Genomic DNA, 279,970 nt, shown 5'->3' on the forward strand with positions numbered 1-279,970 from the left:
AGCAAGTGACTGACTGGGGTCCAGTTTGTCTTCAAGCTTTTACACTCAAAATTACACCAATTTCTGAGGGGAAAAAAGATGGTGGTAACATCAGTGAAAGACTTGTGTAGTAAGAGGAAACGGCCAAGTCTGTATGCATGTTCACACCTACCGCGAATAAAGCGACAGATCAACATGTAAAGTCAATGTAGTGCCACAATTCTTGGCGACAAACTGTTGCAACGCATTCGAGGTAACCAGGTCGCAGCTTCAGATCAACGGTCGGATCAAATCTGAACTCAGGAGACAAGTCACCGCGAGTTAACCAAGATTTTACAGTGTTCATAAAAACAATTCATCACCAAAAAAAGCGGTGAAATAAAAGCTCCCCTGAAGGATGTGACCCTTTTAATAGACGTCCACAGGAGATGAAAACCTTTCGCCCGCAGCACATCGACCTACTTTTATTATTTTCTTTCAACACAAGTGGTGAAAAAACTTGCCGGACAAAGAGAAAGTTGTACACTGTAACTTATTTCATCTGTTTCTTCTAATCCCAAATAACCAAAGGAAAAACCCAATACAAAGCCAGGATCCAGATCTGAAGTCAGATGGAAGAAGCCCGTCTATCGCAACATGCATGTACAACAGGAAAAGGACTCAGCCAGCACGGACCCCTGCAAAGCGCCTGTCTAGTCTGAAGGTTCCCTGAATATCTCATAGCATCCAGCATGTAGGGACAGGTTTCTTTTCAAGGTCAAGTCAGTCATGTGCAGGTCAAAGCACATAACCAAACAAGCAGTAAGTCCCACTCAACTGTGCAGGTGTCCAGATGAACCAGTGCAGAAGCAGAGCGCTCTGCGAGGGAGACGAATCCACACCCTCCAGGAGAAGAGCAAAGGACACATGAGAACAGAAGCAGCTTTGTCTGAGGACTATAGCGCTTCATAACACATGTCTGGGGTGTTGTTTTGGTGCAAGCTTCTCCTCGTGATTTGTTCAGACCAGCAGTTGCGTCATCAATTCTGAAACTTCTCCACCGTTTTCATGAAGTTCAGCTTTTATACAGATTTGAAATTGACATGATAAACTTCACATGTTTGTTAAAATGAAATTGAGTCTTTTATTTTTCATATCTGGTCAGGTGACCTTTGGTTACACCAGAACACAGGTACACACACATCTTCAACCAGGGAAACGTTCCACTTGTGTTTCCTTAAAATTCAAACAAACGTTATTGACATTCATACGATACAGGAAAATTCAGAACCAGAAAAATGAATGAGAGAGTGCAAACCTCCGCCAATAACTACTAAGACTGAAATCCCCGTCTGGGACTCAAACCTCAGCCACTGCGGTGACACGCCTGAATTGGGGGCTGAAAAGTGATCCGATCATTACATAGTAACTAACACTCTTCATCTAAAGATTCATCTTGATGAGGAATGGTCCCTTGGTACAAAGACATGTGAGTCTCAACAGTAAGACCCACATCACTGTGCCTGGTAACTTGAGCTCTGAAAACATCACTAAGCCACAGTGATGCTGCCCTGAAATAGCCGATACTGAATGGCAACCATGAGAACTGGACCTTCTCTGCACTGCCTCCTTCTTATATCCACCATCCAGTTTAGTTTGTCCTAATAAAAAAATGTTGCCATGACTAAACTCTCAACATGCCACTTGAGGCTCCAGGCACCTGAGACCAGACCTCGAACTATTGATCAAACCACTCACCTGTCTTCGTAATAACAACCACAGAAACAGGTCCAAACAGAAAACCAAGAAAAACGGTAAACAAAAAAAGAACAAAAGCCTCATAAACATTACAATCTGAAAAGGGTCATACAGCATTGAGGTGGAGAACAGGAGTCACATCGTGGAGCGTTACAGTACGAAACACCTCAAACAACGGTGTGAAATTCCATGTTTGACTCTATTAAGGAGGTAAGAATGATTCCATTATTGCACAGATTCCTTTGACTCACGTCTGTTGTTGTCAGGAGAAAGAGGAAGAAAACAAGAAGAAGCCCATACAGTGAGGACTTCACTGTACACCTCACTATCTAACACACCTAACTAAGGTGCACTGAATCCCTGCGTGGGTCCGAGTCCCACATTGCATCAGCTGCATACAACCTTCTATCAGGTTTGCTGAGGAAGCGCGATGTTCCAAAGCATATAGTCGAGTAACGGGTGGATACCACAATACACAAACACATCAACTTGTGTGAAGCATGGCCTCCAGAGACCGACCCAGAAGCCTCTCTTCTCATCTGGAACGGTTCTGGTTCTGCAGGTTGACGATCTCGGCCGCCAGCTTCTGTGGGTCGTTGACCTGAGGAAACCGGTCCATGGCGGCGTCCACCAGGTGAGCGCTGAATATGGCCAAGAGATTGGTTCTGATAACTGTTCGCTGGTCTGTGTTGCGACTGGGTTGGGTTGCCAGCGGGGGGTCCCAGGGAGGGGGTTCACATGGCAGGACTGGACGGACGCCGTAAGGCTCTGACAAGAAGACGGGCTGGTGGTGGTGATGGTGGCGGCTGTGTTGGAAGCTGGCAGGCTGGCTAAAGGGAGGCATGCTGACTCGATAGGCGTCGTACGGCGGGTAATGCGGGACCGCATCGGAGCCGGTGCTGTGATGGTGCGGGTAGGCGGGGGAGGACCTGAGAGGCGAGCAGCAGTTGCACGGCCCGTTTCTCATCTGGTAATGCTGTTGCTGCAAGGCCACTGGACAGGCGGACGTCCCCCCAAACGGAGGCTCAAAGTGACCACGAGGGGCCTCAACGGACGGCCCATCTATGGAACCCAACCCGGAGTCCAGACGCTCCTGCGACCTGCTGTGCTGCGGCGGTGCACGCTCAGGAGGCGATTTCTCTTTTCTGGACGACCCCTTCTTGCTCGAGGAGTGTTTGGACTTCTCGCTCTTATGGTCCTTCTTTGACGGCTCAGGTGCCAGGGTGAGTTTCCTGGCCATCTCCTCCACCAAGGACAGACTCTGTCCCGGCACCAGAGCGCTCTCCGACATGGAGGAGAGCTTGGCGTTTTCCCGGAGCGTGTCAGCCAGCAGGCGGTTGGACTGTTTGCCTCTCTCGGGATGGGAGTATTTACACTTGATCCCGAAGGTACATTTCTTTCCTGAGAGGAAGCAGAAGAGACGTTTGCACAATCGCACTAGGAATTCAGGGTCTCTTATGAATTCTCTTACCATAAGGGCACGACTGCTTCTTATGAGACTTTGGAAACCTCCGAAGGAAGTTCACGAGTGTTGGTCCGTGGCGACCCAGAGGATCGTCGGGAGGCATGAACCTGCAGTCGAACAATTGACGCAGATGAAGCACCATGTGAAAGGTAGAAGGCGGAACGTTGAACTCACTTGTCGTTTACGAAGGAGTACATCAGCAGACGCTCATCGATGAAACGCTTCCACTCTGGCTTCTCCCGCTGGAGGTCGCGGTACATGTCGTTGGACACGACGACGCCGTCCCAGTCATACGCCAGCTGGACGATATAGAAGTCGTCGTTGCAGACCACGCGCTTGCCGGCGACGTGTCTGGACGGGGTGAACACCAGGTTCTTCTTGCTCTCCAGTTCCAGCAAGATTTGCTGATCTGTGCGAAAACACGGAGATGCTCCATCAGAACAGACTCAAGCAGAGGTGGGTTGAGTGCCTCCTGTGAAAGTAGGCCACCACGTACTGCGACTAGCATCTTCTGCCTCTTTTCAGCGCATGACAAAACCAAGGAAAAACCCAGCAGTCAAACCGTGGCTTTACAGAGAGATCGAGAAACCCTGGGGTATTTCCATTAAAAAAAAAAAAAAAAGAAGCAAATTTTGAATGAACACATCACCTACATCCTCTCGACAGATGTGTCACAGTGCTCATCAGTGACCTACATGAGTCAGTTTGGACCCACAAAGCAACGACTGGCTTCCCTTTGCGCATCCTCGAGGAAACTTACGCCTGATCTCAGCCCTTTGTTGCTCCATCTTTTCTCGGCTCACTAGCTTCTTAAACCCAATGCGAGATTCTGTGTCCCCAGACGGAGACAGAGAGTTGTCTTCACACTGATTCGGTTCTGTCCCCACTCAACACTGGCTCCCTCTTACCAGTGATTGGGACGTCAGGCCTCGGCTGTTCCTTCCTCCACGATGGGACGAAGACCGTGACTTGCGTGTGGCCTCGATCCAAGAAATAGTTGACTGCCAACTGGATGCCCAAACAAGAGAAGACCTGCTTGTTGCCGTGGCTGAAGGGAGGAAAGACACAGTGTTATCACTGTTTCCACTGCACATCTTGAAGCCTCTGAATAATCACCACTTTCTTAAACAAAATGATAACTGGTGAACCATATATTTATTATTGTTATAGAACAATTGCCTTCAGACGCTCTGAGAAAGTCCTCCAGTCCTTTGAAATCTCTAAGAGTTTCACTCTTTAGACAAAAAAGTGAAATGGAGAGGCAAAGAAACAGTGGGATCCAAGTCTTTCATTGCTTTTAACATACTTCCTCAGTAGATAAAGGGTTCCAATTCTGCCTCTCTGATCTGCCATGTTCCACGAACCTCAGCTCCGCCCCCAACAGATTTATTTTTTCAATTTGAAGTGAAATGGGAAGTAGAGTGAAGTTGCATTGGTCGCTAGAAACACACGACCACTCAGGCTTGCGTGACATGGTAAGGGTCGCCAAGTCGTGTTTGAGGTCGAACTGTCATCATACGACTCACTCACTCAGAGTTTGTGTATAATAGTGAGACAATCCTACACTGTCAAAAGTGAACAACCAAATGACAAGGGATTGTTGCATCGGTAAGTCCTCTATTAAAATCTCCACGGAAAACAGAATGTGAACACCTGAGCGGAAAACAAGAAAGAGGATCGGGTGAAGCAGAAGCTCTACTCCAACTATCAGGAAAATGTTGGGGCTTTGAAACAGAGATTCCAAACACCTTGAGAAACAGGCTCCTGTTTGTTCTTTTACCTCTTTTTTTTAGGCTGTACCGTTTTTGGCATTTGAAATACTGTTGATAGCAAAGGCAAAATGTGTCAGCAGGGGGTCGTAGCAAGCAGAACCAGCTTGCACAACACACACACAGTAGGAGAATTTAATTCTGAAAGAAAGGTGACATATTGAAATATTTGTGGAAATATTTCAATATGTCACCATATTTTCCAAATATTTGTGGAAAAAAAAACTCAAAACAAAATCTAACTCAAAATTAATCTAAAAATGTTGGGAAGTCAAATTACTTGATAAGAAGTTTTTGTAAACTCAAAAACGCAGGCATATCCAAGCATTTACTTAATAAATATCGAGACTGTGGACTTAAAATATTAATACAGAAAGTGGCATCAAGTATTGTGATATTTGAGGCTATCATATTTTCTAGCACCCTCACAGAAAACATGTCTGATGGACAGAGAAGCTCATCTTCGCCCATTGATTTTGTTCTTCGCTACACCATAAAGACGACCACTGACCACAGCACAACAAAAGTTCCATATATCTCTGGCAACTTATTTCTCACAAGCTTTGGAAACATTCAAGTTTAGAAAGAAAAGGAAACCACTCCAAAGAAGCACTTTCCCGTCAGGCCAGTTCCTGTTACAGCTACGAGCGACACTCGTCTTCTAGGCAGCGCGAAGGCATTCATCAACCTTCAGATTTGCATACTACAGCAGACCTCAGTGTACCTGCAGTGGCGTGTCCAACTGGGAGGGGCTGACGCTCACACGTCTCTAACACACACACACACACACACACACACCGTCCAGGTGGAAGCTGAGCCGCTGCAGACGTCACTGCTCAGCACAAATATTTAATCAACCTTGACTTTACATGCAAAACTAGTTTCTGGGCCACTTGCCAGGATTGTACGAAATGTAAACAACCTCCAAAAACCTCACGATTTGCAACAACAGTCGACATGCAGCAGCTGCTTAAGTTTGTTTTCCAGCGTTGCATCATTGCGGCACATTTAATTTGAGAATTCTGAGGTTTTACACTTACAATTTCCATGCAACATCTACTTGTTTAAACTTTGCCGGACATTTGTGCACCAGTGTACTTGGCAGATCACAGACCAAGCGCTGATGATCAGGAAGTACTTGGCCATGATGATCTTCTCAAGTTTATTCTCCTGAAAGAACTTCATCCCTCGAAGTCTCCTCCACTGTGACCGACCTCGGTGTGGACTCCATTCAGAATGGGTCTTGACTACCCAGCCTTCCCTTTCCGATCTTTTACCCTGCCTTTTTCAAAATGCGGCGCAAACATGGAGTCGCTTCACAAAAAAAACACATGCAGGACGAAATGCTGTGAAATGCTCTGACAAAAAAATGGAGTACCATACGTGAAAGCTCACACACGGCACTCAAACCAAAGTAAAACAGGATAAGTACAATGAAAACTACTTTTGCTATGATAATCATTTTTAAAAAGTCGTAGTTAGTTGCAAAAGATTGTTGTTTCAACGACTGAAAATGTTCATGTGGACGTATCTGACAAGAATCAGCGCAGATACGACCGACTTGTGTGACCTGTGTCCTGGTCTTTGTGTCGACACCAAGTAGCCCAATCTAACCAGTCTTCATCGAAAAACTACGACAGATTAAGTCTTCTAAGTGCTTCTAAAAGTCTTGACTCATACAAGTCATCATGTAGCAGTTGTGGTAGCAAAAAGAAAAACTGACCTCATGGCTACATTGCTGCCGTCTATAACAATGGGCCTCAGGGCATTTTCGTCCTCGCTGCCCTCCTCACCGCTTTGAGGGGTAACTGGCACGTGCATCTTGGGCTCCAAAGCGCGTACCTCCCCTCTGGGCACCAGGACTGACAGCGTAGTCACAGGCCCCGGCTTGGTCTCCAGTTCAGCTTGGACCTTGACAAGCTCCCCGAGAAGTTTATCCGTATCCAAATTGGTTCCAAACTTTTTCTGGACGGCGAAGACCTGAGCAGTTGAATAACCAAGCTTGTGGAAAAAGTCCAGCTGGACATCCAGGAAGTTTGCCGTCTCATCCAGAGGCGGCAAAGAAGCACCTACATTCATCGTGGGAAAGGAGGGCAGGAGAAGCTCCATGCAGCACAGATCCAACACTGGACTTCACTCCACAGATGAACAGAGGAAGAGACGGCAGCATGAAAGTTCATCTTTGTGATGGCCTGTGAAGCCAAAACAATATTGAAAACAGCAGTTCAAAACTTCTTTCCTGAAACAATTTCTGTCTGATGTATGAAAGCGATTATAAAACTAGAGCAGCTTCCCATAACCAACTGCTTTTACAGGAACTGAAGACGGAGAAGACAAGCAACACGCAGGCTGAACGAAGATGACACACTACGATACACCAAGTACTAATGTGCTGCTGAAATCACATGAACAAGACTGAGGAGGCAGCCGCTTCAATGCTATTGTTTTTTTCTTCTAATTCCATTAAAAGCAAAAGAATTCTCTATTGTGTTGACTGAAAAACATATTCTATGTTTTATTATTAAAAACAACGGGTTGCATGAGCTTCGCACCTCCGAATAAAGCAATACCATTAAACTGAATGTAAACCTGCCAAAGGAAATACTGAGATCAAGATAAGGAAATATATAAAGTCAATCTTTACAGTTTTCATTGCAACTGAAGACAGTAGTAAAACCATTCCTTGTCATCGTTTGCATGATACTATATATTATTAATGCTATTTTAAATGTTAAAATGAGCAGCCAGACGTAAAAACAATTCCATGTCTCACTATTGAGTCATAAAAAAGTTAATCAGCCATGAGGAAATGTCTTGTAATGAACATAATACGAATCAAAACACACAAATTGAGCCTCTATTACCAAGTCCAGCACAAAAAGACACTTCTAATTAACTATAATTAGTAGATTTATTTAATTCCGTAAAATGATGGTTCTTTCCCAGCAGCTGCTTCTATGAATGGTTTTCCGTCTTTCTTTTATGACATGTTTAATGTCGATTCAGCTTCACCTATACAGTGTGGATCAGTGTGACGTGTCAAGTATTTATTATAAACACTTTTAATATTTATTGCTTGATCACCTTCAAACTTTTTCCAAACCAAATATCTCACTAAATCCTCGTATCTTGTATACCATAAGGCATTCTATTGTAAGATACATTGTTAGACAAGTGGTCAGAAAATGTAAAAAAAAAAAAAAAAAAAAAAAAAAAACTCTTCTATACTATGACTCATCGCTGTAAACGCTGTTCCCATTCATTCTGTGCAGGACTTGTTGTGAGGGATTTCGCCAGGAAAATGGAAAACACACGTGACAATCACTTCATATGATGCTCGTATTCGATAGTAAAAAAAATAGCAACCCATTTATTTCACTTGTTCTCGGTGCGCCTTTGAAGATCGATTGAACATCAGGTTGGATGTTTTTTCCACTAAAGAAAGACAGGGGTCGTTATAAATATTGTGAAATGTACGCATCTAATTTAGCAGATGTTCTGACTGAATAAATTCGAGACGTAAACAAACGCCAACATGAACACACAGTCGTTTCCAGCGGATTCGGGCGTTTAAAAAAGCGAGCACTATTTTCGGCAGGACATAAAAAAAGTGAAGAAACGTTTCCAGACTTACATTTCCGCTCGTCGACTCCCGACAAAGACCAGAAACTCGGGCCGCTCGTCTGTCTTCAGCTGGAGTGACGGGTTTTCATGGACTCCAGAAGATGTTTGAGCAGCGCTCACGCGCCGGTACGCGGAAGTAGTGCGCGACGTGAGCTGGTGTGACGTCATTGTTCACCGGAAAACAGTCGACGAAAAATAGGGCGGCAGTAACATCCTGATATTAGCATCAATTCAATATGGAATTCAACAGTGCCATAAACAATGAGATAAAGAGCGTCGGTTAGTGGGCGAGGTCACGAGGGTCAGGGGTCAGTCCCAGCTACCTAGGGTGAGCTGGAGTGGGAACCCCGGACGGCTGCAGTGGTAGAAATTCTAAAGGCAACAAATGAAACCCACAGTTTCAACACCGTTGGTGTCATAAATTCTGAACACCTGTACAACATGACTCATCAAATTGTTGCGCTTGAACGTGACAATTGCATTACTGCAGTTCAGCAACGCCCTTGTAGCGAGGATTAAAACAACATTCCAACAATAGGTAACAACATTGTGTTGTTACTGAATAGCGCACTTAAGTTAGAGTGATGGAATAAACACTTTGAAACCACAGTTTGTTGAACAGTGTCTTTGTGCAGAGGTCAGGGCTCTGGGTTTAGCATAGATCAATGTTAATAATCTGAACGGTTTGGAAGTATAAACTCTAAACATGGTTCTCAAGGCAGGACCACACAGGAGGCGCTGCCCCCTCAACAATGTTCAAAATGTGTGGAGTCCCCCGGGCAGACCCAGGACCGCCTGGAGAGACACCTTCAAAACACCTCGTGGATGACATTTTTGGGCCGCTAGAGGTCACTCGCTGTTCTATAACCTTTGAACAGCTAGTTTTAATGACGGCTTACATGAGTTTTTTTATGCGAGAGCGCCACCTACTGAGCTGTAGAGTGAAGATGAGGAAAAAAAAAACCTGAAGACAAGCTGATCCACAGTGAACAGTTTACTCACAATTCTGAAGTAAATGGCGTTACATCTCAAAAACGACATTTAAAACACAAGAAAAAGCATGAAAAAGAATTGATGACACCACGTAATATAAAACTCAACTCTTCGGGTAAAAGAAAACTTTAGTAACTAGGTGTTGAACTGCGGTGTAAGACGTCACCACTGACACACACACTGCACCTGCTGTTCAGCACAGTGTCGCCAGACGACTCTGCAAGTGAAGGAAAGCATCATTAAATTGTGATATAGTCTTAAGACTCATGGTCAACATGTGTACCTTGAGTTGCTTGATACTCCTGAGGGCTGTTTCGTCCAAGTTTGAGAGGTCGCCTGACTGAATCTGACTGGCCAGTAGCTGCATTCTCTGTCGGGAATCAAACATCCTTTTCTTCATCAAGAAACCACTTGGAATAAAACACCCATTGACTGCTGCTCATAATAACAGCAGTAAGATATACCATCCAAAGTATGGGACTTCATGGTTTTCGCCACATATGACCAAGCTTGGTGCAGCGCCGCGGCCTACATGAGAGCCGCAACGCCTTCAGGAAAATGATGTCTCTTTAAAGATGAAATCTCACATGATCAAACAGATTATAAACAATGTGGAAACATCGAAACAAACGGAAAACACATCATGGAGGTGGACATGAACATGACAGATTTTGCAGTGTTATTTGGGGGTAAAAATCCCAGAAAAAACATCATAATGATTGAAGTCTGTTGCTCACAGAACTCGTGCATTCTGGCTGGACATATGAAGAGAAGGAAAACGGAGGCGGAGCGGATGAGAAAGGCTGCAGGTTACAGAGACATTTTCTCCTCATGGTTAAATACTATATTATTTTATTGTGACCAATTCCCCTCTGCTTCATTGATCCTCTGCATTCCATTAGGTCTTTTTTACTTATCAACTAGTTACTAATAGATGACAAATGGTTGAGACAGTCTGTGAGTCTAACTAATCTTCAGTTGCAGCCCTAATCCAGTCTGATGAAAAGCTCCGAAACCTCACTCTCTCTGCATCAGAACGCCTCTGTAGGTCATGAGAAGGTGGGAACTGTAGCAGTTAAAATATTAAGCTCTCCACTTCAGTTTTGTTGGACCTTGAATGAACCCCAGGTACTTCATTTTTTTGACATTTCCCATCAGCGTGGCCACAGCCAGTCCTCCACCTCACTCACGTCCAGTCCAGAGAGCGATTTCATCCCGGACTCACCTCGCCATTGCCGACAGGGATGTTGATGACGATGTCCTCGTTGGCCGATTCAATGGGAGAGCCATTGACGGAGATGCTGTAGACTCTCTCTTTGTGGCGAGGAACACGGAAAACAGGAGTTTTCAGAAGCCTGAGGAGGGGCAGAGGGAACAGTCAGTTGTGTCCACGAATAACCCACATTTCATGGCTTCACCAGCTCAGCATATTTTTGCAAAAAGGTGTTTACCTGGAGTCAAAACGTGGCGTGAAAAGTGGAGTCGGACCCATCATCGAGGAGTCCATCATGTTTTTGGTATTCAACAGGTTGCTGCTCGGGCTGATGAGAGAGAACTTCCGGTGAGAAGGGAACGAACGAACACACACACACACACCGACACACACACACACACACACACACACACACACCGACCGACAGACACACACACACACACACCGACAGACAGACAGACACACACACACACCGACAGACAGACAGACACACACCGACAGACAGACAGACAGACACACACACACCGACAGACAGACACACACACACACCGACAGACAGACAGACACACACCGACAGACAGAAAGACAGACACACACACACACACACCGACAGACAGACACACACACACACACCGACAGACAGACACACACACACACCGACAGACAGACACACACACACACCGACAGACAGACACACACACACACACCGACAGACAGACAGACACACACACACACCGACAGACAGACAGACACACACCGACAGACAGACACACACGCCCCCATATCATTCAGCTGAGTGACATAAAAGAGCTCACGTTTTTAAGTGAGAGTTCCGCTTGTTGGCCGTCAGGGTCTTTGTCTTCTTTGAGACCGGAGGTCGTGCTCTGGTTTTCCTCTTTAGATAAGAGTGAAGGAGATTAGAGCTGAACACAGCAAGTTTTTGTAAAAATGCTAGCACGTACCTGCGTCGCTGGGGCAGCATTCTCATCGGCAGCAGTGCGCCTTTTCCTGGTTGCTGTTAAAGAAATGACAGGAGTAGGTAACAAAGACCAGGGAGGCAGTGGAAAAGCAGCAGCAGAAGACCAAAAGAGAAGTGCACACATTTCTTCAGTGACTTCAGCATGGCGGCATGATCCTCCGCAGCAACACTCTCGATGATGGCGGCCGTCTCTGCTTTCTGCTGGCAAACAAAGTCACATCATTACACACTATTTAAGGAGGAAAACAGTTTTATAAGAAATGTACCTTTGCATCAGGTTCCTCTACAATTTTGGGCTTTGGCTCATCTGCAGTAAAACAAAAGTTACGTTTGAGTCCTGTGACCAAGTCAGTCAGACGAATTGTGTATGTTATAAATAAACGAATCAAGTCTCCAGGATGTAGACCACTGAAACTTACTCCACCAATGCAGCCAGTTCATCACCCTGACAGCTCTTGGTAGTTTGAGCGCCTCCATTTCAAAGACAATGTCAATGTCCTTGAGCAGCTGCTTCAGCCTCTCTTCCATCTGACCAAGTCGTGTCAAGACTGGAACACAATGTGGAATCATGACATGAGGATGTGTAAAAAATTACCAACAAACCAAAAAGGAAACTGACATGACATGGACTAACAACTGCTTATCCTTAAGCATCTCTAATTCTACTTGACCACTTTTTACTATTATTACAGTTGATGTGAAAAAGCAACAATGAGGGGAGTTCCACACAGTATTTTTTTTTTTTTGCTTTCTGGTGCAACTTCACCATCAGGACTCCACAACCATTTGACAAATTCCACGCACCTGGTAGACATTTTATAGCAATATTTTCAATCAAAATGCTGTTGTCAGACGACATTATAAACAACCCTACCCTGAATCGATCTACTGCACACAGAAGCTCGATCAAATATGATCTAATTCTTCCACTTTTATTTTCGAGTATGATTCAGAATCCAGATCTTCTAAGGTAAAGTATATTTATTTCCACCAATTGCTCTTTTATTACTTGTTTCTCAACACCTTCTGCTGATTGACGAATGAAGACTTTCAACAGAAAGGATTCATCCATCAAGCTCTATGACGTCTTGTTTAAATGGTCCCCTTCTTTGTTCTATTTGCAGTTGCCAGCACACAAGGACATAATGAATACACATCCATAACAACAAGTATACGATGCTCCTTTGTTCCATTAAAGTGACTGAGGATTTCAGCAGCCGTGTGCTCTTACGACACAAATATACTGATAAACAGGGGTGATTTACATGTGTTAATCTCGGGCTTGTTTATGTTCATGTGGCTCATAATTTGTCTCGAATTGGCGACTTCGTTAAAAAAAAAAAAACATCGACGTGCTTACCTTCGCTGTCGAAGTCCTCCAAGAAGGCGGCGAGTTTAGCCTGTTTGTTTAGATCGACTTTTCGATTTCTGGTGGTCTTTCTCGCGGGAGCCATGTCTGTAAACAAACACGATGTTTAGTTGGCGGAGCAGGATTTGCTCGACTAACTTTTATTACATCCGATGAAAACGACGTCAAATAACTTGTTGCTGGTGTGAACTATAATTTAAGTTTTTCTACGGGGGGAGAAAACCATTAAAAGCGGAATGGGAGCGGAAGTTGAGTTGGCTCAGAGAAACTAGCATACAATGCTAACTAACGGCTATTCTGCAAGACACTGTCACTAATATAGCAGCCAGTCAATAAACAACATATTCTCACACCAAATGTAAGCAATAACAAGTAAATGGACGTTGTGAATATTTTCTTACTTTATCCTGTTGCCTTTTTTTGTTCAGCTCCACAGAACGCCACCGTTCTTCGACGAGAGGTTTTTCAAATGTCAGCGCGAGGGTGGGTCCACAATGAAAATCAGCCAATCAGATCAAAGTATTCGGTCTACGTCAACACGAGTCATATCTCGACCAATCACAATGCAGTACGATAACCGGAAACGTATTTATGATATCACATTTGTTTCCTGAATTTATTAGTTGTTATCAGTTATCAAACAAATATATGTTACGAAATTTGACATCATATAATTTGAATTCCAGACTAAACTATGTCGGTTCATCATGGTATATATTTTATATTTCAAATACATACATATATATATATATATATATATATATATATATATATATATATATATATATATATATATATATATATATATATATATATATATATATATATATATATATATATATATGTATATAAAATCACATCAAAGACATTAAAATAAATAAACAATATATAAGTAATAGATAATACATTGTATAGATAGATGATAAATAAATAATGATCGACAAGCAACGATGTTCATCTCTCAGTCTATCAAATTTTATTGTTGTACAACCTGACGGCAACGGTCACAAAGGACATCACATTTCAATGTTGCATTGCATGAAGGCATTACTTGCTTTTCCACGCTGCATTATTATTATTGTTGTTGTCACACTAGCAGTAGCTTTGTGTGAAATGATACGGTACAGTCGTAGTCAGCACTGCTCTGTGCACAAGTGTCACTCCTATCTTGGCCAATCGGCTTGCGTCAAACAGCTGATCCTCTTCCTGGCCACCTGTCACTGCTTAGGTAGGAATGTGGCTTTGTGGAGCAATGGATTGTCATTTGCAATGTTGCTGCAATGAGACAACTAAATGGGCTCTTATGTGTGATCGGTTTCAATACGTGAAGTCTTCTGGATCTGGTTCATTGATCTAGTAAGATGTCCCTGAGGACCGTGCCTTTGGTGGTTGTTAACCTCGGTGGAGAGATGCTCTACATATTGGACCAACGCCTTCAAGCCCACTGTAGTCCAGAAGACACTTCAGATAAAGGTACGTAGTTTTTATTTTTATTTTTATTTTTATTTTTTAATCCCAAACTTATTTGTATTTGCTTGAAACCAATAGGTGCTGGACTGTGGTCAGAAAACGACAGGAAAAGAGGTACATGTCTGAAGTGCAGCTGTTTGAAGATTGGATGTATATAACTGTGACTCTTACTGACGATTTTACACACTTTCAATGCCATTTAAAGTAATTCATTACGATTAGAGTGACTAGCTGAAGCAGCATCTCAGTTACTTTTATGATCAGCACATTCAGAGGAGATTGAATCCAATGTGAGATTAATGCCAAAATCTGAAGCATACACACTTCTAAACACGGGTGTCATGGAGTCCAGCCAACTAAAGTGTTTAAAGTGCCTCCTTTGTGCACAGTGATGAATGACATCATCGGGACCATGTTCAGCAAATCTTTTATGGACCAACTGTTCGGGCCTCAGCAGCCGTACTCTCACAGAACCCTGAGAACCGTTCTGACTCGGCTGGCGCATGCATCAATATTGAGGCTGAACCCAGTCAGCATGGAGCGGGTGAGCACGGTGGCAAAGATCAGGTCATGTGAACATGTGTTTCTTTTATTCTGCGTGAACTGAGGAGGGAGAAGCAACACACTGTCAACCCACAGACCCAATACGGGAAACTTGGGATTAGACTTTAAATATTTTTCCATCTCTTTTTCTTTTCATATTTTAAATTCTAGTTTGGATATTTCAGCTACGAGTATATAACAATTTTTAAAAATGTAACACTCTTGACGCCAACTTGAACTCGATGAATAGGAAAATTTGACCATTTTAAGGGGCTGTGTTTTGACTTTGTGGAGTGGATTCTGAAATATTTTATGGTGGTTGTCAGGCTATGTATTTTAATGGTGGTGGCGAGTTTAAATGCAACCGATGGGGGTGTTAAAGTTCCTCCTCCCTCATCGCCACCCTGCATGTGTAGGTAACTCAGCTGCCAGCAGGAGCGAAGCACAGTCCCGCGAGGCAACTTTCACTCCTCATGACCATCATTGGTTATTTTCCCTTTCTTCAACATTCTCGGTCCAACACTGACTCTTCTCTCCACATGTCCAAAACATCTGACCTCCATAAAACCTTCTCCACATGAGCTTCCCCTCTGAAAAACCTGCCTGACCACAATGGAGGATCAGTTTAAGAAAGCGTAAAAGTCACCGCCCTGGTGGATTTAAGGTCCCTTCACGGTCTCTTCCATTCTTCCTCCATATCTTCCAGCTGTATGAGCTGGTGATCATGGCTTTCAAGTACCAAGTCTTCCTCTGCCCACGGCCAAAAGACCTGATCCTCATCACGTACAACCACATCGACTCCATCAAGCAGGTGGTGAAAGACACTCCTGCTGTCTTCAATCAAGTGCAGCAGACTCATCGGAGGTTCATCGAGGTGAAGGTTGTCGACCTCTTGTGCTCCGGTCGCAGCCGGCTAACTTCCACCGGTCTCCGCAGGAATACTCCTCACTGACGGAGGGAGAGTTCCAGCTTCTCCGCCAGACAATCCTCACGTTTCTTCAAGACAGTCACGTCCGCGTGAGTGCACACTTCAGTTCCCTACTTGAGTGGCTTCCAACATCTGACATGGTGTGCATTCATGTGTTTCAGGTGTCACTTTTCTTAAAAAACAAAGCTCAGAATCCCAACGGACGCTTCGCCATGTCAACTGGAGGACATGTCCCTCACAAGATAGACGTGCCAGGACTGATCAGGTACCAGAAGAAGCACTCTACTATTCAACTGCCTTCTCTTTCTTTGTGTTTATAAAGCCTTATTTTATAAAATGATGATTTAAAACAGCCCAAAAAACTTTCAACTTCAAAATTGATCTTATGATCCACACTTTTAAACCTTGTTTCCAAACAAAGGTGTTGCTCACCAGCCACAATGTCTGTTCCAGGACATTTGACCGGAGCGGCAGGGAGAGGAGGAGTGAGTTTCCCACGGGAGGAAGTTACAGCAGAGCTCTCAAAGAGGGCTCGTTGGAGCTGCATGGGGACAGAGTGACCAAGCTGGGGCTGAATATGTATGGAGCCACCGCTGGTGTCGATGAGCTGTCGGTGATGGTGTCTGGTTTCTCAAAGGTTCACAGGGAATCCTGCCGAAGAGACGCAAACATCCACGAGTTCCTCGCTGAAGGTTGAAACCTCCTGTCGTCTATCGAAGAATAAAGTAAATTCTCAATTTTCTCAGTGTGTTTTATCATATGCAGGAGACTAGCGACATTCCCAACCTTCTGGCTAAAGAGGAACTGAACTTGTTGGCCCGTCTGATGGGCAGCTTGAAGGACCAGCCCGGGGCCACTGACCCCGGCTACCAGATCGACCTGTTCGCTTCTCTGCAGGAGGAGGATGAGCTGTGAGTGACTCCAGCTCCACGTGGTTGGTGCCGTGAATAATGATGACTTGTTTAGGGGACGTTCGGATCCAGCCGACGGGTCCAAGGTGGTGACCATACAGGCCACTCAGGTACCGCTGATTCAGCAGAGTAACATGTGGTGAGACGCTTAAGCACAGCTGCGGTTTCTCTCTCAGGATGAACACAGCGCAAGTGAACTGGCGCACATCGCCGGCCAGTTTGCAGAGGAAGAGCAACCCAGCGCTCTGAGTCACAACAAGGGAGACGACCTTCTGGCCATGATGGACGACCTCTAACAGGAAGACACAGTCATGCATCGCTGGATTCGACCACTTCTTCTTCTTCACCTGCACACAAACTTACCTAACCATGACCCTGACTGAAGAAAAGGAAACTGCTACACGCTCACAAGCGTTTCATACCTTTGGTTTTGTTGTTAAGAATAAGACCGTCAGAGGTGATAGAGCTCATAACAGTCTGGCCGTTCGTCCAGATCTAAACCAAGTGTTGAAGCTACATAACAGACAAAAGCTGCGATTCAAAGGCCACCGCAACAAGGCTTTTAAGCAGAGTGTAAACAGCTCGGCTGTAAACATACTGAATAAATGTTTCAAGAAAAGCCATGCGCTTTCTTTTTTGCTGTTGTATCATGAGAGATACGTCAATGTTACGATGGTATTCTTGCTTTCACACTTGGAAAACAACAACAGCTACTGCTACTAGTACTACTACTAGCACTACTACTAGTACTACTACTACTACTACTCATTATAATAATAATAATAATAATAATAATAATAAAGGTGACCTACATTTCCATTCAATACAGATATAATTTCCGTTATTTTACTTTAGACTCGCATTTATTCCTGCACTTCACGTTACAGTTGACGTCCCTCATCGCCACCTTACAAGTGTAGGTAAGTCAGCCGCCAGCAGGGGGCAGTGTGGCAGCAGAGCGAACCACCGCTCAAAGACGGTGACGTCACGCGATGCACTTCCTGGTCGAGTCCTCGCGCGGCAACTCATGTCAACAAAACGACGTTTCACCCGAACACCTGGATTAAAACGGTGCAGGTAACTATGGCTCTCAGTTGTGACTCTCTGGACATCAGGCCTCTGAATTCTGTACTTGGTGTCTTCATGACGTATTAACAAGGTTTCTGTTGAGTTTCCCCGGTTGTTTTTCATGAGCGAGACAAAGACTGAGATGCGATTTCGCGTTTACAAGCTTCTCATACTCATAAATACATATATATACAAATTTGTGTTCTCGACTATTTGACTCACTATTTGACCTCCATCACCAGGATCCATGGAACCTCCGGACTCTTCAGATCACGGCGGCGTCCTCAACTCCATCCAAGAGCGCACCATCACAGAGAACAGCATGGTGGTGCTGCTGCAGGGCCTGGCGGGTCAGGTGACCACCGTGGACCTGAGGAACGAGAGCACGGCTCGCGGCCGCGTCCTTAACGTGGACGCGTACATGAACGTGCGCCTGAAGGACGTGCTGTACCGGGACCGACACGGGCGTCTGAGCAAGCTGGCGGACATGTTCATCACGGGCAGGAACGTCCGCTACGTTCACATCCCCGACCAGGTGGACATCATCAAGACCATAGAGAGCCAGCTGGCCAAGATCCATCGTGTGAGGAACTTCTCTACAGGACGGAAAGAGTACCCCAAGAAGTAGCGCTGGGTCACCCGAACCTGCTGCTGCATGTCCTCACCGCAGCTCCTTCATTCACCAACATCGATGAGAAATGATTCACAGTTAAGTCTCAGTTAAATGTTTGTACGATGACTGTGAGGATGTGTACATTAGCTGCTGTGATCTAAATATGTTTTACTTGCTTTCTCTGCTTTGGTATTCGACGTTTTGTTGTTTCCTATTTAACAGTAAATGGATATTATTTTGTGATCTCAACATTACGTGGTGTATCTCTGTTTTCAAAGAGTGAAGTCTGGCTGCAGTAGATCTATAGACGCTAGTCGTGGTTACTGACACTTACACGTCAGAGCGTATCACACCAAACTTTAAAGTTAGTTTCGTGTCACGTTATTTTTTTGTGTGTGTCTTTTTCTGAGTGTCTTTATAGTTCTTCAAAGGAGTATTTCAAGTACATAAATGACAAGGAATACGCTGCTGTTTTCGCACTCATGTCAGAGACAAACCAAAACATTGTGATTTTGGAGGTGGATTCCAGCTGTGCTTGACATGAACGCTCCACAACATGCAGTTCGCCCTACAGTTCGCCCTGCAGAAAACACATGTACAATTTATTTTGCCAAGTTCGAGTTACTGGTTTTATTTAATGTTGACAAGCAACTGCTTTCTGCCGCCGGTACAACTTTATTTTATTATTCTAAACTCTTAGGGGTCAAGAGGAGAGCGTGACAAAGTGTTGACGCCTTTGATGATAGACTTCACACCACTGAACTCAAATCCCAAGATCAAGCTTGACACAATCCAAGCACTGCTTCCATCCTCATTGCTGACATACAGAAGATTCATCATTGGATATAGGTGGTGGTTTTTCAAAAACAATTTCAGACAGAGATCTTTAAAAGTCACACAAGCTGTGGTCTTGAATGGCAGACACTAAATGCAGTCAATTGTTTTGTGGTCTTGAATCTGCTCTTGAGTACTTCAGTGCTAGATAGGTGGTGCTAGATAGAGCCACATTGTTTTACTTTGTTGCTGAAAAGAGCCACATCCTACAAATATGTTAAGGCTCTAACGCTCAACCTGAACAGCTGGTCACATGACTGAGCGTCAGTATAGCGGTTAAAGCACATCCCTGTGTGTCACAAGGTTGATGGTTCTTGTGCATGTATTTTTAAAATTCATACTTTTTACCATGATCCTCCTTGAAATATCAAGCGACGTAGATAGAAATGTGTGCACAATTAATTTTACTTATATATATTTTTTTTTACGTGGCTCATGCCACCAATAACATGACGCCCCGGTCTGTGCGTGAGAGCGACGCTGCAGACTGAAGCGTCTCATCTTCACTTCACTGAATTACACAACAATGAATAACAGGTGAAACACATGCCATACGCTTAGTTTAAGGAATGACAAAGTTTGGTGAAGAGCCGCATGAAACTGGGAAAAGAGCCGCATGTGGCTCGGGAGCCACGGGTTGGCCAGGCCTGTACTAGATCGACACCCGGCTGCTCTCACCAGAACACACTTTATTTCTGGTTCCCTCCAGTGACTAAAGATGTCCGGATCAGAACACTTAAATGTAATCCATTCCTTCTAGTAGAATCAGTTTATAACTTTCCCGCTCACCTGTCTCACTATAAGATCCACCTGTCTCATAACAATCAGAAGTTCTCCACCTTCATCAGAATCAGCTTTATTGCCATGGTCAGTGGGGAGCCCACCAAGTAGGAAAGTGTTTTGGAATAAAGTGCTGACAATAAATAAAATAAAATAACAACAAGGCTGCTCACGAATTCAACAGTCTGACGGCCGAGGAGAAGAAGCTGTTCCTGTGACGGCAGGTTCATGTAGGTTATGTCATAGCTCCCCCAAACGGGGGCAGCACTTGATGGGTTCTGTATGTTGAAAAGGAGTAAAAAGCCCATCCACAACCTCCGAACCAAGCCACCCGTCCTCACTTCTCTCCACCTTGCAGTACCGGCAGGTGCAGAGACTTATCGAGATCAACGCCTCTTCCCACCTATGTCTCAGTGTCGTATGTTGCAAATGAGAAAAACCTACTTTTGGGACTTTCCAGACGTCACCCACCTCCTCCCCTAGAGACACTGAGAGGTCACACTGGAGAACAGACTTGTGGCCGGAAAAGCAAGAAGTCAAATATTCTGAATTTGACCATGAGAGCGGAATGGAACCCACAGAAACTAGAGTGTTTCCCTTGGAGACCGCTGTTCTGGTGTTCTCTGTAAACACAAATATGATTGGGAATTTGAGGAATTTAGTTGAGGGGAGTGTTATTCCAGAGCAGTGTTAGGAAAAGGCCCTGACTTGTCCCTCAGAAATCCACTTGAATCAAGAGGGAAAGCGCTCGGAGCAAGCTGGATAATAGTTTTGTCTGTGAGTGTTTTTAGCAGCATATTTTTCTCTGGACTGGTGTTTGTTTAGGGTGACGGCCGGCCACGTAATGAAGGTCCGCTGCTTCTGAAAACACCACAGAGTGCCACATCAACACTGGCGCGGGCTCAGAATAGCACTTAACCAGAACACAAACAGCTCCAGAACAATAACACACAAATACAGACGAAAGCAATGAGACCAGAGTAGCGCGACGGATGAGTGGAGACACGGCGTGACGGCTGTTGCCGTTTCTGGTGAACAATGGAGGTCGGATTGTTGTGGTGAGGGTTTGAGGACGAACAACTCTGTGTCCCTTTTTAGCAACATCATGGATTTCAGTGAACAACTACAAGCCCTGACCTGCTTTCCTTCGCCACTTTCAGCGAGCTGAGGCATTCTTCAGTCAGAGTGGAGATCCAGCTAGTTTGGGTCAAATCAAACTTTATTAACAACGTAAACAGTTCACATAAAATGCAGCATAAATAACACACAATGAAAGTGAGAATGGTCACAGTCTGCCGTGCTGACTCCACCACCTCCCCCAGAGGGAAAATGACTCACATAAAAAGGCCTGATGGTTTGGACACGTGAAGAGAAGAGACATTGATGGACCAGGAATGTTGGTGATACAAGAAGAGGAAGACAACTAATGGTGGATGAAGACTTGGAGGCGTGACTACAGGATGGTCAAGAAGGGTGAAGGTGGAATCCTTGCTGTGGCAAACCCTGGCTGAACTGAACCATGGTTCTCTCTGTCAGGGTGTCATGCGGTTGTTGTGGTTGCAGCAGAGATTCTTTATGAATCTTTAGGTCCTGTTTGCGACAAGGACGGACAGATTATGCAGGGTTCTCAGTTACGACTCTGTTTGGGAGGTGAAGAAAGATCTGAGCCAAAAGACAAAACTCTGGAATGATTTTCCATCAAGACCAAGAACCCTGGATATAAACTTGAATGTTGAAACCTGGTTTGTGGTGGAGTTTCCAGCCTGCAAACAGGGGGTAGTACTCAAGGATGGTGGATGAGGTATCATGAAACAGTATTGCAGGGTTGATGAAACAGTCACCTAATTTTCAGAGGCCACTAGATGGCGCTCTAGGTTTAGAAATGATGTGAGGTTTCTTTGAACTAGTTGTTCACGCCCAAACATTTCACCAGAGTACAGTATGTCTCTTTGTTGACCTGAGAACTTCACCTGGATTCCCCCAAAAGAGCTGGGCTGCTTTGCTGCGGCTGCTGCCCCCACAACCCAACCCCTTATAATAAAAATAAGACTCCTCAAAACATTCACATGGGAAGCCTGTCTCAAAACAATGCCACCTGTTCTCCTGAATCTCCACTTGACTTTATAAACTGCTAACACACTTCCCTCTGCACATTAAAACACAAAGAGCTCAATGAATCCACGAGCCCCCGCTGCAGCCGAGCAGCTATTTCCTGTCCCACCCCACTGTGGCGATGGTGAACAGACCTCAGTGTAGCCGGCGGGGGGACACCTCACCTCCTCACGGCTCACTGTAAAGCAGCGGTTTTATTCGGAAGATTCCATGTGGTGGATGACTGGGCTACACCTCAGGACGGAGGAAGCACCTCCTTCTGGTCACTGCTGGTCGTCCTTCCTCCAGGGCTGAGAGGGAGTGGACACTTCAGAATCACCAGCTCCTCAGCCTGACAACATCTCACTGAGAGAGAAGGAGCCATGGCATCTTACCGCTGGAGAACTTCACTTTGGAGGAGCTGAACTTTTCCCTCAGGTGAGATGCCTTTTTATTTCTAATGGCAAAGAGAAGTAGCTCTTCAGTTGGTCCAGGTGCAGTGTCGTCATGTAAACAGGTCCAAATGAGAAACATTTTTCTATCTAGAATTAAAGTCCGATGAAGATTTCGGGGTCACGGTAGAACTCTGACACACCAGAGGTCAGACAGTTTTTTTAAAGGAGCTCAAGAGCTCAGTCATTTGCTTGAGATTCAGAGAAGAAGTGAAAGCATTTTCTCAGGAACATCTACCGATTGTCCTCCTCAGTCAAGAGGAGGTCAGAGGGCGGACCCGGCTTGAGAACGTGCGCGTCCCCAACGGAAGTTCTCGTCTTGTTAAAGTCTGTACTGGACACCGTCCACACCATGGCGAGACTCCTCACTGACACTCAGGCTGTGGTTCAGTTAAACAGGGTTGGTGAGTCAGGGTTGATGCCTCCGAAGATAAAGCCATGGCCAGGTTGTTCCCGCCAGCGTGTAATTTGGGAGCTAAAGCGACGAGTCAGCAACTAGAAAATGTCCAGCTGCATCAAACACATTCTTTGGTTTGGGATCTTATCTGAATGATTTCGGGGAGGAAACGACTGAAGACTTGATACTGCGGGATGATGTGGTGGGGGGTGGTTTTGCCGCTTGTCTTTGGTCATTTTGAATCATCTGACTCTTTACAAGATTGTTGTTTATTCCTTTAAATGTCAGTGTTAACTTCTCGAACACCGATGGAACAGGCTCCTTTAAAAAAAGACCACAGTCATCCCTGATGTCTGGTGTGGTTTTGCGACATCCCATCATGCATTGCTGGGTAGAAAGGTTGTGTTTGTACGATTTTTATTTCTCCTTCTGCACGAATGTCAACTTTATCACAGTTCCAATACGACCGTACGCTAGCAAGGTAAAGGCTAAAGGAATTGACGTACACAGTGTTTTGTAAAACATCTCACTTTGGACAAAGAGGCGTGTCCTGTGGGGGCACCAACTGGTGGGCCACAAAACTGCAACCTCAGGTGCGCAAATGGCCCACGGGCCACAAGTTTCAACTCTTGCATAACAGCATGTTCTACCTGATATCCATTTAACCACCTGGGACTTGTAAACGTGTCCCTTTTCAAAGCTACGATCATTTTAACCACTTCGAAATAAATACACATCTGAAAATTTGGTTATTTTAAGTCAAACCAAATGTGCTCACAATAATTCAAGCAAAAGTTGTGACGCACCGTTCGGGTTTCAGTGGGCTAATACAAACCGCTTAGCCATTGTTAGAAGCTAAATGATTTCATTTGCAGTAAAAATGCAAACATTTGCACAGCTCAAAATACTGCGAGTCGTTCAAATATAAATAGCAATATTGCTAAGTCATGCTGTCTGAGTGTTTGGCTACGATGATAAAGAGCTTAGCTCAATGATTAGCATTGTCTTTTGCTAGCTAAAATGTTTGAATGAAAAGTAGTGAGCAAATATTTATTTCTCCATAAAGTCGCGCTGCTGTATCATGTCGCACTCGAGTATGTAACTACCTCCTAATAACCTCCCCAGCTGCTACGATGTTTCTGTTTTTGTTTGTACAGTTTACGTAGAGGTCATTCTGTTATTCTGTTTCGCGCTTTACTTGACTTACTTCCCCTTACTTTGCACTCAGTAGTATTAGTTTTGACACTCATTAGTATTCATTGTAGAAGTGTTATTACTGGAACTGTCTCTGCACTTTCTATAACGTCTTCTTGCCAGTGAACGACATGCTAAGTTAGCATGCATAGATTGTGTGCTTCAAAGTGAGTTTAATTTCGGGTCAGCTGTCATGGGCCTTCAAATGACTTGATGGACCGGGGAGTGGTCCCCGGGCCTTGGGTTTGATGCCAGCTTGTTATAGCTACAAGGCCTTGGCTTCAGCGAGAACATGTGACGACAACCAACCAAGTCAGTAAACAGGGGGTTTACGAGCCTGCTGACTCAGCGCTGGGGTGAGCGCAGGCTCCATCTTGGTCGAACCTTCAGCTCATTATTTCCCTCTGTAGGAAGTGTTACGTAAGATACCTCAACAGTTTTAACAGGTCCAGGTCGCTGCTCCAGACTTGGATCATCAAAGCAGGAAGTGGGAGTTTTCTTTAACGGGGGTCACATAAACAGCTCCAGCTGGCGGCCCTTCATCTGCACGCGCCGCCGGTTATGGGACTTGTCTGGAAAGGTTGGGCGTTAAATTTGTCTGCGCATGTGACTGTGGCGGCGTTAAACGCACATTTGTCTGCGTCTGCAGTCGTGGTGACCACAGACCGCCTGATCCAGACGGAGCGCTGTGAATACGAGCGTTGTTGTTGTGACACGTGAAGAGACGGATGACAGTGACGGAGCACAAGTCGCACTCGTGTCTGTGGTGATGCGACAAGGCTGCCATTTTGTCTCCAGATTACTGAGACGCATCTCTGTGGTTCAAGACGTTATATGTCCGTATCGGCCACTCTCAGCCACCTGAACTTGTGTTACTGAAATTGTTGCAGTGCATAATGGGATTTAAAGTGTTGGTGGTTCAGGTATCCTGCAGTTGTTTTACCACAACTGCTGGCACCAGCTCAACGATAGCTGAAATGAAACAAGAAAATACACAAGTGAAATATGCGTCCGCAATACTTGCTTGTACATCAGGGAGTTTTGAAAAAGCGTTGAGACCTTCCTCCAGAGAAAAATGGTGGAAAATGGATGACTCGACTTAACGTTGTGGGCACAAGAACTGGTCGACACACTAGCAAAACTGCACTTCAACCAAACCACAGTTGTGGAAACGCTTGCTGAACTACACACAGTTGCCGAATCACACAGTTGTAGGCACACATTCCAAACCGCACACCTGTTGACACATCTGCAGAAGCACACAACCCATGGACACGCTTGCCAATTCACACACACACTGAAGTTGAAACACTTACAGAACCACAGCATTTCCGAATCACACACTTGTGGACAAAATACTGGTAGACACACTTGCAAAAGTACAGTTACCGAATCACACACTTACCAAATAGCTGAATTGTCGGCACACTTTCCTCACCACACACTTGCAAAATCTATCAACTTACTGAAGCCGAAACAGTGAAACAATCACATTTACCGAATCACACACTTGCAGAACCACACATTTGTGGACACACGGTGAACTGTACACAGTTGCCGAATCCCTCAATTGCAGGCAAACTTTCCTCACTGCACACTTGTAGACACGCTTGCCAAATCTTCGCACTTACTGAAGGTGAAACACTGAAAGAATCGCACAGTCGCCGAATCACACACCTTTAGAACCACACCCTTGCAAAATAAATCTCAGAAGCACGCGGTCACTAAATCGCACACTTTCCTCACGGGACACTTGACACACTCACTGAACCAGACAACTGTAGACTCATTTACTGAAGTCGATTCTGTCAAAGAATCGCACAATTACTGAATCACACACTTGTCAAACCGCACTCTCACAGACAGACACAGACTCGCACATTATTTAAAGAGTCACAGTCGCAGAGAGAATTTCTGGAGTCGCTCCAACCCCAGCAGTCTCATGTCACAGTGGATCCAGATGCGTGTGGTGGGAACAGACAACAGAGGTCAGCGGTGAAAGGGAACAGAGGCGTGGCTCAGGATCAGGCGCTAGATATTTCACTCTGCTAGTTTCAACTTACAGCTTGAGATTTCTGGAGCCTGTTCAGGAGGAGGTGAGATGCCGTGGTGCAGCTGGACTCACTCTGGCAAATAGGAGTGTAATAGCAAACAGAGGGCATCGCAGCGGTTCACACGAGAGTCACAGCATCAGTTACGTTCCTCCTACAACAACAACAGCACCAGGGTCTGCCAACGGTCAGCAGGATAAGGATCAGGGTGGGAGTGTAGAGACCCCGGTGGCAGCAGCTGGAACGAGAGCCGGCTTTAATTTCCCCTCGGGAGGAAAACATTCAGCTCCCACGCATGTTGTTGGAATGACGGACGGGAAAAGTCATCAAGAAAATCCAGAGATGGGAGCAGTGGAGAGGCTTTCAAACACTACCTTCTTGCTTTTCTTGCTTGCAGCACAAGTTTGTTCCATAAGAAAGTTCCGGTGGAAGCAGTGGTGAGTCAGGATGGAGCCAGTGAGGAGAGACATGGAGCTGCTCAGTAACAGCATGGCCACCTACGCCCACATCACAGGTGACGCTTGCTGTTCCACACGCTAGTGGACAAACTTGCCTCATTCACCACACGCTAGGATACGAAACACACTTGCCATATTGCACTGATGCTCTTACTGAACCAAACACTTGTCCATGCCTCACTATAAAATGCACACACTCGACACGCTTGCAGAACTTTTGCACACAAACCACGCACTGTGCAACACACATTTGTCGACACACTTGCTTGCACGCTGACTCACACACGTGCAGAACCATGCAATTGCACGCATGGCAAGACATTCGCTATAGTCCACACTTGTCGGTTAGCAAGCCTCGCTACAAACAGACACACATCTACGACGGCACACTTGTCAACACACTTGCAGGAACCTTTGCACACTTGACGAACCGCACACAAGCTACACTGCAGACTAATCGTCACTTCATGAACTGTAAACTTAAGACAATTGCTATATGCACATTTGTCAACACACTTGCTGAACCGCACATTGGCTACACTGCAAACTTGTTTACAAAATCGTCTTACAACAGATTGTCACACTTACTGAACAGCACACTTGTCAACACACTTACCGAACCACAGTCAACACACTTGCAGAAACCTTTCTGCTTGCACACACACTTGCCTGAATGCATGCTAGTCAACACACTTGCTGAACTGCACATTAGCTACACTGGAAACTTGATAAAATCGTTTCACAACAGATTAATCGACACACTTCCTGAACAGCACACTGTTCACAAACCTCTGTGTTTGCACACACACTTACCAAACCTCATGCCAGTCAAAACACTTGCCATATTGCACACTTGTCGATAACCAAGCCTCACTACAAACACACGCACGTCTACAGCGACACACTTGTCAACACACTTGCAGAAACTTTTGAGCTTGCAGACTTGCCGGACCATAACTTGTTGACAAAATCGCCTCACAACAGATGAATGGACACACTTTCTGAACAACACACCTGTCTATATTGCACAGTAGCCGGCAACCATGTCTCACTACTGACAGACTTCCAGAACCACACACCAGTTGGAATGAGCTGCACCTCAGACTTGAGACACACTTGCAGAGCCACACACCAAGCGGTGATGATGAAATATAGCTGAAAGCAGACGGTCATTTCTTGATGTTAGAATTGTGCTGAGATGGTGTTGCTAACGTCTCCCTGTTCAAACAGCCAACCCGGAGAGCTTCGCCCTCTACTTCATGATGGGCGTCTGTTTGGGCCTGCTGATGGCGCTCTGCCTCTTGGTGACGGGCATCGCGTGCAGAACTCGCCGGCAGGTCAAGCCCCCGCCGTCCCCAGAGAGGAGGCAGCTGAAGGAGTCCAGCGAGGAAGAGGAGGAAGAGAGCACAGAGGAACCGGAGGACGCAGAGAACCCCAAGACCGCAATGGAGCCCATAAGCGAGCGGAGCAGTCAGTCCAACGGAACTCTGCGGAGCGTCAACGTGTTCGCGTCAGCTGAGGAGCTGGAGAAGGCCCGGCGCCTGGAGGAGAGGGAGCGGATCGTCCGGGAGATCTGGAGGAACGGGCAGCCGGACATCCTCGTGACCGGAACCGGAACTATTGGGCGGGTGCATTACCACTGACGGAAAAGGTTTTTTTTTAATGATGACGTCGTACGGAGCAGCTTCATCTTAACGTCAGCGTCAATCAAGTGGGTCAAGCGTCTCCAACAGTATTTGGACAAGGTGACCAGAGGGGGGCAGCAGAAACAAGGTTCTGAAGAAAAACCGTTAGAGCCTACAGGCCTCTACTTTTCCATCCCGTTTCCTTTTCACAATCCCAACCCCCTATTAAAGACTGGTCTGTGCGTGGGAATGAAAGAGACCTTTACCTCCGTCCTACTGTAGATGCTCCGCAGCTCTTCTCCCGGTGGATCCCGAGAGCTCCCAGGAGGCCACGCTTTCCACTCGTCCCCATGAAAAGGTTCTTTATGTCCGTGCTGCAGCACCGCGCCACTCATTGAGAAATGAATGTTGAGGGAAAATGAGACGCTTGTGACCCGATGCTGCCTCCGACTCCGTGACAAGTGTTTTCAATTCGGGACAATAGCACCGTTATGACCCTCAGCCAGCGTCCACATACTACCATAGTTGGGTTATGGACGTATTTGGTGAGATACTGACTCTTCATTGTGGGGGTTGAAGTATGAGCCACGTATGAAGGTGTATTAATTCAAGTCAGGTGAGACAAGTTCAAGTCCAGTTGCAGACTCGATTACATGACAGCTTCGTCATTGATAGTCTTTGACAAGACCGCCCCCTACTGTTCCTACTTGACTAAGCTAAAAAAAATTTTTTTAAAAATGCAGCACATAGAAACTGGAATCACAAAAAGGTCACAATAGAAAGTGAATGAATTCAAGTCAGATAAGAGCATGTCACGAAATAAAACAAGCCAAGATTCTGCTGTTATTTGAGGACGTTTAGGATTCTAGATTTGGTGCAATGGAAAGCACAGTATTCAACTCTGCCATGACCCGATCTCAATAGTTCTGGTTTTTGTGCACAAAGTGTCCTTTTATTCACGGAAACAAGGCACAGGCTGCTCGTTTGCTACAACCCAGGCCAAGGACAACAATAAATGAATAATCCACCGGTCGCCTCTGCCCTTGTTTCGCAGCCTCCTGAACACACCACCATTTGAGTCTGACTTGGTCCCACTGTGAAACCTTAACACTGACAAACAGCTGCTGTGACAAGACAAAAACACGGAGGTGAATGACTCCACAGCTCTAGAGAGTAAAAAGTTTTCATCGTCAGTTTAATCAAAACAGGTTGCTCTCTTCATGCAGTTTGTACAGTCGAGTGTGAGGTGAAGCGACACGAGAGGACTCGTCTACACCAAGATGTTACAGAAACTGTCACATTCCTTTACAACCGTTGATGCTCTTCACAACATGTTTGATAAAATCTTTTTGACACTACACAGTCAGATTTTTTTTTCTTTTAAGAGTCCAGTAGGTAAAACAAAAAGAAAAGACGTCACTACTTGAACGTTCCAGAAGAACCGGTTTTGTCGGACTCCGTCAGAGTGAAAGTGAAGACTAAAAAATAACTCCCGTCTGACGACAAATAAAAACGGAAACGAGGCCGGCGCCAACCACTGATTGGTCCCATGAAGACGAGTCAGAATCGGGTCATGCAGAATCTTCACATTAATTGAAAGAAGAAGAAAAGAGTGAGAAGACAAAACTAAATCATTCTTCACTAAGGCACAATGTCATTTTTCTCTATATCAAATTTGCCTCAGCAGCTGACAACAATGCTAGAAGACAACCATAACAAGGACTGGACAGCTACCACATCTCTACACCACACGTCTACTTGCCGACGTCGCCGCCGCCCTTAGTGTCCTTGAGCTCACCGTCCATGCCGGCGTCCTTCAGACTGTCGTCTCCACGCTGGAACATGTCGTGGGTCCACTTTGGGCTGGCACCGCCACCTCTACGGTAGACTCCCATCCCGCGGCGAGCCGGGAACGACCCTCTGGGCGGCCGGTCCACCCAGAACTTCTTACCCTCGCGGTCGTCATGCTGAAAATGCACTTGGTTAAGGTGCTGCCATTTCAGGACCTTGAAATTCCCACTCACCAAGTAGTACTTCCTGCTCTTGGGAGTGTACTCAGGATCCCACTCCTCCTCCGGGGGGCGCACCGCTGGGTTCATATTGGCAGGGTTTCCGTTGCTGTTGTTATTCCCGGGGTAGTTGCCCCTGTTCCACCCGCGCCCCCTCACTCTGGGGAACTGCAAGCACAAGAACAGAGATGAAATGTGTCTTCTGCCTCTCAGTTTGGTGTCAATGGAACTCGCCGCATTTGAACTTACAAATCCACGTCCTCGTCCTCGTTCCATGTGCTGGCCCTCGTGGTCCCGGGGCCCTTGGTAGTCACGAGGGGGGTGGCGGGCCTGAAAGTATCCTTCATCCGGGCGTCCAGGACCTTCGCCCATGAACTCTTTACCTTTGAAGGGCTGGGGGGAGGGGGAGGGAGAGGATGAGGAGGAAGAGGAGGACGGGGAGCGATCACGCTTCTTCTTATTCTTCCTGTGTGTGAGAAAACAGAAAAACTTCAGTCATTTATTTTAAAAAAAATATATGTTGACCATGTGACTTTAGCTTCCACAGAGTGGGGGAAAAAACAGCAGCTTACTTGGACTTTTTGTGGTGTTTTCCACTTTTCTCAGAGGACTTCTCTCTGCTGGCTCCGCGGGAGCCTTCAGGACTGGCCGCACCTTCTCGCCTGTACTCGCTTTCCTTCGCTCCAAACCTTTTGCGTCTCTCAATATCCAGACGGAGGTCCATCACATCTCCTTTAAACTTTCGACTCGAGTCCTACAGCGAACAGTGTTTCAAGATTAAAAACAAGGACGACTCGTGGCGTCGAGGTAAAGTGCAGCTCAACTTCGCGGCAGCGGGAGCGTGATGGGGCCACATTTGGTAAACAGCGGCACATGACTTCATGTTTGTGTGAGGCAAAAAATAAAGCGATAAATATGTGTGCCTGTACTTTGGTATCCAGAAAGAACTCAGTGATAGAACTGATATTTTGTAGATATAAACTAATGAATCGCCTCTAAACCTACAACAAACCAACAGCATTGCACTGTAACTCTACCACACAATAGTTCATACACGGAACACAACAAATCATACATCAAGCTGTTATTTCAGCCACGCTAAAAAACCCTCACTGAAACATGATCCTCTCACTCTCAACAACTGTTCGGCGGTAATCTCAGGAAGGGTCTTCCAAAAATGAATTTCTTCTCTTTCACTCTGGTCATCAGAACCGCACAGGATTTCTTCGGATAAAAGACCAAAGACCTGTTTTCATCAGTGGGCCGTTCATTTACCACCTCCTCAGCTAGCTTCCAGCAAAATAACGCTTAAGACAACTTAGTCGCACTCAAGCGTTGACTAAGCTGCAGCGCTGATCTGCTCCAAATGCTAAAATAGGCAATGAGATGTTAGCCTCAAACGCTAATGTAGCTGAAGTGCTGAAGTAGCGGAAACAACTTGTTTGTGCATATGAAGAGAGAGGCCCTCAAGTCTTAATGTCCAGTCCCTTCCACTCTCTGGGAGATTAACCGGCACCATTCTCACAGAGGCTCAAGTGAGACAGAGACCAACTCTGAAAATAAGTAAATCTCCTACAATCAAAGTCACTTGGAAATAATGCTAGTTTGTGGCCGACTGTCTGAGCATATGATGAAACCAGCAGCATGCATGTGTGTGAGTGTCAGCAATAATCATCTGTAAGTCAAGTTGTTTTGCAGCATCGCTTTGTTTTGGGTTTCTTTATGGAAAAAATACTTACTAGGTAAAGTGACAGAAAAGCGTCCCATGGCTCTTAATTCACTTCCTTTTAGCCTTTTGCTTGGGTTGGTACATGCCCAATAAATAACCATATCTCATTCGGGGTTTGCTTGCCACTTACAAAACACAACGGGGCTCTTTTGACTTAGAAATATTGCATCCTTTGAAAGAAAAGCACACAGCTGAAATCTGGTTCTTTGCTTCAGCTGACATTTCCTTGCTTCCGAACAGGTCAAATTGCTAAAGTCACCTTGTAGCCAGCCTCCTCCAAATCATCAAAGAGGTGCGAGTGCCTCTTAAAGGCACTGGGGGAAACATCGATTCTCCTGCGGGAAACCAAGCAGAAACACACATTAAGTGAAGTCACAGCAGACATTTACAGCAACCCCCTTGAAGTATGTAGATAGAAGAGAGCAGGTTTGAGCTCATACAACTGTCATTACGGTAACACCCAGTACTTGAGCAGTAGGACTTCACAAACAGTCATCTGCACGACTGACCAGTCCAACAATCCCAGAACAAATCAGTCAAAATTACAAAAATGGTTTCCGAGACAGAAGAGAAAGATGATGTAGGGCATGTGCAGGCATGCCGGAGGCCAACGCCGCTGCCGTTATGAGTTTAATAAGAGGGAGGAGATGAAGAGAGTGTGGATGGAAAACAAGTTTGGTTAGGAAGCGTAACACTAATTGAGTGAGAAAATACTCTTTTTTTTCCAGTTCTTCGGGCAGCATTGTACATTTTGGACACAGAAAAAGGGGTAAGACCACCCGGCTGCACAGGCCAGACCACAACACACGAGCAAACCTCAAGCAGATTGTGCTCAAATGTATTGCTTTATCACTATCAGTAGACCTGGCTAAAAGCATGACTCAGCTTCTTAGCAACAGTATTTTCCACCTGCTGAACCTGCTGCAGTGTACAGGAGAGTTGGACAATCACATCACTCAAAACCTTTTCTAAACACAGTCTAAACACAAAAAAAAAAAATCAGAATAAGCCCAGGCCTCATATTTATAATTGTTGTATGCGTCCCAACACTCACGGCACAACTTAACAGAAACTTGGCGTGTGACAGTGACGTACCTGTGGATTTCCGGACTCTTCCTTGGCGCCATTTTTTCTGCCTCTGCAGCTTTTTTTTGGTACATCGCAAAGCGCTCACTAAAAGTTATGTCTCTAGAAACGTGTTGAGCTGCAAGGAAGAAAAAAAGAGACGTTATTCTGTTAATGTTGACGACACACCAGCTGCAGCAGTGATGTGAAGACAGGTCAGCTGGGTTTGTCGTTCATGAGGAGCTCTTCGGCTGGGTACCTCTGACGTAATGCAAAATAGACACCACGTGCTGAGCAAAGAGCTCTGAGGGGCTGCGACAGAGCTGGGCGGTCTTAATGTGTTGGAAAATGGAGCGAAACTCTGGATCTTTCTGGAGAGGATTGACCACATCCTGGGACAGGAAGTGATCTTTGGACAGAGAGATGCTGCAAGAGGAGAACAAGAGAGTTAGACACAATATTTCTAATATTATGTTACGTTGCAATGTGACGCACCTGGACATTTCATCCAGCGAGCTAACTTTCCGTTCAAAGTCTTCCCTTGAAGAAGTCAGGCGTTTCGGGGGAGACTCCTTGCTGGATGCATAGGCACTGGGGAAGAGAGCCCGGTCCTTTGAGCGTGATGTTGAAGGAGGGGAGAGGCTCCTTTTGGCCTTCTCCTTCTCCTTTTTCTCCTTCTTCTTGGACTTCTCCTTCTTGGGGTGTTTACGAGTGCGATACTGCTCATCCTCAGCATGATCTGAGACCTCTTCGTCTTCATCCCGCCTGCTTTTGGATTTCACTGATGGGTAAGATGTGGAATAGCTCGGCTCATCTCCCCATTTCCCAAAAATGTCCCGTGGCGTCACACCGGCCTTAATCTCGCCTTCTTCCTCCAGGTCCCCATCCTTCAGCCCATGAGACTTGAGGAACTCCTCTTCCTCAGGGTCAAAGAAGGGCAGGGTCTTGTCTTCCTTGGAGTCAGAGAGGCAAGATACCGAGATGCTGAACATGTCCCCAGACTTGGTCGACTTGTCCTTTTCTCGGTCGACCTTCTGGTCTTTCTCACGGCTGCTTTCCTTGTCGGCTGCCTGCTTTGATCCTTTATTCTCAGACATATACCTGAAACAGACCACAAGACATTTGGTTTTTGGAGATTCTGTTCACAAAATAAACAGTTTCAAACTGATGAAATTTAATGACAAATAAGCAGTATATCAGCCACTCCCACAAAAAGCAAGGAAAAAATACTTTTTCAGGGCAGCAGAGACCCGGGACTGGCCACCGGAGGACGCTTCATGCTCAGACTTGGTGGGACTGTCATCAGCAGGGGACGAGGTGCTTCCAACGGTCCTCCACATGGACCCTTTGCTGTCAGAGCCATGCTCGTCCTTCTTCACATCCCCTGGACTGGCACGCTTTGGACTGGCATCGTACTCTATCCACTTCCCTCCGGACGCCTTCTCGATGGTGATGCCGTCCGACTTTTTCATCTGCCCGTCCGGCTGCTTGTCTTTCGTATCCTTGCTCCTTTTGTTGCTGGGGCGTCGCGGGGAGGAAGACCGAGAATGAGAGCTTTTGCTGGAGCGCCTGGAGTGACCAGATGAGGAACGATCAGTGTGGCGAGAACGGCTGTGACTGCTTGAGCGCTTCCTTGGTGTGCGGGAGCGAGAGCGTCCTCTTCTGGGGCTGCCGTGGTCCTGGTCCCGACGGCGATCGTGCCACCCTCCTCTACCACCACCGTGCCAATTTGACTTGTAGCCATAGCCACCGCCGCCTCCTCTGTTCTGGTAATGACCACGTGCGTAGTAGCCACGGTTTCTTCCTCTATAATGGAACGGCCGACGGTAGCCGCGGTTGTAACCACGGAAGCTTCCCCTCTTGTTTTGATAGTCCCACGGAGGATGGCTCTTGTAGGACGGAGAGTGGGATCGTGAGCGGGAACGAGACCTGGAACTGGTCAAGGAGACATGAACCACAATAGATTAGAATTGTCAACAAACTCAAACTCGATTTGGTGGTGGGGGTGGATTAGTTTGTTCATTTTTAGCATGTATTTAGAGCCATATAGATAATTAACACTTATTTTATTGCACTGAAAAAAACAGTTCGACTACAGCTACCATCTTGGTCCAGCAGGTTTAATGCAAGTAAAATTGCAGCTATGAGCCAATGTTAAAAAAAATAAATAAAAGTTCAATAGTAATAATTCAAATGTATCAGTAGCTATGTGGAAGGTCGCAAGTTGAAGAGCCATGATCTGCATAAGGTAAATGCATATTTGTACACGAACAGAAGTTAGTCTTTAAGAACTCATTGTCACCTTTAGAAGTCATTATGATTAACGACCATATTCTTAAATATGAGAGAACATCCTGCATGTGTCACAAAAGACGTACATCTAAGATAACAGTCCATGACCTGAACTTGATCTGTGACAACACCCTGACAAACAACACATTCAATTACCAGGGTCAGTATATGGTGCATGGACTTCTTATCTTACCTGTAGTGGCGTTTCCTGGATCGCGATCTGGACTGACTCCGGGAGTGAGACCTGGAATAGGTCCTGGACTTTGACCGTGATTTGGAGCGGACCTTCACCGGGGAATCGGCAGCCTTCGACATCTTCTGCGCTATTCCAGGGAGACCCTGAAAAAATAGACTCCAGTCATTAGAAAACAAAGGTCCAAAAAAGACCAACAGTGAGACATTTCGAATCTACCTGTATAGCCTAGTAATGTCTCACCATGTCTGGCACGACAATAAACATTTGCCGCTATGAGTCAATGAGTCCTCTTTACACATTAACTAGGATTGTAAAGACATTTTCTTAGGTGACAACTGGGGCTTTAGAGCAAGTAGCACACAAGTAATCCATCATCAAGGCTCAGAAACGACCTGGTTAAGTCAAGACACCAAAACGTCGCTAACATGCACATAGCGACAGGTCGGGCAGAATCTAAGAATTGCAGCTGGCAGCTGGGCAGGATGAGCCAAGGAGATTCAAAGATGAACAACTCAGGCGCCATAATGCCTGAAAGCAGCTGTGATGCAGAAAAAAATGTGACCTCATCGAAAAAAAAAAAAAAAAAAAACAAGTTACTTGAGTAGAAATAAAGATTTCGACACTTGTTTTTAAAACTAACAACACAGTAAGTACGATAAATGAGTCAGAGACCACTGAGAAAAAATAATTACAGATAGTTCAGACATCACTATCAAACCCAATAAAGTCTCAACCGAACAAAGCCAAGTAGTTATGGGTGATTTTCTTTCACTTTGATCCAAACAACCACTTAGTGATCAAATTGCCAAGTTCACCTCTATGGCTGCCTTAAACCAGAAAGTCAGGTTCTCACAATAATTCTGCCAGAATGATCCCCTGCACTGAGGATGTAGCTGCACCACAGACGGACTTAAAGTGATTAAGCGAGTGGGCTCTGTCCTAGGTTGCCCACTGAACTCCAAAGGAAAAGGTGACGGACAGAAGGAGGCTGGCCAAATTCAGGACAACACCTCCCATCCACTGCACCACGCGGTAGAGAAAGTGCGGGTCATTCCTGGGCACCAGACACTTCTGACCACCGCAATTGTGGGGAAAATACTTGCATGATTTCAATCTACATGTGTATATTAATTGATAGGTATTACACTCTCTTCTGCTGGTGACTGAGATATGTCCCCATTTTGGAACAAGTAAGGTCAACTTCAACCAGCGTTGCAAAGCGGGTATCAGCCAGAAAAGGCCTGACATGTCTTCTCAGATCAGTGGATATAAATTGTTGTGAGATTAAATCTAACATCAAATGTGAAGACAGGATGAGCATGTGATTTATGGATATCATTTACGGCAAATGAATACGGCGCTCATTCAGGATCTCCGTTCAGCCTGTTTGATGTTCCCAAAATAGAACGCCATTTGGTCACCTACCACTATGAGAAGGGCTATTGATATGAGACAAGGTTTAGACTAAACTTATCTTCTGATATCATCTGCAACACAGCAGCAGAAATAGACCAGCATTAACAAGACCAGAAGCTCATTGAGCACACGGTTTTTACTTTCAAATGGTGACCGAAGAGGAAACAAAAAATCTCACATACATTAATAAATTATAAAATTTCACAACATTTAGCTTGAATTCCTTATAGATATAACACACCGAAGTTTCGTGAATGAAAACAGGTTATATTATTTATTTACATGCGTGACTTTGCTAAATATATAGGCTGCAGGGCAAAGGATTCGAATAAAAAAAACACCAAACCACGGAGATGAACTGAACTTTTGCGAATGAAATAGTTTAGTGCAAAGAAGTGTGCATGAGATCCGTTGATATTCTAGGCACGTTTCTTAAATCTTAAGACACGTTTCCTTGTACGAGCAGGAAAATAAGCAGCAGTTGTCCGCGACGTTCGAGCCGTGGTGTTAGCTAGCAAGTAGCTTCGACGCTAGTACATTAAAAAAATACAATTACCTGTTTTCACTTAGCAGGCGAAATTCGTCACAGTTTTCTGTCCGCAATAACGTCGAGTTGAGAAAGAACGACCTGGGGATTGTGTGTTGCAGCTCCGCTCCTTCCTGGTTCGCAGTTTCGAGCGAAAACGATGTTAGCAACCTCGGTGGCTAACTATCTTTAGCTGCGACTGAAGCGCTGCAGGACGGGTGAAATTCACTGAACAGACTCCTCCTTTTTGGGACGAGACTGCTGTTTCACGTATCGGTTAACATCGATAACACAGATTTACCAGCATTTACTGGCTCGGAGAGTAACTTTGCCGTCCGAAGATCCCAAACGATCGACTCGCAGGCAGCGTCTACTTGGAGGTATCGTGCGGTCGCTACACGTCTCGCGATATTCACGCGTGATTTGGTGACCAAACAGGATGTAGGTCAAACGTAATTCTGTTTTTGTTTGTTTTTGAAGTAAAATTTAAAATAAAATTTCGCAGAGCATTCATCATAAATCATCGATTCATTTCAAGGTTCTGGAGTTATACATCACAAATATTTAATGCAAATATTAAAGAGAACTTAATGGACATGGAGGCAGTATATTTAAAATAAATCAACACATGAATATTCAGGAATATTGAGCGATATATTTGCTAAATTATTTTTTATTGTAGTTAAACGTCATTACGGTGAATGAAGACAATGAAGGTATCCAGGCTATTCATATTGTCACAGAGTTTTAATTTTTACACAACCCATCTTTGTCACTCAAATAAATTGAATCTGCAACATTTACCATTTATTTAAATTAATCAATTTATTTCAACTGTAATAAACCACTTATTCTTCGAAGCACAGGTCACTCTTGTCATGTTTAGAGTCAGCATTCACATTTTCTTTGCACTGTTTAAACGATCTTGTTCTTCGTGGAGCCATCTTATTGACAGTAACACAAACTCAAAACCTGCAGGGATCATGTCATTGCTCTGTGACCTTAAACAAAGTTATGCAAACTCTGTTGTTCCCTGGCAGCGGCGATGGACACTGAGGCGAGCGGAGGTTAAAATTAACAGCGACAATCTCTCCGCTGACCCCACGTGTCCTCATGTCTGTCAGCCACGCAGATGTGTGGAGAGGAAAACTGGATCTAAAACACACAAAAACATGAACAGAGAAGAACAGATCACATCTTTTAGTAACATATTTCAAATGTTATTTGCACAAATATGTTGCTGAGTTTTGTGAGGGCGGGCCAGTGCAAACAATATGAACAAGAAAGGCCGACAAAGGCACGAGTGCCTTTATTATACTGAGTATACGGGGTGTCTCATTACAAGAATTTGTTTTTCATAGCACAAAATGAGCAAATAATAATAGTGATGTCACTGTGATGTGCAAAGGAGGTTTCAGATTTGAGGACCTTATATGCAGCAGCATCTGACTCTGACCATGTCACAGCCATGATCGAGATTAAGCTGTTCAGGAACAACCAGATGACAGTGTTCTGTTTGCTTCCACAGAGAGCAGACTGACCTGCAGCGCGTGTGTGTGTGTGTGTGTGTGTGTATGTGTGTGTGTGCAGTTGCACAGCAGCCAATATGAAAGCGAGGATCCTTTTTAACATATGTCAAAATATATCAACGGCAAATCCAACTAATAAACACAAGAAGTCTTTGTAATTGTAACTTTATTAGACTTTGTTTGGTTGAACAGCTTCTCTGAAAAAAAATAAAAGGCCAATCAGTTTGGCTTCTAATTGGTATCAGGTGTGTGTGTGTGTGTGTGTACATGCCTGTGTTTATGTGTGTGTTTGCATTTGTGAGTGCAGCAGCTGCACTCCATTACTGTGATTGTCGACGAGAGGATAAAACTCAGTGAGGAGGGTCTCTGGTATCTGCCTTTCTTCACAGAAGCATCATGAAGGGTATGCTTAACATGAGGTCAGTAAAAGCAATGTCACCTTGTTTCTTCTGCTTCTCTGAGCCAAAGTGCAACGGTTCCCTGCTGAAGCTTTGATACATTTCTGGATGTACAGGGTCTTTCACTTATCTGCTGTGTAATGTCTTTTTCTTTCTCCTAAATTGCTTTTCTCTATAGCAGACCTCAAAACTGTGGCCTGAGCTTCATTTTTAAGGGTTTTATTTATGATATTGTTCTTGCATTTCAATATTGCTTTCCATAGAAAAAGTGACTTGATTCACTTACAATTTGCTTTGATTATATAAATGAATTTAATTTTAGAACGTTTATTTTAATTACAAATTTGCTGTTTATTGCTGTGACAATTGCTTAACCAATCCTTGTAATACATGAACTAGTGGCTATTTTCATCACTCTAATTCTTTGTTCTTGATGAACCATGGGGATCTCATTGGGTTTTAAAGTTGCCAAAGCCTGACTAACAGTGACTTCTTTTCAGGGTTATTGGCTTGTGCCTACTGATTGGTGGAAGCTTCAGCTTTCCAGTGACCCGAGTTGGTAAGTTTCAAGTCAAATTGGTCTGGAAAGACTCGTGTTGAATTTTGTTCTCTCTTAGATTACAACAATCCTGTCCGAGTTGGGTTTGGACCCAGATCCTACAACCCGCAAACTGCACACACTCAGGGGATGGCACCATTTGAGTCACAGCTCCTAGTGAATAAACCGTCCAACACTGCAGTTCATGTCCCTTCTAGTGGCTATTACCCATACTGGCAGGAGTTGGCGCAGCAAGTGTTTCAGCCAGATGATCCCAAGCAAGTGGCTGCTCCGGCACCTCAGCAGCAAGTTTATCTCCCACCTCAGCAGCAAGTCCAGCTAGCTGCTCCGGCACCTCAGCAGCAAGTCCAGCTAGCTGCTCCGGCACCTCAGCAGCAAGTTTATCTCCCACCTCAGCAGCAAGTCCAGGTCGCTGCTCCGGCACCTCAGCAGCAAGTCCAGCTAGCTGCTCCGGCACCTCAGCAGCAAGTTTATCTCCCACCTCAGCAGCAAGTCCAGGTCGCTGCTCCGGCACCTCAGCAGCAACTTTATCTCCCACCTCAGCAAGTTCAGCAACTAGCTGCTCCTGCTCCACAAGCCCAGCAGCAGTTATCGCTGCCTGTTCAGCAGCAGGCCCAGGTAGCTGCTCCTGCCCCCCAGCAGGTTCTGCTCACACCCCAGCGGCATGTCCTACTTGCTGCTCCCCAACAGCCCCATGTCCAAGTCAAACCCCCGCAGCAAGTGCCACAACCTGCTCCCCAGCAGCAGTTCCTACTGACTCTGCCCCAGCGGCAGGTAGCGGCATTACCCCAACTGCTACAGCAGCAACCGCTGGCTCCCCAAGTCCCAGTGCCCCAACAGCAAGTTCAATCAGTGGTGCCGCAGCAGGTGCCCCAGGAACAACTGCCCCAGCAGGAAGTGCTGCAACAAGCCCAACCAGTGGTGCCTCAGCAGGTGCCTCAGCAGCAGGTGCTGCAGCTGCCCCAGCAACAAGCCCAACCAGTGGTGCCTCAGCAGCAGGTGCTGCAGCTGCCCCAGCAACAAGCCCAACCAGTGGTGCCCCAACAGCAAGTGCAGCAACTGCCGCCGCCGCAGGCCCCCAAGAAGCCGCTGCCCCCGCCGCCGCAGGCCCCCAAGAAGCCGCTGCCCCCGCCGCCGCAGGCCCCCAAGAAGCCGCTGCCCCCGCCGCCGCAGGCCCCCAAGAAGCCGCTGCCCCCGCCACAGGCCCCCAAGAAGCCACTGCCCCCGCAGGTCCCGCCGCAGCTGCCCCAGCAACCACTGCCCCAGTGGCAACTGCAACTGCTTCAGTACCCACTGCAGCTCCCCCAGCACCAACTGCCACAGTTGCCAGCCCAACCAGTGCTCCCCCAGCAGCCGGTGCTCCCCCAGCATCCGGCCCAACTGGTGCTCCCCCAGCAGCCAGTGCTCCCCCAGCAGCCAGCAAAACCAGTGGCGCCCCAGCAGCCGGTGCTCCCCCAGCAGCCAGCAAAACCAGTGGCGCACCAGCAGCAACAGACTCCAGCAGTGATTGCTCAGCAAGCTCCCACGCTACCTGAGGAGATTCCTGTACCTGAAGATGAAGACGCAGAACAGTTGGTGCAAACCTGGAACGTGTATCCCCATCAGGCGCCGTTGGAAGTTCCGAGTGAGACCTCCCCACCTTTGCCATCATCGTACATCATTCAGTCCAGAAATGGCTACAAGCGTGAGCTGGAGCTTTACTCCCACATGACTTATTCTCCTGATGGTGTTGGCATTGTGTCTCTGCCTGAAACCCCCGTCAAACATGGAATTAAAGTCTAGGGTTACAGGTCTATTGGAAGGGTTTAATAAAACGGAAAACTAACTTTTTGGTTTGCTTTTTTTTGTTGAGTAAATGGCTGATCCATAGCAGCAAACACGCTGCAGTATAATCGGTACTGAGCTCCTTTAGAAACGTTCTTGCCACAAACGGGCACAGTGGGGAAAAAACTGTAGATGTTTAAATGCCAATTTTTCTGCCGGCACAAAGGTCTCATACATGATTGCTTCTAAAGCAATGAAATGACAGTTAAACTTTTTTTTTTTTTGTCACCAGAACACTCCGAATCTTTTTTTTTTTTTTTTTTTTTTTTTTTGGTACTCTACAAAGGAGGAAAAAAAACAGGATCTTTGGATGTCAATCTTTTAAAACGGAAAGTAAACGCCCATCTACGTTTAACTTAACAGTTCGCGTCGCCATGGCATCGCCAAGGCTTTCCTTATCTAAAACCTAAAAATAGCAACACTGACATCTAGTGGCGGGTGACCGTGACCTCGCTGGGTAATTCACACCCATCGTTGGAGATTGTTAAACAATTTTTAGAAAGAGACTCCAGCAAGACCTGAAGGCCTCGGTCTGACGGCACCTGAAAAACATGATGGGATACTGTGGTCACCAAACCCAAGACACTTCAATCTGTTAAAACCATGAAAAACCATCAATGAAAAAGACTCAAAAGAAGAGGCAAGGTCCCTTTCTTAAAGCTTTATTTTTCTCGCAGTCATTTTACATTTACATACACTGTCTGCAGTCGTTAAATAACTCAATAGTTTCCAGATAAAAACAACACACACAACTTAAGATAACAATATAACAACCATTGTCAATAATGATAAAAGGTCTGACACTGAACCTCAGTCATCTTTAAGGTGCGCCATCGGATCGGTGACATTTCAGTACAAGTTTACAATCGCTGCACCGGAACAGTGGAGACAGAGAACACTTGGTTTGTTTTTTTTTCCCGAATATATCATGAGAGTTTTTGTTTTGTCCAGGCCTCTTTGTTCTCATCGCAGTGAATTCAGCGTCGGTTTGTTTGGCACACTTATCGGTGAAGTCCCTCCGGTGGAGACGTAAGGCGCCACGGGCGTGAAGGCTCACAGGACTTCTGCGGGGAGGCGAGAAGGACAAAATCACACGGGTGGTACTTGTTTTAGATTGTGATGGAGAGATGAGGCATCATGAAACAGCGTTTCAGGGCTGATGGAACACAGGCCACTAGATGGTGCTTCATTGAGGTTTCACTGTTTGAATACTGTGTCATTAAGCCTCATCTACCCATCACTAGTTTTAGAACTGGACTACACGAGCGGCATCAGTAGTTAGAGGGCTCAGTCTGGACATGCCAAGCGGGTCAGAAACAGCAGGAGGAAAACAAGGAGCTTTTTCTCTTGTCGCTGCTTGTTTAAAGCAGCACTCATAATTATTCATCTGTATTATCCATCTGTGTTTTACTATGTGGGAAAAGCATTTTTTATACCTCTGTGACGGCGTTTGAAAGTGGCCCTGTGGAAAGGGGCGGGGGGTCATGGGGTTAAAAATAAAGCAGTGCTTCCACCAGGTTCATTGGACAGCTCCCACTTCTATGCACCTTAACTGCACTGGTTCTGTGCCAGGTCTGTCCACAGCCACCTTTAAACTGCAGTAACTGCTGTCATATCACTGTCTGAGCACTGATCTCCTGGAAGACCGGAGACAAGAAGAAACAGCTGAGACCATCTGTTGGTGCGCTTTAATGTCAACAAAAGATGTGACAAGTTCATGATTCCAGTTCAGAACATTGCCGAGTTTGTTTCACGAGTCAGTCTCAATGCTGGACCTAGTTTAGAACTAGTTGACAAAAACTAGTTTAGTTTACTAGCTTCTCACCAGTTGGGAGCAGGGAGGAAACCTTGAGCCACAGCCACAAAATTCAGCTGTTAAATCCACTGGTTGGGAATCAGCTCGTGTGTTTTTCCCAAATAAAAGTCACGATTGTCTTCGCTGATGTTGCGGGGTAACTATGACTGACATGGTTAATTCAGATCAAACTGAAAACTCAGCTAGTTATCACTTTACCCCAGGTCCAGAGGTAAAACTACTCCAGTCTGAAAGGTGCTTCTGGGGATCATTGGCAGTGTGACTTGGTCACGAAGGTCCTCCTACCTGCCACATGCTGAGTCTTCATGGAGCCTTTCTTCATCAGGAAAGGTTCTGCCGCTCCCTCGAAGGCCAGGATGGGATCCGCCACCATCCCGCCGGGACTTTGCTGAGGATTACCGCTGCTGTTCAGCTGGATCATCTCCTCTAAGTCGCCGTTGGAGGCTGAGACGCCGTTCTGGTGGCTGCTGCCCTGGACTCCGTTCACCACTTGAGAGGGTCCGGAGCTCGGGCGGCTCTCTGAAGTGTGCGTTACACACATGATGTCAGAAACACCCACACGGGAACAGACCAAAGTACCAACCTTTACTGCTGTCGACTTCTTTACCGTTAACTTGTGGAGGCGCTTTCACATCCTTCTGCAACCAAACAATAGATTCTAAATGAAACCCAAAGGACGGCTCAAACTGAAACGTTCAGAACCAGACGTACTTTATCAGCGGCGTCGCTCTTCCTCGTCCTCTTCATGATCTCCTCCAGACGCTGCAGCGATAGGCGGGTGAGTTAAACTGGTTACGGAGCTACGGTACTGACTTCCTCTTGAAGACCTGCTCACCTTCTTCCTCTCCAGTCGCTCCTGCTCTTCTTTCTGGAAGTGTTTCTCCCGCTCCACGCGCTGGCGCTCGGCCTCCTCGCGTGCCTTGGCTTCAGCCTCCTCCCTCTGGAATCGGATTGAATGTTAAGGTTGATTATTATTGTTATTAGTATTTTGTTTTGATCGCTTTTACAGTTGCTGCGGTCATGTATATTGCGGCTGACAACCGACAGGGGGCAGCAAGCCACCGAACTGACGACGACGCTGCTTGAGGCCACAGTTGATATTTACATCAGTCTTTCATGCACTTGATAGAATATTAAACGAACAGATGTGCTGATCTAAGCGAAAACTGAAAATTCCCGAATCAACAAACTCAGTAAATACAAACATTGAGGACTGCTATTTTCCCCTTATTTGGTCTTGACTCCCCGAGAGGCGTGGAGTTCTGCTGAAAACACACTGTAAGTCAGACTCGCCAGGATAATGACACACAATGAGAGGCTCAAATGTGGATGAAAACCAATGTACCCGGAGTAAACCCACACAAAAGGACCAAACTATACGTTGTTTTGTTGAATTATTAACTCAACCCTGTTTCATTCAACTAAATGGACCCCCACCTGAGGGTGGATTCTGTCTTTCAAAGTAATGTCTCAGTTAGTATTGCACTTTTGCAGTGCATTGTGACACACAACAAAGTGCTTCCAGCGAGGAGGAGATGTAAATTCACATATGTACCAACTGTATCTCAGTATTCAAACCATTGCATGCAGAAATTGTGTCTTTATTTAGCAGGAGGAGCCAAGGCTTCATGTTTTCATTCAGGTTTATTGTGACTCAAGTTCTGTTCCCCTTTCTTCACTTTTTACTGGGTGGCTTCCTCTGGTTGTGTCTCTCCAAACTCAGTTGTAAACTTCTATTTATTTTTTATTTTTAGATTCATGATCAGTCGAGAGCTGACAGAATAATGTCAGTTTTCACCAAAAATATAATGGACATGGTGTGTCTTTCATGCTTCATTACCACAGGGAACAGACAACTTAATACGAAAAAGTTTAAATACTTTTCACAAGGCAACTCTTTCCATCCAACACCCATTTTATTTTCAGCGTTAAAGATATTTATGGACCAATTTCCAGGCCATATATGTTATTTCTGGCCTAGAACTAACTTCATTTATTTGGGGACAACACATAAATGAACAAATGATACTAATAATGTGCATGTGCACATGCATATATGAAAATAAATAAATGAGCGAATATAGCAATACACAACTAAGTAAATAAATGAATTAATAAATTGGATACTAAGATATTTCATACATAATAAATTAGGGAATATATGTATAAATAAATACATACATTAACGTATGAATGAATTTATTCATCCCTTCACTTCACCAATTATTTAATCAATTATTTCTTTCATATTTTTGTCCCTGACACATTTGAGCTAACCTGTCAGGCATTGTTAGTGAAATGAGACCCTGTTGTATCTCCTTGAAAAATTCCTGCCTCACTTAATGGCGGCTACATTTTCTATGGTGCTGTCCAGCTACTGGTTCAACGGTTCCTCTGAGGGCCCAGTATTTACAGTTGGGCACAAGAGTCACTCCAACACTTCCAAAAACAGTCGGTCTCAGCCGAGTGTGCAGTGGAGGAGGAACAAAGGCGCTATTGAGAGGAGAATGCGAGAGAGACAGAGCCTGAGGCGTGGAGCTGATCCCACCATCATCCGGAGAGACTGGCGGCAGCACAGGCACGTCACCATCTTCACCGTCACAATAGCAGCCACTATAGAGGTCACCAGCTGGCCCGAACCGCCGCGGTGACAGCAGTCGTATTCTGATGCTCTAATCTGCCCACTGGAGAGACTTCTGACGGCTTTCAGCGGACACCCCCAAATCCCACCGACCCCCCACATACAGTCGGCTTCGTCCTATGCATTAATCTGTACAGATGGTTAATGGACTTAATGGAGTCCACAGGAAGTTCGACATGGCATGTGGGGAGCTAAAAATATGGAGCTCCATTGCTGCCTTCAAAACTAGCAACAACTATCACCATGTTTTTTTGTAGACGTTAGTATAAACGAGGGCCACTGTTTCTGTTCTTCTCACCAGCTTCTGCTGCCGGTCGTTCTCCTCCTGCTCAGCTTTAGCTCTCTCCTGCGCCTCCTTCTCCTCCTGAGCTCGCTGGGCTTCATCCCGCAGACGCTGCTGCTCGGCCATGAACCGTGCCTCCTCCTCTCTGCGCTTCCTCTCCTCCGCCTCACGGGCCATGGCTTCCTCCCTCAGGATCCTGTGCAGACAACACACGTTTCAATCAGAACAAAAGAATTAAAAATGGAATCAGCTTCCCTAGGTGAGTCACGTTTATCACAGCAAAATACTTCATGTAGCTCATAGCTATTACGTAACTTCAGAAATCAGTTAGCTAAGCTAAATTGTTTACCAAAAGCTATCCGTATAACAACTGCAAAAGTAGTTTTGCATTTGTTATACGGATAGACATTGATGGAAAAAGCACAGCCATGTTTAGCAAACATTGTATATATATATATAGATATATATATATATATATATATACGTGTGTGTGTATACAAAGCAAAAAATACAAAAATAAATTAAAATCGTAAACTGATTTTAACAGTCAAAATGCCCACTCAACAGTGCTCAGATGAAAAGGTAACTCAAGTGCTCAGCAAGTTGAAGTGTTCCATAGCCCCACTAAATTAGATCAGCTCAGCATAGCCAACGCAGGTGCCATCAAAATAATCTCAAGTGACCAACCTCATCACACCACTGACCTGTTCCTGTGCTCCTGCTCCTGCCGCTCCTGCTCCTCTCTCTCCCGCTGCTCTCGAGCTTGTCTGCGTTTCTCCGCCAGGGCTCGGGTGGCCTCTTCGGGGTCATTGGTGCCGGCTGAAGGCTTGTTGGCCTGGGCGGCCGGTGCGGCGGTGGCTGAGGCAGCAGACACAGCTGGGGTAGCGGTTGCACCAGCAGGTGAGGCAGACGCTTTCGGCTCCGGGCTTGGCTCCACGTGCGAGGACGCCGTGACAACTGGCGGGCTGAGGGAAGGAGGGGTGACCGGAGCGGTGGACACCACGATGGCAGGAACATTGCTGGAGTCTATGAGAAGACAAACTTTGTGAGATGCTACAATACTGAGGAAAAACTCTGTAAACCATATTTTAAGTCAATAAAATATAAACCTGTACGACCACAAATGCCATCGCCATGGTAACACTCACTCTTGGTCTCCTCTGGAGCGTCAGGCTTCTGTGGTTCGGGGCTTGTTTCCACAGCGATGGCAGTGACCGCCTGCGGCTGCACTCTGGCAGGCGTCTGGGCCCGTTTGGGTCGAGCCTTGGTGCCCGGAGGTGGTGTCTTCTTGCCCGTGGGAGTCTTGGAGCCACCACTCGGGGCTAAGGGCGACAGGGGTCGACTCTTGGGGGCTGCTGGAGATGGGGGTCGATTTTTCAGCTTGGGGGTGCTGCAAAACAGCGATGACAACACCAGAGTGTTAAACTATGTGGAATGTTGAGTCACAACACGAATCCCTGGCTGCAGGGAGGAGTAACAGGAGAGGAGATCTGAGTGGAAACCCCCCGCCCCTCCAACTATCACAGCTCAGTCTGGTCTGATGACTAAAGCCTGTGACCCTATGAACAGCTCACTTTTCACCCCCGGAGCGATCAATGAAGGGATCTTATTGTCGAAAACAGAACCATCAAAATGTGCTTTGCTCATCCATCGTTTCTAGCAGCAGATTTTCTAAATGTGCACTCTGCAACCTCCTCAGAAGTTCATGGAGCTCGTGTGGTCAGGTGTGATCTTTGAGGTACACACACTCTGAAGGCCTCTAAAGGGGTTCATCACTTTATTTGCAGTCTCCTCTCAATTTCAAGAAAAAAAAAAACGGAGCAAACTTTGGGCCTTTACATTTGAAACGTTCCTTTTTAAAACAAAAACAAGCTGTGCGCACAAAGTAACAGGGTTTGTCTAGTCTCTGAATTCTCGCAGCAGCAAATGTGAGACTTTCTCAGACACCTCAGTGATGGACACGGGACTCATGAATCAACATTAGGATGTTTCTGGAGTGGTGAGAAGTTGAGCTGTCTGATGGCAACTTGGACTTGTGACAAAGCATGAAAATGACTTGAGAAAACACATGCAAAGCTGAGGTCTTCAGAGAGTGTCGGTGAAGAATGTGTTTTCATACAGTGCGTAAGAAGGCATGGATACAGAGGCACTTTTTTGTGGATCACAACTCATGGATTCTGAGCTACCGCTTGCAGCTGGACACAAGAAAAGAGCCACAACCCAGAGAGCAGCAAAGGTCAGGTGAAATGAACTGCATCATGCTTTGGAAGCCTGTTACCTGGTCTCTGGCCGGGACCTCTGGGTGGTGGTACTGGGCGAAGCCGTCTGTCTCTTCATCTGCGACTTTTCTTTAGTGAGAGCATTCTTTTCCTTTTCATTCTCTCGCTCCTTGTCCTTCTTCTCTTTCTTCTTCTTATCAACCTGAGAAACAGTGTCACTTTTGATCACCATGGAGAACATGACAAACCAAATATCTCCCTCTTCGTTGATAATGATACAGTCCTGCAGTAACAACCGAACCCACCGGAGTGGAGTTTCTCCTGCGCTGCCGCTGGGTGATGTCTGGCGTGCTGGCCGACGAGACTCTCCAGCGCTCGGCGGAGTTCTGGTGCGTGTGGTGGGAGCAGGCGTTGAAAGGGCTGGCGGAGGCTGAACGGGAGCAGTGATGTGAGTCTGAGCGGCACACAGACATGCAGAGGGGTCAGAAAACCCCCGACACAAGTGACACAACATGCAGAGACTCACAACATGCTAGCACACAATTGCCAAAGCTTTCAACTGTTTTAAATGAATCATTTGTAAGTTTGGGTTTTTAAAAAAATGGGCAAGTGAAGTCACAGACGATGAAGAAGAGGGCGGACACTCACGGGAGTCGCTGTTGTTCAACAGCGTGGCAGCACTGCGGCTCCTGGCGAGGAAGGACAGAGTCGGTGTCATGAGCCGCTCCACGATTCGGCTCTCCCACGGACTCAGACGCAAACTGCGGGCTGAAACCAGAGGACATCTTTAGTGTTCATGAATCTCACATGGATTACCAGTCACATGAACAGACACCCATGTGACGACAGGTAATGACTTGTGATTAAAGATGAGCAACACAAGTCAAAGAAAACTTGCACAATACTTACCATGAAAGACAACAAAATACTGTGTTATTTACTGAAGCTAGTGATTTCAAGCTTCTCCGTTACCATTCAGTAACTCCAGCACTTCATGCATGGGTAACATTAGAACACTTCTTGTGCAACGGCTCCACACAATTAATGGAAATCCCAAGGATATAAACCAAACACTGTTCTTAAACTGTCGGTCATGGCAGTTTTATAGTCACAGGGTTCATGCGAGGTAAGCATGTGATTGCATGGTGTAATAGAATGTGTGGATGAGAAGAAACATGAGTGCCGTCATGTCTGACAAGTTCTGTTCAAGTCATCGACATAAATGACATGCCAGATACTGCCAGTCAATAAAGAGAAAAAGATGACATAGACGCTAAAAGACAAGGAGTAAAACAAAATCAATAGCAAAGATTGTGTACAAAAAAAACACTAAATCGTACATTTTTCCCTCATAACTTCATGTTAAAATACAGACAGTATGAAGTACCGTGGAGCAACAGCACAAGTCAAACAGGCTCAACATATAATGAAGTTTTGGAAACACAGCGTGTTTAATCAGAAGTTGAGATATTGAGGGGCTGATTTACGAACACGCTAAATGGCACGTGCAGCTCATCGGTTCATGGCGGCGTCAGGGATCAGCAAAAGTACAAATGAAGCAGATCAATTTAACACACACTGTTCACCTACAGTATATCTTAACACAGTAATACAAATCACAGATTATGTGTTTCTGGATCGGCGGCAGTTTGAAGCCGATGAAATGTCACAGCACAACACAACGTTACAAACCTTGGACAGAGGTTAAGAAATGCACTCTCCATCTAGAAAACCTGTGTATGCACTACTATTGGTACTAGCCATACAAACTGGATGTACATTCAAAAGGTACTAAATAAAGATACAATTTTACATGCAAAGGTTTGAAAGCTCACAAGGCATGAGGCATGTCGCAAACTACTGATGATGTCTTGATGTACCGTTTATTGTTACCGTGAGCAAACAGGTTTCTGTACGCACCTAGTTTTAGTATTTCCCTTCACGGTGAAGAGCCTCAAACGTTGCTGTGCACCATGGGACTCGTACGTGTAGGTAGTTGCAGAGCTCTTTACAATCACTTATACTGTGCACCACATACACTCAAATCCTCGGCCATCTGGGGCCCCTTGTTTATGTCATCTTTATGATCAAGATCACCGACCTATTTGACACTCACCAATAGCTAGTTCATTCCAGAGATTTGAACCAGTGACCAACCAGGTAGGACACACGCCTCTGAACTGGCTATTTCTTCCCAACAACATGATCAGTCACCTTTTCAAATCCTGCTCACGACATGCTTTATGACTGAGTGATAAACTGACTGGCTGCTGTTGCTAGGCAACGTTGCCAGGCTCCGTCCTATTGCGGCAAGAGAAACTACATCAGTTGATCGATGCTGTAAGCGAGGGCAGATTTATGTTTGAACATCAGAGCGTCAGCCTCTGACCTCTCTCCGCTGCTCCCTGTCATCGATGAAAGATGAGTCAACTGTCCTTGACTCGTCCTCCTTCAGGTAACAAGGCATCCTGAACACGAGATCATGACAGGGAGCTGAACTGCTGATGGCTTGATAGTGTCTATAGTAACTGCTGTTGTGAGGAGCCATGAATTGAACATGACGCAGATCATGCCTGAGTTGTACGTCAGCACTCACATTAATGGCTCTAATGAATTCAACTCTCATTTGATCAACACAGACAAGAGCTGATGGAGCTATCTCTGTCTGTGTGTCTCCACCTTCACAACCCACCTCACACCCAGAATTGCTCCCACTCTTTATTTTTTTGTGTTTTATCAAAGAAAAACTGCTGCTGAAGTGATGATGCCTGCTAACATCAGCTGCCACTTGCCTTTAGAGAACACTTAAGAGTCCTGAAGTCTCTACGAAGGCTCTTCAAAATGACCCAAAACAAATAAAAACATCTAATTCTACCAATACTGACAACGTCAAATCTTCATGGTCCTTGAATAACATGGTGAAGAAATGGAATCATGCAAAACAATAACTGAAGTAGTGATATAATAATGAAATATATGGGATTATTCCTGGTTATTTTCAATTCTCTCTACTTCTTTTTTGACAGTACAATTCGACATACATTTGAGACACACATTCAGTTAAATTCAAATAGATAATAATCCGCATGAAATATTAATTTTCACCATGAACACAGTCATTTTTGTGAAGAATCCCAAATTAGGGAAAGCAGGTTTTTCCTCAAACCTCTTCTACACCAAGCACCAGAATGAAATCCAGCTGAAAAGAAGACGTTAGCCGATATGCTATCCTGTCAACCCAGTCCTTTTCTATTAGGGATTATTATTGATCCCAGAGCTTTTCTTATGGTTTCCTTGTAAATCATCTGACCTCCCACTCCACCCTTAGAAAGTAACATACAAGCAGCTGAACAACGACAACATAAACATGGCGAGACATCAGGGTGGACTGGCGACGGGTCACACTTCATATCGGCAAAGATATTAGAGAATCACTTTCAAAAAGTTGGCCTGGATGTCTCAACAAGTTGTGGCGTCTGTAACTGAAGATGTTTGTGTGGATGAGCTGAACCTTTTTGGGTCACTTCCATCTTCACCATCTTAACATCACAGCATTTGTAAACATTAGTGTATATTGAATTTAAACCTTCAAATCTAGTGTTGGTTGGTGAGTTGATTTACCTTCACTTGAGAACACAGAACGAGAACACGATATAGTCGATCCACCACCACACCAAGCCACCAACAGACACAACCCAAAATAAAAGTGCCATGAAAGATGTAAACTTAAATGTAACAGATGAAGCACACTGACCAAATGATATCACAACAAATGCCGAGGTGAAAGGTGGCTGACTGAAAGATGCACTTGAACCAACCACCAACTGAAATCAAAAACAGACCCACGATGCAAACCGAGCGTGTACTGTGTTGGGGTTGGGGAGTGGGTGGTACATGACCAGTTACCAAGCACAGGCAGGCAGGCAGGTCACCAGAGACGACAGTTATAAGAGCCAAAGAAAACCAAAAAAGACCAGAGGTGAGGGGAAGTGGAATGAGGCCTGGCGGACACTGACGTCGGCTCGTCCTTACTTCTGCTGGGGGAGTTCCAGAGTGTGGCAGAGGACTTGGACAGCCTGTTGTTAATGACAGGGTCCACCTGTCTGGGCAAGTTGACCGTGGAGGCCGAGCATCTGCCTGCACCGGAGAGAACGTACACACAACAACTGTTCACAAGGAGGCAGGGTATTCTGGCAGCCTCCGATGGGTGAAGCCTGTGTTCCCCTTCTAAGAATTCGAAACCATAAATGGGAGCGGTATATCAAGGCCTGGTTCGAGTGTAGGCAGGAAGTCTTTCAAGATATGAACAAAACTGTTTTCTCTCGGTACGACAATCATATGAAACAAGGACAAAGTAGTGTCAAAGTAAAAAAGCTCTGGAGACATTAGGATTTTTTTTCATGCACGCAGATTCCACAATGAATACTTTGAAACTGTGCAAAGAGCAGGGGACATCTGAAATAGTCCAATGCGTGTCTGCAACTACATCTCTTAGTATAATGGTGCGTTCCAGTTGTGCTACGACCTGAGAAATACCCAGTTACATCCCTGGTGACGTCACCGCAGGTGTTCTAGTCGCAAACAGAGCACGTTTATCAAGAAGTTGCTAAGGTCTGGACAGGGCCACGTGTGAGAACAGCATTCGCTGACGTCACTATCTTGTTTTCCGACTACTGGAACATGCTGAACTTGGCAGCGACGTCACTCCCAGAGCCAACATCCCACTTCAGTGCGAACTGGAAAGCACCATATTTATCTTGTTGAAATTCAATTTTTCAACCAGTTATTTTGTAAAAAAAACAAACAAACATAAAATACATATACCATATTGACTTGAAGCTTCATGAACTGCGATGTGAACCCAAGGTGCTCTGTGGTCCTACAGCAACCACGCAAGTACTGACCATTGTAGCAGACACACACTTGTGTGTATAGTATAGTGTGTTTGGAAACAAGCCCATCTATTAAATTACAGCACTGATGAAAACCACTTTTGAGAAAAAATAGCTCCCAGCTGCTTACTGTCACACACTCTCCCTGGGCTACACTACTGTTACCCTTCTATTCATTTTATTTTGGCAGAGCAGGTGTAGCAAATTTACATCACAGCCCCCTACAGGACACAAAAAGGTGCTCAGATAACTCACTATCCCATAGGCCTCTTCCCATGGGGCAGGGGGCATGGGGCACCTTAAAACCCTGCTGGGATCAGTCACACCCAGCATGCAATGCAACACACTGCCTATTCAAATCATGCAATGCTTATGTCTTATGTCAGATTTGCTAATGCCAATTGCTATTTTTAAGCATCATTTAACAAAGTATTAATGTAGCATCTGCTAATCTTGCTGTGTTTTGTCTCATGCCTGGCAACTCCCCCTCAGATATATGTCTTTAATATATAAACAGATGAGCTTCTGACAGGCAGGAAGTAGCCAGTGGGTCGCGATTATGAGGTGAAAATGACAAATTTTTACTTGGAGGTTATGCGTATGAATTCTTAGCCAGATAAATATTTGTACTGTGCAAACTATACAAGCAAGTATAAAACGTTATTATTGTCAGTTTTTTTTTAACGATTCCTTTTTTTAACAATGCTGACTTTCTTTCAGCTTAAAGGTTTCATTTAGTAACCGACATAAACATTCCGTCTGTTTGGAGCGTACACATGAATAGTCTCGATAGAAGAGGAGATTTTTTTGGGGGAAAGAACATGCCGAGGTTTCTTCATTTCTCACCATCTATCAAAATGACCTGCTACTGTACCCTTTAATGACCTCAGTGTCAGCTCTTCACACTCGACAGTGACCCTCAAAAATAGAAGATGAGCTCACAGCTCTCTGACAAATTCAGACCCAGACCCTCCACACGGGTGACTCAACTCGATCCTGCTGACATGCAGCCACGGCTCAGCCTCAGTGATCGTTTTTTAATGCAGCAAATTTGTCAAAATAACAAGGAGTGTTACATCATATACTGCAGCAGAGGTCATCTGACTCTAGTTCCCCACCCTCATGACGGCTTCAGAAAAAGATTTCCAAGAATTGCGTCAGTTGAATGAGTCATTTTCTGCGTGTTAATGAATCGCTTTGTGACCATGAGGAGATTTGTTAGCGTCTCTTTGTCATGAGAACCAACTGAAGAGTGAAGCTGCTGAAGGTCTGATACTCACTCTCCCTGCGGGACGTCTGATTGAGTCCTCCCGCCCAGGACCACCTCTGCTGGCGGATCTCTGCCCAAGTCTTCTTCGTGGACCTCTTGATAGCTGACTCATATCGCTCCTGCAAGACCAGCACCGATATGGTAACACAAAGTCATGGAACATTGAATGTGTGTAAGCTAAGTTAAGCTCCTTTAGCAACAACCAATACTACACTGCAAAAACTGAAAATCTAACCATGTATTTTTTTGTCTGTCTTCAAATAAAAATATCCAGGTACAGTTCACCGTGTTATGGAAGCACATTTTAAGATCCTCCATCTTTAAAAAAAACGTAAGTTAAAATTTGTTGGAAAAATCGGCAAACTACTGCTACTCGATCTTTGTTGGACACTTCAGCAGTGATTTCCTATACGATGTTACTGGCACTGAAAAAACGTCCACATAAAGCAGACATGAAGTGAAGTGAACAAAATGCAATTTGGAAAATAGCAAGTTTTCAGGGTATTTTCAAATACAAGTCAATAAAACAGCTGTGATTTCATCGATTTTATGTGCTCAATGTTTTGGCTGCATGACACTCTTTAGCCTGTAAAAATCCATAGACTAGGGTTCAGGCTTCGGGAAAAAGTAGTGGCTTATAACATAGAAATTACGGTACTTAAACTGAGAACAGAGAGAGAGCCATGAGATGAGATAGAAAAAAACTCATTTTCAGTGGTAAAATACTGATTTCCCACGATTTAAATTACAAGCACATTGTGTTTTAAAATGAGTTCTCAACGCTTGATTGAAGATATGGTTCCTCTTTGTGTTCCGTCTCATTTTAAACTATCTAATCAAGACAATTCTCACTTGTTCTATTTGCAGATTTATTTGCTTTGTTTTGCATTTTTCCAGAGCGCCATCTGTGGTTAACCCACATCGTGGCTTATTGATGGGGGTTAACCACAGGGAAACCACCGTGAACCCCCATCACTAAGCCACGATAACGCCGCAACATCACAGTAATAACATGAGTGTAACACATTAACACCGCCTCATGAAGACACTAAAGGTCAGGGGAGTCAAATTCAAATACATAAGGGACCATATATTCACAAATAGTCCAAGTCATGGGTCCATAAAGAAGTTTTTTCTGAGTGTCTCTTATTTCTAGGAGCTTAAATTAGAGTTTAAATAAAAAACACTGTCTCCTCACTGAACAACAGTATGGAGTTTCTGCTCATCTCACAAAGATACTTGTGCTTTCCCGTCTTTCATACATCCACTCTGAATGGCGGTGAACTGGCCTTGAACAACTATGCACATTAGACACCTCAGAGGGCCAGAATTTCCCCCGGGGTCTTGACACTTAACATGACTCTCACCTTATTCTTCTCCAATTTCAGTCGTTGTTTCTCCTCCAGAAGCGCTCGGCGTTTCTCCGCCTTCAGCCTCTGCTCTTCCAGCTTCTTCCTCCGGTCCTCCAGCTGGCTCTCCCTCAAACGCCGGGCCTTCTCTTCCTTCTCCAGCCACTGGGCCTTCTTGGCCGCTGAGGGGTCACAGCAGACAGAAGTGATTGAGGATCGTAGCGAAAGTAATCCACGCTCCATGACATGTGTGAGCAACATTAAAGCAGCTCAGTTCTAAACAGAATCAGAAGTTAAAATCACAGAGGCATAGAACGGTTGGTGCAGATAAAGATCAGTCATTAAAGCATAATCCTGGCAACAGTAAATAAGCAGCAGCTCCCCACTGAGCGCCCCGCGGCTCCCAGCAGACGCCCGCTTCTTTCCACACACACTGATGGGGCTCATTTCTTTCGGGAGACAATTAAACCGCAATCTATCTTAAGCTTAAAGCGAAACTGCCGTCGCTCTGCACCAGATGTGACTCTGAGTCTTCCAAATTAAACAAATGCTCATATGACACTCTACGAGTCACATCTCATGAAGAGTGTCGGCGCTTCTCGTGACCCGTGAAAATCCACGAATTGTTGCAAGTTAGCCTAAACAGTTACTCTGTTTGTGCTGACGCGAGGAATTTGTTTTAGCAGCTCATCTAATGAGCCAGTCGCACAAGTCTGCAGAACAATGAGAGAGATTTTCTTCCTCCTCCTTCTCGAATCTAATTCTTGAATAAAATCCTATTAAGCCTGCGGCATAAATGTGGGACGTTCCAGGGTTAGCTCTTGAGCAACTACTTTTCCTAGCGCCAAATTACTTTGATCGGACAAAACTTAAGGAAGAACTGGTTTTATTGAGACAATGAACTTTCTTTTTTTTTTTTTTAATGCCAGAATTGACTTAGTCAGCAAATTAGGGTACAACTTCTCATGCTTCTTTGTCACGGTTGCCAGGCGAATGCTTTCATAATGCTTGTCCATAGCAAGCTTGTGTCAGCAAAAGTGACGTGTTAAAAAACACAAGTTACAGAGAGTGGAGTTAACAGTAACAAGTATTAAAGGTCAATCTTCCAGAGCTGAGGAGGCCTTCATGAGGTCAGAGCAAAATCACAATTACAAATTGAATTCTAAATAAAACTCAGGAGTTATTATTTTTCTTTATTTTTTTAGAAGTTTATATTATTTTCCCATTTCCTTCAGAATTTGCTTCTTTTAATGTGTATTTCTCATTTAAACAGTATTTTCGTCCTTAAAAATAAACCAATAGAAGTTATTTAACTTTTTAAAATCATACGTATATCACTCATACGTATATCACTGTTTCCGTCACCATTAACTTGCGTGGTGGTGCGAAAAATCAGAAAAATTATCCCTTTTTAAAGATGAAATGTCATGTGATGAACCGTATTAAAATGAAGTGGAAACATTTAAACAAACTGATAAGACAAGACACATCATGAAGGTGGACATGAACATGACAGTTTTCACAGTGTTTTTCATGAAAAAAAAAGAAACATCGTAGTGATTGAAGTCAAGTCATGCAAACATATGAAGAGATGGAACACGTGAGGACGACTTGAATTAGAGGCAGAACTACATCTCATGATTAAAAACTGGCAACAGTTTTTACTGCCATGAGAGGAAGTAACTTGTCCAGATGAACTTCCTCAAATTACTGCATCAGAAGCCATAAATCCTGAAGTCTTAAAGTAGCCTCTCTGTGTCACTGCATCACCTCAAACAACTATAGGATCATTATTATAGCCTCCCACTCTGACACAGATTTAGGTTCATGTTCATTCCTCTCCTGGGCTGTATTTAAGACTCACAACATGGTGTGATGGAAGCAGCAAGAATAACATGTCTCTCAGCAACCAGAACCGAGCAAACATTCGATAGCATCGGAGAAAATGGTTCTGCTGTAACTCGGTCTGCAGCATGACCACATTACTGATGCTAATGGATGGAGTAATTAAATCTAATCTGGCTAAGAAGCCTGGTCTCGGTTCACGGTAATGGCCGCTCATTCTTCTCGCCCTGGGCTTTGTCAGACGAGCAGATAGGAAACCGCCCAGACAAGCCAACTGATGCTGAGTGGATTTCTCGCACGCCGATTCAACAGCGGGATCAAAAAGGAGAAACTTTAATCAAACAAGTGCAGTGACACATCGAAGACAAGATAAAAAACAAAGCATAACGCAGCCCTTTATTCAGATCAAAGTGGGTTTTTCAGTATTACTGATGCAAATGGTGCTAATATCCCTTGCTGATCTCAGATCAAGCAGATCTACATTTCATTTTAGATTACCGACTGCAGCATGTACGACAGCACATAGACGCCGCAGACTTCTGCCAAGCAGCTCATTTCACATGAAACTACAGTGTGTCAAGAATTGTCTAGGCTCTTAGCAGAAACTTCCCTGGCATTAGTCTCATTAAATTTGTTATATTTTATTTGGTCAATTCATACTTAATACTTAATACTTCATACGATAAAATTTCGTTTTTTGTCTGCAGCAGCAGTGAGAAGCTATATTAGCGGATGGCGATACCTTAAAAATATTCTTAATTCACATGGAATTACAGAACACCAGCAAAACAGAAGCTCTTATAAGTAGACCCATTCACAACAAATCCTGAAATTGTACCTGTAAGGCAAACTCAGAACCTTTTGAGTTATTCTGCTGACAAACCAACGCGTAAAATAACGCTGTCGTTTCATGAACATTTAACAAGTCTTCTATAGTTCACACACATTTGTAACAACAACCACAAGCCCTTCCTATAGAAGATCCTGACCACCCTTCTACACTTCTCACGTCCTAAAGAAGGTCCGACCACTAGAAGGCTACTCACAAAATGCGACAGTTGAGCACTAGCTCCCACTCAGTCTTCTCAATTCTCACGTCAAAATCAACAGTTTTCTAACTCCAGACAACACATTTTCCTGCTGCCAACTTCATGTCTGCCACTGTGAAGAATGTGCCATTTACCTTTCAAGTTGGTGGTCATAATCTAAGGCTGTTTTGTGGCCTTAAAAAGAAAGTGCAAAGAAGGAAACAACATGCAACATTGCAGTCCATTTCCTGTCCTCATGAGCAGTTATTTTGTTATAATTCAGTTGCTGCCCCCACGAGCCTGCCTTGACTAGCTAAGATTAAATAATGCTATATTTAGTTAGCATCTATAGTTCAACAGCACTCAATGTTGAAAGTACTCTTTTCCTTTTAATTGCCTTTTCTATTTCATATGTATGTCCCACTACACATTTGATGAGTCTTACTTAAATATTATGTTTTTTTCTCCACATTTTTTTTTGCATGTAATATCGTAACAATGCAGCATAAACCACCTATGGAAATCTTTAATTAATGCCTTATTGAATGTATTTAATTTTTTTTTTTTCATTATTTGGTCTATATTAATAAATACTTAAATTAAGAACTATCTCACTGCAACACATACTACTATCCAACAAATAATAAGGTAAAATTAAAATTTAAAAAGCATATAATGTCTCCCTCTGCAAATTTAATTTCATGACCATGGGGCCAACGATAATGTGAAAGTAAAACAGACCTTGCATTTAAAAAGAAAAATTCAGCTAATAATGTGAACAAACAAGTGGGAATTGCATCTGCATCCTCAGAGACAAGTCAAGGATTCGCTTGAGACTTTCTATGAAGGTCATCTTGTCGGCTCCCTCTGAGCATTTCCCTGAAAGTTACACCACCTTTTTATGAGGACAGTGATGTGGAATCACCATGAGCTTCAGGACCGTCCGAGGTAATGGAGAAGCAAAGGTAGATGAGCTCTGGTTACAATATGTAAATGAGAATTTCACAATCCTCTCAGCAGTTTCCAGAAGTTGTAATGCAACAATGAAACATTTTAATCAGGATACTAAACCCACTGAGAGAAAGGTGAACAAGGGGGGGAATCCAAAATGAGCCCCGATTATTCCCAAAAGACAGGATTAGTAGGAAGACTGAAGGTGTTAGTAAAGCGCCTTACCTTGCAGCTGAGTTTGCTGTTCTGAAAGCCGTGCAAGGAGAAACAACCACAAGAGATGTTATTCGGTCAGACACAGGTGAGGGGAAGAAACAGTGAAAAACAGACTACATGCTTCAGGTTGGTGGCAACACGACAATCCCCCGGAGCTTGGTTCTTACCTATGTATCTGGCTCTTTCTTCCCGTCTCTCCTTGGCGAGTTTCTGTCGCTGCTCTGAGTTCATCGCATCTAAAAATAGAGAAAAAAGGGAGCAATTACCTCTTATTTTGAAGTGAGAGTGTCATAGGGACAACCAGGGACATACCTTCTTGATCCTGGACTGTTTATAGGAGAGGAGTAAAACAAAGAGGAGAGCGGAATTCTTCTGAGAATCACACATTTTGACCTACATTTGTGACTTGTGTTGAGGATGTGTGGCTAAGAACATCCAGAAGAGCAATCGTAACAGTCCAAGCTAGATGTTCTCTACTCCAGGGAAAGTATTAAGGTTGGTTGGTTAGGGCTGGGCAACATGAGAATTAATTCACCCTCAATTATTTTTTAAAGATTGTTTTTAATTTTTGAAGCATCTGTAATGAAAACCGCCTAAAAGGTTTCACTCAGAGTTGTTTCTGATAATGCACGACATATTTCAATAAAATGATAGTTGGTGTGCAACTGCAGAGATTAGAATGTACTTTTTTTGGAATATGAGAATGAGACCAACAACAGAACAGGTACAGCATCCGGAGACCTTATCTTGCGGACATCCTCAAACATGTTTTTTAAAAAGGAGCCAATGTTTGAGTCATAACCTCTGACACGTTCACCCCTTTATAATCTGCCATGTAATATGTATGCTGAGCGTTCCCACCCAATGATATGCCGGCGGCGGCACTTCAGCTCCATCGCCATGGCAACAAGAATTTCCTCCCTCCACCCTCCGTGAGCTTCCTTCGTAGCGCTCACTTCCCTGACGGGTGACACTTAAACCCTTTGATGAAGAAGAAGAGGCCTGGAGGTCCGGACGCGTGTGCAACGTCACGAACTAACCCCCCTCTTCACAACCAGCGCTTTCTTCACGCTTTACACCTCAATTATTTAGAGCCAATGATGCTGCTTCATCCAGCCCCCCCCCACTATCTGTGTGAATGGGGGGAGCACTGCTTCATTTGCTCAGAAACTCCCACCAGGGCCAAAATTATTGAACAATATTAGGCTACAGTGTCTTTGAAATAAGGTCAGAGAAAGTGCCGCATTTCATTAGCACAGTTGTGTTTTAATATGATATAATTCAAATGCTGCAGGCCTGAAGTAATAGTCAGAAATAGGACTTCACTTCCCCACAAAACTGAGCACATCATGTAGGAAGATACAAGTCACATTTGAGAAAAGCAGGCAAGAGAACGAAATCATTATAAGTGACCACATTATGTCTATTATGCGCACTGTGCATGCCAGGATTCAGAAAAGTATTTGTCTCAATTGATTATTTCAGAAGAGCTTGGGGCGCCATTGTGCCACACAAAATTATTTCAGCCACTAAGAAGTGCGACTCTGTGCATATTTTCAAAGATGAAGAAAGAAGAAAGAAGAAAATGTGAGTGTCAAATATGTGTGGAAATTAACCTGAGGTGTTTCTGAATTATATGTTATTATGAATTATTATGATCGTAATTACTGCAATTTCTGGAGTAAAAGCCGCTACTTCATTCTCCTGGTCTGAACCCTGCAACTTACACTGAAGTCAAAAATATCGAGCTTTATCACATAATACAAGTGAAATCACAGGCGTTTTATCGACCTTAAAGCGCTCAAAATGCACTGTTTTCGCCCGCGTGTCCGCAGCTCCGCCCACAGAGCCGATCTCCAGGAGCGCTTCAATGTAAATAAAAGATGTGAGGAGTTCATGGTTCACGTTCAGAACATGGCCAAGTTTGTTGCACGAGTCTCGGTGCTCTGACCCTGTTTTGAAAAGTAGTTTAGAAGTGATCCTCTTGCATTTTTAAAAGGGACAGCAAGCTTATTCAATTTAAAAACAAATCTTTTTCCATCTTCCCCCAAAATTCTGGTGACCACCCTGTGACTGCAGAGTCATGAAGCTCATCTCAACTTAGCTTGGAACCCTTGGAGATAGAATGGGTGACCCATCATAAACACACAACTAAGATGAGTCTCCAGACACACAGACACATAAAGGAGCGGGCAACAATATATTGAAGGTAACTGGTACCTTTCTTGGGTTGTGGACTCGTGCCTGAGCCGGGGGTGGACAGCCCAGGTTCTGTTCTGGAGGATGCATCTGCTTCAGTGGGGGTGACCGTCTTGGAGACTGATCTAGTGGACAGATCTGTGATGGCGGAGTCCTCTGGAGTGAGAAAACTCTTTCCTAAAGACTGGTCACTTTTCTGGATGGGCTGAGGTTCTGGCTGCAGAGGCAGAGCTGAAAAAGCAAAAAAGAAAAGTTGAGTTTGAGTTTTTACTGTTTCTCAATTTTTTCAACTGGTAATATTTGCAGATATTCTTCTATGTCTTTGGGTCAGTTCCCATCCGGGGTTGTCCTAACTCCTCCAACTGCACCAATATTAATCATCCTCAGGTCATAGCTATCCTCTTATTTCACCGCATCCATGAACCTCATTGGTTGTCTTCGTCCTGTTCATCTCCAACACTGTCTCTCCTCTCCACAGGTACAAATCATCTTGCCTTTCAAAACCTTGCCCCCAAACTTCTCCACACGTCCCTCTGATAGACTCGATTCAGATCTCGTCTTTTCACTCACAACCTCAGTATCTTCATCTCCGTCTATTCTAACTTCCTGAGTCTCTAAACCACACATCATGGCAGTGAGCATGACTCAAACAACAACATCTAAAGAAGGAAAACAGGATGCCCACTAGACTGGTTTGCCACAAAGACCACAATGCCAAGAGACAGCACTCATTTTCCACACTCACCAAGAGCACTGGTGAGAAGACAGACTTCAACTGGCGTTTGCTAATAGACTCAATGACAATAGAATCAATGGCAATAAACCACCAAACTTGGAAGCGTTTCACCTGTTTGCAGTCACTCTCAAAACGTTATAAATGATTAGCGCATCACCAGGTCTTGGCACTATTTCACACCGAGAGTGTTTAGTGTCTTCATTATCAGCCTCATTAGAAACCATTAACATCTTTTTCAAACACGGTTCACACGCACATCAGTCAGAGAGTGTGTCTCTGAGGATCCTGTCAACGGTCTAGAAAAGGAGGTGAGAAAACATGTTGGTAACTTGGTGTTTCATCTGAAGAGACGTGTTTTTAGCTATAATCATCTGACGGCTGAGATACAGATTTTAAAATGCTTGAAGTTCATCATTTGGCTAATATTCAAGAACTGAACGTATGTTGCGTTTCCATGCCGACAAGGAGGGGTGACTGGACCAACCACAGACTGCTAACAAGCCAAACCCTTTGGTGATATGAAGCCGACAGATGGAGCACGTCGCCTTCGTCAGGCCCGTCCAAACACTCACCCGACCAGATAATTTACAGATTAAGACTGGGCTCTGGTCCAGACCGCCCCCTTTGCAGCCGCTGATCTTAAGCGCCAAAAGAAGAACACATAGGGCGTGAATCAGAGTCTAGCGTGTATTGGACAAAGAGATCATGTTCTAGCAGCAGTTTTCCAGACTCTGGTGTCAAAAGAAAAGGATTATGGCTTGATAAAAAAAAGAGGATTGCACCTCCTTGCTAGAGAAGATTACATCAACTTAGTGTTTAGGTCACAATGGATTCATTTAGCTGATGGCTTTTTTCAAAGGGACTTAGAATGTGCTGGACACTTGGAGAGATACTTGGCACTAGATTGGTTGCCAGCATGACAGGGATGCGATTCACAGCATTTTTTGAGGTGTAAAAAAACGAATAGATCATGATGCAATGTAAACAAAACATTCCTCATGTGATGGACACTGTCAGACCAATGACCGGCAATACGTACGAGATATCCTCCTCTGTCTGCACCGAAGCAGATAGACTGGTAAAGAAAGAACCACCTTAAAGCTCTAAAAGCTTTAAGGTGTTTCCATTATTTTGTCCAACCCCTGTAGATCGCTGTGTGAGAGTGAGATGCTGGGATACCGTGCTGCCATAATTGTTGTATGCGTTGCCGGGCTCCTATGTGCTGCAATGCCAGACATTGAATAAAATTTTTTTTTTTAAGTATCTGCTGGCCCATTGTCGTAAGTACGGGTGATGTCAGTCAAGCAGGTCGTATGTCGGATGTTACTTGTTTATCACTTGGCTCAAAAGGCGAGACAAATATGAAGTGTAGCATGACAACAGCCTCTATTAGCAGAGTTTTATGCTGGTTACGAGAGAATTGGCAGCCATGTGCTAACATATTTGCACTCTCTGCTAACCGCTGCTCAGTATAGCTCTAGATTGTAGATGCTGGAGAAACACCATTTATGAGATCGATGGTCGTCCTGGGCTGTAAAACTGCAGGGAAAGTGGTGGATATTGGTTATTTAGCCAAATATATAAATCAAAATGGTATCAGGAAAATGTTGAATTGGGCTGAATGCTTATTGTCCCAATGCGCAACGCTAGTTACAACCGTGAAGAGTTAACGCTGAATTCAAGTTCATTGAGTCCGTTGAGTCTCGTCAGGGACTCTTATTGTGACAGACTTGGTTTGACACAGAAACACAATTTAATCATGGAGCTGGCTGCCGCTCACTCCCTGCACGGCTGTCTCAGGTTTCTGTGCCAGTGTGACACACTCTAGTTTATAAATAGTGATAAGTGCCACGCTGAGAAGGTCGGCCATAAAAGGGACCGGCATCTGTCCAGCAACCACAAGTGGAGATGGCAGCATGAGGAGCCAGTTAAATCCAAGTATTCAGCCACATGTTTTACCAAACACAGGCAAAATAGAGAGCGGTACTTCTCCTGGTGTACACTTGGTCATCTGACTCACAGCAGATGAAGCATGGCGTTTGAGTCAACTTACATTGAAGGGAATAAACTGTTTAAATCCGAATTAATCCCTAAAATCAATTATGTCTACGAATTTCGCAACAAGTTTATTCACTGCCAGGGCCACAGTTACCACCTGCATTCAACTATTCAGGGTTAGTTGTCTAGTCTAATTGAGCAACATTGTGTGGCTAAAGACAGCGAGCAGATGACAACCTCACTGACCAAAGAGATTATTGCACCGATGGACTGTTTCTGCCCACGCTGAGATGGACATTTTCCAAGATGATGCCAGGATTCAATTGTGAAAGTGTTGAGAATAAATGCATGGACCTAGAGAATCCGGATTTTACCTTCTTGTGACGCTATAAAAGTCTCTCCAAACAATAGTAATGCCAAACGATGAACACATATTCTGATGAAAGCTAAAAGGCCAGCCAGTGTCAAAATTGTACACATTTTAAAGAATTATAATAACATTTTGTTCCGTTTGCAAAGCAGGAAATTGGTATGACTAGAACTAAAATTGAAATAACATGGAAATATTTTTCATTTCTTCATCGTGTGACGCTCGGATGAGCATGGAAATTATCTCACCACCTTGGGGAACGTATATCAACAGACAACAACTCACACACACTCGCACCTATACCATACAACAGACCAAGGCTCAGTTAAGGCCAATGACAGCATTACATTATGACATAAAATTATGATATCTAAGGTCAAGGAGATTTGTATTGTAAATAAATGGAACTGTGCAAGCCAGACTCTGTATACCATCTTGTACCAACTTGTACGTAAGCTTGGGCACATGACTATGAACATAAACAGAAGGCACCACTCAAAAAAATTATAATTTAAAGTAGCAGATAAAATAGTTGAAGGCTAAATGTCGTTTGACAATAAAAGCATGCGTGTGAGTCTGCGTGTGAAGAGCTGGCTGTTTTAGATCTGGGTCAGTCCAACCTCAGGAATCCCAGGCATCCTCACCCCCCTCTATTGCACATGAAGAGCACATGTTTATACAGCGACTACGTCTCTCAGATGAAACTCTTCAGATGAAAACCTTCCCCAGAATAAACCAGATTGTAAGTGTGTAACACCCTTCAAAAGACACCTCAAAACCCTTCATTGAGGAAAGAGGCTGCATGCGACCGTTGTAGGGGCCATCAACTTCCTGTCTGGATGAAAATAAGGAAATGCTCTTGGGCACAGAGCTGCGACGCCCCAGGGAAACACAGCGGAAGAACATTCCTGAGGACCTTTTGGTGCTCAGAGTCAAAGAAAGCCCACATGTTGTTTGCAACCCTTGGGATGCATTGAAATCAGTTTTCAATTGGGTGGGCGGGTTAACAAAAAACATAACTTTTGCGGCCACACACTGGAAACTCCGAAGCCGCTGAGACTCTCTGGTTACAGTGTGAGAGGTCAGCGGTCCAGCAGCTGTGTTTGTGATGAGCTCCAGGTCACAACAACCAGAGAGCCACTAATCAGAGTTCTACAATTACAGAGCGCTCACTCCAACTCAGCTGTGCCGCAACACCTCCCTGTCTCACCCCTGCGAAAGTCTGACTTTCTTTTACTCATGACTCACTCATTCATTTTAATTATAGTAATAATGTGTGAGCACGCTGCCTTGTTCTGCTTTAACTGTGTTGACAAACGTTTGTTAGAAACATCAGCATCTTTTGATGAAGATAAAAAAAACGTGACACTGAAGGGGAGCGTCAAAGCAAGGCGCTTTCCCATTCTGCTCCGACAAATCTCAAGTGTTTCACTCAAACACAAAGGTCCATTGAAGACTTTCGTCGAGAACAAAGACAGTTCCCTGATTATCACGCTGACAGCAGCAAAGGAAGCTCTCAGACGTGAGAACTCATGTGAGCACTTTATCAGCCAGACTAGAAAGAGACAATGAGACAGGAAGTTGCTCCTCTCAAAACCTCTCCGGATACTTTGGCAAGGAATGAGGTTACTCAGTCACCAAGCCATGAAGCAGTGACGCGCATGATGAATGATGAATTGATCATCCATTATTCACCTCTTTATTTTCAACAACTCCCTTCTGTTCGGAACAAGATTAGGGGTGAAGAAGATGAAGCTCCTTTAAGATCAGAGAGAACTTCTCAGGGGGAGGCTTGTTGTGACTGGAGGGTGGTTTCTCTTCCTCAGTCATGACCTCATCATGAGGTCATCTCCTGAACAACAAAGAAGCAAGAAACCAGGAAGCAAAGGACACAGGAAGTATAGAAACAGGAAAGTCAGAAAAGCTCCCACTTTCATGCTCTTTAACAGTGGATGCCATGCGGTTGTGTGGTCGACAAGAAACGTTTTTATTTTAAGGTTTCTCTTTTTGTTGCATAATTATTGGCACTCTATTCCAATCCAATAATTTCCCCATGAATCATATCTAAAAATATAAATGTCACTTTCGAGATGCTTTCCTTTACTTTTGCTTTTCCAAGTTTGCAACCCATACAGTATTTCACTGCAAAAACTTAAAAAGAAATTGTGTTCAGAATAAGTCCTTTATTGATACTTGTACCGACAAGAGAGAAATTGTTTTTATTAAACATTTATTTGCAAGTGAAAACATGATTGACTTGTTTTTTCATTGCTTTGTTTCTTATTTCAGATTATTCAGCTATTATTTTAAATGAATGATTTATCTGCAATTTTCATTCTTTAAGAATTATTAAGTATTTCTATTTTTTAAGGCCACGGTCTCAGATATGGTATCAAGAATATTGATATGGAGTTTGCAATTTTTGTTTCTTGACAACCCCATTTTCCAAGCTGAACATTGAAATACATCTCCATCTGTTTCTCCATAACTCTGAAAATTTTCATAAGAAATCTGCCCTACTATGGTCTCACTTTGACCTCCTTATGTGCTGACAGGTCAGGTTTGTAACTCTTCCAGCGCCTGCAGTCTAAACTTGACCTCAGCCGGCCCTGACCCAGAGAGCTCTCAAAGGTAGCGGTCCAGTGTGGAGATTCAATCTGTTCATCTACTAATCTCCTTCCCCAAAGGCCTGACTGGAAGCTCTCCAAAGACAGAGAACCAGGTGGCTTCTTTAATAGATAGCAGAGCGTCCAGTCACTTCCTGCAAGGGCCAATCTGCATCAGGAAACAATATGGACTGAAGTGGCACAAAAGATGAGCTACTATTGATGTATCTGAAGGTTGGTGTTGAAGAAGACCCATATTAGCTGCAGACAAATGAAGAATATTGAAGTTTGAATTTACATAACAAGTTGCAGAAACTTGTGATAAATTAGAGAGCTTTCAGTTTCAGAACATTGCTATAATTCAGTTGATCAGTTCAAATTTCAGCTTATAAAACTAGGTTCGAGGTCAAAAGTTTGGGGCAGAAATGAGGATTAAAACATGATCTTAATCAGCCAATCGAGTCCAAAGTGAAGCCTGGGAGCTGAGTCCAGCCCACGGATTTCAAATTGGCTGTCAGGGCCTTGAGTGATTGACTGACTGAGAATGACTCAGCCATCCATGCGTGATCGCTGCGCATAGTTTTGCTCCGCAGTGTTGTATTTTTGTGTGTAAAACATTGAATTTTCTTTGAGCCCTACAATGACAGGTGACATCTCTGCCTCTTCTAAGGCTTCAGGCACCGAGCCCAAGTGGCAGAGGAAGATGCTAGCCACGGTTCTCCACTGTGGTGCTTTTAACTCTTCATATACAAACACAGCACTGTCGGATAGAAGGGGGGGAAATTGAGGTTTAGGGGGTAAAGCTCACGTGAACTCATGTGAAGTCAACAGGACAAGAGTGCAGCTCTTGTTTTGGACTGGTAAAGTAGGGCATAACTGGATCTGGCTGACTAATGTGGACCTGGCAGCGTGTTGCAGTGTGATGACGGACTAAGTTTAATCTGAGCTGAGGTCTGGTTTCCCTGTGCCTGTGTTGATCCTGGTTACTGCAGGTCATCAAACTAATGAGAGGAGCTCACTCCAGAACTACATGGCACAGCTTAACAGCTCCTGAACGTACACAGCTTGCCAAGTTCAACAAAATGATCAACATTAAAATTCACGATTTTCTTCTTAAAATAACATAAAAAGCCAGTCCTGGTAGGTGATAGGTTCTAGAGCACAGAATCTGCAGTACACTGGACCTGATTTAGCTCTGGATTTGCCAAGTTTGTTCAGTCAAAACCAGCTATTGCTCGCAATAAATTATATTCCTCTTTGGCCTCACTCATTCTCAAGATAGGAAATTTCCATTAGAAAGATCATGGTAGGTTGAAATGGATTCTAGGTGGTATAGTGGTTAAGTCACAATAACAATTGTTAAAGTGCAATGCCAGCTTGTAAAGTAAAAAAATATCATCTGCTAGTGACGTTTCCTTCCTTTCATCGTCTGCCTTAGCCTTAGCTTGTGGAAAGCTTGGAATGGATTTCATTGACATTTTCCTGATGTTAGTAGCGGGTCAAGGAACGGGGAACGGATTGTTGGTTCAGTCCCAGATTTCCATCAGGACCATAGAATTATTTGAAGGATTTGCCAGCCCTATGCTGCACTACAAAAAATGGAAAAAAGGGCTGCTAAAGATTTACCAGGCAACAGGTCTACCACTGTAGTTATCTAGTCAGAAGTGTTTTGCATTATTTGGGCCTAAAACAAGAGCAAATTCCTTTAAATGACCTCTTTTCAGGATGACACACAATAGCGTGCTTGTACAAGTGCATGTGTCGAAGCTATTCAGGACAGACACAAGTTATTTCACTAACAAACGCTCACCCTTGTGGGCTGCAAGCAAGAATTCCTCACCACAGGGATGCAATAATTTCAATCAGGAAAAAAAATCCAAAAGCTATTGAAAACAAATGAAGCCTTTTTCAAAGCAATGACGTGAATTTTATTTGACAGATAAAGCCACGAGTGTAGTGAAGTAAACATCCAAGAACAAGGTCGCAGACATGACAGCCAGCAGCAGTTACAACAAAGCAACATATGATTATGATCTGTTGGGCCCAAACATGCAATTCCCCACAGTCTGGTTGTTATCATCGCCCTCGAAGAAGGAGGAATTTCAGAATCTCGTTTCAGGAGGTGGCCAAGCGGCGTCAGTGTGGGAGACTGAGGAGGAAATCAATGGACGGGTGCTGTACAGAGGTTCAAAAATAACCTCCCAGGAAGAGACAAACATCTGACACACCACATGAGGGCTTGCACAACCCAGAGCTAGACGCATAAGAAGGCACAAGACGGTTCAGTCAGGCACTATCTGGTCACTGCGTGGAAGACACAGCCAAACTGATGGGGTCGAAGGCATCTGTTGCTCATCTCCATGTGGGGAAATGACACCGGGACATGCATGCCATCATATAAATGAGGCATGACAAACGCAAGGCCAGTGGACCAAATCTGGCTTTTAGCTAGCATTTTTAGACGGTGTCCCACCAAACCCGTAGAAGAAATAAGCAGCAACAGAGATAGGTCCCATGTGACCTCATTCTGGTTCAGGGTGATCTAGCGACACCTCACAAGGGAGGCAGTGTGACAAGACGCCCAAACCACCTTTTCTTTGATTTCTTGATGTAAGGGAGTGGTTCTATTTCAAACCTGGATTACTGATCTTCTCGACCATTCTCCCATCCAGGCAACTCAGTCCCTACAGGGCCGAAGTGGTGCAGGTTTTTGTTCCAATCGATTAAGCACAACCAATAGGTTTCAGATGAAACATGCAACACAAGACTGGCAACCAACTGTTAGTCTTAAGACACCTGGATTGGTGTCTTAAAGTGTCCTGTTGTATGGTTGGAACAAAAAGCAGCACCCACTGGGGCCCTTTGTGGACCTAATACCCGACCCTGGATCTGATCTAATGAAGTTCCAAAACTATTTTCGTCACATACCTAAATATTTTTACGTATAACATGTTTTTCCTTCACTCTACCAAAACTCCTGACAATAGGTACACGTAAGTTTGGAAAGCCCTTACAGTGAATGAGATTAAATGTAGAAGTGGCAACCAAGTCAACCAAATCAGGCAGCAGGAGTAAACGACAATCCTTGGCATTTAATACCACAAGAAAACATGAGGTGAATTAGTGCCAAAAACGCCTTTAAGCTTAAATCCTACCCTTCATTTTGAATGGCCTATAGGATCTTTAAATGCATATTGTTAGGAGCGTAGGGGCCCCCAATACTGGGACTATGACTCATGTTCTCGGAAGGACCCCATCGCCCCTTCTGAGAAACTGGGAAAGGTCCACACGGGGATGGAGTCGGTCATATCTGTACAAGTTGTGTCAAATAGGCTTATTGTCCACACAGATTTTCAGTCACGGCATCAATACTTTTTAAAACCAAGTAAAAAATGTCATGCTTCAAAACATTATTGGTAGAGTTGGATTGCATCCTGGATCAAAACTGTCTTCTATTTAGCTAAACTCACGCTGACAAATGTCCTCAACATCAACACAGAAATAGCCACAAACATTATAGATGGCTCCGTACGTCCTGCTGTGGGTTTAAAGCTAAACGTGACGTGACGGACTCTGCCACTCACAGGCTGTAATCCTGCAAACGGGATTAATATCACTGCACCATTCATGAGTTTGGATTCTCGGGGAAACATGAGTAATCGCTGCACTGGCCCAGTCGGGGAGCTGATTCCTCTTCATCCTTGATGCATTTCCTCTTTTCCAGTGCTGCCACTGAGGTTCTGACTAATAGCATCTGGTCAGTGGGTGTGCTGACGTGGAGCAGACAGAAGACAGCACTTGGGCCTCTTGCTTTTTTCTGTCTTCCGCAGTTCTCAGGGACACTGTGCTCCTCGCTGGTACAAGCCTTTTCACTTTCTGTTGCGTGAAATCAGACACACATGGAGGATTCGTGGCTTTTAAGAGTCCAGTCAGACTGCAGTCGAGAGACTACACCACTGACTGTCTTTGAACGGGATTGTTTTATGTCTGAATGTACTGTCTCCATGAAGAAACCACATCCAATCAAGCTGTCAAAACATTTCAGACATTTTTGGCTGTTAACGTTCATTGCTACAGTTCAGTAATGTTATGCTAAAGCAGAGTAGCAGTAGATCACTGCACGCTGTCTCAATTGCGACACTGTTTTTTCAGAACTAACAATTTAAATTGACATCTGTTATTTTGTTGTTGGATTTTATTTTTCTTATATTAATCAGCTAAGCTTTTCAAGCTAACACCAATGCTAAAGTGAACTAGTTTGGTAGCTCTATGTTTAGCAACATCAGCACTTTTTTTATAACAAGAAAAAAGCCACAACACATTTAAAGTAAAGAGAATGGAAGATGACAATATATTCATGAAGACAGTGCAGCTTTACACTTCTGCTGAGATGCGAACATGGTGGACCTCCTGTAGTTGCATATATTAAGCTGTATTTATGGGTCTCAGCTGAATTTATAAAAGCGGAACATCCAATTAAATCCAACAGAACAGATCAGAGCTTAAACCTGATACTTAGCTCTTTTGGACGACGCTTGAGATGTATCACAAAATGTGGTGTGAGGTGACCGAGGGATTCATAGAATACAGGGAGGAGTCTCCAGGGACAGTGATGTTTGCTGATGATGGACTGATTTGTATTGACAGAGTGGACGAGAAGGTAGGCAGTGGAAACACTAGGATTGTCATTGGGAGTGACTAGAGAGGACATCAGAGGGACATATGGAGAAGTTTGGAGACGAATAAGGGAGGCCAGATGGTTTGGACACACAGAGAGGCGGGACAGTGTTGGACCAAGAATGTTGGAGATGAAGGAGCAGGAGACAACCAATAAGGTTTATAATGAATGAAGAGGAGACTTGTGACTAGAGGATGATCGAGACAGGTGAAGATGGAGGACCTGTTACACCAGTAAGAGGAAAGAAATCAACACCTGAAGGTGTATAACCTTGACAAAAAAGACTTGAACATGAAAATACCATGATATATAAATAGATAGATACATTTAAGACCAGCATGTGAATATGTGCTGCTGTTGTTTTCCTTCAAAAAGGTCAGTAAGACCTGAAGAAGAGGTGGTGAAAAATCAGGCTGTGACTGATAGAATTAGCTTTATTTTGGATTCAGGAGAGAAAAGTCTTCTCAAGTCTCTTGATTTTCTACCAGGACAACAGGAGGGTCATATTTATGTGCTGAGATATAAATACTTTTTACTTGTTTATATAAACTTTCATAGTTGTGATTTTGAAGCAGAAGACCAGTTTTAAAATAAAAGACAGGCAAAACTTTCATGTATCCATCAGCAGACACTGGAAAACTTGATTGGATCTTCATAGCACATTTTGGACTGAAAATGGGAACAAAGACGAAGAAAAAGTGCTGGAGGTCCCATCAACCGGCGTAACAGCGACTGCCATGTCGACCACCGTCTCCTGACACAAATGTTCTGTGCTTGTTTGTGGTGTACCCGGAATTTAATGTGCCAGTTTTTCTTTTATTCTCAACCTCAGAGGCGTCATCGAGACAGACTCCCTCTGTCAGCGTACTTTGAAGAAGAGCGTGTTAAAAGACAAAACAGTGTTGCAGAATTGGAAGATTTGTGTGTGGCAATTGGGTTGATTCGGACCAGGTCATAAGGCATTGCCTGGGAGGTAAAGGTGGAGAATTGTTCTGTGGCTAGCAAGAAAAGCAAAACCGCTGCTCGGAAGGCAAGGAAATGAAGTTACCATGGAAAACATGAGGAAAAGTAAGGTGTCTTTAGGGCATTCAGTCTAAAAGTAGCGCATATAATTTTCAGTACCCAGAGTCTCCAAGATGCCCAGACCTGCTGCTAGCTAAAAGCTACTTCAAATTCATTGAAACTTTTTTTAAGTCATTGAATACAGTGGTACCTCGGTTCTCGACCACAATCCGTTCCAGACGGCCGTTCGAGAAGCGTTTTGTTCGAAATCTGAATCGATTTTTCCCATTACAATGAATGGAAAAAGAACTAATGCGTTCCAAGCCTTAAAAGAGGTTTTTGTCGGAGTGAATGTAGAGTGTCTGCTGCAGGTGCGCTGTTCCTCTATGTGTGTGGCCGCTGCATGTGGGAGGGGTTGCCGAGTGAGTGACGTGTCTCGAGAAGTAAACTCCGATTTGTGAAGTCCGGGGCGTATGAAAACCGAGGTACCACTGTATTAAGGTAAAATTTATTGGCTCCTTTTTCAAGAAAACAATGACTCATAGCTAAGCTAGCTTACAAATGAATACAAGATCGATAAAGTTGAAAAAACTTTAGAAAAAATTTAGAAAGTAGTAGCCAAGTGGTTTCTAGGTGACGCTCTACTTTCTCCTGGGCTGGTGTCCTGACCAAGAGCCAAGGCCATAACGTCAGCACTGCTGCGCCAGAGGGTGTCCAAATCTCATGATTACTTCCACAGAAGGGCACTCCAGCAAGGACTCTGGCTTCAGGGGAGTAGAAGCAAGATGAGGAACCAGAACAAAAACTTCATTTGAAGTGCGCAGAAACTGAATTGTGTCATGGAGGAAGGCTGAATATGGTGATAACAATATTCTCAAAGAAACCTGCAGCTATGGAGAACTGTTGGACAGGAAACCCGGGATGAATGAGAGGCACAATCCTGCCGGTGGACTGGCTTCACTGGGACGTCAGGGGATGAGGTCAGGAGGGGCTGGTGTCAGGGATTTAGATTGTCTACTGACACTTTGGTATTGGGATTATGATCCTCTTGTACAGCTCCATGAGCACGCTGGGTCGTAAAGTACACAAGCAAACGGCGGCCCAGCTCGCTTTTTTTGTCTTCTCTTTGTTGCTTGTGCAAGACACTGAATCTCAGGATGGAGTCAGAGAGAAAGAATGTTTCTGTTTATCTAACACGCTCTGCCTTTTACAGACCATGTCACATGACTGAAGACCTGAAACTCCCCTTTGGGTGTCAGTCAGACATGTTCATTTATTCCTACCCAAACCCAAACTATGGTTTCAAAACGGCCTTCTTTCTACAGCAACCTCCGGTGGGTGACTCCTTTAAAGGAGCCTGCCCTGAGTTCAGCGTTTCCTGTCAGAGCTGACAGTCAAGGCCACAGAGGCTGATAGATAAGCAATAGAATATGGAGGAACAATGCAGACTCTCTCCTGGTCATGAGAACAATGGGTCATTCGTCACTCATGCGGGACGCTGAACGTCCTCACAGAGAGATATCGCAGTAAGTCGATCTAGAGAAGGCACTTTCTCTCCTGGGATAGGAGCGGTGCAGACTTAGCTGTGCTCATAGTCAGGGTCACGACGATTGTCACTGCTCGTGGACAGCAGCACCATCGAATAAGAAACTCTTATGCCGTTGCCTTGGAAACCATCGAGCGCAATTTTATAAATACCCACTACAAGCATCTAGCAACGACTGAACCTCCTTTCAGGCTTGTGTATAGACACCCACACAAGAGGAGCAGCGAAAAAGATGCAGCATATCGAATAAAACGGTGGGACGTTATTGCTTGTGTAAGAGCCTCTCCTACACAACAGGCAACATATATGCGCGCGCATGTGTTGGTGTTAGTCAAGGGAGCTTTGCTGCGGGAAATCAAAGACTAGAAGGGCCAGGAAGTAATGTGAACACTAGTGGTCCAGTGGTTGAAAAAAAAGCACACATCACTCATAAGGCAAGTCCCATAATGCACTGCAACAACTCTAATTTGCATTGTGAGTTTCAGAACACACAACAAAGCAACAAGATCAAGGGTTTCTACAACAGTGATGTCTGATTGTTCCTGTATTATTTTGTTTTTCGATTTGTCTTTAGAGAGGCTGAAGGTGCTCTGAAGGAGCTAAGCGTCCCTGAATGCATCGCCAGAACATCAAATCTCCAAAATGAGAAGGCTCATTCCGGCCACTCTCTTCCTTGTGTTTGCTCCTCTTCTCGAGATATACGTATCATTCAAGTGTCACAGACTCGTCCTTTAATGTTGTAGGTGCTTGTTTTTGACTTGTCTTTTTTGCCAACATTAAATCCTGCTCTTGCTTCCATCGAACTGACTATGTTTTGGATGTTTTGTTTTGGAATACTGGAAATTTGATGACTGGAAGTATTGAACATCCTTTTCAAAATTCATTCCCTACTTGGGTTCACCACCTGTCCTTGCAGTCAACAAATGAAAGACTCAAATCAAAGTCAGCGTCCTCAGGATAGTAGAAATGAAACACAATAGATGAAGTAGAGCCCAAGACAGAGGAAGGACTCTCACTTCAGGTGCCGACTTGAAGAAGATCCAGTTTCAGGGTACCAGCTGTGAGTACGAAGCATAAACTGCCAGCAGGACCTTGAATGTAAGGCTTGCTAAACAGAGATGTGTTCAAAAATTCTTCAAAAGTGCGTCAACATATATATTTTTTACAATTTGTAAATTGAAAAAGACGCGGTATTAGATCACTTTCACTTTTTCTGAGGGTGTTTGGAACATAATTCCTGCGCAAGCCGGGGGACTGTCGCATAAAGAACAATAATAACAACAATAGAATATTTAAAAACTATTGACAAACCAGAGATGAAATTTTGTTGAACTGCTGCAGGAAGAAACATTGCTGCAGATGACACTTATAAATGAACAACATGACCAGCAGCAATGACTTTGAAAATGAAAGCCTTGCATGAGACGGGAATTATTAACCGATTAATGGGAAGTAGAGCAGCCGTGTTTGCAGATGACACCCTCCTATGTATAAACTATGATATCCTTCTGTCACAGTACACGTCTGGCTGATATTCCGCCTGTAGTAACATGGTATTCATGGGGTGATGTACTGTATTAACATAATTGGTAGGTTTGTTTTCCTTCTTCATCGAAATAAACTGCATTGGAGGACAGGAGAGGGATGCTGCTCACTAGAAGGGGGAAGGGGACAGCAGCAGAAAGTCACCTTCTACTGAGACATGCAGGTCAGGAAGATTCCACAGCAGGAGCTGAGATGTTTTCATGAGGAACCGGCGTCAATTAAAATTAAATCGGATCGCGGTGTTATGATGCTGTGTCAGTGAAGATTCCCGTCAAGAAAAAGGAGCTGGTGTTCCAGACTGTTTTTTTTTTTCCAGCTGCACCAGTGAGCCATTTTTCAGTTCGGAGCCGAGTGCCGCATTTCCAGGACGGGACTGGACCCGCCTGTTCGCACTAGCAGACGCTACACAAAATAACAGGAATATCCCCCACACACCGGGCAACGTCGTCTTTTATTCATTTTGGGGACGTTACGCGTCCAATTCAGCTGCAATTTAAGCGGACGAAATACTCACTTTTGTCCGCCAGCGTCAGTTTCTCCTCCAAATGACGGTCCAAATCTTTATAATCCATCGTTTCCCGTCAGGAATGGGGTCTGAGTCAGTTACCAGTTGCTGTCATTCTTCAAGTGCAGGAGATGAAACTCCCGGCTCGGGTCGCCCAAACACGCCCTTCGTAGATCCGAGCGGAGCGAAGTGGCAGGAGCGAGTGTGGAGCTCTTCCCACGTCCACCAATGTCGAATAACACCGCGACAGAGAGGCGAAATGTGTCGGCAGTGTTGTCTAAAATTGTCACTGGTATCCAGCGGGTGTGAGCCTTCGGTGAAAACCGACAATAAGAAAAAAACGTCAGACTCCTGCGAGTCCGGACTCGGGGTCGTTTGAGCTTCCGGTCATGTCTTTTCATAATAAAATATGAACACCAATACAAAAGAATTACAAAAAAATATGAAATGTGAAATATGAAATTAATAATACTATATCGACTGGGACTGCAGGTTGAAAGCCAGCTCCAGACACCCCAAAGTTGATGAGAACCTGGGTAGAATTTGTACTCTGGTTTCCTCCCCAAGCCACAAAGGTTGGTTGTCCTTTGACTCCGCAATGAAACAGTGGGGATGTCGACCACCTCTAACCCTGTGTAGCTGGGAAAGCTGTGGTTATGGTTCAAATATAATCATATTAATATAAGAACATAGCTCCAGACAAGAATGAATACATAAACCAAATAATAATTAAATTCTGGGCTGAACAAAAATCATATTGATTTAACAGCCACTTAAATAACAATACAAACAGCACATGACATCAGTCTCCTGTCAAGCTAACAGACTCTGTTTAGCACCGCAGTTCATAAATTGACCTCCTGTCATCATTGTACAATACATTCACTTTCCCATCGACATCCTTTCTACCTGCATCACTTCATGGGAGTGTCCACAATCACTGCTACTATTTTCTCTGCTCGCATTTAAATTGATAATGGATTTTATTTGGCATAACACATAACAACATAAAATGATTTGACAATGACCTGGGTGGTTTTGGCCAGTGAATTTGCCTAGGAGAGTACTAGCATGTGTTGTTTACTCATACGATGAAAACATTTCCTCTTCTTCTTTAGTCCAATGATGGTAGTATACAAGCAAATTGAGTGAGTAAATACAATATTTAATCGGATGAAATACTAGCGAAGCGTATTATTTTGAAGGCTACACGAGTACACTTCCGGTTAAGCCCTGAAATCCGGTCAACTTCACTGAGACAGCGAGGCAGCAGCTCGTGTCGAAACACCGCATGTTGGATCAGCGGACGGATCCATCTGTTCGAGCCGACCGTGTTCTCACCCTGGTCGAAATGTAACAATGTTAACAAACCCGATTAATATTAGAATTATAACGCAATTAATTATAATTTACAAACAGGCATTTGTCAACAGGTGACTATTGGACTGTAATAACTCAATGTATAGGGACGGTGTTTGTGATTTATCCAGACAACTTACAAGTAAGTTTAACATAAAGCTGTGGTACAAACGTTATTAAGATACTGTCTACAAAAGTAGAGCATAATCACAGAGCTTCTGTCATAGAATAGTTAAACAATTCAATTTATACATTATAATAATTACTATAATTGCACAAAATATCAATAAAAATGTCTAAAGATAGAGCACTTCCTTTGGAATTTTGGATCATGTTTTGACTATCTTAATATCTAGACATTTCCAACATATTCAACCTAAACATAATTCATACTTTTGCTCTGCTTCGTCCATGGTTCTGCAGCCTTAAATCATTTTGTAACTTTTAAATTTAGGCCTCCGTCTGTGTTATCAAATGGTTGGCTGATCACAAGTACATTTATTAGTTCAACTGTGTTAGTTTCAGTTTGGTAATAGGGAGGACAAGGTTAACTCCTGCGTGATTCAAAAGACAGTTTTTCATTTTTGACCCATAACTGATCAAAGTTTTGTAACATGAGGACCCTCACAAGCTCTTCCTGACCGTCTGAATCCTTTGGAGCAGCATCTGCAGAGCTGCTGTTGGTCATCCATATTTCAAAAGATGTATTTTTATATACAGTCCCTGCCTTCACGAGGATGCACCCTAATGTATTATAAATTATCTGTACGAATACTTATGAATATACTTGAATCCTGAACTGCTCTCTTCTTATCACAGGATCACATGATGACATTAAACCAAAGAAGTTGTCAACAAACATCGAAATGTAGTTTTGAAAGCATCTTTACAGACAAAAGAGCAATTATGTCTATGAAGTTCAAACGTGTAGACGAGGACACGAGACGTGAATCCCTTCATTTGACCAGTGGGAGGGACTCCAACAGATGTATTAGAGCCGCTCTGTTGAGTGTGAAAATCATTCAGGGATGATAGTGAGGTCAGTAAACGCAGCATTAAACCTCAAGTCCTCATTTATCACTCCAAAAAGATTTAAAGGAGTGAAGAAGACTTTGTGAAGTCAAGGTTGTAGGCTTGAAACCCGAGCGCAGTTGTGTTATTTAAGTCTACTCTGGATGAGGATCACGCTGTTCTTTTCAGAAAATGACCAGTGGTCATGTGTTTTGTTTTATTATCAACAAACCGCTTTTGTTCAGGGACTCAGGATCAGCAGCTAAAAGTTCAAAAACAAGTTTGACCCACGTTGTTTGTTGTTGTTGTTGTTTTCAACGTCACATACATACAGCAAGATAGTTTCACGTCAAGTAAGAGTGAAACGGTAGATTTATAGGACAGTGGTCGTCACTGACTGAGACTCAGGAGGTTTAAAGAATGAGAGATGGAGAGGATACTGACGGAGCTACGAGAGAGGACAGACATCAGAAAGGTGAGGGAGGGAAAACAGATCAAATATCTGTGGTCAGTGGACAGAGAAAGAGGGTGGTGAAGAAGAGAGTGAGGGCAGGGTGGAGACGACTGGAACATCAGAGTAGGAGCAAGACTTGACGTGATGAATAATTAGAGACTCTGGAGTCAGAGTCAGGAGACGATCGGGAGGTTGTCATTGGGAGTAGATTTAATCTAACTAAAAGACAAGCTTGAAAACTTAAAAGACAAGATTGAAAACCTTTAGTTAGACTTCATAGTTAAGCTTCATTCACGACAGACAGACAGACAGACAGACAGACAGACAGACAGACAGACAGACAGACAGACAGATAGATAGATAGATAGACATTATAATATGCATAACAAAATTTAGTCTTCAGCAGAAGACACGTAGATCCATGGTTTGAATTTAACCAGCAGGGTTGTGGGATCGCCGTCTCTCAAAGTTCCTCCCAAAGGTAACAATTCAGAGAGACGTCATCCCACAGACTTCATGCCCACACTTGCCTCTGAGTGAGTCAACAGGCAGATCCCAGACCATCCCATGATTCCAGAAAAGCTCACTTAAACAACCACGCCTACGCCACAAAAAAACCTTGATGTCTGCAACAAGCCCACAGCTATAATTACTGCAACAATCTGGATCTTCTATCACGTTTGTCCTGCAAGTCAGTAAAAAAAGGTTGTAAAATGCCCTTGCTGAAGAAATGCCAGACCCTGTGGTTTGTTTCTTGCCAGGGCGAGATGCATATTTGGATGGTTGAAGTCATGGGCTGGTTTTAACGACAGCTGCTGCAGAGTTGGAGGCAGCAGTTGGCGAGGATATCACAACGAAAAAATCTTCCCAGTACCCGGAGCAGATGACGCTGCATTTGTAACGTGATCGGGTCTTGAGGAAAACATCACCAGAAATGCCAACCACAGGACACAGCTGTCTTAACTTCTATTGTGCTCTTCTGTGCTGTTAAACATGGCTGTTATTGTTCTTTAAAATAAATCTGGGTACAAATGAAATGGAAAATTGTCTGTAAAAACAGAGCTGGGAGGGCTGTATGTGCCAGTATCAATCCAGCTCTGATAAGGTCATGATTTGCATTATTTATATTTCTATTCAATTTAAATTTTCATTCACCATTAAAAAGCATTTAAAGACAATAATTGTTTTTCTCATATTTTTTTTTTGCACAGATAACAATTATTACCATTTCCTTATACATGTAAAATGTATACAATTATTAGTACTTACAACTTTTTATTACTATTTAGTACTTTTAATGCATTTATTTAAAATAATAAATATATGAGATTATTAGGAATTGTATTAATTTAATAGTAATAATTTTTGGTTTGTCTATTTGTTTCCCAACACATTTAAATTTAAATTAATTACAATTGTTGATTTATTTATTATTTTTTGTTTTGTTTATTTTTATTTGTTTATTTATTTTTGTTTAATTTTATTATTACTTCTTCTTAAATCAGAATGTTATTCTCCCCATAATATCCAAAATTTTTGTTATAGAAAGCCTGGAGAGCCATTATTCAGAATGAAGGTATTCTAGCATTATTTATTTCCACAATTATTTAAAAAATTATGACAGCCACATCACTCTGTTTTTTAAATTATTATTATTATTATTTAAATGATTACATAAAAGAAAAAAACGTGCTTTCTGTTTTAATAATAATAATAATAATAATAATAATAATAATAATAATAATAATAATAATAATAATTAGCTGGACACGTGACACATTCTGGAGCTGATGTATCCATCTGTCTCTGCGCAGTCATCGCTGCCTCATGCCAGTCAGTCACATTGTTCACAGTCACACTCCACCGGCCGCCCCTGCCCTCCAGCAGTTGGCACTGTGGTGCATGTCATCCAAAAATCTCAGCTGTCGGAGTGGCTGACCAGCAGCAGCTGAGAGCGCCTCCAGGCTGCTGTTGGCAACTGATATATAATCTCATCTGAAATGACTCATGTGGAGCGTTTAAAAATATAGATTTTCTTACTGGGTTGTCTGATGTGATCCTTTCTAACAGACCTTTATTATTATATTTATATTTTGAAGTATGTTTTATGTGAATTTATGACAAATGTTTAGGAAAGATTGAGCCGCTAGAAGTGATCCATATTGCTTATGAAGCTCCTCTAAATCCTTTGTGCGAAACTCTCTGGAGTCTGGAGCTGATCATGGGAGGAGAAGCCTGGTTTTCTATGCAACGGCTGCTGACCCCGCAACCCAAACTCAGATCGACAGCAGAATGAATAGGTGGATAGTAGCGGACATACTCAATATAGGAAATTATTTTGGCGATTTTTCCCATTTATTTCACAGTCTACCTGCACATGAACTGAACCACACCCGAATACCAAACCTGATGCAGTTCATATGAAGATTTGATATCATGAATCCAAATGCGCCGTGCATTACTGAAATAAAAAGGAGACACTAAACGCTCACCTTGTTACTCGCGCGACCCCTTCGGGGACGAGTTGGCGGTGATGAAGAATGTCACGGTGCTCTAGCGCCACCTGTTGACGAAGACGACGTTCAACCCGAACACAGCCCGCCACTGTTCCGAGCCCTGCTGTCCGTCATGGCGATGCATGCGAAAGCCACTCCACCGCAGATCCCCGACACTCGCCGGGAGCTGGCCGAGCTGGTGAAGAGGAAACAAGAGCTCGCCGTGAGTTTTCCAGCGTCATATTTGAAACACGCCGGTTTGGCTGAGTCTTCTTCAGGAAGCCGAGGCCTCTTTGTGTTGCTGCGTTAGCAGCTAGCGCTAGCTACCAGGCTAATGCCGCTCGGCTACATGCTACGGCTAGTTTGGGTGCGGTTATTGTGAGCCGGTTTATATTGTATTACTCCAGAACACGCGTTTATAGATGCTCGCCCACATAGGACGTTAATTTTAGACAAATTTTACCTGTTATTTTTTCAAGTAACGTTAACGTTAGCCGCCGCTTCACAAGATCTCGCGTTGTTAGGATTCGAGCTCGTGCGATTTCCGATAATCCTAAAATGATGCTGCAAAATTGTGTTCTGCTTCATGTGCACGCAGTATTATTCACATTTTGGTGTCTATTGTGGTTTTATGAAGCGCGCTGAAAGAGTTGCCCACATGTTAGTCTTTATTTTCTTTAGCGTGTTCGAGTTGTATAGCATTTTAAAACGTGTCTTTGAGGTCTGAAGTGAGTATTAGATGAAGAATTGAAGCATCATAACATGAACCGTATTTGATTGTTGTGTAAACGTAAGATGGACACTCAATGTTTCAGGAGACCTTGGTGAATCTGGAGAGGCAAATATATGCATTCGAAGGCAGCTACCTTGAAGACACTCAGATGTACGGCAACATCATCCGAGGATGGGACAGATACCTCACTAACCAGAAGTACGTACAGCCACCGTCCGCTGGAGGGTCACCGTCTGTCCGTCATTTTCTAGTGTACAAAATATATCTACTTTTATTATATACAGAAACTCCAACAGCAAGACTGACAGACGAAACCGCAAGTTCAAGGAGGCAGAGCGTTTATTCAGCAAGTCCTCAGTCACATCTGTTTCAGTAAGTTGTCTTGATCGATCAATGTTCTGTTATCGGTGCTGCGTGTTCATGGATACATTGTCATTGGCAGGCTGTGTGCGCTCTTGGTGGAGTCCCAGATCATATGAACCTCAAACGTAAGTCACTGACTACTACTTCTCCCTTCTGCTGTCGACTGTATCTCCATCACAGCTGTATTACTGATGGGTCACTGCCTTACATGTACCGTATTTTCCGGACTATAGAGCGCACCGGAATATCAGCCGTACCCACAAAATCTAAGAAGGAAAAAAGGTCTTTTTCATACATAAGCCGCACCGGTCTATAAGCTGCAGGTGCAGTGGTGCTGTCTGTGCCACAGAAAATGCATGAGGATCACTTCTAGCGATCCTTTAAAACGGGGTCCAGCGTCGAGACTGACTCATGAAATAATCTTGCCAATGTTCTGAACTTCAGTCTTGAAGTCCTCACATCTTATTTACATTTAAAGTGTTCAAAAAGCACTGTTTTTACCCCCAGTAGATCGCCTCTGTTTGCAGAGCTGCGGACACGCGGGCGGTATAGGTAAATAAAATTCCGGTGATGTCATCGGTTTGATGTGACAAGGCTCAATATTTTTGCCAGCTCAAGGCTCTTTAAACTGTAAAAACTAGGGATGCTCCGAGAGACAGGGAGAGCACTCAGCTGAAGCAGCTGTCTTCAACCTCTTTCATGAAAGTTCCCACTATGGATGTTTGCAAAAGTTTCAGATTCAGGTGGTGGACATACGTGGTGGAAATACGGTACTCACTGGGTCTCTGTCTGAAGCTTCCACTGTTTGATGTTTTAATGTAGTTTCAACCCTCCCAGGTGAGGCCGGCAGCGGTACTGAAAGCGATGCTTCACCGGACCTTCAGAATCAAGAGAACGAGCCGAGCCAGGAAGACACGGAAGACCCAGACTCTACGCTACAGGACCTGAAACCTCAGAAGGCAGCGTCCTCATCCTCCTCAGGCAGCCATCATGGAAGCCACAAGAAGCGGAAGAACAAAAACAGACACAGGTAGACGAAAAATGTTGCCTCCTGTTTGCCATATTCATCAAATCCTGTCTTTACGTGGTCTTCAAGTTGCATTGGAGACACTGAGTTTTTGCTCACTTTGTTTTGGAAACCTAATGAAGGGGGTGCAGATGGTGTGCTTTCATCTATCATTGGGCTCAGACATTTTGATATGTCTTTTCAATAGTTGATTCACAAATGCAAAATCTTCACAATCTTTAGTGATATGGGCCTTCATGGTTCTGAAATGCTCCTCCATGTCTTCGCATTTTTGAAAATGTGTGTTCAAATATTGAGTTTGCTTTAGCCGGTTTTATTAAGTACATTGTGTTGGTGTCAAAAAAATATCATACGAGTGGTCATAATGTTTCCTCCGATGGTTGCATTGACCATGTAATACCATAATTCATTGATTGTCACAGTTAAACTGTTGCTCCGTTGTGTACTGCCGTCGATCAAAATGGAACACAAGATGAGTGAAAGTTCTTCTCATAGAGGGGTCAAATGTGGAAGGTTTGACCCCTGATGCTTCTGAGCTTAGTCAGCAGGGGGCGACATCTCTGAATTGGACTGCAGTGATGTGTAGACCTGTGAACTAACAAGCTGCTGCTCTCTTCCTCTCCCCTAACGCTGCCCTCTCCGTCCTCCTCCCTCCTCCTCCCCCTTCAGCCCTTCTGCCATGTTTGATTATGACTTCGAGTAAGTCTGAATTTTACTTCCTGATCCTCCGCTCTGCCGCATCTTGACCTTCATCCTAATCTCTCCCAAGTCTTCCTCCCTCATCTCAGCTGGTAGCATGCTGCATGTCTGACTCTTCATTACGATGTGGTGTTTGGAATGTGCTTCAGCTTCAGAGACCATTAGATGCTGTCGGTGGCGCTGTCATCTGTTCGTCTTGAGAGATTCATTCCATGTTTGCTCTTCACTCCCAGCAGTGCCCGGTGCTGCTTATGCGACATTTGGCTGCAAGTCTGTTTCCATCGAGTGTCATTTAGTGTTCTGGGCTTGTTTTTTTTAATAGACTTTCTCATGACACTAGTGCCTCTGTTGCTTTCATCTCACCTTTGAACACTCCTGGAAACTGTTCATCTGCAGCTTGTGTTATCTTTTATGTCCCTCACAGGTTTGACATGAAGGTCAACAAGAAACCGAGAGCAGTAAGTGAAGCTCTTTTCTGTTCATCTGGGTGTGAGCAAGTTAAACACACATAAGTAGCTCAACATGTCAGAGTTTTTTCGGGTGAATTCAACTTTTTTTAGTCCATGTTCCCAATCAAAATCACAGATGAAATTAGGAAGTTATGGCTGTAACTGATAAATCCCAAGATCAATAATGTATCTGAAAATAGAGTTGTAATTTAAAATCTTGTTTAGTGGTTGCATGCATTTTTATGTCTCTTTACATTATACTTATTTTCCCTCTCTTCCCCTCCACAGGATTATTCCACCTAACCATGACGACAACCAGACGTTCAAGTCCTTGTATTTTTTTATATACATTTTTCAATATATTCTTTCTGTAATCTGTTTCTCTTTTGTGTAAACATTTTGTGATGATAAAAAGAAAATTCCCCTGACAGTATTTATTATGTAAAGAGGTGACATGTCAAACCATTTTTTTTTAAGTCATGGCTCATTATAGCCAAAATATGTTTTTTGTCTCTATGGTGGTTCAGTGGAATCCAAACTCGCGATTGTTTATGCTGAATAAAAACGAAAAAAGGTGTTTCCTCTGTCTGCATTTCCGAGCTTCTGTTTTATTGCAGTTTACATCAGCTACAGTAAAACGTTTCTGTCACGGGGGGCGCCATAGTATGGGTTAGGTCTGTGACACCGACGTCGAGCTCGTAAGGGAATGTGAAATCAGGATGCGCCCGAGAACCACAAACTTCTCTGTGAAACATAAATGTTGGAAAGTGGTTGTTAAAAGAACCGCAGGCAAAATCATGATTTTCTTTTATATTTGTCAAAATACACAGATTTAAAGCACAAGCTTTGGTGCAAACATTTAAAATATTATGTTGAACACATACAAAACCAAGTCAAAATAGCCTGTGATGAACGTCGATCAGCCTTAACATTATGACCTTTGACCTGTGTTTATAGAGTAGTTGCACCCTCTATGCTGTAACCCCCCCTACTATTGACTGCGGTGGTGAGTTTTAGAATGGTCAACACACCAACTTCTGACCCCACAGACTTGACAGCCGTGAGGTGGGTTCCTTCCTCCCTTGTCACACCAGTATCGCCCTAAAATACAAGATGCTCCGCTGTGAATTCAGAATATACATTTTGCTGGGGTCATAATGTAACAGCTGATGTGGATAAGTCACAAAAGTCTTGTTCACAGCTGCAAGATACTGAGTTTAGCATCACGCTGAAAGTGAATCCAAGCATGTGCGAGAGGGACGTTGTCGTCAGTCGTCACTGTTGCAGTCTGCACACAGAATCTGGTCCCGGTCCGGGAAGAACCCGGAGCCGACGAGTGACACGGAGCAGCGGGAGCACTTGAAGCACGGCTGGTGCCACTGACGGTCCTCAAACGAAATGTACTTGCCATCTCCAAAGCCTGCAAAACAAAAACAGTCCCAAAATACACTGCAACAGTTGAGGCTCTTTAGGACAGTAGGACAGGTATTTCCCGCCATGACCCTGAATCCAATGACATTCTCTTAACAAATATAATAGTTGAAGACAAGCAGAACAACTGAACCTCTCTGACCTGTGATAGCGGTGTTGCAGCCGGCACACTTCTTGGCGTAGAGGCTGCTGAAGCACTTGACACAGTAGGGACTCTCTCCCTCCGAAGTGAACGGCTGACCGGCCAGCGGAGCTTTACAGCCGGTGCAGAGGAAACACTCCTTGTGCCAGACCTCGTCCTTGTAGGTGACCCCGCCCTTGGTCAGGGGCTGCGGGTGAGCAAGTCGACGTTAGTCACCCCTACATTACCACGACAACCATGGTTTGCTCACCTTCCTGCAGTGCCTGCACTGCGGTGCCACCCTTCCCTCGTAGCACGGCACGCAGTAGTAGTTGTTGTTCTTGTCAGGGATGAACGCGCCGGCACCGATCGGCTTTTCGCAGCCATGACACACAAAACAGTTCTCGTGCCAAGTTCCTCCTCCGTACGACAGCATCCTGGACCCTGTGGTGAAGGAGAGGTGGAATTTGTTCAGACAATGCTTTACTCCTTTGTAGAATAAAATAGTGAGCAGGACCTCCCCAGCTAGCTGCTAACCCAAACCCAATACTGTTTTGACGTTCATTCTTCTGTTGCGAATTTTAGATGAGGCCACACTCGCGCCTATGACGCAAGTGCTGTAGTGGGGTAACCCCATCATTCTTTGGGGCACTATTTCCTGCGTTTTGTGGTGAAAACAGACGTGGTAGATAACATCCAATAATATGACTCTATTCCCACAAAGCTGGTTTGCTTTTGAATGCTGCAATACTCGTGTGAACTGGAGAATAAGTCGGCCGCCTCGTGTGGTTTGACAAGAAGATTGGAAGGAAGCACCTTGCTTCAGTCGTGTGGCACAGATTCCACATTCAGTGGAAACCAGCATCTTTCGAATAGGGCGTCTTTTGGGCGTAAAACTCGGGGGGCTGTTTCCCAGGAAGCCGAAAGACTAGGTCAGATTCTTATTGGTTTGTGGGCCACTTATTTATAAATAGACGGTTGTTGGAAAATTTGAGTTCAAATGTTTAAGAAGGGTTTGGAACCTCACATGCTCATGAAATTGAGCATCAAATCCCATAATCGCTGACAAACACGGCGAGCTTGGCTGGAGAAAAGTGGGGGTTGGGGGGAGAGGAGTGACACAAAATGACTGCTCAGCAGAGAAAAAGAAAATGCTTGCGAGTCACATTATCCCACACTCCCCGCAGGACCTGGTAATTTTCAGTCATCTGATACCAGCTGCGCCGTCGTGTCGTCACACCGAAGCTATAGAGACGCTTTCTGGGGTGTATATTTTGGGCAGCTCAAGGAAACAATCATCCTGTCAGATTTGAGTCGGCGGCCCAGTTGACTTAAACTGTTAAGATAAGAATGCATGTGTGAGCGCTCTGGTATGTTGCTCTGGAAGCGTCTCAATCACAACCAGATTCTTTCAAACTTGGTTAACAAACCACACAGCTGTGAGGTCAGAGGCGGAACGTTGAGATCTCAACAGGAGGATGAGTCACTTGGATCAGGTTATTGTGACTTGAAGTCACTCCACCTACGATCCTGTACCTGGAAGGACGACCTTGTCGCAGCCGACGCACTTGGAGGAGAACTCATTGGAGTAGCAGTTGCTGCAGACCAGGTCGTCTTCCTGGCTGGTGAAGGGTTCGTCGGCGAGCGAGCGGCTGCAGCGAGAGCAGCAGAAACAGCTCTCGTGGTAGTGACGGTTCTCATAGAAGAGTTCCTGCAGGAGTTCAAGAGTTCAGCTGATACAAGCCATTTGTTCATGGGCGACTGGAGCACGTCCCTGCCACAGAGGGCGAGAGGCCATGACACATGTCGCCATTCACAAACCCTCACCAGCAGTGGGAGGACATAGAAACTCCACTCAGCCTACATAACCAGTCAAATTCTTATGCTCATGAGAAGCAGGAAAACCTACCTTTTCGTTGTGGCTGATGAGCTCTTTACATTCCTGGCAGGTGTTGGCGTAGAGCCGCTCGTAGCAGAGGATGCAGTGAGGGTTGTCCTCCACCTGGATGTACTTGCGTCCGTACAGGGACTCTTTGCAGCTATTGCAGTCGAAGTGGTCACTCATGACGCCTCCTGCGGACACATGACGCAGGAGCTTTTGTTTCATACCACGACAAGTTTCTTGTTGAGTGTTGTAGCCCATTTATAGACATCTAAACAGCAACTCTATTTAAGAGTTACTGGAATGGATCGGGTCAGAAATGAGAACATCGGAGGCACTCATTGGGAAGTATGGGTCCAAAGATAGGAAGGCCCAATGCAGGAGAGAAGAGTGTTGGAGATGAAGAAGACAACCAATGAGGGTCATGGTGCGTGATCACATTGACCAAGGAAGGAAAACAAAACCTTAAAATTGTTTGTCTTGTATTTTTGGGGCAAAAACAAGCAATTATTATGCAGTGGGTTGGAACCGCTCCCAGCTACTTGGCGGCGAGAGGTGGGGAACACACTGAAGAGGCCTATCACATATGGTTTGTTTTTGGTCTGTGGGAGGAAACAAGAGTGTCACACAAACACGGGGAGGATGTAGACTCCACACAGAAAGGACGCAGGTTCACACCAACTGTTGCCTCAGGCACCCACTTATTTACTATAGAGCTGTCGCAGAGAAAAACCAAAAAGGGCTGACTCACACTAAATCTGATCCTCGATGACATAACTGTTCCTCCCTTTTCACTGTTCTCACTTCGCGCACCAAAAGCATTTCAAGTCGCCCACCCCCACCCTCTCGTTCTACCCCGGACCCTCCTGTGGCGGTTTGTAATTGTTGTCAAAGCACCAGTCTCTGTTTCAAAGGGTTTATTTCCATCTGTGTTTGCTTTACGCCCGAAGGCCTCGCCGGATCGTATATCTGACTTATTTGCTCTGTCCACATGAGCTTCACTGTGAACTTGAATTTACTCTAAGCAATAATGGTGCGGGTCAGACTCTTGATTCACCGGGGTGAAGCTGAAACTAGTTCTCTGTGAGTCCATCAAACCTCCTCGTCCAGCTGAGACTCATTGTGAAGCAGAAGTAGCCCTGTTTCCACAGATGCGCTTCATTGTTTGCTGTTCACACTCATTAAGTCAACACCATATGTCGGACTCATTTAGGAGTCTTGACGCATGAGTGTGGAAGTTGTTCTTTGCTCAACAGCTGGAGGTGGTTTATTTATTATTCTCACAGTCCCGCACATGTGATCTCAGAGGCTTGGCAATTTGGTTGGATTTCAATGGTTTGTAGCGTGTCTTGCTGATGGTTACCTCTGACACTCATGGTCCTGCCCCACTTCTGGTCTTTGTTCTGCCGTCTTGGACCCGCCATATTGACACTGCGCAACAGACATGGGCCAAGACTCCAGGGTAGCTACACATTCAGTGTATGTTTCAGTGTCTACTGGTTTTATTATGTCTGGGTCTTCAGAGCCTGTCAGTGTCATTACCTACCAGGATTACAGTGTTTAAGCGTTGCTATTCTACAGGCTGTTTTCAAGCAAGCCGATGGCATATGTCAGTGGCTTCAAATGATAAGTCGATTCAGATGAAAGGTAATATGATCCATCACAATAGGAAAGTTTGACAAAAGCATCTGTCAAACCTAACTCTCGCAAGGAAATTCTTTTGTAAAAGAAGAGGATAAATGATACACATGATGTTACAGATGCTAGTTGCAAAGATGCATAAAAGGCAGAGTCTGTGAAGTTTGTCTGGGGCTGTTATAGAGAGACCAGAAGTGCTCCACTCTGAGTCTCTGACTGCTCCTCTCCTACTAAGTAAAAAGGCTGATACTGCACTGCTTCCAGTTGAAGCAGTTCTGGACTGCTTGTATGCTGAAGCTGGACACCTGGATGGTGCAGGTGACATGGGACCTCAGTATTTTTCCACAATCTGACTGAAGTGCTCGAAAACCATTAAACTAAATCCATTACAACAGTATTTTTCAACCTTTTTCAAGCCACGGCACCCTTGGTTCATTGAAAAAATCCAGAGGCACACCACCAAAGGAACCTGGCCAAAGAGCACCTGTGCTTAAAATCCTATAGAAAATCCCTATTCATTTGTGAGAAACTGTAGCACTGACACCCGGTTGTTATTTTGCCAGGATATTTGCATTAACAAATTGCAGAAATATTTTTTTTTTAAATGTGTCCAGAAAGGGGCGGACAATTTGGCGAAATATATAATGTTTTATTTATTTATTTACTTACTTTAAATAAGTGTTTCAGTTTTATCACTTCTCTTTTGTATGATTTTATTGTAGTTTTGAGTTTCCAGACAAATCCTTAGCATTCTTTGCCTTCAGAAAAACAATTATTCTTTCTCTCTTCTTCTAAATCACAAAGGAAACTTTGACTCTCCATGAGTATCAATAAAGTTTTGTCACATTAGCCGTTAGCTCTGCGGTGCAGACAGTCTTTGGCGCTGCGGGTCCGACAAGGATCCCTTCCTCCATGGATCTGTGGTGAAAGTGTGTGGTCAAGTTAGAGGCGCATCAGGTTTAAAAACAGCAGGAAGTTGCGCATTGTGCTCCTCAACACTTTCAAATTGTCATGATTTAATGTCATCATATCGTCCACCTCTATCTCCGGACAAATGAGGTGAAATTGGATCATTTTCCCACGGCACACCTGACACTCTCTCGTGTGCACTCCGAGTTCAGGACACCACCGATTTTACTGAGAGAAGAGAAGATGGCGACTGATTCAGGATCAGGAGTTTGGAATGAGCAAATATGAGTTGCACATCCTTTGTAGCGCCAGTTGGAAAAGACGTGTGGTGGGGATTGGCAGGTGGCAGAGGATGTGGATAAGAATGCATCCAGTGGAGACCCCAGGTAAGAAGGAATAACACAGAGGTGACCATAAGAATGACCCTGAAATTGAATGGAGCTTCTGAGCAAGCCAAGTCAAAGTTGAATATTTTTAAGAATTGTGTTTATTAAAGCAATCCTCAATTCATCAAACATGTTTTTGCCTCTCAAGGGAGTTTGGTGCCAATGGATGGTGCCAGGAAGCTGATTTTGATGACCAACATCTGGAATATTTACAGGGACAGACTCTTACATATTTCCCATTGGAAAATGTTATCGTTGATAATTTCCCTTTTCTATTTCAGGCTACTTAAATGACAGAAAAGATACAGAGTGCAGCTGCGAAATCATGAGACTTCCACGATCCCTGCGGGATGGAGGAGCCATGACCTCGGGACCGCCGCTGTCGAGGGAAACGTCACTGATGTCATTTAAAAGCTGACCCCGAGCGCTTTGCGGACTCATGAGACCTGTTTATTTCCTCTGAAAACATCTCTGAAGTTGGGAAGACTTCAACCAGCCCTTGGTCGCAGACAACTACAGGTAGTGTTTGCTCCTTGCGAGCGTGGCGTTTACATTCTCTGGGTGCTATCAAACATTTTGTGTATAATATCCAATGATGCAGCAATTTTAGATAAACACTGGGAAGATAAACACCCTCCACGTCCTACAGCAGCTCTGCGCCCTGGAGGCGCTCCCACATCCATGGATCCCTTCATCGTCCCTATAGCAAACCCACTTCCTCTGCAGTCAACGCAACATGGACACAGACAGCGCTTCACTTCCTCACTCTGTTTTGGGTGAAATCGTCCGTCTGGATGTGGAATTTGACCCCAACTTCCCGCTGAAAGATTTTCTATTCTGGTCTTTCCACAACGGGTGAATGCAGAGACAATGGTTTTCCTTCCTGACACAGTCTGAACAGATTCTAGCTTTATGTTTTGTTTCCTCACTCACATCTGCAAACACACGTGTGCCACCAGCTGGTGTCTGTCAACAAGCGCAGACCCTGGACCCGGGCTTTTTGAGGAGATAAGGTTCCCAGCATCAGTGTTTTAGGGAGGTACGGTTGATTCCTGCAGGATCGAGAGATGCATCGCAGTGCTCAGATAGTGTTGCTCCTCCCGACTAAACTTTAAGGTCAAAGGCTTGTCGAGGATATTGGTAACACAGACCCTCCCTCCATAGATCTTGTTGGGACACTAACCTTCCCCTCACAAAAACAAACAACTTCCTGTCCAATTTTTATTTAAAAAATGGTTCAGTTATGAACCATTGACAACAATGTAATACAGTACAAATGCTCAGTCTGAATGTGGCGTGGAAAAATGGAAAAGAACGGCAATGCAACGATTTTGTCTGAATGTTTCTGGTTGCGGAACAAGCTCTACTCTGTTGACCCCCATTGTCCCTCAGAAGGGATGATTTTTTGGGTGAGAGGCAGCCGTTTAGAGAAGCGGAGGTATGACATTGTTTGGTTGTACACATGAAGAGAGACACTGAAATCTATATACTGCACAAACCGGATACTGAAAACATTTTTGTGGATGAATGGCCCGTTGTCTGGATTTGACTGACATTGTCTTCATACGGAGCGGCCTGGAATGTCCTTCAGTCTCAGGTGTGAACGGAAAGCAATGCTAATGCTCAACCAGCAGCAATCTCATGGTCTCTCTCGGACTAAATACTCACAGCCAACATCTCACTTTGCATGTTTGTTTATTTGGCTCTGGAGTGCAGGCAGCTGCTTGTTAAACTCCGAAAATGTCTTTCAAGTTATTTCACTGGCACATTTGGAGCTGGAGTCCTCCATTCTGCCCCAGAATGCCAGGATTTATCAGTGCCAGAAACTATTATTATCTGCTCCTATTGAGGTGAATATAACAGACCTCAAGTGTTTCTTGTGTCGTGACTGCTGAGAATATTTACCTCCAAATAAAAATGGATTGGTTCATTTAACAGTTCTGTTCCTACGGCACGGAAAGGTCTGCCTGAGGTCTCTTCCTGTCATGATACTTTTGCAAAGAGCCATCATCCACGAGAGGTTTGATGCAGCATGTCACATACGTTTTTGGGAAAACTTGCAAGAACATGGATGTTAAAGTCAAAAGTCACCGAGGATTTGTTGTAAGTCTTTGAGCCCAAGAGTCTGCAGCTTCATTGACTGCCATGATATGGGAAGCACATTTTCTGAACTATACGTTATAGGAACTTGTCCTTTGACTATATCCAAGCCGAAACTGTCTTCTTACTAAGAGTCCAGAATTTTTCACCTCAGACAGGTAGTTTACCAACAGCAAGAGCTAGCTTCTGTTGGAGGAAGCTGCTTTAAAATACTGTAGTTTGTTGCTGAAGTGTTTGAGAGGCAGTGCAAGGAAGGAAAGGAAGGAAGTGCCTGCAGTGAGAGTGATGTTTGTACATGACCAGCTGCTTCTCTTCTCCGATCATGAATTCTGAGGAGGAATGCGTAGAAAAGCAAGTCACAAGAAGATGTCAGACTGACATGAGCAGCGTTGACCCACCAGGTGTCCCGCTGTCGGACACCAGAAGTCGCCTCCGCTGTCCTCAGTAAACCAAACAGTCATCCATCCTGGTGTTCTTGCATTGGAAGACGAACTATTTACACTCCTCCTGGGCGCGTGGCTGCGCTGAATTCCTGGGAGAGATTTACCAGCATCTCTTGGCCCCTGGATCCTTGTATCTGGGGCCCAAATGGAAGTCATCCCCCTTCATCATCAGGCAGGCGTCCTGCCTCATGTCCCTTCATGGCTCAGAGTTTCGCTCCTCGACAGTACCTAATGACCCGGCCCAGAAGCTGCACGCGGCTGTTGGTGTTTATTTTCCCCGTGGAGGAATTTGGACGTGTCTGAGGTTGCAAACCAGATCGTTCCATGATGCTGTCACTGCTGTCACACGTAATAAAACCCAGCCCAGCAAATATATAGCCATGTGCTAAATCTGCCACGCCAACAAATGCTACTTCACGGGCTGTAGAATAGAGCCTTTTTTGGTTCTCCAGAACGACCTCAGAAATTCATTCCAAATCTTGCCTTACTCACATAGGAGCTTTAAAGCTACCAGACTAGATTCAGACTGAGGCTCGGAGGCAAAAGAAAAGTCTAAAAAGAGCAACAATTGCTGCATCGCTGGATGTAGATTCAACATTTGTATATCCACCCCCCACATGCCACGACCCTCTTGTTAGAAAAGAAAGAAGAAGAACCTCAACTGGCAATGGAACAGGGCCACAGGGATCTAGGGCCACGAGGTGTACGTGCTGAGTCTGAAACACTGGGCCAGAAAGGTGGAGATCCTGAGTTGTAGCAAGCAATCTGATCTTGCAACCCCACAGCAATGTACCACATATTTGGCACCACGTTCAGAGGGAAACTGTTCAACTAGTGGCTGTGTCCTCCATTTCTTTGTGCTCCAGAACACCTGTCCCTTGTCTGACTGAAGCTTCAAACATTATGGACAATAAGCAAAGCAGCATTGAAGAAAAGGAAAAGAGTGGAGCCAGAAGCCAATGGTTCTTAGATGTTTTTGGAGTTCACTAAGGTTTAAAGAGACGGACGTTTGGTACATCACCAGTCCACTTTCTAAAGGGCTTCTTCTCTGTGGTGCAACATCAAACATGCCTGGTAGCTCTTAAACCTCAGGTCAGTGGCAAAAAGCCAGGAAGAGAGAGAACCAATTTGGAGAAAAGCAATAAAGAAGGAAGAGAAAGGAAAAAAGAAAGCTCCACAATCAAAAGCGCACTTCGGAATTGCACAGTTGTTGACGTCTAAATGAGGTGTTGGTATTGGGCTTTAACAAGACGAATATTTTTTTGGCGTCAGCGACGTGTGGTAGGACCAAAAACAGATTGGACATCGCTGTCTTTAACTCCTGAAAAGGTCAGGCCTGGACTGACAGAAGGTCAGAGGCTTGAAGCGCTTTCTTCTGTGTTTCCGTGACTGAATATAATTCAGGTTTGTGAGCGCCTGGTCCCTCGGAAACTAGCCACTTCAACGACAGAACGCCTTTGGTTGTAGTTGAACTCAATCGCTGCATTCTGCGGGAGAAACACCTTCCGAGCACGAGTGTTTCCACTTACAGCAGGAGTCAATAATGAGGTAACTTTGACTGCCTCCTCTCTGAAGTGGATTAGGGGCCTTCAACGGTCCCACACAGTCCTTATATTGTCGGCCGCTCGGTTACACAACCGGGCTGGAGCAGTCTGATAAAGTCCTATCAATAGAGGCGCCCTGCAGCTCGCGAGGTAAACGTGACACTCCAGGAGGAGAAAAAGTACAAAGTGACTCTTTTGTTGGCGTCATGTGACTGCCGCTTTTCATCTGGAGCACAAAGACGCTCAATGTGGCGCCACTTCCTACAGGCCGTGTCAGCTGCTCAAACACAGCGTTAAATAACCAGCCAGCTTCCCGTGCCTCACCAGTGGAATTTATTTGTGGGCCATCTTTTGACCTTCAGACTCCACTGGTGCACGACCTCTTCACCTCCCCAGCTGTCGTGAAGACATCTCAGGTGTGTGTCTGAGGTGCAAGTCTCATCAGTTTTATGGATCCTCCACAAGACGGCCAGACTCGCCACTGGACCACGAGATGAACGTGCCAATAAAGCAGAGTTAATGTGTTTAGAACTGCGACCTCTGACAGCTCGTAAACTTTACCGAGTCCAATTCTTCATTGAACTGGGTGCCAATCCAAACTCCAGTTTCATATGAACAGAATGGTTATTCTCCAGCAACGAGAGTCAATATTAGCGCTTCATTTACGACTCAGTCGATGGTTCCTTTTATCTCAACACATCACCTGAGTTTTTACTTTTGACTTTTAACCTGGTTATTCTGGTTTTTATCTCATCACTTTCACCTGTTTACTTTGTTTGTAGGTCATATTGTGAGTCATTACTGAGCTTTCTTTGTCCTTTTTTTTAACTTTTCATTTATTCCTTTTTACTTTTATTACCTTTTATCCTTTTTATCTCACTAATTTGACTTTACATTACACTTCATTGGATTTTACTTCGTATAATCATTGCCAGTTTTTCGATTCGATTATATTATTTTGACTTTTTATCTAATATTTACATTTTTATCTCATACTTTCATCTCTAAGATTTAAGATATTTGATAATGTTTATTGTAATGGAATTTGGAAGGTTGAATATTTTTTTTAAATTTATTTCAAACACATCAACATTTTATTCTTAAAATGTATTTATTTTATATGTTTCTAAGCTTTCACAACCCTAGAATGTATCTATTCTTCAGATGTGTCAGCAGTGGTGATCACTCATTGCTGTTGTTCTCGTGACAAACGTTCTTTACGATAACGCCAGGGAATTCTGTCCCGCCCCCTTGGCCTCGCCCACTGACTCCACAAACACAAGCTTCACGCTCCACTTTAGGTGAGCCGCCGTGACTCACCTTCTCCTGACACATTATCTGTGTGAGTTCACGTCTGGAACTTTGTGTCTTGTGAGTAAGAAGTGCGTGACGAGTCAACGAGTCATGTCACTTTCCAGTTTCTAACCTTCATAACTTATGTGTCTATTTTTCACACATATTTTTGTCTAATTCTTCTTTTTCTTTCTTCGTTTTTTTTTCTATTTTGCATCTTTTGTCCCATGTGATTCTTTAATGCACAATTTTCATCATCAGTGTTCCTACCTTCCTGTCTTGATATTTGACCTTTTGACCTTTGATTTAATCACCGTGCTAATGAGCTGTTGCGCCAGACTCTGCTAAAGACATACATCGGTGTTTGGTGGAACTTGTTTGACAAGGTCAACAGGAACCAAAAATGAAAATATGACCGCGTGTCAGGAGTCAGTTGCCTCCCTGTGAGTGCGAAGAAGCGACTCATCTTTTATCTATGTGTCCAGAGGACGACTGACACGCTGCAGAAACAGGTACCAAAACAACAAAATAAAACAAAGGACCACCTGACGCACGCTGTAAAATAATCCAACTGTTTTTGAAACAACAGGCTCCATGTGTTTCTTCAGCTCAGCCGTAAACACACTGGAACCACCATTGTCCAAACACACAAGTAAACACATTGTGTTTCACGCTGCCAGCGGTCAGCAGGGTTCCTGGTTCAAGTCCTGCTCGCTCCCACTGAACAATGTTTGTTTCCCAAGACCCCGTTCTGTTTCATGTTTACTTTTGTTTTTCTCACAGAAGGCGCTCCGTCTGTGAGCGTGTTTCACTGAAATAACACTTAAAATAAGCTTTTAAATTAAAAAAAATATATAGATATATTTTTTAATGGAACATTTAACACCTTATTAAACACAGATACGGGTGAGGTGTTTAAAAAAAAACTAATAATAATATATATAATACATTTGTTTCTATTTATTGTATAAATAGAAACAAGCTAAAAGAATCACTTGGCAAAATTGTAATTTGAAAATGTAGTTAAAAATATCATAATTTAAAACTATTTTAAATATATGAATATTTTATTTACTATATTTACATTTTTTTTATATAAGAAAGAAATTGTTAATGGTTTGGTATTAACAAGTGCCGTAAGGTATAAAAGACAATTTTAATGACTCAAAAACATGCATTATATATCTATATTATTGTGCGCTCTGGTTTCCTCCCACACACCGGTAACATAATTCAGTTCAGTGAGGACTATGTATCGTTGTGATTATGTGTGTGCACTTGTGACCTGTCCAGGGCGCCCACTGTCTCCCGCCCCATGCAGCTGGGAAGAGCTCTAGAATTGGTGGCCTGTTTTCCAGATGAACCCAGAAGAGTCTTTTAACTTGGACAATGACAGACTACTCTGCTGCTTTTGGGAACCCTTCCAGTCATTGTGCAGTCGCCCCAAACTTGAGGACAAACACACACACACACACGGAGCATGACTGTGGTTGCAACATCTGGAGCAGCAGACTTCTTTTCTCAAAGTGAGAGGACAAACATTCGGAGTGCTGCAAGCATGTGTGTGTGTGTGTGTTTGTGCTGATGGAAACTATGAGCAGAGTTGGGGCTCGGGGGGTGCAGAGACGTGACATCACTCCGAACTCAACAGGCTTCTCTCACTCAGTCACTCGTCTTCAGCCAAGGAGATGAAGTCACTGATGTTCTCAGGTCAAGGTTCAAGTCGCTACTTCATCCAAACACATCGGGAAACTTGGAGCTTTCTATCAGTGACCGGTCATTGAACATCAGTGCTCCACATCAGATATTGAGGTTTAAGACTTTACACTTTATCCATTTCTTTTCAGCACTACAAGTGATGAGTCAAAGCCATTTTGAACGCACATGTCCTTGATTTCATTTATCTATGAAAATGCAATTCTGCTGCGTTCACGACACTCGTAAAAATGAGACGCGCTGTATCTTCAGCTACCGATGAGTTTGGTCTCAGAGAAGATGCAGAAGAACTCCAAGAGCAACAGAGATGAACCACCTTTCCAAAGCACACTTAAACGCACCATCACCAACTTCTTTTTTAACTTTCACATCACACGTTACTCAATAAAATGAAGCAGTGTTTCATAGCAAGACTTTTTCCACAATGAAGCTCGACAGTAAATAATGAAATGAATATAGAAATGATTTTGTTCCTGGCTTCTAAGAACAGTGAGTGTGCAGTCTTTACCTCGCCCTGGTGCATCGGCAGCTCCTTAATCCTCGGCAGACGTCTGAGGAGTGACTTTCCACAGACAGAGCCTCGTCCCAGGCTCTCACCCCCCTCACACCACCCTCCCCTCTGTCTCTCCACTCCCTCTTCCTCTTCACCTCGACTGCAGTTCAAACCAAAATGAGGTACGACTCTGTTTTTCAGGTCGTAACTCAATATTTTAAATACATGGTGGCGACGCTGGAAATATTTTCAGTCGCTTCTTCCCTCCTCTCTTCTGCTGCATCAGTGGAAAAACCTCCAGTAAGAAGTTTCTCAGGTTTCAGTTGGATTCAGAAGCCACCCTCGCGGACCTTTCCAGGGGGTCCCCCGGGCCTCGCCCCGAGCCGCTGGGATGGGACTCCAGCATCCACCAGGGTGACAGGAGAATCAGTGGCAGAAAATGAATGAATGAATCTCGTTCTCAGGTGAGTGAGAGAACAACAATCCGTGGACTAGAAACCTTGTCAGGAGCTCCTTGAAAAAAAAAACTTTAAATAACGTCTTGTATTTAGTCCAATGACACCCTTACTTTCACTTCAAAAACAAATTTAAAGAAGCGCAGGCAATAATAACATATTAACGACTACATGCCGCCACCTGCTGTTCATACATGGAACTGACTGAATTAAAAAAGTAAATAAAAAATAAATTAGATACTCCACTGGCTGTTGAAACTTTACGCGGAAAGCGCCGCTGTAACACACATAAATAAAATATTCATATTAAATAAATAAAAAAACTGCAGCCATATTTTTGATAGAGGATTCAGGACGTCCTGAGATGCTCACCACATTGAGTAATGTAGTGTAGTAGTAATGTAGCTTCAGAGCTGATCACCGAAGCTTCATGAAGCCTCATTTTCTGGGTTCAGTTGGTGGTGCTGTCAGTTTTAAAGTGATGTGGTTCCCTGAAAATGTTTATTTAAGATAAGATTATCCAGTACCACCTAGGGTGTTCTGATAATGAGGCTTCATGAAGCTTCACAGTCCATCCAAGTTACAATTGAAGATCTAATGAACTGACCATGATGATTTTAATGACAAAAATAGATCATTTTTTATTTCATCCATTACAAACAGGAATTGCATCGTGAATCACTAAGGCTTGAAGATTGTACTGGCACAGTTCTGCTCTTCACAGGATCACTCACAGAAAACACTGGCCAAGTTTGTAAACACAACTCGCAGTCAGCAACGAAACCCAGCCGTTTTTGTGCACAGAGAAGTGTGAGGAGCTACACTGCAGATCACCCACAGACGGCGCCTGAGTCCCAAGCTGCGCTGCAACGGCGTGTTACAGGAAAGTGCCCCTGTGCTTTTGCTGGCCCCCCCCACAGTCAGACAGCCCGTCCGTTCAGAGCCGCATACTTCGCCGACTTGTGCAAAAGGTCTTGTGACACCTCAAACACTTCCTGGACCGCATTTCGGAAGCAGTGGAAGTTGTAGTCGATCAAACCTGAGGAGACGAGAGACAGATTTGGCATGAAAAACTGAGCAGATAAGACACATAACGTCGTCGTGAGGCGAATCTGATCCCTCAAGGAAACAGTATCAGGGAGTGAGAATATAGATGGTAGATGTAGATTGATGGAGTTTGTAGACGCTTTAGCTTGTTTTGTTGAAGTTGAACAGTTATTCATGACCTGTGGACTGTTTCCATACAGTAGAGACCAAAGCGGTCAAAACCATAGCGCCACTGTTTACCAGGCTTTTAGCTAGGATGTTGAAACAGGGCGTCCAAAGACCCTGGCCCCAACCCATAACTCACAACTTGCTTTGTAAAAAACAAAGCTGTAAACATCTATTTGTACCAAAATAACTTGATAAACAACAAATAAACAAGCATCTGAGTCAAATAAAGGTACCTGTTGCCACAGTATCACTCTGAGATGCAGGGGTCCCCTGGGCAACTGTTTTACTTGGCTGACCCTGATTCATTTAAATCATCATAATAATAATAATAAAATTTATAATGATCATTTCCCTTACTACAAGCCATCGTGTGTACAGCCATGCGTCTACATCCGTTTTCATATATTGATGCAAGATAAGCAGTTGTATCAGCTGTCATGGTTTTCGAAACTTTCACAACCGCAACATTCATTCATTCAAACAATACATAATTCAATAGAACTACTCGAATTTTGATCCCTGTTATGCTATTTCCTCTCATTCTGAAATGACCAAATAGTGCTTCCATGCTGCGAGTGTCGTGATGTGGATCACCGCGACAGCATGGCGGTAAACAAGTATGGCGATGATAGAAAAATATTGTTTCAGAAGGTTTGAAAATCTGCGAATTTGGATCATAAATTACTGGGCGGAAACACAATTTAATGTAAACCAGTGAGATGACGCTACAAGTTGTGCATTATACAGGCACTAATAGTACATTCAGGGCGTCCCGCTGAGGAAACAGGGCGTCTGGTTTTGAGTGCTGGAGGGCGTCCATTTTTTCATGTTTTGCAGTTTAGGGCCCAAGACGACCTCTCTCGCTAAAGGCCTGCTGTCTACCGTTTTACCTTTCTTCTCAAAGCTCTCCTCCCGCAGGATGCACACCACTGACAGGAACTTGGTGACTTCTTTCATGTACAGCACTGTGGCGTTGTTGAGTTTGATGATGGCCAGAGATTCTTTGTCGTAGCTGGAACCTCTGCAGCCGCCGCCTGTCGGGCTCTCCTCCGGGTGTCTGCACGCCCAAACACAAAGAGGTCAGCTGGCAAGGCCCAGCAGATTATAGAAGAGAGGTTCCCCACCCATAAATACAGGCCACATCGATGACGACGTCGATCATGTCGCAGCAGAGCTCGTAGGTCTGCATGTCCACCGGAGAGCTGTCGGTGGCAATGTAGATCTTGCTGACCACGTCGAACAGAAAGGCCTTCTCGATGGCAGAATGCTGCAGACATCAGCAGAGACGTTTCAAAATCCCCGCAGTGGACAGCGAAACGCGTCCAAATGATACCGATATGAAGATGTTGAGCAGGTTCTCCAGCGTTGGCAGCTGGGGGATGAGCTTCTGCACCACTTTGCTGAAGGCTTCGAAGATGGAGTGATCGTAGATGCTGGTCAGGTAGAAGCTGGAATGGGCAGATAAACTAGTGAACTTTACGGTACACAGACACGTCTTCTGAGTGAACTCAAATCTAAGTGGGATTGTTGCCACTGTCTCTCCAGCGTTGGTGGACCAACATTGTGTCAAGGCAGCTAAGAATCAAACCCTTTGCATTTGGTCGTGTTGACACATGATACTGCGCTGAGATGCTGCATGGCCACATCCCTACACCGCATCGCTGCCATGAAAACAGTGAGAGGTCGACCACATGTGTTGTGACACGTCACAGCGATGTTCACCAAGTCCACACGTGACTGAGATGATCGCCTTGCTGAGCCCGAGAAGGCTTTTCTTGAAGTCCTCGTGGGGCCATGTTTCTACACCTGATGTTTGAGGGATTTATGGTGCTAATATTGAGGAGCTAAAATATACAGTGTGATGGGGAATTATAGGGGGAACATGAGATGAGTGTTCACACTACAGGGGAATGTCAACTCATACAGGTGTATCTACCTGTACAAACCACACCAAAATCATGTGAGGACCCAAGTTGAAAAGAGGCTTAAGACAGATCCTCGATCGTCTGAAGCAACAATTGTATATGCTGCTCAGGCTTTTAGCTAGGAGGGCATCTGCGCGTCTGCAAAAGATGAAAAAAAAACGATGACGCCGCCATACACCAGCATACGCTGGCAGCCAAGCTACGGTCGAGAATCGGGCGTCCATCTTTTCATGTTTTGCAGACGCCCGGACGCCCTCCTAGCTAAAAGCCTGATCCTGCGACAACTTCACCCAAAGATTGGGAAGAATGGATCATGGTTTCTGGTGGACAAGACTAGACTGTACTCCTTAACTGACTGTGAAGATCTCAACCAACATCTCCTCACGGACCTCATGGCTGGAAACCACCTACACCACAGTCGTGGAACATCCCAAGAGAACTGTAATCTTGGAGATTACAGGATTCAAGGAGAATTCAACGGAGAATATGCAAGCAGAGGTATGTTTGAGTTCATGCTGAATGAGGCTAACGCATGTACTTGGAAAGGCAGGAATGCTTCAACAAGTGTTCCTTTTTTGTTTGGTCCATGACTCGCACCTGGTTCAACAGTTTGGCCCTTCATGGTTGAGTGTGTCACCCGCGTACTATGAGAGCTTCCCCTTTCCTGCTTTACTCATTCCCCTAAAGACACACACTGATGATGTCATGACCACAACATGACAGGGTGGTCACAGTGCTATGACTCATAGACGTGCAGCAAATCTGTATTTCATTTCATAACATTTGGTGCAGTACCGCAGAAAACCACCAGGAGGCTCGACCCTTAAAGCAAGTGAGGTTACATTAAGTCTCGAACAGACCTTGGCCAAGTGCGGCCCGGGGGCCAAATGCGGCCCTTTGACTGTCTTTATGTGGCCCTCCTGGAGTCAAACTATAAAACTGATCACCTTGAAATGTTTCTGACAGTTTTGTCTTGTGCATTGTGTTTTGTTCATTATGATGCAACTAAAACGTATTTATTTTTAATTGTTCGTCTTGTCTGTTGACTGTTTTAGGAGTATTTCTTGTCCCTTAAAATACACCAGAATTGAAAGTAGATTTTGAAATGTGTGAGATACATTGAGAATCTTTAAATTGAATGTGGTTTATATTAAATAAAATAGGTCAAACCAACATTCTCTGCGCATTTTTTAAATTTTGACTTTTATTTTCAATTCTCTCTTGCGCTCATTTCTTTGGATTTGACAGCACCTCTCAACGGTCACAGCATATAAGCTGGTCCACCCCTGGTCTAGAAAGCCTGTCGCCACGGAGGCGCCTCACCTCAGATGAACTCGCTCCAGGCTGACGTACGCCAGGTCGTCATTGGCTCGCTGGTTGATGTCTCTCTGGGTTTCTATTTTGTGGTCATCTGACAAGCCGTCCACTTTGTGAATGAAGACCTCGAAGTTGATGTTTGGGTTGACTTTGTAGGCTCTGGTCACTGTCAGGTGGAGTCTTCCCAGGGCTTCCACATAGTCGTCCTGAAAACACAGCCGTCAGCACCGACCGTCACTGCAGCACGGGGGAGCTCTCTCTCCGCGACCCGGACCTGAGCATCGATGACGAAGATGAGGGCCCCGGCTCCGGAGAAGATCATCTCACAGTCGAACGTGGAGTCGAAGAAGTCCACTTGGCCGGGGAAGTCCCAGATGTGGAAGTTGACGAAGGAGCTGCTGGAGATGTCGTCCTTGTGGATTTTGTTGGTGCTCTCCAGGAACAGGGTCTCGTTGGGGGACATCTTGTGGAACACCACCTGAGAAGAACAGAAAACAAATAGAGCAGGCGCCCGAGAGGAGCGCTGTTAAAAGAAGAAAGAATAGGTTTCACATCTTGAGACATCAGCGTTAGTTACTGGAATAAATATTTTTATGTAAATAAAACATGCTGGCAGCAGCAATAATTTAAAAGAGACTATTGAATGAAAGCCCCCCCATCTGACAATAGAGGGACGTGTATAGTGACAGATTGCTTCATGTCCACTCTTCTGGTTCCATTTAATCTGTGCAGTCTCAGCTTCATAGTTTCTATCTGACTTGACATGGTCCACACAGCTGCACCGGCCGGGCTGCATGAAGCCCACGGGCCACGCTTTGACTCCAGCTCATAACCAAGCACTAAACAACTTCTCCCACTCGGTTTTTCCCACGGACGCTTTTCTGTTTTCCCTGTCTCTCGCGATCAGGCTTCATTATGTGAGGATTTTGTTCACGCGTGTCGGTTCTACCTTCTGGATGGAGGACTTGCCGCTGCGTCTCAGTCCCATCAGGAGGATCCTGGGCTTGTCATGAGCAGCAGCGCTCTCCTCCAGGTCCTCCTCTTCGTCCACTCCGTAGCCAAAACTTTTGGGGAACGAGGTGGCGTCGTAACTTCCGGCCAGGACGGACTCGTCGTACTGGATCGACATCCTCGAGACTCTGTCGGGGCGCAGACTCCCGGACTGTTAGCCGGTCTGGAAGCTAACTAGCTAGCATGCGCGTCACAGCGTCAAGTCAGGGAACCACGTTTGGAGCAGACACCCGGAGAAACCTCGACTTTCAGCGAGAAAGTCTTCGTTTCTGCATAACATTCAAGTTCATTAGCAAACTGGTCACAAGTTGTGCGTCGGTCACACTGCGGAGGGACACGCCCCTTTAATCCTATTGGCTGCTGACGACAGACGCTGTCATGTGACCTGCTACCCAACAAATATACAGGAAGAACTGGAAACAACAAACCTTCGTAAGATTTTTCGTCTTTTTAAGCTCAATTTAATGAGAATCACGTTCGTGTCAACATCGGTAGATTCTCAGATATTAACAGGGGTCGAGCCCTTTGAGAGATTTGGTGTAAACGACGCAACCATTTTAACAATCGCGTTAACGTCGCCATTGTGCTTGAACTCATTTATTTCATGGAATACTTTCTACGCGTTCAAGCTGTCAATCGCCCAGTTTGTCGTGTAAAGTCTTAATATTCCATTTCATGACGTGACCATACATTCATGTTTGTGTGTGTCATACATGTCGCGTTTTTTAAAGGTGCAAATATTTGAATAGAAAATCTTATTTTTTTTATTATTGAGGATTAATATTTCAAAACAAGGTGCTGAATTCAGATTTATTTCAAGCAAGTGGACACACATTTACTTAAACTGTTTGATGACGTGCACCTGTGAGAAGTAGCGTTGTCTGTAAATCTATCTATCTGTAAATTTATCTATAAAAATACAGACAATATACACAGGAGGTAAATCTGAAATGTTGCTTTGCCAGAAAATGTTTGGTTGATAACAAAATCTTTTTTCTTATTACTCTTCTTTTGCCAGTCTCATATTTCAACAAAATTAAAAAAAAAAAAAGTTAAAAATTTCACAAGTAAATAAAAGAACAACTGCTAAGCTAGTTCATCAATCGACATGTGATTGTTTTGAAATGAGACACAAAAATATTCATGCTTTTGCTGAAATGACGTCTAATAAATTGATTTAAACCTTTAAACCATGCATTAATTCAACTTCCGTTTGTTGTTTTTCATCTGGAGTGACCGTGTCTCCACTGTTCTCTCCTCGTGACAGTGGAGGATTTTGTTCTCAGTAACCTTCCAACCGTCCACAGTTGTGTAACCTTTCACAAGTTTCCTTCCTGCACCATGTGACTGTTCAGGGTCCACAGGATGATGACTGCGGGGTTTCTGAGTTCGCTCCTGTTGGCGCCGCTGCTGCTGGTCTCCGGCGTCCCGTTCTTTGACCCCAGCAATGGCACGGTGCCTCTGGTGATGTGGCACGGCATGGGTGAGTGCGCCACCTGCGTCACCACATTTGAGAGAAGGTTAGAGGGTCACAGACCAGAGTTAACCCCAGTGTATGTTTGCGCTGGGGGAGGAAACCCGAGTCTTCTTGCTCGGTGTGTGTTGTGTCATGCTCGTGGCTCTATGCACCTGCCTTGTCCTGTGCAGGTGACAGCTGCTGCAACCCTCTCAGCATGGGAGCCATCAAGAAGATGATCGAGGAGGATATTCCAGGCATTTACGTGCGGTCACTGATGATCGGGAAGAACTTTGTGGAGGTAACCGTTGAAGCGGCGCCAACATGGTTTGTGTTGATTCTTCCTCTTTGTCCCGGCAGGACACAGAAAACGGCTTCTTCATGGACGTGAACGAGCAGGTGGCGTCCGTCTGCAAGCAGCTGGCTCAGGACCCGGAGCTGAAGGGAGGCTACAACGCCATGGGCTTCTCCCAGGGGGGGCAGTTTCTGTACGTACCAGCTGGACTCTTTACCACAGCAGAAACATACTCACTTGTTGGTTGATGTTGAAATTTCTGTGTCAAAAACATAAACTACCTAACTATTTACGGTGATGTTTTGAAGCAGTGCCTGACGTGTAATGTCATCTGTGTTCACAGGAGGGCCGTGGCGCAGCGTTGTCCCTCTCCACCGATGAAAACTCTGATCTCAGTCGGCGGTCAGCACCAAGGTACCTGCTGCCCTGGTCACTGAGAAACTTGTGTGTGGTGAGTGTTGTGTGGAGCTGAGTGTGTGTGTGTGTGTGTGTGTTGGCAGGTGTGTACGGACTCCCGCGCTGCCCGGGCGAGAGCTCCACTCTGTGCGACCTGATCCGAAAAGCCCTGAACAGCGGCGCCTACTCGGACCTGGTCCAGAAACAGTAAGTGTTTGTGAGCGTGGCCTAACCTCACGCTGACCTTCCTCCTTCAGTCTGGTTCAGGCCCAGTACTGGCACGACCCGCTGAACGACGACCTGTACAAGATACACAGTCTGTTCCTGGCCGACATCAACCAGGAGAGGGTGAGTGAGGCGGAGCCTCTGTCCTGGTTCCAGAGCTGCTGACTGGCGTCTCCTTGTCCCCCGTGAAGGTCGTGAACCAGACGTACAAGAAGAATCTTCAGCTGCTCGAAAAGTTTGTTCTGGTCAAGTTCCTGCAGGACACGGTGGTGGACCCGGTCGACACAGAGGTCAGACGTAACACACATCTATCTTTGTGGGGACCGTAGTAGTAATGACCCAGTTATTTTAAAGTCTTCATCCTCAAATTGAGCATTAGGTTTCCAGGGTCCTCACAAAGGTAGTGCTTTGTCAAGAATTGGTGACCAACCAGATCAACTTCATCCGAGTATCCTCACCCCCACGTTTTTCTTTCCCGCAGTGGTTTGGCTTCCTGAAGGCAGGCCAGGCCAAGCAGACAGAGACCCTGCAGGAGAGCGCCCTCTACATCGAGGTACCACCTGTCACCAGGCTCCCAGGTCTGTAGCCGCGTCCTGAGACTGTGGTGTCTGTGCAGGATCGTCTGGGCCTGGCAGCCATGGACAAGGCCGGGAAGCTGGTCTTCCTGGCCACAGACGGAGATCACCTGCAGTTCACCAGAGAGTGGTTCAACCAGAACCTGCTGCCTTACCTGCGCTGAGTCGGAGGGGAACAAGAGTCTTGCACTGATCGGTGGTGTTGCTGCTGTATGTTGGAGCTCATGGTTTACTTTTTTGTTTACTTTTGTCAGCTCAGTCTTAATGCTTTATTTTAATGTGTACTGTAGAATAAACTGTTGCTTCCACGGCTGGCCTTTTATTGAGAAGCAGGGGGAGTTGTTGGTGTGTGCTGGAGCACAGCCATGTACACTTTAATTTACTGTTAATATTTTGAAACTGCTGATCTGTTTCATAGAGTCGATGGAAACTAGAACAAAATAAACGAGTTGTGAAATGTACGAACGAGGAGCTTTGCTGCCACCCGGCGGTGATATGAGTGAACTTCATTAAACTCATCTGAACACGTGTCTGTGCTTTGTTAGTGCGAGTCCATCACATAACGTACGCTGGGTTCAAGTATCTGAGGTTAGTGAAGAGGCCCCGAATTCGGCCCCAGACACCTCCTCTGGGTCAGGAGCATTGAGGCCAACCCATTGTATCCTGGGTCCGTCCCTGGGCCTCCTCCCAGCTGGACATGTCCCACATATCTACTCAAAAAAAGACTTCTCTGCTGGTGGGCTGAGCTCCTCAGACACCTGAGGACTTTTGAGATAATATTCAAATCGGTGTAAATTCAGTCTGTCAAGGCGGTTGCCTGCAGGGATTTTTCATGCCCAGCAGTATTCAGTGACACAGTATCAACACAGTGCGTCATTGTGTCGATGCTTTATGATGCCTCACTGACCCATAACTACCAGTTCCCCCCAAAACACAGAAGTCGTTCACCGCAGACAGATCTGGTGTGTTATTGCAACGTTTTTATTTATTGATGTCTCCAGTACTAATGAACAGAACCCAGGAGGCCGAGAAAAAGAGACGACACAGAAGAAAATGCAGCAAAGTGAGTCGAAGACGTCACCATCCCATGATGGGTGAGAAGATCTGCCACAACTTTCTCTCACATGTTCCCTTTGGTGGAATGTTACGGGGAGTCAGGAATGTCATGACCAATGTGAACCGCTCTGTAAGATCCTGATATGAACTCAGTCAAGTGCTCGCGCGTTGGATTGCATATTCATGGTCAGAACTCTAGCGCCCTCTTCAGGTCTCATAATTCGGGCGATTTAGCATCCGTATCCAGACAGACACAAAACAGGAACTTGGCAAATAAAAAAGGAATGATGAATTAAAAAGACTGCCCCCTGCTGATTGGCTGGAGGAAAAGCTCCGGATGGTGCGAGCGGTCCTCTCGTTGGCGTGGGAACAGCTGAAGCTGTGATTGGCTGAGGAGGGGACGTGGGTGGGGCATGATTCTCAGTCTAGAGTGGGAAGCTGGTGGATGGTCGATCGGTCGGGTGGCGCTGAGCGGGAGCAGGTTCCTACCCTGCGATCTCAGTGCATGTGGTGACCAGCTTGCAGCCATCCCAGATGGTCTTGAACTGCTCAGGAACCGGCATCTCCGTCTGGCGGGGGGGAGCGAGGGAGACGGAGGGCTCATGAAATGTTTTTTTAATGTGAAAGTTGCTTCTGTTGCTGCTGCCAGCATCTACAGAGCGTGTGACGTTACTCACAAACTCTCCGTCCTTGTTGGGCACCAGGATGTTCATCTCCGAGCTCTTGGCGCTGACGATCTCACAGTCCAGCGAGTCCTTGCTCAGGTAGACGTGGCAGCCGTCCGTCTTGTTGATGGAGATGGTTGGGATCTTGCCCATCACCTTGGAGAGAGGAAGCCCATTAGAACGGAGAGGCCACTGTGGCCCTTGCAGCGAGCTTCTGTCCTACTAGCGAGAGCTACACACACACCTGGACCTTCACGTCCCGGCAGTTGATGACCTCCACGATGCCGACGACGTCCTCAAACACCAGACCCATTTTCTGACAAGAGTCTGAGAGAAACAGCCATGAGCTCGACTTGGACAACAGAGGAGCCGACACCACATCAAATACTGAGTCAACATGAACACAGACAAACGCGAGGCGTCTTGAGACCCTGCGCAACACTTGTGCCTTTTAGAGCCATGAAGCTTCTTTCATCCTGGGAAAGATCAGAACAAGCCCACTGCTGGGTTGAGCTCTTCATACAGACCATAACAATACAGAGACATTACTGAAGAAGCCTTCTTCTCAGAGCCCACTAGATGGCACTCTCGGCCCGGCCGTCAGCTATTGCAGTGAAGCCTCTCATGTATTTAAACTCCAGTGCGCCACCACCTGAGCTCAGATAAAGGGAAGCTTGGCCACCAGCTCTCACCGATGGTGATGGAGTTGATCTTGCCCTTGATCTGCAGAGTGCTCTTGTTGCACTTGAAGGCGTAAACCACTTGTTTCAGCTCCGTGTCGCAGATCATCAGGTTCTGATTGCACTCTTGGTACTCCTGAGGAAGACATGAGCAGGCAACATCAAAAATATGATCCATCACATCCATCATGTTTGAAATGTTGGAAACTGTGTGGTTTCTCATTGCCATAACCCTTTCCCCAGTGTTAACTTAACCACCCAAAACAAATGGCTCACCTTAACCATAAGTCTGAACCAAATTTAAACCTAATCATTATGAACCAGTTGTTTTGAAGTTTTCATCCTCAAATTTGAAGTTTGGACCCGTAGGGACCAGCAAAAGGTCCCCACGAGGACAGTGAGTTGTCAGGAATTGGTCCTCACGAGACAGTATAGACACACACACATGCGCGTTCCTGGCAGCCCTAACTGAAACCTGGTGACTCACCACTTTCCACTTCTTGCCCTCCAGCTCCAGGACCGGGGTCTTGGCGACTGCCGGGGCGGCGGCAGGTCTGGTCGTCGGTTGCGGCCGCTTTGGCTCCACCACCACAGCTGACTGACCCCTGAGGGCCGGGTTCTTGTGGGTCTTTTCTTGGTCCGTCACATGCTTTAGACCTGAGGAACCGACACCGGAACTCAATTGATGAAGGACAACCACTGACAGATGAAAGAGGAAAGAAGACTGACTGTTCATCATTACTGTTCTACACCAGTAGCTTGAGCTAATTCTCACTTCATGGCGGTAGACTAAACTATTTCAACTTGCCCTATGAGACGTTGAAAATGGGGTGCGAAAACAGGCTATTATGTTTAGAAATATGCGGCTAGTCATCGGTCAGTGGAGCCTGAGCCACTGCGGTCCCCCTCACCGCGGGTGATGTTGGATCCTTGGTTGATGGCAGCGAACAGAGCGTTTCTGCCGTCGTCGCCGGACTGTTTGGAGTCGCTGCAGGTCTCCAGCATGGGTGGGGGAGGCCCAGGGGGAGGGGGAGGAGGACATCCACCTGCAGGAGCGCTAGGGGGAGCTGCAGACACCGTGGCAACGGGACCCTGGGAGACAGAGATTACTTAACAACAACTTTAGATCCATTGATCCACGTCTGAGTCACCACTGACCGTCTTGCTCCAGGTGAGCCCGGTGGTGTGGTGCTGCTTAATGTAGGCCTGCATGTCGGCCCAAATGGACATGTAAGCTCTGGCCCAGTCCACGTGCGTCTTGTCCCTGACGCCAGAGACACAGCGAACCATTAGAAAAGCACAGGAAAGGTCCAGAAAAAAGAAGGTGAATCAAAAGTGAATTTAAACAAAGAGATAAGGAAATTTTGGGAACATCGAAAGTCAACATTAATTTACATAAAATGTAAAAAAAAAAAAACTTCAGAAAATCTACTTTATAATCTCCTGATAGATGGAAAACGTTGCGAGCCATACTTCTCCTTGTAGTCTTTCAGCACGCGGTTGGAGTAGAACATCCCTGCGTCCTGCATCTCTTTGACGTAAGGTCCTGGTTTCGGAGACTGAAGACGAGAACAAACCAAGTCAATACACTTGAAGAAAAGTGTCCCCCGACTCGACAAAGCGTCCACTGAGCGACGGCATGAAAGACTCCATTATTTAACAAGTGCATGCATTATTCATGAGAATCAAACACGCGATGATTCTGCTGACATTTCTGATTCCCGAGGATCATGGCCAGTGGCGCTCACCATGGTGACCCAGCCGAACGCCGGAACACTCTCGCTGACGGTGGAGAGGTGGTTGAAGAACTGTGAGGCGCGGCGGCTCTCCCGAAATGACTGCACCTGCATGATCGACTTAGACATCGGCTGCAAGATGGAGCTCAGAACCGCCTGCCGACACAGAGGAAGAAAACGGTGATGCTCAACATCAAACCCGGGAGAGAGCCCAACCAACGTAAGGATCACTGCCGCTGCGAGGAACTCTGGGTCAGTGTAACCATGACGACAAGATTTCACAGTCACATGTATGCAAAACTAAAGTCCAGCAACAGCAGCAAAGAAAATCGACTTCACTTTCGCTCCTTAGACAAGAGGAAAATGCCAACAATAAAACACATAAATATAAAAATATTCTGGAGGAAATCCAAACGTTCATCAATATTGTTCAAGACTCAATTAAGAGTTCCTCAATTGAAACATATTTTTTGTGGCTTCCCTATCACCCATCAACAATGAAACCTCTTCCACTTCTTTGACGTGACTCTCATTGCTGCTGAAAACACTTGGTTATTTTTGCCATTTCTCAGTTGGAGATGTGACACTCAGCAGACAAGACAAAGCCGCGACGTTGTTGTGAAACTAAACACACATTCAACAGTGAAAGATAAATATCAAAGTTTGAGCCTTAGCTCCTGTGTGAACGTGATCTTGGCTGCTTGAGCAGACTAACATTCAAGCACTCTTCAATGCGGTCTGTACTGAGGCAGGACTCACATCAGAGGGCTTCTGGCTGGAGGCAGCAGTCACCAGCAGTTGCCTATGACACGCAAACGCCTGCTTCATCATCTCAGCCTGTGGAGGAAACAAGATAAGCCAGTGGAAACTTCAACATTTACAAACAGAGCTCAATCTCCTTCAATTATTGTAGACTATTTTCTTATTCATATTTCCACCACTATCTTGTTCATGTACTTTATTTACAGCAAATGTAATGTAAATTTTTAAACTAAAATTATAAAATAAAAACATATGCTGAAATATTGATCAAAACGATTGTTTTCGTTGCTCTGGCTCAGTGTACGCACATGTTTCTGGACATCTCCACCGATCTGCTGACTCAGGGTTAAGTAGTTGGCCACTGAAGTCTTCACGATCTCGTCATAAGCCTCCACGTACGCAGACACAACTGTGAGGGGGAGAAACAGTTGAAAAGTCAGATGAATGACATCAAACCATTTCTACTGCAACACACACGTGACATGTGGTGGGAAAATATGAAGTGCTACAATCCAAAATATCTGCCGTCACATGAGCGGCTGAAAAAAGTGTGGGGCATGTGAGATTCTTTGCAAAAACTCATGGAAGATATCAGGGAGTCGGAAGATAATTTATGATTTAAATAAACTTGGAAAATGTGAGAATTAAGCTCAACGCTTTGAAGACAGTTTGGGAAACATTATCCGCTTAAGTCCTTACTGGTTTTAGAAATGCTGTTCTGTTGTTAGACAACTATTTAGGAGATAATGACGATTCGCTACATTTGTCAGCGACATCAGGAGATCAGCTCTAATTGTCTCAGGAGATTTGTTTTCCCTGTTTGTCAGAGGAGACAAACGGCTGAGCTCACGCGTGTCTCACATGTTTCAAACCTCATTGTTGTTGTTCTTGTTGTTGTTTCAATTAATGTTGTCGGCTGTTTACCTCCACCAGCGGAGCCACCAGAGCTGCCACCGGGCCCGGACATGGACTCCAGACGGCCCACTGCCACCTCCAGCCGCTGCACCAGACTCGCAAGTTCTGCCATGACTGGAAGACAAGGAGGAAGGCCTTCCGTTAAGCAGTTCAGGGCCACAAAAGTTTAACTTCTCTCATGAATAAGAAAAACCATTAATAGCTGCAAATGGATCTGCATTTTTGCAGTTTTCTGTTCCGAATATCATGCATCATGGGTTTGTTTCCATTGACAACTGCAGACCTGTTGTTCAACATGGTCACCTTACTTAGTGCAAAACAGCCATATTCAGCTTCAACCCCCAACATCTGGAGAGTTCAGAAACTCGAAGAATGCAGGGCAAACAAGTTAGGGCTCGGCGAGGATGTGATGACTGCAGGTACGAGGGAGCGCCACTCTCAAGTCATCCTTTTTAATTTGCAAATGAAGGCTTGCCTTCTGTAAACACTTCAAAAATCACTTGATGATGGCCTTAAACCAGTCTCCTAGCCTGCATGCTGCAACGGTCGTACACAAGATGCCTTCTTTGAAGCAGGCTGAAGAGGGAAAGACACATTAAGATTCTCAAAATCATGACAATAAGAAGTAAAACGTAACAGAAGGTGTTATTCTATAAAGCTTAAATGGACTTCAGCTGGGGTTTGAGATAGTTACTATTATGTAACAAGACATTAACCCTCTCACTTGCAAGAGACAGCCCCTCCCCCTCCACAGGTAGTATCACCTCTCTGATGCTTGCTAGAGCAACCACACACAAACAGAAGCCAAACCATTTGTGGGAATCCAGCAAACAACTAGCAATTTAAAAACAAAGGACAAAAATGCTTTATTCTGTTCAGATGAGCTTCATTTGAACAGACCATCCAGGGACATAAACATTACAGCTACAACAAGCAACTGACTATGTTTTACAAAAAATCTCACATGCAATAAAAGCTGGTAAGACTAAACACTCTCCAGTTTTCAAGGATCACTATCATTAACTGATTTTCCATTTCAAAGACAGCATTCGTAGCGATGAGGCCTTTCACCTACTTTACAACTCCTTAGTTCGTACAGGACTAAATTAAGTATTTGATTGCATGACAGTAGGAGATGGTGTTGTGTTATTCTAGTGTTTGAGAAAACTAAATCAAACTAAATCAAAATAAAAGCGAACAGAAGTCAGATTAGATGTGACCTGAGTGGACAAATTCTGGCTCAAAGTTTATTAATTTACACATGACATAATGAGATTAGATAACAGCATGACACACCTGATCTTGACCTGGATGTGCCTTAAGGCCTCAACTGGATTCCAACGTATTCCGCTCAGCTGACAGTGCTCAGCAGAAGACAGGGAAACATGTTTCTCCAAGGCATGTTCAAGAGTGTTTTAGAAATCTGTGAAACTGACCATACGGCCTTATCTGCATAATAAAGCCCTGACCTCATCTGTTTTGGAGACGACTGGACTTTTGTAAGTGCAAAGTCATGCAGTGGTGATAACAGAAAAACCAAATGTGTTTTAGGAGGGCTCATATTAAGGATCCAGAACAGGAATAAGATATAGATCTCATCACCAGTTTGAGTCATTTGTGATATGTAAAGCTTGTCAACAGTTTTGGTTTGTATTGTGTCAATGTCAGACAATGCACACTGAAACTTGAGCAAGATAAACAAGGCCAACCAGGTTGGCATTGACAATGAGAGATTGAATTGCAAAAGAACACATTTTTGCATACATGTCTGTTAACATTTTCAGAGGTATGCAGTGGAAGAGTATAATCTGGCCAGGTGTGCTGTCGCTGCTACAACCGACGGACCAAATGAAGTGCACGAGGAGCCAAAAAAAGAAGCCCGTCGGGGCTGATCCAACAGGCCTCCTATGAACAGTCACGCATGCGACATACAGACAAATGGCCAAATGCTGAATAAATCATGATTTGATGCAAACATCCGACAACATTAACCACTGATGTCGGAGTGAGGAGTACAGTAAAATCCTTAAATGCAGTTAGACTCACAGCGTTTCCTATATAATCTGCTAATGGATTCCAGACGACAGAACCTCCACTTCCTACTTGCTAGGTAGGAAAAGTAGTCCAGTGAAAGGCGGGGTGGAAAAGAACGCCTGACCTTGGATTGTAATTATATATTTGGAAGTCAAATAGACTGCGAAAACACGCAGGAAGGACATTGTGTACGAACAGAAAAACAATTTAAGAGATAATAATTCAAAGATCGTAAGGATATTTATATCTACATTTCTGAAGGCTGTCATCCTGATGAGACACCTTTACAGTAAAAATCGAAGTTACTCCTAGTGTGTATTAGTTTGACAGCTCATGTAAACAATGCTCGCCAAGAAAGTTAGGTCTGATTATGATGCCAATTTTGTGTCGTCCTTGTGAGAAACTCGACTGCAAAATGCTCAGCTATGGGATAACAAGACGTGTAATGACACATTTTTTGTAATGTTTGCTTATTATTTGAAGGGTTTCAGAGGGTATGCACATTTTAAGCAAGAGGGGGCGGTTTTGGTGGCTTATGTTACTAAAATAATAAGGCACATAATCTTTATTAAACGCATGTTAGGTGTCACTGAGAGTCCTTCCTTGTATCAGACATCTTTACGGATGAAAAAGACGCAGAAAGAGCCCCAAAGTTGCAGCTCATGACTGCCACAACGTCCATCATAAAGGGCTGGGTGGTGACGGGCTGGATCCCCGGAAGTGCCAGCCTGCAGGCAGGGAGTGACGCCGAACCCTTCTCCTTATGTCTCCACACATTTCGATCTTAACCAAGAGACAAAACGTCCGCCTGCCAGACAGAAGTAGGACAAAGCGATGGCGTGGAGTTGCCGTCTTCGGTGGTCTGGGTCTGTGTTAAAGCCGGTGTTGTTAATGCGATCACCGGTCTGGCAGACAGACAGCAGCTAACCGGACTAGCAACATCAGCTAACACACCTGACTGTCAAAAATATGAAACGGCTAGCATCGGATTCGTTTGTCTACTTCCTGTTACGGTTTTCAGTCAGCGTTTCCTGAATGTGTCACCGCTCACACCCTCTCACTCGGCTGCTGCAGCTACATAAAACAGAGCCGGTGTTTTAAACAGCTTATGTGACGGAAGGACATGATTTAATGCGTGAGAAACTGAAGAAAAGTGATGAGCAATGCGGCGCGCGCGTCATAGATAGCAAAGCCGGCAGTGAACAAATCGTTTCTAATGAATTATTTCATCGTAATTCAACTCAGCTGCATTGTGTATGGACAATAAAACGCTAAAAGCGTGGTTCCTACCTGCTAGAAAGGTCGGAGCAGTGATTCGGTCCTGACTGTCACCGAGGGAGTGTTCCGCGTTCGAGGCTCCGAGGTTCGGACTGAGCTTCGGGAATCTTCGGCCTTTTCTCTTCCTGACTGTCGGCGATTCCCTTTACCCAGAAGCCACCGCGCGCCGTTTCCGCCCTTCATCATCGAGTCCTTTGCCATATAAGGAGCGCGAGAGACGGGGCTACAGCAACATAAAATTATGCTGAAGCAACAAATTCCCTTTTTTTTCTTGCCTGAAGACGAAAAGTCCATGTTGAAATCGTTTATTGCAGGTCGTTACTGACTCGATACGTGGCCTCAACGCGCCTCAGAGGCTTGTCCGAGATGTGGTCACGGAGGCAGCAGTCAGGCAAAGAAGCCCACACAACTCGTTTAATAACTATTAATAATAATCATTAATGATGTGATACAATAACTTCTATATAAAATGTACAACTTAAAACATTTATTTTATTGAATAAGATGTGTAAAAAGTCTGAAACATCAGTCTGCGTAACACTGAGAGAGCTGCTGATCAACTTTAAAATCTGGTGCTGAAACATCCGCAGTCCAACATTCAGTCTCTAACCTTCATTCTTATCTCACGTGTTTACAAACAGGCCCAGACTTGCACTAACAAGAAGCCACTTGTAGGGCTTACATAACAAGCCAGAACGGAAGTGTGGATCCTCCTGGTTACAGTCATGTCGAGGATGGTTTGTACACAATAGTCTGCGAGGAAGTTTGGGGGAAAAAATCTCACCAAATGATAAAAATCATATATATACATATATGATTTTTTTTTCTTTCAACATAGATTTATGTATGTTTGTTTCATGGTTATTTATTTATTTTTAACCATTTAATCTTAAATTTCTGGATTATTTTCAGTTTTTGTCTTCATTCATAGGGAAATATTTTGCATTATTGTTTGTGATACTTTGATAAGTGGTAGGAAAGATAATAAAATGGTTCAGTAATTGACCCCCTTTCACAGTGCAGTGAGTCAGAGTTAAATGAGTCAGAGGTGAAGATACCAAGGTCGTCAAAGGTAGAGACTCAATAAGATCAGATATGAGGATATCAGAGGGACGTGGAGAAGAGAGACAGTTTTGGACCAAGAATGTTGGCGGGCAAAGACTGGAGGGTGAAGGACTTGTCGAGGCAAACCCAGACCTAAGAAACTGCACTCATGAAAATAAGTCAGACACAGTCAAAGAATTGCAAGAAAAATGATTGTATTAAAAATCCCACATTTTCCAGTCACACCAGAAAGAAGCACAATCCCTCCCTTTATTCATCCTCAGGCTGCCTTCATGTGCTCATAACAGCTCTCCATACATTCACTGTGGAGTCAGTAGATTCTTCAAAACCATGTGTTTTGTAAAATAGTCCACAAAATACCATAAAAAAAAAAAAAAAACAGTTTCAGATATCCTACTCCAGCAACATTTCCTCAGCATGTTGCGAAGTTCAGATGAAACATTTTTTTTCCAAATAAAAATCAAAAGGTCTTTATTTTCCAGAATTATTTTTCATGAATACTGTTACATGAATCTCCAATCAAAGAGCTCAGGATCAGTTAACCCCAGAACATCTCAGCCACACAATTACTCGTGTTCCTTGGGGAACTCCAGCTATTAGTACTGGGGTCAAATACTCTTCACGTCTCTGTTTCAAATTACTGCCCCATGACAACCACAGCCATGATCCTGTCACAGGCCTGGTGACTCAGCAGTGGCTATTACAAAGATAAGCTTTGTTTACCATGACAACCACTGTGATAAGTATTTTTTTTTTAACTTTCCCTCATCTTTCCAGCTAGAAACAGAAGTGCCGCTTCAGAAAAAGTGACTTTGACGCCCTGGTGTGGTTGTTTGAAAAACATTTAAGGAGCCACACAAGAAAACTTTTATTCACTTTGGTTCATTGTGGAGGTACATAAAGATGGCACACTGAGAACCTCTGCTGGCGGCCCAGTAGTTTTTTAACTTTAACACTATGGCGCTTGTGAAACTTATTACTTGATAAAATATCATTTAAAATAAAATAAACCGCTCTAACAGCGGTTCTTTTCATCAATAAATTAAAAGTCAGTTCCTGTGCTTCACTTCATTCAACAGCAGAATTAGCTGAGAAAAGGATTCAGAGGTTCAACACACAGTAAAGTCAGTGGTCAACACGATTCAAGCAGTGATTTTGTTTCATCCTCATGTGAGCAAACCTCGTTTCCAATTGAGGCCCCAGGAGAGCAGCCTCACTCCAGTGTGTGTTCCAGTGATGCAGAAATCCACAGGACGCTCCAAAATAAAGTCCAGTGTTTGGCTCAGATTACAGTCCAATCTCCGTTGCTCCAGTTGTAGCTTCGTAACAGACATAAATACGGACAGAAATAAAAGCGCCTCAAACAAACATGCGGCCAGTCACTCGCTCTTCATGCATGCTTTTTTTCTGGGGGGGTTCACAGTCCCACCATCATCAAGTGGGTTGAATATGGCAGTGGTTTGGTCGAGTGGTTTTCAACCTGCAGCAGTGTGACGACAAGTGTGTGTGACCATGCAAGTTCAAGCCGGTCGCCAAAGTACATGATGTGCAGTAACATTCATCGTGTCTCTGTGTAAAGTCAGGATCCTTCATGTGACAGTTAAAAAAACTTGAGGAGTCTGGGGGTCAGTGTGGGGGCGGCGTCTTCCGCGTGTGTCGGTGAGGGCAGTGGCGAGCTCCCCTCCTCCCCTGTCGCTATAGCAACTCCTCCCTGTGCTTCTTCCCCCTGGCCGGACCCTGGCCGTTCCTCAGGGAGCCGTTCTGCGGCCGGAGCAAGTGGCCGCGCTCCTGGTCCCTCCACGGGTGGCCTCCGCGCCCGTCGTCGCTGTCCAGGTCGGAATCAGAGAGCATGAGGGCGGAGGAGGTGGGGGGCAGAGCTGGCTTCAAGCGGCCTGAGCAGAAGGTGGGCAGGAGAAGCAGGGACACTTTTAAATTCAGATGAAGGCAGGGAAATGGCAACAGCTCATCGCACAGCCTTTAAATAAAACCCAAATAGATGATTGAAAAAACTGTTTAAAAAGAAGACCGGCTGCTGACGGCATCACTGAACTCCCAGGTTTGATGTAACTCATGCAAAGGATCATGGATAGATCAGGACTGATGCGCCACCCAGGCAAAATGACTCTACATGGAGCGACTTCCCCACTGCATTTATACATGTCGCTGAAAAATGAGGAAGTGTGTGGTATTGGTGGAGGGGTGGAGGGTACATTTTGTCCTTCCCAGCAGTTCGAAGACTCTGACCTTTCTTTGCGGAGCAACATTTTTTCAGTTTTGCAAACACGACTGAAGATTGCAGGTTTAGCAAAACACTAGGACTCATAGAGAAGCTTCGACTCATCTTTAGCATGTGGCTAACAGTTTAGCAGCAGACTGTCTGACTGACTGTCAACAACAAGAATGAAGACGAAAAAAATATTTACTACTGAGGGACAGAACAGTGCTACAAACAGTACAACATGTGAGTCGAAGGGCGCCAAATTTGATGCATGACTGAAATAATGCGAGTTTTGTTCATCGTTAACGCTAAATGCTAACTAACATTTTGGTTCATTACAAGATGAACCTGGCGATAAATTTTGAATGACTAGTGGGACTGACGGGACCATGCAGGATTCCACCATGTACCTAGTCCATTACATCCGTACTTTTGAGCTGGTACTTCATAGCTCCGAGGAGCACTGGAACGTGAACGTGTTCAGCACTAAACATGTCTGGTTGGTGCATGGTAGGTTGTCAGAACCGGTGTCCAAACTGTGGACAAATGTTCAGTGAACGTTCCAGTGAAGTAAAGTAAAGCACTGAAAATTTGGAGTCTTTTGTATGTAGTTCCCTCACATAGCTAAGCAAACTACTGTACTCCGCAGCATAGAACATGAGTGTTTACAAACTCAGAACAGGTCAGAAGAGCCTCTTAAACTGTGGCCATGACTCAACTCCAAACTGCACTTCATCCAGAACCATCTGACCTCAACTGAACAACATGCAACAGTAAATCTGTTATCCTGTTTAGTGCACTTGTGACCTCACCAGCTCTGGGCGGCTGCAGCTCCAGACTGTCCTGTTCATCTGCTTCCAAGATTTTGTATCGACTTTTACTTCTGCGGACTTTGCTCTTTTGTCTGTGGGGGTGAGACAGAAGGAAAGTCACTAATAATTATGCTTCACAGGGAAATACCAGGACATTTCAAAGGAGCTCTTACTTGCTGCAACAACACACCATGGCCCACACGACCGTCCCCATAGCAACCAGAATCAGAAAAGAGGCTATTGTCACATAGAGTACGCTCCACTCTGCAAACATAAACATTCATGTCGGATGATGTGATTTTCTCTTCACGGTGTTCCAAACATATGAGATTAAGCCGTGATGTAAATATATGGACGACTGTAAACACACAACAGTGCTAGAAAACAAGTGCAGACATCATCTCACCACAGTTGCTCTCTGCATCTCCATATTGAACCCTGATGAAGTTCTCCATCCAGAAGGGGTGGCAGACGCAGCGGCGGGTGAAAGAGTCGCACTCGCCGTGGCCTGAGCAGTTCAGCTGACAGACTGAAGGAGGAGAAACATCTGTAAGTCAAGACGCACTCACTAGGAAGCGACAAGGCAGAATTGACTTTGGAATTGTTATTCAGGAGAAGGCGACATTTGAAAGTTGATTTGCTTCAAGCAAAACCACTCAGATTTAGTTTTAGCAAAGAGACAAGTTATATTCAAGTACTTTGGTTTAAACAATAGTACACAAGTGGAACTGTTAAGCACACATTAACAATCATGTTCAGTTTTGCGATTTAAATGATCAAGACTGACTGGAAAAACAAATTATTTATAATGTCATAACCCAACAAAAATATTGCTACAGTGTGTTGCTTTATATTAAGCAAAAACTGATTTTATTATTTATTTTTTTTAATCCAAAACATAAAAAATAGTTGAAATGGCTATAAATTATAGACTTTTGGGATTCAACAGTGAAAACGCTGAGGTAAAATGAATCTTCAGTTACATAAGAATGCACAACATTAGATGCATTCTAAGGACAAAATATACAATATATATCCCATAACACCACAAACCAGAGTAAAAACAAAAGCATATAAGAATACAGAAAAACCCCCAAAAGGATTTAAATGAAGGGATCAAATACAATGTCAAACATTGCAAACTTTCTTGAAGAACTGAAACAAAGTACCTATTCTACCAAAACTACATGACATGAAAACGAAAATTAAAATGAACATTTAAATAACATTGCTGTAAAATATTACTATATTTCTGAAAAACAAATGGTTTCTGTCCTAAAAAAAATAAATAAATAAATAAATAGTGACTTCTCCCTTAATAACACTAAAAAAACATTGCACGTCATACAGAACTCACCAAACGTATCCACACGATGTGCTTTGAATATCAAGAAGTCATTCTTCTGTTTCCTCAGTTTGTTTCGGAGACTGAGCGCCACACTGTGGCCAGACAGGGGTGGGCGCCCCGGACCACTGGACACCAGGAAGACCAGTCGAGTGCTACGACGGAAGAGAGAAGGAGCGAATTGAGGGGTGAATTCTTCGCTTCAAAATGCCGCACTTCGCTGCTCACCTGTGCTCATTAAACGCACTGATGTCTCTGACGATGATGTCGCTGTCCAGAACGCTGAGCAACACTCCCACCTGGCGGAGCAGCATGTCACGCTGGCGCTGAGACACCTGGGAAACTGCCACCTCCAGCACCAGCTCCACAAGGTCGAGGGCCCATGCGTCTGAGGAGAAATGTCAAGGGGGTAAGACAATTAGGAAGATGCCATCTGTTACTCCACTCTGGGAGCCAAGCCAGGAGAAACAAAGACGGTGATCAGCTCCTGCTGATGCTGCGGCCCTGTGACTGCTCAGATGTGCACCATCATCAATGCGAGACAACCTTTTCACAGAGAAACCTGAGGGTCTCACAACAGTGGTTGTTTATATGCAAAGGTTCATGTTTAAAACATGAAAATCACCAGTGAAAGACTTTCATCCATTAACAAAATGCTTGTCTCCCAGGGATACGGAGCATCTTCAGAGGGAATCCTTGCTTACCTGGTTTGACCTCCACGGTTCCTCTTGCCATGCTGGTTTGACCTTTGCTGTCAGTCACAGTCAAGGAGAAGCTGTACTTTCCTTCAACGAGGTTTCCCAGGAACAGCACCGCCTGGTGGTCGGAATTGTTCAGCACATCCTGTGTGACAAAAACCCGAGTGAACGTTAGGGATATGCGATAACTTATCATACACAATCTCCACGATGACAATTCTGTATCTCACGATAAATTCCATTAACACACGGCACACTCGCTGCATCGAACTTGCAATTGTGGAGAATGTGTTGGACTTTGGTTCTCAATCGAAGTTTTAAGCTTATTTTTAGTACAAGGCATAAGTTAGGGACCATCAACACATTTTATTAATAGTATTAGCGAAATGTTCAATAAAGCAATGGAAAACAACCATTTTAGGAGAGAGAATGGTGAAATGGTTTTTCATCACACAAGACAAAGGAGACTGCCAGAGTGAATAATGATTTCGAGGAAATAGAATATGACTGAATGACCATTTATTCACACTATTTCTAATATTTCTTTGATGACATCTAGGAAATGTGTCCAGACTGGTCCATAGTTAAAGTAAACAGTTTGCAGTCTGTCAGACACGAGCGGGTTCAACCAGAGACGTGAAACATTGAATTTCTCATCTCTACACTTAAACTATTATATTGAAACATGAACAAATCTATTCTGTTGGAAACAAACTCCACACATAAGTTTCATCATAAAACCGTTTCAAGAGAGACTGTAGTGGGTCCAACACATAGAATAGAATGGAAATGTATTTATCGTGAGAAATGACAACATTTATTGTAACTTTTTTTGTCCATATCGCCCATCCCTCATTCGGATGAAACCTGATTACAGAGAATGGCATTTTCAAAACGTGTTGACTCCAAACTCGCAGTCATTCCATCCAGATAAGGTAAACAAGGTGGTTGTTACCCCAGCCTCATGCTCCAACCATTTTGGCCGCACTTATACATGTACTTCATGCAAGCTATATTTAGTTTTGTAGGAAGACAGTAGAGGGCGCTATGGACAACACAGAGTGGAAACTGAGTTTTCTTTGGCATGTCGCTCATATTGTTTTTGTGAGTTGATGTAAGCAGCCGATCTAAATCACGTCATGTCTGATCACGGGGTGATGCCCATGATGATGGATAATTTATCACCGGTGGTAGGTGAACCCTCAAACCTCACCCCGGCAGCAGGACTGCTGTCGTCTCGAGTCCACAGGTAGCTCACAACCCCTTTGTCGTCAGTAGAGTGGGACCCATCCAGGATGGCAGTCTTCACTGGGAGAGAGATGGGAGGGCTGGACAACACGTGAGCCAACGGACGCTGATCCAGTTCTGTTGAGAAAGAAGATTATTGATCGCAACTTTTCTGACGAGTAGAAAGATTGTGAATTCATCTGATGTTTCACCTTCTCTGACGATGACCGTCACTGTGTCACTATTCTGCAGCTTCCTCTCGTCCGTCACCGTCAGCGTGAACTCGTACGTGCCGACCTCCAGGCCTGTCACTGTGGCCACAGCACTGTCAGCGTTCTCAATCTTCACACCGCCGGGACCCCTGCAGATGAAGACGGTGAGAAGGTCATCATGAGAAGGAGGTTTTGTTTATCATAAGGCCATTTAAAATAAGAACAAAGCGATGTGTTGACAATTCCATGTCACAAGGAGCATCACTGACTTGCTCTGCTTCCAGTGGTAGGCCACGATCTTCTGGTCGTCCTTGCTCTTGCTTCCGTCCAGCGTGGTCCGATCCACAGGAAGGGTCAGCTCCTTCTCTGGTCCAGCATCTGCCACCGGTGGCTTGTTGTTTTCTATCGAGAGGATATTGTAGAGAATAAGCAAGAAGATAAGGTATTTATTTAAATTTACTCCAGAACATTCTGACTACCCTCAGACTTTCTTCCAGCTGAACATGATGGTACAAATGACGGAAGTGTGGAAGTGATACAAAACACTGTGGCACTTCAGTGCACTGTTGTTGTACTGTGTCAATCTACTGCAGTTAAATTCTTGACTTTACAAATGACGTGCTGAAGAGTATTAATTTGCATGAGAACAAACATGCAGATAAGAAGATAAACGGAAGGGCTTAACAAAAGAAACTAATGAGTCAATGTTAGTCATCACTTCGACAGCTTTTAAGAGGGCTGTATGAAAATGTGTTCCCGTCTCACCCGGCTGCACAATGACCGTGACCTCAGCGGTGTCTTGCTGTCCGGATGAGTCGGTGACAGTCAGCTGGAAAGTGTAGTCTCCCTCCTGCATGGCGGAGAGCTGCAGGATGGGAGTTCGAACGCCCTGAAACACAGAAAACATGATGGGATCCTGGAAAAATGAACGGCAAAGAAGCAGCAAGGTCAGCATTGTACCTGCATCTCCACCACCTTGTCTTTGCTCTCGCTGCTGAGGGACCACTCGTACGACAAGGTGTCGTGGTCATCAGTGCTCTGGTTGCCATAGAGAGTGATGGAATTCCGTGGCAAAGTGATAACCTGGGCGGTAAAAGAAATGTAAAAAATAAATTAATAAATCAAAACCAACTCAACGGGGAGTCCAGTAAACAAGCGGCAAACCTGGTTTGGACCAGCATTGGCCACTGGTCGATAGTCCTTGGCTTTGTTGACTGTCAAAGTGGCCTGCGTCGAGTCGGTGGCGCCGTCTGAGTCAGTCACCGTCAAACTGAAATTGGAAAATGATCTTAATGTTGCAAACTATAATGGACAAGCGATAACTTTCTTTTACTAGAGTTGCGTCACATTCATCATCATTAACAGTGTTCATTACAATGATAAAAGAGTGGTGATTCTCTTTAACCTTTCAGTGACTACAATTACACACAGGTGGGTTTATTTTGATTTTATGGCTGTGGAAGTGTAAAAAAATAAATGTGAGTGAGCCCTTTGGTCCTATTTTTCCCCAATATTAATTACATTGTTAATATCTGTCACTTTTTCAACCCGTTTTTTTTTGAGAGATTTGAATTTATTTTTATTCCAAAGAGACATAATGAAACACCTTTAGTCAAAATGAAATGAAAAGGTGTCAAGATAAGACAAAGCTACAATATCCGACACTCCATTCAGTGGAGTTTCAAAAACTAATTTTATTGATGCCAACAACTGCATACTTTGGAACAGGAAAACAGTAAAAAGGCACTAGTTTTTTTAAAACTCACATGTTGAAATCAAGCTATATAACTGTCTTTTCAAACATTCTCACTGCAGTCAAAATATTCCACAGAATGATGTCTATTACACTTGGGCTGAGTTCCTACAAACGGCCATTGAACATTTTGGTTACTTATGAATTATGCTTTTGTGTTCATTTTTTTATATTTGTTTGAATACTTACAATGCTTTTTTTAATGTTAGCACTATAACTGACCTGCTTATATTTTACCTATGTAAAACTGCTGTTGACTTTGAAATTACAAATTTATCTAACTTAATACATGAAATCTAAATTAAGTTTTAAACTGATGATGACACAAAAAAAAAATCACTTTCACTTTTTTCCCCTTTTCAAAATGACTTATTGATTTTTCACTCCTTTTCTACCACATGCACAACATGATCAGTGTCATTACCACTAGGTAGTATCATTTGCAAATAATATGTAATAGTTATTTTGACACATTAAGAAGATGCTCCAAGAATAAAACAAAGAGTTCCGGCCCCAGTACTGAGCCTTGTGGCACCCCTCATGTTTTTTGTTCAAGTTCTCTTGTCTAGCTGCTGCGGCTAGAGTAAAATGAAATCTAGATTGCTTTATGTATGGTTCTGAGAGAGACTCAAACAAACATCACCACTCTTCAACTTCAACAACCAACACTTTGCAGTAAACTCATCGCTGGAGTAGGGTTTTGCCGTCATCATGCATGCACATGCCCTCCATCATAGCCTTTTTTTCTGCTCTTATACTGTACAGTGAAGCCAGGAAAACCTTTGACACAAGTGAGTCTGTACAGAGGTTCTGGAGGCTACCATGATGACGGTCCTCCACTTTCAGATGGTGTTTAAATCCTCTAGGTAGGGAAAAACAACTTTCAAGTTTCAAATCTGTATGCTAAATCCAGTCAGCGTCGAAATGATCAACAGAGGGTTAAATAAGGCCGATGAACCTTAACCCAATCGGTACATTCACTTCTCCAAGTGCCTCACCTCATTTGACAATAATAACATCATTTAAATGAACATTTGACTTCTTAATACGTACCTGAAGGTGTAGTTTCCTGGAACTAAGTTAGTGAGGGTGAGGACAGGGATGTCTGCAGAGACCTTCTCTTCACGTAGAGGACCCTTAATCTCATCCCAGTGCCACGCTACCACTTTGTCGTCATCAGTGCTCTCTGAAACAACACGAACACTTCAGTCGCTGCGCAGAAAAGGACGAGGCGTTTGTCGGGACTCACGACTTCCATCGATCACGGTGGAGCTGGTCGGCAAGGAAATCTCCTGGAATTTAGGAGACACCACAGCGACGGGGGGCTTGTTGACTCGAGGCTCTGATAATTTTAAAACAGATTGTTTGTGGAAGAAAAGAAAAAGGGATACAATATAGCCAGCGGCTGGTTTAGATGACTAAAACGAACAGGACATTGACACCAAACATGACCTTTGTGACAACACTAAAGGCAAACACCAATCTAATTGATTGTTTATCTCAACTGACGTGAGCAGAGCATCACTGAAGCAAACACAAACATTTGTTTAAGTGATGGCAACATTGCTATTGTTTACCAGTGTTGGAACAATATTTTTTACACAAGCGGTTTTTCTTCAGTTCTACATTAGTCACTCAGATTTGGGCGATAGATTTGTCATCGGTTGATTCCAGCTTTTACCGTGGGACGAAAAAAAAAAAAAATCGAAATCTCTTTTCTCCGATACTAATCAGTTATTGTCACAGCTGTTAGTCAGCAGTTACAGCGGATAGTGTCCTGTCACACACTTCTAACCAAGTGACATCAGTGATACGGCCAACTCACTACAACTGGACTTCAAAGCGCTAGAACTGTCGTTCTTTTAATAACCCCAGTGTGATTCAATAGAGAAACCATGTAGTTTTAGTCACTAAAACATACAGAAACATTACAACAACAGGATAAACTTGATGAGCAGAGGAACAACGGTGTCACACATCAAACAGACGACACAGGATATTTGTGTTTGTGCAATTGTCTCTAAGCTGTTTACTTCTCCTCTTGCATACACTGTGGTTTTGTGTTGTGTACGCGTTTACACTTGACCTCACCTGGTTTAACAGTGATGTTGACGTAACCTTCGCCGTGGGCACCCTCCCCGTCGACTGTAACTCCGAACTCGTACAGGCCCACGGTCAGCTGTTCAAGAGCGAAGAGGCAGGTGAGGGAAGCAGACGTACACACGGCTTTGATGTGAGGCTTGTGATGTACGACTAAGGCTCTCACCTCGTGTCATTACGTACAATGTTCAGGGACATTGCTGTAGGGTTGCTCGATAACATGGCTAGAGTTTTCTGAACTAAATAATATGTTGGTGAAGTCACCGGTGACCTTGTAGCTACTCTAGCTGTCGGGCTGTTTTGATTCCTGGTTCTGGTACATGATTTTTGCCTGGAGTCCACAAAATTATTATTGTTTTAACCGCATGCTGTGTTTAATAAATGCCATGTGAAATGATCTCCTGAAGTTTGCATATCATTTGGGCGCATCTTTCTCACAGTACTAACCCACAGTGTGTGTTTTTGAACCGAGCCCATCACTGCCTTGCTTTTTTTTTCAGCTTTCGTTAGCTGTAAGGTGAGACTGCTGGTTGATGATGTTCTGGGAGATGTGGGACATCAATAGACCACCTTTGTATATATGAACTCCATCACGAGAATGTTTTAGGTTGTCTTAGCACATCCATGTGATGTGATATGACGCACTGAGGAGATGAGTGTGATGGGAGCCTAAGATAAACTACTTTGAACAAACATTTTCTAGACAAGCTTGGTACCTTGCTGAGCTTCAGAGTCTGGCTGTGCTTCCCCTCCATCTCCCCACTGTAATCTTTTGGATGCGTGATCAGACGCCAGTCAAATGCGTATGTTGTATCTGTAAAAGAAGCGTTTAAAGTGATACACATCCCAAGACTGATTCTTCACAGGTGCTTCATATCCCCTTAAAGCCAATCGTTTGGCACCCCATTTCTGCAGCCCCTCAAATGGCATATCTTGAGCTAATCTTGACAGAAAAGTTCAGAATGTTTCGCACTTGTAGGACCCTCATGTCCATCTGTCAAAATCTCACTGAACCTTCCTCAGTAATTTTGGCTACAGTCGCTCATCAGGTGGACCAGTGCCCTCCAGATGCTCCTTACAACCTTTTCTAGGAACAAGTTTTCATTGGCAGGACAGGGGACAAGGACTTTCTGAAGGGAAATCTCAGTACAAGAGTGCATTAGTTAAGCCAATCCTCTTTCCATCAAGGGTTTTCACAGAAAGTCCACCATCTTTCTTAATCATTTCCCTTGGATCTTTCAAAAAAAGAGGAGCTTCATCTCACCTGGTGGCGGTGTTGGGATGACGAACGCATTCAACTCAACTGCATCATGTGGCGTGACCTCCACGTTTTTGCCCGCAGACACCACCAGCTCCCTCACTGCAGACGGAAGGACAAGCACAAATTTGTACCACATGGACACAAGTGTTGACCTCTGCGCATAGCAGGGGGCAGGTGTAAGATAAGCTAGAGAGGTGGAGGTTTGTCTTAGAAAGGAGAGGAATGAAGGTCAGCCGCAGTAAGACGAAATACATGTATGTGAATGAGAGGGACCCAAGTGGACAGGTGAAGTTACAGGATGTAGAGATAAAGAGGGTGGAGGATGTGAGAAAGAGGTGAAGAAGCGGGTGCAGGCAGGATGGAATCAATGGAGAAAAGTGTCAGGGGTGATGTGTGACAAAGGGTGTGAGCAAGGATGAAAGGGAAAGTGTATAAAACGGTGGTCAGGCCAGCAATGTTGTATGGTTTGGTTTGAAGAGCATTCTTGAACAAGAACTCACAACAGGACTAAGTAGCTTGGTAACAGAAGGGCAAAAAACAACTGTAAATATAGTACAGAAGTTTGTGACTGTGTTGCTGGTTCAGAGGGCAGATTGGAAAAAAAACATACACCAAATCACCAGATGACAAGCAATGACCTGAACACCTCTGCTCCGCTCTTGTGTTGACAAACCAGCTTTAGAGGCTTTATCAGCTGTGAACAACTGAGTCACTGTGTTTGAGAAAATGACAGCGATTGTTCAGGGAAGTGAAACTGACTCTACGTGTTAATCTGGTTTGGAAAAAGCCGACATGGCAACTTCATAAGTGCTTCAGGAAACCATCAGAGCAGTAGGAGCAACTTGACGAATACCTTCATGATGTAACTGTCTTCACTTCTTGTTATGAAACAGTTCAGCGTTGTACACAACCAGCTCACTTTTCTGTTGCTCTGGTTCGGCACCAAAAGTCCAAAATATGAAGGAATATACAGGAAAAGGCTCCTGAAAGGCAGTTGTCGAGCAGATCTAACCGTGATGTCCACAGTTTCATGTGTGTGCTGCCTCCCTAATAAATGTCCAATAAAAATAGAAAGTATTTACACAGCAGGTGTGACGCGGAATCATGCTTCGTAAACGGCTAAACCACAGCGATGAAACACTGACACTGGAAGGCTTTGAACAAGAAACCAGACGGCAGTGAGAGCGTCTGCTAGTAAGGGTCTGCAGTTCATGGAAGGCTGTAGTTACCAGCTTGTGTCGGGAGTGATAGTGCTGCAGTGGAGGCTTCCACTGGCGTGTTGGCGTCAGAGCGATTGGAGGACAAAGTGTCGGTTGCTGTTTCATCAACAACTGAGTTTGGCAGCGAGGGAGCTGGTGCAGAGTCAGCCTTCCTGCTGGTTTGACTGATGTTCTTTAGGATGGTCGGCGGGAGTGCGATGGTGGTTGAAACCGTGGGAGTCAGGAGGGACATTTCTTCCTAGAAGGGAGGAGAACACGGTGTTTAGTCGGGCAACGTGCATGAATAAAAACATAGTTGGGGCTTACCGTGCCAGAGGGAGGCATCGTGTTGGGCCGTTGGGCTCCTGCTGGTTTTGTCTGGCGAGACCTCCTCATGCGACTCAAAACTGGACCCTGAAAAATGTTTTTCAGTTATCTCAAATGAACTCAGCAACTGTTGAGCCAAGAAATATGATCATTAGAGACTCATTGTTTAAATTTCAGATGCAACTTTTACCCTCAGTGGGAGGGATCTCCTTCCATTACAGGGAGTTACAAGACCAAAATGAAGATGCATTGCAAGAGTATGAGAAAGGAATATCCCTGAAAGATCGGCTCTCCTGACTTGCTTCCATGGGCGATGTTTTCACTCAGTTAGCTTTCCGTTATTCTTCCCACAACTGGAAATTTTGATTGACGTCTACACAGTAAGATTAACACCATTTTTTGAGAGCAAAACTACTGTAAAAAAAAAAAAAGTCTAAAAACTGAAAACAAAAAAACATATAGTTAATAAAAGATTGAATATAATCCAAGGTCCAGCATTTTAGCTACAAAATGCTTGCATCAGATTGTTGACCCAGGTTGGTGGGCAGAGGCAAAGTTCTGTGAATTGTGTTTTGAAGTGCAATGAGCGAAAACATCCCAAAATCTGTGTCTCCTGAGCATGTCTCAGCTCAGGACTACAGTCTTGATTCGACTCTGTCCATCGAACAAGGGCTCCTCTTCCAAAGCGCATTTTTTCGACCCTGATTTACCCCCCATAAGAGGTGTTGCCATAATTTCCATGTCTAAATCGGTTCCTGAATGCCAAACTACTGTGAGCGTTCATACCCTGGCAAGCATCTGAAAGAGGCCAAGCGACTCCTGGTGAGGTTGAGGGAGCGAGGAGATGGGACAGCCATTGTTCAAGGAGCAGCTCAGGAGGATACATCGGCCACCCAGGCTCCACACAGCATTGCAGCTCGGCGTCAGGCAGCAGGACTCCCAGCACGTGGCACCACCTCTCCCGCCTGCCAGAGAGTACCAACCCATGCCGACGACGCTGCTCCAGTGGATTCCCAGGACCCCACCTGTCACTCTGCAAAGATTTGCTGAAACACCTGCGAGTAGACGAGAGAGCAGAGATTAACTTCAGCTTCACTATTCATAGGAACCAGATTTTTGACCAGGGGTTTGGAAATTACACTAATCCTAGTCCAAGTCAAATTCCCCAACTATGATCCGCTACTTTTTTCTTGTGGTTTACTCAACGACCATGCTAATATATATATTTTTACAGGCTGAAGAGCGTCATGCTGCCAAAATATTGAGCCGAGTCACATCAAACCGGTTAAATCACAGGCGTTTTATTCACCCTAAATTGCTCAAAGCGCCCCATTTTCACCCACAGCTCCGCCCACAGAGCCAATCTTCTAGAGGACCTGAGACGAGAAGCAGCAGCTGAGACCGGCTGTGGTCTCGGAACTTCGGAGACGCGGGTGAAAACAGCTAATTTTGAGGCACTCTAAGGTCAATAAAAGATGTGAGGAGTTCATGATACATTACCCTGTTTGTCAGTATAATGCCGAATGTTTTCAAACTAGTTTAGACATGATCCTCATGCATTTTTAAGCCGGGTGCACCACTGACCTTTTTACGCCACAGACAGCACCACACGGCTTATATATAAACAAATTTCTTAAATTTAGTGGGTGTGGCTAATATTCCAGTGCACGCCACAGTCGAGAATTTACAATATATTGTTGAGCTGCAGTTCAGCCATCACCAACATACAGGTAAGTGCTAAAAACAAATAACTTGAACATCAAAGAAGAAGACTAATCACAGTCGAACTTCTTATTAAAGTAGTGTGCACTTCATTGTGTTCCCCATGAGTAGTTAAGTTAGTAACTCAGTTCTGTTTACGCAGGACATAACCTTTCAGGGTCAGATCTCATTTGCAGATGGCATTTCAAGAAAACAAAAATCTAACTGAATGTTTCTCAGCAGAGCAAATCAATTCAAGAGTCACCGTAGCAACCAACTGGTTTAACCAGCACTTTCCACAAAAAAATATTTTAGCACGGTCATGCTGCTGCTTGTTTAGACAATGACGAGTGTTTCTCTCACACAAATTTGGAAAAGCCTGCAGTTATTAAGTTAGAACTAGGTACATTTTCGTGTATTGTGTGCTCATGGCCTTTGATGTTCTAGAGTTCATTCTCCTTTTTCCTTATCAGACCTTTCACCTAATAGTCGAACATGACAAGCTGCATCGTATCGATTGCAACTTTTACATTCTATTGTCTGTTTACTTTTTTAAAAATGAAATATTATAATCAGTATCATTATCGACTGCGCTGGTGTCGTTCAGCAAAACTGAAACCAATCAGGCTACTGTCGCATGAAGAACAGCTTCAAAGACAATCTCCTTGCTAAAAAGAGTTTCAGGACCCCCATCAACTCCCACCCAGACCTGACCCCTAATTATCTGACCACATCACTCCATCTTGCTTGGTCAGATCTGAAACAGCAGTGTAGCAATGCGTGACTGCTGGTTGTGGACTTCTGCTGATCGAGCTCTGAGAATTCTCTTCTCCATTTGTCTCCTCAGTTGAGACTGAAAAGTAGGTAGTCAGCCACATGTGCATGGTACGAGCAACCGATCTCTGCTGAACTACGTTGGCTGTCATCAAGTTTGCTAAGGTCAGCACTGAGGGGGATCATCGCCGGGCTTGCATGAGCCTATGGAGCTGTGTGCAGAAAACTAAGCAGGTTCTGAACACTACCAACAACTCGCTAACAACTCAGAACTTAATAAGACTCTCATATTATTTCGTTCACACATTTAGAAAAGCCACTTAGTTTAAGCTTGGAATGGATTTTACGACAGAATCTCTACATAAAACAATAGCAAAGCGTTCTAGCTGAGCATTGAGCCCTCAGTTGACACAAATAGTTCTACTCTTTCCATTGTGAAGCAAGAAAATCCACCACTTAAAGGAAACAGAAATAAAATAAAAATGGTAAACACAAAACTTTAACTTCTGCATAACTTTCAGGGTCGACAGTATTCAGTGACGGCAACACCGGTCCAGATGACAATCCAATTCGATGTAAACGCAGCATGTTTGGCTCATCAGATATCTGAAACCTTCCCGTCACTTCATCACCCGTCCAAATCTATCACACTATTGTTGCCATTCTTGGCATTGTCAGAGAGCATCTTGGCAAAAACAGGAATTTGCGCCACAGTTCTCACAGATTAGAGCTTCAAATGAACATTTCAGAGTGAGTCACACTCATGCAACCGCAGTCCAAGTCAGCGGCACAAAGAGGAAATCCTGCCCACCCCCCCTCAAAAAAAACAAAAAAAAAAAAACATTGATTGAAACCCAAAGCACATTAAACAGAGTGAGCTTCGACCCCCCTCCTTCCCATGGACTGGTGAAGAAAAAAAAATGGTGAGCTAGCTTGATGTTGTCAGTCTTTGAACATGGCAGGGAAACACAGTAGCTCATTTTGTTTCTGAAAAGTCAGCTGCAAACTCCTCAACCAACTTTTTTTTTTATAGGCAAAAAGAAAACCCTGTTTTTCACTCAGAAAACTGAAGGTTACGTCGCCGGGAACTTTGATCTACTTGTCCCACCATTCTGTGTCGCCCACCCTTCAACACAGAGACACACACTGTGAACTGACAGAGCTGCCATTGTTTCACATTGTGATCCTGCGAGCAGTGCGGCACACAAACACAGCAGGAGGCAGCGTGTCCTCTATCTTCCCTCCTCTGATTAGATTAGAGGGACGTTAGACAACAGCGAGTCGCCAGCCATCGTAATCAGGAGGAGCCACCCTGAGTCATCAGAGGTGTGTGAATTTATCCAGGAGATGAGCCTTTAAGCTCACACAGGTGAATGTTCTCAGACAATAAACTTACCAGAGGGCGCAGCAGACAGCCAGAGAAAGGTCAGCAGCAGGAGGAACAGGGCAGGGACTCGCTCCCCGACCAGCTGCAGCGAAGACATTTTACAATGACCTAGGAACAAAACACCGACCATTAGCAAAGGTTCGGTCGTGATGTTAGGTCCAACAAAAACATTTGCATAGACACGATAAGCTCTCATCACACATCAAGTGTTTGAAGATGACGTAACCATTCTTCAGAGAGATTACTTTTCCCACATGAAACAATGACAATATGTTCTCAGTGTCTGTTGTTGAGTAAAGATTATTAAGCAGTTTAGAGAAAAGCACTGTGACAGTGCAGACCTCAGCCACATTACCTTATGGAACACAGCAAAAAATAGAATCAAATCATGAAATACGACTACAATGATTCAAGAATTGCATTTGGCTCACGGGAAAAAGGAAACCAAGGTGGTGAGAGCACGGCACCCTGACCACTAGTGACATTCACTAGGTTGCATTCCAGAGCAACCTCACCTAGCAATCCTAAAACAATGAACAATAACATATTTTGTCAACAAATATGTACACTATGATTAACAAAAACGTTTCCTTTCGCTTGTCCCGAGAATTGAGCCACAGCACACAATGTCCTTCAAAACCTTCCAGGATCCAGGCGGTAATTTGGCAGAGGAAAACAAGCGACACAACTACAGTATATACACCCCTCTAGGCTGACATTTCCCCAAGTTTTGCAGCAGTTATCTGATGTTGTTGTCGATATGTAGTCAATGACCCGCAATGACCTTGTTATTAGTTGTTAAGGAGGACAGTAAAGGGACTCTGCAGACACATATTCTTCTGTGAATCTTCCTCATGTGTCCACACTAACATCTGTGTTTACACATTTGGGTTGTTATCTTCCGTTGCATGGGCTATCTTAATCTAGGCTGCAGATAGCGCAGATTATTCTGGCATTAATGACACGTTAAAATCCTCACCTTTTCACACGCTGAAAGTGGCCACATTGGGAGTTAATCTTACAAGTAAACATAGAGGCTTCTGTGTTGAATAAAACCAAGTTCTGGTTACAGAAATTACATTTCGTCGAGGGCAACATTATATAGTGGGACTGGTGTGAAGGGCCATCAAACCAACAGACAGAACATATTAAATAATGAAATATAGGAGGGAAAATAGAAATAACATATAGAAAAGTAAGTAAATATAAATAAAATGCTGTGTGATGACATAGTACGAAATGGGTTATATAATAATATAACAATTTGTTTTAGATATTTTTTATTGCAAACACTTTTAGGTTTTTCATTGTATATCAATGAATATGTGAAGAGTATCTATTGAATTAGCAAATACCAGTACAAGAGTTACATGGAAAAACAGGAAACATTACACCCAAAATAATTTAATTTAAATGTATTCTCAGGGGTCAAATGTATACAATTATTCATATATATATATATATATATATATTATTCATTCTTATATTTATAATTGAATAGTGCTGACTAATAAATTCAATTATTTTGAGACGATCAGTTTCACATTTTCACTCTGACTTCATGAGGGCCACATAGATGGAAGCGAAGGGCTACATTTGGACCCCGGACCACACTTTGCCCAGGTCTGCTTTACACTGAGAAAACAAACACTTGGGAAGAACTAAGAACTAACTCTAAAACGCATGCGGTGCACACATAACAGTTAAAACTGTCGAACCAGAGACAAAGTAACAAGACAAAAGTAAAGAAGTAAAGTGACAAAAGAGAAACCAAAAGAGACTTTCTTGCCACCTTCTCATCGCTCTGGAGTTTACATGAATACAGGGTAAAATGCAGACGCAGCCCCACACGACTAGTCAAGCATAGTTAAAAGTCAAAGGCAAAGTCGTGTTTACCTGGCAGGGATCCCAAAGCTTGAAAAAGGAGGAGCGGTGACATATTAGGTTGGCAACAGTGTGCCATGTGGTGACAGGCGATGACCGGTGAGATCCAGCATGGCCGTCGCTCGCTCCTCAAACACCACCCTGACCGAGCAAGAAGACAGAGACAGTCACTCTCTATAGTTCAGATCAACTACCAACACTTCGGTGCCCACAATAATTCCAATGTTCTTGGCAGCATCATGAATTTATCTTAGTATCAATGCACTGTTTATCATAAAAGTATTTTGTCAAAGAAAAAAATATGCATAAGTTGTGACATGAATTCATTTATTAGGTATGTATTTCTACAGCGTAAAGACATAATATAAATTCCACAAAAAAGATTTACACACCTGTAACGCCTCCTCCATAGAAGAATTTGGATCAACAAGTTCCAGTAATTACCCGCAAAATGATCAGCTTTCAGATGTGAGAAGTGCAGCTCAGTCACATTCCCAGTGGATAGAGGCAGTGGTGTGTGTGTGTGTGTGTGTGGCTAATGGCTGCTGGTGACGGTGAAATCGTGCCGTCCCAAAACCGCTCAGGTGCACTCCCTCAACCTGGCTGACGACATCACGACCATTGACTTCAAATGAGCCCTTGTCTCTTGAGACGCTTGTTGAGAACAAAGATCTCTGTGAGCAAGAAACCCCAAAATTCAAGTGCCTTTCTCCACCTGCTCACTCGGTGTTCTGCTGCTTTATAAGTTGGCCTTCCCCTCTCACTTTGATGGCATCAAATCCTCTTTGATTCAGGCTGCAGAAAACAAACAAAACAATAAAGAAATTACTCTTTTATACAAGTCATAACCGAGATAAATAATAGTTACTGAACGTAACTTCAGTTCTATGAATACGTGCACGAATGGTGATGAGCAGGGGGATTTATGGGGAGAGGTGGAGCCTTCCTGGGTGGAGAGTTAAGCCAATCAGTTCTCAGGCGCGAGGCGGAGCCTCGGAGTGGTTAAACCAATAGCGAAGCCCGTTAGAGGGCGACGCACGTATGACATAGAACAGTAGTACACACGTGGATACAGTAGCACTGGCTGCTTTGATCACTGACCCTGGCAGCCATGATTGTTCCTCACTGTCTCCACGTTAAGCCATGCATCGACTATAACATCCTCATTTGTTGAGATCAGACACCACTTCCTGCGACATAAGTCGAAAAGTGCACTGTCTCAGCTGCCCGTTTTCATGTTTTTATTTCTGTTCCTCGTTCTACTGAATTCAAAATAAGCTTCAGTCTAATCTATTCATGAATGCCAGCTGTGTAAGTTCATTACTAAAGTGGTCTGTGTCGACGTCAGCAAAACACATTGCTGCTGCAGGCGCGCTCTCCGCTACGCTCCGATGATTGAATTCACAAGACTAGATGAGCACTCAGATACGACAGACCTCCTCCTAACAGCTGCTTTCCTCCCTTAATGTGATTTACACCCAACGTCAATGCCCTGCATTTGAAGCCCTTTTTGGATAGGTTGCTGGTCTCCAATGAGATCATGAGGATCGGGAACATCACTACATTCAAGTGGTGTCAGAGCAACCACAACGCATTTTAGATCCACAGTCATAGCTTTGTTGTGCTTTACAGTATTTATTTGACGCTGTATTGATATCATCCTGCCAAAAGACTTAAAATAAATGGATCCAAAAACATTATCGCCAACATAATAATAGACTAATACAACTTAATTTATATTGCACCTTTTTCGAATGAAAAAGAGGCAGGAACATGGGAGGAAATAATATAGATGTGCAAGTTGAGTAATATATCAGCGTAAGCAGAAGCATTTCAGTGAAATCATTTCCTGAGATCTTTCGTCAACAAGCTGAGAGATAAAGAGTGGCAAAAACATTAGTCAGATGGAACTGTGTGTTGCCTCATAAAGTTGTTTTTAGTTCTCCAAATTAGTCTCTTAAATCCAACATCATTGCATAATAATAATAGGCAGTATTTAAAATAGATTTGTAGTTTATTAGTTATTTGCATTAATGTGAATCTTCAGACATTGGTGGAATATTAGTCATTTCATTCAACTTCAGCATCTCTAAATATTTTTTTCTCTGCGCGCAAATTAAACTATTTAAATAGTACTCATTACCGAATCATATTAACTCAAAGCCAGAAGTTCCGTCGGTCTATTTACTAGAGGTCAACAAGGCAATATTTGGGGTTCTAAGTTTACTCGCAAGACGACTGAATTATCCATAAAAAATGACCCGCACAGCCACACAAACACTCCCTGCTGATGTGACAATCATTAACAGGCAGACTGTGGAAGGCTGAAATGACGACAGGCAGCTCGATTCATGCCAAATGTATCACAACACGCAGACATGCGGGGCTGTCAGGATCAACTCAACAGTTCACCGAAGGCCGATAGCGAAGTTGCAGCCGACGTCGTCCGTTTGAATTATAACCTTTCACGAGCAGCGCGTGATTTGACCTAAATGAGACGCGTACGAGTGAGAGGTGACTGCTCGCTCTCTGCCCGAGGGTTTGAGAAAACGCTTCCCGACGGACCGTGAATTCACCTGTTATGCAGGATCACCATCGACCAAAGCACCTTGAGGCTAACAGCTGCTGGCATCTTCCCACTCCACGCTGCAAATCGGCGAAACCGAAACGACATCCTCAAGACAACGGATGTTCGCAGACACCCACCTGCGCTTCTGGAGCCTGGTTCATTCCTTCCACCACGGCCGTGGGTCACGGTGGTTCTGCGAGGAGCTGTTCCTCTGACTGTAAATTGGGTCACTATATCCAGCACAGCTGATGCTTCTATCCGACCGTCAAGCCTCCTAGAAGTACACTTCCGGTTAACGGCGTTTCATAATAAGAGGTTCTTGACACGAAAATAAAACTGCACATAAATAACCGAAATGCAGAGAGCATTCTATACGGCCATTTAACTTACATTACAATTAAAAATGAGCAAAGATTGGCGTAACTTGTATCTCCGCTTCGCATTACATTAAACGTCCGTGGTCGGTTTTTCGACGGTTCGGTTATTGTAATAGCTACCTAATTTAATATTGTACGCCGCATAAATAACTCAAGTTCAACCATGAACGAGCAAACAGACATTTTGTTTATATTAACGTCAAACCTGTATATTTTGTAGCTTCCGGTATATGTCACGAGACCACGCAAGAAATATTTGCAAGCACTTGGGAGGAAAGTAAAACTAAATAAATAATCATAAAAAACTCAACATTTTCTCCTGTGCCATTCTCATTTCTAAAATAAATATCATAACGGATATTTAATTCGAGTTTAACAAATCAAAATGGCGCCGCCACCTCCCAAGTACCCGCCCTCCTATTGGCTCACACTTCTCTTCTGATTGGTTACCGGCAGCCGTATTTTGGTTGACCACTTCCGGTAAGGGCTCACGAGTGGGTAACGTGTCGAAAACGCTGTCAAGGAAAAGTGAGTCGTTTAATCTTTAAATGTTGATATATACGGTTTCCACGTTTGCTAGTGGAGTAAATTCAATACAACACATTACTATGCCCTTCAAATGTATTTATTAGATGTTTTATCTGGCGCATTTTTCCCTGGTATACACCGCGAAGGAGGCGTGTTGCGTGAACTTGGCCTCTCCTACATTACATGCTTAACTCTGTTTTAAAAATATTTAACGATATATCTCTTCGACCCGTTTTGCAATCGAATCTATGTTTGTTTTTTTATTTTTTCGATTGAATCCCACGATGTTTTGTTAATCCTATGAAGAAGAGGCGCTCGTTGTGTACAAGCTTAGTGAGTAAACCACGTTCTCGTTCATTGAACCCACAGGATAAATACCTTCATGGGTCAGAATGGCTGATAGTAGTCCAGTACCGGAAGGCATGAGTGAGGAAGCGGATTATCCCGTGGGTGAAGGCGGAGAGGAGACTGAGAAGGATGAAGGAGGCTTGACTGAAGCTCAGAGGGAAGTGTTGGAGAGGTGTCTTCATGCTCTCAAACATGCCAAAAATGACAGTCACACGTTGGCTGCTCTTCTTCTGGTAAGTCACTGTCTTATCTTGACTGTGCACTTAGCAAATATCTGGTGTGTAATAATATTTATTGCCACGATAATTACCACTATTCTGTCCTCTATTTCCTCTGTAGATCACTCGCTTGTGTCCTGCAAGTCAGCTGGACAAGCCCACATTGCGGCGGATCTTTGAAGCAGTTGGCCTTAACCTCCCTGCCCGACTTCTGGTGTCTGCAGTGAAGGGGAGTCACAACTCCGCCCTACCTCCTCATGAACTTCTCTCCTTAGGAACTGCACTGCTGTCTGCCTTGAGCACAGACCCAGACATGGCCTCGCATCCGCAGCTGCTCACCACGGTCCCGATTCTGCTGGAGATCGTGGCTAATGGTCCGTCCACTGGTGCAGCCGAGGAGCGGACAAAAGAGACGGGCCTGGGTGATGATGATGATGATGATGATGTGGAAGCAGTTTCAAGCATTCAAACCGAGACCACAAAAGGACCAGGAGAAGGTGTTGGTGCTGAAAAATCCAAAGAAACATCTTCCAAGTTGGATGAGGCTATGGCTGCAGACTGCTACCAAGTTCTGTCAGCTGTGTGTGCCTTGCCCAAGGGCCCTGATCAGCTTCTTAGCAGAGGTGCGGTACCTGCCTTGTGCCTGGCAGTTCTGCAGAACCAGACCTTCAGTCAGAAACGTGGACTCACCTTGCTTTCCTGCCTCCTCTCCGGTAAAACCAAAGACAAAGTGTGGAGTAAGCACTCTTCAGAACTCTTGTCTCTGCTGGTCAAACTCTCCAAAGACTTCTCCCAGTCTAAAGACCTGAGCCGATTGGAAATGTCCTCCCAGTTGGTGAAGTTTCTCCCGCCGGCAGGCGTGGCGGGAGACAGCGAGGAGCTGAAGGGGGTGGTGAAGCAACTGTGGGGCGTGTTGAGACCACTGATGCAGGCGAAGCTGACCCCGCGGCAGATCGGCTCCATCTTAGTGCTCAGTGCCTGCTTGCTTGACATATACGGCTGGGAGCTAGTTGGACCCCCGAAGTTCTGCTGCCTGCTGGTGAATCGGGCCTGCGTGGAGGTCCGGATGGGATTGGAGGAACCTCCAGGGAGCAGTCTGAGCTCTGAACTGCAGGACACTCTTACAGGTAGGTTGAATTTTTGCTGACATCTGCTGGTTATTATTATCAAACACGCCAACCATGTTAGGAATGTTGACTTCTGCTCGCTGAAGAATCCCTTTTATGTGATTCACGTTTCGCTTCATTGTGCGACACAGATGTGACATGTGTGTATTTGTAATCTGATTCCTCCGCGCTGACCCAACCATTTCATCTTCTTTGTCTTCACTCCTTCGTCGTCTACATTGTCTTCTTTGTCACTTCATCTCTGTCCTTGTCTTTTTATTTTGATGTTCTTTTCTTCTTTTTTTGTTCTTCTTGTCCCCTAATATGTGTATTTTTAATCTCTCATACCTATGCAAAGAACAAGTTCCTGTTCAGTGGAGGAATTACTACTTCTTCTCTATCTTTTTTCCTATTCTTTTTCTTCATTGTCTTTCACCTATCTTCATGTCCTACTTTGAACGTGAGGTTTCCCACTGTTCGTTTCTAGTCATGTCCTTTCTGGTGCCTAAAACTCTGCCCCGTTCGGTCCATTGGACCTAAGCTTGGAAAACAAATGAATGGAAGTCCATGGGGAGATCTAAGTGATTTTCTGGTCCACTTGGCCTCAGGCTTTCATCTCTCCATTGAGTCCTGTTCATATTTTTTGTTCATGTAGGTCCCATGAGGTGGAAGTTGATGGGCAGTCGCCCTGTGCTCAGGGTCACTTACTGGTCTTGTGTTTCTATATTATTAATAATATCAAAACTAAATCAAACTAACATCTTTCTCCGCCTCACATCAGTGCCTCTCGTCATAAGGATTATTTTCCGACATCAAAAATAGAGCTGAGCCACGAGTGATTTGATCATTTAATGGTGAGAAAAGACTTTCCGCATGGTCGTTGTCCTCACACGGCTTTTGGCCCGTTTCCCAACTTCTTACTTCCTTCACTTCGACTTGGCCGAAGTTCAGTTTTTGTTCCTCAGTGGTGTTGGAAACTGGTTTTTGATCGCGGTCACATCCATCAGATTCAAAGGCGCTTTTGTGTTATTATTATGTTCTGGCCTAGCATGTCAGCCTCTCAAGCACCAAAAGTGAAACACATTTAGAAAGATTTGCACTTGCACATAAACCAAACAACAATTCTTGTTGTTAGTCTCTTCACACTGTGTATTCATTTGGCTCCTGTTGTCAAGTCTTTTGGGACCAGAAAATGTCAAGGAGAATATTGAAATGCTTGAATGTGAGAATGACCCGATGTAATACATTCAATAAAAATGCAGATCAGTTCAAAGAAGAAATGTGACAAATTAATGCTCACCTGAATTGATCTCTAATGTAACACCCCCCCTCCAGCTTCACTGGTTTTCATCATGTAGTCCAGAGGTTCTGAACCTTTCTGAACTCAGGGCCCACCTTTCCCAGAACAAATGGACCCGGGGACCATTCAAGTAATACAACTGATTCATTACTCTTGATTTCATTTGTGATCAATAACCACATTTCATTTACTTACATGTAAACAAAGCAAAACCAAAAATGGCACGAAACCATGTGATCATTGCAAAGATATTTATTTGTCTTTGAAAAGTCCAACCAGCAGGAGAACCAGGTGCCAGTCATATTCAGCAAATTTAGAAAAAAAAAGGAAAAAAATACACTTGATGAAAACTGTTGAGAAAGTTGGAAAATGAATAAAATTCTCAATAAAATAATTATAAAAAAAACAATGTCTAAATATCATAATTTTATTTAAACTCCAAAGTAGGAGTAAAGTGTAACTAAAAATATCCATTAAATAAAATGTTCTAATGAATTTTCATAACTGCTTCAACAGTTGCTTTTATGAACAGCTTTTACACTACTGTCACCATACATGGCTAATGCATTAAAACTTGTGGCACAAAGGTGTAAAACAAAAAACCTTTAGCGGCCCTCTAGGGTGCGCTCGCAGTCCCACCATGGGCCCCGGCCCTATGGTTAAGAATCACTGATGTAGTCACCCCTACCCTCTTCATGTCCTCCTTCATCACCTCCATCAACCACCTCTCCTTCATCACCTGTGTTCTCAGTCCAACTCTCTCTCTCCCCTCAGTGCATGTGAAACCATGTTTGCCTCCCTAACTTAGACTTCAACGTCAGTGTGTTGATGGTCTGACATCAGTCGGTGGTTCTTGATTTCCAGGATGCTACCGCATCATGGAGGCAGCCATCGAGCAAGCCTGCAGCCCGAGCGTCGCACCGGCGGAGAGTCAGAGCTCCGTCTCCTCCCTGAGTCTGCAGCAGAGTCGACAAGTTCTCGGGGTGCTGGAGGAAGCCTTCTCTGCTGTCATGTTCTTCTTGCAACAGGTCAGAGCTCCACTCTCACTGAGAAGCTCATTGAACTGCCTGAGAGGTTGTCATCAAAGTTCTCAAACTCACTATGTATTTGGAAAATATTTTTAAAGATTGATGCTATGATTAGAGAGTTTGTTGAGTGAGTCACTTCACTGGCCTTTTGTGTATAAAGTAGTTCATAGTGTGGTTATTTGTTATCCATTAATGAACTTCGAGCTAGTGACAACAGTTTCAGCTGAACAATTGTCACGCAATTTATTAGGCCACTTCCGGTTTGTGTTCTCTGCCGGTCACGTGCTTCTATAGAAACCAACCGTTTCTACTTCATTTGCTTAAAGTGTAGTCATAAGTAGTGATGGGTAAATGAGGCATCATAAAGTGTTTCAACACAATGACACAGTGTTGACACTGTGCAGCTGAATACTGACACCTGCTGGTCATTCAAATCCCTGCAGGCATATCTTTAAATAATGTGAGAATGTATCAAAAATCGAAATTAAATTATACCTTGAAATTAATTTGAATTGAACAAGACAAATCGAAAATCTGAGACAAAATTGAGTAAAGATCGAAATAAATACATTATTCTCAGAGAGGAGATCAAAATGCTCCCACGCGTTTTCCTTGGAGCTGCTTAATAATCCACAAAGACATTCACAAGGAACCGTGAGATCAGATTGTTTCAGCAGTTGCATCCTGTTGACAGATGCGCTTCCTTATAAACACAGTTCGGTGCGTTTTTGACGAGTCGACACAGTCACGTGATTGTCTTAAAGTGGTACGCGCACTGACACAGGGATGGGCTGTGAGCACGTCAAACCCCAGCACTAAGTCATCAGGTGTGAACTTGGTAGACGACGACACGTGTTTTGGGAGTATCGATGTCGATTAATAAGCAGAACAACCCTCGTCTGTTATGTACAAGGTGGATCCCAGTCGCTACAGCGACCCCTTTGTCTTCGCCACTTTCCGCTCGCTCTGCTCCTGGCTGGCTGAGGAGACGTCCTGCCTGAAGGAGGAAGTGACGGCGCTGCTTCCGTTCCTCGTCGGTTACTCGCGGAGCCACCTTCAGGGGGCGCCCTCAGAGCAGGGCTTGACGGAGTGGATGGCTGAGATGGCGGTGTCTGACAGAGGAGGGTCCTGGAGCAACAATGAAGCGCTGAGGTGACAAACTATCAAATGTTATCTATTTAAATCTGAATCAGCTTTTGGACAGATTTACAGTATGTAGGCTGTGACTGAGGAAGCTGCCTTCATGGTTCCTCCTCTTCTCTCCTGCAGGTATCTCCTGCCTGCTCTGTGTCACCTGTCCGCAGAAGAAGGACCCAGAAAGGTGCTGCTCACCCTGGACACGCCGTCATTGATCGTGGACTTCTTATCCCACGGCTGGAAAGAGTTGAAGGGCAAAGGCGGCGCCCCGGCAGTTCGAGACCCGGCCATGGAAACGGCCTCCTCCGTCCTCCTGAACTTCACCGTGACCGAGCCGGACAGAGTCAGGTGCTTTGGCTTGTCAGTCCGCTATGACGTGACGCTGACAGGATGTTGCGACTCGAAAAACTGTTTCACCTTGGTGTGAATGATTCTTCGATTCATCACTAACTGGAGAATGCTGTGTTTTCAGGAAAGACCCGAGTTTCAGGACCCTGGAGGCGCTGCTGAGTGAAGCGTTTCCCGTGCTGGTGCATAAGCCCGGCCTTTTGGTGCTGGCCGCCAACTTCTGCACGCTGGGGCTGATGATGGGCCGACTCCGAGTCACCACAGCAGGTGAGGGTCATTCAAGTCAAACCTAGTTGCCACAGGGAACGTCTCTATCCGTCGACTCATAAATGATGAGTTTGACAGCACACCAGCTGTAACATTATGACCACTGGTTCATCATTGGACCCTCTTTTACTTGCGCAGGAGCACCCACCATTCAATTGCTCTCACTGCAAAAAGTTTCATTTAAGGTTCAATAATATATATCAGTGAGTCTTGTGAGGAGCACATAAAAAGCCCTTCCATGATTTATCAGTTATCTTGAGAATCCTTAAATATAATGTATGATCCAATGACATAGAAGCAATTTTTGGTGGTGGGAACAAAAATACTGCTAAAATAATTCAATCAAAGACTCTAATTGAGCAAAGAAAATAAACTTCCAAAAACTGACTTAGAATTCCAATCTTTTGTGAAGGCCTGACCTTGTGAGGGCTGCATGTGGCCCCCGGGCCGCACTTTGCCCATCACTGGTGTGTACAATATGATCGTGGTCCCGCCTCCCTCCTTCAGAGGCTGAATGACTGACAAGTTCTTTCCACTGTAGAGCAAATGCAATGTTGAGATAGAGCTGCAGAATGAACCTTCATCAGGTCATTTTCATTTATCATGCAATGAATTGATTTATTGACCACCATCCACTAGTCACATGATTGACATAGAGCATAGCTGTGTTATGTGGAGACACAGAGGTGTTTCTAGTGCATTTATTTGGCTTTGAATTTCATCACCCTGAAAATGTCTTTACAAGTTAGACAAATGTCAGAAACATTGTGGCCACATTTGGCAATGGTTTGATGCACTGCAGCCCCTCACTTTGTAATGGTCGCCAGGCTTCACCAGTGTTGTTTAAAGGGGTCCTAGTGTGCACTTTTTTTTACTTCTGTTGTGGAATCTCTTGTACTTATAGAGTTGCTTTGCATCAACATTTACAAAATGGCCGATCCCCTTGACCTTTGCCATTGACATGAATGACCTTTCATGACATCAGGTGCAATTGTGTGATGACATCTGCAGGATAAAGCAGGATAAAGAATGAGCTGCCATATTTGTTATTTTTGTAAATACATTTGTTCTTTCACACTTCAGTATTTGTTCTGATGACATTTCCACCTTGCCAACACAGTAAATCTTAAACCATGATGAGATCTAAGTAGCCTGCAGGGTGGGAAAGACTGGGTACTTAAAATTCTGGTCTTGCTTTTATTTCCAGTGGATCCCGGCCAGAGGCGTTTCTTCTCCACTGCTCTGCAGTTCCTCACCAGTGCTCTGGATTCTGGCTCTACCCCTGGACCAGCGCAGGTGAGCTCCACCTGGGAGAAGAGCTGGGACGAGGTGGTGGAGCTGTGGCGCCTGAGTCTTCAGGCTTTGGGCGGCTGCGTCCAAGCTCAGCCCTGGCTGGTGCCGCTGATCAGAGAGGAGGACTGGCTCGCGCACGTCCTCGCCATGCTGACCCGGTGCAGCGGGCTGCCGGACCAGCACACACTGGAGGCCCTGGAGGAGGCTCTCTGTGCTTTAGCTGGACGATGCCCAGCCTGCAAACGGGACATCGAAGAAGCCATGAAGAGTAACAAGGAGGGGGCTTTGAACTGTATGAAGAACCTGAGGAAGATGGCGGGAGGGAAGTGAAGGGCCATCCACAAGCCTGGTGCTTTCCCAGTTCAAACTGAAACCTAGATATTCCAGCACTTGTTGAGACTGTAAAACCTGAGACATGTGACTGTGTCAACATGACAAGTGGAGCTCCACTGGGCTGCGATGTTGATTCATGTCAACCTAGAAAAACAGACAACTTGTTTTGTGATATTTTTGTCCCCCCTGCCCCTGCTTTTGTCTCTTCAAGATGTCCATGACATAGTGGTGGAAAAATGTAAATGCATTGATTAAAGAATTATTTTTGGAGGCATCAACGTGCAGGTGGAAGCAGTCCACTTTAGTTTCACCACACAAAAGACCAAACTCAGACATTTTGAAATTATTTAAAACTGTTTCTTTACACCACTGTATTTACGTTCGTGGGTTACAGAAAATATTTCATTGCTCGTGGAGAATTCATACATAGTCGTCGATTACAATGACCGAACATTGGATGCTGAAAAGCTTGTCACCACAAGGTGGCGCGACTGACCTTTATCTTCCGAGTTCCAAACAAGTCCTGATTTTCCAGACGGTTTTATGTCGTTAAAATTACTACCGATCATTCCAAAAACCTCCAGACGTGTTAATTTCGAGTTTTTTTCATGACTTTTTGGAGAAAAATGTTGGTCAAGGAACTACAAAATATCCTCTTCAGAAGCACGCAGCTGGTATATTTATCTTAATCTTGTGCTTTTATAACTATCAAACTTGCGCCTTGCTACTAACAGGAATTCTCTCAAAATCATAAAAAAAAGTCAATGTTACTAACTGAAGTTCAACTTGATGAAAATATGGCGCGTATAGAAACGTTTCTCTTGAGCCACCACAAGAGGGCGCTTTATGTCGCTCTATGTGTCGCGCTCTTCCTTGAAGGGTTCGATTCCCGACTCTTGGTTGTTGACGCTCCGCATCGCCCTCGAATCCCCAGAGGACACGGCTTTTTTTCTGTCACCGTTGGCTCTTTAGTTTTGATATCTGTGGCTTTTTGATTCCTCCTCACCTGTGCGCCAAGTTTTCACGGGTTAAGTTTCGATCATCATGAATATTATTTTCTAACCAGGGTTGTTATACCCTGCCGTGACCCCCCCCCCCCCCCCCCCCCCCCCCTCTCATCCAAACCCCTCACAACAAAACAACTTTTTGTCTGCCTCCCCGCCTCTCGCCCTCCCACCCTCCTCAATCGCACCCGTGTCTTTTCTCTCGAGTCGAACTTCTCGTCCAACTTACTGTCTCCTCCGCGCACCTTCTGTCCGGACTCTCCATCCTCCCGTCTCTCCGAGCTCCGAACCCCGGCACCATGCTCTGGAAGTCCCGCAGCAAGACTGACGCTCTGCAGGTAAAAACAACTGTTTCATTATCGCACATATTGCACCATATTTTCCTCTGTTATTTATGGATTTTTTTTTGCTCTTTAAAAACGCCCGCTATGTTTAAAAATATCAGACTGATCTACGCAGTAGTCAATGTGTGTCTTTTATAACTGCTTTAAAACATTTTAAGGACGATGTGATGGAAAGAAAGAGCCCCTTTAAGAGCAGTGGACCCGGTCAACCCCTCCCCTTATTTTGCCAAACCTATAAGTAGTGCGTTCATGGAGCGGCAGCAGAAGAGTGTGTGTTTGATTGTGTGTGTGTGTGTGTGTGTGAAACTGACTTGTAAAACAACTCTGACACGCACCGAGATAAGGACCAGGACGTTCACGCTGCGAGTTTAATGGAACGTGAAAACACAGTGGATTATTATTATTATTCACCTCGGAAGTGATCGTCCTGTGGTAGATTTATTCACATCTGGAGCGGAACTCAGACCGGCCCAGATGTTAATCCACACATACTCGGCTATGGTGAGTTTTGGACCGGGTTCTTCGTTTTATCTTGTCACTTTTTTTTTGTAATTTATCATCTATATTGCGATGATCCTTGAATAAAATGTGGGGAAGTGAGTGGTAAACGTCCTCAGTGGGGGCTCATTGACCTCATCCGCATTGATCCCAGTGACCCAGCTTTTGGGGAAAAATCCAATCCAGTCCGGATGTGTGTGAGCGCGTATGTGGGCTGCGTGTTTCCACCGATGTTCATTAAACGGACCGTGAGCGGAAGTCAGCAATAAAAAGAAGAATAATGTTAAAAATATTTCACAAAGATGTGTTTTTTTTTGTCGGATAAAAATATTAGTGAGAAACAGATGTAGCTTCCGGTGACCTCTGGTGGCTCCTCTTTTGTCTTGTGTTTTGAATATCGATGAATAACTTTTGCGTGTGACTGACAGGACCGCGCTGACGGACTGAGTGGCTCTTCTCCGAGCGGGCGCTTGTCCCAGCTCTCCTCCCTCAACCAGGCCGCCTACTCCTCGGCTCCCCCGCTGTGCCACACTCCGGCCTCCGACTTCCAGCCGCCCTACTTCCCTCCTCCGTACCCGCAGTCGTCCCTGCCTTACTCCCAGAGCCAGGAGTCGGCCTACTCCCACCTGCCGGAGCCCTACCCGTCCATCAACTCCATCCATCAGCACCAGCAGGCGGCATGGCACTCGCAGAGGTCACGCTCCGAAGAGGCGGGGCTCCTGTCGCAGTCGCACCGGGCTTTGAGCCTCGACCCCCGGCGGGAGTATCCAGCTGTACCGCGGCTCCTTCACGGTCTCGGGGAAGGCGCAGCCGCTCTCGGGGAGGGGCCTCTCGGCATGCACCTGGGACATCACGGCCTGGATGACCTTCAGGTATCACAAGTATTTCAACTAACGCACTTTCAAACTCTTCAACTCCATCCGAAATGACCGCGTTATTTTGATTTAGTTTCAAAATAGCTTGAGACGTCAAACTAAAAACACACAATAACAATACTAATAAAATCATAATCAAAACCATGTTGTCCCATATAAACTGGCTATTATGGAGAACGAATCAATACTCTTCCCATTATCACAAAACATGAAACATAATTGCGTTTGTATCGTTCGTAAAAATTAAGTCAAGAACAGAAAAATTTAATCACCATCTCACCAAAACTTTTTGTTTACATGAAAGTTTAATTGACAGAACGCGAGAAAAAATAAAGATACGATACTCGAAAAGAAATAACCATTTTTAAATCCACACTTCTTTTCTTTTTTTAAGACAAACAGTCGTTATTCATAAACAATTAACTGATTCAGTATTATTTGAAATTTATAGTGAAAGTAATTCGGTTGCGGATTGATTTGTTTCAGTAGCGTAAGAGAAAAAAAATGTAGTGAAATGATTGTATTTTACGATTTTAACATTTTTTTTTTTATTTGCTGATGAAACAATTCCTTTTTGTTCATTGAAATGTTGGCGGCAGGTGCAGACGCGGTTCGCTTTCCTCACAAGAAAAGAGCAAAACACACACAAAACACCAAACTCAGCGCGACAAATTGATTTCTACGGTCATTTAGGGAAATTAAAGGAGCGTCGGCCGATGAGTGACCGCCGCCGTGAAGCCGCTCCACGCCTGTCGACATGTCCCTTCAACTCATCCTTGTTGCTGCGAGACCTTTGAACCCGCCGAGTCATCACGACTGACTTGTGTGGAAAATAACGACAAAAAAAAAACAATTATTTTTTTTGCATGGCCACAAAATAAGAAGTAATTTTCGTTACTTTAGGTAAACATTTTAAGAGCATTCAAAATGGTGTAAATGAGCGTGTTTCAGAGGTTCGCAAAGTCTCGCGTTACGTTTCATATCGCAGCATCTGTACTGTATGTATTTTTAAAAATATTTTTCTGTTAACACGAAGCTGTCAGGTCATGACTTGAATGGATAATCATTTACTAAGCGATAACGCAGATGGTGAACGAGGGAAAACGGAAGTGTTTTGCTTGAAAAGTGGACAAACTACTTTTAAAATGATTCATCGTCGTTCATTGTTTATTCGTAATATATGGTTTTCATGTGAGATATAAAGAGTAAATAAACATCATCTAAAGTCGCCCCAGGTGAGAGACATATTCACCAAAATATGACGGTGGTTAAAAAGTAAATATCTATCAAATGTGTATATAAATAAATGAATGATGCATTATATTATTTTATTATCCAGCAAATCACATATCAACCCAACAATGCATTAATAAATATTTTTAAGAAAGAAACAAATGTGGAATTGGCTTTGTTTTGATAAAATAAGATAACTTTTTAAACGTAATAAATAGTGACAATTCGGAAACCTGACAGCTACTTAACAAGTATGTAGTCTCAAAATTGCAGTAGTCTTTTGTGTTTGACATAAATAAGTCCAACAAACGGTGCATTAAAGAGGACAGCTACACTGCAGTGAGGATATGTTTGATTTTAAACTGAAAAGTCTTCCAGAAAAATGTCGAAATATGAAAAGTATGGATGAGCTAAAGAAGGCAAATTGTAGCTTCATACGCTGAATTTTGAGTCCACTTGTGAGTCATTGTGTTGTCAGACCTTCTCACCTCGGAAGATAGATGTCATTTCATGAAATAATATTGGCCTCTTTCTGATATTTCATGAGGCACAGAGTTGCTGGACCATGTGTGTAGCTTTGGCAGGAGCTGGTCTCTGTGTGTGTGTGTGTGTGTTAAGACGATGAGGCCGGTGGATAAATGATAGTGACTGTCTGTCTGACACAGGGAATGGAGGAAGGATCAGCCTTGGGCATCCTGGACCACTCTGTCATTAAAAAAGGTAAGCTGCTCTCTGCTCCGAGTGTGTGAGCGAGATAGAGTGTGTGTGTGTGTGTGCATGTGTGCACCTATATAATTGTGCTGTACATGCTGTAGGCAGTTTTGTGTTTAGGTGCAACACCAGCTCCTCTCTCCCTCACAGCCCAACACACACACACACTCTCTCACACACTATAAATAATTCTGTTTTGCTATTTCATTTGAAGTCAAGAAGTCCTCTAATACTGCGCTGCAGACTCGGGGCCCAAAGGCACACATTCTTAATGAACTGTTCATGGTCATATGAGAGCGAGAGAGGGGGATTAGAGTGAAGACGCGCACAGAAGTGGGGCATCAGGAGGAAGAAAAAAAAAAAAAAAACACGGGTCGGGGAACGTGATAAAAGAGTTGTGGGGAAATTTTGCAAAGTGTGATTGCTATTATCGCTCAGCGTGGATGTTAAAGAAGCGCCTCTTCGGAGAGACACTGGGGCCCCTTTAGAAAATTCAAGTCGGATTTGCAACCATCCGTCAAATTCATCCAGGAAGTAGGGCGTCAAGCTCAAACGATTTCCTAGAATGAAATATTAAAAGTCAAACCGGGGGTTCGCTTTTTCATGGGCTTTTCCTCGGAAAATGTTTTCGGAAGAAACGGAACCTTTAAGGGCCAATTACAGTTTCGACGAAAGGCCTGTCTTTGTGTTCAGGACAAGGGAAGAATAAAAAACTTGGATGTTTAAATGGTGAAACAGGAAGAAGATGGAGTATAAAAAGGAGTAAGAAAAAGCATCACGACTTATACGCGGCACTGCAGAATGACCCCAGGTTTAAAAGTGAGTCCAACAGACGAGTAGACCAGTGGACCTTCAAATTAAAATGTGTTGTGCTTGTGACAGTTCTAGTTCTGTCTCTAGTTCTGCCCTAAGAAGAGGGTGACAACGGCCAAAATGAGAAAGCATTTCTGCTAAACAGAAAGCGTCACTGTACTTCTGTGAATATTGGTGTACTTCAAAACAAAAGGAATTCAAGGGTGAGGCTAAGAGTTAGCTGAATATCAATTGGACCTTTTCCAGTAACAATAAAAACGTGTGGAAAAATGCTATATAAAAAAGACTATGACAAGAAGGTTAAGTATGAAGTTCATCAAGTGAATGCAAAAATCATAACATAAACGTCAGCCATTTTTGTTTTATTTTCTCTCAAACTTTCAATGTTTTAATTGTTATTGCATTTTCACTTGGCCATAATGGGCTTCCACGCAAACCTCTCTCCAAAGCAGAAAATAATCCTGTAACGTCGTCCTTATCTTCATCCATCAAAAGGACAATTTGTCCAAATTTCGGACCCTGCAGTGGTGTCAGTCATGATGAAATAATGTTCAGGCCTCTGCTCTTAGCACCTACCAACCAAAGCGCTTCACAGTAAGACACCTATTCACTCACAGCCATGCACCGGTGGCAGGAGGCTGCGACGCGTCACACCATCTGAACCGCCAGGAATAAACCAGGGTCAAGTGTATTCCTCAGGGACACAAACATGTCAGGAGCAAGGATCAAACTGGCAACCTCTCAGTCACAGGCCGACCCCTCTACTATAGGAGCTCCGTTGGGAAAAGTGAAACTCATATATTGATTTAAAATAAGTGAAGCTCAAACCAATATTACAGAGCAGAGACTCTCTGAATTGAGATTAAAGCCAATGAACATTGTATTCTTCAAAGACGCAGTGTAAAGTTCAACATATAATTAAACTACAGGTCTTGAAATGAACTAGCAGTGTTTTTTTCGACTGAGCTGATGAACATAACGTGAGTGTGAACCTTAAAAATCCCTCCAACACAGACTTAAAAAGACCTGACCACTTGGTGTTGACAAGCAGAGTTAGTGAGAACCGAGAACACAGTCATTGAGAATATGAAGATGGAGGAGCAACTTCAGTGGAACTCCTCGTCCACTATTCCAGAAGCAGCCAGTAAACGTGAACTGGAAGCTAACAGAGGAGATGAAAGCATCAACACAAGTAAACATGGAAATAGAGATTGCAATAACATTCACAATTCAGTGGGCCTCTTTGCCTCATCTGCTGCCTCCGCGACCCAACTAAATATCTGAAAAATAAAATAAAGGAACTCGCCAAAATCAATTCAATGATGGTTAAACACTAGCTAACAAAAAATGCCTGTGTCGGAGACTCGTGTAGTCGGCTCCCTTCAACAGTAGCCGTATCCTGCGCCACTGGAGAGCTGCAGTAACTGTGCTGAGGACTGGCTGATGCACTTGTCTGACGTGTATCTATGTCTACTACTTATTCTGGACAGGTCAGTGTCGCAGGCTGCTGGAGCAGTTTCCAGCTGTGATTGGGCGCGAGGCGGGGGACACCCTGTCTTTTTACTCTGGTGAGGAGTTCTAGTCCCCATAAGTGTTGACCAATGTGCTCACGGCCGAGTGGGGGGGGTGGAGGGGAGTTCACTCAGCCCACTGCGCGTGGAGAACTTGTGGCTGAGATTAAAGCACAGGGAACAAACGGAGACAACTTAACCAGAGTATTGAGGAGTAGATGTAATTGCCTGCTGATCAGCTGCAAACAAGCCACCGGAGACGCGTCGGCGCTCTTGAACGTTTGATCCCGAAATATGAGGGCAGTAGGTTACAGTGGGGTTTGGTGTCAGTTCATTTGTTAAGATTGTTGTCATTGGAAACTGTGACGGTGGCAGATAAAGGAGGCTCAACTAGTTACAGTGGATCTGTCATGTAGCATCATGCTAGCTTTAGGGCCAAACCACTTCACATGAGGTGGTTTATTTATAATCCATGAGAGGTTTAGACTATTACTCGGGATTCTCAATATGAAGTTTGGTTGTGTCAGATTGTTTGACATTACATAAAATGAAGTCATGAGTTTTATTATCGTAAAGCACCAGATTCATTCATGCAATATGATAAGTTTGGTTACATTATTTTGCGATGGATTAGATTTAGATTAACCAGTGTTTTAATCCCATTTATTTAAAATTTCACACCCATTTTTCAATTCATACAAAAGTTTTGGTTTGAACGGCTGTAACTTGCTCAATGTTTGTTTTTGGATTTGGATTATGATGAATAAAGTTGGGCTTCTATGATGGCAGGTGTGTCACAAAAAATCAACCAAACTACATTGAACAAGTAGATTTGGTTTAACCTGGTTCAAAAAGTCAGTTTAGGTCAAGTCAGAATCAGTTGAATCACACTATGAGGCGAGTGATTCGGTGAACAAGGTTGAGTCAAGTGTGTTTATGCAGAAATAAGGGAAGTAAACAGAGCCGAGTGCCGACCCCCGGACTAGAAAGGGCTTGACGCGGCGCAGTAAAGTGGGTGTGAGTGGATCCGCTGGAGGTGAGAAGTGAGTCTGTTTGAGAGTGTGCAGAGGAGCTGTGAAGCACCTGCAGTCTAAACAACAGACTCACCAGAACGGCAGCCGCGAGCGAGAACGTTACACTGAATAGATTGAACAGCAGAGGTGGAGCTCGCTGTCACACTCACTGCAGGAGACAAACGTGTCTTTAGACTTGATCTTTATGCATTTCTGACTTGTTTGTCGACGTGCAACTTTGCAAACCTTTGACTTTCACACGTTCGTCTGCCACCACAGATGTCTCAGACTCAAAGGGAGTTTATTTTAGCCTGAACCTCGACTGGCGTAAACAACAACCTTTCTTTTCCCCGCAGTTCCCATCCCGTCGAAGCTCAACGGCTCGTCTCTGTCCGCCCTGTCCATGGGGAAGGAAGGACTCGGCATGGGAGCCGTGTCCAACCCGGCTGAGGTCTTCTGTTCGGTACCGGGTCGCCTATCGCTGCTGAGCTCCACGTCCAAGTACAAGGTCACGGTGGGAGAGGTTCAGCGACGACTGTCCCCACCAGAGTGTCTCAACGCCTCGCTGCTGGGAGGAGTCCTCCGCAGGTGAGGCCACAACCACCAGCAACAACCCAAACGCTCATGCGCCTCACCTCACTGGAGAGGACTGACTTCACTTTACGACAAAAATGTAGCACTGGATTTTAGCTTTAGAAGCATTTCTCTCTCTTTTTCTTGAGCTAATATGACAGAAAGTGGACCTGAGATTTCTCTGTGGTAGTTTGGGGCTCAACATCCTCCGCCTGGTGAGTGGTGGTTCACAAAGCCAGGCTAATGGTGTCAAGCGGCAGATTAATGGACAGCATTGTCCCCATTGACTTGCTGGTTCTGAAAGCTTCTGAGAAGTAAAGCGCAACACCGAGTATTTAAAGTGGGTCACGGGGCTAAAATCACAAGAGAAGCATCATGGTTTCATGAATGGCAGCCCCCAGGGCGGAAGAGCAACTCGGTGATTGCGGTGTCAGGCTGGAAGACTCGGAGAGGAGATCATTAAAACATCAGAGGAGCCAAAACTGATGAGGGGAAATAGGCTTTATGTCTTTGTGCCGCACCTTCACGCACCGCGAGGAGGAAGTCTGAGGTGGACTGCCTCAACTCCAGCTCACACACACACACAAGAACAACACCACAAATCTGAACTATCTTTTAAAAAGTGCCACCCCCCCCTTGCTCCCTCAGGGCGAAGTCAAAGAATGGTGGCCGCTGTCTGAGAGAGCGTCTGGAGAAGATTGGCCTCAACCTGCCCGCCGGGCGACGCAAGGCGGCCAACGTCACTTTGCTCACATCTCTCGTGGAGGGTAAGGAGCGTGCGCGCACACACGCGCTCAGACACGCGCTCAGACACGCACAGTGACCTGCATATATCCTGACAGATACAGACACATTTCCACACAGAAACACGCTCGCATGAGCGAGCATGAATAAACAGTGGCAGCACGGTTGGCCGCCCATGAGCACGTGCACGAGCCTCCCTTCACACACACACACACGGAGCCAGAGATCATTCAAGTCGTTTAAGTACGAATAATTGGTGTACAGTGGAGCTGCTGACCTGACATCAACCAGATCCTCTCGACACCAACACGCTCATGAATGTGCATCTGTTTGACAACTAAAGAGATGTGAACCTCCTGAGACCAGAGCTTTGGTCTGGGGTGGAGAGTTGTGCAGACAGAAGCTTTATGAAGATGTCACCATCTTGGCCTATTACTATGGTTATTACTATGATTTTCCTTTATTACTATTTCAGATACTGTTGACATCTTATCAAACTAGTGACTTTATAGCACATGCTTCCAATGGTTTTGGAAAATGTGGAGAGGAACCTTTTTCTGTCCGCTGCTCATGCCGCCATCTTGAAAATATGTGTAGCACAAAATGAAAAAAACAGTCTTTGTCATGAATGAATATTAATTATATCACAATGTATTTTAGAGGTGTTTAAGACTAAAAACCAAAAGTTTAATTTACAGCTACAACTAGCCACATTATTTCAACTGTATGAAGCACATAAGCTACAAACAAGCATGAAACTAAATGTCATGTAAAGTTCTGCGCTACTTTAGCTACATTAGCATAACGTCATTTAGCTGTTGAGTTTTAGCACAAGTACATAGTCAACAACAGCAACTTCATGAGCTCATCTATTTCGGCTCAGATCTACTTTAGCTAGCATTAGCATTTGAATACCTTCATTGAGCTGTAGCTCAAGTTTTAGCAGCACTACTTCATGAGCTCCTGAGAAATACTTTAAAGACACGTGCACGTTATTTTATCGGCTATTAGCCGTTTTGTGGACATTTAAGTTAAATCGCATGCTTAGCATAAGCTTACACTCACAGTAATGTTACCATTCACTGCTAGCTCCATCACTGTTAGCATTCAGACAACAGGGGTCTTCTCTCTTCCAAGTAGACTTTTTTTCTTATCTTCACTGAATATAATGAATTCACAACAAGATGGCGTTGATAGTGTCAGTGAAATGTAAGTGTATGTTGGTGGTTATAAAATGCCGTCGCTCCCACCCGCAGGTGAAGCCGTCCACCTGGCGAGGGACTTTGGTTACGTGTGTGAGACAGAGTTTCCAGCCAGAGCCACCGCCGAGTACCTCTGCCGCCAGAGCGACACGGACCAGCTGCCCACCAGACGCAGCATGCTGCTCGCCACCAAGTGAGTGTCTCCTGCTCGCACGAAGATCTCAAGAGAATCCTGAAAAGTCACCTGACTGGTGTTTTCCTCGACAGGGAGATCTGCAAAGAGTTTGTCGACCTGATGTCGCAAGACCGGTCCCCGCTGGGCGGCAGCAGACCGACTCCCTGCCTGGAGCCAGGCCTTCAGGGAAGCCTCACCCACTTCAGCCTCCTCACGCACGGGTTCGGCACCCCGGCCATCTGTGCCGCCCTCTCTGCATTCCAGAGCTACCTGATGGAGGCGATAAAGATGCTGGACAAAGGAGACGGCGGCGGCAAGAGCCACCACGAGAAGGAGATGAAACATCGCAAATAGACTGAAGAGACGGTGGGAAAAAGGCGTTCAGACCTCCAATCGTGACCTTTGCCACCTCAGGACTAAGTCAGACGAACCTTCCAGAAAACCTCTTCGGAGCCTCTCGAGATGAAGGCGGGGCTTATCATGATGTGTGTACCGTAACGTTTGTCCACAGCACCTCGATCTTGGAAGACGCATGGACCTCTCTCTTCGTTGACAGAATCAGGATCGACATGTTTTTCTTTTGTGAGACAGAACTCACCTGGGAAACACCGCGAGCCATATCCCAGACGTAAACTTGCTCTTGAACTGTGCGGGGCGGAGGGGAGGGGGGAGGTCGTGTGGAGGAGCTGAAGGCAGCTAGAGACATTTGTTCTTGGTTTTATTTAAAAAATACTTTTTGTACTTTTCGTGTCTGTTTATTATTGTTATGACTGTTGTTATTATTATTGTATTACACTATAAATGTAATATATTATTAAAGAACTCAAACGTTACCTTTCATTTTCTTGACTCTCACTGAGGTTGCGGGTCGGATTCCCAGGTTATAAGCGGCTCACCTGGTCAAGAATCCCACTGGAGTTTGGCATATGGATTTGAGTTTTTCATTTAATTCCGAATCACTTAAGTTGAGTTTGAGAACGCGTACGCAGTTCTGAAGCTTTCTTCGGTTTCATTTCAGCTGAAGGACAAAGATCACTCTTGCAGGGTTAAACAGGCCCATAATATCTGCCTTTAATAGGCTGTCAACAAAACACTTTAACTACTCCTACGAGTCCCAAAATGCACTGCCACAGCTGAAGCTCCCAAAATGGTTAGGCGAACTTCACAATCCTGGTGTCTCATCAGTTCAGTTCAGCGAATAGATCTCATTATTAGGTGTCTAACTCCAGCTGTACTTTTGTTGTGGCTGCCTCCAAAATGTGGCGCAACGGTGGAAAAACAACGCCACCCACGCTCTCATCCGGGTCTCGGAGCTGCTGAGGACCCTCAGCCATCTGCCTCACCCACAATGGAGACACAATTACTCTTTCAGCTGCGCCGTACCTTTCCTATCTGCCGCGACACTCCCAGCTCATCATTACCCATCACCCCCCTCTGTAAACTGCACCCCCCACCCCCTCCTCGGCAGGAGCGCTCTCCGTCTCCCTGCCTGCAGGCAAACATATGCTACTCTTCCCGTCAAGATTCCGGTGTGTTTGAGTGAGAGAGAGTAGGGATTGTTTAATGTTTATTAATCACCTGTCTGTGGTGAGGGAGGGGAGACACACACACTCTCACACACACACACACACACACACACACACACACACACACCAAGTTCAGCTGTTGCAAGCATGGCCTGGTTTTTACAATTACATCTGCTGGTTTACCGGTTCCAGGTTGATGGAACCAAGTCTTCTCTGCAGGCTGCTGCTTTATACCTGAGGCATAACCAAAATACTATTACTGAATTATCAGAAAGGATTTGACTTAAACCTTTGACCATTGTTTGAATACAGACCTGGCCCTCAAGGTTAGGTCAGATCGAAACAACAAAATCATGGTGTAATCCCATTTACCCTTAGTTTATAATGCTAGAGTCACAAAACAATGTTAAATTGAAGACTTTTTATTCTGTCCTTTTGGCTCGACGGCCCCAAACAGTCACAGGATGTAATGTGCTCTAACATCAACAGCCGTTGCAGTGCATTATGGGACTCATGGAGGATTATGTACTCTCCATATTTTGGATTTACTTCTTTGGTTGGACATGACTGTATTACGGGCCAAATGTGGCCTAAGGTTCTTCTGTTGGACTCTGACTTTATTATATTGTGAAAGGCATTGGAATCTTCTAGTCTAGAGACACAAGACTAAATGTATACATTTGCTAAGCTGACGTAGTAATGAGGAACAAAATATGCTGAATTTTAAGTTGCATTTTTAAGTCAACCTTTCAGAAAAAAAATATTTGATCAATACATATTTAATATAAACAAAACCAAATAGTCTGTAAAGGTTCTATTGTTTACTAAGGTATGAAACTTCTCTGAATACTTGAGGGCAGAGCTTCACAAAGCTCCAACACACGACTGAGAGCTGAAGAGTTTGACAGTGAACGCACACGGGGCCGGGAGGCTCTTCCTGTGCTGATGTGTAAAACTGGAGGCCACGGAGAAATCCACCCGAGGTCTGAGTGTGAGTGTGGGACTTATTTTATTGGAACATAAGAAACACAGCGGTCAACAATAGAAAAAGGGAGAGACGGACAGCGAGGTCACTTGGTGCCCACAGTCAGTTTCTCCAGGTCGTGGACGCCGTCCTTGTCAATCAGACGGACGTTGAAGGAGGCAAGGTTGAGGATGAAGCGCCGGTTCAGCTGCAGGAGAGAGGAACAGCAGCGCATCACAAAATGAACGTTCACTGTCCTGCACAGTTACAACATCTACATGGAAGAATGACTCACTTCTTCAATGCACTTCTTTAGCAAATCCCTAGCATCATCTCGGGTCAAATCTGGAGGAAATGAAAACAACACCACTCATGTTAGCACTCAAACCACCTCCAAACATAGCTTTTTTTTGCGGTCCAGTCCAAAACATGACTGAGCTCAACACGTCTCAGCTTTCTCTGACCTGGCTTGTAGTAGCGGTCGAGGATGGACAGAGTGAGGAAGGCGCCGTAGCCGTGGGCAGCGAACGGAGCTTTGGCCAGAGAAGACAGGTAGTCCATGTAGTAGAGACCTGGTCCATCTTTGTCATCGTGGCCCGCCAGCAGCAGGTTCACGTGATACGGGGTCTGCAGAGAGCGAACAGTCAATGTGTGTCAGATGTTGTGGTTATGGTCAAACAGCTAAACCCCACTGCAGCTCAGGAGGCTGCAGAGGTGTGTGTGAGACGGGGGTAAACAAGGGCGTCACCAGCAGTGTGACATCTGCTGGGAGTCAGCACCCCTGTTGCTCGCTTCATCGCAACCTCCGTCTTCATCCTGCTGGGCTGCAGTCACCCCGTGCCCTCCAGGAACGACAGGGGCTCATTAAAAACTTTTAATGTCGTCTCTCATGCGCCCCCCATCCTCCTCCTTGTTTGAAATTATATTTAGACGCTCGCAGCTTCTTTGCCTCCTCACGTTCACTCGCAGTTGTTCTGCGTAATTTTGGAAAATCCAAAAAAAAAAGACTCCAAACGCAAGGTAGGAAGAAAAACTAAATATTGAAACACCTCACGGGGGGAAGGTGTCGGCGGGGGAGACGCACCTGCACCTCTCCTGTCTCCCGAACCTGCTTGTTCCCGCGACTTCTGCACTTGTGTCATTCTGCCACGTGGGGATAGATGACTGTTAGCATCCCTGTGGAGAAGGTGTGTATTCTCAGGATGCACGTCTGCGAGTGTGTTTGTGCACCCCCCCCCAGTGGCATCACCCCCTCCCACCTGACACCTGGTTACAATATGACAATAATACGGCCCTGGCATCAAAATAACCTTCCTTTCCCACGTCAGCTCGGAGGAAAGCAGGCGCCTTGTTAGCCCAGACACCTGAACTCACACCCGCCTTCACACACAAACAATAGACAACTTCATTTAACCCCCTCTGCGACCTCACACTGAGCACAAGTTGCCTTAAAACAGCAACAATTCCAGATTCACATCCAGAGCTGTTCATGAGGAGGAAGGAGCAGCAGGTTTGAAATCATCCAAATCAGTCCAAATCATGTCAAATGCCATGTCATGTCAAAGTCAAACTCAATACTTAAAAGGCACGGTTACGGCCAGCACAGTTGAGTGCTGAGGTACTACACTGTCATTTCACCCCCTATAGACAGAGAATTTCACTCATGACGAAGGTCTTTTCTGTTGTTCAGGATGAGTTTTAGTAAAGTCTGACTCCACACTAACCACTTCTGCATTAAGATTATTATGTGAATGTCGCAAGACACGCCATACTATCTTCTTCTTTGCTGCTGGAATGTTACAACGCCACCAGTAGGCCTGGCATGAACACTGCATGAGCATGACTCCATTCATCATGACTCTTCAGAAATTCAAATAAGACGTTTGAATTACTATCCTAAAAATACTTAGGGCTCTAAAAAGTATTTTTTCAACTTCACACATGACTTCACAAAAATGTGGCAATAGTGCTCCCAAGGATTATGAAAATGAAGGGAAAATAGTCTTTCAAGTACAGACGGCCTGTTCTCGAGCAAGAGGAGATTAAGAGAGAAGAAGGGTCAATGAAAGATGGGAAAGCAGTGTCTCTGCAGATTCTGCTCAGAACAGCTTTATTCGTAGTATATCATATAAGTATATTAACAATACACAAGGAATTTTTCACCAGCTGATATCTGTGAAAAATATTGCCTGTGACATAATGTTGATATTTCAATATTTATTACAATGTAAGTATTTTTAGGACAAACATAATTTCTTTGCAACATTACTGTCCCAGGAGCGTAAGTGACAAAGAGAGACTTAATGGTGAAGAAGAACTCGGCGATTACTACTGACACAGATGTTTGAGTTGGGCACCCTGGAAGAAAACAAAACTAAATCCTGATGCAGATTTGAAGCGACACTACACATTTACACTTAATACAAATCAAATCTCATCTTATTTAAGTTAAAAAAACAACCAGATTTTCTCAATGTCCTTGCAAAGTGACCGAACCAACTCAACTACTCAAACAAACGAAACCCATTTAGCAATCGCTCCAAAACATCCAGAATAAACATGTAATATTCATGTCCCTGTCCTGGCCACGAACCAAAAGAGAGCTTCAAAAAGGGGCATTTCTAAGCAGATAAAAGACATTTTACACTTATCTAAAACTCTATTCTTCTTCATTCCAGCACTTCCTGCTCCCTCCCTCCTTCCTCCTTCGTTATTTTTGCACTTTGCCCCGGGCCGTGTTCCCTTTATTGGCATTTCTCTTCAATCTGCTGTATTAATTGTTCATCTGTGCTGGAGCCGTGGAGCGGCGTGCAATATGGTGCCAGTAATTATTTGTGCCCGCCGTGTGCCCGTGTCGAGAAACAAAGACATATGGGGACAGCTGTAGAAGCTAACTGTTGCCATGTAGAAGGATCAAACAAACTTCAACCTCTGACAAAATGAGTCTTTAAGAAGTGTCTGTGTGACTGTGAAATGAAACCAAGACAATGAAAAAATTTTTTCTAGCTGAAGTTCATTTTTCAATTGAACCGATTCAAACTATACATATGAAGTGTCATATACTCATTCAACTATCAACTATGTATGGAGACTCATCTGACTATTATGAAGGTGACACACGTTTTAATACACAACAGTGTTGCTCAGTTTCTTGCATTCACCACTAAACAGTATATGAGCAGCATTGCTGTGTTTAATGAAGTTCTACATCACTTTGTAACCACAGGTCAGACGTTCCAAATCATTAAAATACACCCAAAGAAATCGGAGTTTCTTCTCATTTCGGTTCGCCATATAACATTTTTTACACATTTTCCCCAGACTCTGGTTTGTGGTGTACAATTGTGGCCTCGGGTCTGTGATTCTCATTTTACTCTCGACTCCCCTCGCTGAACCTCGGGTGAAGGCACGACTCTGGAGGTTAGAGCTGGGCGCAGTTGTTTTTTAGGACGGCTCGGGAGCACGCTTGTATGTGAGTGGCGTCAAACACGCTCCAATGATTTTAGATAACTACACCTCCCGGAGGTCTGCAGCCACTCGAGGATGACATCTCTCAGACTAAGAGACTCTGGTCCTGAAGCGATATCAGAATTACCAATATGCCAGTGATTAATTCATCAGCCAGTTGATTTCTAACCCCGGGGTTCGGACATGCTGGCAGGATCGTGATGAGTTTTTTTGGGGATGGATGGGGTGGAGGTCTCGCAAGATAATTTAAGGACGCCAACAGATCATAGTCTAGATATGCCCTGCCTTTCAAAGACTGAATTTATTGTGATCTAATCAATTTAATGAGAATAAACATGAGGGCAGTTTACATTTTATGGTTTAAAGGCATTTTAAAATTAAATCAATAAGCTTTTTTTTAGGAAGAGGGGAATCCAGTAACCAATTGCAGCAAGTTTGGGGTCACGAAAAGAGGAGAGTTAAGTTCTTATAGTCTATTGAATAAATCATAATATTCAGCTGCAGGATATCCACCAACATGTTCAGTTATACGGTTGTTTCAATGTCATCACTAATCCCTTGCTAGCAACATGTTGCCACACTCAATATGCTAAAAAAAAAAAGAATATAGAGTTGAGAACGGTACTAACTAACTTTTCAGTGAACTCTTAAATTGTGTATAAATGCTACACAAAACAAGACAGGTAATCGAACATGAACTGCCGCTGTAAGAATGCTGACCAATGCGTACATTGGTCAGTGAATTGACCCACCTTTGGGCACAGACCAGGAGGTGTAGTTGACATCAGAATGCTAAATGAACATACAGTACTGTGTGTGGTCTGTGTATGTTGGAGTACAGAAATAAAATCACAGCACCTGTAACTGTCCATTTGAGGCAGCAGAACTATTTAGCATGCCGTGACACCAGATTTTTTTTCACCCATAGACTCTGGTTTACATCAGCCACTTCAAAGTCACACTTTAAGAGGTATGACTGGAAATAACTGGCAGTACTGTGAATGCGTCCGAACTAGCATTGTGAATTCATGCTTTACATCTTGGTTGAAAATGCAATGGAAACAATTCAATGCCAGTTAGGCACGCCGGGTATTGCAGGTCAACGTGATCATCGGGTTTAATACAGCAATAACCTCAGGTATGTGGACAAGTGAGAATGCGTTGGTCAATACAGAATATAAATGGCATCTAGTATAATTTAAAACACCATCATCATTACACGTTTGGTCATTGCAATGCTGCATAGGTATTGAACATTTGTTTTTATTTCCTTGTAACGGATCAGTTTTTGATCGTTCATCACGGAAGAGAGAAATAATGCACAAGTTTTACAGTAAGAGTAGGAGACATTGCATATTCCAAATATTGAAGATATGGCTGGAAAAAAATGGTCTTACACAACATCTTTTGCAAACGTCTGTGTACTCTAGAGGTTGATGTATGTAAACGAGCATAGCTGGAGGAAGGTGTGGGATGCAGACAGGAAAAAGTGCTTTAGCTTCAGTTTGTGAGCACTCCTGAGAACGCAGCATCCTGCGCTCAGAAAGCCAAATTCATGACCGTTAGGCACAAAAATGAAGATACACTTAAGGAGCTGATGGCAAAACGGAATATAAATGTACAACTTGGTGAGGCTCAGCTGAATAAAACTGTAGTTCCAGGTCAATATGTGCATGAAGATTCTGTTACGGACTGACATATAATTCAGAGTATGAATAAGACATTTGCATGAACAAAAAAAGAAAAGGCACTAACATATGACATCAGTTAATAAGACATTGATTGATTCTATGAGATAATTTGAATAATCAAACATCGCTAAATTAAAAATAATTTTAATTTAGAACTCCCATAATAATGGTTTAACTCCACATAACCATTTTCTCTGACTTCCTCTGATCTAATATTGTTCACTTTAGTGGTTTTGTTAAAACTCTCATGGGTCAGAAGCAAAAACAATCAACCAATTGATGTCATGGCACTGATACTGAAAACATTTTAGGGTTTATTTTACTGATTAATTTATTTATTTCAGTAATTTAATTCTGCATTTTGCAGGGTCAACATGATTTAATATCAGTCATCATTCACGTTAGCTTCAAAGCCACTGAGTTAGGTCCACCATCACACGCTCTCATCGTTCCCACACTCATGTGGCGGTAGTGGTGTCTCCTTGTTCTACTTGATACCCAAGGGACCCCGCAGCTCCTCCCATGAGCTCTACTCAAGCCTCAATTCAGTGTGTCCCCCATTCCCATCTCTGTCACACTAATTGTTTTTGTGATGATTGTAACCTGCATGTTATTGTGACAAGCAGCAGCTGCACTTGTTTTCGACTTTGCTACAGGACCATTGGATTTGGTAAGACAGCTCACGATGCTCAGATTAAGGAGTATGCAGACACACACAGACAAACGTTCACAAATTAAAGTCCTAGAACGCAGAAGGTCAATGCTTCATTAACAGTCTAGTGGGAGTTAAGCAGCAAGGAAGGGGGGCGGTGTGGAAGGCTCAGGTGTTGTCAAAAACTCTCAGAGGAGCAATGACTCTGTCACATTCACAACAATATGACAAATGTGGTCAAAATGCATTGGTAAATCAGCTGTGACTTCACCAGCTAAAGGCAGGTCACAGGGCCAAGTCAGACGAGATAAACAGGATATTCTTGATACATAAATGCAGCAGCATTAGTCAAAGAGTAAAACCTAATATGCTGATAGTTTCTAGTTCAATATAAAGCTGTAATCTTATTATGATATCAAATGTATTGGTATTTAAAAGACCATAACCCAAGGCTGAAAATCAATGCCTCCAATGATTTGGCCACCCAGAAGTATAAAATATATATATATATATATATATTTGATACTTCTATATATATATTTGATACTTCTACCAGCAGCACAGAGACACTTGTTTTATCATAATTTATTTAATAATTACTCATGAATAAATGATTAATTTGCCTTTAAATTAAGTATTTTGACTTGGTATTTGACTATTAGACATTATACATGTCATGTTAGGCAAATTTGGTTCAAGATTAATAAACAGTAAAATAGCTTGCTTGCACAACATGCACAACAATGAGTAGAGTCACATGATTGTTTTGGTACAGGCATGGAGTGAGAATACTTTTGAGTACATGAGGAAACCAATGTGTTCCACTGTCACTGGACAAGCACTTCCTTTAAAGATCATAGCTTGGTAGAGGAGGACACTTACCCTGCTCCTTAAGTAGTCTGCAAGGTTCTTTCGTGTGAAGTTTGCTGCAGCTGCAGGACTGAGGTCATAGCCTGACAACAAAAAACAAGTGATTGAGAGAATGAAATTAACTCTTGAAATGACAGTTGCAACAAATATTGAGAATTGCCGAGAGTAATCACTCACCACACCACAGTAGATTTTTCACATACATTGCTGATTTTTTTCCTATACTTTTTTAGTCACCTTGAATATTTCCCTGGGTCTTGTGATTATATTTTATTAGCTGTAACTTAACATTTACACTACAATATAAATGTAAATACAAATGAAATTTTGTTGAAGTAGATGTAAGTAGTGGAAATAATAGGGGTGTAACAAGGGTTTAGACATGTGCTTAGACAAGTATGGCTTCATCACTGAGACAAACAGAAAGCAGGTAGCCTCGTCCTCATTTGCCCAAAACTCCACTGTTATTTCTGTCAGTTATGTCTGTGCAGCAATGGGAGTTGGGCAAGCCAGGAGTGGATGTCTGGGATGAAATTAACTTGTTCAAGTTTTATACAAAACAGTTGAAGTCTTTGGAACAATTTTGTCATCTGGCAAATGGTTTATACGGGGTAACGTTCATAAACAAAAAAATCCGAGATGGCAAGGTGGTCGAGAATGTAACCAGTGAGAATATCAAGGCATCATTGCGCATCCACATGCATCGATGCACTTAAAACATTGCAGTAGTCGCTCAAATCACACATCTCAATGAGGACAAGAACATGTAAAGGAACTTACCATTTCTCATTTTGTACAGCTGGACATTTTTTTGGATGTACTCAGCAAACTGGACTGTGTCACCAGCCTCTCCAACACACAGGAGCAGAATCTTGTCGCTCAGTTTAAACATCTTGTCATAGTCTGCAATGGAGTGACCTTGTTTAGACTTGTGTAAAATAACACCATAAACAACAAGCATGTATTTTTGATGACAAAATATATCCGAATGATGCAAATTAACTTTAGAGTTCTGTCCTTCACAATACAGATTGTAGTGCTAATTTTGTTTGAGCAAACCCTCATAATCTCAGCTTGTGTCCGCCTACGGCCTATTATTAAATACAGCCGTTCTTGTAGCCATAACAAAATAGATAGTTTCGAAGAGCATCCCCATTGCATAGAATCCACAGCGAACCGGACGCCCAAAGTTATATCGCATTGCTAAATCATTCATGTGGCATATGTATCCTGTGAGAAATAACTTTCACTTTCAGTTAACAACTTGGCAAAAAAGTAACTCCAGTTCCGTCTAAAATGGTTGGATCTGGTAGAATTAAAGAAGCAATAAAGGTCGGTCAACTTCAACCATTAAGATTAATTCAAACAAACGACTTCATAACAATTATTTATTGACAAGTATAGCATGGTTGGGATTAGTGCTTCGTCACTTAGCACTGAAGCTAAGCTATCACCGTTTACGCTGCCAGTCTTTGAACACAAACAAAACGGTTCTCTCGGGAGTTGCAGGCGTTTTTGTTTCATTATTGCCTCTCTGACTTCAGCGTTCGTCCCAGAATTAAAAGCAAATTGAGACGAGCCGGTAAACGCTAAGCTAAGGCTAAGCTAACACGCCGCTTACCGTGCTTCATCTGGATAATGCTGCTCGCTGCGACATTGTCGGCCGCGACGAGGACAAAATCGGGTCCTTGAATACCAATTAGATACTCCATTCTGCGATAAAGCCTATATATTAAATGTTAATCTTTAAATCTCCGGCGCTCCACAGTCTGTTCGTTCAGATTACACAGCAAAAGTTCAACACAGCCGGCGCCGCTGAATGACGTCACAACGCCAAACAGAGCTACGTGCTTTCTATGCGACTCAAAGCGGGCGATTTGAGCGGGCTGTTGCTCTTGTTGACAACCGTGTTGTTTGCTTCTCTCCGAAAGATTCGCCTGGGTTGATATTTCTTTCTCTCTTAAAGTTGCCATGGAGGAAGGGATAGCTCGGAATACGCTATCGGAGCGTTGTGATGTAAGCACCTCGCAGAGACGACGGTCTCCTCGGCTGACTTCTCCCCCGGTGGTGAAGCCAGTGGCGGCAGTGAAGCGCTCCTTCGCCGTGAGGAAAATAGTTCCCAGGAAAACCACCGCACCGTCGGAGCACGACAAAGAGAACACTGAGCGGTGTTCTGGGGTGACTCTCCCGGAGAAGCAGAATGTTTCCACGCCTGGTTCTGCTCCGTGTCGAAGGCGATCCTCCGCCGCCAAGAGGCAGGCCGTCATGCCGTCACCCATCCTGCCTTCGCCACCGCCGCCACAGCCACACTTGCAGCAGCAGCAGCAGCAGCCTGTTGACCCGGACGACCTGGTGTGGTCCCACAAGGCTCGCCGATCCTACAGCCGACTCAGCGACAAGTCCTCGCATAGCCCCGAATCCAGAAGGACCATGTTCGGCTTTGAGAAACTGCAAACCCCCGAGGTCGGACAGAGAACCACACGGGTCAGGAATGGCGTGGATATTTCTGGTTCCATGTCCGGCCTGAGCTCCTTTTCATCGCTGCTGGAAGCTGAGGATTGCGGCTACTCCGAACCGGATCTGAACATTCCAGGGGTGGCGCTGGTGAAGGAGAAGAAAAGGAGAAAGAAGGTCCAGCAGATGAAGACCACGGAGCTGGACGCTCTAGCGGCCAGGATGAACGCAGAGTTCGAGGCGGCGGAAGAGTTCGAGCTGGTGGTGGAGTGAAGGACACAGACTGGAAGATCCTTCCTGTTTTACTGGACACTTTCTGGAAACAAATAAGAATATTTCCATTCATCGTTCTTTTAAAAAGGTTTAACTGATCATATATATTGATCCCATATTTTTCATCAATAGAACGTTGTGTTGTCAACCAGTTTTCATTATACTCCATATGATTGTTGGTTTTGCTGTCATGTTAATGTGGAGGTTTGTTTGTGTTTGTGATCTGACAAAACAAGCTGAAAGTTGATTTTAATGACGTGGATTCGTTCCCGTTGGACTGGAGTAATGACTGTGACCATGTGACCGGCCAAGTTCATTTATGAGTGACTAATAAATTCAGCTGTAGTTTGACCCACTCATTGTTGATTGGCTGAAATCTAGTTCACTCTTGGAAATGGTACTGAAAGCGTTCAAACTGAAGAGATGAAATTGAGAAGCTACACAATCCACACCTTGTAATGATCGTGTAGTGATCAGTCATGAGGGTAGCAGTCGGATTAAAGAAGCCTGGAATTTCTTCTCCGTGTAAAATCTCGTTCAATTGTTCTGGGAGAATACAGATGTATTCCCAGACAAAGTGTGAGACACAGTGTCCTTGGCATATCCTCCCCCCAGTTGGACATGCCTGGAGTACCTCACAAAAAAAGGCTTCACCACCTCAACTGGCTTCACATTGTGCATCTCCCAGTTGACCATATCTCTTCCAGTCCAGCACAGCAGGGAATACTGATCTCAACCTATTATGTACACAATGTTTTTACTTCCAAAACCTGGTGACCATTGGTGAGAGCAGGAACGTATCCCACATGGTACATGGAAAGCTTTGCCCTTCAGCTTAGTTCTTTCTTCTCCATTATTACCTGTTACAAGGTCCTCTCGAGTGAAGATGCATCCATCTGACCCTCCCTCATGAAGAAGACCTGAAGATACTTGAACTCCTCCACCGGGAAAAGGACCTCTCTTGCAACCCCTTCAGAGCTATGGTCTCAGATATAAAGGAGGTGATCTTTATTTGATGCAATGTCATACAAAAACAACCACAACTCCAACACACCTCTCCTGATCCACAGGACATGAACATGAAAACAATGGTTTGTCACTTTATTATGTTTTTTGAAAATAGTTAGAGGGTTGTCGCCAGTGCAGTTATTTGGATTCCCGGCGCTGTCTCAACCTCATTGTCAGTCCATACTAACATTTCTATTTTCACGTTTGGGTGGTTATATTAATGTGGCATGAGGCTTCTCAAGCCACTTGCGTGAGCTAGCACTTGGCTTGACCCAAAAGCCTTGTATGTCGACATTCACGAAGCATGAGTAAAATAGCAACGAGTTTAAATTACGTTCTTTTCTAACTGACAAAATCAGTATCACATCATACAATATTATTTTTCATTATTAGATTAGATTAGGTCTCCTTTATTTATTCATTCACTGACACAACCCTAGACATTAAAAATACAAGACAGCAAGATGTCCACAAAGCATCAGCATACATAAATATATAAGCAGTTATGAGTAAATAAATAATACACAGATTATATATATATATATATATCAGGCAGGTCAAGTGTGAACATTAGCTGTTACTATACATTGAAAGAACATGATCAGTCATATAACTATTTGAAGTGTAAAGCCAAAGCTTCCCCCATTATCATCGTCCTAAAAATAATGCAAAGAAATACCCATGATTATTCACAGTGACTCCAGTATTTATAAACTGGTGTAAGTGGGGTGTTTGACGCTGATGCAGTTGACACCATTGCTCTCCAGTGACACTGATATTGATGAACTATCTTCATCTATCCAGTAATGGACATGTTGAGAGGTTTAAAGGCGCATGTGAGTGAGCTGTATAATTCGCTCTAACAAGGAGAGGTAGTTAGTCACACCTGCATCAACTGTTTCCTCCAGAGAGCACCCAGGGTAGTAATTGTTTTTCTGTCGTGAACCTGCCTGCATGTTAATGTCGCTTCTCTCACTGTTTTATTCGGTGTGCAACAAGCCTCGCGGCAAACACGCTTCCAATTCCGCTGGTGACGAATATTGAAGCATCAACTCACTGCTATAGTTTCTTCATTCATTTGCTGGTTATTATCACGTCAATGATAATGATATATTAAACTTAGGGACTTGAATGTACAGACATAATTCTGTAATATCAAAATCTGCCTGAAATGACATTCAAATTAATTAAAAAATAATGGCACAGTCATTGTGTGTTTATAATAGTACAACAGAATTAAAATGCTTGATACGCTGGCATTAAAAATAATGTCTCAATCACAAAGTCACAAAATATCATGCTTGTATTCGATATTTAAAAATAATTGATGTCAATATTCAGGGGGGAAAATGTAAAGGCGATAAAACATGTTTAAATAGGAAAATATAACAAGTGCAAAATAATTGTGCAAGATGTAGATATCCAACATTTTATGCTATTATTCAGTCTTTTAAAAGAAATTATCTAGCTTATTTTAATATCAAGATGAATAAATAAAAAATAAAAAAGTTAGGCGTTAAAATAAAAGGGATAAAAGGAAGAAAGAAAACAATGTTAAATATACTATATCTGTTAAACATGTATATATATATGGAGGTGAACAAGGTGGAGGTAACATGTATATATGGAGGTAAACAAACGACAACAATCAAACAACTGTAATTTCATATATATATATATATATATATATATATATATATATATATATATATATGTAAAATCAGGGCTGAGAAACAAGTGATCACTGTTGACACCTCTCATGGCAAATAAAAACATCTCTTAAGTGAGATTTCGAGTCAGATGTTTGCGCCCGCTGTGTGTGTTGATGTTGCCGGCAGACACACACTCTAAGGTAAAATAATGAGTGTGTGTTCGGAGTCGACAAATAAATCCACAATTTGCTCACACGCGGAGCGGTTTCCTTCCCCAGGTGCTATTTCATCTCCTCTTCATTTGCCTCCCCAGAAGAAGCGCTGATTTATTTATTTATTTTCAGCCTATCTCGCCTGAGTATTTTTGTATATTTTTTAACAAGGCTCCACTTTCTCAAGTGAGACGTGTTTTGTTTTTTTTTTCCCCGCCGCCACAGACGCTTATTGATTTACGATGCTGCAGCTGCTGCGGCTGCCTGTGCTGCTTTTTAAGTCCCTTCATGCTTGGTTTTTTTTTTTTTTTTTGGGGTAGGGTGCAGAATATTTTACATGATGTGCCCCCCCCTCCACCCCTCCCGCCCCCCACCCACTCCACTCAGGGCAGTTGTCACTGGTTCAGCTTGACTGCTTCGTTAGGGCTCATCATTTGCATTCAGATTAATTATCTAATTACCGACAAATGTCCGGCGGCCACCCCACACTCAGGCTCGTCATCTCTCAGCCTGTAATTATTTTAATCATTTACTTTCATCTGCTGCGTTCCTGCCATACTCCTGTGTTTAGAGGCCATTCTTAATTACCCTGCCAAGACTCGCAGGGGGGAGGGGGGGAGGAGGTGGTTTGAGGGGAAACAGGGAGAATGTGCTTGAGCGCGTGAGCGTGTGCGCGGTGGCACAGAGGAAGCTCCCTGCTCTGCTGGATGCTCTTTCCTCCCTCTTCTCTCCCGCCTCACTCCTCGCAAACTTCCCCATCACTCCGCTCACCCAAACCTCCCCCCCTGTCCCCCTATGCAAACCCCTCCACTTCCCCCATTATACTTCCTCTCTTTTTCCCCTTTATCGCCAGCACACACAGGAATCGCCCGTGGGCCTCCACTGCTCTGACTGCTAATACGCTGAAACACACACAGAACTGTGTGGCGCTCACCAGGACGTACACATCTTTCCACTATCTGTCGGGAAAATCTATACTCCGTCTCTTCCTTTGTCTCCCACCATCCCTTCATCCATCAGGCGGTGTGGTGGTGAGCGCTGCAGCGTACAGGACTGTGTCCACATTCATTCGTTCATCTTGAGTCACTTGCCAGGTCCATTTTGGATAGGCTGCTATGACCTCCGGGTCATGACAAAATTGACTAGAAGGCTTCGTGAGGGAATCTAGTCTCCAAAACTTGTAGTTTTTGAGAGGACCTGATCACATTGACGGCTGAGACAGTATCAGAGTTTGACTGTAGTACTGATACTTTATGTTGGGTCTTTAAGGTCCCATGTGACTGGACCAGAGATGGGGGACTCGAGTCTAGTGACTCGACTTGAGTCCGACTTATGTCCTCAGCTCAGGGGCATGTGACTTGCTTCACAAATAGTGGTAAATAACTGGACTTTGACTTGCTATTCATGGCTTGAGAATTTTGACTTGGACTTGCGTACAATGACTTGGCCTTTCTTAGTTATTGAGAGAGTTATTAAACACATATTCTGCATTGGTATTTTTTAAAATTATATACGCATGTTAGCCAACCTGGCAGCGTGTATGTATGTATTACAATATAACCTTCTAACGCGGCAGCCACAGGGGGACTGAACAATGGACGGTGCAGCAGGTCCCAGTGTTTTCCACACATCAATACATTTGGCTTTAAAGACTGTAGGACGGACAACAAAAGACAAATCGCTGCTTGTACAGTCGGTGGTATGATTTGACTGGACTTGACTTGACCCTCACGAATAATATGACTAGACCTGTTTGAGGCTTTAGGGTTTAGACTTGAGGCTTGCTTGACACTTGTGTTCCTTACTCCCATCTGTGGAGTGGACCCACATCCCACGGAATTTACCTTCATGTTTTCACCTGAATCAGGCGCTTTATGAGAACTCTTCTATTCGGTCGGTTGCTTTTTATGCCGCCCTAACCCATCCCCAAGTCCAAGCCATGCAGGGCATCTGTCCAGCAGAGCTTTGACACCGCAGGTCAACCAGCTTGTCCTGCAGTCTGGACATAGGTAAAACAACCTTCCAATGAGCATGTTGCTTACTTCCATCTGTGTCCCAAATGGCACCAGTTTGAGAACCAGTGTCAGACTGAAAGGCCTCTGAGAATACAAGAGCAAGGGGTCAGTAGGGACTTGGTGTCGGTCCATTATTCATGTATGAATAAACTCTTATCGTGTTGTGAGTCAGTTGGAACCCAAAATATGTGAAATTGAAGTGTGTTCACAGAGCACAGACAAGCCAGAGGTTGCTGCTTTAGTCTGTCAAATGGTTCAATTAAACCAGTCAGATATATGTTGTTGAAACAGCACCAGCAGTAGCCTGCGTAGCCACCATTTATTAGCATTTGAATAAACCAGCATAAGAAGACAATGGCTTGTCATTTTTGCATGCGTACACGTCACTGTGAGGAGGTGAAGAGGAGAGTGCAGACAGGGTGGAACTGGTGGAGGTGACTTTGATAGAGCAAAAGGGAGGTTTTCTAGGATAGTAGTGGTCCCTCTCACGATGAAACGTTTGGTTTAGAGACGAAGGAGTCAGAGAAGAGTCAGAGATGAAGATACTGAGGAAGGACTGGTTCAAAAACGGATAAATCAATGGGACATGAGGAGAAAAGGAGGACAGATGGTTTGAGGAGAAGAGAGACAGTGATGAAAAAAAAGTGTTGCAGATAGAGGAAGAGGAAGACAACCAATAACCTTTGTGATCAATGAGTATATGAAGATGTGACTAGAGGATGATCAAGCTGTTGAAGGGGGTGGACTTGGAGTAGCAACCCTTGTTTGACAGAGAGGAAGAAACCACAGGCCCCCACAGAAGGATTCGGTTTAACCCCAACCAAGGCAAGTTGGATTCAAGGCCAGGACCTACTTGTTGTGAGGCAGCGGATTCTATGTTGCTAAGTCATGAATCTGCATCACTGTTCAGACACTTCCTCCAGTAGACAACAGCCAACCGTGGTTGAAGTCAGTGGAAAGTATTCTTCTGCACCCGAATCTGCCCATTAAAGTGTCTCAGACTAACTAGCGCATGATGAAAATATTGAAATGAAATAAGTGTGGTGCGATAAACTGGTAGATAATCATCTTTTCATTAAACTTTCATCCGCACTGTTCAATATTCAAGAGCTCAATTACAGAGCTTGTATCTCCGTCTCTCACTCTCCTGGTCTCTTAACAAGAGCGGAGAGAACCAGGGGTTTGTGGCTCCAGGGCTCCAGTCAGAGCTTCATTATGGAGCAGTCACACAGAGGGCGAGAAGGAGAGAGCTGACCTGCCGTCCCCCGTGCATGAGGAGGGGGCGGGACGGAGGGCAGTCAGCTGTCCAAATTCTGAGTGCAGAGGAGACGACAGGCAGCAGTTGCATCCACTTTGTTACTCTTAACCGATCACTTTGTTTTTGTCACCGCTGACATCACGTGAGAGAGTGGGTTGGTGAAGGGGGGGTCACCATGGATGCGTCACTGGCCGTCATGAGGCCTGACACAACATTTGCACATGCACAATTCATGCGTAGCCTGGACGATCTTTATAGGTGACATCAGCAAGCAAAATATCTATAAAAGTTATGGACGATTTCAAAGAAAGGAAAGTTGGTGGTGTTGTTCTGGATCCTGGATTGTGCTGACGCCAGCAGAAAACATGACTGACTGACGCGTTCCTAGAAAGAAAGAGAGCTCAAGTAAAAACATGTAGCTTCATTCAGTTGCCAAAGAAACACAAAAACCTATTGTGGCACCAAAAAAAATCTTCATTACAAAGATGGTGGCCATAGTACATTGCTTACATGTGTTTGTGTGAAGAACACGCTACATCTTTAATACTTAACCGTCAATAGATTAAAAATTTAATCTCAATTAATCGCACTAAAGCAGAGTTAACTCACGATTAAAGGGAAATTAATGACACATGTTCTATATGCTCTAAATGTAACTTATAGGACCAGTTTATTAACCTGTAATCCATTCTTCATGCAAACATTTGTTTACTTCAACAACCAAACACAACAGATACTGTCAAGAACATTCTTTAGAATAAACTCAAAAACATTCTAAAAGCACAATATTATAAACATTATTGGTCCCTCTTGTGCTGATGGAATCTTCCTTTAAGTTACATTTAGAACTGATACAATATGTTTGATTAATTTGCCATTAATCGCGAGTTAACTCATCTTAAGTGCGATTAATTGAGATTTTAAAAAAAATTCTTATTAGTATTTCTATTGTAAGTCCCTTTACATCATAATTCAGAGACAAAAAAATGAAAATGAAAATCAATGAAAGGCTTTTAATTTTTATAAAAAAAATGTTTAGAGTAAATAATGTTTTTTAAACATGTTTTTAATATAGTTTGGCAGACAGAGATAGGCAGACAGACAGATAGACACAGACAGACAGACACGTTCATATTCTTTGGCTGAACAATTGGAGTCATAGATGACATACACTTGGGCTTTCAGAAACATGTAAATAATAATATAAAAAGTCTACGACTCGATGCCAAACAGTGCTTCATACACAACAGCAGAACAAGGGAATGGCTTGACAACTGGGGAACACATCCTGTAGATTCCACCTCTTCATCTTCCATCCCTTCCACAAACACCCCGAAGACGGGTCATTGAAGCACAAGGACGCTCATCCCTCTTCTGAATGGCGCTGGATAAACAGACGGCTGTTTGTTATTCATTCTCATTATTCATAATGGTGAACACATTAATCCCTCTTTGTAAGAAGATGGCGAGAATAAAGCAGCGTCGCGCAACACTTTTGCCAAACCCCAGTGGAATAAGAGGAGTTTTTTTTTTTTTTTTGGGATGGGGGAGATTATGTGCCACACGTAGCCTCGGGACACGTTTTGGAATGGGATGCAGTTTTGGAGATTAGACGCAGAGGCAGCGCTGCGAAAAAAGGGCTGTTTTGGGGTGTGGATGGGTCAACACAGAGACTCTCTCAGTGGCGACGACATGAGATTAGGTCTTGACTGGAGACAATGTGGCATTTGCATTCTGGGTGTAGATGGTGGCAGATAAATTCATAAGGAGCATTATTAAACAGCTTCAGCTACAGGCGACCATATGTTGACGTCGGTGCTCCAGAAAATCTGAAATCCAATAACCTGCTTGAATGCGCCGCACAGTGGGGGGACTTGCTGTGATCCTGCAGTTGAGTGGAGTTTAAACACCAGCCGACGAGTGTTTTCACATTGCTGGAGAGTGAACATACACACGGGGAACCTTAACACACAGATGAAGTCAAACCCAATTAATGTCATGAAAACACCTTAACGTTCACCCTATTAACATCCATCCATCCATCCTCACCCGCTTGTCCGTCAGTGTGATGTATGTATGAGCATGTTCCATACAGCAGTGTTTTTTTTTGCCATGCTATTTGCAGAAACAAATTGCAGAAAATGTATTTGTTTTTGTCCAGAAATGGGTGGGAAATATGGCAAAATGTATCCTGATTTATTTATTTTTTTACTTTAAATAACTGTTTCGATTTTATCATTTCTCTTTTGCATGATTTTATTGTAGTTTTGAGTTTCCAGACAAATCCAAATCCAAACAAAGCATTCTTTGCCTGAACTTGTATCATAAAAACTTTTAAATTATTACTATTAAAATAAAATCACATTTTGGAGCAAATTTATTTTGTTGTGCATTTAGTTTTAGCCAACTTTTAAACCACAAAACAAGCTTTGACAGTCCATGAGTATCAATAATTTGAAGTGAGACTTCACGCCAGTCCGACAAGGATCACTCCCTCCATGGTTCTGCGGTGAAAGTGTGAGGTCAAGTTAGAGGCGCATCAGGTTTAAAAACAGCTGGAAGTTGACCGGCTTCTTCACTGTGAGTGTGTGGGAAGAAGAGTGCATCAACACACTGTAGCTCTACAGTATAGTGTATAGAAAGAATGTCTGCGAATCCATGTGATCTCCTCACCTTGGTTGCTTTTCAAGACGTTCTAATGGTCATGATTTAATGTCATCATTTCGCCCACCTCTATCGCCGGTGAAACACACCTGACACTCTCTCACGGCACACTAGTGTGCCGCGGCATACCATACAGAACCACCGGAAACCATGGACCAGTGTCAACTTCAAGGTGAAGAACACCAGCCAAGTATGGGCAGGTGATGGACAACAGGTGTCGTAGTGGCCTGGGCAGCTCTGTTGTGAGCTTTTTGCTATGTACTGAGCATCTTCCAAATGGATGTGTCAGTTTAGCTATTGACTCTCAGATGGTAATAATGAGATTACATAGTCACTGTTTAAAATAAAAAAGCGTTTTAGTTGTTTAGATGAAATCGGGAACAATCTATCCACCATTCTTGGTTTAAAAAAAAGTCTCAAAACGTCTGACTCTGACCTTGCGCAGATACAACCAACCCACTGTCTTTGTGTGCACCGGCCAGAGGTGGGAAATTATTTCCAAACATATTATAAACTGCGACTACTGTGAGGGTCCAGCATGCCAAAAGACAGACGCCGATGACTATGAAACATGATGGAAAAGAAATCCAAAATATATAGATAAGCAACAAAGACAAAATGGATGGAAAAAGTTATTTCTTCTTCAATTTTTTTTCAATATATTTTGAGGAACAAGAAATACACACAAATATGGCAAACGAAAGGAAGAAAAATACATTTTAGTCTTAATTTAAAACAAGAACTGTGGAAGTAAAAGTATAAACAAGGTGCCTCTTGTGCCAATAAAATGTTCCTGTACGTTACATTTAGAACAGATACAATATGTTTGATTAATTTGCCATTAATTGTGAGTCAACTCAGCTTTAGTGTGATTAAATTATTATTAGTATTTCTATTGCAAGTCCTTTTACATCATAATTCAGAGAATAAAAAAATTAAAACACAACTCAATGAAAGACTTTTAATTTTTAAGAAAATACGTTTACAGCAAATGAAATGTTTTTTAAACATGTCTTTAATGTAGCTTAGACATAGAGATAAACAGATGAAATCGGGAACAATCTATCCACCATTCTTAGTTCTAAAAAAAGTCTCACAATGTCTGAATCTGACGCTTGAAAAAGACAGACAGCGATGACTATGAAACATGATGGAAAAAAAAATCCAAAATACATACATAAGCAACAAGATCAAAATGGATGTAAAAAGATTTCATGTAAATAAGGGTATTAAGAATTAAGTGTAAATATGTTATGATGTATATTTAAAAAAAATCATTAGCATTTTTGTTTATGTAAATCAAAATAAAACTATGGACCAGACATATTCTAAGAAAAATAAAAAGGCAATATATTTTTAATTTTCTTTCAATATATCTTGAGGAACAAGAGATATACACAAACATGATAAATGAAAGGAAGAAAAAGAAATTTTAGTCTTAAAACAAGAACTGTGGATCTAGTAACAACTCATAAAGAAACAGAACGAAAAAAAGTCACAAAATTATCAGTTACATAGTTGAACATCTGACCGTATGAGGGCAGCGATAAAACAGGCTCAGTGCCACATGTAGACTCTGAGCCACACTTTGCCCACGTCTGACGCAGGCCCTAAGTCAAAAAGACAATTGATGTTCAAATGTTCGTCGACAAAATGATGAACAGAATCGAGCCATGAGGCACTGCGCTTGAAATGAATGGAGAGGTTTCCATGAATTAACTTTCCCTTCCTGTTCATACGAGTGGATGTTTGGAGTCTTTCCTAGTAGCTGGTGGGCCTGGCTTCTGCCGGCCCTTTTAAATCTGACATAAAAGCAGGATCCAGATCAGCTAAATTCTCAATTTCACAGAGCTGAGGAGGGGACGACCTGTGTTGTTTGTCCCTTTTGTCGCCGGGTGCCACCGTTTAGCTGCAACTTTGGAAGAGGAAGGGGTTGGTGGGGGGGCGGCGAGCCGTTGGAGGACCCCCTCCCCAGCCTCTTGGTTGGGGTGGGAGGCAGGAAAGAAAAGAGCAAGTTAAATGAAACTGACAATCTGCAAACATTCCTGCCAGCAGCTGCTGAATCTGTCGTCCACCCCCAACATACAAACAGCACCACCTTCACGGTCACCGGGCCCTGTGACCCCCCATGCCTGGCACACGCACCTGCCATTCCCAGCCGTGCTTTCACCGACACCCGGATAATCTATGGGCGGATCCCGGCCGGGCTCCTCTCAATGAGCTCTTGAGAAAACCCCTTATGCGTGAAAAAGCCCCCTTTCGTCGCCTTTTGTCCGACACAGTTTTATGAGACAACATCGGGCATTATGAGGTTTGGGGGATTTTTCATGGCACTCTATAGAAGGGTATAATCCTTTCAGCCCGGCGACGAATAAAAACTTTAACCTGCTGTTTTCATATTTATTAGCTGGTTATAGCAGACGAGGCAGCTGAAGCGTCTCACACACACTTTCCAGAGCGGCATGCTCCTGCTGTAATGGAGGGGGTGGAGGGGGGATTGCTTTAACTGAATTAGCGGAGGGAGTCAAGTGGGCGAGTGACATGGGGTCACCCAGGCCTTCGTAACAGGTTGTTGCAACACACCGTTTGACTGTTTGTCCGAGGTTCAAGCAAATTACATGGCGGCTAAAATGACCCGTGTCACACAAACTCTTGGGCTGAGGGCACCATGAGAGGTTGCTGGCACACCCTCAGCTTGTCTGTGTTCAACCGCTGACCATTCTTAAAGGCCCGCACTGATCTCCCTCTCTGGGATTCAGACTTTCTACGTGTTGCACTTTACGGTTCGGAGCTTGAACGTCCATTGGCTACATCCGTGTGTCCCAGTACGTGTGTGTTCACATCCATCCATCCCAACATGCCTCCTCCTCCTCCTCCTCTGACGACAGGTCTTACTCTCCAGTTCATCATGCTCCGGCCTCCGGCCTCCTCGCCCTCACTCTCCTCCTCGCCCCTTCCAGCTTCACCCTCCCCCTCCCCTCCTCACCCCTCACCACCACCACCCCCTTTCTGTCAAAGCTGATTGTTTCCACGCCAGCAGAGAGCTGGGGGCGAACACACTGTCACACTACATCAGGCAGAGGAGAGAGACACTGTGATGGGGTATATACGTATTCCTCCGCTCAGAACGCTCCACACAGCAGCTGCAGCAGGGAATCCCAAACTTTTTCTCATGTCAAGGGCAATGAACTGTCCTAAGGAGCTGGAATCTTAAAAGACTTTCTAGTGTTAAATGTCACTTGGGACAGAGTGGATTTCCACCGAGAGGGATGACGATGATGATGAAGTCTTAAATATAGCTGTGTTGCAACAAAAGCCGCTCTCCTCCGGTCAGGAGCTGATGTCAGCGGTCAGCCGTGGTCCTCAGTGACTGCTCCTCTGACTCAACAGACTCGATTCACCGCCTTCAAAGTGTCTATGGTTTCAATGAGCTTCAGAGTCTCTTTAACCCTTTTATGAAGATCAGCACGACACGATCCAACACTGTCACCTTGAGAGATTACAATGCAGATACAGGGTACAAGTGCTGACTCGGCTGGATCCTGAGTGGGAAAAATAAATAAATAAATAAAATACATTCAAGTTCTTTAATTCATTGACCTTTTACAGGCTCATGACTGCAAGAACAACACAATGAAAATGAATGAGAGCCGAGGAGCTCCATCAAACGACGGAGACACCTACCAGATGAGGAAGTATTTCCTCTACTACGTCTTTACTCTGATTTGTTTATCAGTGAGTCCCACATCTGGAAGACTCATCTGTGTATCAGGGTGTTCCAAGTACACACTGGGTAGAAGCAACTTAATTGAGCTTCCTTCTCCAACACAAGCCCAAACAGCCTTTAAAGATTTTGGTTTTCATTGGTTTGGATGGTTTGGGGCCAAGCACTGAGCCCTGTGGAACACCACAGTCAGTCCTCTAATATTTTTATTTGTCTTCATCTACATGATATATTTAATTGTTTGAATAGATTCATTGTACCAAAACTGTCCATCATCGAACGCATATTATTGTGAACCTGACTGTCGATGGCTTTGATGCCCATAAACGCTTCTTCATAAACACTTACATGATGATGACAAACAGAATCCAAAGGACCATTTGGCGCTAATAAATGTTCGTATGTTAATGACCAGAGTGACAATCTTGTAGCATATTGTTGACAACCCCAAGCTGGAAAACCCTTGTAAAATGGGAAACCCTGGTGAATTTCAATCACCATCGACATGATAAATGAATAATTTTGAATTTATTATGACTTACATTTATTCCTTAGCTTTCTTACAAGCACCCCAGTCAAAAAGGATTTAAAAAAAAAGAAGTGGATTTCAAGAAATCAAGACGTGGTTGTATTGAGGTACAACAATCTGTTTATTACTTATCATTTTAAGAGGAAAACACATACATGGTCCAATAAAAATGACATCACTTCAGGTCACAAACATAGTCGACTCTTCTAGTTATTTATTATTTACTCGGAGCTTCGCTTTGATTCTTAGTTCTCTAGAAATGTTTCCTACTGTGGAAAGAATACGCTTTGTAGGGTGGTTTGGCAAATTTGTGAGGCTATGTCTCCCCCTAGTGGATTGATAAACAAACATGACCCCGAGCGTGATGGCGCCATTCTCAAGTCAGCCGTTTAATAGTCGAAGCACGGCCTCCCAGGTGAGCAGAGGTCAGAGTTCACAAGGGCACAAGTCATGTTTTTATCTGAAGCCTCTCAGAGTGAGGTCAGGTCAAGGGGGCACCAGCTCAGGGACAGAAGTCCAGACATCCCGATGGTTTCTCATCGCCTTTGTTTCTCACCAGATGAGGACCACATCTCCAGTCTTTAGGTCACAGCCCACATCTTGTGACCGAACAAAAACAGACGTAGCTTCTTCTCTTCAACATCTTCAGACATCTGCAAGGTGATCCAGTGAAACCACCGTGTGAACCACTGACTCTTCATTTCCAAGAGCAAATCTTCATGCAGCTTCTTATGAGAATATGAACTGGTGTTTAATGACATGAGCTTTGTGGTCAGACTGATACCGACCAGCACAATGACCTCGGGGAGCTTCCTCCAATAAAACAACAGCTGCTTTTCAGCTCTACCCCGTCGCAAGTGTCTCACAAGAGAATCAAAGACAAAAGATTGTTATGATCCAATACTGCAAAACAAATATTAGTAAAAAAAAAAATAATAATAATCATACATTTAAAAAATACACAAATAGTTTTGTTTTTTGAAAAGCAATGTTGACAAACAAATTACACTTGAGAAAAATGTCATTTTCTTAATAAAATAAATCATCATTTAATTATTTACAACATATATGCTATATTAACATCTTGTTTTGGGAATACTGGCCACGCCATGATAATCTGGCGAGAGATTTTCACCAGCTTAGAGAATATTTGTCTTGTCTTGACTTTAGATGAGCAATTTTGCTGCGGAAGAAGGTAACAGTCGTGGTATTAAATTCTGGCAGTGAACATGTGTGATCTGGAAGTTCCAGTCAAGGTCGCAACAACCGGGTCCATCGTCTACTGTATTTCGCCTGAAACCTCGTTGGGATGATTTCACAGGTTTAAATCTGTTTGTTCTGTCCCGGTGTTCCTTCTGTCTGAGGCTCTCGTCAACAACAACAAACACGTGTTTTCCATCCATCCAAACATCCACCTTTCTCTCACCGACCGGGGATCCGCATGCAAATCCACGGTCCAGGATTGAAGATAAGCTTCAGGAGGGGGGGAAAAAAGCAGTAAGTTAGCGGATTATCCCAAAGTTTGCCGCGGGGTTTGGCTCCTCCGCTCGCAACCGGACCCGCCGTCTGTTCACCGGGAGCACTTCGCCCCGGGCCGCAGTCTGACAGGCTCCCTGGGGGGTTCGCCAGTGGTCCCCGAAAAGTCCCGTGGATTACAGGGTGGCAATGAGGCTGGTATCTATGCAAACACACATAAGGCGAGAGGATCTCGGAGTGCCCGCGGTCACGTTGACGCGGGAGCCTCACACGGATATCACACTGCTCCCAGACCCCACTGGTGTGATGAGCTGATACAAGCCGCCTGTGTTCCGCTCACAATGAGGCGATTGTCTGCTCAAAGGTCGGAGGCCTGAGGGCAGGAGAGCGTCGGGAGCAAATATAAATGAGAAATAACAGTAAGAAACAACACTTTGGTCTGGTCTGAATTAAGAGATTAGCGGATAATATCAAGCGTGAGACCACTTCAGTGGGGTCTATCCCAGCTACCTAGGGCGAGAGCTGGGAGACACACGTGATCCTGCCATTGGTGCTGCAGTGGCCTGTGGTTCTGGAGCCATGGAGGGGTCAAGAGAGTTGGAGACATGCCAGGTGACCATCGATAGTTCAGAGGTCAGGCTCTAGCCATCAGCCTGGGCTGGGATCTTCAACGCTCCAGTTGGATGTGGTTGAGATGACAAACCGTTGTGAATAAGTCAGGGACTTGAAAACTGAAGGTTAGCCTTGGCGTGAGCATTTCCCAGCAGCACCAGTAGATAGTATACAATACAATTCCTGCTAAAAAACAAACAAACAAATTTCAAACCTGTTCAGGAAGACTATTTGGGGTCAAAAATATATTCCATTATATTTTGGGTGTGTTCTACTGAGCCAGATCACGTCAGTGTTGTTCTGCAAAAAATAAATAAATAAAATAAAATTATATATATATATATATATATATATATATATATATATATATATATATATATATATATATATATATATATATATATATATATATATAGTGTTCAAGTTCTGTGTATCAGGTTTTTTTTTAATGAACATGAAAAAAGAACAGATCTTAAAATAATCTTTGTAATTTTCGAATCCAGAAAACCAAAAACCATTTTCAGAACTCCATGAAAACAAAGAACAAAAAACAAAAATAGCTGATTTCCAAAGGCTCATGCAAACAGGAAGTGAACCATGAAGTTGCAACTAGCAGGAACCCACCCAAAGAGTAGAGTGCGAGGAGATTTGTGCAATTTCAATTGCTTTTTTTCCAACTCAAAATGCAAATTTCATGACAGAAGAATACACAGAACTGTTGGAATCCCATCTGGATTTGTTCATCCTTTTGAAGGAATCCCATTTTTCTTGGATTATGTGTCTCATGCATGGGGATCTAATGCCACCTGCTGTGTTATAACATAAAAACTGAAGTAAAAATTTGAGGCTGTCACACACAAAAACACAACCCAGTGTTTCAGATATACTTTTTAATCCATCATCTTCATCCACAGGGTATAAATCATCTCTGGAATGTGATATGTTCTCTTTGCTTCAGCAGGCATTTTATTCACAGATAAGACAACATTAAACACCTATATACAAACTCTCCAGAAGAGTTGACACGTAACACACAAAGATGAGTGACGAACACACTGACTGGCAGGATTCTGAATCACTGTGTGAGAGAAGGTCTATGACTGGGCGACAGCCGGGGCGGGGGCGGGAGTGGTGTTGTTGACGGCAGCGCCCATACGCAGAAGCTCCTTCCTGTGCGTGAGGATGACGTCGAAGGTGGACTGAAGCCGGTTCTGCTGCTCCTCCACACGGCTCTGCAACGTGCGGACCCACCGGATCAGCGCCAGGCGGCGGTACATGGTCAGCTGCACCTGATGCTTCTCCATCTCCTGGGCCTTGAAGCGCTCGCGGTCCCGCAGTGTCCAGACGGCATCCATCAGCTCCGGCATGTCGTCGTCCGAGTCTGAGCTCTGATCGTCGTCGCGCTTGTTCATCCCTTCCTCCAGCTCCTCCAGATTGCTCGCTGACTTGCGGTTCAAGTAGCGGTACTCTCTGTTGCTGTGCTGGACATGGCCTCCTTCCTGTGAGCTGGACCTGGGTTCGCCAACTCCAACCCGATCCCAGCACTCTCCAAGCATGCCCTCCCCTCCGCTCTCCAGGTTGAGGGAGGACATGCTTCCTCCAGATCGGACGCTGTACTCAGACCCAGAGTCGCTGTCCCCCCACTCATCGTCATCTTCATCTCCTTTGAATCCAAAACTGCTCTTCTCTCTCTGCTTCAGGATTTTCCCACGCTGCTTCTCTTCCTTCAGGTACATCATCATCTGTCCCTCCTCTCCCTCCATTCTCCGTTCTTCCGCGCCGTCAGGAGGGACACGCCCAAACCCATCATCTCCCGTCTCGATTTCAGGCAGCGGCTCCAGCTGGGTCCAGCAGGGCATGCGGGAGCGAGGCGACAGCAGGCTGGAGTTGCCGTGATACCCTGAGGACGGCGAGCAGTTGGGAGGATCGCGACCCATCGGGCCCTGGTTACGTGGTCGTGCCTGGTTTCGGTTTTCGTCCCCTCCGGTCATTGAGTAGCCGTTTTCACTGCTGCCAGACAGGAAGTTGAAGTTGCCGTCTTTGTCCAACTTCCTGTTTTGCACGTGAGACGGAGAGCTACTGTTGGAGCCGCCTCGTCCTCCATAGTTCAAAGTTTGGTCCTGATGTTGAAGCATCACTGACCTTGACTGAGCCTCACTGCAAACAGAGAAAGACAAACATAAGCACCCCAGACTGATGACTTTGGACTGCAACAGCATTGCCACCGACTAGATTTGACATGTATTTTTCCAAATGCCCGGAACTACTTTCAAGTCATCTGAAGGCATTCTGCAGCACAAGACAAACTCAGCACACGCGTCAGAAGTTATGCAATCTTCTCAGTACAATAACTCCTTAAGGATTCAATTCAGAATACATCTTGTGAGAGCTTTCCACTGATGAATGGCATGCGCATGCATGACGGTAAAAATCAGAGAGAGCGGTGTTGGCAAACAAGTTTGGAGGAGGAGTCTTAGAAAGTTGGACTGGTCAGAAACAGTGTCTAGTCCTACCACAACAGCACAAAACACCGGACAATGGTGAGAAAACCCAATAATAACAGTCCATGAGTAAAGATTTCTTTTGTAACTATGTAAAATCATTTTAATTCACCATGCCAGCTTGGTTATTCATTTCATTTTAGAGTTCATATCATGTTTTGAAGTTGCCAAATCCATTTAAACTGTTGTCTAACAACACTTCTAAATGCATAAAATCTCACCTTGAAGCGTATAATTGTAGTCACAAAGGATCAACTAGCCCCTTAAAGATCCATTAGCTGCTCTTCCCAATATATTAGTAATACCTTCTGGAAATAATTTCTTCAATGGTTGAAACAAGGCCTATAAAAATAGGGACAACAACAAGTACGCTACTTACGAGTTCACCTCCTGATTGCTGCTGTTTGTCTCATGATTCATGGGTGTTCGGAAACAAGATCAGATGATGCTGAAGTCACTTCGCCTGAATGTTTTGCTTCTATTCTGTATATACTGAAGTACTAGTTCATGATGGTTGCAATGTGAAGCCTGGTTTGCACTGTAGACAATTACTGTTAAGGAAAAACTAGCAAGTTCGCCTCATCATAAATACACATACGCATCTGCAAGAGCTAAAAGTTTTGAGCTTCAGCCAAAATCAACAGCCGAGTGTTTGGGTCAGAACACAATCACAGGAAGTGGCCAAACATCAGCAGGAACATTCCATAGCAAATGTTACCGCACAAACTCTTTACTGCTGAGAACCTGTATTAGTGTACAGGCTGTACAGTCATTGTACAAATTGTAGTGAAGTAGAAGTAGACAAAATAATATAATAACAAAACCTCACAAGCCAAGTTACCAGTAAATTTCAATATATAATATAATTTGCTAACATTTCAGAAATATTATAATATTCAAAAGATAAGCGCCAATATTGAACTATATTGTTAAATTACACAAAAGTAGTCAGAAGAAATATAAAGAGCCTGTAAATCTGTTTCGTTCTTTTATTCAGAAAAGAAAAACAAAAACTAACAAAAATGTTTGGAAATAAATGTACAGTGCAGTAATCACAAATGTATGATGAATAAAAATGTATGAATGAAAAGATGAAATAATGCAATATTAATTTATTAAAGTAATATTAAACAAGATTCCACACCAAAGACACTCACAATTATGCAAATAAGCTGAGAATATTGTAATATTCAATGGCCTACGTATTACTAAATTAAATCAATTAAGTTTAGAAACTAAAACACAAAAACACAGCAACTATAGAAACAACAAATTGAAATACTATAGAAGTATTTATGTAGTACTTATAATTTAAAATATTAGAAAAGCCAGAATAAAACCTACAAAACACATAAAATAAGTGTGAGCAGTTTTAAAGCGGCACATAGTTATCATAAGAACAAAAAAGTTTGTTTTATTAGTGAAGTTAGTGATGTAAAACAACACCACAAAATTATAATATGCTTCCTGATAAGCAAGAGACTTAAAATATGTTCTCTGTTCTATGTACTATATGAGCTTATGGTCCAAAGTCTACGATATTAAACAAAGACTGCATGATCAGAGGGGAGAAATATGCCTATAGATTACAATTAATAAAATCCAGAAGCCTATCCTCATCTAGAAGTAACACATGAGACAGTACACTCACATTTGTCCAGAATAAATCCAGCAGCTTCTTGCAATCCATTTTTTTCTCTGCATCTATTTGCAGTGGGGGAATGTGCTTCACTGTAACAGTCTGGGTAAATCATCTTTATGAAGCTACCAAAAAGCCTCCAAGTCCTCAACCACAGCCATGTGATGTCTGCATCACTATTTTGCATAGTGTTCTTTGTGGTATTCTTTTACCCCGTGGCAGTATTACGAAATGCAGCACCTATGCAGACAGTGATCCTGTATTCTGAGTCTGCGGTGGATGACTGAGCTCCTCTTTTTCAGTTCTAAACCTCACCTAGGTAACCACAATTCTGATTTCAATACACAATACTGCATTAAAATGTAACTCATACAGTACAGTAGCTGGCTAACTGGACCTAAAGAGCTCTGGGTCATTACATGGAGCTCAGATTGAGCATGGGATCTGCCAGAAAATATAAACTTCACAAGCATCTCTTACAGTGTGAGACTTGTTCTATGGGTCAGAAACTCAAGTTCACACGGTTTTGAGACTATTATTGTTAAACTATTAAATGTTAATTAACCTGAGGTGGTATTCTCTATTGGTCTGAGAATAAATGCTATTTACAGCACACATGCATTTATTTTTGCTCAACTGAATAGTATATTACGCACCGAGGAAGATACATTCGTTCTTTTATCAATCATTAGTCACGGTGAAAGGCTACTTCTGGGTCTGACAACAGAGCAGTACATGTCAGCCAATCACGTTGAACACATGCAAACAACCAAAAATATCTTCTTTTACAGTAAATGTTTAGCACGTAGTAAAAAGCGCCCCTGAATTGTTAACCAGAAATTTCATTAACTTAAAAAACATCTGATCAGACTGCCGGATGTGACGTCATCGCTAGGACACATTCCACATGGTGACCCATGTTGTACTGACACCGGGCCCCCGAGCCATGAGTTTGATACCAGTGGTCTCCAGGCTGAACACTCGCCTCCTGCTAGCATCAGTTAGCATCCAGCTATCAGCACAACCGCTGGGCCGCTGTCAATCAAGAGTCCTCGCGCTGACGTCGCCCTTAAACCGGGCGCGTGCACGCGGTGCTGAAGGACAGCGACAGAAAGTGAGGAGCGCGCACGCGGATTAACTGTGACGTTAAAAAAAATACATACGTACAAATAAATATATAAAACAAATGACCGTCCCACAACAGCTTCCATAAACCATGCGACACGTCACATACATAATAATTTAAAAATATGTACCAAAATGGTGCCTCTGTAGGTTCAATGGTTCGAGCCTGTAAAAGCAGATGCAGGTTTGACGACGAACGCTGGCGGAACACGGCGAAAAGTCGACTAAGACGGCTCATATTAGGAATTCATTCGTGAGTATCAGTAAACGTGGAAGGGAAAGAGGAGAAGAGGGATAAAAAAAGAGCAAGTAAAGATGTCGGCTGCGTTATGTAACGCTCACCCCATGTCAGTGCTGTCTCCTCGCTAGCCTTTCTCAGTGTCCACCTCCTCGGCGCCGTCCTTCTCTTTCCTTTCCTATTCCCACGTTGCATAACTGCGTGACGCAGGGTGAATTTAGAAATTTCTTACCTTTTTCACGAGGTTGTGGTCGGCGGAGACGCAGAACGCGACGCCCTCCCTCTAGATGCCCTCCTCCGATGCTCCTGGTGGATGCTAGCCCGCCGCCTCCTCCCATCCATCCACCCTCCTCCTCCTCCTCCTCCAGCGGTTCCGGGGCTGAAGTCTCTCCTGTGTGAGCTGATCACTCGCCTTAAAGTGTGTCCGAACCACTAAAGCCAATGTCAATGACTGTCTTTGTGTTTATTTTTATAGTTCATGACCACGGTGGATTAGCTCGTGCAGCTACTGGAAACAAACAAAATCACTCATGACAGTGTGGTGAAAAAACGGTCAGTACCAAGAGTCTTTCAGTTCACTTTGAACTTTAAACCCAAAACCAAACACCCCAAAAGTCTGGTCTTTGAGCAGGTTAATTGTTCTACACGTTTGGACCCTCAAACTTTACTGGGTCCAGACTACCATGCAACTTAGCTTAGCCGCCACCACCACAAGAAATACAATAGACATAGGTAAATGTTTCAGTTGTTAACTGGTGGGATCAGCACAAAAGTGGGACATGAAGATACAAAAAAATAATGCTAATCTGTTGTTGTTTTTGTGTGCAGTTTGGACAGCAATTATCTTGGTTTCAGTCTAATGTAAATATTAAATTAAATAAAGTTCCATTTATGTCTTGACTTGGGTCATGACTAGTCATTTAGACCAGTTGAGACCATTGAACTAGTCGGGCCACAAAGATGTCAAAATAAAAATGAAATAAGTGGACGAAATGGGGTGAACAGTTAAGCTGAATTTCCCGAGAAGTAGCCAGAAAGATGACTTGCAAGATAACTTTTGAAGTGAACCCGGTCATCTCTGTGTTCCTATCTGAACTTCCCTTCAGGCTTTTTTAATGTTTTCTTTATGCAACGATGCCACAGCTGACAGGATCATGTGTTTTAGGTGAAGTGGGACAGACAGGCCCCGTTACATAACAGTCACTCCCTCTTCTCCAACAGCATCTGTTGCTAGGTCATGAGCTGACATATTGTTTGTGGATGGCAAAACTCTCCTAAAGCCACAGCAGTCTCTAGGCCACTTTTGGGAAACATTACTCAGCAATTTTGTAACTCTCATATTATGGTCAGAAAATATATTCCATCACATAGAAAAGAGTCGTAAAACAGACATTCCATTGCATTGTTCCTTCATTGGCAGTGACTCCAAATTTAGAAATGGATGTGCCCTTGAAAATTAACCCTAGATGAACTGGTCACCACTTAACCTTCCATGATGTTGGAGTCTTGACCTCGACATGGTTCTTTCTTCTTAGTGTTGCAACGCTAGAGCTTCCTCAGACTCATGACTACCATTACACTATAATGCTTTTTGTTCTGGTCAAAGATGTATCAAACGGAAGACATTTCACATGCACAAAATAAAACACATGCAACCAGGAAGTGCAGAGATGACGCTCTTAGAAGGGTTTTGCACTCAAGAGTTAACGTTCAAAAGCATCAATCCCGTTTGTCATTTTTGTTTTGAGCCTGTTGAGAATGACACCATCCTTCTTCTTCAGCTCTTTATGAATTCAGTTCTTCATGAACTAACCTAATCTTTCATTCAAAGCAAAGGAGCAGGTGCTGTATTTAAAGCTTTGAGGCTTTTTGTTTCTGTGTAGATCTTCAGAAAGCCTTGTGGGAAGTGTGGTTCTGTAGGAGTATCAGAGAGGTATGTGAGGGTCGTGCACAACGGTGAGACTGTGGTGACCTGGATTTCACCAGCTCTCCTCTCTCTCTGTTTGCTGTGATGATGGACAGGCAAGGTTTGCTGATGATATAGTGATTTGGAGTGAAATTATAAAACATAGTGAAGAGCAATTTAGGTCAGTTTACCAGGACAGAATGTGTGTGAGATCAGTTCAAGCACACACAATGAAGAGTGGTGAAGGAGCCTGGTGGAACAGGGGGGCAATGACTGAGCCTTTTTGTGTTACAGAAAAACAAACAGAGGTTGACATCAGTTTGCAGGTTTTGGAAAGGAGCTAATCCATACAGAGAAGGTTCACTCCAAAACCCAGGGTTGCCTTGAGCTGGACATTAGTGATTCACATTCCACTTCCCTATTAAAAACAAGCTCCGTCCACCTCCCAGTGTAGTCAGGATTGACTCCATCCACCTGCGATTCCTGATTGACTGGGCAGAAGCAGAATAAAATCGATGCCTGCAGAGTAAATTCAATTGTATTACTGTTTGTCAGTGTCAAGTTTGTTGAGGTGTGTGTGTGTGTGGTACATCACATAGACTTAACAAGTCTTCTCTGTCTCCCTCTTCTCCCTGCCATGTCGACGCTGGCGGCACGAAAACTCCCCCCCTCCACCTCCCTTTATCTCCACACACAAACACACGCATTTCTACCCCCGAACCTCAACAACATCCCTATTGAAGAGCATCAGCTCCAGGCGTCCTCCACCCTCCCTCCCCTCCTCATCCTTCTGCAGTAGCCCGAGCCCATGAAAAATACATCAAACAAGAGCGCAGGCCCGAGGACTCGTCACATGCTAAATCATCACCTTCCCCTGAACAAAATAAAATAGTTACCAAAGTCTCTGATAGATCTTCAGAATCAGGTCGTCGGGGATAATGACAGAGTGGACACTGATCACCTTAGCATGACTAACTGTCCTCACCCTGCAGCTGCATGACCCACTTCGCTCAGTTCAGCTCCACATCTGCTCTGGTACCAGTGCCGGCTGTGACAGCGGCCCTGGGCGGCCGCGCGGGCACCCTTGGAGGAGGAGGGGGGCGAGACACTGTCAGATCCGCGTAAAGATGCAGAGTCGCTGTGGAGATCACGATTTGCGCTTCACAGCCAGAGCTCTTCAGCCAAATCAGTCGGGACGTGCTAAACAGCAGCACCAGTCCAGACCCGGGCTGCTCGCGCTATTAATACGCTCTTTCATTTGAAGCCCAAATGAGAGCCGACACACACGCACAGGGAACACACACCCCTGGGTGCTCTGGATCATGATTCTCCTCAATTATTCCGGCCTCCGTCCGCTCTCCCGCTCATGAGTACAGCAGCTCAGTGTCCTCTGGACATTTAAGTTCAGGCCTCCGTGCCAGAACACGTAAGCTTCCTTTTCTTTCGGGTCTGGTGTGAATTAAGAGTTCAGGGGGCTTTTACTCGGCTGCGGTGACCTCAGATTTCCCATCTGAAATTAAGTCGACGAAGCTGATCAGAAAACACTCTCCAGATATTACACAGTTCGTTTCTTGACTTGATTCAAGAGTCGGTCGGTCACTTGTTATCTGTTTTCAGTTAATAAAACTGAACCCAAGGGACACCCAAGGGGTCAGTCTTGGGTCCTCTTGAATTGAGCCGGAGAGCAGCTAATGTTTCACATCATTCATGTACATGCAGAATGAAGCAGTTTCTTTTCCATTGCACTGCACTAGTCTCCTTTTTGAGTGAAGTGTGGTTGTTTTCTGGGAGTGCAGTTTTTTTTTGCTACATTCTAAAATGGTCTCTAAACTCCGCACCAAGAGATAAAATCTTACTTGTAAGCCAAAGAGCGTTCCATTTAGATCCAAAAATCTTTGCGAGTTTGTTCGTCCCTCAAAACTATTGCCACCTGTTATCACATCCAAAATCTATCAATTAAATTTCAAATGCTAAAAAATACAATTAAATATAAATAAAATACATATAAGAAAACAGGTGGAAATCCCAAAATGAGTTAAAATTAGCGTCTTTGCAAAGGTCTGTGCTCTGAGTGCTGGTCCAAGTTCATTATTGACCCCTTGGCTAGTCATTGAATTGGGCCTCGGTAGCATTAGAACTTGACTTTGGAGACACTCGCCTTTTTAGCAAAGAAGAGATGCATGAGAATTCACAGATATTTCTTTAGCTTGACACACTCACTGTTGTTCAAATGTAACAGAAGAGAGGGAGTGGGTTTCCTCTACACACTCTAGTTTCCTCCCACTGACCAAGAAACACACAGAGATAAAAGGACGTCTCTAAATTGTCAGCCGACCATCGGGTCAGTGATGGTTGGCATTCCTTGAATAAGCAGCTGAAAATGACTTAAACTGATAAAATGCAGCTTAACTCAAAAAATACATAAGATTATGAACACCTTCTTTAAAATCAGCCGCTGAAATAGCGCTCAAAGGAAAGAACCAGCTTCTTTAATTCGATGAGCCGGAGCCTCCATAACCGTGACAAATGAGCAAGTTTTAATCGCTGAAGCATTTGCCCTCAATTGCTGCACCAGACAGAGGCCCTCTACTTTTTCCACCCTCTTTATATAGCTCATTGACAGTAACAGAGCCAAACACACAAACCGTGTGTTGTTCTTGACTCTTATAAATCATTCTTACTTCAAAACTCTTAATTCTACGCAGCCTTGCTTTACTAAAACGCTCTCAAAATATTATTAAAAATTCATTTCCTGACCCTGCAAACAGACCTCGAGGACGCGATCACTACATCACATATTAATGGCTGCACAATAAAGGTCCTAGACAAATATTCAAGTGTCCTGGAGCAGTAAAACAAACACAACAGGTGTAAATAAAAGGGTGTGTAACAATAAGAGCCGCAGCAGCAGCAGCGGCAGCAGCAGCAGCAGGGCTCCTGCGCCTGCAGGTACAGCAGAGAGTTCCAGGCGGGGGTTTCATCTCAGAGCCTCTCGGCGTTGGCCCCTAATGACGTGTGGAGCGGCCTCCTGCGCCCGTCCTAACCCCGGGACCTTCCCGTAATCACCGCCACCGCTAATGAGATGGAGAGGCATGAAAGGCCTCGTTAGGATTCCCGCTCTTTTAAGCCCACTATTATTAGCTACTTAGCAAATCGTTAGTCTCCGAGCTACAATTACGCTTCTGAGCGAAAAGTGAAGGAGACGGCCTCAAAGTGTGCTGAAGCTTTAGATCGCTGAGAGGTCGGCGATCATAGGAAAGCGAAACGCTTCTGCGTGGCGTCACGATAATCTTTCTTTGTTTACTGCTGCTTTTGAATAAATGTAACGTATTTATTGATTTGTACATATGTTTTAAACCTATTTCAGTGATCTTAAACTGTCACAGCAACTTAAAGTTTCATGGAAACTAGGTCACTCGTGTATGTAATTTAAGTTTCTTTCTTTAAGCATTTACATTTCTGGTGAATAGCTCTGAATCCCCATCTTATTTTGAACAAAAATATGGCTCCTTCACATCGTGTTTACATGTTCAGTTTAGTTATAGTCCCCCAATGTTTACTACTTATAAAGCAAGTATTTTTCAGCGATGTCATCACATATGGATTTTAATAGTAAAATATCTTCAGCCCATTTCTTTTTAATTGTAGGTTTGTGGTTGGGAGACTAGATGGGTTGCACGCGAGGCGAGAACAGACAGTGTTGGACTAAGAAGAGACAAAGAAGAGGAAGACAACCAATGAGATTCATGACCAATATGAAGGTGAGAGTACAGGATGATGAAGTCAGGTAACGGTGGAGGACATGCTGTGGTAAAACCTGCTGAGAAACTATGAAAACCACAGAAGGATAACCACACTATTTAACATCTTAATGAAGATATTAGAAGATTTGGGATTTGATACAAAATCCACTCAGAGACAAGGCGACATGAAAACACCAGGATTCAAAATGTGGCGTACCAAAAAGCCCCTTGGGCTCATTTATTAAACACACACACACTCGTAAAACTTTTAAAAGGCATTTAAAAGACATTCAAATATATTTAACGTTATTTAATCCAAACACATCTGCAATAGGTTGAAACGCGTCTCAGCCAATCACGACATTAGTGTAAACAAAGTGATTAAAACTCAAGTAAACGCTAATGAGATTTCCCTTCGATAGCAGTTAAAAAGAACATTTGTATTTACAGAGTAAACAAAAAGACCAAAATATACACAAAATAATGGACAATTGAAGTCCCACTGGCCTGTTTGAAACTGGCCTGTGCCGCGTGCTGCTGATGTTTGCTGTGACATCAGCGCTCCAGGAAGCTGAAAATGCTCCTCGGGGGTCCTGTCGTCGGCTTGTTCTCTCTGCAGACACGTTTGGCCGCAGGATTCATACCACCAACTGGACCCCTCTTCTTCATTATCTGATGGAGGCAAACACAAAAGGCATCACTTGACATCCACAAGAGAAAAAAAGATTACATTTGAATTTAATAAATAAAACAAGAAGACAAGCTATATAGGAGGATCAGCAATGAAGAAACCAGGACACATTTAAATACCAATACATTCTGCTGAAGATGATTTAATAAAAAAAAAAGTAATGTTTCTAATTTTAGCAAGTATTAAGAAAGGCAGTCAAAAGAAAAAAACCCATTCATTTACTGCTAAAAATGAGGGCAGGGGTTTCGAAAGAGAAGTTGGAAAGTCTTTGGCGCCATCTAGTGGCATAACAAAAAACTGCGTCAGCCGTCTGCAGACTATTGCCTAAGATGGCTCAGCACATTTGCAGTTAGCATAAGGAAGAGGTATAAGCTGGAGAGAAGAGCAACGGAAGACAGACGAAGCAAAGGTGTCAATGAGAGGTAGGAGGGAAGATGAAGTAGAAATGAGTGAATTAAGAATTTGGGGGCAATCCAAGTATGGAGTGAAACAGGAGAAGGCAGAACAAACAACAAAAAAATCGAGGAGAAAAAAAAGCTTATTAGGACTGTTGTGGTTACAACTATGGGGGTCTGAATGCCAATAAAGATCAACTGAGAAAAGACCAGGAACACATGTGGTCAATTGGTCACTCGTGACCCCTCAATATTATGTGTGGGCACTGGCTGCCATTCACTCACCTGCTTTTTCGTCACGTCTGCCGTCGTGCTCTCTTTCTCAGGAGACAACGTCTGGAACAAGAAGCCTCGGCTGTTCCTTGGCGCCAGAGGATTGCCCTCCGATATGGATGCGAGTTTCTGCAGGACGGAGCGAGGTTGGCTGAGGAGGGAGCCGCGCTTCACCTGGAGGTCAGAAAATCAGCTCAATAGTCGAATTGTTGTAATTCATCTTGTTCATCTTCATATAACTGCCACACAAATAAGATGAGTCACGGGTCGTGTCGTGAGTATGGGTGGGGCAATCAGTGCGCTATCCATACGAAACTGATAATCTTAAAGTATAGTCATTTAAAGCAGAATTGAACAGATACTTTTGACCAAAAGCAGTCAACTTTGATTCCATAATATAAATAACATGGGTAAATATAGAATCTGATCTTAACAGAGGAAGCTTTTTGAATGGTATTTGGCAGTGTCAAAGCAGTTTTACCTTTTGGGAGGAAGACAAAAAAACAAACCCAAGAAATTTTTTGGGAAAAAAAGGAAATCCTTTTATAAATTAAAAAGTTAAATGAGGAAACTGAATAATGGAATCCCCCTCATTTAATGATTTTAATGGCATCTGACTAAGCTAAAAGCACCACAGAATTCCTAAATTCTCCAACAGAATTATGTCAAGGCATTAAGATTTAAGCATCAGTGAATATTTTTACTATTTTGTTATTTTTAGTTTTCTCTTCATACTGTATATACAGTACATATACATTTGTATTTTTCCAGATCTGCCTCTTTTTTAAGCCCAAAATAATTGACCAAACCAGCCACACCTCATGGGTTAGCACACATGAACTAAATACAGGATAAAATACACTTGCTTCTGCTGAGAAACAAATTTGTTTCCCGAAAAGAGTGTTCATTTAAACACCGTCTCAACTCATGACGAAGAGCAGTCGACCGGTTGACCACAGCACTTGGCTTCAGAAAGATTTTCCCAGAATGAAACCGCTCCAGGGTCAGCCTAAATCTGACCATGTCTCATGTCGTACAGGCGACCCATGATTTTTGACCTGGGTAAAGAGAGTTGATGGAGTCAGTCAAACCTTTGATAGTTGCGACGGTCTCTGGAAGGGGTTGATGATGGCTGACGTCTTTTCTTGTTGTGGTGCCACAGCAGGTTCTGGGTTCAAGACTGGAATTAGAAAAATACATATTGAACATTTGACAGATTTTGTAAACCGAAGTCTGTTATTTATGGTCAAACAAAATGTACAGCTGCATCTTTTTAGACGAAAATATCTTATAGTCCTAAAATACGCTGCGTCATTGCACAGTTCTTGCTACAGAAAACGACCCAAAACATTGTTCCTTTGTGTGAAAGGCAGTGCAACTTAAGGCCTCCTCAACTTCAGACGAGTTGGTAATCAGATCACCACTGATCTCACATGTCCGTGCGTGTACAGACTGAAAAGTCTATGAAAATAAGAAACTAAGATGAGCTGGCAGCGGTTGCTGGACATTTATTGGAAGCAGGGGATTTTGAGTCTCCAATCTGGTAGACTCTCAGAGGGAATGAATAGTTCACTTGTGCAATGCACCACAACTTGAGTTATGACTTGATTCAATGATACTACTCAGATGACAGCTCACCAAATGGATGCTGCTTTGCCAAGCTAATGTTCTCTATTCGGACACTTGATGGATCAGATCACTTAAGCTCCGTCTGTGAACTCTGACATTCCTTTCACAATGATGCTTCAAACCTTTCTTGTGAAGAGTCTTGGCGGTCAGCTTCTTGGCCAGCTTCATGAAACGACTGTCTTCCTCCCCAATTTTGTCTTCATCATCATCATCGTCGTCGTCATCTTCATCAGCCGCTGGACGGTCTGTTTTCTTGCTGCCCTGCTGGGACTGTTTAAAGACAGAGGAATTATGAAAAGAGCAGGTACAAGCACACTCTCAGAATCTCAGAACAGGAATCAAATCCAACAGAATGGGGTCAAGAATCTGCCCCTGTGTTGAGATGTATTGATGTCTCAAAATAGTTAATTGCATCACCAAACGGTGTGTAACAGAACAACACAAGGAGCAGTCTGATATGGACACAGCTGAATCTAACAAGTTGAATTTTTTTGGCATTCACAGATGTTAAAGCAGTTTTCAATAAAATATCGAGTCATGAGAAAACCATTAAAGAATTTCCCCCATTAACAAATGGAATCTGACCTGCTCTCGGAGCCACTGCTCTCTCTCCAGCCTCTCCTTCCTCCTCTGAACCTCAGTCAAGTCCACTTCTTCATCCTCCTCTTCCTCTTCGCCACCAAGGCCTGTTCTGTCCGCATCGAAGCCATCGTCTGGAAGAGAAAGCAAAAGACTTGAGTCATGATATAAAACCAAAATGAGCAAACCAAACCAAAAGCTCACGGATGGCGCTCATAGGAAGGGCATCGAGCACCATCTATTGGGAACTTCTTCATTGACCGAGCACTAACAGAGAATGATAACTAAGCATTGATAACTCAGTGACATAAAGAGTTTACCAATGTTTTTCCATCGGAAGCGGCGAGCTCTTCCCGGGCCATCAGAGTGCAAATCGCCATCCGCCAGGTAACGCTCCTGGTAGAGTCTCAGACGCCGTTTGTCGTCATCCATTATCTGCTTCCTGTTGGATCAATTGCAGTCAATACATTTAGACACATTAAAAAAGGATGACACCTTCAGCAGAATGTTATATTGTTATATTTGGTTCTACTTCACTCACATGTGGATCTTATTCACTTGGTCCTGGAGTTCTTCATCAGACGGAAGCTCCTCAAGAATCTCTTCTTCTTCGTACTCACTCCCGCCATCATCGTCTTCGTCACCGCTTCCTACATCGCTCCCCGACAGCTCAGCCTCAGAATCGACGTAGTCTGTCAACCTCCTGTGAGGGAGTCATGTCATCGAGTCAGAGTTGGATCTGAATTTATGCTCTGATTAAGACTCACATTTTCTTCTTTTTCTTCTTCTTCATCACCCTTGGAGCAAAAACACCCTTCATCTCTTCCTCTTCGATTTCATTGCCCACTTCGTCTTCATCTTCAATATCATCATCACCGCCGTCGCCATCATCATCATCATCATCATCCTCCTCCTAGAAGACAAAGTTTGAGAGGTCATTTTGGGAATGAAAGAAAAAGTTTAATGGTTAAATGGGGAAAAAAAAACAACTGACGTACCACATCCGAGAGAAGACGGAACTCGCAATCCTCCTCTTCCTCACCCTCCTCTTCATCCTTTTCACTAAAGACAAAACATGATTAAAACCGATTAATATGCAATAAAAAGCAATGATTATGGTTATATAATGTATAGGCTTATAAAACAAGGTACCTCTCTTTCGCTGGAGACACTGCGTTTGGGGAACCTGCTGCTGAAAAAAGCAAAACATTTGGCTTAAGAAAAGTCATTCCGTTTTTATTTCCTCCTAAAGCTTGTCCAGATATGGACTCATTTTCTCTACGTTCTCCTCGAGTCAAATGCTCACCTTGACTTGGGAATTTTCCTGAACACAGGTGCATTAGTTGTTCCAGGCTCTCTGAATCTCCATCTCGCCCCACCTCAATGAGTTCCATCGGCTGACTTGCAGCTTGAGTCGTTGGAAAAGCCCCTGAGCAAAGACCCAGCATCTCGTCCTCCTGTGACTCTGTCGGGCCTTTGGCCAGATCTCCACTAGCATCTTCATCCCCCCCGAACACTCCGGAACACAAACCCAGCAGCTCCCCCATGTTGGCATCCATAGCGTTTTCATCCATGCTGTCCAGGATAAGCTGCCGCTTGTGGGACTGGGGATTTCTACGACGGGGTCCCACATTGAGGAACCCGTCCGCATCCAGCACTTGTGAGTGAGTGTCGTCCTCCAGAGAGAAACGTCCCTGAGAGTCCCCACCAAGGACTGGCCCAGCTACGTTTTCAGCCAGGGGTCCAGAGTCGTTGCTCGGGGAGGGCGGGGCATAGAGGTCTTGTGAGTCTTCAACTGGGAGGCAGAGAGAAGGCTCGGAGAGCTTCCCAGAACTCTGATAAACACAGAGGATTTTAGTTCTTTCTGGACAGTGATACCAACACTTGAGTATCCAATTTAAAGACAAGATGATGACGGATTGGTGCATCAAGATTTTAGTCCTCACCTTTGAGGCTGAGCCAAGGAAACTGGGTCTGAACAGGCAGGGGGAGGGAGAGCGGAACATGGACGAGTTAGAGGCTCCTTTCCCTGGACGCTGGCTGCTGACCGGCTGGTAAGAAGTGATCATGGAGCCGACCAGCTCGAAGCTGCTGTTGTGACTGTTATCTTTTAGAGACAAAGAGTCGTCCTCTTCTGGAGTGCAACAAATAATGTATACATCGTTACAGAGAGTCACTAAACGGCTTTTATTCTCTTAAATGGTATTAATATACAACTAATACATCACAATGTTTGATGAGTAAATAAAAGAATAAAACCCACCTAGCTTACTACTGCTGTCCTGTCCAGATGGACCCGACCTCCTGACGCCATCACTGCAAAAGACATCCCAGTTGAAGGTTGAGAGAGCACATTCAAAGTGTTTGGGTAAAACAAGTACACTTACACAGTGCGCGAACAGGAGTTGCCAGGAAACAGCATGAGAGTTCCGTCTGTGTTGACCAGGTCGGGAACTGGAGAGGGACCGATCAGAACTAACGGTGATGGACAGTGGGCCCTCTCAGCTACGCTGCCGTCGTCTTCATCCTCTCCTTCATCGTCTTTGCCCCCCAGCAAGTCGTCAACTCCCTGTGCCAAAACCCCACCAAACATTTAGAAACTGACTTAATGCCCATTTTGACGACAAAAAAATGCAGTTTGACAAAAAAATAATGTATAAAAACCAAGTACACCTTCATGATAAAAAATGTACAAAACAAACCATAATTCATTATTCGCAATTAATTATGAGCTATAAAAGCGTTCTATGAAATTTAAGTATTAAAGTCTGCTAATCTAGAAAGAAAAACAACTTGCCTCCTCTTCCTCTGACTCAGTCATGTCTTCCTCCTCCTCTTCTTCACCGCAGTCTTCGTTGTCCAGACGGTTCAGCTCAGCCTTGCGAGCCCGCTCCTCCTTCCTTTTCTGCGCCATGGCCAGCTGCAGTTTCTGCTTCAGAGTCAGCAGCTTTGCTCCTAAATCGAAGAAGGATACTTGAATTTCGTGCTCATCTTTCAATGTTACAAAGGCGTGAGCTAGCATTCATACCAGGCTTGGTGACTGCCGGTTTCTCTGCGGCTTCTTTGACAGTCACTGTGACTGACTCTTTCAGCAACTCCTCACCCGCTGGTGTGCTGTCTTTGCGTATGATGTCCAGCTGCATTGTTCGCTCTACTTGTGGACGAGCTGGTGCTTGGACATGGCGAAGGTATCGCTCTTTCAGCGCATTAACACCTGAACCGGGTGGAGACAGGACAGTGTTAACACAATAGACCACTGGTTCCAAGTCTAATTGAAAGCGTCACTGACCAGGGTTGAGAGCTGGAGGCTCAAGCTGAATGAAAGCTCCATCCTCTGCGACCAGTTTCGCCACAGGCGGGGGGTCCAGTCCAAGTTCTCTGAGTCTTGTCAGTTTGTCCTTCTTAGGTTTACTGATAAGCTGTAAGGGAGGTTCTAAAGCACATTCTGTGGAGCCAAACACTGATCCTGCTTCGACCTGTTGGACCTCTGCATTTAACAAAGGTTCTGTCTGATGAAGTTCTGGCCGGGCAGAAGGAGGGTCTTTGGTGAGTTCAGCGTCTGCAGTAACAGACTCCTGCAGGCTCTCAGACAGGAAAAGCATCGGAGCAGAGTCCTGGTCAGACTCGGAGTGGACCTCTCTCGGCTGACTGAGGGGTTCTTGTTGCGGTGATGACGTGGCAGAGGGGTGAGGTATGGGCTGAATTGGATTAGTGGAGACATCCAGGGAGGATGAAGAAGATTCAGGCTCTGCTGTCAGGGGTTGACTGGTCACACTGGCTGGAGTCTCAACTTTTTCAGAGGGAGCTGGTGTTGTCTCTAACATCATGGCCGAGTACTTTGATGATCTATAACAAAAAATATGTTAACAAAAAAATTCTTATAAAGATACAAAACACTGCCATTACACATTTCTTATTCTATGAAAATGATAAACAGTACTATATGCATCTGTTGACACAGTAAAGAAAGCAAGCGGGTGTGTTGCTTCTGAAAATCAAGAAAATCATGATAATGTCTGTGTACTTACTTCAGCAGCGCCATGGCCGGGCCTTCAGGCCGGGCTCTTTTCTTGAAAAACTCACTGATGCTCTTTGGCTCAGGCATGTGGTAAGGCAGGCCAAGCGAACCCTCTGTAATCACATAGTTAAATATTGAAAAAGAAACAATGCAGATGGAAACAGTCCAACAGTTTTCCAGACCGACCTCTGATCAGCCTCTGAGATTCACTGTGGAGCTGCTTCATTGCCTCTTTGCTCGCACGTGCAGCTTTTCTCTCCTGGCAACATTACAAAGATTAGATTCCTTATCAGTAACCACTAACAGTCTCAAGTGTCCGGCCTGTCATACCTCTCGATGAGGTTTCTCAGGCTTGCCTTCCTCTTCATCTTCCTCACCATTCAGGTGGGATTCCTGTATTAAAATTCATATAGATCAGATCGAGAAGCATCATCAAGATAAAGACAATGGCTTAGTGTTGTTCTATGACAGAACCATTGTGTCATATAGCACCATCTTCCATATTCCCAATACTGCAAATATGACCAGTCCATATTCACTGTATTTTGTTTTTATTATTATCTTCTTATTCAAGAGAACTCAGATAAGGACATGCTATACTTGTATCCACCCTAATTTGTTACCTACATTCTGGGCCCTTTTTCAAACATGAATGCAAAACAAACATGGAAGAAAAGTGCAGATAATAAGTAGAATGATAGTTGATTCTATAATCCTTTCCATCGTATAAATATGAATAATATGTACCCAGTCACAGTTTTCTTAATGAAAAAATAACATTCATTGTATTTTTGAAAAGAAGGCTTTTACATAATTACAATAACAATTCTTAAATGACCAAAAGTTGACAGCAGAGTAGCAGAACTTATTCGAAACGTTCGATCAGGAGTCTCACCTTGCGCTTTTTGAGCTTTTGCTTGACTGCTGCTCGGATGGCTTCCAGAGATTCTTCCTCCTCCTGCTCATCATCCAGACCAGCATCAAAAAGGTCTGTGTCACCCAGAAGACACCCGCTGTCGTTCAAGGGCCCAGGATGAGGAACATCCTGATGTTTAAAAAAAATATTTGGCATAGCTAATTATCGACTGTTGACCAGCTAACCTGCTCCCTTTTAATGTTTAAAAATGACTGGAGTGATTATGAGAATCAAAGTCAAGTAAAACATGAAGTCACCTCAGCAGAACGTGAACGACTTTTCTTCGATTTCTTCCGCTTCTTCTTGCTCTTTGGGGCTTCCTCCTCTCTTTTCTCTTCATCTTCACTGGAAGCTGGCAGGGCTTTGGGAACGTTGGCCTCTTCAGCTTGATCCTCGTCATCACTGTCAATGACTGCTTTTCTTTTGGGTTTCTTGCGAATGGTCACATCCTCGTCATCATCATCTGGTTGTAGGCGTAGTAAGAGACAGTATTAGACATGAAATGCATACTGTTGTTTTCAGTAAATGTAAAGTTTTAAGTTTTACTTGTTAAAATTGACCAGACTTGTAGAATGTTCTCAGGTAAACAGACTCTAAGCACAAAAGCTCATTGATCTAATGAATGATGACATCATTGTGGTCAAGTTCTGTGTGTGTGTGTGTTATTTAACAAAAATACTCCACATCCACCAAGTTCTGCAGAATCACCACATTCATGAAGGGGTTACAACAAATAAGAAAAACAGCCTGCGCATTTAAATCCCTTTATCACTCACTCTATTGTCTCTCAATTCATTTGCATTCAGCAACACACCCGACACTTTCATTTACACACTTGATGACAACACCGTCACTTACAAAACAGCGAGTTACCCAGCTATTGACATACAACTTCACCTGGTTGCTTGTCTCGATTACGGGCATTGACTTCAGACGGAAAGCCAATGCCGCTGTCAGAATCACTCTCTGTAACCGTCTGGACCTCAGCTGGAGGCATCTCCTCCTGAAGACAAGAGCAGAACCCATCACTTGACCATCAAAAGCAAAACATGTATGCTTTTATGCATGTATTCAAGAGCTGAGTAGTCTGGCTTTTTTACAGAATTCACCCTTATTTATTCAGTTCAACTTACAATCAGTGAAATACAGACAATAGTCTTGTTTATTGGATTAAAAATGTTGAAAACGACTTTATTACTGCGTCAGTAGTGAACTGAGTGTAAAATTCGAAGGCGAGATAACAGTTTATCGGTCTATCAAGGTGAATGATAAACAAGAGACGCTTCAGCTTTTTTCGGGATGTTACAGTATTTACACTAATAGTCGCGAGGAAATCTAAGATCGGCACTAGAGCAAGGCTGGAACTGTCGTAGGTAAAATGGTCATTTATAGATACAGTATTTCCAGATAAACACTGCGGGAAGTTTGAAATTTGCGAGGATAAAAGACGATTAGGTGCACGGATGGCGCCTTGTTGTAAACTAAACAATGAGCAATGTGTTAGCCATAGCTTCATCCAGCTGTTGTGGCCTCCATGTTGGCTCCTCTCAACAAATGTGCAAAGATTGCGATTTGCTTGAGGATACTGCAACATGTATACACGAATATTTTGCGTGGAAAACTTACAGTTTACCCATAAAAGTTAAGTTTCACGTAGAAAAGCTATGTTTCACGTAAATGTGAGCGGACATTGTGGCTCAAGATTTCCTCGCAAGTTAGCTTAACTTAGCTAGAAAAACGAACTAGCTTTTAAGATAAAAAAAAAACTGAAATATCTTTAACTGAACAAACCGAAATGGCATGATTTTAGAACGTAGCGTACGAACCTGCTGCTGACACGGCCCGAGGCTCATCTTTGTTCGCGGTTCACCTTATGTTGTGCAGAAAAACAAACCAAAAAAGACACTGTTTCATGAATCCGACAAAATAGATGATAAAAAAACAGGGCGAGGAACAAGGTCGATGATGTTTTGCCAGAGCTGAACAAATACCTCCCGCCTGCTTCTTAGACCGGATGGGAATTTTGATCTTTCGCGCGCGGTGACAGCTGGCCGCAGAATTTCTGTGAGGAGGTGTCAATCGTCCTTCCCGGCGCTCCTATTGGTCAGCCGAGGAGTCTGTGTCCGCCTTCTTCTACGTCACTTCTGGAGCCGCGCCATTTGGTCGTAGTATTCATCGGGGTCGCCAGGGCGGGCGGTGTCAACAGTGTGGAAAAAAGTGATCTATTTATTTCTTTAAATTATTTTTGCTGCTTTTTTTTTTAATCTGCCAACAGTTCTCTCACAGTAAGAAGGTGAATTCCAGCTTGAGGTTTAGAACAAAGCTGGATCCTCACAGCTATTTATTTATAACTATAATACACACTGTATGTTAAAAAATAAATCCAACAATGTGGCTTATGACATTTAAATTTGAATAAGTGGCTCAACATTATTATTAAAAAAAATCTAGACTAACAGCTGTTCTTCTTTAGTCTGGAAAATCTTGTCATGTCTACCATTTTAACTGGCATCTATTATTGCACACAACAATATCTGTGCTTGTTTCATTTGTCACCTACAGAGGACCATAGGATCAGACATTAGAGCTGCTTATTCTCAAGGATGCACAACAGGATCACTCGAACTGTCGAGATAAACATTTACGAGATTACATGTCCATGAAAATATTAAAGTCAAGCCCTTATCAACTGTCCCTAAAAGGTGCCCGAGTCATTATTATTAGACTCTTCCCTTTTGCTACCAATAAATTAAGAATATATATAAAATCAAATCAGTGCTTTCATAATCTCATTTTTACATATTTTTTCTGGACTTGATTTTGTGTGATGTTTATTTTGTTCTTATTTAATTTGTATTCTATTTTATTGACATAGATATTTGTGCTTTATCTTGTTTTTTTGTAATCAGTTTTCTTTTTCTACTGTGTAATTGCCTTTAGTAGTGATGTAATTGTTGTGTTCATCATATTTTTTTTTCTATATCACCTATAGATTAGTTTAGATTCGATGGCCTTTATTGCAGTGGGGAAATTCAGTGTGTCACAGCAGCCAATGATAACAAAGAAACTGACACGTGCCAAAGACATTAAAGACACTCAACAAATATCAAAAATGTCCACAAGCATCAGCATAAAAAAAGTCAAAAGCTGTCAAACAACACAAGATAAATAAATAAATACCCATAATATATATACAGGTATCATAATAAATAAGTAACATAATAAATAACTAAATAAAATATCAGTAAATACAAGTAAATAGATAATAGAAATATTAATTAAACAAAGATCAGTAATTATAATACTACATAAATATCCACCCCCAACAGATGATTTGCCTGCTTACTTTCATAAAAGTCAGTTAAGTAGATTCATAATGATGTAGATTATCATAATGAAGTATAAATGTCAGTGCAGACCATCAAACTCAAATCCTCCTCACTTTAGTTGTCCTAACTATTATTTATAATTTATCCATGAAGTTACTTTTCTTCTCCAGGATAGGTTTATTTCTGGGTTAGGCAATTGATTCAAGTCAGCGTTTCATCTGTCACGTGAGAGATTTCCACATCTTTCCTGTATTGCTTCCACAAAAGTATTACTATTAGTAGTACTATTTCCCTGCACACCCTGGAAACTTCGCAGGGAAGAAGTCCATCTCCAAGTTAGATAGATAGATAGATAGATAGATAGATAGATTGATTGATTGATTGATGGATGGATGGATGGATAGATAGATAGATAGATAGATAGATAGATAGATAGATAGATAGATAGATAGATAGATAGATAGATAGATAGATAGATTGATGGATGGATAGATAGATATTATTAATCCCTTGGGATGGTACAATTCCAGTCCCAGCACAGGCAAGACAGAGTTGCACATAAGTCAATATAAAAATACATTAATAACAAAATAAATAAATATTAAGAATTAAACAAAGACAGGGAGCAAACTAATACTTGCTCTGAGTTGTCTTGCTGTCATCACTGTTAATGACATTAAATACAAATTGTATTGTAAATAATGAAACGCAAATATTGATATTACTCCTTTTTTGAGTTGTACAGTAGACGCATGCGCACAACGCACTCCGCCGTCTCCCCCAGACGCATGCGCTGTTGCAAATCCCCAAGAGCCAGAAGCAGCAGCGGCGGTTCAGGTCAGCAGTCATCCCTGCATATCTATATTCCCTTTTCTTAATTTAGCCACTTTAAGCTTCGCGATACCGCCCCCAATTTCAGCGTCGGTACGGAGCCGCCAGGCCGGGACAGAGACGGAGAGAGAGGCCTCGGCCATGGAAGCGCTCGGACCCGGTAAGTAGTGAAAAAACACAGCCATTTGAAATGCTTGTGTACGCGGATGCGCCGCCGCACTGTGGGCCGAGGCTTCGCGGAGGCCTCGACGCGGTGACGGGAAAGCAACCCGAGGCCGTTAATGGCATTGTTTACACCACCTAGAACCTATATTTCTGACCACTGAGGGTGGTGTACGTTGTTTCAGGTGGCGAGTGTGGTTAAACACTCGAAGCACGTAGCGCTCGTCGTGTCGGAGCCTGTATTGTGTGAGTGGGGATTTAACAAGGACCGTCCTTCCTTCCGCGTAGTGGTGTGTTTACGTCCTGTATACACGATGTCCTAAGATCCTCGAGGCTCAATACGGGCTCGTTTCAACGAGAAAAGGCGAAACATTTCGCCTCTCGAGTGTTTGTCACATCCGTGTCGCCGCTGAGCGCTTGTGAATTCAACCATCGCCATCGGGAACAGCGTGTCTTTTCGGGCTGCCCTCGTCCATGATGACAGCAGTGGACGGAAACATAAAATGAATGCCAGTAAAACACATGTTCGGAGACCCAAAAGCGAAACTGGGCGTATTTCAGCCGTGGTATTTTGACAGCAGGAGAGTATTGTGGGCTTGTCATAGCTTTACGCGCCTCTTCTCTGTAACATCAATGGATTGCGCTTTTATCGATCGCATCTGCAGCCCAGCTCCACATTTCCCATCTCACATATGATAACAAAGGCACTTACCATCCAGCGCTGCGGTGGACCTGAAATAGTCACTGTAAAGGGGCCAAACACAAAAAAACACACCTTGTTCACTTGAATAATATATCTGGAATGCGTCTCTGCAGGTGGGGTATTTTTAAAAAGTAGTATTTGTGATTAATTTTACTATTGTCAGATTGTTTGATAAAATAGTTGAAGGTAATATATTTAATATTTTGGGTGCACATTTACTGATGAGACTATATTCTGTGCATTATTAAGTATAACTTTCTTGATTTCTATGAGAATAGGCTTCAGAAACTCCAAACTCCTAAACACTCTTTCTGGTATTTTCACCCCAATTTAATTACAATGAACTTCCACGGGTTCGTCATTGTCTTCCAGCAGTAAGACATGCAGACAATGTTTTCGATGTCAATACATAAATAATAAATTTGAGGGACAGTTTGTAAAAGTAAAAGCAAACAAACTCTTATTGTGAAGCAAAATGTATATAATTTCTTCTGTTTTGTGTCCTGCTGGCTTTGTTCCTTATTAGTATTATGACATTGTTTGAAATGAAGAAGACAAGTGTCTACCAAAATCTGGAAGAAATATCAACAGTATTTCTCCACCCATAACATTTCATAACTGTTTGGTCAGTGGGTTTTTTTTTTGATGTCCTTTATTAGTCCCACAGTTGTTTGTTTACATTCACCGTACATGGCAGGCGACATGAATTATTAATTAATCTTCAAATCCACTGGAATAGCCTTTATTTTGGAATTTAAACATATCACAACAATTTTACTATGCTTAAGCTTTGCATAGGCTGAGTGGCGGGGAAAAGGGTTCTTTAAAGATTGTCTGAGGTGTATATCCTACTGCAAATCATCCTATGATAAAGTATGATAATAGTTCGAGCATGTTTTTAAGCATTAGTGCCTTAAAACCTTGCACTAATTGAAGAACCATAATTATATTGATGCACATGACATAATAATATGTATTGCAAAGATGTACCAGGACTTTAATACACTGGAAAGCCCTGAAGTTTTGTTGTTCTGAATGATAATAATGGCAGAGCTGTGAAACGTTGCCATTCTGCAGCGGAGGAGAGATGGGAACAATTTGTCCTTCCATGTTCTGTCCCTGTCAAATTAGCACTTGGAAGCCACTGCTCTTAGAGTTTGTTACCTTTCATTTGAATCTGTAAGACCCTCATCACACATTTGCTCGTTTACGAAGGTGTTTCCTTGATGTTTTTATTGTTCTAGTTATGCAACATGCTTTTTGTTAAACTGGTGTTGGGGAAAATAAATAGCATGCACTTCCAACAACGTTACCGGCATAGGATTGTTTGCAGCCCAGCCTGTGACTCTGACCCGGGCTCATTTGCGCTTCCTGTTGCTTCTCCTGGATAAAGATCACAAGAGAATGAAATGAATGTGTGAATGCATACCTCCTCCAGGAGGGTGAGTTGCAAATGTGGGTGTCAGTTCTGCTAATCTCTGGCTCATACTCGGTCTTGCCATTATTATCATCCTACTTATTAGTGTTGCTGTCGCAGTGCACATTTGCTGTTAAAGAAGGTGGCACACGTCAGCAAATCCTTTGGCACAAATGTGAACAAGGATCCATAATTGAATGCTTTTTCATCAGATCTGTGCCGATGCTCTGCGAGGCAGAGAGATAGGCGACCAATCTTTGCATCACCGTTCACACATCATTTTACAGATGCGCAGATATTAAAAGCTGAATGTGTTCTCCTCCGGGAAGTCTGTCGCTTTCTGGATCAAGAAAAGGGAATTTAATTTGCCCTCACCGTGAATGGGAGAAAGTCTGGATTTATTATTTTTGTTTGGCTCTCAGTGCGTTTTTGTCACCTGCTATTGGATTTTGTGACTCGCTACACCCAGTGTTCGTTAACAATGGATACCTTGTCTGCTACCATGAAGTAGAACACAAAGATGGATTCTGTTGTTTACAGTTGGATTAGCTCAGCAGTGCTGTTCTTTGTACAATAGCAGCTGCTGGACAAAATAGCTTGGCATCATGATAAAACAATGTCAGGGGTCACAATAATTTCCCCCCCTTTTATATCTGAGGAAGTCTCCTATTTTGCATTCTTTAGCACTGTGATTTACCTTCCTGCTTGAGTTTAGTTTTCCAGAATCGTAAATCAAAAGTCTACTTTTAGCAACAAGTCACAGTCGGCTAATTTGATCATCAACACACGTAAATGTGACAGCAGGTGCTTTGTTTCTCTGGATACGCATTCCATTTACCATTTTGTATGTGGTGTAATGTTAACATTGTTTTTTAGATACTTTGGAAAAACTGGCTTTGCAACCATGATGTAAGAAAGTTATTTAAATGTTTTACTACTGCTCAAATGAGTACGATACTTGTATGAGACGGCGATCGCTTAAAACTCTTGGGGCATCAAGCTTGTGTCACCGACTGCTTCTACATCAGAATAACCAGCAATACATTTAGATATATTTTACCTGTGTGCCGTGCGCAAAAATGTGTTTAAACAGTGTTTCATTTGGTTATGAGGACCTCTTTACTGTCACAGCGGTGGCCCGTGTTCAATTCTGGGTCCGGTCCAGTGTAGACATTTGAAGCAAAAGAACCAGTCCAGTATCTGGTGGCCAGAATACTAATTATTGGTGACATTTGGTAGTAGTACGACCGGCCAAGTTTGAAAGTGCTAAAAACTGGCAGATTGTAATAAATTGTTCAGCAGGGCAATTTCCAGCCAAACATCACAATACCCAACTGTTTTTGTCAAACAAGACAACCAGTAAATCAATAAAAAAACAGCCATAATAATCCAGTCGTTTGTATGCTTCACATTTCCTCCAAATCCTATGAAAGACGTTTACTGTGATATTCCTGATCATTATGGACTGAACCTTGTTTATCAACAAGGAATCACTTCGCTGGGCCGGTCGGAGTCAGCAATACCTCTGTGATTCCACAGCTTCTTGTGATCTATATTAAGCTTCCTTAACTCTTGGGCAAATTACTTTCAGCGCCAGTCCTCCACTTATCTTTGCTCTCTTTGAGTTCCTGAAGCTTTTTACCTGCACCTGTGCATCACCTTCCTCAACTCCTTCTTTGGCTCCTCCTTTTTAATAATGAAATCTTCCCCAAATATATCACCCTCATTCCAAACATTGACCAGGTCAAACCAAAACTCTGCTTATGGAAGTGAGTTTAGGCGGCTATTTTTTTTGTAGTTTTACCTATACCAATACTATAAATGAATGGTTGGTATGAAGGGTGTTCATGTCTTCTAGATGTCCTGGAAGGAGGTTTTTAATTCAGAGAGACGCTCACACATGTTTAGGTGTAATACAGTTTGGCAGCTGAGGAGGCTAAATTTAGATCAGTTCTGCTTTTGGTGAAAGTGGAAGAGGTCTTAACTCAAGTGTCCCACCCACAAACTAAGATCATTACGGTTGTGTGCACGCTGGTCAATGACCTTTAAGACCTTTTATCCACCTTTTTGGAAAGCACATGAACTGTACTACAATGGATATTACTGTTATATAAAGTTTTATGTAAATATTAGAGAATGATATTGTGTATTATTTGGTAAACTTGGTAATATTATGGTAAAAGCAAAGTGAATTGTGGACCTACAGTTATTACACTGCCTAAAAAGTCTTGTTTATTATATCGTCACATGATGGTAGCACACGTCTGAGGCTTATTCTTGTTGTCAACTGGTTTCTGCTTTTGTTTTGTACCTAATAGCTAATGTCATTCCTGTAAATCTGTGATACGCAAGAAAAATGTTATTTTCAAAGAAGTATCCTTACCTACATTATTAATCAGGGTTTCCACCAGGTAGTTGAAGGTCAAGAGAATGTGAGCTGAGCTCATATATTTTGCCTTGCATCATTGAATTATGACTGTCCTTATAGATTAGTTGGTTGCTGGTGAGAAATGCAACGTTAACAGTAACCACACCTGGATTATCACAGACTGTACATATAGGCAAATGGGTCAGTGGGCCATCTGAAGCGGGGTTGATTTTAATTCATGTAGTTGGACTAAATTGGTCTTGTTTCAGGGCAGTTCTGGAAGGTGGAGTTTATTGGGGGCCCAGGCTGTATGAGGGCGTGTCGAAAACCGTGCTCTCAGGAAGTTGTGGAGAGGGTCCGGATTGTCTGTGTTCTTGCGCATCACTTGCTAACTAGAGCGTGCGGGAACATGGAGTTCAGGAGGCCCCCCGCAGTCTATTCGCCATGAGTTGACAAAAGCATTAAGCTGTCTCAGTACAACATTAGTACACTCACTACTGATTTCAATTCTGTCACAGTTTGGGGTTTACACAAGTTCCGAAGTAGCAATGGTTTTATTAAGAGCAATCGTATTGAGATGCTTCAAAACACTAATGTTTTTGTAATTAAACTAAGTGGAATATATAGCATTTTGTTGATGGTAGCGCACCTGAAATTGCCTTCATTGCTATAAGAAATACACAGACTGCTCTTTTGAACCCAAGGCAATGCAAAACACAGACATTTTTAAGGGTTATTAACTCGATTTCAGGGACTTTGTGTGTCTTTGCTGCATGTGCGAAAGCTTACTGGAGCGCAAGTGATGTTGGTGCGGCAGTCCAGTCCTGATTAATTGATGTTGTGAAGTCAACACCTTGCAGGTTGACAAGTGTTTGTAATTTCAAAACTTGTTTCCGAACGAAGTGGTGCTGAGAATGACTGAATATCACATTCTTCCCTTTTCTATGAATATGCTCAATCATGGTTAATGTATTGAGGTTTTTATTGGAGAATAAAATGAATTGATACTAATGCCACGTCACTAGTTTGACGCCTGACTTATTTATCCTATTTTCTTGGGCTCACCGTCAGTGTATATCGGAATATCTCATTGCCCAGATGCCTCAGCTGTTACATCATACAGTATCTCCCATGGCAAATTTACACAGTCCAACTGAAGACCTCACAATAACTTGTTAATAAAGAGGTAATTATCTAAACAAAACAATTGAATTGAAATCTGGCTCTTAAATGGAGTGTGCAATACAAGGTTTGACCACTGCCGTAGACACTGTACATATGTAGTTGTGACAGGGGTCCCTTATTGTAACGATAATCCCAGACTTGGTGAGTGGACCCCCTCCATATGGCGCTGCTGCTGCTGTCTGTCTAAGAGATGCTCGCTCTTTGTCTCGCCGTGTAGGGTGGGCGACCTGTGTGTCTGGGTGGAGCTGGGGGCGGACTGAAGGATAATTGGGGGTCATTGTTTCGCCCCAAACCTTGTTGACCCAAGTAGGTCAGAGGCCGGAGCCACAGCTCCATCAAACCCGTGTGAGTGTGTGAGGCCATTTCAGTTCACTCAAGCAGTTGATGTTGATGAGGTAGTCGTGCAAAAAGCTTGGCGTTGTGTCGCCATCAAGTCTTTTATTCAGAAAGTGACCTTTATCAGACAGATGAATGTAGAGCAAATCAAATAAATGGAAAGTAAATGAAGAAGAGATTGCATAGGAATCGATACGACAGGCAGCAGGGTGCCACAAATGCTACACAACTTAGATGAATTATAGACACAGAAGATCATTAGCTTTGTCCTATGGAAGACTTTTCACGCCAAAACTTGCCTATATTTCCTTCTTGGTTACAGAACCAGCTCATCTGTCAGCTGTAGCACTCGGATTAATTAATATCATAATTATAAAATATAGTTTTTTTTTTGTCCATCTTCAATTTTGACATACAGTTTCTTTGTCTTTAGCCTTTGTTGTATTTGGTGATTGGGTTGATAGATTTGAATTATTTCTTCATTGGAGTACTTGGCTACATTGTTGGAAGCAGGAACCAAAACATTTTTTGTCTTTAAAAACAAGAAATACTGTTGTGGATATGATTTTATTTGGACATGAATGGGGTAGCATTCCAAAGATATTTTTTCCAAGTGAGGCATAATTTCTTAATAGCTGCTGTCCACACATATTTATTAGTTAAAGTCAAAATGGAAAGCTCTCTTAAACTTTTATCCATAGATCAAACAGTGCAATAAGGGCTTTCTGACATGAGCCCTTTTTGATGGGAGAGTTTGTCGCCCCCCAGCGAAACAGTCTACACAAGGGTTTCCTGTAGTCTGTGACACTCACTTGTGACGTTTGTGTCACAATGAGCTGAAAGTCTGCTGTTGGGACGTGAACCAGTCCAAACAAAGATATGTGCTAATGCTGTCTCCGCACTGCTGCTGCGTTATATAAGTAATGCAATTGCCATTAATGTACTTTTTTTTTAAAAGTCATACAGCAGCCAACATATTTGATGGAAACTGTGTTTTTGGTTCTAATAATATGTTAAATATTACCAACTGCTCACCTTAGTCTGTGTGCTCTCCTTAGGCCCGCCCGCCCCAGCGTCTCTGTTCCAGCCTCCTCGGCGTCCCGGCCTTGGCACGGTGGGGAAACCCATCCGGCTCCTTGCCAACCACTTCCAGGTGCAGATTCCCAAGATTGATGTCTATCATTATGATATCGACATCAAACCTGAGAAACGGCCTAGGAGGGTCAACAGGTGAGGGAGGCATTTGTTCTTTGTTGGAATTTTTGCCACATATTACCGCATTCTTTGGACGAGCAGAAACCCAAAATGTTCTAAATAATATTTTTACTGCTCCTTGTAGAGAAGTGGTGGACACAATGGTGCGGCACTTCAAGATGCAAATCTTTGGAGACCGACAGCCAGGTTATGACGGGAAGAGGAACATGTACACAGCACATCCACTGCCAATAGGAAGAGACCGGGTGAGTTTCCTCCTCAGCGAAACAAGTGTGAATACTCTCTAAATGAGAGCGATCATTTAGCAAGCTTCATTTTGCTAAACCTCTTGGTGAATTTTCTTTTTTTTTCTTACAGGTGGATCTGGAAGTGACGCTGCCAGGGGAGGGGAAGGATCAGACGTTCAAGGTGTCATTGCAGTGGGTGTCTGTGGTCAGTCTTCAGATGCTACTGGAAGCTCTGTCAGGTCACCTGAACGAGGTTCCAGAGGACTCTGTTCAGGCTCTGGATGTCATCACACGTCATCTTCCTTCCATGAGGTAGTGGTGTTCGATGTTGCTGCTTTTTTGTGCTTTACTGTTTTCAGTAGCAGATTAAAGGATAAAGTAAATGAGGGGTGACTGATGTCATCAGAGTAGTCAGTTGTCTTGTGCTAAATTTGATAAATATCCGTGGATTCACTTCATGTTAAATCGGTTGTCTGTGATTAGGTCAGTGAAAAATAGAGAGACAGTATTTTCTGGAACAGAATTCCGTGTTATTCCGTGTTTACATGTCTGTACTTGGCCAAATAAATTGATTCTGATCATGACTGTCTTATATATTTTGATGCAGGTATACACCAGTGGGGCGTTCGTTTTTCTCACCTCCTGAGGGCTACTACCATCCACTGGGAGGTGGCAGGGAGGTTTGGTTTGGTTTCCATCAGTCTGTCCGTCCTGCCATGTGGAACATGATGCTGAACATCGATGGTGAGAAGCTGACACTATATCACTGAAATTGATTCAATTGGTGATCGATATTTAACATGAGTTCAGAAGCATGAGTAGTATGATATTTGTGTAATCTTAATAAATTATGCAAATATTTTATTTTGAAGTGTTCTCCTTGCTTATGTGATATTAACTAGAAGAAAATTGGTCACTGCCGAAAATATATATTTTTTTACATGTATGATTATCTCCATAACTCAGTGACTCTTATCTCTCTGGCTCGCAGTGTCTGCCACCGCTTTCTATCGGGCTCAACCTGTGATTGAGTTCATGTGTGAGGTACTTGACATCCAGAACATCAACGAACAGACCAAACCACTGACCGACTCGCAACGTGTAAAATTCACCAAGGAAATTAGAGGTGGGCTTTTTATTAATTATTTCTGACTATATTTCTGTATATGATGTTTTTAATGTTGCATCTATGGTGTGTTGACGAAAATAGTCTGCTGTGGTCATGTGACATCACCAATATCCTTTGACAACCACTAAGGACTTGCTAATGCTAAATGTGTCCTGTCATGAGGGTTAGAGTCGAGAGACTCTGTCTCAGGCCTTTAAGTCAACCACTGGTGCACACATTTATACCACATAATTCATGTGGATGTGTAGAACCACTACTTGTTTAAGTGTCTTTGGTTGACTCATGCAAGCAGAACAATGTTATGATAATAACAACACACAGGAATAACGTTCTGATGAAGCTCTTTCTTTCTTTCAGGTTTAAAAGTTGAAGTCACACATTGTGGACAGATGAAGAGAAAGTATCGAGTTTGCAATGTGACCCGTCGTCCTGCCAGCCACCAAACGTAAATGTTTCAATTTCAATTGAAAGCATAACCTCTTATTCTTCTCTTCAGAATTGTGTTTCTTGACCCTCCCGACTTTGATTTGTGCGCAGGTTCCCCCTACAGCTGGAGAATGGTCAAGCCATGGAGTGCACCGTAGCCCAATATTTCAAACAGAAGTACAATCTGCAGCTAAAGTATCCTCATTTGCCCTGTCTGCAAGTCGGCCAGGAACAGAAGCACACCTACCTTCCCCTGGAGGTTAGAAGAAAAATTATTTTGTTTTTTTTTGTTGCACTAAAATCTTGTCTTCTATGGTCCAAGTTGTACTATTTGTCAATTTTTAAGACACAAGATACACTTGTCTTTTACTTTAGGTCTGTAACATCGTAGCAGGCCAGCGCTGCATCAAGAAGCTCACTGACAACCAAACATCCACCATGATCAAAGCTACCGCTCGCTCAGCCCCCGACAGACAAGAGGAGATCAGTAGACTGGTGAGTTTGTTGTTCATTCGTGCTAAGAGGATATTCAAGTCTTTTATTACAGTTTTTTTAAGACACTATTCTGTTGCTATGGTAGAGCGTTTTCAAACATTCCCACCCCTCTCCAGGTGAAAAGCAACAGCATGGTTGGGGGTCCAGACCCTTACCTGAAGGAGTTTGGCATCGTGGTCCACAACGACATGACCGAGGTCACGGGACGTGTTCTCCCAGCACCCATGCTGCAGTATGGGGGCCGGGTGAGTACAGACACTGGGCGGGACTGTGGCAGGGTGAGTACTGGGAATGGGCTGCACTCCGGGGGTGTGAGTCTGCGATTGATTGTCACATGGTGCGGGCTGGAGCGTGGGCTTTCTTCCAGGTCTGCTTCAAACATGTTTGGACTGAATTGTAACAAAAGAACTCAAGTGACTAAATCATGATCAATAATTGATTTGGATTTCTTTTGCTTTGACTCGTTCAAATTAATGAGACCTGGAAGTAACACCCCAACATCTCAAAAGTCTTGCATGTGTTTGTCCTCTTTCCTTCATAGTAACATGTTTTTGAAACTGGAGAACCAATGCAGGATTTAAAGTAATGTAAACCAAAATTACAATCTTATTTTCCATTCAATTCTGTTTGATCATACAGAATGTCGAGGAATGTACCTTACAATTTCATGCTCATGCTGTGGTAATAGGATGTATTTATAGTCAAAGTGTAACGAAGATTGAAGGAAAGAGGTGACCTCACATTGTGGACTGAAGAGGGCCGGCTGAATCGCAAATCAGATGCACAGGACGCAGGCTGAGGTCGAGATCAATCTCAGATGTGCTTGTAATCAATGTAATTCTTTGAATCCTCTGAAGCTGAATCCCAAAAATGTGCATCTGCTTTGTGATCCAAGGATGGTGTGTATGGGGTGGACAGATGAATGTCACCATAGGATGCTGATTAGAAACTTTAAATCAGTCAGTCAGTGTGGAAAATAAAAAAGAAAATCTGATTTAAATTTGTACAAGATGGTTACAATGTAACTCTGTATTTGTTATAGCTTTTAGTATCGGGTTTTAATCACAGTGTAATGTGGACTCCGAATGTGTCCACAAGCTTTTCCAGTCACCGACGACTCACTGCTGATTTCACTCTGAGCTCTTGTGGCTATAACTTATGACTTTCGTGTGACAATTCTTGATGTTTTTTGTGTCATCTTGAGCCGGTCTTCCGTGAAAGGTCAAGAAAACACACAAAACAGCCCTGAAGTTCAGAGCCATGTTTCTAGAGTGTACTACATGAAGTAAGCAGTCTCAAAAATATGATTACAAAGTCAGTTGTCACTCAGATAAACATTGTTTTAAAAGTTCTACTGAATTCATAATTAGAATTGTGAGTTACTTTTCAGTCACCCTGTATGTGGCTGGTGTGCTCCGCCTGAACATCTACAAACTTCCAAAACTTTCTCGGTAATTGTAGTCAGTCCATTTCATTCCGTCAGGCTGCCACTCAAAGCTAATGGTTCAAGCTGGAGTCTTCAGTCTCAATCAGCTTCCTGTGAACTTCATTCTGAAGAATGATTGCATTTTCCATTGCTGTGGTGTGAATGAATATGAAAAGTGCATGGTTTTGTTGTCAAATGTATACTGTGCTTAAACTCTAAAAAAAGTTTTGCTGGTGATGAGATGAAAGCAATGCTGTAGAGTTGATTTCAAGTGTACCTGTATGTTTCTGATTTATGGCATTTTATTAACCAGGGAAATCACTTAAACAAAAGACTTACTGTTTCCAGTGTTATCTACAACTATTTTATGCCATGAAGATAAACAGTGTTGCTTTAATGATTTAAATCTCGCTGACTTTTCTTTGCTCTCGCAGTCCAGTGTGGTACTTTTTGAGAGGACAGAAAGCTCCTTAATGGTCTGCAGCTAATCTTGTTAACCAAATTAAAAGAAGCAGCCTCCCAGGATTACTGTGTCCTCCTACACCACAAGTTGTAGCTCATTTTCATCCTCAGGTATTCTGCCATTCAGGAAAAGAAATTGGACCCAGTTCAAGTGCTGGTTTCTGCCTGATAATGCACCACAGTTGTGTTAGCATTGGCAGTTTGCGCATTGATAGAATTGGTTCATCAAACCGGTGGGTTGACTAAGAGGGTAGGGACTCTCTCCGCAGAACAAGACCGTCGCCACACCCAATCAGGGCGTGTGGGACATGAGAGGAAAGCAGTTTTACGCTGGTATCGAGATCAAGGTTTGGGCTGTGGCCTGCTTCGCCCCTCAGAAACAGTGTCGAGAGGATCTGCTCAAGTGAGTCATCGAGTTCATGGTGAAACGTGTTTCTGCCCTTGGTCTTGCATTGAATGTCAAACTTTCTCATAGGAGCTTCACTGACCAGCTGCGGAAGATCTCCAAGGATGCAGGGATGCCCATCCAAGGCCAGCCGTGCTTCTGTAAATACGCCCAGGGAGCTGACAGTGTGGAGCCCATGTTCAAACACCTCAAGATGTCCTATGTTGGCCTTCAGCTTATTGTGGTCATCCTGCCAGGAAAAACCCCTGTATATGGTGAGGGATATTGATGTTACCCACGCAAGTATTCATAGACACCTTGGTGGAGATGCACCAGTCAGTGGTACTGCAACTTATTAAAACCAGGATCCAGAGTAGATAGATTTGAAAAACTGTTTTTCTGGATTTGCTGTTGGCTACGACTTCATTCCCAGCTCTGCACATGTGTTCATGTGGATGTAGCATTTTCTTGGACTGACAAATATTGGCAAGGAAAAGGTGTTTCTACTTGGCCTTGTGCCCCAATCACACTCCCAAAATAAATCCAACAGTTCCGTGAATCACCAGTCAAAGAAGGCCTGCAGGCATGTCCATGACTAGTCCTTGGATTTCCTTGATGTAATGATGGATGTGGAATGTTGCCTCATTCTCACTGTAGAGTTGAAACAAATTTTTGTGCCCATTCAATGTGTTTCCGGCCGGATAGGTGTGACGGTCTGAGTAGTTATGCAATATGGTTTCTAAACCTCACTAGGCGTTAGGACTTTATCTTTTGGTCTGGACATCAGAGTCATGTTAATTGTAGATCTCAAATTGGATTCATCATGTTGGGCTGATGTTAAAACGAATCACATTTGTTGAAGCTTCATGAGCTTTTCTAAAGCTTGCTGAACATCGACGTAGACATCAGCTGAAATTAGTTTCTGCTTCGCGTCTCCTTAAGCTGTGCAGATGGGTTCAATGTGTCACTTTTTAAAAGTGTTCAAAGCACTTCTCCTTTCTGGAGGATTGTTCTGTCTGTTCAGCTTGTGAATCCAGTTTGTTTCTTCTCAGCTGAGGTGAAGCGTGTGGGTGACACCCTCCTGGGCATGGCCACCCAGTGTGTCCAGGTGAAGAATGTAGTCAAGACCTCCCCACAGACCCTCTCCAATCTTTGCCTGAAAATCAACGCCAAGCTCGGCGGCATCAACAACGTCCTGGTGCCGCATCAGAGGCCCTCTGTGTTCCAGCAGCCTGTGATCTTCCTGGGTGCAGACGTCACTCATCCTCCGGCAGGCGACGGAAAGAAACCTTCGATCGCTGCTGTGGTGGGGAGCATGGACGGTCACCCCAGTCGGTACTGTGCTACGGTGCGAGTCCAGACGTCTCGACAGGATATGTCCCAGGTAACATGCCTCCAAGATATTGGACATCTTCGTGGATTGATAAAGTAATGTGTGAGGGGGAAAGACTCAGAAACATTAACTGCCATTTAGAACTGAACTTGTACTAGCGTGCTAGTTGTGAAAACACATTAAGAAGAGTTTAACAAGCTTCCATCATTGTCTCTGCAAGTGTTTCAATTTCAGCAATTGTCCTCATTTTAATTGTTGTTCTTGTTTTCTAACACTATGATCTTGTGTTTACAGGAGCAACTCTTCAGTCAGGAGGTCATCCAGGATCTGACCAACATGGTGAGGGAGCTGCTCATTCAGTTTTACAAGTCAACTCGCTTCAAGCCCACACGCATCATCTACTACCGCGGCGGTGTGTCGGAGGGTCAGATGAAACAGGTCAGTCTCCTACTCCAGGATTAGTGAAACCATCTGAAGATGCTCGCCATGTTCATTCTGTCCCATGTCTGTGTTCAGGTTGCATGGCCCGAGCTGATTGCCATCAGGAAGGCGTGTATCAGCCTGGAGGAGGATTACAGGCCCGGCATCACTTACATCGTGGTCCAAAAGCGCCACCACACCCGTCTCTTCTGCTCCGATAAAGCTGAGAGGGTCAGTTCGACTTCACTGCGCTGTTACTCCCGTCTTTCACTGCCTGTCGCCTCTTAAATGCAACGTTTGCCGTCTTCCAGGTGGGCAAGAGCGGCAACGTCCCTGCCGGCACCACAGTGGACAGCACCATCACACACCCGTCTGAGTTCGACTTCTACTTGTGCAGCCACGCTGGCATCCAGGTATGAGGCTCTCATGATGATCATTTAGACTTGCAGGCCCACTATTTGGCCCTCTATTATCTTTGTTTTTACTATATTCATGACACCATTTTTATGTGAGAGCACCACCTACTGACCATTTAAAATTAAGACTCATCAGCTTGCTACCACTTAAAATAAATCTTCAGTAAAGCATGAGTGCAGTGTTTTATTATTTCGTAGAAGTAATATTTTTTTTCCATATTTGTTGGAGGCTACACGTCTAAAAAGGACTGGGAACTCCAATGAAATATATCTCATATTGACAGTGCAGTTCATTGTGATGGAGGAGACCAAAGCCAATTTGTACACACTGGACTCTGAGCAAAAATCGCTGGTTGATTCTCAACCCATTTGTCTACTGATTTCTGTGTGATGGTAACGTGCCTGCAGTAAAATAATAAATAATATACTATTTATATTATTATACTATTTTATACTTGGAAAATGACCTGCATTACAAGTGGTAGAAAGTCAAATTCTGAAGTTACTTTTACTCATGAAAATTTGTATTTACTTTTTTTTTATCCTGTTGCTACCGCCTGATGTGGCGTTATTGCCACCCGCCGGTGTATGAATAATTTCTCTACTGTTTATTTATAATAATTTATGTACAACTGTTTTATTGCAGTTTATGTTTAAAAAATAGTTTTTAAAAATTAGACTGAGACTCATGATTAATAACTATGATTGAATGTGTGAATATGCAGTAGTTACTTCTCAATGTCTTTGACTGTGGTTAAATAGAAGCCTGCTCTCCTCCTCAGGGAACCAGCCGTCCGTCCCACTATCACGTCTTGTGGGATGACAACTGCTTCACGGCCGATGAGCTGCAGCTCCTGACCTACCAGCTCTGTCACACCTATGTCCGCTGCACACGCTCCGTTTCAATCCCGGCGCCGGCCTACTACGCCCGGCTGGTGGCTTTCCGAGCCCGGTACCACCTGGTGGACAAAGACCATGACAGGTGAGGCAGAACAGCACTTGCTTCCAGCTGAGGTGTAGGACAGAAGATGAGCAATCAGTATAAAAATATAGTCTTATTTATACAGGCAGATTGGTATATAGTCATGCATAATAACCAACTTGCTTCACATAAAAATTGTGAATAGCAAAACAAAAAAAACTGCGACAAATAGCTAAAAGTCTAAAAGTCAGTTTTAAATTCCTCTCCTCCTCCATTGAAATGTGCAAATTGTTTTTTGTTGTTGTTGTGAATTGACTTTATAAACTAAATGGGTTATGCCCATTCAACTGCTCAAACCTTTTTTTTTTTTTTGAGAGTACAAAATTAGAAGGGTAAAGCGCTCCGGACGTCACATGACATGTTTTGCTTACGTCGGCATCTTAGCAGGAAAAACAGTTCAGCTGAATAGCAACCATGGATGTGATTCGACATGCAGAATTCCACAGAAACCTAACTTCTGGGAAAATTCCCACACTGTCTGAAGGAGAGTGGATCTTTGCTACAGGAGGTCAGGGGTCACAGAGTCCGGCTCCATGCTGCCTCTCACTTTTCATGTTGTTCTCCCATCACATTCAGGCTACTTTCTCCTTCTTTCTGCCGCCTCAGAACAGTAGTGGCCCCTCATGTAGTTACTATTTGGAATGAGAGGATGATGATCTGGGCCCCTCCCCGTGTCACCACCGTGCCCTGACCTGCTTCTTGCCCCTGTCTTGCAGCGCCGAGGGCAGCCACGTGTCGGGCCAGAGCAACGGCCGGGACCCCCAGGCCTTGGCGAAGGCGGTCCAGATCCACTACGACACCCAGCACACCATGTATTTCGCTTAAGCTAGCGAGCGCATCAATCAAACTTCCCCTCCTCCTCCACCTCCTCTTCCTCTTTCACTTCAGTGTGTTTGTATCCTCGACGCCAGTCCTTTCTTTCTCCGTATCGTCCGTCTCTTCGCACACACACTTATGTATCAGCACCAAAGCGGCTCTTGGACATGGTCTCAGTGTCCAGCAGCTCTTAGACGGGACAACCAGCGTTCCCCATCGAGCCGCCATGAAACCAGCAACCCAGCACTGACGGTCCCCGCCGCGGGTTCCGGACGCATCGAAGGAAGCAAACCAGATCCGCAGAATAAGTTGAGCCATTATTTTGTTTTTCTGTACAACGTCTGCACTCTTTTTTTTTTTTTTTCCTTTTTTTGTTTTTGTTTTATAACAACACAACCTGAACTGGCGTCATCCGGGCCAGCGGCCATCTTTAGCTCACCTAGCTAAGCCAGGACTCTTATCTACTTTTTACCTCAAAGCCCTTTTGGGCACAATCTGTCACAAGGTCTTGGGTTTATGGGGTGGTGGGGGGAGGGATCTCGTTTGGAGACGGACGGGAGCTGACCTTTTCAGAAAGATATATTTTTTTCCTTTTTATGCGCGTGTGTTTTTAGATTTCCTCCTTCACTGTCTTTTACAAGCGAGGTGACCTGGGTGTCCATGCCCATAACTACTTTCCTCCCATGTTGCGTGTATGTGTGCGTGCATATCTGTATATACATATACTGCTGTGTGTGTGCGTGTGTGCGTGTGTTTGTGTCAGAGAGATTTTCATGGCAGGCCACTGAATTGTAAAGGGAAATCGACGAGTTAACTGCTGTAAATGCCTCAGATGTGTTGTTTTTATATTCACACATACAGTAAACATATATTTACATCTATAAAGCGACAGTGAGACATATGAACCCAGACAGACCTGGGTCGCTTATTTTAATTGAAATCGACTTCATATTGGTGGGCGGAGCTTGGCTCCTTTGGGATCAACTCAACCTCAAAGGTGGGTCTGATGTGTAGCAGTAGTAACCGTGGTCTGGTCTGGGACTGGCTCAGCATTGGGACCTGTTGGGCTGAAGGTGTTCCAAACCTCCTCAGCCTTTTTTTTTTTTATCTCTGTGTCAAGATCCTTTTTTTTGTTTTGGACCTGATGATCTAACAGATTATATAGTTTGTTGTTTTTAGACATATAACGGGCCGGGAACCAGCATACCTTTGTTCAGTCTCCTTTCTGGCCAATTCATTGCACTGACCCGGGACGCTAGGCAAGCAACAGAGGGCGCTCTCGACCTCTCTTACCTTTATGCATTTATACATACGAATCAACAAAGCAGATTTGTAAAAGTTTAATATAAGATGTTTTTTTTCTGGTTATCTTAAGACGTTGTTTAGAAACAAGTAGTTGATGTTGTTGTTGATGTTGTCGTTGTTGTGCTATCGTGATGAAATGTTTTGGGCAGTGACGCTGGGTGTGTAGTGACCAGCGCAGGTGAAGGGGGGGTGTAGATTTTTCTTTGGGTTGTTTTTGTAGCATAATAGCGAGGAGAAGAAGACGAACGGCCCCGGGGTGGATGACATCGTGTTTGTTAGCGAGGGAAGCGGCTCGGAAGCGCCGCGTTCAGGGCGACAATCTCGGATCAAATTTGTTTCAAAGCGGAAGTGGTATTTTTAGAATTTCTAAAAACGGTTTCTATTACTCTGTGTATAAATATAATCATTGTAATCTATTTAAATGTTTTTCATGTTTTTAACGGACATTTTTAAACACTGGATTAAAGCTAGTAAGCTCGGCGACCCCCTCCGTAAGCTATTTTTGACTGTCACGGTAAAACCTACATGGCTACTTTCACAACATGCGAGCACAACCACGAATTGTTGTTTTGGAGTCACGGTGACTCGCATCGTTGCGGGATGCAGCTTCCCAAACAACCGGAGATTCTCCTGCGCAAACGTAGCCATGTGTGACAGCTCCGAAAGTAGAACCACCGTAGCGTTGGGCGATGGACGCGCGGGAACGTTGGTCGGCGGTGCACGCCTCACCAGGGGGGTCCGCTCGCTGAAAACCCTTTTGTAATAAACCACCCGTAAAGCAGCAGGTTTACTATGAATGAGTTTGAGCACCTTCCTGTTGAAGGCGTGCACACGGGTGTCGGCCTCGGAGCGCTAGGGCGCGGGAATTAAAGGGTGTTTTTACGGTGGGCGTTCGCAGGTGTGGAACTCCTCTGCACTGATCTCCACATTCACCAAATTCCATTTCTATAAAGAACCGTGACGCAGCAATATTACCCGACTTCAGTCTCTCACCATCTGGGGAAGCTCATTCTTACCGTTGTGGTGGTTGTTCTACTCGCTATCGTGTCTCTGTTCTTAATTTTTTTTCTTATTTTCTATTTAATTTGCTTGTATCAATCAGTGGGAATGTGCATTTGGTGGTATAGTTGTGTAGCATTAGACTATTTTCGTTCCGAAATGTAACCTTTGCTCGCCTGCATGCCGGAGTATTGTCCTGTTTTTTTAAGAAAAAAAAGGAAAAAAAATATTTATTATCACATCAGAAAAATATAAAAAATCTTTTTTTTTTTTTGAAAAACGGATGGATTTTATTGGGGCTTTTTTCCTTCTTTTTTAGGCTAGCAATATGTTGTTTTTTTTGTTTTTGTTTTTATGTCGGTGATGATCTGGACTGGATGGGAGAGGGGTCGGCTCTTTGCGCTGCGTTCACATTTAAGCGAGGTAACTTCTTCAGTCCTGAACACGTGAAAGACCGGACCTCTCTCCGCTCACAGCCAGGTGACAGCAGCTGAGTGTCTCCATGGCAACCAAGCTGACTCCTCCCCCACATCCTCAGAAATGCACTTCTTCGTGAACAGGTCGTCATAGTGACCTTTCAAAAAAAAAAAACCAACAAAAAGCTCTGCAAATTATTTTTTAACGCAATCATTATCATAATTAATTTTGTGTATTTTAATTGTTTGACTATCTCTTGTTTTTTTTTTTTTTTCTTGGGGGGGGGGAGAGCTCTGCTTTTCGGGTTCCTGAAGCTATTCGTGAGTGGAACGCACCATTTTCTGTCAATGGTTTCGTTCCTGCTATGTGATTGGATGTTGTACAAGAAAGGGGCGGAGCTTCACATGGACCTGCCACTCTCATGCTGTCCTTGCTCTAATATACATGTTTGAATACACCTTTCATTTTTTTAGCCTGCAGGGAATATTGTGTTCATGTGCAAAGTAATAAAATGTTTTTTTTATGCCTCACAATTGTGCGCTCATCATTTACTGTCAGCAGGTGCCGCTGTTTCCCCGCGCTACAGTGAACGAATTTGCGCGATGCCTTTCAATAGTAAGGCATCGCACAACTTAGGCCTTACTTTCATTCATAACGGGATAACAAGAGGCTTTTTAAAGACTAAAACGAGTAAGATTTAATTTTGTAGCAGTACTTCTCAACTCTTTAAAATTCTTAGATCAAGATTTTTAAGATACACCTGTCGTCGTGTGACCCATTTCCTCAAGGTTTGAGCGTGTCACCGTCTTCCGCCTCCTGACTTCTTCACCTCCTTCCATTTCCTGTGTCCCGTTGCCCTGACAACGGTTACCAAGCAAACACAGGAGCAAGAGAGAAGAAAGGGAAACCCGAGCGGCTGCTCTTGGCGCCGTGATATTTAATTCAACGGAACTGTGGCGCAAGATTCAGAGGGTGTTGTGTTTCAAACTGGATGCCACAGCTAGGAAAAAAGAAACGTGTCGTTCCCCACTCATGACCTGTGCGTACGCAGCTTTTCAGCAGCTCCATTTACGGCCGCTGTAGCAGACAAAAGATGTTTTGTTTTTTTTTTGAAAGGTCCTCCAAAACAAACGTGAGTTGGACCATAATCCCTTCATTTTGGGGGCCACCCCTCTCATGTGGGCTTTGTGTTGCCTGATCCATCTATGAACGCTTGTCCATCCCTCCCAGCTTTTGTTTTCTTTCACCCCTTCCTCTCTCTCATTCGTGGTTTGTTTGGAAGTCACTCTCAGGTTTATCGGGGAGCTAAAAACCAGGGGTCTACGTGGTATGGAGAGACCTTGTGAAGACCTGGGCTGATTTGAATTTCCTATCTCCTGGAAGGGGGTTGGGTGCATCCATCTGAAGAGGCTTTGTCAAGTGCTGAATACATTTCCGTGGAGAGAGTCGACAAAGCATTTTGACAGTCTGCGCCGTCGAGACTGGATCTGTTCTCGGGCACGTCAGTGGACCAGGGACCCGAGTATCAGGTGATATCGCTGTGATCGGTGCCGGTAAGGCTATACCTCACAGAGGATTTGCACAGCTTACCGACCGGGTCCTGGGTCGCACCGATCTGTGTCGCCCATCAGGGCCCCTCGGACGTGACTCTTTTGGATTGATCCTGCTTCAGGTGGCTGCGCAGCTACGAGCTGTTCAATAATGCAGTGAGTGGAGCCCAGTAGTTGAAGCGAAGGAGAAAGTGTCTGAGAGAAAGCAGGACTGCTGGTCTCGCCTGAGGCTCGTGGAACTGGAAATGGTGAGCATGGTCCGGGGGCTTGGCTGAGGGAACAGTTTGAGGGAGACCTTGACTTGAAGAGAAACTGAGGTTGTAAGTGAAGTTGCGTCTGCCGCCATGGTGAACACTGGGATGCAGCTGATCAGCTTCACCTGCGCGGTGACAGGTTGGATCATGGCCATCGCGGTCACTGCTTTACCCCAGTGGAAAGTCTCGGCCTTCCTCGGCAGCAACATCCTGACGTCGGAGATCAAGTGGGAAGGCATCTGGATGAACTGCATCTACCAGACCACCGGCCACATGCAATGCAAGACCTACGACTCCATGCTGGCGCTGCCGCCGGACATCCAGGCGGCGCGGGCGCTCATGTGCCTGGCCATCTTCATGGGCTGGCTGTCCTGCACCGTCTCCTGCTGCGGGATGAAGTGCACCACCTGCGCCGGAGACGACCGTCGAGCCAAGGCGGGCATCGCTCTGGCCGGCGGAGTTCTTTTCATCGTGACGGGCTTGTGCGTCCTGGTTCCCATCTCCTGGACTGCCAACACCGTGGTGCAGGACTTCTACAACCCCAACGTGCCGCCGATGCACAAGCGCGAGCTGGGCCAGGCCATTTACCTGGGCTGGGCGGCCGCTGTCATCCTGATGATCAGCGGAGCGGTCCTGAGCAGCACTTGCCCCCTGATGGAGCAGAGTGGCAGGTACCGCAGAGGCTACGTCGGACGTAGCTTCGCCAACTCGCCGGCGTCTGATCCTCCGAAACCCATCGCTTCCAACAGTCTACCCATGAAGGAGTATGTCTGAAACTACAGCAAACTGCGAACTAAAACATGACCTTTTCACCTCCGAACTGTGTGTTTATGAGCAAACCCACCTTCAGTATTTGTGTGTTTGTGTTTGAAAGAACCTGAAAGAACTGGCTCTGGTTCTGATGATGGTTCTGGTTTGGAAGTTTGCCGTGATTCTCCCTCAGTGTTACACTGCAATAAGCTATCGAGTGTGTTTCAAGATTAAACTCCAAAATAAAATCATTGTTGAAACGCTGGTCAAACCTTTTCCTCCTGTTTCAACTTTTGGGAAAACTGGTGACCTGTTTATGATGTTGTTAGTGATGGGTTGATGAGGCTTCATGACACAGTGTCCTGACATTCAGAGGCCACCAGATGGCGCTGTCTGCTGTAAAATTCAATGAAAACCTCCCAGCTTTCTAAACCAAGAACGCCATATAGTGGCCTCTCAAAATTAAGACACTGTTTCATGATACCACATCTACCCATCACTAGATGAAGTGTAGATGGATTCTGTGCGCACTGCTAGCTATTTGTGATGGGAATAAAAGGCTTCATGAGACCTCATGTACAGAGCTCAGAAGGTGGTGCTCTTGTAACCTCTGTCAAGGAGATTATGTTTCCGACGGCATAGGTTTGTCTGTCTGCCTATGTGTGTTCAACTTGAAAAGTGATTCACTTTTCAGGCGTTCAGTATGATATCAACACTTTGAAGGTCTCCACACTCATTTCAGATACAGATACAGTTCTGCAACATCGACAGGCACCAGCTACCACATAACATTTTTAATAGGTGACAAAATACTGAAAAAATACATATAAATATCTTTAAAAAAAAAAAAAACGCTTTACTTTTTTCTTAATGAGTTGAATCCATTTTATCATCCTGACTCCAGAAAGAAAGAAACTTTGCAAAGCATATCTGAAATGACAAAAAAAGTTAGTTCGCCATTAATGTGACAGCTTTTAGATAAATGATTTTAAATTTTATATAGATAAATGTAACAGGAAATGTGGAAAAAAATACACGATTATCTCTTGTTCGATGGGATGGTTCGCAATTAAAAAAAAAAGAACAAGAAAGCAGTATATTGTGTTAGTATTACAATAAAAATAAAAATACTGTGAAGTGTGTTATATTGGTCTTCATTGTAAACATAATTTATTTACATTTCATTTCATTACATTAATTATTAAACATCATCCACATGCAATATTTCCTTTTTAGATAATGAACAATATATTTTAATTTCTCTTTTATGATAATAATTACCTCATAAGCACCATCTTCGTTTGTTATTATAAGTAAAGTTACACAAGAATTATTATTACTTATAAACATTTTAATTTCTCTGTTATTACTAATATTTGATACCTAAAAAACGCCCTCTTCTTTTGCAATTATAAGTAAAGTTACACAAAACTTATTATTACTTATACATATTTTAATTTCTCTGTTATTACTAATATTTAATACCTAAAAAACACCCTCTTCTTTTGTAATTATAAGTAAAGTTACACAAGAATCCAGGGTGTAAACATCACATACCCGACACGTGGCGCTCAGCGGAGGGATTCTCCAACGAGTTCCATCTCTTGGAGATCGACTCCAGCTGTGAAAGCTCCTCAGCTTTGAGAGTCTGCAACAGAGCTTTCCTCCTCAGGAATCTGAACACATGACTCAAGGAAACGAAGGTGACAGAGCGAGGCGACAGTGGAGGCGCTGAGACGGAGGATACTGCTGTCGATAGTGACGCTCTGCGTCCTGCAGCCACGCCATCATGTCCGCCACGGACGGGACGATGGCGGAGCGCTCAGTCGCCGCCTGGAGATCCAGGTGATCCAAGTTCTGCTGGTACAACTGGACGACTGCTGAGACCTGGTTACTGACCGAGTCTCTGACCGACTGGAGCGACGTCCTGCAGAGGAGGAAGTAATACGTTCGTATTTGCACCAGACAAGTTGAAAGAGTCAAGTAGTCAAGAAGTTTTCGTTCAATATTTAGAATCCAATAAGATCACATTTGACATTTCTTTCACCAACATTTTCTCGTGAAGTTTGCTGAGCAGCACATCAGCAGCTTGGATCAGTTTGAACTTCAGCCGATCCTCCAGGTCCGGGAACACTTTGAGCGGGGTGCTGGAGAGCTGGACGGCGGACAGAGCGCGCGACTGCTCGGCCAAGTTCCCGAGAGAGACGAGCAGCGGGGCGCACTCCGCCGCAACGCTCGCCCACTGTTTCTGGCTGCTCTCAAGACTCTGGAAGCTTCTCCGCAGCGCTTGTTGAAGAGCCGGTAGGAACGATTTGGACATCGTGTCCACAAACGCGTCCAGAACCGTCTCTGTCCAACTATTTATTTCAGAAACGTGCAAGTTCGAGACACGCGTTTTCAGCCGCCATGTCGTGTGTCATACACTTCCGACCACGTGATGTAAACAGTGATGTCCAGCGCTCCGATTGGTCGAAATCTCTCCGCTCGAAAAAGTTCCTAAATAAGAATAAAATACCAACCAAAGTGGCATTTTATGCTAAACAAATCGGTTGACAAGTAATCAATCAAGTTTAATTTAAATGTAACATAAAAGTGAATACAACGACAATATATATTCGCCATGTATTCGTTCTTCATTTCAAGTGTTTTAAAATTTTTACTTGGAATATTGGTGATAATGCTATTATTTATTTTATTTTATTTATTAACAACAATGTTTAATTCCATTTTCTTTCCAACGTGCCACCACAACAATTATAATTTCCAATTGCTTTTAAAAATGACTTTATTTCATTTTGTATTCTTTCCCAATTATCAATAATTCAGTTTTAAATGCTGGAAATAGAAAAAAAAATCTTCTTTCAGCCTTTCTCGCAGCTAAGCAGTTGAAAATTGTGATCAGCCTTTGTTGTTTGTGGGTTTATTTCATTTTATTTTATTTTGGCAATAAATTCTACGGATTCAACGGAGAGTCGTTGTTTACCTTTTTAAATGCCTCCTCATCACATTCAAGATGTACTTTGTCTCTTCTCTCGTTTGATCCAGGCTTCCGCAATAAATGGAGCTGAAAAATTCTACTAAATAACACAGACATTTTTTGGAAAGGATGGGAACAATAATCACCTTTTCGTGATGGGAATATAAAATGAAATATGATATATATAATCGCAACACTAGAACTTGCGCCTACTTAAAAAAAAAAAAAAAAAAAAAAGAGTCCGTAACTGTCCACCAGGAGTCACTCTCTACCCACTGATGCGCCACGCTTGTTTTCTGACATCTTTTCAAACTAAATATAACGCCTTGTTGTTTGAATATCGCTTCTCGCATTCGAGTAAGTCTTGCTCATCAAGATTAGCCTTTTTATTAGAATGTGTTTTTAATCTTTGAGTTTGTCTCAAATGAAGTGCCCGTTTGTCTACAGTCTCTGCGCTTCAGTCTGATGAAAGTTGGCACCAAAGTGTGGCCCATCTTCCTCCTGGCAGCGGAGCCTCTTCTCTGACCTTTCGGGACATCATAACGCCTCCAATTAGAAGCTAGTTAGGCTTCGCTGAGCCTGATGAGCTCATTAAGGTTCTCACCTGGGACCACGAGCCGGGTCGGGCCGGGCCTCACCTTGGGCTCGACCCACCGCCGCCTCTTCCCGCTGGATTCTCATGCATCATATGGTACCAGGCTGGGGAACTCTGCCCCCGGCTTCATCTGGTCCCTTCCATCTGTATCCATGCGGAGCCGCTTCATCATCTGCTGTCTCTCCGCGCTCCGACTCTGCTGCAGAGGCAGAAACTCAACACTGCATCCCTGCAAACCACAGATGTTGCGGTCAGTGATGCATGTGGTTCAACTCCCTTGTTAGCGCCGCGCCGAGTCGTCCCACACCTGCTCTACATAATGCAACTTTCCTGCTTTCCTGGGATTGAATTGATCTTTTAAAGCCTCTAGGTGGGTGGAAGATTCCCATTTCTTACGGATGAGTCGGTGTTCAGTAAGCAGTGACAGGTGCGACGCGTTTCGGGGCCAAATCCGGGGTCACTGAGGAGTGATGGCCCATAAATCATCCGCCCAGATCTTGAGGATGAGCGACTGAGTGCTGAGCTGGTGGGAGGACGAGGTGAACACTTGGTTTCTGAAGCCTGATTCAAAGATCCGTTTGTCATTGATCTTGTGGGTCGGTCCTGAGCTGTGGCCAGTACTTACTTACCGTTAGAAACCATGATGGTCCCAGACATGAAAGTCAATAGATGTGTGTGCACTGGTGAAGGGTCCAAGAGGTTTCATGAAACCTGTCTGGATCTTCAGAGGCCACCAGATGGCACTGTTTGCTGTAAAATGTTTGGACCTGAAGAACTGCTTCAGTGAAACCTCACATCATTTCTAAACCAAGAGCACAATCTAGTGGCCCCTGAAAAGTAGAACACTGTTTCACTAATGTGTACTGGTGTTAATATACTGAAGAAGCTTCATAAAGCCTGACTTTCACTTGTCGCTCTCTTGTCTACAGCTTTTTATGAAACCTCAAATGATTTTTAAGCTGTGACTGCCACCTACTGAGCCCTGAAAATGACGCTTCATAAAGCTTCATCAGCTCAACCCTATTTTTTTTTATTGATTCAGTGATATTCTTCTAAATCCCACAAAGTTCAGCTAGAGTTCGCTAGAGTCAGGTAGAATTGATCCAGCGATTCGGGACAAGAGGCAGGGGACAACGTGGGTTGATCAAAAATCAGCTATGGACATTTAAAAATAATAATTTACCCTGTGAATGAGCTGTGAGAGGAAATTAGAGGAAATAATGTCTATAAGGAGCACCTGGAAAGGAAGCAGACTTCAGGACCAAGTTATACCTGTTTCATTACCTTTGCTGTAAGATGAGATACCTTCCCCCTGACTCCTGAGATGTTCCCCAACCGGAAGGATGACGTCACATTGGTGCCCTTTTACGTTTTCACATTGTTTTTATACCGAAAGCACCACCTAGTGAGCACTGAAAATGAGGCTTCGCGAAGCTTCACCAGCTCATGACATCCATAGCCACAACCCCCTCAGATGTCAGCCACTAAAACAGTGAACTACTGAGTGGAACATAGGGGAACCTCAGCGATCACAGTCAGTGGTTCTGGCTGATGAAAATAATCCTTAAAGAAAAGAGTTCAGGTGTAAAAATGAGGTGAACTTCTCCATAACGTGTTATTCATGCTTGGGCTTCAAACTGCTCATAGAACCATGTGTTGTAGTAAATAAAGGTGACATGAACCTATTCTAAATCCTGATGCTGGAACTTGAAAAGAAGGGATGAATGAATCGCTGAGATTCGCAAGATGTATTCGACGTCGAGAAACTGATCGGAAAATGACACGACCACCAGAAATCGGAGCGTATATCAACATTTGAAGCCGGTCTCAACCTCTCCATTGTTTTATTGTTGTGTGGAAGCAAAACCAAAATCAATGGACAGAAGAGTGTTGCATCATGAAAACCCGAGGCGGACTATCTGTCTACCTTGCGGACCGGAGTGTCTACATAAATCTGTGACACAGAGCCCCATCCGTGAACTTTATCTCCTCCACATCTGTCACCATTATCATCCATGTCCAACGCGGGACAGAGCGTATTCTTCAACCCGCCCCGGAACCACTGGATCCCCTGGTTAATTGATCTCCCAGACCTGGGAAAGCTGCCAAATTTCCAGCAAAGACGAATGAACCTTGCAGAGGCATGTTCGCACTGCAAAATTAATTCTCCGGCGTGTCTCCACTCCCATCCGTCAAGAGCAGCACTAATCGATTTATTCACATGCTTACACCTCCGTCTGCCGCCGTCTCAATCCCGGCCCGCCGAGGGTCGAGGCGCAGCCCGCTCTAAGTGGATTTGTGAGCTCCGACGAAAAAAACGTCGAGGAGAAGGAGGGGAAAGGGAGTGGTCGCCCCCCTCGCGTGGTGCATTCTGGGCACGTGGCCGTCTGGTGACCAGCGGGGTCCTGATGGTGTTTTGATGGGCGACCCGCTGTCGTGAAGACACCCCTGAGTACTGGGGGAACATCTGCTGTCGTGAAGAATCCTCTGGAAAAGAGGTGCGACAATATCAGGGAGGAAAAGCAGGAGGTTAATGACCAAGCCAAAATCTTGGCTGCAGAGGTCTCGCTGTGGCGTTTCAATTCACACACCTGCCAAGACGTCACATGACCACGCACGCTGCTGCGGACACTTGGTGAAGACTGTGGTTCAAGAAACTTGAGTTATGAGGCGCATTTCCGACAAAACTCACCTCCAGAGAGGAGAGAAGAGAGTGGCCTTTGGCATCACTGGTACGAGGAAATGGTGCCAGACTTGAATTGTTAAAAAAAAAAAAAGCACCTTGAAGAATACACTAATGGCTCGGGGAAAAACTGTCGTGCTGGTTGGTAGCTAGTTTGAAAATGAATATATATAAGAGAATTAATTCAGTTTACATAACAAAGAATTAGAGATATAACAAAAGATAATTCAACTTCACATTGCACTCATGTCTGGAAATATTAGAGAACTCACTACTACAGATACAAAAAAAAACAATGAAAGTAAAAAATCATCGAATAATGTAATGTTAGCAACCAACATACACGTCCAACTAAAAGTTCAAATATTTTTTGCAGCCAGTACAAAAAGCACTTAAAATATAAATAAAATTAAATAAGCCTCTGACTGGTCTGCATTATTCTAAGAGCCACTTTGTTTTACTGTGTAGCTGAAAAGAGCCACATCTTATAAACATGTAAGGCTCACAATGAGCAGCAGGTTATGTGACTTAGCGGCAGTATGGCGGTTAAAGCACATCCCTGTGTGTCATAAGGTTGCTGGTTCGTGTCTGGCGTATGTCTCTTGTGCATGTATTTTTAAAATTCATACATTTTATCGTGATCCTCCGCAAAATATCAAGCGGCGTAGATAGAAATGTGTGCGCCATTTTTTAAAATTGTTTATGTTTCAAAGTCAAAAGCAATATTTTGCCATTTCGTCAGAATAGCGCTTGCTTTTTCGTCTTATTTCCTGTATCACCTCAACAGCAACTCGACCAAAATCACAGTCAGTTTGGCGGTTCATTTGGTGAAGAGCCGCATGAAGCTGGGGAAAGAGCCGCAGGTTTATTCATATTTGTTACAAGCTGAGACCAAGTTATGGTTCGGTTTTCTTCAGTGACCGATAGCAGTCGCCACTGACACAGCTTTGTGTGGGGTCTCACACACTTAAAGCAACACTGCAGGAGAAAATTACATCACAATAAATGTATTAAGTACTTCACAATGTGAAGTGTGAAGTAACGTCTCACTACAGTAGTGATGGGTAGATGACGTTTCATGAAACAGTGTCCTGGTTGTCAGAGGCCACCAGATGGCGCTGTCTGCTGTAACACTTGAACAACTCATTCAATGAAACCTCACATCATTTCTACACCAAGAGCACTATCTAGTGGCCTCTGAACATTAGGACAGTGTAATATCAACCCTGTGATAGTGTTTCATGATACCTCATCTACCCATCACAACTTAACTGTCACAAAACCAAGATGAAACATGACATGAAACATTGCTGTGAGCTGTGGTGCAGCATCCTCGCATGTCAGCCAAGTCCATTGTGGAGAATCTAGCAAAAGTAAACAAAACTATGGATCCAAACTCTGGTCAGCTGTTCCTGATCTGACATTTCCTGAGATATTCTTCACAATATGGCCATAATTTGTGAGTTATGTTGCACACAGACAAACCAATGGCGCGAAACACACAGGGGGTTTGTCATGACAAAACTCAAAGCACATTCAGCGAAGGTTTATGGTCTGGTGTCTGCTTAAAGTTCAGTCTGAGCAGGGCCTTAGAACATGACCAGGAAGACGAGCTTGTCAACGCATTGCAATACTGAAATGGACTTATGAGTTACAGTGGCTGAAATGCTTGCGTGTCAGTGAATGGCTGCAACACGGGAGTGTTGGGTTGACGGTGAACAGGACAGAGAACTGTGACGCCAGAGTGACAGGACGGAAGCTCAGACAACTCTGACAAAGTCACAGTGAAACTGAATGATGTGACTTTTCTGCATTTCCCAATAATGCAGACTATAACAGGCAGAATTGGCCTGCGGTCCGAAGAAGGCGCTAAAGCAAGAGAGGCCCAGAGACGGAGGCTGGGTGAAGGGAATTCTTTTAATTAGTCCAATCCGAGAAAGAGGAGGCCGCCGCCTATAAAAGCATCAGACGACACCGCACCAATTGCCTTTGAGAAATAATTAAAGGCTCACTGCGAAGCCCCCCGGGGCCCCCTCCGCCCCCCGTCTATATGCAATCGACGTGAGGTTTTCCAGCTTTGCTGTATAAAGCAGTGCTTCAATAAAACTATATCACCTTATTTGCGAGAGAAATGCAGCCCAGCGCGCTCCTCAATTAGGTATAAACGACACAGCAAATTGGAAAATTAGGAAAGGAGGGGAAGGGTAATTTGCTCCGAAAGAGCTGAAAACCAATTCATTATGAGAGGCAGAGGAGACCCGGGCCCGTCTCTGCCCTTGAACACACAAAGTGAGTTCTTGAGCTGGTTTCTTTTACATTGATTTTAATTCTTTGGTGTCTCACATGTGGGTGAGTGGAGGAGCTCAGCTGGGACCTGTGCGAGAGGCGGGACCAGCCGGACACACGCAACACTGAAGGGAACGTTCATCCTATCTATTGGTACAGGTTCATGAAACTCTCTGTTCCATCTGGAATTGGAAATCGAGTGTCATATCAGCTGGATTCAAACGGAGCATGTAACTTTTGCCTTGAGTAGGATCATTGAAAAGTTCAGAGCTGGTGCAGTTGCGACGGATAAGAGGCTCAAACATTGATGTCACACTGGAGCCCGAGGACCAGCAGACTGAAACTCATGAGGACCCCTCCTAAACTCACCCAAAAACTATGCTCCATGTTTGTGATCAGCACAATACGATGTTTTTTTTTTTGCACGATTAAAGTCTATTTCACAAAACTGGTCTCATAGTGAAACCATTTTTTTGCGGCGCAAAGTTTAGTCATATTCATTTCCTCCACAGTCTGCACTGTGATCAATGTGCTTGGGTGTGGTGAAGTTTGACAGTGATGGAATGTAGTTGAAATGTTTTACAGTGGTTATGTGCTCAGCCGTTCGCAGAGAAAAGTTCTAATGAAACTTACATCGAGGCATAAAAGAATAAACAGGTGACCAAGAAAATGACCTTAGCTTCTAGACACTGCTGGGACTCAATGCTACAGCTCCAGTTCTAACCAATGTATCCCTGACTGTCTTTCTTCCAGGTTGGACCATGGTGGAGAGCAGAGGTTAAGACCTGACCGGCTCAAATGGATTTATGGATGTATTTATCATCTGCTCCATCCACATGGAACACTGATGACGTGACATGAAGATCAAACTCAGTGCCTTTAAACAGCAGCTGGACTGGAGACAGAACATTGGAATCAGATGTTATTAGCTTCAGTAACATCAAGTCCATCCACAATATCTTCAGCCTTAGTATCATTAGCTTAAGCAATGCTAACATTAGCTTTGACACTTCCATATTTTGTCATTATCACTTCTACTGCTACCATTATATTCACCTTCATGACTTTATTAGAATGATGAGGAATGATTTTAGAGTTTAACTGTAGAGAGCTACACAGATTTAATTTTGTAGCCTGCTATCTTAAACCATCGTAGCTCTATCAATAGGGCTAACAGTCTCTTCATTTTATATTTGTAATACAGCTGCTCAAGAGTTACATCTTTGTTTATGTTTTCATCGTCTGCTGAAACAAGGGATGGATGTTTACTACTGCCTCAAGATCAAACTGTTTCATGACTCCATGAAGTATATATATATATATATATATATATATATATATATATATACATTTAAACAACAACATATTGTATACATTGTACATAATGTACATAATTGTATTTAATATAATATATTACCTTATTATAACTAAAGCTCTTTTAATGTCTTGAAAATATTTGTATAAGAATTTCAATGTTATAAGAATTTCAAGTCCATTCAGAGTAGTGGAAACCCTGGCCATTGTGTCGTGAAAAGCATCCCTGAGCAAAAGCAAACAGATTGCTGGCAATTGTTTGCTTTTGTTCAGGGATTCCTCCATGTTTGTTGTTGTTGTTACCATCCTAGCTGCCAAGTGTCCTGTGCATCAGTGTGATCAGTGGAGCAGGAACTCCTGCACTTACAAAGGTTCCCTCGTGTCTGGAGAGCAAACTGTTCAATTAAACTACATTAAAACGATTAAATGCGATTAAAACATTTTTTTTGTTGTAATTAATTAATCATACTTAACTCATATAAGTCACACCACTACTGACAAGCTGTCATTAATATAAAATAATAAATAAATAATAAACTCTGGGCTTTGTGTATGAAGAGAAAGGTGGCGCTTTCTCTTCATACACGTTTATTTTTTTCAAAACATAACAAGAATAATTAATGTAAAACAAATGACTCTCTCCAGCACATGGAGCAGGTTCCGCAGCATCCTCCTTGACACCCCACAGAGAGACCAGAATGTTAGTGGTCACACACACGCTGCACCAGCAACATGGTTTTAGCATAGAAAAAGTAGCTGCATAGCATTTTTACTCATTTTTTGCGAGCTCTTTTAGAGAACGAGCAGCTCCTTAGATTTAAAGCAAGGGCTCAGTCTGTGTAGCTGACTGGCTGTGTCTTTCACACCATCTCCCATCCGTGCCATTTTCCTCAAATAAACGTCCCTGTTCCACACAAAAACAGCTTAACAGGCACATTATGTCAAAATTCTATTCCATGTATAACAGTAGATTCTGCATTAATAAGGCAATTCTGCAATCCCATCTGTTATTGGATCCCAGGTAAAAAAGCACCATTTTAAAAAAGACCAGTAGTTCTACATATGTGATCCAAAGTTGGCTTCAATCACCGTGTGACATATAAAAATAGGCGAAATCACATGTAACAGTATTTGCAGTCAAGACGTCCCGATGCCAATAACAGCATTGGCGCTGCTTCAAATCAGCACTGCTTCTATTTTTGACGTTCAGACATGAACTCAGCCATGAAAAATGATGGGAATCTGGTAAAATGTCATAATAAAACGCAGTGTGTATTTGCAAATTACTCTACAGGAGAAACTGGAACATCTTGACATGGACTTCAGCTCAGTGCTGTGTGAAACCTGACACCAAAACCGAGTGTGCTGGAGTTCATGATCATAGCTTAAACTCTACTTTTGACTCAAGTAAATAGAAATATAGTATCCGTACTTAGTATCGGAAGGTAGCACCGAGGATTGCTGAGTAAAGCCACAGGCCAATTTACAACCCTAGATGGCAAACCCCCTCTTTTTTGAACGATTCTTCCTCGACAGGAAATGCCATGAACAGCACTGTCCCACCACGTCACAGTCTGCAGAGCCTGAGCCCCTACTCCTACTTCCCTCCTCTCCTCTGTCCTATCCAGATGAACTTGTATGATACTATTCACATCACTTATATCAATGATGAGTCAAAGAACTTGGCCACAAAGACCTTTTTCTTCTGGTGACCTGATGTGGATGTTTTTGTGGAACTTTGTTGTGTCTTTTAATGTATATTTTGTCGCCCTTTTTGATGTATTTGTCACTTAAAAAATAAAAAATATTCACTGGTTTCCATTACACTTTTTGGAGGCAGAGGCAGCACAATAAATTCCACCTTTTTGCTGAACTTTGGACTATGCCATCATCTGTGAGCTGAGCTTGGGAAAGAGCCCTGCAGCACTGCCCTCATTGGGCTTCAGGATGACTTCAAACCATTATTACTGTACTGAGCTGCTGCTCAGTACAGTAAATAAATAAATAAATAAATAAATAAATATATATATATATATATATATATATATATATATATATATATATATATATATATATATATATATATATATATATATATATATATATATATATATGCATATTTGTTTTTGCTTAAGTGTGCACACTGCAGTGCGGACGCTAACTTTACATGGAGGGCAAACAATTCTGCCTAAATTCAGAGTGTTTAAAACATATATATATATATGTATATATTGGTGTCAAAACACACACAATGTTGCTAAAATTGGTGACTGTTTCAGCCTGCTACTTAAATGAAGGAACTGGCAGGAATGGCGAAATGACAATAAGAGCAAAAAGCGAAGCTGTCAGGGAAACATCTGTGAGCGAATTGACGTGAGCGAACTGGCATCATAGCAGGAAGTTGGCGAAAAATCACCTGCTGTGGGCGGAGCTATCTGTCATGAATGCAAAAGCGGCGAGGAGCAGGTCATTCCGGATCGGCAGGAGCCTGAGGCAAACATGGACAGAGGGAAACAGCAGACAGGTCAGTCACCTCACTTATTTCACTTTCAAACAAATATTACCAAGTCTCTTGTGAAGAGGCCGCTCTGTGGGGTTCCTCAGGGCTCAGTGTGGGGACCGCTGCAGCTTGTTCTAAGCCAGAAATACCTCAGAACTAAACTGAAGCTATTTGGAGAGACTATTCAATTGTTCTAAAGACGGATGTTGGATGATGTGGAACATAAAAAAACTGAAGAGCATTGATCTTTTAACCGTACACTTTGGTGACTAAAATCCCTACAACATCACAGTCTTACTTCGATTGACAAAACACACAAACAACAAACTAAGTGAGAGAAGAGGGGCCGGTGCTTGCCTGGCATGGAATGTATGTTATGCTGTCAAAAATCAAGATAGTGTCACACCTCTATGGATCAGGGTTAAGTGTTAGTTCAGGAATAATTCCAGACTAGAAATTGTTTGTCAATAATATCATTTTTAAGTTTAGTAACAATCATAATAGCGTGAAAGACCTAAGACTTTAAATCGTGTTCAGGTTTGTTGATACGTCTGAAATCTAGTACCAAATCTGAAGTCTAGTACCACTATTGAGAGATTGTAGATACTAAATGCAGGACTCTTTTAGTGTTTACCTTTTAGTTTTGACAAACTTCTGATCTCCCCCCCCCCATTTTCAAGAAAAGCGTCTGTCAAATTTGCACAGTTTCAGGCGTGTATAACTGAAAGATGGAGTTGTCATGCCAGACCTGCATGTGGGGAAGTAGTGCCTTACAATCTCAACAAGTATCGGCTCCTCAGACAGATGGAGTTGGAGTCGTGTGGACGAAAGGCATATCTGACAGAGGACTTGTTCACATACGACAGACTGTCTTGTTGTTCAGTGCGCTGAAAGATGTGGTCAGACAACAGAAACGTTTGAGTCTGTGTAAAGAAACATGCTGGGCGACAAGGAATTAACAGAGCGGAGCACAAACGGATCTTAATGATGAAGCTACCTGCACAAAACCAGTTTGACCTTGGTTGCTGCTGCTCTATGTGTTTCACCTTCAAGACTTGTCCAAAAATCACACCAACCATGATCTGTTGTGTTTGTGTGAAGGTTTGTTCTCTCCTGGGACTCTCAGTGGGAACTCTGGTGGACCAGATCTCCGGGCCACTAAAACAGTCCTGCATGGCAGAGCTCCAATCTGTCCTCAAATCTCTTATCCATTACCAATGCAACTGCTGTATTCACAATCCAAACTGCTGCCAGAATCTGCTGGACCTGGGAAAAGTTGTGAGCAAACCCCAAGCAGTATGTCTCTGAAGTGTGACGTCTCGATGGGGAGGTACCATGACTACAGTGGAGGGGCAGAGTCTTCAGGTCAGAGGTAAGTATGAGGCGAAACCTCAGGAAACCAGAGACATGACCACACCTGCTCACATTTCAAACTACTTCTGTCCACTCTACAATGCAGAGACTTGCCCCACCAGTAGGGGGCAATAAAGCTACAATGTCTGTTGTAGAATGGCAAAAGTGTTGCAGATATCTGGTAGTTAGATGATGAATAACAGGTTGGAGAAAAGTCTGAGACTTGATCAGAGTCGTGCTCTCCTCAGGATCCATCAGGAGCGGGAAGGATCTGGGTTCCACAGCGAGTGTTGGAAGAGTGACACATCCATGGCATGTGGAATTGACTTCAAAGCTGGACTTGAGTTTTCACAGGAGAGGTGAGATGATGCTTCACCATGTTCATGTTCTTCTACTGGTGGTCCTGACCAGAGGTCTGTGAGGAGCAACTAGCTAGATGGTCTCTATACTGATGTTCAGAACCATCAACATGGTGAGAGCCAGCTGACTGTCAGACTTCATCTTCTCAGAGTGGACCTTCAAAGCTCAGAGCTTCTCAGTGCTTCTCACTCACATCTGGACTCCAGACTGCAGGTATCTACTTGAAAAAAAACTCCATCCTAGTCCAAAGTTTCTGGCTGTTGTCGCTTGGAAAAAGGTCCACTGCTGCGCTGACCTTCATCTCTATGATTCTGTTCCAGTTGCTACAGAAGGAGTTCTTCAGTTATGTCCAGAAGGAGCTGAACAGAGTCTGGACAGGTCTGAATCCAGATCACCCAGAACCTCAAGAGACGGAGGAAGAGAAGCAGTGGAGGTGCATCAGAGAAGAATTCCAGAAGATCACAGTTCACCTCCTGAGGAACATTAAAGAAGAGGACTTGGCTGAGCGACTGTGGACTAGTAAGAACATTCACACATTGAGCGCTGATCATGTAAACATAAGCAAAACCACCACCAACAACAGGAGCCGATCACATGTATATGTATATGTTAATGGAGAAATGGTTACAAGTGATCGTGCTGGTTTTCAAATGCTAATGAACAGAGCCGATGTTTCTGTTTTGAGTTTTAACCTCGTGGGGAACAGCAAAAGGTACCCACAAGGAGGTGTCTTTCCAAGAATTGGTCCCCACAGGTTCAGTGGAAATGAGGTAGGTAGGTGGAAGAACCAGCGAATGAAACTGATGATCATCCTCCGGCTTCATCTTTGAAAATCTTGTGACGAATTTGGCTTCTTTCTTCATTCAGGATGTCGTGTTCCAAAGTGTGGACGTCGACTGAAGAAGAGACTGCAGAAGAAGTTCCACAGTGTGTCTGAAGGGGTCGCTAAAGCAGGAAACTCTGTCCCTCTGAATCAGATCTACACAGAGCTCTACATCACTGAGGGGGGCACAGACCTGGTCAACCAGGAGCACGAGGTGCGACTGATTGAAACTGCAGCCAGGAAAGTGTTCAGACCAGAAACCACCATCAAACAAGAAGACCTCTTCAGAAGCTCACCTGACAGAGACCGACCAATCAGATGCCTGCTGACGAAGGGTGTGGCTGGCATTGGGAAGACCCTCCTGACACAGAAGCTGACTCTGGACTGGGCTGAAGACAAAGCCCACCAGAACTTCGGCTTCATGTTTCCTTTCACCTTCAGAGAGTTGAACCTGCTGAGAGGGAAGACGTTGAGTTTGGTGGAACTTGTTCACCTCTTCTTTCCTGAAACCAAAGAATCAGGACTCAGCAGCTTTGAAGGAGTCCAGGTTCTGTTCATCTTCGGTGCTCTGGATGAGTGTAGACTCCCTCTGGACTTCATCAACAATCGAGTCCTGACAGATGCTACAGAGTCCTCCTCAGTAGATGTCCTGCTGACAAACCTCATCAGAGGGAATCTGCTTCCCTCAGCTCACCTCTGGGTGACCACACGACCTGCAGCAGCCAATCAGATCCCTCCTGAGTGTGTGGACATGGTGACAGAGGTCAGAGGGTTCACTGACCTCCAGAAGGAAGAGTACTTCAGGAAGAGGTTCAGAGATGAGGAGCAGACCACCATCCTCTCTCACATCAGGAGCTCACGAAGCCTCTACATCATGTGTCACATCCCCATCTTCTGCTGGATCACTGCCACAGTTCTGGAGGACATGTTGAAGAGCAGAGAGACCAGAGAGCTGCCCAAGACCCTGACTGAGATGTACATCCACTTCCTGGTGGTGCAGACCAAAGTGAAGCAGGTGAAGTTTGATGGAGGATCTGAGACAGACCATCACTGGACTCCTGAGAGCAGGAAGATGATCAAGTCTCTGGGAAAACTGGCTTTTGAGCAGCTGCAGAAAGGAAACTTGATCTTCTATGAATCAGACCTGACTGAGTGTGGCATTGATATCACTGCTGCCTCAGTTTACTCAGGAGTCTTCACACAGATCTTTAGAGAGGAGACAGGACTGTACCAGGACAAGGTCTTCGGCTTCATCCACTTGAGTCTTCAGGAGTTTCTGGCCGCTCTTCACGTTCACCTGACCTTCACCAACTCTGGAGTCAACCTACTGGACTGTAAAGAACCCTCAAAGTCTGAGGCCAAACCTGATATTAAAAGGTTCTACCAGACTGCTGTTAAACAGACCCTGAAGAGTCCAAATGGACACCTAGACTTGTTCCTACGCTTCCTTCTGGGTCTTTCACTGAAGACAAACCAGACTCTCCTCAGAGGTTTGTTGACCCAGACAGGGAGTAAGTCATGGACCAGTAAGAATACAACTGAGCTCATCAAGAAGAAGATAGACGAAGATGAGACTCCTGAGAGAACCATCAACCTGTTCCACTGCCTGAATGAGTTGCAGGACAGTTCTCTGGTAAAAGAGGTCCAATGGAGGCTAAGATCTGGGGTTCTCTCCAGATATAACATGTCTAGTGCTCAGTGGTCTGCAGTGGCCTTCATCTTACTGTCCTCAGAAGAACATCTGGATGTGTTTGACCTGATCAAATACTCTGCTTCAGAGGAGGTTTTCCTGAGACTGCTGCCTGTGGTCAGAGCTTCCAACAGAGTTCTGTAGGTGGTTTAAATCTCTACTGAGCTGATAACAAATTAACATCTCATGTTTGATTCTTATGTTCATATCTCACAGGCTGAGACTCTGTGGACTGACGGAGAGAAGTTGTCAAACTCTGTCCTCAGTCCTCAGCTCTCCGTCCTCTAGCGTGACACATCTGGACCTGAGTGACAACGACCTGCAGGATTCAGGAGTGAAGCTTCTGTGTGCTGGACTGGAGAGTCCACACTGTCACCTGGAGACTCTCAGGTCAGTCCTCTCTTCAGTCTTGCTCCACATCTGGACTCTTGTCCTGAAACACTGAAGGATGTTTCCTTGATTCCAGTCTGTCAGGGTGTATGATCTCAGTGGAAGGCTGTGCTTCTCTGGCCTCAGCTCTGAGCTCCAACCCCTCCCATCTGAGAGAGCTGGACCTGAGCTACAATCATCCAGGAGGACCAGGACTGGAGCAGCTGTCTGCTGGACTGGAGAGTCCAGACTGGAGGCTGGAGAGTCTCAGGCAGGAGCACTGATTTTTCTTTATGTCTCCTCATGGATGGGGTGGGTGGGTGAATAAGATTTCACTGCCGCTTTGCCGAGGAAATTATCACAACCGTGTGGTCAGTTTTCAACTAACTCACACAGTACAACAGTGTAGCAATTGTACCAGTCAATCTGGTCCACAACTGTACCATCAGAGTTGGTGGGTCTGAACGCACAACAAGCAAAAATATATCTCCATTTTTTTCCCTTTGTCTTGCTCCCTCCTCTGCTACACTTCCGTGTTTATACACTCCACTCATGGGAATTAGGAATCCACCCTGTTGGTAATGACTTAAATGACTGACACCCAGAATGTCCCTGGGGTCATGTCAGCAATCCAATGGAATAAAGTTAACTGAGTAAAAGAAGGTTATCTAGCTCAACATTGCATATGATATTTGAAACCCAGCTACCTGAGTCTTCAATAAATGCAGTTATGGGAAGGTGTTACGAACAATGATTCAGTCTGACTGGACTGGACCATGATATATAAACAGCAGGCACCAGTACTTGAATGTTGCTGGACACCAGTGGGAGCTTGAAGGAGCATGAAGCATGAGGAGACCTTTGAGACGGATGACCTGTTTCCGTAGAACCCAAATAATTCCGTCTCTGTTTCTTCCTCCAGGTTGGACAACGGTGGAGAGCAGAGGTTAAGACCTGGTCTGCTCAAGTGTAAGTCTGTATTCATTGGATTGTGGAGACAGTGCGATGTAAATATCAGCAGAAACTCCCTCTTTATAAAAGACAGAGTGAGGATTGAGGGTTGGGGATAAACCTTTACTATGCATCTTTGCAAAGATTCAGCCAATATTTAAACGCAACAGCTCTTTGATTTTAGATACTGCTTCCAGCAATGGCCAGCCACACCATCCACTACATAATCATAGTTTGCAGAAAGGTTCATAAAATATATTCAATATGAATTGCCTTTGACCCAAAATGATCCATGAATCAATGCAGAGAAGTATATTAAAATTGACTACAATTTTATTCCAGCAGTTGGTGCCATTATGGAACACTAACAAAACGTCAAAGAAAATGTTTAAAGTCTTTCTTGCTCTCATCCAAACTTGCCAAGCTTTCGAACACTGGGGGACGCTACTGCACGCTCAATTGAAGAGTAGGTTACTTCTTCAAACAACCATCCTGACCTATCTTCTCTCCATCAGATCTCTGTCCTCTCACACTGGACCCAAACACAGCACACCAGCGCCTCCTACTGTCCGACCATGGCAGGACGGTGGAATTTGTGACAGAAGATCAGAACTATCCGGAACATCCAGACAGGTTTAACAACTACGAGCAACTGATGTGTGAAAACATTCTGACAGGTCGATGTTACTGGGAGGTGGAGTGGAGAGGTGATGTTCGTATCGCAGTGACCTACAGAACAGAGAGAAGAGAATGTGTGTTCGGATACGGCGATGAGTCCTGGAGTTTGAGGTGCTCTGATGAAGGTTACCGTGTCTATCACGATAAAAAAGAAACAAAGATCCAGTCCAGCTCTGTCCCTAATCAAGTCGGAGTGCTTGTGGACTGCCCTGCTGGATCTGTGTCCTTCTACAGAATCTCCTCTGACGCTCAGACTCTCCTCTACACCTTCTCTGACTCCTTCACACATCCACTGTTCCCAGGATTTACAGTCAGCTGGCCTGGTTCTTCTGTGACTCTGCAAGACCCTTTTAATAAGAAGTCCAACCCACGGCAGACTGTAACCCCCAACAGTCTCGGCCCTTTCCGGAGTGCTCATCTGCACAGGCCAGCACAGTCTATGAGCGATGTAAAAATAAAGAGTTGAAGACCTTCTTCAATGAAGTCCTGTTACTGGATGTTGGGGGAGAATGAGTTGCTATGACTTGTGTGTTGATGATGTTTGTATTTCAAACGTGCTGCTTAACTTTTTGATGGAAAATAAACGTGAAAAAAAAATCTCTGACTTTTGCTTTGTTTTTATTATTCTCTCTCTGTGAGGACCTATACGTGTCTATAATCCACATTGTGAAAGACCCTGTGATGCCTTCTTTGAGCACATTTACACGACGCCTCAGAAAACCAAATTATTAGTCCGGCTGAGTTCAGACTTTCAAAATGCAGCTTAATCCGACTACTGGAGAGAAATTTGAATTTCTCCTCTCCAGAGTGTCTCTCGAGATAGTACGGCTAAAAGCTCGACTAAGCTAGCATGTAGCCGTGTGTACCAATGCATGTCCGTGCCTGTATATTGTACATTGCCTGCGATTGCCTGCGAGTATGTGCGTGCCTTCTTTTGTGTAGTGCTTGACAATATGTAACGTGACATTTAGAGACCATGTTTATGTGAAGGCTGTCCGATAACTGCATTTATGACTTCATCATGATCGGCCGATCAAATGACAAATATATGCTGTTTTTTTTTTTCTTTAAGATCCCATTTATATTCATACACAAAAAGCAATGCTATTGCTCTGAGAAAAAAAAATGTTTATTGAACGGGGAATAAAAGCTATTTGTAACAAATATTTTTTTATTTTATTATTTACTTTTGTATTGAATATTTTATAGGTTTGTGCATTTAATGAAAAAAAAAAATCGGCAATTGGTATCGGCCAAAAAAATATGATGATTGGTGCATCCCTAGTTTATATACATTTTTGTTTGAAGTTGAAGTGTAGTCGTACATTTAATTGTATCAGTGTATCCACCAATGTGTCTGGGCAGGACTTAAATGAAGGACATTTTTCCCACTATGATTTCATCTTTGTATGTTGTAATGTTGTAACTGTACATAATTGGTTTCATGAGAAATGAAGATTTAAAACACAAACGTATTGGAATGTGGTATTCTCTTCCTTCACAGTTTCAAAGTTACTGGCTTGACAGTGTTGGTGCTGCAGCTGGCCACTACTTTTTTGGTGATAGATCACTCACAAATAGTGAAAAAAAGACTTATCCATCACATCCACTCATTTTCCATAGATGCCGGCAGTGTATTGGTCATTGACTGATAAAATAACTCCACAACCCTCCCTTTTTACAGCATATTTGTATGTGTGTTTTGTGTGTATGACTTCAGAATAAGTCTCTCTGCCACTGATATAAATCCAAACATTGCTGAAAATAATTCAAAGGCCAATAAGAACGGTTGTTAGCTACCGTGTTGCTGGAAGTTGCCAACGACCACCTGTTGTGGGCGGAGCCTACAGTGTCGGAGAGATGCACAGCAGGTAATTCCGGATCAGTCACAAGCTTGAAGCAAGCATGGCAAGAAGGAAACAGCAGACAGGTCAGTCACTTCACTCCTTTCACTTTCTACTATGTATCGTATACTATGTAACTATGTATCGCTCACCAAGTGTCCACTCAAGAGGCAGCTCAGTTGGATTCACCAGGGCGCAGAGTTGGGAACAGTGCAGTTTGTTCTCATGGGTTTAGTCCGTGAAGTGCTGAAAACCAAACTTAAAACATTTGAAAATTGTGAAATCGACATGCAGCTGAATAACAGATGATGTGGAGGATGAAATGGGAGCAGAAATAATGAAGAGCGTTGATATAACAGTAGAGGTGGAATTAAGTTTGGTGATGAAAGTGCCTGCGACACAAACTTCTTCAAAAAAACAATGAACAAAAAACAACAAACTCTTGCAGAAAGCAAGGAAGTGGCAGTGTTTATTAGATATGGAATGATTGGAATCTGTCATCAAGACCAAGTATGTTCCAAGGTTATTAAAGTTCACCAAAAACTAACAAAAAATAAATATAAAAATAATTTTTGTGAACTGAAATTATATATATATATATATATGAAAAATAAAACTGACTAAAACTGCATTGCCTGTTTACAAAACTAACCAAAACAAACTAAAATTGTCCTTTGTTTTCATTTTTATTTATTCCATGAAGAAGCATTCTGAGATGATAAAAATATATTCATTTTGGCTCGGCTGGTTGTACGACGGCTGTCGGCTGGGTACGGTATGTTAAGACCGTGACATAACTTGTGTTGACAACCTGACCTGACAACGCTGACTTGCCTCACCTTTCCAAACTTAATGCATTATTTTACATCGGTTCTTTTTATTACAGACTATTTTGGGGACCTATTTCAGTCAGCCAATACCACATATTGAAGGAAAACTTGTAACTATACAGCAAAATGCTTTTGTCCGAAATAGAGACTGAGATAACCAAGACTGAAACCTGAAAACCAAAAGAACTATTACATCAAGTAGTAGTGCATTTTATGGTATTTTTCGGTGGTATTCAATCTTCAAATAATAAATAAATAACAAAATTATAAAAAAATTTCTTAGCGGCGACATTTCAACAATGAACTGTGTAAAATTAAATAAAATTCAAAAGGAATTCTATTAAATTTTTGTGGTCAAACTTTACAGCGAACTCATGAATAATGTACAGCCTGCTCAAAGATTATAAAAATAGAAAATATTTTCCAAGTACCTGCATTTAAGCCACATGTATTGCCACTTTATATTTTAGGATGACTACACCAAAGTTTTTGTGATAAGGAGGCAATTGTAGTAGGAAGCGGGACACTTCATTTTGTGTTTTTCACATAGTGGTCTCACTGTTCCCAGGGTTTGCTTTGGTGAAGTAGGTGCAACAGCCGTCACCAGTCAGCGCAACACATTGTAGATGGCTCAGTCATGGCACATTCTAACCTTGGAGACATCATAGAAAACATCATCACACCCCCAATTCCAGAGCACATACCCAAATTTCAGTTCATGGATGATACTGTTCCACCACATAGTGCCAGAATGGTCACCGCTCGACTTCAGGAAGTCTGAGTATCCAGCAATGTCTCCAGGTCTAAACCCCATAGAACACATCTGGTACCACCTGAAGCAGCGACTGGACGCCTCTAACCCTCCCTAATGTGACTTGGCAGAAAACTTTTATTGTACTAAAACGTGGAGCAGGTACCGTCGCAATGAAGTGTGAATAAGACACACTGTATGTGTATTATTGCTGTGTGTATTTTAGTGCGGCAATGAAAGAAATGTCTGCTGCAGATGTGTCATTTTCAGCCATGTTGTTTCGGTCTTTGGGTTGACTTTGAGCTGCTCCCTGATGTCTCTGCTCCTGACCTTATCCCAAAGGCCAAGCTCAGGTCTCCTGATGGAGAAACCTCATCGGCTATTTTGACCATAGGTGAGGGTTGGAATGTAGAATGACTGGTAAACTGAAAATAACAGCGGACTGGTACAGTGTCCGCATCACTGCCAGCGCTTGTTGTAGTGTTCCTTCAGTGTGAACAAACTTTTATTTCCTGAACACAGATGAAAACATCAGAAATATTCAAAGACTGAGGGGTGTAAACTGACTGACAAGATCATTTGTTGAAGTACTCCTCAGAGCAGTCAGACATGTTGTTCTGGTGTACCGTGACTGGTGCAGCAGAGAGAGCCAGTGGCTCGACTGGTGTGTTTGTCTGTAAGTAGTGTCACATAAAAGTAATACTGTAGTTCCCTTTGGTATTCCTATTTAGTGGATGTTTGAACTCTGACCTCTATTTCACCGTCAATACTTTGCAACATCAAGCATGATCGATTGTGTTTATGTGAAGGTTTGGACTCTGCTGGGACTCTTAGTTGGAACTCTGATGGACAAGACCAAGAACAAGATGGAAAAACAAGAACACGGGGGTGAGACGAGGACCTTCAATACTGTCCTCCATTTTAAAGCTCCAATCTCTCGCCCATCTGAATTCTCACCGATGCTTCTGTGTTCAAGTCCTAGATACCTAAACAGATCTGCATCTGGCCCGAGCCATGTGTCTCTGAGTTCGATGGAAAAATTCTTCGACTTCAAAGGATGGCCAGAGTCTTCAAGTCCGAGGTGACTGTGTACGAAGTGAGAGACTCTGAGCCCCACATTGACACAAAGATGTGTCCCCTTTAGTCCATGGAAGTGTCCATGTCCACAGCAGCACACGTTTCACTTCTGTACACTCAACAATGAGGTCATGACTCAGGGGGTGATCTGAATCAGAATCAGAAGCAGAATCAAATTTATTGCCATGGTCAGTGGGGAGCCCACCAACTAGGAAATAAAATAAAATAAAATAAAATAAAATAAAATAACAAAGGGTGTTCACGAATTCAACAGTCTGACGGCTGAGGGGTAGAAGCTGTTCCTGTGACGGGAGGTTCTGGTCTGGATGGACCGTAGCCTCCTGCCAGAGGAAGAGCAACAAACAGTCCATGTCCAGGGTGAGAAGGGTCGGCTCTGTTCCGACCTGCACGTCTCTGGGTCCTGGAGACCTACAGGTCCAGAAGATGTGGCAGGCTGCAACCGATCACCTTCTCAGCAGAACGTACGATGCGCTGCAGTCTGCTCTTGTCCCTGGAGGTGGCGCTGTTGTACCAGACAGTGATAGAGGAGGTGAGGATGGACTGGATGATGGCCGTGTAGAACTCCACCAGCAACTGCATCGTAGTTTTCGTAGCTGCCTCAGGAAGAACATTCTCTGCTGGGCCTTCCTGATGAGGAGACCTGAATGTTGGCTCCTATTTTAGGTCCTCAGTGATGATGATAAAGTGATAAAGGCTCAAACCTTGATCAATGCTTCCAAGAGTAGTAGTAGTGTGGGACAAGTGCTGAGTGTGAAGACAGCTAATGGTCAGCTAGTGAAATCACAAGGTGGAGAACGATCTCTGAGTTGATCAGAGTTGTGCTTTCATCAGGAGCCAACAGGAAGAACCAGATGAGTCAGGACTCAACTGTGACTCTCCGAAGAGGGACCGGTCCATAGAACGTGGCACGAACTTCAAAACTGGACTGGAGTCTTTAGAGGAGAGGTAAGATGGTGTTTCATACCAGTTTCATAGTCTTGTTAAGGTCCTGTCTGGAGGTGTGGGTTAGACTGAATACACAATGAGAACCTTCATCTCTTCTTCTCAGGGTGGCTCTTCAGAGCTCAAAGCTTCTCAATGGTCAGCAGCATCACTCACATCTGGACATCAAATGGCAGGTACATCCATAGAAAAGTGAAGGTTCTTATCCAAGAGTCTCCATCGGTTCACTCTCACTTCAGTTGGATTGGAGTTCAATGTTTCTGGTCATTGTCAATCTGTTGTTGATGTTGTTGCCAGATCAATCTGTTGATCTGATGTTCCTGCATTATTCTGACTTTCTTCTACATGATTCTATTTCAGTTGCTGAGGATGGAGTTCTTCAACTATGCACAGAAAGAACTGGAACGACTCTGGCGGGTTCTGAACCCAAATGATCCAGAACCTCCAGAGACTGAGGAAGAGATGAAATGGAGAGACATTAGAGAAGAATTTCTGAAGATCACAGTTCATCTGCTGAGGATCACGGAGGGGGAGGATCTGGCTGAGCGTCTGTGGAGCAGTAAGAACATTCAGACACCTCCAACATGATAAGGATGAATGAGTTGCTCTTCGGATCTACGAGTCTGAAGAAGAAACTCAAGATCATCCTCCAGCCTCACTTCTAGAACTTTCTGACTGACTTGGCTTCTTTCATTACTCAGGAAGTCGTGCTGCACAATGTGGACCTCAACTCAAGCGGAGGTTGCAGAAGAAGTTCCACAGTGTGTCTGAAGGGGTCGCTAAAGCAGGAAACACTGTCCCTCTGAATCAGATCTTCACAGAGCTCTACATCACGGAAGGGGGCACAGACCTGGTCAACCAGGAGCACGAGGTCCGACAGATTGAAACTGCAGCCAGGAAAGTGTTCAGACCAGAAACCACCATCAGACAAGAAGGCCTCTTCAGAAGCTCATCTGACAGAGATCGACCAATCAGATGCCTGCTGACGAATGGCGTGGCTGGCATTGGGAAGACCCTCCTGACACAGAAGCTGACTCTGGACTGGGCTGAAGACAAAGCCCACCAGAACTTCCACTTCATGTTTCCTTTCACCTTCAGAGAGCTGAACACACTGAAAGAGAAGAAGTTGAGTTTGGTGGAACTTGTTCATCTCTTCTTTCCTGAAACCAAAGAGTCAGGACTCAGCAGCTTTGAAGGAGTCCAGGTTCTGTTCATCTTGGATGGTCTGGATGAGTGTCGACTCCCTCTGGACTTCATTAACAATCGGGTCCTGACAGATGCTACAGAGTCCACCTCAGTAGATGTCCTGCTGACAAACCTCATCAGAGGGAATCTGCTTCCCTCAGCTCACCTCTGGGTGACCACACGACCTGCAGCAGCCTATCAGATCCCTCCTGAGTGTGTGGACATGGTGACAGAAGTCAGAGGGTTCACTGACCTCCAGAAGGAGGAGTACTTCAAGAAGAGGTTCAGAGATGAGGAGCAGACCACCATCCTCTCTCACATCAGGAGCTCACGAAGCCTCTACATCATGTGTCACATCCCCATCTTCTGCTGGATCACTGCCACAGTTCTGGAGGACATGTTGAAGAGCAGAGAGACCAGAGAGCTGCCCAAGACCCTGACTGAGATGTACATCCACTTCCTGGTGGTACAGGTCAAACTGAAGAGGATGAAGTTTGATGGAGGAACTGGGACAGAAAAAGTTTGGACTCCAGAGAGCAGGAAGATGATCAAGTCTCTGGCAAAACTGGCTTTTGAGCAACTGGAGAAAGGAAACTTGATCTGCTATGAGTCAGACCTGACTGAGTGTGGCATCGATATCACTGCTGCTTCAGTCTACTCAGGAGTCTTCACACAGATCTTCAGAGAGGAGACAGGACTGTACCAGGACAAGGTCTTCTGCTTTGTCCACTTGAGTCTTCAAGAGTTTCTGGCTGCTCTTCATGTCCATCTGACCTTCACCAACTCTGGAGTCAATTTGCTGGAATCAGGACGAAAGTATTTTGCATTCCTGGCTCTTCCATTAAAGCGTAAAAATCACTTCTACCAGACTGCTGTGGAACAGATGCTGAAGAGTCCAAATGGACAACTGGACTTGTTTCTGCGCTTCCTCCTGGGTCTTTCACTGAAGACCAACAAGGCTCTCCTCAGAGGTTTGTTGAGCCAGACAGTAAATGAATCATGGACCAGTAAGGACACAGCTGCCCTTATCAAGAATAAAATCAGTGAGGATTTGTCTCCAGAGAGAACCATCAACCTGTTCCATTGTCTGAATGAGCTGAAGGACGGTTCTTTGGTGGAGGAGGTCCAACAGCAGCTGAGATCAGGACGTCTCTCCACGGATCAACTGTCGTCCGCTCAGTGGTCTGCACTGGCTTTTGTCTTGCTGTCTTCTGAAGAACATCTGGAAGTGTTTGACCTGAACAAATACTCTGCTTCAGAGGAGGTTTTCCTGAGACTGCTTCCCGTGGTCAGAGCTTCCAACAAAGTTCTGTAGGTGGCTCAAATCTGAACATCTCTACTGAGCTGATCACAAATGAAACTCATGTTTGATTCTTATCCTCATTTCTCACAGGTTGAAACGTTGTGAACTGACAGAGAGAAGTTGTCAAACTCTGTCCTCAGTCCTCAGCTCTCCGACCTCTAGTGTGACACATCTGGACCTGAGTGACAACGACCTGCAGGATTCAGGAGTGAAGCTTCTGTGTGCTGGACTGGAGAATCCACACTGTCACCTGGAGACTCTCAGGTCAGCCCTCTCTTCAGTCTTGCTCCACATCTGGACTCTTGTCCTGAAACACTGAAGGATGTTTCCTTGATTCCAGTCTGTCAGGGTGTATGATCTCAGAGGAAGGCTGTGCTTCTCTGGCCTCAGCTCTGAGCTCCAACCCCTCCCATCTGAGAGAGCTGGACCTGAGCTACAATCATCCAGGAGGACCAGGACTGGAGCAGCTGTCTGCTGGACTGGAGAGGCCAGACTGGAGGCTGGAGAGTCTCAGGTATGGAGAGAGCAGCAGAGCTCATTGCCTGAGCAGCAGTCTGAGCTCCAAAAAGCATGAGACTGAACTTTGCCGGACACTAGTAGAAGCATGAAGGAGGCAGTTGAACATCTTTTTCTGTGTCACACTGACTACAAATCGTTGTTTCTTCCTCCAGGGTGGACCACAGTGGAGTGCAGCGGTTAAGATCTGGCATGCACAAATGTAAGTGATCTTTAAATTGGATGATGAGAATGGCACAACACGAATGTCAGGGGTCACCAGTGTGTTGCCTGAGTGCACCAGCTTTACTATTGAGACCAAGAGAGTAACCCATGAGCTTGAAATGTGGCCCTGATGGAGCTTTGAAGCCTTCAAAGGCTTCACTGCGGCCAGCTGAGGGCCGCACAAGCACAACCTCTGTCTGAAACAGACTAATTCTTCAACCAAGAAGACACTGTCTTATGAGTCACTGGTGACCATTGGTTGCATTGTCTATTGAAGACCCTTCTCGGTCAAACGTGGCAGATTGAAAAAAATATAATAATTAAAAAAAAAAAAAATCTCTGACTTATTGAGCCAAAAAGACTTTGTCCGAAGACAGGGCTGAGACTGAGAAAGTCCCCTAAAACAGTGTCATGTAAACAGCAACAACAGAAGAGTCAAGTCTTTGTGGAAGTATTGGAAGTATCCAAACACACCTGTCTTTCGCTTTAGTAACATTCAGTTTAGATGTTGCAACATTTAAATACATTAGCATGAGCAACATTAACACTAACTTTGGCAATATTTTTAGCTCAGGCAACATTAATATTCGATTTAGCAACAATAGCAATACATTTTACAACATAAACATAACCCAACCCAAATACTACTATTAGCATCAGGGACAACAAATAATTTTGCAGCGTTGGTATCACTAGTTATAACATAAGCAACAATAGCATGTGCTTCAGCAAATTTACTTGAGTGTGAGGGACATTAATGTTAGATTAGTTTTACTCTCAGCTTCAGCAACATTTATTTTAGCGCTAGGAGCATCAACATGAGCAACGGTTTCTACATTCCATCAGAGAAAATTTGTCGAGTCATATGATGTACAAACTTGTCTAGGTGCTGGGCCACCCACAAACTCTAGGGGGCACTGTTCCGCTCACACTTAAGAAGGAGTATCCTTGGTTCAACGACTATCATGACTTGTCTTCTTCTCTCCCACAGACTTCGATTCACTGACTAGACCCAAAGACAGCACACCAGCGCGACCTACTGTCCACCAACAACAGGACGGTGGTTTGTGGGACAGAACATCCAGACTGATTTAAGATATATCAGAAGCTGACGTGTACGAATGTTCCGACTGGTCGCTGTTACTGGGAGGTGGAGTGGTGAGGAGGAGTTGATATCTCAGTGTATGGAAGCAAAGCTGTCTCATCAGACTTTGAATTTCTGTCTTTCAATATTTTCAATATATTATACTCGAACGATGGTTCAGCCAATGAGATCACAGCTTACTGTTAATGTGGCAGTGATGGAGCACAGAACTGCGAGTGAGACATTAAGCAATAGGACTGCTTCAGCCATATATGCTTCCATAACTGCGACTTATAGATGAAACAGGAGAGGACGAGTGTCTTATGGAGACAATGATCAGTGGTGATGTTTTGTTCATTCACAAGGATCCACAGCCACTCTGTCTCAGAGAGTCGGAGTGTTTGTGGTCCAGAGTCTCCAGACACTCAGATCAACCTCCGCACCTTCTTCACCTTCTTTAATGGGACTTAAATGAAGGACATTTTTGAGACGTTCATCTTTTGTGTGAATTAAAATCATCATTGTTACCTCACATACATTTAATAAATTATGATTTTGATCATTGATGTTTTACTCTCTCTTTTTGCAATTTTTTAACCAACAAGAGCATTCGATATTGCGTTCTAGATGGAGTTTTTTTTTTTTTAATATCCGTGTTTATTTTGTTATTTTCTTCCTTTAATTTCTTCTCTGAATCTTTCAGCCTGTCCATTTCCTCTTGTCGTTCCTTTGGACTTTACCTGACAGAGAAGCCATCTTTGCCACCATATTCTTTGGCATCACATATTTCTCCATGAATTATTTTGACAGATCATATTGGGTTGAAATGTGATGAATGCATTTCTCCAAACAGTCTAGCTTCACCAGGTTGTCGTGACTAACATGATCATGGATATGGTTATTATCACGGTATTATTACAATGTCATCATTTGTTAAAAAATGTAATGTAAATTCTGGACTATTAGCTGCACCTTATTTCTCATGGTCTGAACCCTGCGGCTTGTACGTTATACACGCGGCTAATATATGGATTTTCACAGGCGTCATGCTGCCAAAAATATTGAGCCCTAACAGATTAAATCATAGGCGTTTTATTGACCTTAAAGTGTTCACTGCACTTAAATACAGTGAAATCATTTAACAGTGTTTTATTTAGAAAAAAAAGCTAAGACATTCTCCAAGACAGACATGCGATGCAGGTGTTCAGAACAACAGTAATTCTGCAAACAAACTCACAAATAGAACACAAGCAAAGTATATCTGGAGTACAAGAGAAATATTTTTTGTTTCTGTTGAGGATGAAGAAGTTGCGCCCAGCATCACTGGGTCTGGGTCACTATTAAAGTCAGACTGGTGAGCAGGGGAATGCATTACTGAGCGGACCCCACAAAGACAAAGACCTGTGTGCATGTGTGCATGCCAGTGTGTGTGTGCAAAAGTTTGGGTGTATTCAATTTGACAATTTTTTTGATGACATGGAATTGAACCTTGAACTCCTCCTGGGCAGATGAGCTCCTAAAGTGTGTCTCATAAAACAAAAACCAAGATAAAACAGATGAAGAAAGTTCATAAACATGAGTACTTCCTTTTATGACGGGAACAGCTTCATGATGCCCACTATGTGTCAGTTGCTTTTGCTATGTTGGAAACTTTCTTAGTTCCGAGAACCTTTCAGGAACTCTTCTGTCGGTCCTCTCCACATGGATTTTCACTTGAAAAGCTCTGTATTACATATATAGCGGACAAAAGAGTACAAAAATGGCTGTCATTAGATTAGATCTTTCTATTCCATTCTATCTCGATCTTCTTCCCCCAAAGATAGAGTGTAATAAAATACACTTGAAGCTACTGTAAAATCAATAACAGAAGTCTCAAAGATGTGTTCATCACTAGGGATGTTCTGAGAATTTTTGCCGCAGATCACCGATACCGATCACATGGGTTGACCATAAATTTGTAATCCAAATGGTGTGAGACCTTCCGTGTACATCACTGGGTCTGACGCTGCTGTGTTTTTTTTTTTTTTAGCTTTGATTTACTAGTTAGTTTTCTTCAAGACTCTTCAACTGCGGTTCTTGAAAACGGTTGTTTCAGACCTTTGTTCTCCGGGATATACCCTGTTAACATTCAGGAGCTCAAGCTTGACTTCAGCGGCTGGAAAAACGTCTATCTGCAAAGAGGTGATTTCATCTCTAACCAATCGTAGTAGTAGTATCACTGACTCGAGTAAATCAGTAACTTTACTGCATTTGTTTATAGAGCTAAATCATAGTGGTAAAAGTTTTGAATTAAAAGAGAACAAAGCGTTTTTTTGGTCCAGATTTCAAACTATTCAACCTGATTCCTGTTCATACATTTGTGTAACATGTCAAGTTAACGGACTTGACAGCAGGAGGCTGGCCATGAGGATATAATGTGGGCGGGGCCAACAGTCACGAAACAGTCAGACAGGTGAGCAGCAGGTGTTTCCAGGGGATCAGTGCGCGGTTTGACTCCGTCATGGACAGAGTGAATCTGCAGACAGGTCAGTCACTTCACTGCTTTCACCTTCAAATATTCGTCCTAGACCAAGTACTAGCGCAACAGGCTGGAGTGTGGAGTACCTTTGGGCACTTGGTTGGAACCACAGCAGATTATTCTCATTACAATCCAGATTATGCAATAATTATGCAAATCGTTGTGGTGGATGGACTCAAGGTTTCATTTGACTCCAACAAAGGCTGGGGAAAGGGTTATGTCAATGAACGGGTTAGGGTTAGGGTTAGGGTTAGCCTGTGTGTACGTGTGCAAAAGTTTGGGTGTATTCAATTTCAAAATGTTTTATGACATGGAATTGAACCTTGAACTCCTCCTGGGCAGATGAGCTCCTAAAGTGTGTCTCATAAAACAAAAACCAAGATAAAACATATAAAAAAGTGTAAACAGGAGTACATCCTTTTGCAACAGGTACAGATTTATAATGCTCTCTACAGTATATGTCAGTCGTGTTTGCTTTGCCGGAACCTTTGCTAGTTCTGAGAATCTTTCAGGAACTGTTCTGTCGGTCCTCTCCACATGGATTTTCGCTTGAGAAGCTCTGTATTATATATATAGCAGACAACAAGGTACAACAATGACTTTCATTGGATTAGATTGCCTTTATTCTTCCTCCAAAGATGGAGTGGACAGATCATAAAATACACTTAGCTATCATAAATAACAGAAGTCCCTAAGATTTGGATGATCTGATCAGGATTTTTGCTGCCGATCAGCGATACCGATCACATGGGTTGACCTGAAATTTGTCATCAAAATATTGAGACCTTCTGTGTACATGAAACATTAAATCATTTGAATTCAGAGACGTTTTTATATACCTCTTCAAGGTGGCAAAAATAGAAAAAACCATGCAGAATGCAGCAACTATTTGGTTAGAAGGACAACTGGAAAACGTATAATTCAATGTGAGATGTCGGCGTTTGGCGAATATCTTGAGACTTTGCTTTGCTTGTGAAATATGTAAATATTTACATGCTGGCCGCTTGTAGCTGGACTGAGAGCAGTGCATTGATGAAAGTTTCCACTCCGTAAGTTTCAGATTCAGGTGGCTAATGAACGCTGCACCCAACTCCAAAACGGCAACGGAATGAGTCATTTCCATCTCTGCGTAAACGTCACATGAGAAAGGCTGGTCATCTGGCTCTGTGAAATTAATAATTATTTTTTTAGTATTAGCTGCGCTAAGAGCCTGCTGCTGAGGAACCCGAAAACTTTTGATGCTCCGTCCTGTGCTGGTGCTTTAAATGACGTATTTCATTTTTACGTGCTTCCCTGCACAGCATTTTCCTGTGCATGTGCTGTTGGATTCAAACTTTAAATGAGATTGAAAGAGCAGTGTGAGCAGCGAGTAGAAAGGAGTGGACGCATCATTACCAGCGGGGCTTCATCAGGGTGCCGGATCAGTTGTTGTGATCAGCAATAACAGGTAGCGATCACTTCGATATCGGCCAGTCATAATCGGCGGCCACACTATCGGAGCATCGCTAATCATTACACTTTGTTTGGGCATAAGCTTTCAAATGGAGCTATTACTAAAACAGATTAGGGACAAAAAAAGTTCTAGGATACGTCTACATAGGATCATTGTCTGCAACCAACTTATGGTGAGCATTCATCTTCAAATGTCATTGTTGTTGTTGTGTACTGTGACAGTAGTGGCACACATGTCTAGTGCAGGGACAGACAAGGACAGGCTACAGACAGGTTTGTCTCTGAGTAAGAGAAGACATGTTGGTTGAGAAGGATTTATCAGTCCTGATCAGAAATGTATGATGATGAAGTTACATGGATGAAGTCAGTTTGGTGCTCTGCTGCTCTCTCTGTCTTACTTTAAAGAATAACATCATCCATGATCTGTTTTGTTTGTGTGAAGGTCCGGACTCTGCCGGCACTCTCAGTGGGAACTCAGATGAACAAGAGCACCAGACCAGAGCTCAGAGGTGAGAAGAGGAGCTCCAAGAATGTCCTCCAATTTGTTCTATTCTAAATCCTCAATGATGCTTCTGCGTTCAAGATCGAAGCTGCAGCCAGAACCTGCTGGACATAGACCTAGATACAGATCTGCATCTGGCCCCAGCTGTGTGTCCCCAAGTTCGATGGAAAAATATTTTGACTTCAGTGGGCGACGAGAGTCTTCAAGTCCGAGGTCAGTGTGTACAAATTATGAGACTCTCAAGAAAACAGAGACGTGTCTCCTCTAGCCCATGAATGTGTCCATGTCCACACCTGCACACGTCACATCACTTCTGTCCATTCAACAATGCAGTGACTCACCACACCAGCAGGGGGTGATAAAGGCTCTAACCTAGAACGTCGCATTCACAGTTTTAGTAGCATGTGACAGTCACAGAGTGAAGACAGCTCATGGTCAGCCAGGGAAATAACAGGATGGAGAGCAATTTCAGAGTAAATGGGAGTTGTGTTTTCATCTGGAGCCACCAGGAGGAACCAGAAGAGTCTGGACTCCAGTGTGATGCTCTGAAGAGTGACAGGTCCATGACCTGTATTATTGACTTCAAAGCTGGACAGGATTCTTCAGAGGAGAGGTGAGATACTACTTCACCAGGTTTATGCTCTTCTTGAGATGGCTGTGTGTCTGGAGGTCTGGGAGGAACCTTCCAGTGACAAGGCGTACACACTGATGTTCAGAAGCTACAACACGTGAGCTTGTTGACTGTTAGATGTCATCTGTTCTCAGCGTGGACCATCAGTGGTCAGAGCTTTGTGATGGTCATGAACATCAATCACATCTGCACTCAAAACGGCAGGTATGCACACTTAAAAAAAAGTTAAGCTTCTCATCTGAGAGCTTCCTTCTGTTCAGTCTCATTTCAATTGAATTGAAGTTCACAGTTTCTGGTCTGGGGAATCTGCAGATTATCTCCCATATTTATTCTCTATGACTTTTTCCAGTTATTGGTGCAGCAGCTCTCCAGGTACATGCAGAAGGAGCTGGACAGAGTCTGGAGGGTTTTAACCCCAGATGATCCTGAACCCCCTGAGACTGAAGAAGAGAAGCAGTGGGTGAGCATCAGAGAAGAATTTCTGAAGATCACAGTTCATCTCCTGCGGATCATGGAGGAGGAGGACCTGGCTGAACGCCTATGGAGCAGTAAGAACACTCAAACACCCTGATCAAGAAGCTGACTGACACACCTACACCACTGAAAGTTCATCAGCTTCAACTTGTAGAATCTTCTGACTGATTTGACTTCTTTCTTCATTCAGAAAGTTGTGTTGCAGAGTGTGGACCACGGATGAAGAAAAGACTGCAGATGAAGTTCCACAGTGTGTCTGAAGGAGTTGCAAAAGCTGGAAACACTGTACCACTGAATCAGATCTACACAGAGCTCTACATCACTGAGGGGGGCACAGACCATGTCAACCAGGAGCACGAGGTCCGACTGATTGAAACTGCAGCCAGGAAAGTTTTCAGACCAGAAACCACCATCAGACAAGAGGACCTCTTCAGAAGCTCATCTGACAGAGATCGACCAATCAGATGCCTGCTGACGAAGGGCGTGGCTGGCATTGGGAAGACCCTCCTGACACAGAAGCTGACTCTGGACTGGGCTGAAGACAAAGCTCACCAGAACTTCGACTTCATTTTTCCTTTCACCTTCAGAGAGCTGAACACACTGAAAGAGAAGAAGTTGAGTTTGATGGAACTTGTTCATCTCTTCTTTCCTGAAACCAAAGAATTCAGACTCAGCAGCTTTGAAGGAGTCCAGGTCCTGTTCATCTTTGATGGTCTGGATGAGTGTAGACTCCCTCTGGACTTCATCAATAATCGGGTCCTGACAGAAGCTACAGAGTCCACCTCAGTAGATGTCCTGCTGACAAACCTCATCAGAGGGAATCTGCTTCCCTCAGCTCACCTCTGGGTGACCACACGACCTGCAGCAGCCTATCAGATCCCTCCTGAGTGTGTGGACATGGTGACAGAGGTCAGAGGGTTCACTGACCTCCAGAAGGAAGAGTACTTCAAGAAGAGGTTCAGAGATGAGGAGCAGACCACCATCCTCTCTCACATCAGGAGCTCACGAAGCCTCTACATCATGTGTCACATCCCCATCTTCTGCTGGATCACTGCCACAGTTCTGGAGGACATGTTGAAGAGCAGAGAGACCAGAGATCTGCCCAAGACCCTGACTGAGATGTACATCCACTTCCTGGTGGTTCAGACCAAAGTGAAGAAGGTGAAGTTTGATGGCGGATCTGAGACAGACCATCACTGGACTCCTGAGAGCAGGAAGATGATCGAGTCTCTGGGAAAACTGGCTTTTGAGCAGCTGCAGAAAGGAAACTTGATCTTCTATGAATCAGACCTGACTGAATGTGACATCGATATCACTGCTGCCTCAGTTTACTCAGGAGTCTTCACACAGAACTTCAGAGAGGAGACAGGACTGTACCAGGACAAGGTCTTCTGCTTCGTCCATCTGAGTGTTCAGGAGTTTATGGCTGCTCTTCACGTCCACCTGACCTTCATCAACTCTGGAGTCAACTTGTTGTGCCCTCAGGAACCCACACAGTCTGAGGTCAAACTTGGTCTACAAGAGTTCTACCAGACTGCTGTGTTGCAGACCCTAAGGAGTCCAAATGGACATATGGACTTACTCCTTCGCTTCCTCCTGGGTCTTTCACTGCAGACCAACCAGTTTCTTCTGAGAGGTTTGTTGCGACAGACAGAGAGTGAGTCACAGAACAACACGATCACAGCTGAGCTCATCAAGAAGAAGATAAATGAAGACATGTCTCCAGAGAGAACCATTAACGTGTTCCACTGTCTAAATGAGCTGAAGGACAGTTCTTTGGTGGAGGAGGTCCAAAAGCAACTGAGATCAGGACGTCTCTCTACAGATCACCTGTCTCCTGCTGAGTGGTCTGCACTGTCCTTCATCTTACTGTCCACTGAACAGCTGGACGTGTTTGACTTGAACAAATACTCTGCTTCAGAGAAGGCTTTTCTCAGACTTCTCCCCGTGATCGGCTCTTCAAATAAAGTTCTGTAGGTGGATCAAACCTGAAACATCTCTACAGAAGTGAATCACAAATGGTCACATTAGATATTTGATTTTATCTTCATCTAATTTCACACAGGCTCAGACGTTGTGGACTGACAGAAAGAAGTTGTCCACCTCTGTCCTCAGTCCTCAGCTCTCCGTCCTCTAGCGTGACACATCTGGACCTGAGTGACAACGACCTGCAGGATTCAGGAGTGAAGCTTCTGTGTGCTGGACTGGAGAGTCCACACTGTCACCTGGAGACTCTCAGGTCAGCCCTCTCTTCAGTCCTGCTCCACATCTGGACTCTTGTCCTGAAACACTGAAGGATGTTTCCTTGATTCCAGTCTGTCAGGGTGTATGATCTCAGAGGAAGGCTGTGCTTCTCTGGCCTCAGCTCTGAGCTCCAACCCCTCCCATCTGAGAGAGCTGGACCTGAGCTACAATCATCCAGGAGGACCAGGACTGGAGCAGCTGTCTGCTGGACTGGAGAGTCCGGACTGGAGGCTGCAGACTCTCAGGTATGGAGAGAGGAGCAGAGCTCAAAATAGCTTCAGACTGAACATTGCTGGACCCCAGAGGAAGCATGAAGGAGGCTGCTGAGATGGAAGCCTAAACTCCAACCAAAACTTTCAAAGCCTTCTGGATAAAAAAATAAAAGTGCTATTTACTAGTCCGGTTGCCTTGAGTCAAAACTTTACTGAAACAGAAAATCCGTTTCTGTGTCCCACTGACCACAAATCGTTGTTTCTTCCTCCAGGCTGGACCATGGAGGAGAGCAAAGGTTAAGACCTGGTCTGCACAAGTGTGAGTCTGCTTTCATTGCACAATAACAAGTTTTCAACTTTTCAGATGGTTTTGACATCATGAAAGAACGATGCCTCAAAGGCAAAAAGTCAACCACATCAACGTGAAAGATGTGAAGAAAAACATTGCCACAATTTTATCTGGCAAGATCTTGCATGCCTCCAAACTTTTCTTGGTGTTGAGCCACTCTCAACCACCAGGAGGCGACTTCTTCAACTACCACCAACAATGTCTTTTTCTCTCCACTAGATTTCTGTCCTCTCACACTGGACCCAAACACAGCACACCAGCGCCTCCTTCTGTCTAACAACAACAGGACGGTGGACATTGTAACAGAAGATCAGAACTATCCAGAACATCCAGACAGGTTCAACAAGTGTCCTCAGCTGATGTGTACAAATGTTCTGACTGGTCGCTGTTACTGGGAGGTGGAGTGGAGTGGCGAAATTCATATCTCGGTGACCTACAGAAGAAATAGAGGAGAGGATGAATGTTGGTTTGGTGACGATGACCAGTCCTGGAGTCTGGTCTGTTCTGATGAAGGTTATCATGTCCGTCACGATGGAAAATTCAGAAAAATCCAGTCCAGCTCTGCCTCTGAGAGAGTGGGAGTGTTTGTGGACTGTCCTGCTGGATCTGTGTCCTTCTACAGAGTCTCCTCTGACGCTCTGGTCCACCTCCACACCTTCTTCACCACCTTCACACAAACACTGTACACAGGATTTGTACTTTGGAGCTGGTCTGGCTCTTCTGTGACCCTGTGTGATCGAACTCAGTTTTCTGATGTCTAGAAAGTGTGTTGGAGTTGCAGTGTGTTGACGGGAAACCAAGTAGTTTTGATTTGTGGTGGCAACTTCCGAAGGCCAGTACATTGTGCTCTCAAAACTGGATCACAGACAGAATCAGGTTTGACAGAACTAAATGCAAATAGATTCAGTCACCTTGAATTAGCGGAGATATATTTTCAGATTTCTGCGTGACACAGATCCCCTCAATGCTTCTATTAACCGTTTTATGAACAACTTTTTTTCCCCACTGGATCCACCACAGTGGGCCAGTGATTTCCTTTTTTATGTTTTTGACAGGATTAAAACAAATTGTGCAACTTTTGAGTTACAAATTGTTATTTATTCCTGGTTCTCCACATGAGGGACGCTGCACAACATCAGACTGGCAGTTGTAATTACATGGTTTTATTAACAAGGTTGAAGTCCAGCACAAATGTCCATGAAATAAAAGGTGATCCACTGAAACTGCTGTTCAAAAGAGCTCCATCTCAAATCGGGTGACATGTCCCAGCCCTTTATTTGCTGCTCCTTCTCTCGTCCACTTGTTCCGTCTTCCCTCCGCTGGAAACCTGTGATCTTGGAGCATTCCATCTCAGACGAGAGTGTAAAATGCTGACCTCGGTGTAAACAACACGGACTCGAATCTCTTTCCGCTGTCATGCCTCACAGAGCTGTCCACCCTTTACACCTGAGCAGGTCAGTGGCAGAGACGTGGAGAGTGTCTCTAAGTGCTTCAGATTTCTCAGAGCAGAGTGCTTGTTTTCCTCATTTAGTTTCCAGGCATGCAATGTTAAATCGCTGGGTTACACTAACTGTAGACATAAAACAGAAGGCTGAGGAGCGTATAAGAATGGCATTTAATGGCATTTGAATCTATAAAAGAGTGACTTTACCACACGTACATCCCGCAGACTTCAGTGTTGTGTTGGCATTTTGGTCTTCATCCACCAAGTCGAGAATGTGTGCTCAAATCGCTGGATTCGGTTCTTGACAGTGGTGTTTCTAAGGTACTGTTCACAATGTCTATAAGTTACACACAGCTGATATCTCATTCTTGTCACGTTTTTAAAGTACAAGCAGAACACCACGTCCTCCTGAGTCGGCCTATAGATGATACCGAATGAATGGGTCTCTCGCCTCTGTGAGTGTGGGGCACGCAACATTAAAGAAGCAGAGAATAGCAGAGAGAGGAGCTCACCGTATTGAATAAACATGACCCATACTTATTTTTATATTAAAAAAAAGAAAGTTTTATGAAGGTTTATAAAGAGCATGACAGCATTTGATGACATAAAGTACGTGACACAAATTCGGAACAGATGATGTGGCAAGTCACCAATTATTGACTCTGGAAACTCATCTGAACCGATGTATGAGTCCTCATAAGAAAACAAACACATTCAGAGCCTTTTACTACCCAGTCATTCCCCCACCATTCAACACAGTGCTCTGTAAACACATAGTTGTATCTGGATATCAGTTCATATCATTCCAAAGCTTGTGCAAAAAAAAAAAAAAAAAAAAAAGGACAAAGCGTGACATATATTTCTGAATACAGTTTGGGCACCTTACAGGTTTAGAATGAAACAGGCTCTCTCTGTGGCATATTTCATTCTGAGGAGACAGAAAGTCTCTGTGGAGAGGTGGACATGTTGCATGTCGGACGCTTAACCACAAGGCTGCACTATAACATAAATCACTTGTGTGCCAGTGCAATATTGACAACAATTGTACCACGTGATATTTTTCGATGAACGTGAAAGTAGAATGTGGCAGTGTTCAAAAGACCTAAAATATTATTTTCCCCCATTCATTCATCCAGTCATTTTATTATGTAGTGTCTTACATCTTACCTTATTTTACAGTATCGATGACTGTGAAGTCGGGTTGTTCTGGGCCAAGTTCACTTCCTTTTCCAACAAAAATTCTTCATCTTGATTTCTGATGTTGACTACACCATGTCTGTGGTTGGAAGAGTGGAAGCACTGTAAGGATCAGATTTGTTTTTCTATGGATTCATTATCATCATTACAAAAACACACGTGTTATCTCACACATTTATTGTGATAAAGGCCTTTCAAATAAATAATAAAATGTCACAGCTAACTCTCTGAGCTCAACACTGTTTGAAAAAAAAAAGTGACAAACACACAAACAAACATCGATACCGTAAAATAAGAAAAATACCAAGGCCAACACCACCATTTTCGTTCCAAAAAAATCTGAAATAAATAAATACTGTGTAATAAATAACCTTTGCAAATATGTTTGGTGTTGATAGATAAAAACAGATAAAACCGTGTCATGAAACTGGTGCGACTTTGCCGCAGCAGTTGATGTGCAGCGTAAAACCTAAAGCCACAAACTTCTAAAACAAATAACTCTGACTGATTATGCCGCTCAAATGCCCCCGACAAAATAAAAAGCCATTTTGACGAGCGTTCAACTGTGCCAGCAGATAATCCACTCTAGGACTTGAAAATGAATTTTCTAAAAAGCTGCCAAAGTATTTGTGTATTGATCAGCCACTGAGCCCGGTCGCACTTTTAATACTCAATCGATATGTGTCAGGCTGTGGAGTTAGAGAGGGAACATTAGGTGTCGGATGGAGGCCAGGAAAGGAAACGGCTTACTGTCAGATATGACCTTATTACTGGCCACTGAGTTTAGCTCAGTGGGTCAGAGTGTCCTCAGGTTAATAATGGTCTGTTGTTAAACCAGAAAAGTCACATGCACAATACTTGAAAAGATTCAAAACCTATTGAGAAAAGTGCTGCAGACGTCGCACACATCTCTAACCCACTGCTTCAAATGAGAGTGAATGTGAGCGAAACATTTCCTGATGTGTTTCTTACCCGGCTTCTGCTCCTATTTGTCTCCAATCCCCGGCTATATTGGCGGATATATAACGCAGCTGGGTCTATCTTTGAAGAAATCGAGGCAATAAAAGGTTTTATTTACCCTTATCTGGAGCACATCCCCCACAAAACTCCACAGAATGAGATGAAATGAGACACTTTCTGCTAAAGCTCCCACGTCCTGTCGCCTGCTGTGACTTTATTCCTAGTTTCATTTATTAAAAGATGTAATACCTTGTCGATGCGCATTAGGCGCTATTGCTGGAGGAAATGAAAGTGAGGTTAATGGAAAAGCAGCAGGAAGAAAGAAAGAAAACTTCATGTTGATATATGTGAGCTTCGACTTTGACCACTTTATGATGAGAAGCATTTACAGAATGAGTGACGCTCGTGTCTTTATGACCAGACAGTGTTTGCATGGACCTCATTTTGGGAACATAGATGTCTGGTCTAGAATGCGTTTACAAAACCTCTTGGCAGTCGAACTGACAGTCATGTGTTCATTCTAAACAGAGGGATTTGACTCATTGCTTTGACTCATTGGGAATGCAGCACCACATTAACAGCAACTTTTCTGTCACATGTTCCCTTATACTGTTCTTCACAGTTGAGACACGTGACTTACTTTCTTATACTCCATTCTACCCCTTATTTGCTTCCTGTCCCAGCGCACTCTTTGCTGTGCTTCCACAGACTGGGTGTGGGTTTGTTATCTGTCGGCAGAAGCTTTCATGATCCAAGAAATCACTGTTTTTCATCACCAGGTTTTGACCTATTTGATCACTTTCCACTTCTTAACTATGATGTTTTTGATGGCTCTGGCCCCTCAACGTCCGTCTGGTGTGAAGGTGTGCTCTGGCTTGGACTTCCACCATGGCAAACCCCAGTCTTCTGGTTCTTGTGTTATACACTGTTATACACTGAACAAAAATATAAACACCCCACATCAGACATTTGAGTTTTTACACGAAGCGGAAGTGGAATTTGCAACGTATGCATTTGCCCTTGCTATTCGGTTCTGGTAAGATCCAGCCCACGGTGAGGACGCCGAGAATGCAAGTTGGCTTCTCGCAAGCGGTTACGGACTGTTAAAGATGTGATGCGCGTGTTGTGCAGACCGAAGGTTTTATCGACTGAGACGGTGTGAGACGATCCCGCAAGTGAATAAGCTGGATGTGACGATGCTGTGGTGGGGTGGTCACACGTGACTGACGTTGATTTGCAGTACTCCCCGTCTGGTGGTAACAAAGTCTCAAACGTTCTATTGTCCGACAGTGAATTCACTTGCATAGCGACAGCTCCGGTGGATATTCCTGCTTCCAACATGCCAATGGCACGCATACCTCAATCTTCTGAGGCATAGCTGTTTTTGTGAAAATTTGACATTTTGTGGTGGCCTTTTATTGTCCCCAGTATAAGGAGGGTCTGGGTACTGCTCATTCTGTTTGAGCAGTGTCTGGAAATGCCATACCCATGTATTGCAAGGAATTAATGCATCACTAAACACTCTGGACCCAAATTTGGGACACTAAATCAAGAGAAATATCCATTTTGTACAATAGAATATATGCTCACTTTGGGTGGTGCGCTTCTTTTGCCATCAATATTTCAAATGGGGTGTTTATAGTTTTGTTCATTTTTGTTGTTTTGTTACTTTTTTGGGGGGTCATTCAAGGTTAGAATTAGGTGTCATTTTAATCCAGTTCCTATTTAGATCCAAAAGTTGAGTGTCAAATTTTCGTTATGAAGTATTCCTGTGTAGCCATCATGTCGGAAGTGTCGTTTGATGATCAGTCTCTAGGGATAAAACTGCTTCGCAACATTGGGAGCCATTGAAAAAGTGGGCATCACATTGGAAAATGTAAGTTGACAGCTCAACCTGTTTCTTTCGGTGCATCTGTCACTCCTGCGGGTGCCAGTTTAGAATTGGTTCCAGGAAAGTTGCACAATTTAAAAAGGACAAAACCGAGGATATGAAGACAGAAGAAGGTTTGCATTTTTTTGGGTAGCACACAATGGTGTCCACTAGCGATGGGTAGATGAGGTATCGTGAAACAGTATTGCAGGGCTGGTGAAATAGTGTTCTAATTTTCAGAGGCCATTAGGTGGCGCTGTTGGTTAAGCAATAATGTGAGGGTTCATTGGTTCAAGCCCAAACATTTTACAGCAGACTTAAAATCAGGACACTGTGTCATGAAACCTCAGCTACCCATCACTATTGTCCACTTGCAATAGACTTTCTGATTCCTATTTTTAAAAATGTGTACATTTTGTGTTCCAGTTGTGACCTGTATATTATCTGAAATTGGCGGCACCTCAACACAGTGTCCTGGTTCGTGGCGCTCTTCATCTTTTCTAACAATGTGATAACTCTGACATTGTGTTAAACTGTGCTGCGTCTTCTGTTACAACTGTGAGCTCTCGCTGTGTGTTCCATCAATACTTAATCCAACTGCGAAAGATGCCTGGGGTTCAAATTCTGGGATGAGTGACTTATGGCAGAACGGGCTTTTGGCAAATCGCGATGATGCAGGGTCACCTTGTTTTTCCGTTGGCACGGCCTTATAGAGATAAATACATTTGAAGTGAAATGTGCGTGTGGATTTGTGTGACAGCCTCCTCTGTGTTTCCTGTGAGGTGTGATGGATAGTGTGAGTGATTCCCAGCATGTGTGGTTTTCCCCCCAACATTGTGGCAGGAGGCGGCGCGCGTGAGAATGAAGGTCATCTGGAAACGGAGCGTCTAATTATTGTTTCTAACACCCTTAAAGTCTGCTTATCAAGGACTGGAATATCTCTGAGTAGAACGCAATTAACTAAATTTACATTGCAGTAATATTTGTTATTCAGGTCATAGTGTTTTGGTTCTCTCTATGTGAAACAGACAGCTGCATAGGAGGAAGGTGAGTCATTCACGATTAGAAAAGGCAGTTTCGCCAGCTATTTTGTGTGGTTTTGTCTGGACAAATAATGCTGCGCTGAGATGGAAAAAGTCTTGCTGATAAGTTTGATAAGCAACATAGAATGTTCATCAAAGGATTAAACAAAAGCAAAGGGCAGCATGCAGATGTGCCACATTATTTTCCGAGTGTCTAGTTACGACTGGACACAGGGGTAAAACGAAAGGTCTATTTTGATCGCATGGGATTTAAATGGCAATGTTTGGCATGATGGGACTTGATCCTATGTTGTTGGGGTGACAGAGAGGTAGCCAGGTGGTTACAAGGGAGACTTGATCCTGCGCCATAAACAGACTCGCAACAGCAGATACAGCGTGAAGAATGGCGGACAAGGTCAGTTGGCGGGATCAGAGAAGAAGAGGAGGAACCAGAAACAGGTGGATGCATGAGTTCAGAGGCAAGAGCAGCGGTGGAATAGGTCGACAAGTTATGGTCTATTCCGGCGTGCAACTGAAGAGCCATGGTCAGAAAGAAATTTCTGTCAGGCGCTGTGAGGATTGCAACATTGCATGATGCTTGATGCACTATGAGTATTTAAAGGGAACCAAAAGCCAGCTTTGGTGAAATATAGAATGAGTGTTAACACACTCCTCAACAACCGCATTTCATTGTCACCGTCTCCTGAGTCAGGGCACGGTCTGGTCAGACTGAAGTGTTTGCTCTTCATTTGTCTATCATTTTAAGTTCAACATCGACACCCTGGTGCCTGCGCCTCTGCCTCTGAATGAATCTGAATAAAATGTGACTGTAAGTCTGAAAAAGATCTTTGCTCTTCAGCGGATTCCAACCTAAATGATCTGCACAACTGTAGTGTCACAAGGAACCCAAACGTTCCGTGGAAATAAAAAAATAGAAGCAGGAGTGATGCGGAGCGCCACTAAGCTTCAGGAACACCTGTGAGCAGTGGTGCCACACTTGGTGGAGACAGTGTTGTCAACTGGAATTCTAGTGCAAGGCTGCCGTGCTTCGGCTTGACCTTCACCTTCACTTGGAAACAAAGGATGGGAATGAGAGCTGGGAAAAGAAAACTAGGCAGATTCAAGAGTGAGTCTTAGATGGAGACATGTTTGTATGTTTTTTTTTTAAATCATGACATCATTGTTGGACAACAGAGAGCTTGTTCGTGTTCGAGGCCTGGATTTCTTCTGCTGTGCGGAGGTGAAACAGTGAACGTGCTATGCCGCAGATTAAACCAACAGAATCCTTATGATAATACCAGGTGAATTATGAAAACTATTCCTGAATTGCTGAAGCTGGCAAGAATAAAAATGGATAGAACATCAAATACCTTTTGAATAAACACGTAACCCAAGGCTTCATTGTTGCTCAGGATGATTTCACTTCATGCCTCCAGTCTCATTTCCCACTTACCATGAGGACAGTTTCTATTAGAAATCTCAACTCTTTGCTCCGATAAAAACGTTCTTATTCAAAGACAAAAAAATGCTTATGAAAAGCTCTTCACATTTGCACCATACTGTGACGACCGACCATCTCTTGCAGTCAACTAAGACAGAACCTTCAATGACACTCATACAGAAGTGACTCATACAGTCCAGTTTTACTGACTGCAGCCTGAATATAACCTCAATCTAGCACCTTGAAAGTCTCTTCTATATCATTGTCCTTGGACTGTGAATATGGGCCTTTTGTTTCCAGCTCTGGAGCCAGCGTGACTCCGCTCCATGCCCTTCATGTAAATATTCCCCTGTGAAGTTGTTTCAGGACAAGAAACGCACATCTGGGGAGCTACCCTTGTGCCAAGCTTTGAGCTGGGACATTCCCTGTGGTGCTAATCTATCGGCGTTTGATTTATAGGCCGCGGTCATGCAGACTGAGTGTAGATTCTAAGGCTAAGGATTCAGAAGTCGAAAGAAAGGCAGAAAAATATACTGATGAACTGAGCCGGAATCATAAAAGCCAGCGACTCTCTTAGAATGAATGAACGCTGAAATGATTCCAGACTGAAAGAAGGGCTGAAACCCTGCGGGGAATAAATTACCATACGGGCTGAAGCCCGCAATGTTTAACTGTTGATGAACTTCATTGCAGCAGTTTCTGTAATTGCTGCCCATCTGAATAAAACTCAGTAATTGTGAAATAATGGGCAACATTATCTGCCTCTTGTTATTCACGACATGCGCTTGCACTGAACAGGCTAATGGCAGCGATTGTTACGTTCACTGTTCGAGACAAGTTCGAGCATTAGTGACGGTTTTTCCACTTTCTAAATCAGCCGTGGCACGCTACTAATGCTTTTAATGACCGCTGAGAGTGGAACGATTTTTATGTGAGAAATGACATGTAGGTGAGGCCGGCAATGACGTAAGATAAGATCGGAAAATAAGATGGTTTACGAGTGTTAGAGAGGACAAAGGGCTGGTCAAAGGCAACAAAATGAAATGCTCTTTTGAATCCCTGCTTTGTTTCGAAGGCGAAGAATAACAGCAAAACAGAAAATAAAAAGTAACTGGGCTCATGTTCACAGTTTATTAAGATAAGATAGGAAAATAAGATGGTTTACGAGTGTTAGAGAGGACAAAGTGCTAGTTAAAGGCAACAAAATGAAATGCTCTTTTCAATCCCTGCTTTGTTTGGAAGGCGAAAAATAACAGCAAAACAGAAAAAAATAGTAACTGAGCTCATGTTCACAGTTTAACATGTAAAAGCTGAGACACTGTTTTTTTTTACAACAATATTTTATAAAAAGAACATCATGATACATTACAGACATACTTTCACATTTTTTTTCTCACTTTTATCAACAAAAACAACATTTCTAACCCCATTCCTTGCTCCTTTCTGTCTTCCACAGACATCCTTCAAAATGTGTGAGTCATGTGTTAAACAACAAAACTGGCAAAAATACAAGTGAGAGAAGAAGACAAGACACAGGCAAACCAAACAAAGTAAACAACAGCGACCAAAAACAAATTCATAAATGTAATATTAATGTAATATAAATTAAAATAAAAAAATGAAAGAAAATGAAAAATATATTTGCTGTAACCGATGCATAGAAGTGCGTACGTGGCACATTTATTTTAGGAGGCACTGACAGAAGGTCAGGCAAGCAGGCAACAAAATACATAAAGGCAACTGACCTTTATTCTGGTCCCAAGCTCTTGAAACAATTAATCAGTGATCTCCAATGTAAATAAAATATGAATTAAAATGTTTCCTGATAAGTTAAAAAAAAAAGAGTGAATATTTCTGATTTATTTATTACTTTACAAATGAAGGAACATTTTTAATCTGTAACTGTTTAAATGTGCCGGCTCAATATTTTGTGTCAATATTGATATAAACCAAAATGAAAGTCAAAATAACATTTATATCTCAGAAAAAATGCTTTAGGCAGTACTTTACAGTAGGCGTTATCATCCTCAAAACAATATCTGTAGTACTAATGTGGTCCTTTTAAATTGGATTTAAGGACTGGGACTATGTTTAAATTATGCAAATATCTTGACTCCAAGAAGACTGCGCACAAACTTGTTGTCCTTTGTTGCTGACCTCCCAGAAACCAGATCGACTCATCTCTTCGCTGCGACCCAGAATGATGGTGGTAAAGCCATCAGTCCCTGTCAGGCCACACAGTCGGAGTCATTTCCCCCTAAATCCCAGTCAATCACTGGTCTCTATATCGCACGCTCCCAGATGGCAGTCGTCACCTCTGGGCCGCCCCGATCCATCATAGCTCTGATTCCACTCAGGTATTACCAGTTTGTCAGGACCGGCTTTTAACTGCTCTTCAAATCTGCTGGAGAACGGGTCGAAGGTCACTCTGCCCCCTTCTCCTGACCTTTGACCCGCCCCAGTTCACTGTCCATTACTCATAGCTATAGCTCATGGAGCGTATGACTGCGCTTCACTTTGAGAGCTTCAGACATAAATACTCCTGAAGAATGCATCAGTTCAAATTTCAACAGAGGTTTGAGGGGTCAACAAACGAGGAAATAGAATTCATTTGAGCTACTTGAGGGGCTTTGTCACTGGAAGTCACCTGGTTGAACTGTTTTAGTGATTGCAACGATGGTTTTAAGGTGATGAAAGCTTCATGAAACAGTGCTTTCGACTAGATGGCGCTCTCTGCTATAATAGCAGAGGTTTGGAAAACTATATTTCAAACCGACAAGATCACCTACTTTGCTCTGTAAATGAGGCTTCATGAAGCTTCATCAGCCCTTGTTTTGAACTTGAGCATTTAAAAAACAATTGAGAGCAATGAGCTCAAACAGACAGCAGGTGGCAGTTGCTCTCCACAGAGAGAGAGAGAGGCAGATGGAAGTCCAGAACACCGCCCAAATATCATCTGCTCTGTTCCCTATTGCGATTCCTTCACTTGTTGCGTCCACCTCCTTTGTCGAGGTAAGGAAAATTTGTTGGCCATGAAACGCCGATAAGGGTGTCTTTATACTTTGACAGTCAGTCCATGATGTCTCACTGTTTTCTTAAGTACGGAGTATTCCATGCAGCTGGATGCAACAAAAATATCCCATCGAGGTCTCATATGATTAACCCCAATATTCGGGTCTCCTTCGCCGACCCCACTTCATTTATTACATTAATAAACACCCGTTGTCAGGAGCGTCCCCTCTGTCCCCCTGCAGCTGAAGGGAAATGAATCCCTGGAGGGAAGCGCCGCATCCAAACAGGAAGTAAATCATCAGTGAGTGAATGAGGTTGCCGAGTGATTGCCTTTCAACTTAATTTGACCTTTTTTGGAAGGACTACGGCGTCCTCCTGGGAACTCCATCCTGTCGAAAACCTGGACTGCATACACTCGCTATAAAGGAAGCCG

At 43.8% G+C, this 279,970-nt stretch overlaps 24 protein-coding genes, 1 long non-coding RNA gene and 1 pseudogene across 53 annotated transcripts; 14 read left to right on the forward strand and 12 right to left on the reverse strand.

The window, feature by feature from the left end:
• Window positions 1-956: 956 nt before the first annotated feature.
• Window positions 957-8,834, reverse strand: zc3h12ab (zinc finger CCCH-type containing 12Ab). 3 transcript variants are annotated; one of them, XM_053864120.1, is made up of 7 exons: window positions 8,585-8,834; window positions 7,024-7,142; window positions 6,674-6,930; window positions 4,090-4,229; window positions 3,356-3,590; window positions 3,188-3,288; window positions 957-3,117 (listed from the first exon to the last, which is right to left on the reverse strand). In XM_053864120.1, the coding sequence occupies exons 2-7, from the start codon at window positions 7,057-7,059 to the stop codon at window positions 2,252-2,254; spliced, it is 1,635 nt and encodes a 544-aa protein (XP_053720095.1). In that variant the 5' UTR covers window positions 7,060-7,142; window positions 8,585-8,834; the 3' UTR covers window positions 957-2,251. The 3 variants fall into 3 exon arrangements, with proteins under 3 accessions (XP_053720095.1, XP_053720094.1, XP_053720093.1); XM_053864119.1 differs by adding an exon at window positions 8,317-8,385 and having other exon boundaries at window positions 6,674-7,142; XM_053864118.1 differs by having other exon boundaries at window positions 6,674-7,142.
• Window positions 8,835-9,539: 705 nt separating this feature from the next.
• Window positions 9,540-13,666, reverse strand: cdca8 (cell division cycle associated 8). 3 transcript variants are annotated; one of them, XM_053863414.1, is made up of 11 exons: window positions 13,530-13,666; window positions 13,120-13,215; window positions 12,179-12,307; window positions 12,026-12,066; window positions 11,882-11,957; window positions 11,743-11,795; window positions 11,596-11,675; window positions 11,019-11,108; window positions 10,793-10,922; window positions 9,851-9,937; window positions 9,541-9,784 (listed from the first exon to the last, which is right to left on the reverse strand). In XM_053863414.1, the coding sequence occupies exons 2-11, from the start codon at window positions 13,211-13,213 to the stop codon at window positions 9,761-9,763; spliced, it is 804 nt and encodes a 267-aa protein (XP_053719389.1). In that variant the 5' UTR covers window positions 13,214-13,215; window positions 13,530-13,666; the 3' UTR covers window positions 9,541-9,760. The 3 variants fall into 3 exon arrangements, with proteins under 3 accessions (XP_053719390.1, XP_053719389.1, XP_053719388.1); XM_053863413.1 differs by having other exon boundaries at window positions 11,882-11,960; XM_053863415.1 differs by lacking the exons at window positions 13,120-13,215; window positions 13,530-13,666 and adding an exon at window positions 12,634-12,783 and having other exon boundaries at window positions 9,540-9,784; window positions 11,882-11,960.
• Window positions 13,667-14,232: 566 nt separating this feature from the next.
• On the forward strand, window positions 14,233-17,645 carry oscp1a (organic solute carrier partner 1a). 6 transcript variants are annotated; one of them, XM_053862722.1, is made up of 11 exons: window positions 14,233-14,601; window positions 14,677-14,712; window positions 14,988-15,142; window positions 15,848-16,021; window positions 16,078-16,158; window positions 16,231-16,334; window positions 16,523-16,648; window positions 16,707-16,761; window positions 16,835-16,980; window positions 17,036-17,090; window positions 17,157-17,645. In XM_053862722.1, the coding sequence occupies exons 1-11, from the start codon at window positions 14,490-14,492 to the stop codon at window positions 17,274-17,276; spliced, it is 1,164 nt and encodes a 387-aa protein (XP_053718697.1). In that variant the 5' UTR covers window positions 14,233-14,489; the 3' UTR covers window positions 17,277-17,645. The 6 variants fall into 6 exon arrangements, with proteins under 6 accessions (XP_053718697.1, XP_053718698.1, XP_053718701.1 ...); XM_053862723.1 differs by having other exon boundaries at window positions 15,848-16,015; XM_053862726.1 differs by having other exon boundaries at window positions 15,848-16,015; window positions 16,523-16,733.
• Window positions 17,646-17,963: 318 nt separating this feature from the next.
• Window positions 17,964-18,915, forward strand: lsm10 (LSM10, U7 small nuclear RNA associated). Its single transcript, XM_053863265.1, has 2 exons — window positions 17,964-18,057; window positions 18,291-18,915. Exon 2 carries the CDS (start codon window positions 18,296-18,298, stop codon window positions 18,674-18,676), a length of 381 nt encoding a protein of 126 aa, XP_053719240.1. The 5' UTR covers window positions 17,964-18,057; window positions 18,291-18,295; the 3' UTR covers window positions 18,677-18,915.
• Window positions 18,916-22,432: 3,517 nt separating this feature from the next.
• eva1bb (eva-1 homolog Bb (C. elegans)) lies at window positions 22,433-34,412 on the forward strand. The gene is made up of 3 exons (XM_053862219.1): window positions 22,433-22,804; window positions 26,858-26,974; window positions 28,149-34,412. Exons 2-3 carry the CDS (start codon window positions 26,908-26,910, stop codon window positions 28,559-28,561), a joined length of 480 nt encoding a protein of 159 aa, XP_053718194.1. The 5' UTR covers window positions 22,433-22,804; window positions 26,858-26,907; the 3' UTR covers window positions 28,562-34,412.
• On the reverse strand, window positions 29,718-38,188 carry thrap3b (thyroid hormone receptor associated protein 3b). 2 transcript variants are annotated; one of them, XM_053862216.1, is made up of 12 exons: window positions 37,807-38,187; window positions 35,832-35,977; window positions 34,577-35,281; window positions 33,842-34,447; window positions 33,606-33,772; window positions 33,377-33,485; window positions 32,541-32,616; window positions 31,125-31,306; window positions 30,802-31,018; window positions 30,568-30,720; window positions 30,342-30,510; window positions 29,718-30,125 (listed from the first exon to the last, which is right to left on the reverse strand). In XM_053862216.1, the coding sequence occupies exons 2-12, from the start codon at window positions 35,951-35,953 to the stop codon at window positions 30,115-30,117; spliced, it is 2,517 nt and encodes an 838-aa protein (XP_053718191.1). In that variant the 5' UTR covers window positions 35,954-35,977; window positions 37,807-38,187; the 3' UTR covers window positions 29,718-30,114. The 2 variants fall into 2 exon arrangements, with proteins under 2 accessions (XP_053718191.1, XP_053718190.1); XM_053862215.1 differs by having other exon boundaries at window positions 30,568-31,018; window positions 37,807-38,188.
• On the forward strand, window positions 37,814-42,081 carry LOC128757138 (putative uncharacterized protein DDB_G0271606). Its single transcript, XM_053862217.1, has 4 exons — window positions 37,814-38,156; window positions 39,613-39,724; window positions 40,204-40,262; window positions 40,321-42,081. Exons 2-4 carry the CDS (start codon window positions 39,702-39,704, stop codon window positions 42,042-42,044), a joined length of 1,806 nt encoding a protein of 601 aa, XP_053718192.1. The 5' UTR covers window positions 37,814-38,156; window positions 39,613-39,701; the 3' UTR covers window positions 42,045-42,081.
• Window positions 42,082-42,471: 390 nt separating this feature from the next.
• On the reverse strand, window positions 42,472-78,124 carry LOC128757392 (MAP7 domain-containing protein 1-like). Of its 7 annotated transcripts, none has more exons than XM_053862635.1 (18): window positions 77,791-78,124; window positions 62,817-63,026; window positions 60,764-60,832; window positions 60,606-60,626; window positions 56,575-56,738; window positions 55,218-55,326; window positions 53,078-53,182; window positions 49,694-49,813; window positions 49,351-49,475; window positions 49,105-49,247; window positions 47,975-48,216; window positions 47,531-47,852; window positions 46,842-47,022; window positions 44,738-44,842; window positions 44,614-44,664; window positions 44,486-44,540; window positions 44,188-44,421; window positions 42,472-43,150 (listed from the first exon to the last, which is right to left on the reverse strand). In XM_053862635.1, the coding sequence occupies exons 1-18, from the start codon at window positions 77,846-77,848 to the stop codon at window positions 43,140-43,142; spliced, it is 2,325 nt and encodes a 774-aa protein (XP_053718610.1). In that variant the 5' UTR covers window positions 77,849-78,124; the 3' UTR covers window positions 42,472-43,139. The 7 variants fall into 7 exon arrangements, with proteins under 7 accessions (XP_053718610.1, XP_053718611.1, XP_053718608.1 ...); XM_053862636.1 differs by having other exon boundaries at window positions 44,510-44,540; window positions 49,351-49,499; XM_053862633.1 differs by having other exon boundaries at window positions 42,474-43,150; window positions 49,351-49,499.
• A 5,032-nt stretch (window positions 78,125-83,156) lies between these two features.
• On the forward strand, window positions 83,157-86,963 carry meaf6 (MYST/Esa1-associated factor 6). Of its 2 annotated transcripts, XM_053862250.1 has the most exons (8): window positions 83,157-83,323; window positions 83,916-84,031; window positions 84,118-84,205; window positions 84,276-84,321; window positions 85,034-85,226; window positions 85,893-85,922; window positions 86,347-86,380; window positions 86,660-86,963. In XM_053862250.1, exons 1-8 carry the CDS (start codon window positions 83,234-83,236, stop codon window positions 86,672-86,674), a joined length of 612 nt encoding a protein of 203 aa, XP_053718225.1. In that variant the 5' UTR covers window positions 83,157-83,233; the 3' UTR covers window positions 86,675-86,963. The 2 variants fall into 2 exon arrangements, with proteins under 2 accessions (XP_053718225.1, XP_053718227.1); XM_053862252.1 differs by lacking the exon at window positions 85,893-85,922.
• On the reverse strand, window positions 86,955-100,424 carry LOC128757161 (four and a half LIM domains protein 3-like). The gene is made up of 6 exons (XM_053862249.1): window positions 100,343-100,424; window positions 89,833-89,996; window positions 89,460-89,634; window positions 88,195-88,367; window positions 87,945-88,131; window positions 86,955-87,791 (listed from the first exon to the last, which is right to left on the reverse strand). The coding sequence occupies exons 2-6, from the start codon at window positions 89,986-89,988 to the stop codon at window positions 87,640-87,642; spliced, it is 843 nt and encodes a 280-aa protein (XP_053718224.1). The 5' UTR covers window positions 89,989-89,996; window positions 100,343-100,424; the 3' UTR covers window positions 86,955-87,639.
• A 997-nt stretch (window positions 100,425-101,421) lies between these two features.
• LOC128757159 (ras-related GTP-binding protein C-like) lies at window positions 101,422-106,581 on the reverse strand. Its single transcript, XM_053862247.1, has 7 exons — window positions 106,189-106,581; window positions 105,514-105,717; window positions 105,246-105,445; window positions 103,331-103,445; window positions 103,122-103,264; window positions 102,888-103,054; window positions 101,422-101,821 (listed from the first exon to the last, which is right to left on the reverse strand). The coding sequence occupies exons 1-7, from the start codon at window positions 106,366-106,368 to the stop codon at window positions 101,703-101,705; spliced, it is 1,128 nt and encodes a 375-aa protein (XP_053718222.1). The 5' UTR covers window positions 106,369-106,581; the 3' UTR covers window positions 101,422-101,702.
• ppt1 (palmitoyl-protein thioesterase 1 (ceroid-lipofuscinosis, neuronal 1, infantile)) lies at window positions 106,492-109,726 on the forward strand. The gene is made up of 10 exons (XM_053862248.1): window positions 106,492-106,682; window positions 107,606-107,733; window positions 107,898-108,007; window positions 108,067-108,194; window positions 108,345-108,415; window positions 108,502-108,604; window positions 108,655-108,745; window positions 108,814-108,912; window positions 109,104-109,175; window positions 109,239-109,726. Exons 2-10 carry the CDS (start codon window positions 107,616-107,618, stop codon window positions 109,359-109,361), a joined length of 915 nt encoding a protein of 304 aa, XP_053718223.1. The 5' UTR covers window positions 106,492-106,682; window positions 107,606-107,615; the 3' UTR covers window positions 109,362-109,726.
• A 431-nt stretch (window positions 109,727-110,157) lies between these two features.
• cap1 (CAP, adenylate cyclase-associated protein 1 (yeast)) lies at window positions 110,158-118,462 on the reverse strand. The gene is made up of 13 exons (XM_053862436.1): window positions 118,336-118,462; window positions 115,021-115,125; window positions 114,405-114,505; window positions 114,094-114,171; window positions 113,347-113,490; window positions 113,072-113,157; window positions 112,757-112,862; window positions 112,510-112,690; window positions 112,086-112,255; window positions 111,611-111,734; window positions 111,163-111,245; window positions 110,931-111,074; window positions 110,158-110,822 (listed from the first exon to the last, which is right to left on the reverse strand). The coding sequence occupies exons 2-13, from the start codon at window positions 115,121-115,123 to the stop codon at window positions 110,739-110,741; spliced, it is 1,404 nt and encodes a 467-aa protein (XP_053718411.1). The 5' UTR covers window positions 115,124-115,125; window positions 118,336-118,462; the 3' UTR covers window positions 110,158-110,738.
• Window positions 118,463-119,565: 1,103 nt separating this feature from the next.
• Window positions 119,566-141,614, reverse strand: kiaa0319l (KIAA0319-like ortholog). Of its 2 annotated transcripts, none has more exons than XM_053862463.1 (26): window positions 141,438-141,614; window positions 140,993-141,129; window positions 138,679-139,081; window positions 138,299-138,427; window positions 136,412-136,510; window positions 133,327-133,595; window positions 132,541-132,627; window positions 132,244-132,472; window positions 131,018-131,113; window positions 130,470-130,567; window positions 129,745-129,832; window positions 128,903-128,995; window positions 128,707-128,839; window positions 127,065-127,170; window positions 126,861-126,983; window positions 126,666-126,789; window positions 126,170-126,302; window positions 125,901-126,049; window positions 125,675-125,826; window positions 124,468-124,606; window positions 123,992-124,151; window positions 123,776-123,918; window positions 122,825-122,947; window positions 122,592-122,682; window positions 122,419-122,510; window positions 119,566-121,280 (listed from the first exon to the last, which is right to left on the reverse strand). In XM_053862463.1, the coding sequence occupies exons 4-26, from the start codon at window positions 138,363-138,365 to the stop codon at window positions 121,084-121,086; spliced, it is 2,991 nt and encodes a 996-aa protein (XP_053718438.1). In that variant the 5' UTR covers window positions 138,366-138,427; window positions 138,679-139,081; window positions 140,993-141,129; window positions 141,438-141,614; the 3' UTR covers window positions 119,566-121,083. The 2 variants fall into 2 exon arrangements, with proteins under 2 accessions (XP_053718438.1, XP_053718439.1); XM_053862464.1 differs by having other exon boundaries at window positions 139,002-139,081; window positions 141,438-141,608.
• A 73-nt stretch (window positions 141,615-141,687) lies between these two features.
• ncdn (neurochondrin) lies at window positions 141,688-149,861 on the forward strand. Its single transcript, XM_053862465.1, has 8 exons — window positions 141,688-141,760; window positions 142,130-142,341; window positions 142,448-143,453; window positions 145,597-145,760; window positions 146,674-146,912; window positions 147,030-147,245; window positions 147,370-147,512; window positions 148,720-149,861. Exons 2-8 carry the CDS (start codon window positions 142,153-142,155, stop codon window positions 149,133-149,135), a joined length of 2,373 nt encoding a protein of 790 aa, XP_053718440.1. The 5' UTR covers window positions 141,688-141,760; window positions 142,130-142,152; the 3' UTR covers window positions 149,136-149,861.
• A 425-nt stretch (window positions 149,862-150,286) lies between these two features.
• On the forward strand, window positions 150,287-160,597 carry tfap2e (transcription factor AP-2 epsilon). Of its 4 annotated transcripts, none has more exons than XM_053863996.1 (8): window positions 150,287-150,480; window positions 151,413-151,856; window positions 153,758-153,812; window positions 156,107-156,184; window positions 157,497-157,728; window positions 158,362-158,480; window positions 159,714-159,852; window positions 159,927-160,597. In XM_053863996.1, exons 1-8 carry the CDS (start codon window positions 150,442-150,444, stop codon window positions 160,186-160,188), a joined length of 1,368 nt encoding a protein of 455 aa, XP_053719971.1. In that variant the 5' UTR covers window positions 150,287-150,441; the 3' UTR covers window positions 160,189-160,597. The 4 variants fall into 4 exon arrangements, with proteins under 4 accessions (XP_053719971.1, XP_053719973.1, XP_053719972.1 ...); XM_053863997.1 differs by lacking the exon at window positions 150,287-150,480 and adding an exon at window positions 150,705-150,987; XM_053863998.1 differs by lacking the exon at window positions 156,107-156,184 and having other exon boundaries at window positions 150,290-150,480.
• A 1,753-nt stretch (window positions 160,598-162,350) lies between these two features.
• psmb2 (proteasome 20S subunit beta 2) lies at window positions 162,351-170,842 on the reverse strand. Its single transcript, XM_053863984.1, has 6 exons — window positions 170,627-170,842; window positions 169,786-169,908; window positions 169,018-169,088; window positions 162,789-162,951; window positions 162,620-162,669; window positions 162,351-162,532 (listed from the first exon to the last, which is right to left on the reverse strand). Exons 1-6 carry the CDS (start codon window positions 170,715-170,717, stop codon window positions 162,431-162,433), a joined length of 600 nt encoding a protein of 199 aa, XP_053719959.1. The 5' UTR covers window positions 170,718-170,842; the 3' UTR covers window positions 162,351-162,430.
• Window positions 170,843-170,847: 5 nt separating this feature from the next.
• Window positions 170,848-172,156, forward strand: cdca5 (cell division cycle associated 5). The gene has a single exon (XM_053863983.1). It carries the CDS (start codon window positions 170,977-170,979, stop codon window positions 171,730-171,732), a length of 756 nt encoding a protein of 251 aa, XP_053719958.1. The 5' UTR covers window positions 170,848-170,976; the 3' UTR covers window positions 171,733-172,156.
• A 15,601-nt stretch (window positions 172,157-187,757) lies between these two features.
• On the reverse strand, window positions 187,758-193,098 carry LOC128758033 (UPF0500 protein C1orf216 homolog). 4 transcript variants are annotated; one of them, XM_053863791.1, is made up of 2 exons: window positions 192,490-192,662; window positions 187,758-189,039 (listed from the first exon to the last, which is right to left on the reverse strand). In XM_053863791.1, exons 1-2 carry the CDS (start codon window positions 192,492-192,494, stop codon window positions 187,977-187,979), a joined length of 1,068 nt encoding a protein of 355 aa, XP_053719766.1. In that variant the 5' UTR covers window positions 192,495-192,662; the 3' UTR covers window positions 187,758-187,976. The 4 variants fall into 4 exon arrangements, 3 of the variants coding, with proteins under 3 accessions (XP_053719766.1, XP_053719764.1, XP_053719765.1); XM_053863789.1 differs by lacking the exon at window positions 192,490-192,662 and adding an exon at window positions 192,279-192,477; XM_053863790.1 differs by lacking the exon at window positions 192,490-192,662 and adding an exon at window positions 189,763-190,169.
• On the forward strand, window positions 192,227-199,574 carry LOC128758034 (uncharacterized). The gene is made up of 4 exons (XR_008414430.1): window positions 192,227-192,780; window positions 192,861-192,937; window positions 197,940-198,052; window positions 199,447-199,574. It is a non-coding gene; the product is annotated as an uncharacterized LOC128758034 (long non-coding RNA).
• LOC128758032 (claspin) lies at window positions 198,272-208,578 on the reverse strand. Of its 2 annotated transcripts, XM_053863786.1 has the most exons (25): window positions 208,527-208,578; window positions 208,362-208,405; window positions 207,433-207,538; window positions 206,793-206,998; window positions 206,515-206,664; window positions 205,950-206,012; window positions 205,806-205,878; window positions 205,630-205,732; window positions 204,891-205,447; window positions 204,630-204,815; window positions 204,399-204,556; window positions 203,989-204,170; window positions 203,865-203,917; window positions 203,548-203,735; window positions 202,908-203,436; window positions 202,754-202,793; window positions 202,600-202,663; window positions 202,369-202,514; window positions 202,143-202,304; window positions 201,922-202,043; window positions 201,608-201,735; window positions 201,145-201,292; window positions 200,485-200,573; window positions 199,406-199,567; window positions 198,272-198,706 (listed from the first exon to the last, which is right to left on the reverse strand). In XM_053863786.1, the coding sequence occupies exons 2-25, from the start codon at window positions 208,386-208,388 to the stop codon at window positions 198,590-198,592; spliced, it is 3,759 nt and encodes a 1,252-aa protein (XP_053719761.1). In that variant the 5' UTR covers window positions 208,389-208,405; window positions 208,527-208,578; the 3' UTR covers window positions 198,272-198,589. The 2 variants fall into 2 exon arrangements, with proteins under 2 accessions (XP_053719761.1, XP_053719762.1); XM_053863787.1 differs by having other exon boundaries at window positions 202,754-202,790; window positions 208,362-208,541.
• Window positions 208,579-210,674: 2,096 nt separating this feature from the next.
• On the forward strand, window positions 210,675-229,852 carry ago4 (argonaute RISC component 4). Of its 4 annotated transcripts, none has more exons than XM_053862483.1 (18): window positions 210,675-210,855; window positions 217,925-218,096; window positions 218,206-218,326; window positions 218,439-218,620; window positions 218,916-219,052; window positions 219,300-219,434; window positions 219,795-219,882; window positions 219,975-220,122; window positions 220,239-220,358; window positions 220,475-220,636; window positions 222,501-222,649; window positions 222,722-222,906; window positions 223,684-224,015; window positions 224,259-224,402; window positions 224,481-224,615; window positions 224,696-224,797; window positions 225,583-225,782; window positions 226,499-229,852. In XM_053862483.1, the coding sequence occupies exons 1-18, from the start codon at window positions 210,837-210,839 to the stop codon at window positions 226,605-226,607; spliced, it is 2,640 nt and encodes an 879-aa protein (XP_053718458.1). In that variant the 5' UTR covers window positions 210,675-210,836; the 3' UTR covers window positions 226,608-229,852. The 4 variants fall into 4 exon arrangements, with proteins under 4 accessions (XP_053718458.1, XP_053718459.1, XP_053718460.1 ...); XM_053862484.1 differs by having other exon boundaries at window positions 222,516-222,649; XM_053862485.1 differs by having other exon boundaries at window positions 220,475-220,603.
• A 1,361-nt stretch (window positions 229,853-231,213) lies between these two features.
• On the forward strand, window positions 231,214-231,897 carry cldn35 (claudin 35). The gene has a single exon (XM_053862781.1). The coding sequence runs from the start codon at window positions 231,214-231,216 to the stop codon at window positions 231,895-231,897; it is 684 nt and encodes a 227-aa protein (XP_053718756.1).
• A 777-nt stretch (window positions 231,898-232,674) lies between these two features.
• c19h1orf109 (c19h1orf109 homolog (H. sapiens)) lies at window positions 232,675-234,294 on the reverse strand. The gene is made up of 4 exons (XM_053863356.1): window positions 233,925-234,294; window positions 233,621-233,800; window positions 233,431-233,549; window positions 232,675-232,803 (listed from the first exon to the last, which is right to left on the reverse strand). The coding sequence occupies exons 1-4, from the start codon at window positions 234,191-234,193 to the stop codon at window positions 232,763-232,765; spliced, it is 609 nt and encodes a 202-aa protein (XP_053719331.1). The 5' UTR covers window positions 234,194-234,294; the 3' UTR covers window positions 232,675-232,762.
• A 9,899-nt stretch (window positions 234,295-244,193) lies between these two features.
• Window positions 244,194-251,034, forward strand: LOC128757714 (NACHT, LRR and PYD domains-containing protein 3-like). Its single transcript, XM_053863205.1, has 10 exons — window positions 244,194-244,252; window positions 245,330-245,600; window positions 245,830-245,940; window positions 246,091-246,154; window positions 246,262-246,460; window positions 246,809-248,594; window positions 248,671-248,844; window positions 248,921-249,094; window positions 249,746-249,792; window positions 250,290-251,034. Exons 1-10 carry the CDS (start codon window positions 244,228-244,230, stop codon window positions 250,916-250,918), a joined length of 3,480 nt encoding a protein of 1,159 aa, XP_053719180.1. The 5' UTR covers window positions 244,194-244,227; the 3' UTR covers window positions 250,919-251,034.
• A 1,927-nt stretch (window positions 251,035-252,961) lies between these two features.
• On the forward strand, window positions 252,962-269,352 carry LOC128756802 (uncharacterized; annotated as a pseudogene).
• Window positions 269,353-279,970: the final 10,618 nt, after the last annotated feature.

The sequence above is a fragment of the Synchiropus splendidus genome, chromosome 4 (genome assembly GCF_027744825.2).
Source record: "Synchiropus splendidus isolate RoL2022-P1 chromosome 4, RoL_Sspl_1.0, whole genome shotgun sequence".
In the NCBI taxonomy this organism is placed as follows: Eukaryota; Metazoa; Chordata; class Actinopteri; order Syngnathiformes; family Callionymidae; genus Synchiropus; species Synchiropus splendidus.

Bases quoted from the DNA above. Each gene is read 5' to 3' on its own strand.
- LOC128757161 (XM_053862249.1), bottom strand. From the start codon at position 89,988: ATGAGTGACCACTTCGACTGCAATAGCTGCAAAGAGTCCCTGTACGGA. The intron at 88,368-89,459 runs GTACAGGATCGT...CCTTCACCACAG, and splicing joins CGACAAGGTCGTCCTTCCAG to GGTCCAGGATGCTGTCGTAC. The intron at 88,132-88,194 runs GTGAGCAAACCA...GCTCACCCGCAG, and splicing joins AGTGCAGGCACTGCAGGAAG to CCCCTGACCAAGGGCGGGGT.
- ago4 (XM_053862483.1), top strand. The intron at 218,621-218,915 runs GTAGTGGTGTTC...ATTTTGATGCAG, and splicing joins CGTCATCTTCCTTCCATGAG to GTATACACCAGTGGGGCGTT. The intron at 224,403-224,480 runs GTCAGTCTCCTA...GTCTGTGTTCAG, and splicing joins CGGAGGGTCAGATGAAACAG to GTTGCATGGCCCGAGCTGAT.
- LOC128758032 (XM_053863786.1), bottom strand. From the start codon at position 208,388: ATGAGCCTCGGGCCGTGTCAGCAGCAG. The intron at 202,794-202,907 runs GTGAGCATTTGA...TGCTTTTTTCAG, and splicing joins AGGAAAATTCCCAAGTCAAG to CAGCAGGTTCCCCAAACGCA. The intron at 202,044-202,142 runs GTGAGTGAAGTA...TTGATCCAACAG, and splicing joins CAAGTGAATAAGATCCACAT to GAAGCAGATAATGGATGACG.
- LOC128757714 (XM_053863205.1), top strand. From the start codon at position 244,228: ATGGACAGAGGGAAACAGCAGACAG. The intron at 248,845-248,920 runs GTCAGTCCTCTC...CCTTGATTCCAG, and splicing joins TGTCACCTGGAGACTCTCAG to TCTGTCAGGGTGTATGATCT. The intron at 249,793-250,289 runs GTAAGTCTGTAT...TCTCTCCATCAG, and splicing joins AAGACCTGGTCTGCTCAAGT to ATCTCTGTCCTCTCACACTG.
- cldn35 (XM_053862781.1), top strand. From the start codon at position 231,214: ATGGTGAACACTGGGATGCAGCTGATCAGCTTCACCTGCGCGGTGACA.
- cdca8 (XM_053863413.1), bottom strand. From the start codon at position 13,213: ATGGCTCCCGCGAGAAAGACCACCAGAAATCGAAAAGTCGATCTAAAC. The intron at 12,067-12,178 runs GTAAGTTTCAGT...GTTTTACTGCAG, and splicing joins GAACTGGCTGCATTGGTGGA to ATGAGCCAAAGCCCAAAATT. The intron at 11,796-11,881 runs GTGTGCACTTCT...TTTCTTTAACAG, and splicing joins GCTGAAGTCACTGAAGAAAT to CAACCAGGAAAAGGCGCACT.
- kiaa0319l (XM_053862463.1), bottom strand. From the start codon at position 138,365: ATGGCACACTGTTGCCAACCTAATATGTCACCGCTCCTCCTTTTTCAA. The intron at 133,596-136,411 runs GTAAGTTTATTG...GTCTACTCGCAG, and splicing joins GCTGTCTGCTGCGCCCTCTG to GTGTTTCAGCAAATCTTTGC. The intron at 122,948-123,775 runs GTGAGTTCTGTA...CTCCTCCTTCAG, and splicing joins ACATCGTGTGGATACGTTTG to TCTGTCAGCTGAACTGCTCA.
- LOC128757159 (XM_053862247.1), bottom strand. From the start codon at position 106,368: ATGTCGATCCAGTACGACGAGTCCGTCCTGGCCGGAAGTTACGACGCC. The intron at 105,718-106,188 runs GTAGAACCGACA...TGTTCTTCTCAG, and splicing joins GCAAGTCCTCCATCCAGAAG to GTGGTGTTCCACAAGATGTC. The intron at 103,055-103,121 runs GTGGGGAACCTC...TTGGGCGTGCAG, and splicing joins GATGTGGCCTGTATTTATGG to ACACCCGGAGGAGAGCCCGA.
- tfap2e (XM_053863996.1), top strand. From the start codon at position 150,442: ATGCTCTGGAAGTCCCGCAGCAAGACTGACGCTCTGCAG. The intron at 150,481-151,412 runs GTAAAAACAACT...TGTGACTGACAG, and splicing joins GCAAGACTGACGCTCTGCAG to GACCGCGCTGACGGACTGAG. The intron at 151,857-153,757 runs GTATCACAAGTA...TGTCTGACACAG, and splicing joins ACGGCCTGGATGACCTTCAG to GGAATGGAGGAAGGATCAGC.
- ncdn (XM_053862465.1), top strand. From the start codon at position 142,153: ATGGCTGATAGTAGTCCAGTACCGGAAGGCATGAGTGAGGAAGCGGAT. The intron at 142,342-142,447 runs GTAAGTCACTGT...TTTCCTCTGTAG, and splicing joins CGTTGGCTGCTCTTCTTCTG to ATCACTCGCTTGTGTCCTGC. The intron at 143,454-145,596 runs GTAGGTTGAATT...CTTGATTTCCAG, and splicing joins ACTGCAGGACACTCTTACAG to GATGCTACCGCATCATGGAG.
- lsm10 (XM_053863265.1), top strand. From the start codon at position 18,296: ATGGAACCTCCGGACTCTTCAGATCACGGCGGCGTCCTCAACTCCATC.
- c19h1orf109 (XM_053863356.1), bottom strand. From the start codon at position 234,193: ATGTCCAAATCGTTCCTACCGGCTCTTCAACAAGCGCTGCGGAGAAGC. The intron at 233,550-233,620 runs GTATCCTCCGTC...TCATGTGTTCAG, and splicing joins GAGCGTCACTATCGACAGCA to ATTCCTGAGGAGGAAAGCTC. The intron at 232,804-233,430 runs GTATGTGATGTT...TTGTCATTTCAG, and splicing joins CGCTGAGCGCCACGTGTCGG to ATATGCTTTGCAAAGTTTCT.
- thrap3b (XM_053862215.1), bottom strand. From the start codon at position 35,953: ATGTCGAAGGCTGCCGATTCCCCGGTGAAGGTCCGCTCCAAATCACGG. The intron at 35,282-35,831 runs GTAAGATAAGAA...CTCCTTGACCAG, and splicing joins TCCAGGAAACGCCACTACAG to TTCCAGGTCTCGTTCCCGCT. The intron at 32,617-33,376 runs GTACGTCACTGT...GGTTTCCCGCAG, and splicing joins AAGAGTCCGGAAATCCACAG to GAGAATCGATGTTTCCCCCA.
- LOC128758033 (XM_053863789.1), bottom strand. From the start codon at position 192,385: ATGAGCCGTCTTAGTCGACTTTTCGCCGTGTTCCGCCAGCGTTCGTCG. The intron at 189,040-192,278 runs GTACATATTTTT...CTCTGTTTGCAG, and splicing joins CCTACAGAGGCACCATTTTG to TGAGGCTCAGTCAAGGTCAG.
- oscp1a (XM_053862726.1), top strand. From the start codon at position 14,490: ATGTCCCTGAGGACCGTGCCTTTGGTGGTTGTTAACCTCGGTGGAGAG. The intron at 16,159-16,230 runs GTGAGTGCACAC...CATGTGTTTCAG, and splicing joins TTCAAGACAGTCACGTCCGC to GTGTCACTTTTCTTAAAAAA. The intron at 16,335-16,522 runs GTACCAGAAGAA...TGTCTGTTCCAG, and splicing joins GACGTGCCAGGACTGATCAG to GACATTTGACCGGAGCGGCA.
- cap1 (XM_053862436.1), bottom strand. From the start codon at position 115,123: ATGGCAGAACTTGCGAGTCTGGTGCAGCGGCTGGAGGTGGCAGTGGGC. The intron at 113,491-114,093 runs GTGAGTCCTGCC...CTGTGTCGGCAG, and splicing joins CCAGCCAGAAGCCCTCTGAT to GCGGTTCTGAGCTCCATCTT. The intron at 111,735-112,085 runs GTGAGTCACCAG...TGTCTTCCTCAG, and splicing joins AGGGCAAGAAGTGGAAAGTG to GAGTACCAAGAGTGCAATCA.
- cdca5 (XM_053863983.1), top strand. From the start codon at position 170,977: ATGGAGGAAGGGATAGCTCGGAATACGCTATCGGAGCGTTGTGATGTA.
- meaf6 (XM_053862250.1), top strand. From the start codon at position 83,234: ATGGCGATGCATGCGAAAGCCACTCCACCGCAGATCCCCGACACTCGC. The intron at 84,032-84,117 runs GTACGTACAGCC...TATTATATACAG, and splicing joins AGATACCTCACTAACCAGAA to AAACTCCAACAGCAAGACTG. The intron at 85,227-85,892 runs GTAGACGAAAAA...CTCCCCCTTCAG, and splicing joins AAGAACAAAAACAGACACAG to CCCTTCTGCCATGTTTGATT.
- eva1bb (XM_053862219.1), top strand. From the start codon at position 26,908: ATGGAGCCAGTGAGGAGAGACATGGAGCTGCTCAGTAACAGCATGGCC. The intron at 26,975-28,148 runs GTGACGCTTGCT...CTGTTCAAACAG, and splicing joins CACCTACGCCCACATCACAG to CCAACCCGGAGAGCTTCGCC.
- LOC128757392 (XM_053862633.1), bottom strand. From the start codon at position 77,848: ATGGATTATAAAGATTTGGACCGTCATTTGGAGGAGAAACTGACGCTG. The intron at 55,327-56,574 runs GTGAGAGTCATG...CTGGTCTTGCAG, and splicing joins TGAAATTGGAGAAGAATAAG to GAGCGATATGAGTCAGCTAT. The intron at 49,248-49,350 runs GTGGGTTCGGTT...ACTGTTTCTCAG, and splicing joins GCAGGAGAAACTCCACTCCG to GTTGATAAGAAGAAGAAAGA.
- LOC128757138 (XM_053862217.1), top strand. From the start codon at position 39,702: ATGAAGGGTATGCTTAACATGAG. The intron at 39,725-40,203 runs GTCAGTAAAAGC...ACTTCTTTTCAG, and splicing joins AAGGGTATGCTTAACATGAG to GGTTATTGGCTTGTGCCTAC. The intron at 40,263-40,320 runs GTAAGTTTCAAG...GTTCTCTCTTAG, and splicing joins CTTTCCAGTGACCCGAGTTG to ATTACAACAATCCTGTCCGA.
- ppt1 (XM_053862248.1), top strand. From the start codon at position 107,616: ATGATGACTGCGGGGTTTCTGAGTTCGCTCCTGTTGGCGCCGCTGCTG. The intron at 107,734-107,897 runs GTGAGTGCGCCA...TGTCCTGTGCAG, and splicing joins GGTGATGTGGCACGGCATGG to GTGACAGCTGCTGCAACCCT. The intron at 108,195-108,344 runs GTACGTACCAGC...CTGTGTTCACAG, and splicing joins TCCCAGGGGGGGCAGTTTCT to GAGGGCCGTGGCGCAGCGTT.
- psmb2 (XM_053863984.1), bottom strand. From the start codon at position 170,717: ATGGAGTATCTAATTGGTATTCAAGGACCCGATTTTGTCCTCGTCGCG. The intron at 162,952-169,017 runs GTAAGTGTCCTC...CGCTCTCTGCAG, and splicing joins CAGACTACTTAAGGAGCAGG to ACCCCGTATCACGTGAACCT. The intron at 162,533-162,619 runs GTGAGTCATTCT...TCTCTCCTGCAG, and splicing joins TAAAGAAGTGCATTGAAGAA to CTGAACCGGCGCTTCATCCT.
- zc3h12ab (XM_053864118.1), bottom strand. From the start codon at position 7,059: ATGGAGCTTCTCCTGCCCTCCTTTCCCACGATGAATGTAGGTGCTTCT. The intron at 4,230-6,673 runs GTCAGTTTTTCT...TCCTCCCTTCAG, and splicing joins GGCAGCAATGTAGCCATGAG to CCACGGCAACAAGCAGGTCT. The intron at 3,118-3,187 runs GTAAGAGAATTC...GCTTCCTCTCAG, and splicing joins GAAGCAGTCGTGCCCTTATG to GAAAGAAATGTACCTTCGGG.